Below are 265,564 nucleotides of genomic sequence, written 5' to 3'. Positions count from 1 at the left end.
ACATGTACAGTGTGAAAGCATTAAAAGACACAAAATCATTATACGCAACGACCGAGAGACTGTTTAGACTGTATGATGAGAAAGGTGATACTGTATGATGACTGATGTCACCAAATAGCCTTAAACAATAACTAAGTGCACTACAGAATGTTACGTTTTCAAATACATGCTCAAATTGCATGCTTTCCATCAGTGCGCCATGAGTTTGGTTTGTGGTGCCAACTGCTGGACTGGCTGGATTGTTAGTCAGGGTTCAAAGCTGCATAACCTTAGCGGTAACATATTGTCACAGCTAGGGTTTTGCTTTATGCCTGCTTTATGTCAGCTTATTATAGGTGCATTTATGAATGTAATGTTTTCTTATATTAAATTAATCTCATCTTGTAAATGTATAGTCCACAAATGGCAAATAATTTATCTTACACTCCTTAAAAGAAGATGAGATGACACTGATAAAAGCTGTTTTTCATGTGCAGGGTATAAGCTGGAATCATTTTAACAGCGTAATCCTCAGTATTCACTACTCTTAGGTACTTTTTGTTATTACTTTGGATATTATTTAGAACAGATACTTTGGCCAAGTAATGGTACATTTGCTTTATTTGTGGAATCAGACAAATTTGTATTTTAGTGTCTAGACCGGCTATTTTTAGGTTGTGTGAACGCAATGGAAGTATGAGAAAGTTCAGGACAGCTCCAATTTGCCCTTGTCACTTAGCATATCCAAAGTATAACAACGTCATATCAATTTCGATCGCCAAGGGCGAACTGCAAAAGAGTAAAATGGTTTTGGAGTGGTTGTCAATCAAGGAGCACAAGCTTCATGTTAAAACTTAATTGAAAAATTCATCTCATGATATTTATGTAGAGTGTCATTGCCAAAGGGCATTTGCAACATTTCTAAAATGGCGACAAATTAAAGCCATTGTTTAGGTATTTATTTTCACATAGTTCCTTAATTAATAAAAAAAGTAACTTTCGCAAAAACATACAGCATACAGTAAACATAAAACAGATAAACAGCAATAGAACAATAAAAATCAGAATGCAGTGCTTCTTGTTCAGTCTGAGACTCACTTTTTATTGTATATCTATCAGGCAGTGATGATTTGTCACTGATTTATATATATATAAATTTGTAACATGTTTATTTAAGATTATCAAAGTGAATGTACAATGTGATTTTACAGACATAATCAATGGCAAGTTTTACAAAAAATGTACAATGGATTATAGAATTTATAGTACAATTCCTTAAAAATAAGAAAATAAATCAATAGATAGATGGAGGTAAGGAAAAAAAGAAGAAGAAAAGTGAAACATCACACCATCTTTAAGTACTGATATTGCTCACTAAATAATTACAAAGTCTCTGGAAAGGCACATGAAATAAAATAATATACATTAGATAACTGATCTTTAAAGAAATCAAATTTTAAACATGGCTATTTTGTAATGGAATTAAAAAAAATTTAAATCTGCTCTCAAAAAATTTATTTTGTTCAAGCTACATATTTAAAATAAGTTGAAACAACACAATATTTAATTGGTCAACTTAATTGTTTTATGTTCAATCCACTTAAATTTGTAAAAACGATTAAGTTAACTTAATTGATTTGTGTTGGGACGACATGAAAGAGTTGTGTGGAACCCAGCATTTTTTACCACGGTTACCAGCAATCTAGCCTGTGCAGATCGCTGGAGAACTACACATCTACCACTCAAAGTGTTTCTTTGTTTTTGCCTTTTGTGTTTTTGACCTTTGCTTTGTTTTAATGTTTATGTTGTTTTGCTGCCTGTCCCGACCATTCGCCTGTATTCTGACCACACTTTTGGATAACAAAACCAAACCGAAAAACGAAAAATACTGCTGACTATGAAGGGCTAACAGAACCGGGTATAAATACACAAAGAAACAATTAACAAAACAAGCTGACGAGGGAGTGAAGACAATAATAACCAAGACAATTCATGGGTGTGACATGAATAAACCAAACTAAAACAAAAACACAGACAGGGTCACACAGTGTGTTCATATGCCCCATTCTTAAGATTTTTCGAGGACAACTTTATTGTTTTATATTCATTCATATTCTTTTTGGCTAAGTCCCTTTATTCATCAGGGGTCGCCACAGCGGAATGAACCACCAATTTATCAAGCATGTGTTTTACATGAATTTAGCATTTATAGTCATAAACATGATGATGATGATGATAATAATAATAATAATAATAATAATAATAATAATAATATCAGTGATAATACTATTGTTGGTAATGATTAAACTAATAGTCTGTGATGATGGCAACAGTTAAATAATAATGAAGATAATAATAATAATAAAATAATAATGTAATAACAGAAAGAAGAAAAAAAGGAATACATAGCCAACACACAGCGCATATATCCTATCTTCTGTGTCAGGGATCATGCTTTTTTTTTAATGTAAACAGTATCTGTTAGCTTGCCATGGCTCTAGCTTAAACATATTTTTCAACATGAGAGTAAGTAGACAGACTATTACCGCAGTCAAACATTAAATGCTTTTTTTTCATGGTCATATGATGTCCCTTCACATGGGTTTCTGGACACCAAATGAACCGTTGTACGTTTACACAGGGAAGTGAGCATGCTGATGGTTAATGAGCAAGCTTGGCGCTTGAGAAACTGAGCGACAGCGAGAGCTTGAGATCGGGGCAACAGCATGTGCAGTAAAGCCCACTCCAGACGGAAGCCTAACATTGGTTGACTTGCGCTTTGCACTAAACAGGCTGGCACCAGCAGGCATTAGACGGATACTCGCTGTGATTCACCACTGTAAACTTCATATGAATACATCACCAGATGATTATTTCATCACCGCTCAATAAACAGATGGGGTTACAGTATATTCGGACTTGACATGGCCTTAGGGGGATTACTGACTAATCAGACTGACTAATAAGTCCCTATAAGAGTTGTTCAAAGACATTTGAAACATGAGTTTAAAATGCACTTATAAAATTAAAGTTTCTTATTCATTGAATCATTTATTATGGTAGTTCATTCAAAATAGGCGATTCATTTATAAATTAAACAAGTGACTCTGTGAAGTTGTCTTTATGAATGAATCATTGAATCAGTGAATGCAAAGATTCATTCAAAAATAGACTAAATATGGAACAAACACTTCAGTGTTGCTCTGAGAATCCTTTGAAACTTACTTTTTTAGGGAAGTTTTTATTTTATTTGACTTTTATGTGATTTGTTAGATCTATTATTATTATTTTATGTGTTTTTAATTATTTTTAATTATTACTTTTTTTGCATTCATCCTTGTGTCTTTTCCTGCTGCACATTTTATGTCTGTAAAGTGCCTCGAGGTGCTACTTTTAAAGACGCTATATACAAATAAAGTTTACCCCCAGCCTGATCTCACCAGGAAACGTAACTATTTTTCTGGCTAATTTGTCAGTTTAGTGGCTAATACGAGTTTAGTCGTACCAAAATGTATGGTTTTTAAAAGGAGGTATGGCACCCAACCACACCCCTCAAACCGCCACATGGAACTCAACCGCCATTGGGGGATGAGCGAATCATACTAAATTGTACGAATGAGATCATACGAATTAGCCACTAAATCAAAACGTTACGATAGACAATCACTACTACCACCACCACCACCACTACTACTACTACTACTACTACTACTACTACTACTACTACTACTACTACTACTAATAATAATAATAATAGAGAAAATATTGAGTGATGTGGTGGTGCAGTAGGTAGCGCTGTCACCTCATAGCAAGAAGGTCACTGGTTCGAGCCTCGGCTGGGTTAGTTGGCATTTCTGTGTGGAGTTTGCATGTTCTCTCCGTGTTCGTGTGGGTTTCCTCCGGGTGCTCCGGTTTCCCCCACAGTCCAAAGATATGCGATACTGGTGAATTGGGTTGGCTAAATTGTCCGTAGTGTGTGTGTGAATGAGTGTGTATGGATGTTTCCCAGAAATGGGCTGCAGCTGGAAGGGTATCTACTGCGTAAAACATGTGCTGGATAAGTTGGCGGTTCATTCCGCTGTGGCAACCCCGTATTAATAAAGGGACTAAGCTGAAAAGAAAATGAATGAATGAGAAAATACTGTACGTATTTACGTATATTAATTCAGCAGGCATTCAAAGCGACTTACAAATGAGGATAAAAGAAGCACTATAAGTTACCAGAGCAGTATCTAGATGCCATGACAAGTCTTAGTGATTTAGCAGTTTTCTTTTTTTAAAAACAAGACCCCCCCTTCCCCAAACATACACATAGAAATACACATACACTGTCTAAAATAGAGAGTATCCTAAGGTTGTTTGCACATAAATATTAAGCCAACAAATATTTGGTATGAAATATTTATAAATATGGGGCAGCATGGTGGCTCAATGGTTAGCACTTTCAACTCACAGCAAGAAGGTCACTGGTTCAAGCCTCAGCTGGTTGAGTTGGCATTTCTGTGTGGAGTTTGCCTGTTCTCCCCGTGTTGGCGTGGGTTTCCTCCGGGTGCTCCGGTTTCCCCCACAGTCCAAAGACATGCGCTATAGGTGAATAGTTAACTAAATTGGCAGTAGTGTATGAGTGTGAATGAGTATGTATGGATGTTTCCATGTACTGGGTTGCAGCTGGAAGGGCATCCGCTGTTTAAAACATATACTGGATAAGTTGGCGGTTCATTCCGCTGTGGCGACTCCAGATTAATGAAGTGACTAAGCTGAAAAGAAAAAGAAATGTATTTCTAAATATGTAGACAATATTGTCTTAAATGTCACCTCTTGTTGATGGTATTTTTAATATATGACGTGTTATAGATACAACAACTCTGTGCTGTCCTATAAGTATGGGGCTATTCGCACTGCATTCTTTAGGGTTTATTATTGCACAGCGAGTTTGGGTTTTGGTTTTGCATATAATATTGAAAGATGATATATCGCATTGGTTAAATTTCACAAAATGACATGAAACTGTGTACTAGTAGAGTGGTACGGTGGCTCAGTGGTTAGCACTGTCGCCTCACAGCAAGAAGGTCACTGGTTCGAGTCCCGGCTGGGCCAGTTGGCATTTCTGTGTGGAGTCTGCATGTTCTCCCCATGTTGGCGTGGGTTTCTTCCACAGTCCAAAGACGTGGTATAGCTGAATTGAATAAACTAAATTAGCCGTAGCATATGTGCGTGCGTGTGTGTGAAAGTGTATGGGTGTTTCTCAGTACTGGGTTGCATCTGGAAGGGCATCTGCTGAATAAAACATATACCGGAATAGTTGGCGGTTCATTCCACTGTGGCTACCCCTGATTAATAAGGGACTAAGCTGAAGAAAAATGAATAAATGAATGTGTACTAGTGTTATCAAAGTAAATATTTCTAAAATGATCTGCTGACAGTTCATTTAATTATTAATATGACATCTCAGTTGTCGACAGATGATAGACAGATGGAGGGCGGCCATACTCCCTGCAAGCAAAATCTCCTTGAAAATGATTCATTTTCCAACAAAACCAAACATTTGTTGAGTCAGACAGCATCTCTGCCAGATGAATGTGACTCTGTCTGTGTGATCTTCATGGTTCTGCTAGTATAGGAGACAATCCAGATGCTGTCAGACATGTGAGGAATACCTGATGTTTGATTAGACCACGTTTTGAAGACCATACGATATACAGTTGAAGTCAGAATTATTAGCCCCCCTGTTTATTTTTTCCCCAATTTCTGTTTAATGGAGAGAAGATTTTTTCAACACATTTCTAAACATAACAGTTTTAATAACTCATTTTTAATAACTGATTTATTTTATCTTTGTCATGATGACAGTAAATAATATTTTACTAGATATTTTTCAAGACACTTCTATACAGCTTAAAGTGACATTTAAAGGCTTACTAGGTCAGTTAGGTTAACTAGGCAGGTTAGGGTAATTAGGCAAGTTATTATATAACGATGGTTTGTTCTGTAGACTATCAGAAAAATATAGCTTAAAGGGGCTAATAATTTTGACCTGAAAATGGTTTAAAAAAAATAAAACCTGCTTTTATTCTAGCCAAAATAAAACAATTAAAACTTCCTCTAGAAGAAAAAATATTATCAAACATAATTATCGGAATTATTAGAGACAGTTCACCCAAAAATGAAAATGTACCCAGCAAACAATTTTGTGTTTAATAGATGTCTAATAGACATATAAATCTTGGCTAAAACAAGGCTAAACTTGGGCTGTCAGGGGAAATCTAATAGACATCCACGAATAGCCCAAAACTAGACTAGTGGTCAAATAGATTAGACAGACTTTATATGTGTAGTCATTCATTTCTGTTTATTTGTCGACTAGTCTAGTTTTGGCCTATTCTTAGACGTCTATAAGATTTTCACTGCCAGCCTAAATTTAGCCTTGGTTTATCCAAGACGACTATGTTTAGATGTCTATTAGACATCTATTAGACATCTTAAATGCTTGCTGGGTACTCAATCTGGCTCCAAATCTTCATACCTCTTTCCTATTGAACACAAAAGAGGATATTTTGAAGAATGATGTCAACTGGAAGCCATTGACAACCATCATAAAAAAAAGATGACTACAGTCAAATGCTTTCAACATTTTTCAAAATATCTTCTTTTGTATTCAACAGAATAAAGCAACACATCTGGATCAAGTAGATGGTTAGCGAAAGATGACAAATGACAGATAATTTTAAGTTCCCCTAGATTTTAAAACTGTATTATTTTCATGTTTGTTGCTTTTAATAAAAAGAATCCCCCAGGTATGATTTGGATTTATAGCATTCTCTGCATATTTGATTTCTGTTCCACAGTAGCAAATAAGTAACTTTGGTTATATTCACATATTATTTTGTTTTGTAGAATATGTGCAGTGTAGAATATAAAGTGCAGTAAAAAAAAATCCAGATTATGCAAGCAGTATATACACTTCTAAACACTGTAGAATGCCGCAAGTTAATGCATTCGTTTGACGGTCAAGCCATGAAAAATCTCTTTCATTATTTGAGTCATTTTAGCCTCTAATTAAATGGTCATTAGGAGTTGCAGCTCATTTATGATTTACCCTGAGGAGGAATGACAGAGAGACTTTTTCTGAAGGCGCAACACTTTGCTGGCTCCAAGCTATTTTTTAGAAAACAGCAATGAATAAGCCTCTCTTTTTTTCAGTTTAGTGCACAAACTAAAATATATCAACACACATATCATTATTGCTTTAGATTTGCATTTAATAATGTTTCGACTTTGCTCATTTACTGTCATAATTACAGCATTGCAGAGCTTGGCAATTATATTTTTTTATGTGTGCATCCCCCATAATCTGTTGTGAAAGGATGCGGAAACACTGGGGTTTGGAACATTGCAGAGATAAGTAGCTTATCTCTCTTTCTGCAGGTGTTTTGAGACTGCGATCCAATCAGCGAATTTCTGAAGGAATTCATTGACTCTTGAACTCCTTGTAGATCCTGCATGCTGGTGAAAAAAAGGCATTTCATCCGTTTTGGATCTACTAATGTGCTGTTGCTAATGGTCACTTCAACACGATTAAGAGTTTGACAATATAACTCTTCTGAGAGGAGTATTGGTAACACTTTAAAATAATAGTCCATTAGTTAATGCCTTTACTAACATGAATAAACAATTAGTAATAGATTAATTACATCTTTGTTAACCTTATTTAAGTTAAATAACATTAGTTCATTTTAGTTCATGTTAACTCACGGTGTATTAACTAATGTTATCAAGCATGAATTTGGATTTTGATTATGAATTAGGTTGAACTATGATTAATAAATGCTTTACAAGATTATTCACCTTTACCTAAATGTTAGTAAATCCATTAACCAACATTAACAAATGGACCATTGTTCTAAAGTTAACCAAAGTATTTGCAAAAAACAACAACAACTAGTTATGCTTTGACAAGATTAGCTAAAATAAATGAGTTGTTCACTGAATTGTACACTAAACTATACTCTGAGTCTGATTTATTCTTCTTAATGTATCGGATGGACCTTATAACCCTGCAGGTTGAATTCAGTTAGAGTAGTTATTATCTGGCAAACCAAAATATTTAGCATTTTAGTCAAATTTATGTAAAATCCCTTAACCCTTGGTGATCCAGTTAAACATATTTATATGGGTCAAAAATATGGCATGCTATTTTGGTGTTTGCTTCAAATTAAATTTGCAATAGTGACTTTGTATAAAAAGAAAGGATATTTAATGGAGAGAAAACTGGTTTAAAGGTTATTTGGGAAAGTGTGAAGGTTTTTAAAAAAATAATTGTATTTTGCTCTTCAATGTGTTCATTAGGGCAACATGGTTGCTCAGTGGTTAGCACTGTCACCTCATAGCAAGAGGGTTGCTGGTTTGAGTCCTGGCTGGGTCAGTCGGCATTTCTGTGTGTAGTTTGCAGGTTCTTTCCGTGTTGGTGTGGGTTTCCACCGGGTGCTCCGGTTTCCCCCACAGTCCAAACACATGCGCTATAGGTGAACCGAATAAGCTAAATTGGCCATAGTGTATGAGTAAATGTGAGACTATGTGCGTGTTTCTCAGAGTTGGGTTGTAGCTGGAAGGGCATCCAATGTGTAAAACATATGCTGGATAAGTTGGAGCCCTGATTAATAAAAAGGGGCTAAGCCGAAAAGCAAATGAATTAATGTATCGGATGGACCTTATAACACTGCAGGTTGAATTCAGTTAGGGTAGTTATTATGTGGTAAACCAAAATGTTTCGCATTTTAATCAAATTTATGTAAAATTCCTTAACCCTTGGTGATCTAGTTAAACATGTTAATATGGGTCAAAGATATGATATGCTATTTTGGTGTTTGCTTCATATTAAATTTGTAATAGTGACTTTGTACATAGAAAGCATATTTAAGTCAAGGTAAACTGGTTTGACGGTTATTTTTCTTTAAAATTTAAAGATTTAAAAAAAATTATTGTAAATCAGGGTTGGGGTCCCTGGTTTATACTCGACGCTTCCGCTTGTTCGCTTGAGTGTGTGGGGCGAATATGACATCATCGCGGAGTTTGCGAATGTTCACTTTGGGTGCGTGCGACATGATTTCGGCTGGCGGTGCACATGTTTTTTTTTTTGAGACTCGAGCGAACAGATCAGAGCACCGACAGACAATGTTAATATTCACAAGACACTTGTAAAATCAGTGTTTGTTTCTACATATAGCCTAAACATAAAGTAAAAATTTGCTGCTAGATTGTGTAGTTTGACATACAGTAACCACTGAAATAGCTAATCTGAGTATACTGCAGGTCAGAATACACTGAATATCCTACAAAACATTGAAAACTTAAATATGTTCTATTAATAAAACAGATGCAATTTAAATAAACAAATACATTTGGTTTACTGAAGCATGTATTACACAAACTAACATTACCAAAAACGTTGACCATCCACCCGCCACCCCCTGATCGTCAATGTATAATTCACACCCTGCTTATACTGTAGGTTAAAGCTTTGTTACAGTTATATTGTTTTGTTGCTTGGAAAAGCCTTTTTTGTCAATTTGTTTCCCTTCCCACTTTGAAATATCACAAATATTTTATGATATTAAACTAGATGCTGTATGGTTACTTTATTTATATATTTAAAGCAGGATTCTTTAAAGCATGAAATGGATTTATGTTTACCCCCCCTGTCTTTGCCTTTGCTGTTTTTATGGCATGTCAAAATGTTTTCCAGCAACTTCAGAGTGATTAATAGCATAGCTTTTTTTCAGCTCACTTGATTGGCTTGAAAAAGGTCAGTATCATTTAAAACAAGCACATATGAAAATAAATAGTGGAAATATTACAGAAAAAGAGAGAGCGGTCCTGGTTCCTCGTAGTTTGAATTATTATTTTTTTTGCTCTAATAATCTGGAGAATTGCACAATTAACATTAAATAAATGCAGGGTTCGTCACTTTTAGGATCCCCCCAATACATTTCTGTTGCGGTCCGCGCTATTTGAAGCACATTGCTGTATTTGCATGTGTTGTGAGAATTAGGTGCATTTGTATTGTCAATTTGATGATTGTGTTTTCTCATTTTGTTAGTGTTTTTCTCTTTGTATGCATTTTCTTAACTTGTTTGAGCTCTCTCAGCCACCATAGAAAAGTGGTCAGCTGAGACCCATTACCATTTCTACATGGTATTAACATGCTTTCACATGCAACTCTTATTACCATGTGTGTTCAGATTTCACAGAGACTCTTCCATCTTATTTTGTCACACTCTGCGTCACATGAACTAACCCATGTTTTGTGGCTTATGATCAGGATAGCGAAGAAAGAAAAGGAGGTGGATGAAAGATATGATTTCAGTTGTAAACTTTGTGCATGTTACAAATACCTTGTTTTGGTGTGCTTTTCCAAAAAACATCCCATAACAATCACATTTAGTCTGTTTGAACTCATTTGATCACATAAGCCCAGGCTCAATCTAAAAGCATACCGCTATATACACTTCTGGAGAGCACCAAATTCGTCCCAGGAGGTACATTCTTTTGCAGTTTTTGTTTTCATGAATCCACCAGAGGCCATTGTGTATGCATTTTGAGATCGCGCCTGCTGTTCTTGTATAAATCCACAAGATGACTGAATGACTGACTGACTGACCGATCAACTGGCCCACCGTGCTCCTCCCCTAAATCCAGCCAATAGTGTTTTCAAAAGCACAGATTGACCCACCCACCCCCTTCCCTAAACCCAATCTACAGTTTTAAAATGCAATCCAGAAAAAGAAAAGCCCTCATCTGATTTTTACCATGTTTTCAGATTTCACAACATTTTTGGCTTCTGTTTTTGTCTTAGCTGCTTTCTGGAACTGTTCTTCGATAGACTCAAATCCCATCGTTGTGGTCAACTCCTCTCTGCATCTCAGGTCAAAAGAAACGACATCATACCACCCCATAGCGTTTGTTTTAAAGACAAAATGCAGCCATATGTACTTCTGGCTACATAATTTGTGATCTCCAGGTAAACGCAAAAAGGAACGGCATTATACCGCCCCATAGCGTTTGTTTTAAAGACAAAATGCAGCCATATGTACTTCTGGCTACACAATTCACAATCTCCAAGTAGCGCAAAAAAAAAAAAGGACATCATACCGGCCCGTAGTGTTCGTTTTAAAGAGAAAATGCAGCCACATGTACTTCTGGCTACGTAATTCGTGATCTCCAGGTAAACGCAAAAAGGAACAGCGTCATATCACCATGTAGCGTTCGTTTTAAAGACGAAATGCAGCCATACGTACTTCTGGCTACATAATTCGTGACCTTCTGTTAAACGCAAAAAGGAACGGCATTGTACCACCCCATAGCGTTTGTTTTAAAGACAAAATGCAGCCATATGTACTTCTGGCTACACAATTCACAATCTCCAAGTAGCGCAAAAAAAAAAAAGGACATCATACCGGCCCGTAGTGTTCGTTTTAAAGAGAAAATGCAGCCACATGTACTTCTGGCTACGTAATTCGTGATCTCCAGGTAAACGCAAAAAGGAACAGCGTCATATCACCATGTAGCGTTCGTTTTAAAGACGAAATGCAGCCATACGTACTTCTGGCTACATAATTCGTGACCTTCTGTTAAACGCAAAAAGGAACGGCATTGTACCACCCCGTAGCTTTCGTTTTAAAGATGAAATGCAGCCATACGTACTTCTGGCTACATAATTCGCAATCCTAATGTAAACGCAAAAAGGAACAGCGACATAACGCCCCATAGCATTCGTTTTGAAGACTAAATGCAGACATACATACTTCTGGCTATACAATTCACAATCCTAAATCTTAAACGCAAAAAAATTATGTCACACCGGCCCATAGTATTCGTTTTAAAGACATAATGCAGCCATACGTACTTCTGGCTACATAATTCGCGATATCCAGGTGAGCGCAAAAAGGAATGCTGTCATACCGCCCTGTAGTGTTCATTTTAAAGACAAAATGCAGCCATACGTACTTCTGGCTACATAATTTGCGATCTGCAGGTAAGCGCGAAAAGGAACAGCGTCACACCGCCCCGTAGCGTTCATTTTTAAGACTGAATGCAGCGTTTCGTACTTCTGGCTACATACCTGTATTTCGCGTTCTCCAGAAATGTATATAGGACTACGTTTTCAGAACGAGCCTATGTTGGCATTTACACTATGAAAGCAATCTGATACGATAAATTGAAAGTAGTCGGACAATCTCTCTCTAGTGTTGAAAATTGATCTTAATATCAGGAGTCTAACATATACTTAGGCCTTAATCCTTGAAGAACAAATGAGCAGGATATAGATACATGGTTCTGTATTATAAATTGTAATCTTTATAAGTAGACAAGGAACAACATCAGCACTCTTTTGAGCCTCAGAGATTTACCGAGCAATGTATAATATAAAAATCCGAGAAGAGTTTATTTTAACCATGAAAGGCCAGGAACTGTGTGTGTGTGCATGTTTTTATTTATTTATTTTTTTATGCTGGTAGGCCAACTGTGAAATTTTCCCTGTACATTCTTGATAAGTCCATTTTAAGACGCCTGTCTTTCTCATTTAAGGTGATACAAGGAAATCCTCCACGTTGGATAGGATGTTCTTAACCGTTATCCGCCCGGAAAGCAGAGAGCAATTTGGGTGTAATTTCTAAAATGGCAATCTCTGTAAGTGCAACGGAGCGAGGAATTATGGAAGCTTGGCTCATGGACATTAAAAACGATGAAATAATTAACTGCTCAGAGCCGACTCTTCAACAAAAAGGACCAATGAACGTTAGAATCCTCAAAAGGCACAATAACAACGATAAGAATATTTGTAATTGCATTTAGCGAACTTTCTAAACGAATTGCATCATTCTCGCCACGTCATTACTTAAGAAAGCCAGTACGTTCATCGAGTCTTCCTGTGAAACTGAAGCTAAACAGGAAGTGTTAGACCTCAGATTGAACCCAACAGCGCAGTTTGATAAAGTAGCTGAAAAAGTACATTGATGCCACATCTGGCGGGGGACGGTGACTCTTGAGGTGTTCAGAAGGAAGAGGCAGTGTTTCATTTTCAGTTAGACCGCGCTGGAAAGAAAAGGGCAACCCTCTCAGAAGAAACTACAGATGCCATTCATTTAAGAGCTACTGGAGTGTGTCATCTCATTCCAATAAAAAGCCCAAAGGTTACCATCCCAGCCCCCTCCCGTCTCTCTAACACACACTCCCCATCTATTTTTTTCCCCCTTCCTTTTCACAACCACCCTCTGTCCATTAAGTTAATGGATCCATCGTGATGTAGCGCACATTTCCAGTTCTCCAGTGTTGACATATTCTAGGTGACGATAGAAGTGTTTGATTGTGCATCTAAAGTGTACAACTCAATATTTTCGCACTCACAGACCCTTTTTAGCGCTCCACTTCTCCTAAAGTAAAGTTCTTAACACGATAAGCCAGTAAAGAATAATGGAGGAAATCTCAGCGGGCTCAGATGGGGGGGATTCCCTCCTTAAAGAGGAAAAAAAGCCTTGACTTCTTAATCAATGCGTTCCACGCCGATACAGAATCTTAAAAGGAAAAGCCTTTCAGGATGGTGTCATAATTAGGTTTTTTTATGCGCGTGTAAAATTTTGAGTTTCCCTGCTGACAACACTGAAGCATCAGAGGCGGTAGAAATCAGTAGTTTATGTGGGAATAAATTCAGATGAGAGGAAAGCTCCATTAGACTCGGGCATAATTGATAATTACCCTGTGTATACGTAAGTACATCTCACAGGCCAGCGCAGCTATAATTTATCTGTCGTCCTATAATGGCTCCCAGAGGAACAATCCCAGGCAAGTTTTTGAAGCAATAAAAGTGTGATTTCAAAGATATGATCAAACTAAAATTAATCATGTTTACTTTCTTAACCTAAAATGCAAATGAAAAATAAGGGTGCAAATTGACCTGATATGGTGTATTTATTAAGACAGGCCAGGGCATATTTTTAAAAAAGAGTTTAATTAAGAGGTTTATAAATGCTAAATATAATTAGCGCAAGACAATGAAGTCTGTGTAAAATTTTGTGAATAATTACGAATTGTTTAGTGGTCTAAACCAACTCTGCCATTTGAAAATTTCTTCTAAAATTACAACCCCAAATCAGAAAAAGATTTCTAAATTTACTTTGATTTGTTTTTTCATTGGAAACAATACAACAAACATTATTTAATGTGTTTTTTCAGAATAAACACATTCCATATTTGGTTCTTGCAACACATTTAAAAAAAAGTTGGAACAGTGAAGCATTTACTACTTTCTAATGTTGCCAATCCTTTTCACAACACTTAAAATACATTTAGGGACTGAAGACACAGAGTGATAAAGTGTTTCAGGTGTTATTTTGTCCCAATCTTCCTGCATATAACCCTTAAGGTGGGCAACAGGGTCTTCGTTGTCGCATTTTGCACTTCAAAATGTGCACACATTCTCTATTGGAGACAGGTTGGGACTGCAGGCAGGCCAGTCAAGTACCTCGTCTTGCTCCGTAGCCAGCACTTTATAATGTGTGCAGAATGTAGTTTTGCATTGTTTTGTTGAAATATGCATAGACGTCCCTGAAAAAGAAGGCAGCAAATTGTGCTCCAAAATCGATGTTCTTTTCAGTATTAATGGTGCCATCACAAAAGTGCAAGTTACTTTTGCCAAGGGCACTTACACGACCTCATACCATGACAGACCCTGGCTTTTGGACTTGTTGCTGGTAAAAGTCTGAATGATCCTTTTGTTCTGTAGTCCCGAACACACGGCACTCATTTCTTCTAAAAATACTGATTCATCTGACCACAGAACAAGTTTCCACTGTGTGATGGTCCATCCTACATGCCTCCGAGCCCAGAGAAGTTGACACTGTTAACACAGGGCTTCCTTTTGGCACAGTACAGTTTTAACTGGCATGTGTGGATGTAACTATGTATTGTGGTACTTGATAAAGGTATTGTGGTACTTGACAAAGGTTTGCCAAAGTAGTCCTGAGCCCATGTGGGGATATCGCGTATAGATGAATGAGGATTCTTGATGCAGTGCCGCCTGAGGAATAGAAGATCACGGTTGTTCAGCTTTGGCTTGCGCCCTTGTCCTTTATGCACAAAAATTCCTTCAGATTCCTTCAATCTTTTATTTATGTTATGCACTGTTGAAGGTGAAATATCCAAATGTCTTCCAATCTTTCTTTGAGGAACATTCTTTTTAAACATTTGTAATTTTCTCACATATTTGTTGGCAAACTGGCAACCCTCAGTCCACCATAGCTCCTAAAGGACTAGACGTTTCTTGCATGCATTTTTTGTACCAAATCATAATTACAATCACCTGTTCACATCACCTGTTTCAAATCACATCATTTAGCCACTTTACCTGATTACTAGCTCTAAATTGCTTCTGTCTCAACTTTTTATGGAATGTGTTGCAGGTCTAAATGACAGGAAAGGATGTAAATTAACAAATGAAATGAAGCTGACCAGACAAAATATTAATTAGTTTGTGTTCATGTTGTGTACAATGAAACACAAGTCAAAGTAAATGTGGAAATCACTACTTTATTTTTTTTATTTGCGTTGTCCGTACTGTCCTAACTTTTTTTGATTTGGGATTGTGGCATTTTTCTCAGCTTCCTATGTTTATCTTCAGTTATTTCACTTTAAAGTCAATAAAAATAAGCTATTCTTTCAATTCACGATACAGCATAAAAACTGTGTGGACAAATGACCGATTCCAGCCTTATATTTGGAATCTATATAGAAGCTTCAGTCTTTATTAAGTTGAACATTACTAAATTTAATTTGTTTGTTTAAATTCAGTCAGCATAAATAGTTTGCAACCGTTGGCTTAAAAAAAGTGCATCCAGAAAGTATTCCTAGTGCTTCACTTTTTCCACGTTTTTTTTATGTTACAGTCTTATTCCAAAATGGATTAAATAAATTTATTTCCTTAAAATTCTGCACACAATACCCCATAATGACAATATGAAAAAATATTTTTTGAAATTGTTGCAAATTTATTAAAAAGAAAAAAGCTGAAAAATCACATGTACAGAAGTATTCACAGCCTTTGCCGTGAAGCTCTAAATTGAGCTCAGGTACATTCTGTTTCCACTGATCATTCTTGAGATGTTTCAGCAGCTTAATTGGAGTTCATCTGTGGTAAATTGAGTTGATTGGACATGATTTGAAAAGGCATACACCTGTCTATATAAGGTCCCAGGGTTGACAGTTTATGTGAAAGCACAAACCAAGCATGAAGACAAAGGAATTGTCTGTAGACCTTCGAGACAGGATTGTCTCGAGGCACAAGACTGGGGAAGGTTACAGAAAATTTTCTGCTGCTCTGAAAGTTCCAGTGAGCACAGTGACCTCCATCATCTGTAAGTGGAAGATGTTTGGAACCACCAGGACTCTTCCTAGAGCTGGCCGACCATCTAAGCTGAGTGATTGGGGTAGAAGTCACTTTCCATCCAACCTGATAGAGCTTGAGAAATAGTGCAAAGAGGAATGGGCAAAAATTCCCAAAGACAGGTGTGCCAAGCTTGTGGCATCATATTCAAAAAGACTTGAGGTTGTAATTGCTGCCAAAGGCGCATCAACAAAGTATTGAGCAAAGGGTGTGAATACTGATGTACATGTGATTTTTCAGGTTTTTTTATTTTAATAAATTTGCTACAATTTCCAAAATTCTTTTTTCACATTGTCATCATGGGGTATTGTGTGTAGAATTTTGAGGAAATAAATTAATTTAATCCATTTCGGAATGAGGATGTGACATTAAAAATTGTGGAAAAACTGAAGTACTATGAATACTTTCCGGATGCACTGTATACATCTGTAACATGGGACCATTATGGTCTTTTTGAGGTCCAAAAGGAAAGAACGCATATGGAATTAGAACCAAACTATTCCTTTAAGACATTCCATGTTAGAATTTCAACACCAACGGCTTGGGAATTTTTACTAGGAGTAACCTCTGTGACCCCAAGAAATGGATATGAACACACATTGATCCTTCAAGACCATTATCTCCTCAATGAGTGCTGCCGACGTATTGAATAGATATTGAAGACCATCATGGTTTTATTGCAAATCATATTTCAGGTAACTAATCGTTTATGGCTTTTATCCGCAAGAGCTGTACGTCATTTTGTTTGCGACGTGTGGTGCCACAAAAGAAGCAATGGAAGCATAATTGGCTATTGAAAACAAAGAAATTATGAGGCTGGAAATGAAGCGCTGTGTGTGTCCTGCCCATAAACAGCTCAGGAAAAAAATGGCCTTCGGATATAAGAGATGGGAATTTACAGGCTTTGCTGTTATATACGTTGCTTCATCGATCATAGAAGCCTGTGTTATCGGTGTTGTGATGAATTTTAACTTGTTTTAACTTGTTCCCCTTGACTGAATCCTGCATTTGAGATGTAACATGGGTCTTTTTCTCGCTGAGGCAATCATCAGCTCGATGAACTGAACGGATGCACCAGTTCTCTGTCCGTCCTGGCCCGGAGACACGGATGTCTCCCGCTCTGTGGACGCGTGTCCTGACCACTCTGACGTGTTGATAGGCTTTCTAAAGATAGAAAGCACCCCCATGATAAATACTCCCAGCAGCCGACAGTCCTGAAAGCATTTTCTGCATTTTACTGTTCAACTGCTGCACTGCAGTGGCTACAAGACAAAAGGCTATGAGGTGAATAAGTTCAAAAAGGAAATAAGCTCTCAGCGATGCGTGAGAGAGAGAGAGAGCCAATGGGTTTAAGATAATCAGATGAAGCTGAAATTGACATCAATTGCTGCAAGAAAACAGCTGCTTGACTAACAGAGCAGTGATGATGACTGTGGATTAAAGAAGTCCCATTTTTACTCAATTAAACACAATTTGTATGATTCTTTAAATGAAAATACACATTTTTTGTTGTATTTTGCTGACTAATATACTTACATTATGCAAAATGTTTTGAAGTATGTTTATATATAAAAAAGCAATTTTAACTAGTGATACAGTTTGTGTCCTGTATGGTCCTGCGTCACCATGCTAATAGTCTCAGCCTCAGATGTCACGCCAAGCACCGCCCACATACCTTTGGCTAAATGTCTGATGCATATTGCACACTTTTCTGGAAAAACTTTTGCAGATCCTCAGTCATCCTCTGATTGGTTTAAACAACCCAGGCTCATTCTGAAAATGTACCACTATATATATTTCTAGAGACTGTCAAATACGTCCCAGGGGGTGTTTTTTTTTTTTGTTGCAGTTTTTGTTTTTTAGCGAATCCACGAGAGGCCGCTGTGTATGCTTTTCAAGATCTTAAATTTCTCTCGCGAGTGCCATTCACTCCTGCTAATCTCTCATAAACCCACCAGAGGTCGCTGTCGACTGACTGTTTGATCGACTGAATGACTGAGTGACTGACCGATCTACTTACCCACCCTCCTCTAGCCCTAAACCCAACTAATAGTATTTTAAAAAGCACAGATTGACCCGCCCACCCACTTCCCTAAACCCAACTGACAAATTTAAAAAGCAATCCAGGAAAAGAAAAACCCTCGTCTGATTTTACCATGTTTTACCACATTCTCACCTTGTTATTTACTCATTTTATTTTTTGGATTCAGTTTTTCTCTTACCTGCTCTCTGGAACCGTTCTTCACCAGACTCGAACCCCATCATCGTGGTCATCTCCTCTCTGTGTCTCCAGTCCACCAACGTTCATGTCAAGCTAACTGGACAAACTGGTAACAGTGGAAAAGCCATCCATACGGAGATAAGCGGTCAGCTGGTAAGCGCAAAAAGGAACTGCGTCATACCGCCCCATAGCGTTCATTTAAAAAAATGAAATGCAGCCATACATACTTCTGGTTTAAATATACAGGATGTCCGGGAGTCGAGTGAGCAGCTATCTTTATCAGTCCACCTGGAAAATAGTCGATAGTCGACTAGTCGAGAGTCGATTAAAAAGCTGGGATGTTTATATTGATGACAGGGCTCATTAATACACATATAACTTTCTGAGACATTGAGGAATTAGTGGTTTACTACCTGCACACCCGTCTGTTATTGTGAGGATAACTAGTGATGATAAGCATTTATTAATTTTAATTTAAAAGTTGGAGTATTAAAAGTATGCAATATGTGTATATGTGTTTGCGTGGGTTTCCCCTGGGTGCTCCCGTTTCCTCCACAGTCCAAAAACAAGTGCTATAGGTGAATTGGGTAAGCTAAATTGTCCGTAGTGTATGAGTGTGAATGGGAGTGTATGGGGTTCCACTGCATACCACATATGGTGGATAAGTTGTCAGCTCATTCCGCTGTGGCGGCCCCTGATTAATAAAAGGACTAAGCGGAAAAAAAATTAAATTTGAATGATTTTTTTTTCCACAAGGAATGATTGGATGGTTGTCGTTTGCTATTGGTGGATCTCCTGTGAGTGACAGGTAACTCACACTAGTCAACACATCATAGAAGAGCTATTGTTGTATTTAGTTTGAATATTACACAAGTGTACATGAATTTAAATAAAAAATGTGCACAAAAACCCCTCCAAAAAAGCCACTGCAATAATCCATAAAAGATACGAATGAAGTTTTTTGATTTCACAGTGACTGGGAAGCAAAGAATGATGTTTACATTTATTTCAGCTGATTTTGACCAGTGGATCAGCCATGCATTTCTGTTTCTGTTGACTATCGTCTGTGCAAAGAAGTCCTGTGAGAAACTGTGGAAAAAATGTAATCAGACTATTGAGAAAAAAAATTAATGTGCGTGTCTGACCTGTGATCCGAGAGGCAGTCTATTAACTGGTTTACTAAACACAGTAATGATGGACAGCCGGCGAGGGTCAGGGTGCTGCATCCACATTCACAGAGGCCAAGATGAGAAAGCAGTGTAAAAAAATAACACGCTTATCAGTGTAAAAACAAGTGAAGAGTGTAGTTAATGCATTTTTATAGTTTTTTTTTCATAATTGGATTTGCAAATGTTAAGCAAAACTTAACTCTACCTTTGCTTATTCTGGGACTAAATTTGAACGATCACTATTCCTTTTGAATATTGATTACACAAGATTGTGTAAAAAGCAATCATAAAAAAAGTTTTGGTTTACCATTAAAAAATTTACACCACTGACTTAATAAACTACTAATTAGCTGTTTATTATTAGTTAGTAAGGTGGAAGTTGAGTTTTGGGGAGGGTTAGGGGTGCAGAATAAGATCATACTTTATAACTACTAATGAACAGTTAGGATCTTTATAAGAGGCAGGTAATAAGCCAGTAGATAATATCATGACTTGTGACCTAAACTAAAGTGTTACAGAAGTATCTTCTGATTGAAAGCAAATGTAAAGACATAGCGAGGCAAAAGGTCTCCTGGTATAACATACACTGTAAAAAAAATTTGCATTTTTTTTTAGATGAATCAAATGAACTTTTTTAGTCATCTCAACTAAAACCGGCTAAAAATATTAGGTTAAACTTTGAATAACCTAAAATATATAGTTAAAACCTGATTAACTCAATAAGCAACATAAAAATATTAGTAATAGTAATATTTTCTTTTTGTCATAAGTGTAGTCATACGTGGGCAAATTAAGAATTTTTGTAAATTGAGATTGATACATTATCTGAAAGCTAAATAAATGATATTTCAATTGATGTATGGTTTGTTAGGATAGGGCAATATTTAGCCAAGTTACAAAAAAGTGAATGTTGTTGACATATCTGCAATCTGAGGTTACAAAACAAAATCTAAATACTGAGAATATCATCTTTAAAGTTGTCAAAATTAAGCTCTCACACTGTAAAACATTAATGTGCTAATTAGTTATCAGGGCGATGCAGTGGTGCAGTAGGTAGTGCTGTCACCTCACAGCAGGAAGGTCGCTGGTTCGAGTCTTGGCTGGGTCAGTTGGCATTTCTGTGTGGAGTTTGCATGTTCTCCCTGCATTTGCCTGGGTTTCCTCCGGGTGCTCCGGTTTCCCCCACAGTTCAAAGACATGCTGTACAGGTGAATTGGATTGGCTAAAGTGTCCGTAGTGTATGAGTGTGAATGAGTGTGTATGGATATTTCCCAGAATGGGTTGCAGCTGGAAGGGCATCCGCTGTGTGAAACATGTGCTGGATAAGTTGGCGGTTCATTCCACTGTGGCGACCCCAGATTAATAAAGGGACTAAGCCGAAAAGAAAATGAATGAATGAATGAATGAATAATTAGTTATTCCAACTTAATATTTTGACTTAAGTTAACTTATCTGGATTGAATGTGCTGACATAACTTATATATCAAAGTTTTACTTGGCTTATTAAAATTATTAGACTTTAAAAAAAGAGTCAGCTGAACATATATAGTCATTCACCGGCAACTTTATTAGGTACACCTGTCCAACTGTTCGTTAATGCAAATTTCTAATCAGCCAATCACATGGCAGCAACTCAATGCATTTAGGCATGTAGACATGGTCAAGATGATCTGCTGCAGTTCAAACCGAGCATCAGAATGGGGAAGAAAAGGGATTTAAGTGTCTTTGAACATGGCATGGTTGTTGGTGCTGGTCTGAGTATTTCAGAAACTGCTGATCTACTGGGATTTTTTATGCACAGCCGTCTCTAGGATTTACAGAGAATGGTCTGATAAAGAGAAAATATCCAGTAAGCGGCAGTTGTGTAGGCGCAAATGCCTTGTTGATGCCAGAGGTCAGAGTAGAGTAACCAGACTAGTTCGAGCTGATAGAAAGGCAACAGTAACTCAAATAACCACTCGCTACAACCGAGGTATGCAGAAGAGCATCCCCAATGGTGTGAGGGATATTTTCTTGGCACATTTTGGGCCTATTAGTACCAACTGAGCATCGTGTCAACGCCACAGCCTACCTGAGTATTGTTGCTGACCATGTCCATCCCTTTATGACCACAGTGTACCCATGAGGAAATGTACAAAATATCCACAGGAAACAGGATCTTTACTTAATATTCTAATTGTTTTTGGTATAAAAGAAAAATCAATAATTTTTTATTATTGCCAAATATAAGCAACATTGGCTCATTCAGAAAATGTAGCCCTATATATTTTCTGGAGATTGTGAATTATGTAGCCAGAAGTATGTAAGAAGTAAGAGCTACGGGGTGATATGAAGCCGTTCCTTTTTTGGTTTGCCAACTGACCGCTTACCTGCATGTGGACTGCTTTTCCGCTGTTACCAGTTTGTTCGATAGCTCGACACGTACGTCCGCGGACTTGAGACACAGAGAGGAGATGACAGCAACAACGCGGTTAGAGCCTGCTGAAAAAGGTTACAAAAAGCAGCCAAGACAAAAGCCAAAAAACTAAATAAACAAGTGAATAACAGGGTGAGAATGTGGTAAAATCTTAAAACATGGTAAAAATCAGGCTGCCGTAAGGGCTTTTCTTTTTCTGTATTGCTTTTGAAAACACTGCGGTTGGGTTTAGGGAAAGGGGTGGACTAGTCAATCATAGCTTAGGGTTAGGGATTAGGGTTAGGTCTACAGCAGCCTTTGGTGGATTTACATGAGAACAGCAGGCGCAAATGGCACTCACAAGAGAAATTTGAGATCTGAAAAACTGTACACAGCGGCCTCTAGCAGATTTGCGAAAACAAAAACTGCAAAAAAAACGTAGCTCCTGGGACGTATTTTGCTGTCTCCAGAAATGTATTTAGCGGTACATAATCAGAATGATTTCCCAGAGATGGGTTGCGCCTGGAAGGGCATCCGCTGCGTAAAACAAATGCTGGATACGTTGGCGGTTCATTCCGCTGTGGCGACCCCAGATTAATAAAGGGACTAAGCCGACAAGAAAATGAATGAATGAATAATCAGAATGAATCTGGGTTAATTATAAGGTTTTAGGTGTCTCAGTGGTTAGCACTGTCGCCTCACAGCAAGAGGGTCGCTGTTCGAGCCTCGGCTGGGTCAGTTGGTGTTTCTGTGTGGAGTTTCTCGGTGCTGGGTTGCGGCTTGAAGGGCATCCGCTGCATAAAACTTATGCTGGAATAGTTGGCGGTTCATTCCACTGTGGCGACCCTTGACAAATATGAGACTAAGCCGAAGAAAAATTAATGAATGAATGGTTTTGCGGTCCATGGTCCAAATAAAGCAAATATTAGATATAGTATAAAATATACATTTATTATATATTTAAAAATATCTGTAAGAATACCTGTTTTTATGTTTTCTAATTTCAAGGGAGGACCTCATTAATCAGGGTTGCAGTTCATAAAGTGCTCATTTTAATTGCAATTTAGACTTATGCATTTGATCAGACTTTTCAAAGCCATCAAGCTACTTTCCTTCAAAGCCCTCAGGTATAGGCCTTGTTATTTTTTGTAACTGTTGTAAATGGAGAGTAATATATTTACCTGTTTGTTAACTGTGGTGACTTCACAGGACTCGTAAAAGCAAAGATGTGTCTGTGTGTGCTGGAGCAGACTGTCATTGAGGTGCTGGGGAGACACATGGGAGCTAATTGGGGTCAAAAACATTTCTGCTGGCGACACAGATGGCAGCCGTCTGGGGCCTGCGAGACTCAAACATCATAGCGATTGTGGCCTTGAATTATACTTCTCTAAAAGGATTCTGCCTCAAGGACTAGCAAATCGTAGCATTTTGCAATTGTTTGTCATAATGTCTGGTTGAACGTTATCTTTTATATATTCAGTTGAAGTCAGAATTATTAGCCCTCCTGAATTATTAGCTCCCCTGTATATTTTTACCCCAATTTCTGTTTAACGGAGAGAAGATTTTTTGTAACACATTTCTAATCATAATAGTTTTAATAACTCATTTCTAATAACTGATTTATTTTATCTTTGCCATGATGACAGTAAATAATATTTTACAAGATATTTTTCAAGACACTAGTATTCAGCTTAAAGTGAAATTAAAGGCTGAACTACGTTAATTAGACAAGTTAGGGTAATTAGGCAAGTCATTGTATAACAGTGGATTGTTCGAAAAAAATATATAGCTTAAGGAGGCTAATAATATTGACCTTAAATTGGTTTAAAAATTAAAAACAGCTTTTATTCTAGCCAAAATAAAACAAATAAGAGTTTCTCAAGAAGAACAAAAATATTATAGGAAATACTGTGAAAATTCCTTTCTCTGTTAAAGGGCCGTGAAACCCCCCTTTTTCAGTTCAAGTCTACCTCAGATTTTTTTCAAAATATGCTTCTAGATGGGCGTGGAGCAGCGCTGTGAGCAGAGGGAGTGGGGGTAGCCGGCAGTGTAGGGGAAAAAGAGTGAAGCGAGCAACTGGTAGTTGGCTCACAAAATGAGACACAAACCGCGAGGAGACCCATGATTTTATAGGTTACGAAGTTAAAATGCAAAGAAATAAACAATAAGTAATTTAATGCCCTGCTACATTTGTTATTCGTCATTTCATATACACATAACCACAATTTGTTATATCATTATAAAGATAATTGTGTTCATATAAACACTATAAATGAGGAGGACTTTCCTCCTCCTCAATCCCCGGGTCTAAATGCAGACAGTGAATAGCAATGCAGTCTTTTGCCCTGTCTATTCCAACCATTAACCCAGCCGGTAATCTGGAGGGTTTTAAAAACGTGCGAACACGGCAGCACGGATAAAGGCGATGTTTCCTGGTAACCTGATGGTAACGAACTCCACTGATAAAAGACAAAGGCTGCAATTCTCCAATTCTCATACAGCTCTCCAGACAAAAAAGCTTGCTGCAAACCAACAGCTTTGCTGTATCGGCCCGAACAGCATCTCTCCAATAATATCCAGCTGCAGGCCAGCAGAACCACACACGTTCTAAGCACACACAATCTGGCACACACAATCTAGGCAAACCACACATGGTTATGACGAATGTTAATGTTATTAACGTCTTCTTGGACATCGTCATCGATATATTTTGATATATGTGGTTAATAAATATTGTACACAATAAACAATAGTGTTTACTTTATTTCACAAATATTGCGATTGAGACGGGCAAATGGGAAGCGAAAACAAACAAAATTTTATTTACATTTATTATGAACATTAAACCTAAACACATTCATTTAAAGATAAACTGAAATTAGGGGTACGATATATACAAACACATACTTTCGCCCTCATGCATGTTTTGCTTGCTTGTTACATATATAATAAAAGCGGATTTACAATATAAAAACACAGGACATTTCAGATGATTAAAAAAAAAAAACTGTAACTTATATTACGGGAAAACACGGTATAGTATTTATATGGGAAAACCTCCTGATATAAATCTTTGGACATTGTTTTATTGAATAATTTTGTGTGTATTTCATTATTTTGCTATTACCATGACTCTCGGTTTGGCCAGCAGGAGCCAAAAGACGCAGACAGATCCAGAGGCCTGTGTGTGTGTCTCTCTGTGACGCACATGACCAAAGTCAAATCAATGAGACGAGGTTGAATCAATGAGATGTCAATGGCGTCTTATCATTGCCTGTTGCAGCTTGACGACCGTCTCACAGCTACGGATAGAGGACGTTCTAGAGGACTGGCTATTGTCTGTCACTCATTACTCTCTGAATATTTGAATATTTTGAGGAACAAAACAAATCCAAAGTGAAGACTGTCTGGTGTTGCTTTCTGACTCCAGTGAAAATGTAATTGGCTTTTAAGGGATAGATCACCCATCATTTGCTGTTAATTTACTCACCCACAGGCCATCCAAGGTGTAGGTGTTTCTTAAGTAAAATAATACTTGGTGTTCTTGGTGATTAAACGCAAGTCAATAGCTAACAACATTTTGAGAGTCAAAAACATATACAGACACCAAATTTGTCTGACTTTACAGTAAGGTTCATTAGTTAAAGGGCACCTATGGTGAAAATCATCATTTGTAAGCTGTTTGGACAGAACTGTGTGTAGGTATATTGTGTCCACAGTCATATTGGGGTGATATAAACACAATAATTTATTATATATTTTTTTTAATTTCCTGACTTTAAAATAGGATCCAAATCCCTCTCATTTTGAGGTTTACCGCAACGTGATGAGAATGGTTTTCCCACCCACTGAATTGATTGACAGCCACGTATTAACATGTCTCCATAGTAACGCATATAATCATATCAACAAGACAGGACGTGCGCAAAGCAACTGGGATTAAAAGATCTGTTCAGCTCTCTGTGATCATCAATCATCATCAGATGTGATCAAGAGTAAGTTTTACAAGCTTAAAACATTTTTAATTCAGTGCATGTTTGCAATGATTTACAGCAATTTTACCGTCTTTATCACCACAGCTGCATGTCAGTACAATTATAAAAGAAGACGCTTCAATCCCGGTTTGTGGACGTTAAATCAGGTTTATTTTGTACATTAACATAACGGATTTACATACAGCAGTGGATATTAATCATCATTGCAGAAAGGCTTGAATTAACTTCACAACAAATACATCAAATATTCATTGGGAAAGTTCTTACTGTAGTATTTCTCACAAACATTACATGAGATCTGCCTTTTTCATGTCTGTCACTGTGCTGTTTATCTGATGCAGCCGAGGCGGAGATTGAGGCATAGTCTGACAGGCACATGGGAACGCTGGGTGGGGAGAACTGGCATTAAAAGCACAGGCAACAAATTGTGTTCAGAGAAGAAAATTTGAACATTCTGAAAGGTATAATAAATATTCTGATAAGTGTTTTGAGTTTAAACTTTACAGACACATTCTGGAGACACAAAAGACTTATCTTAAATCTTGAAAAGGGGGTAAAATAAGTGCCCTTTAATGTTAGTTATGCTATTTACTAACATGAACTAAAGCCCTGCTCACGCTCTGTGAGTTTAGCCATGATTTGGTCATCTGGGAAATCCTAAAAGCCTAGGCAAAACATCTATTGACTGTTGTGGTCAGATTTTCCCTCAGATGAAGTTCTGCCAGTGTCAGAAAATTTCAGACACTTTCATGCAGTGTGACAACAGCTGCAACAAGCATCAATCCAACAACCAATAGTAGCACACAATCTTATGGCGCAATCCGTGCGACAACTTTAAACCACTACTGGGAAATGTCAAAAGACTTTTTTTCTTCCTGCTTTTATTATTGAGGCACGCTGTTTGCAAAATTGCCACTTAGAACTCTGGGAGCTGCATTTTGCACTGAAGTTTATTTATAGATGATGCTGGGCAACCAGCGAACAGAGCATTACAGTAATCCAGCCTAGAGGTCATAAAAGGCATGAACTAGCTTTTCTGCATCTGAGATTGATAGCATGCTTTGTAATAAATACTGTAATAATTGAATTGTTATTAAATACATTAACCAATGAAACCTTATTTTATAGTGCCCAGTACATCCATCTGTAAATATTACCATAGTTTTTCTATAACTGCACTTTATAACATATACCTGTATCCTGCACTTGCTGCTATTGCACTGCTGGTTAGACCTAAACTGCATTTCGTTGCCTTGTACTTGTACATGTGTAATGACAATAAAGTTGAATCTAATCTATTCTAAAAACAATGTTTATTTTGCTATCGCGCATTGCTACTCTTTAATCCACAAAAAAAAAAAAATGGTGTTGGTAGTCTTTAATCAAGTCTTCAAGTCTGACCATTTGCTTCTGCATTTGGAGTGGCGGTACTTCTCTGTTGACGTCAGTTTGACAGCTTCAGCCACAATACTCTCAATCACAGTGTTACCACACCCCTTGTACCGTTAGTTTGCTATGCTATTCTGTTTCAGTTTAAATTACATCAATATACTGAAATAAAAGTCTTAGCAACTTCTAGTTCACACTGACTTTAAAACTTGTGGCTTTAAAACCCCATTATATCAAATTTAGGTGCGTTTCCATCTAGTTGTTAGAGTGCTGATTGTAGTATCGGTAACCTAGTAACCAACAAACAAGGCATGTGGGTAAAAAACTATGTCAGGCTTTATTTGGCAAATGCATTTCAGTCTCCCATTAATGGCATTTTTATTCGCAAGTCCAAAACCACCTCAAGGGAGCGTAAAGGCGTTTTGCAAATTAAGGGGGTCTCTTGTTTCTCATGCAATACTTTAAAATGTGCATTAACTCAGAGTGATGGAAACCCAACAATTGAGATTTTATGAAGTAAACTGATCTGTCTGTAAAAGGATTTCACATTATTTTTAAAATTAATACCTTTAAATCCACATGCGACATTGACTTGCATTATTATTTTAATTAAATAACTTCAGCTATCTCTTCAATGGTTGGATGCTAAGTAAATGAACAGCACATTTTGATTTTTGGCTGAAACTATTCCCTTTGTCCAACTATCATTCACTTGCCTCTCACACACTTTGGTTTCCTCTTTGCTACAAGTGAGATTGATGGGGTGTGCAAACTGGCAAACGCTTAATGGGATTTCTTTATCACTGCAGTGATTCACAAGAAAGGCAGTTTAAGGTTTGAACTGAGCTGATGGAGAGAGCTGGCCTTTTGCTTCACGCACCTGGTCAAGGGGAGATACTCCTGATAAACCGTTGAAGGAAAGCTGCTGCATTGGCTTTCGTCCATGTCCAAGAGGAAAGTGAATTTTCCAAGCTACTCTCAGTTGGCCTGTGTTTGTTAAGGGTTTGATGCTACATCTGCCTTCAGGTCATTATCAGAAAACAGCGCCATTATGGCTCTTTGTGTCCTTATGATCATTACTGATTTAAGTGAGAGGTCACTGAAGCTATTATAGATTTAGAAATGTGTTAGTTTGTGTTGCAAACTTAACATATATCAATTCAAATTAATCCAAGTTTATTTGTATAGCGCTTTTTACAATAATTACTGTTTCAAAGCAGCTTTACAAAAGGTGCACATTATTGCATTACAATCAAATTAGCTTGAAGTTACAATCAAATATATGTTATTTTATATAGACAAAGTTAACTTGCAATTTTATAGCATATAGAAGATGTCTATATATGTCTATAGATGTCGTATTTGTGTACTTTCAGAAACTTTGATGTGAAGGCTGAAGTATGAGAAGGTGCGCTATCCTGCTGAAGAATTTGCTCTCTCCTGTGCTTTGTAATGTAAAAGGCAGCACAAATGTCTTGATACCTCAGGCTGTTGATGTTGTCGTCCACTCTGCAGATCTCTCACAGGCCCCCATACTGAATGTAACCCCAAACCATGATTTTTCCTTCACCAAACTTGACTGATTTCTATGAGAATCTTGGGTAAATGTGGCCAATAGGCCTTCTGCAGTTTGTGTGATGATTGGGATGCAGTTCAACAGATGATTCATTGGAAAAATCTACCTTCTGACACTTTTCCAAATAGTCAGCTAGAAGTCAAGTTATTATTTGTTGCTCTTAAAACTGTGAATGATGACAAGACTTTTGTCAGGTAGTGTAATGGTTATCGTCTTCCAAATATAGAGAGTTGTCGGTTCCCTAAATTGTCATATTGGTGCAACCATAGTTACTTGCAGTTTCTTTGTAGTTCGATATAATTTGCTCACAGTTTTTAATTTTGTGTCAGAGTGTTTTAAGAGTTTAAAGAGTTTTAATATCGAAGTGCATTGTGTCTTTGTTAAAAGCTTCTAATAAATATGATCTTTTGTTTTGGCACTAGGATGACAAAACCTGTTGTTGACTCCTATATCCCAAATATCACAATATACCCTTTCCATCACCTCATGCAATATTACCCAAATAAGAAAAGGACCCAGAGGGCTACTGACTGATTTTAGTAGAGCTTACATCATGCACAATCTAATTTTAATCATTTTGTGCATGGTAAAGACCCAGATGAGGTTCTTTGTCATAGGCAATGAGCCCTCCCCATAAACACGCTCAATTCATTTGACTTGACAGAGTCCTGCATAATGCGAAACAATATTCTGCCACAGGACTCATTAGAAAGGGTCATAAAAACAGGGCAATACACCTGCACCACTGAGAGCTCCATATGTACGGCATCTCTAGAATTTCACTAATAGCGTGCGTTTTCTCTAATACATCACAAGGAAACCTCAGAATTTAATTGCTGTTCAATAATGGAGTACTGATTAATGGTGTGATCAGCACTTTCAAGTAAAATTATGTAAAGTATATAATTCTGATTAGCTTTGTTTCCTTCCACCTATTGTTATGCATATTTTGGAATATCACATAAAAATGCTTAATGGAAACACTAAGATGCGCATACATTTTGAATATGTGCATGAAAACTGTTGCGCATAACTGAGTAGGATAAACTTTTTATCTGCTAAGAAATGTGCATAAATTAAGATGGAAACACATTTATTGAATAAATTCCAGCATGCGCATCAAAAGTCATGTGATAACAAAAATAGGAACGATGGGATGGCATTAATGGACAAACCAGTGAACCAGCCATTCTGAAATGTTTTAGTCATTCTAAAATGGCGCAGACCGGGAACACAAGCTTGTGCGACAAGTTTTGTAAATCGCTGTTTTGGATGTCGCTGCATTCCTAATTTGAAGCTTAGTGAACTTTGACCTGCGAAATCGCATCACATGATTGCATAAGACCATTCTTTCATTCATTTTCCTTCGGCTTAGTCATTTTATTCATCAGGGGTTGCCACAGTAGAATGAATCGCCAACAAGTGCATGCCCTTTCAGCTACCAGTACTGGGAAACATCCATACACACTCATTCACACTTACACACTAAGGCCAATTTAGTTTATTCAATTCAGCTATAGCAAATGTCTTTGGACTGTGGGGGAAACCGGAGCACATGGAGAAAAACCCAAGCGAACACAAGGAGAACATGCAAACTCCACACAGAAATACCAATTGACTCAGCTGGAACATGAACCAGTGACCTTCTTGCTGTGAAGGGACAGTGCTAACCACTGAACCACCGTGTTGCCGGCATGAGACCAATAAAAGATTAAAACATAACCTCTCTGTGCAGAAATGTCAAATATGGAGCAATCGCTCGCTTTATCGACATCTAATCATCTAGCCTGATCTCTCAAGCAAACGTAACTTTAACATTTTGTCAGTTTAGCCGCTAATTTGTACAAATTAATTATCAAGAGTTCACACTTAGCTGATGATTGATTATGAACCGTATTTGGAAACTGGAGAACCCAGGGGAAACCCACGTGAGCACGGAATTTCGCACAGAAACGTCGACTGGCCTTGTGAGGGCTTGAACCTGTGACATTCTTGCTGTGAGGCAACAATGCTAAACACTGGGCTGCCGTGCTACCCTATCAAGAAAAAGGGAGGAGAAGGGTTGGAAGGGGGATTCTTCAAGATGAAGATAACTGAGGTAAGAAACTCTGGTTATTTATAGTGAGTTAGGAATCTAATGCAGGACCAGCTGTGGTCAATCATAAGCACGTGATCCTCTCGAAATTAGTTTATAAATAAACTTCACTTCGAGTTCAGTCATACAAAAATGTAAGATTTTTAAAGGAGGCATGGCACCAAACCCCACCCCTAAACCTCCTCTAAACTCTCATTTGTTACAAATTAGCCACTAAATAGAAAAAGTTATGAATTGCAGTGAGATAGCGATGAATTGTTTATCTTGTTTTTCCCACCCCCTTTGGCAGCACAACAGAATTTTGCATGCTCAAACTCTAGTGTGACCACTTTAACCAAAGTCCGTCATTAAAGGGGTTTGGTATTATTACCTCCCAGAACTGTCTTTAGTGGCTGAGCTCCTATATAGCAGTCTCATAACTCCAAAAGTCAACTTCTGATGCGCAAGTAATTTATTAGTTTCATTTTTCTTTTGTTTTGTTTTTTTGGGTGCCAGTATATCAGGAAGTGACGATATAAATTTATGGATATGGTGCAGTTTTTCTAATTGTTTATGCAATAGTAGTTTTGTGCATAAATTTGGTTTGCATCTTTGGATGGAAACAGCTATTGTCAATCAAACTAATGTTGGACCCTTTTTCTCATCAGTCCAACTTTTTGGGATCAATTCGACAAGCTGCTGGAAATATTCCTTAAAGATTTTTGTCCATATTGACCCAGAATATGAGCTCACTGTGGTCATACAGGGGTGGAGGTGGTCAGCAAAAATACACAGGTTGATTGTGATGTTGATATGATCCTCAGTTGGTAGTGAGGGCACCAAAGTAAAGAATATATCAAGAAAATATCTCTTATACCACTAGTATTAGCACCAGCATAGTTGATACAAGGCAGGACAGGTCAGTGCTTTCTCACTGTTTATACCAAATTACGACCCACTATTCAAATGTCACAGCAGAAATGGAGACTCGTCAGACCAGGCAACATTTTTTCAATCTTCTATTGTCCAAGTTATGTGAGTTACTGTTGTCTTTCCATCAGGTTGAACCAGTCTGGTCAATCTCCTCTGACCACTGGCATCTTTCCCTCCCAATCAAACATCACTCACTGGATGCTTTGTCTTTTCAGACCATTCTCTGTAACTGTAGATATGCTCGTGCTTTAACATCCCAGTAGATTTCTGACCAGCCCTTCTGGACCTGTCAGACGTATTTTGAGTGAGAATCTTTGGATGACATATTAAAAGACTATATTTAGGAATCACAGTGCAGACCCAAAATATTAATGAATGTTATTCATTCATTGTCTTTTTGGCTTAGTCCCTTTATTAATCAGGATTCGCCACCGCGGAATAAACCGCCAACTTATCCAGCATATGTTTTACGCAGCAGATGCCCTTCCAGGTGCAACCCATCACTGGAAAACAACCATACGCTCTCATTCACACACATTCACTACGGCCAATTTAGCTTAGCCAATTCACCTATAGCGCATGTCTTTGGACTTGTGGGGGAAACCGGAGCACCCGGAGGAAACCCACGCCAACACAGGGGGAACATCCAAACTCCATACAGAAATGCCAATTGACCCAGCCGAGGCTCAAACCAGCGACCTTCTTGCTGTGAGGCGACAGTGCTACCCACTGCGCTGCCATAATGAATGTTATCTGTAATACAATTCAAAATCTTTATAGTTTGCCACTATCCTTCAAACCATGATGCTATGTCCAGTTGTAACCAGAAGTTTTAATTATATAAATACAGCATTAGAAAAAAGAGAGACCATTACAAAGTCAGTGATAAAACTATATTGTAGACAGTCTTTAATACATTTTAAGGTTTTTTTACATTAATAAATGCTTTGTGTTAATAATTGTCATTTTATTCTAACAGATATTATGTGGAACATTAAAAAGACATGCAGTTAACATGCCTTCAATGCATATAAAATCACATGCACATTTAATTTACCAAACACCAAAATGGGCCACACCTATTGAACTCATTGTTTGTATATTAATCTATAAAGGATGCACAGCATAAATGAGTTCACCCTCTTTGAAAATTTATATTTTTATCAATTTCTCAAGGAATATAGAAAGGGAATATGGATATTTTGGTGCATTTAAACAAAATATGTTTATTAAATAGTCATATTCATTACAATAAGAGTTTGGTCACCTAAAATATAAATAGAATTCGGACTAGAAAAAAAAGGAATATTTCCCAGAGATGGGTTGCAACTGGAAGGGCATCTGCTGCGTAAAATATGTGCTGGATAAGTTGGCGGTTCATTCCTCTGTGGCCACCCCGGATTAATAAAGGGGCTAAGCCGAAAAGAAAATGAACGAATGAATGAATAAAGAAAGGATTAGAGTAGAGTAGAGTAGAATAGAATAGAACAGAATAGAATAGAATAGAATAGAATAGAATAGAATAGAATAGAATAGAAAGATAATACATTTAAATTCAAATGAGGTGTTTCAAAATAATACAAACTACAAAATGTCGACTAAATTTTATATTTTGTATGGTTCTCTTGCTTTTTCCTCTTTGTTAACATTTTATTTAATATTTTTAACTGTCATATTCACTCATTTTTTCACTGTGGTCCTAAGTTATTTTGTTAGATTAGTTCAAGTTTTGGCTTTGGTATTGACTAAACTAATTTATATACCCAAATATCGTATTGTATAGCATCCTAGAAAGTATTAATTGAAAAGAGAGATCTGTGAGAGGTGGATGGCATGGTGGTGCAGTGCTGTTGCCTCACAGCAAGAAGTTCGCTGGATTGAGCCTCGGCTGGGTCAGGTGCCATTTCTGTGTGGAGTTTGCATATTCTCCCCGTGTTTGTGTGGGTTTCCTCTGGGTGCTCCGGTTTCCCAAACAGTCCAAAGACATGCGCTATAGGTGAATTGAGTAAGCTAAAATGGCCCTAGAGTTTGAGTGAATGAGAGTGTATGGGTGTTCCCTAGTGATGGGTTGCAGCTGGAAGGGCATTCACTGCGTAAAACATATGCTGGATAAGTTGGCAGTTCATTCCGCTGTGGCGACCCCTGATTAATAAAGGGACTAAGCCGAAAAGAAAATGAATGAATCTGTGTGGGGTGAATTACTTTTTTTCTGGCACTTTACATATTCAATGTGTCTCACTTTTCTAACTATGTGCCAATGATGTCTCCTTTGTTTTTAGGTTTAATATAGCCAAAAGTAGTGAAAAAAACTTTAGAAAAGACAAAGCTGAGAACAGAAAGTGTAACATTGTGCTGAGTGAGAGAAGATGGTTGCTCACCTCCGATTTTCCCAGAAACCCATTTCCCATCTACTAATCCTACAGTATGAGTCATCCAACACACAGCAGTGCAGCTCCGTCTGCATTCTCTGCGGGGCAAGAAGGCCAAGAGACCGCATTCAATTTAGAGTTTTTTTCTTCAAAAACTGCTGATGTATATTTCACCTTTTTACCTTAGCTTTAGCCTTTTCAGGTTTGTGATTCACACTTCCCGTGATTTCACAGGATGTTTGTGCACTGCATATTTAATGGCGTAAAATATGTTAATAGAGCACATCACATGTAAATGCATGATAAGTAATCAGAATTTGATTGCATTTGTGTCAATTAAAGGGCTAGTTCAACCAAAAATGACAGTTCAGTTCCAAACCTGTCTGAAATTTCTGTTGAGCACAACAGTAAATATACAAATAAATGTTGGGACAAAAATAGTTATTGACTTATAGTATTTTTGTTTCTACTATGGATGTCAATGGATGATTTTATCCAATGTTCTTCAGTTTTTCGTTCAGCAGAAGAAAGAAACTCATAAAAGTTTGGAACCACTTGAGTGTGAATAAATGATGTCATTTTTTTTCAAAATCATCATTTTTGGGTGAACTATGCCTTTAAGATTGTTTGTTTAAAAAAAGCTTGTTTTGAAAGCAAACAGAATAAAATGAAATGTTTTTTGTAATTGTACGATTTTTCCAAAATTCTCACCTTTAAAGTTTACTTTTCTATGTTTTATAATGCTTACATTTGATTTTATCGGTCATTGATTGTAAATGATGTATTTTTATATAATTTAGATGTTTGCCACTGGTCATGAGGTGTTTGTATAAACTAGTTATAGGTAGAGCTGATAGATTCAAAAATGTTTGGAATGGGGTATCTGCACACAGACTTTTAATTTCAGTCAGCCAGCCCCGAGGCTTCCAGTTAATTGTCATATCTCATCTGATTTCTTTCAAAAACTTCGATCTTCACTGCCTGGCGATGAGATGTGATATCAAGTGGGTATTAGACCAAACAACAAGCACCAAATTAAATGATATTTTTCCATGCCATGTCTTAAAAATATGGAAATTAATTTTACCCCAGTATTTTTAAAGGAATTTCTGCGCTAGCCTTATTTTACGCTTTAACAACCAAATGGATGCTTAAGTCTATTTAATGGATTATATTTGACTTACATTACAACATCAATGCTGTAAAAGGAACCTTATGAAATTGAAAATCGTCACATAAAGCTTTTTTTTACCTAGGCTAATAGGAAGCACAGTCCAACACAAATTTATTAATAGAATGAATATTAGAATAATAATAATATTATTAATTCATTTATTTTCTTTTTGACTTAGTCTCTTTATTAATCTGGGGTCGCCACAGCGGAATGAACCGCCAACTTATCCAGCATATCTTTCACACAGCGGATGCCCTTCCAGCTGCAACCCATCACTGGGAAACATCCATACACACTCACTCACACACATACACTATGGACAATTTAGCCTATCCAATTTATCTAGACCACATGTTTTTGGACTTGTGGGGGAAACCGGAGCACCCGGAGGAAACCCACGCCAACACGGGGAGAACATGCAAACTCCACACAGAAATGCCAACTGACCCAGCCGAGGCTCGAACCAGCGACCTTCTTGCTGTGAGGCGATTGTGCTATACCCACTGCGCCACCATGCTGCCCTAATAGAGTTATATTTCACATCTGTTTTTTTATTTATTCAGAATGAAGCTCAAAACTTTGTTGTGTACTATAATTCAGTTTAACCTTGAAATGCTCATATAACAATCACCGTTTGTCTATTGATGTTTGTGTGCATTAGGTACAGAAATTGAGTTAAAAAGATAAACACTATTAATTTAAACAAAAGAAAAATGAAAGTCAACAATATCCAATAAATATTTCTGTTTTGAACATTGATAATAATAAGACATGTCACAGAAATACCAAATCATCATGTTAAAATGATTTCTGAAGGATCGCGTGACCCAGGGAACTGGAGTAATGACACTAAAATACTACACTGACATTTAAAAAAGTACATTGAATTACATAAAGGTTATTAAAAATTCTAATATTGTTTCACAATATTACTGTTTTACTGTTTCTGATCAAATAAATGCAAGCTTAATAATCATTCATTTTCCTTCAACTTAGTCCCTTATTTATCAGGAGTCGCCACAGTGGAATGAACTGACAACTATTCCAGCATATATTTACGTAGCGGATGCCCTTTCAGCCGCAACAGTACTGAGAAACACCCAAACACTCTCACATTCACACACACACACGCACACACACACACTTATACACTACAGCCGATTTTGTTTACCCAATTCACCTACAGTATAGCACATCTTTGGACTGTGGGGGAAATCAGAGCACATGGAGGAAACCCACACGAGCACGGGAAGAACATGCAAACTCCACACAGAAATACCGACTTGCCCAGCAGGAACTCGAACCAACGACCTTCTTGCTGTGAGGCTAAAGTGCTAACCACTGAGCCACCATGCCGCCCTAGCCTTAATGTTAAAGCCAGTCTGTCTAAACAATAGTTTAATATATATTATATCATTGTGGCTTACCTATCTTGATAAGATAACACACAGAGCAGTACAATATTCAGTTCATGCAGTCAGGTCAGCAGTTCATGACCTCATGAGGAAAATGTAAAAATATAGCTTGTCCTTGCATATTGCGAGCTAGCTATTCACTCAACATCACTTATCTTGTTTGTTTTTCCACACATTAAATGCTGCCTAGTCACGACGATGATTTCGATGTCTCGATCCTAAATGAGATAAACCAATAACACAACAAGTGTAAACACCCGCAATGGGAACTTTATGTTGTCTTTTCCTCAACTTAATTCATCTTTATTATAAGGGGCGATAAGGAACAGTATTCCATGTAGGCGAAGGTCTTCTAGATTACTGGCCCCAAGGCGGCTTATCGTAGGGGTTCGTTAAGATGACACGATTAAGATAATTGTTCCGGCAGCTAATCAGACGGAAGCGTGGCAGGCAGAGGGTTCGATTTCAGGGACGACACTTATCTTAACAGAGAGGGTTTAGAGGGGGTAGGTGGCATGGGTAATCAATTAACTGTTCCCGGCCCTTGGAGAAGTGCTGTCTTATGAATGATCCTGTCCACAGCATTACTGAGACAAGAGCATCTAAATATAAAGCAGGACGCTTGACATGGAGTGCCACAGATGCTCTCAAATTGCACAATAATTGCTTATCACACATGAAAATGTGATTCTGTGCTGAATTTAACACCATCGAATATTCAGCACACAAAATAGCCAAGTATGAATCGCAAACCTGAAAGGATTAAAGCCGAAGTTTAAAAAAAGTGGAATATCAGCAGTTTTTCATGAAGAAACTTAAATGAAATACAGTTTGATATTTGGTAATAAGAGTCATACAGCAAGTCTTTTTTTCATCCCATCCCCAAATAAGAGAGGTTTAAGAACCATTTGTTGCATTAATATAAAATATTGGGCTGAAACCAATAACTCTATCTGAAAACCAATAACTATGGGAATCTATAATTCCATAAAGAACTGATTCCACATTTCCACGGCATTGAAAAGAATCGAGAGAAATTTTCATTTTAAAAGAAACAATTCATAACTTGACTCTCTATAATGATCAGAAATCACTAATAGCAGACGCATAACCATGAACAGTTTTGGGTGATTCCCTTGAATGAATTGGTTCAAAATAACCATATCTGCGATTCACTTATACCATTTCTGTGGTATGTCATTAATTAATTAAAGGCCATATTAACGCATGTGATACATTTTCTTCAGGATTATTTGATCAAAAGAAAGTTCAAAAGAACAGCCTTTACATGAAATACAAATGTTTTGCAACATTTTTGCTGTGATTTTTGCAATTTTATAAGATAATAAAAGTGTTATTTGGTCAAATAAATTGGTGAAAATGCCAATTAAAGACATTTTAGTAAAACATGTCAATTCTCTCACCTACAGTAATAAGATAATAAGAAAAATGTTATTTGTTTAAAACAAAAACAAAATGGTAGCAAATATACTTTTTCTCCACTAACAAAACAATAATCTATTTAATGAGGAAAGAAGTTATTTTTCTGACCTACAATAATGTATTTAATAAGAGAATAAAAGCAAGTATTAGAGAATAAAATATGAGAGAATAAAATAAATAATACATAATAAATAACATTTATAAAACTAAATAAAATATTTTTAGATAAATTTGTAAAAAAAAAAACAATGCCCTAAAAATTTTTGATAGATTTAAATAGATAACAAATAAAGTTTTTTTTCTCACCTAAACTAATGTATTTAATATTATTTCAGGTGAAAAATTCTAATTTGTTAAAAAATTAATAATAATAATAATAATAATAATAATAATAATAATAATAATAATAATAATAATAATAATAATACCAAACCAAAATGTTTAAATGATAACAAATAAAGTTTTTTTTTCTCACCTAAACCATTCATTCAGTCATTTTCTTTTTGGCTTAGTTCCTTTATTAGTCTGGGGTCATCACAGTGAAACTTATCCAGCGTATGTTTTACGCAGTGGATGCCCTTCCAGCCACAATCCAACACTGGGAAACACCCATACACTCTCATTCACATACACTATGGCCAATTTAGCTTATTCAATTCACCTGTACCTATACGTCTTTGGACTGTGGGGGAAACCGGAGCACCCAGAGGAAACCCACGCAAACACTGGGAGAACATGCAAACTCCACACTGAAATGCCAACTGACCCAGCCGGGGCTCGAATTAGCGACCTTCTTGCTGTGAGGTGATTGTGCTACCCATTGCGCCACCGTGACGCCCTCAACTAAACCGATCTATTTAATATTATTTTAGGCAAGAAATTCTTATTAAAGAATTAAAAATTTATAATAATACCAGACCAAAATGTTTAAATGATAACAAATATCTTTTTTTCATCACCAATTCTACTGTATGCTATTGGCAAATATTATGTATTATTTCTTTGACCTTACGATCAGGTATTTGTCTAATCACATTCAATAAACAACACACAGTAATGCCAAGAGCTCATTAATATTACTCTGAGGTGGATATGGTTTGCTGCTCTTCTCTAATAGTGTCTTCAGGTGTGAGAGGAGGTGAAAGCGTAACAGTGGGGTGGAGGCTGCCCGTGTGGAGGGATTCAAAGCAGATGCCCTTTCCCCTGGAAGACCCACCTCTTGCAGTCACACAGATCACAGAAGTCCCCCGTCAGACCCCTCACGCTCTAACATTTACACTAAATTACCAAGCTTCAAAGTGCACTGTATGTACCCAGACTGAAATGATTAAGTCATAGATCTTGAAAAAAGAAGCAAGCATAAGGATTCAATTTCACAGTGGAATTTTGCTTACGTTGTGATTAATGCTTGTGCTTTGTTCACCAAGCTGATCTAAATCTAATTTAGACTTTAATAGAGCCAATGATTGCACAATTGCGGCGGCCCCAAATTAATGACATAATCAGCAAATGTCAAATCGTATTTACATTTCTGCCCTAATCACCACAGACGGCTGTAGAAATTGTCGTTTGTTTTCTCCGTATTGTGACTCTGTGTTTTTTTTTAAGCAGACATATAACTTTTTTCTTTTACTGAAAGGACAGTCAAATTAAACTTTCACAACAGAACAGGCACTTCTTCATCTGTAATTATTCTACCTATTTTCAACCTTTATGTGCAGGGTGGAGCATGACATTTCAGTTACAGACAACTTACTCATGTAAGTGCAGTAGGTGTGACTGTACACCAATTGTGACTCAGCTTTAAGTAAACTCAGTTGAGAGACCCGATCAAACTTCTTGGACACTTTTTTTATTTACAGTAATGCTAAAGTATGCAAAATATTATAGAACACCTGCCTTAACTGTTATTATATAATGCAATGACCTTGGAAGTAAATTCAAGGGGTTTTATTTAGGAATTGAGCATCCTCTAGTGGGATATGTATGCATTACATAAACAATAAACACAGGATCATTCATTCATTTTGTTTTCGGCTTAGTCCCTTTATTAATCTGGGGTTGCCACAGCAGAATGAACCACCAACTTATCCAGCATATGTTTTACGCAGCAGGTGCCCTTCCAGCTGCAACCCATCACTGGGAAACACTTATACACTCTCATTCACACACATACACTACAGACAATTTAGTTTACCCAATTCACCTATACCGCATGTCTTTGGACTGTGGGGGAAACCGGAGCAACCGGAGGAAACCCACGCAAACACCGGGAGAACCAAACTGAGGCTCGAACCAACAGCCTTCTTGTTGCAAGGCGACAGCGCTACCCACTGCACCACCCTAAATACAGGATCATCATTATATAAAGTTCTACACTTCCAGGTTTTCTTTTGGCTAAATTTACAACAATTTCAGTTTCCTAGTGGGTGCAAATGACTGAGATCTAATGTGCTCATAAAAATAATACGTACTACTTGACAACTTGACATCTTCTGCTGTAGCCTGAACAATGGCTGTAACCCAAAGCACATAGAGTAGGTTAAATATGTGACAAAAGAAGCATGTCTGGGTTTAGTATGCAAAAATAAATGAACATTCATTCATTCATTTTCTTTTCGTCTTAGTCCTTTTATTAATCTGGGGTTGTCACAGCCGAATGAATCACTAACTTATCCAGCATATGTTTTACGTACAGTAGCAAATGCCCTTCCAGCTGCAACCCATCGCTGGGAAACATCTATACGCACTCTTTCACACACATACACTACGGACAATTTAGCTTACCCAATTAACCACATCTTTGGACTTGTGGGGGAAACCGGAGCACTCAGAAGAAACCCACGGCAACACTGGGAGAACATGCAAACTCCACACAGAAATGTCAACTGACCCAGCTAAAGCTCGAATCAGAACATAGTATGTTCAAATTACAATCAAACTAATCACATTCACTCCATAATATACAATGTACTTTCTTAGTGGTTGTTGTAATTATAAAATAGTTATTAATAAAGTAATTATTTACACAACAGAACAACAAATTTGACAGTATGAAGCAATGGCCTATCACTTTATGAATACAATTTGTCATTTGACAAGATATAAATATCTACAGTTGAAGTCAGAATTATTAGCCCCCCTTAATTATTAGCCCCAACCCCCCATATTTATGTGACAAAATAACTATATCTAACTTCACAACAAGTGACAATTTGTATTAACATGGAGACTTTACCTTCCATGACGCCGTGGTAGAGGAGCCTATGGGGGTAAAGTGATGCAACTGACAACATTGTTAATGTAGTGTTCATATTTCATTAACACAACATACATTCATATTATAAAATCGTGCTTTTCTGTAGTCACAAAGTAATTATGTAATGAGCTACCTGCTAAAAAGAATGGCGGCTGTCATCTTGTCATCGTCATTTGGAGCCAGAGTCTGCCAGTTTTAATCATTCGCGGGTCTGAAGCCGTGGTATCAAAATCCCGCTCAAGCAAATCACAAGCACACAATCACGAAGCCACACTCAATTATAAAACAACAACAACAACAACAAAAACACTTTAAATAAAATTACATAAACGATAAGAACGCGTCATCACGATAAGTGGTAGGTTAACTAAATAAAAACTGGTTTAAAGGGTATTTTGTCCTACGTTACATTAATTTACATGGAGAAAACTCCCAAATATTTGAAAGTGAAAAGAAAATGGCAGCACATTCAAAACTGCGTTTACAAAAAGTGAGGCTGGAGTGGTCAACAAAGAATGCAATTTATTTAATAACGATTTGACTTTTTTGCTTGTTATGGCTATATGCTTTTCTTATTTATCAATGTATATTTTTGTTTGTTTTCACAAAAGTATTTTTGTTTGGCACAACAAGCTTAATCCCATAGAAAATGAAGATTTTTGAACTGTACTGCAGCCCGCCGTCAGAGGGCGATCAAAGTGCTCATTAAGGAAAGTGGAAATGGATGGACAGTGTGATTCAATGTTCTAGATACGACCAGCAGGTGTCGCACAACATGAACAAATAAGGGGAGAATGCTAAAACCTCAGTATTTAACCTCTTAAAATAAGTAATATGAAAGAATATTGTGCATTTCAAAAGCTAATTGCAATGCGTTTATGTGAGCACTGGAATGTCCATCATTGCACATGACATAAAAAAAGTCTGTTAACCACTAAAACGTTGGACTTAAAGAGATAATTCTCCCAAAAATTAAAATGTACTCACCCCTTAATGTTTCCAAAACGTTATTAGTTTATTTTTTTCTGTTGTATTTAAAATAATATCCATAATCTGTAACCATTGACTTTCATAGTATGAAAAACAAATACTATGGATGTCAATGGGTACAGGCTTCCAACATTTTTCAAAATGTCTTATTTTGTGTTTAACAGTAGAAAGAAACTTATAAAGGTTTGAAACATGAATAAATGATGACGGAATTTTCTTTTTTGGGTGAACTATCACTTTAAATGGGAACGACCAAAATTTATCTGACAGCACCAAAACTTCCAAATCATCATCTTTTTTCAAAGAGGGTTATGGGGCTTTCCCAGGAGATCAGCTGATCACAAATGAATGACATAGTTTCAGTTCTGATATTTGGTGCCTCATAAAATCTACATGTATTTAATAAAATGTATGTACACTTACTATTAATGCGAGTTATTAATGTAATTAATATTGTTTATATTAACATTTCTTCATATCATCTGACAAACATGACACAATTTACTTTTAATAATTCATTCATGAGTACAAGATTTATAAAAAAAAGCATTTATTTGAATTCTTTTGTAACATTTTAAATTTATTTTATTGTCACCCTTGATCTATTGAATGTGTCCTATAACCTTTTTATAAGCTTTTGAATGTTTAATGTATAATTAATGTTTTGAACAATTAGAATAATAAATGTTTCATGAACAGCAAATCGGCATATTAGAATTATTTTCTGAATGGTTCTTCTGTGACATTGAAGACTGGAATAATGATGTTAAAAATTCATCTATAAATCAAAGGAATGAATTACAGTTTAAAATATATTTACACAAAACAGATTTTACTGTAGATAAAAAATATATATATGTCATGTCATGTCATTTTCATTCACTTATCCGGGGCCGGGTCTTCTCACCCTGTCTTTAAGGGTGCGCCCTGCCACCCTGCAAAAAAAAAAAAAAAAAAATAAAAATATATATATATATATATATATATATATATATATATATATATATATATATATATATATATATAATATTACTGTTGTTATCTATTGTATTTGTGATTAAACATACAACCCTGAGCAAACTTTGGACTGTGTATAATAATAATAATAATAATAATAATAATAATAATAATAATAATAATAATAATAATAATAATAATAATAATTATTATTATTATTATTATTATTATTATTATTATTATTATTATTATTAGATTAATTATTTGTTGTCTATTTGTCAGTCCAGGTTTATTTATTTATTATTAATGTTTTCGGTACTTTTATTTTTAGAGACTTTTACTTTGAAACGCCAACTTCCGCTGGGCGTCCCAGATCACCGTTAACATCAGCGGCTTCACGCTGCTCAGTCATGAAATAAAGCGGCTGCTTATTACGACCGTAACATCCACGCCGGAGTCCTTAAATCGGTCCGATCTTCATTTTCTTGGATATGTTGGTTCTCTAAAAGCCTCGTCACCGTGATATTGGATACTAGCCCAGAAGATCCTCCGAACTGAATGGCAATGTAGAGCAGCACCATTGTTTTAATCAGCTCGTGAAGTTGGACCCAGCCTAAAAATCAAACAAAAATTCACCAGATGCTGTTATATCTCCTACTATTTCATCAACAATTTGCGACCAAGGCTCGGAAATAACTGCCATTTTTGGATTTATTTTTTTGCGTGTGTGTGCTTTTTTCCTGTCGTTGACATTTAAGTGTTTTTTCGGTCTTAACCCGGTTCGTTTGCCATTTTGTTCATGTTAAAGTGCTGCATTGACAGATCACTGTGTGACAGCCTAACATTAGCCTAATAGTCATGCGAAAGCCATATCAGGCCAATATTTTTGCATAAACACTTCACAGATCTTAGATAAAAACGATTTTAAAACTGTACGGTAAATATATTATTTGTTTTATTTAATGCAAAACCCATTCCTTCAAGCGTAATGTGGTAGTCAGACAGCCTCAATCAGGCATGAATTATTTAAACCCTGCTTACTTATTAGTTACTCGGTTTCCTGCCGGACAAAAGTCTTGACATTTGCAGTTTGACCCAGTGTGAATGTGACAGGAATCCAGGAGGGAGTTGGCTTTGCTCTCAGCTCTGTTTTTGACCCAACTAAAGCTCCAGTTGTCAAGACACTCCACCAAACTTTTCTTTTAAACATTTTAAAAAAGCGACCATGCCTCTACTGTTCCGTTCAAAACGCAGAAAAACAACCCGGTAAGGACAATGCTGGCAATTTTTGGACACGACACGCTTCAGATATCACGAATTATCCGGGACTCCGGTGACAGACATATCTAGATGAGTTTGATTTGATGAACTCGAGGCTGTCAGCAAGCATTTTGGTCGTATTATAACACGTCTCCTAGTGGATATATCGATACATTATGGGTGACGCTAATTTGAGCGACTCTAACGTCAAGGTGGCGGTTCGGGTTCGGCCCATGAACCGGAGAGGTGAGTCGAGTTTCAGTTCTGTCAATTGATATCTCCTTACTGTCTAATACGAGTGTGACTTTTTCCTAGACTTTGAGATCGTTCCCGTGATGCCCTAAAAGCTGGTTTTGTGAAATTGTGACACATCCTTTAATCTTGTGGTCAGTAATGGGGTTTGACAAAGTCTATCTGACCAAACTATGCCAGCTGGATTTTTCAGTATGTGTTTGTGTTAGGTCACATGATCTGATTTAATTTGAGTATCTATCTATCTATCTATCTATCTATCTATCTATCTATCTATCTATCTATCTATCTATCTATCTATCTATCTATCTATCTATCTATCTATTCACCCATTTATTTGTCTGTCTGTCCATCTAACCAACTTTCCATCTATCTATTCATCTACCCATCTGTCTGTCTATCCATCCATCTATCTATCCATTCATTCCCTCATTTGTTCATATCTATCTATCTATCTATCTATCTATCTATCTATCTATCTATCTATCTATCTATCTATCTATCTATCTATTCACCAATTTATTCGTCTGTCCATCCATCCATCCATCCATCCATCCATCCATCCATCCATCCATCATTTTCTTGCTCATCTTTTGGTCTATCTGTCTGTCTATCTCTCTTTTTTCTTGACCATATCTCTGTTTGTATATTTGTCTGTTTCTTGACTGTCTATCTGTCTTTTTCTTGCCCATCCATCCATCCAGCCGTCTGTCCTTCTGTGTATCTGACAGACATTTTTATGATTCCATGTTCGTTGTGTATTTGATAAAGATCTTTCTGTCTCTCTACCATCTATCTTTCTATATTACAATTAGTGTCATGCATGCTTTTAATTTCCTTTCGCTTTTTCTCCTTCTCCAAGATTATTTGCATGATTGCTTGATTGTCTCTTCCATGAACGCATGACATTAAAGCAGGTCTTGCCGTGGGAGAACATGTGTCTTGGTAAATCCACCGGAGCGTGAAATATTTGCTACATTGTAGTGATGTGGTCACGTGTCTCACTGGAGCGTAACATTCAGTCACAAGACTCCAGCACGGATTGTGTGCTGACAGCCTGTGTGAGCTTTCCAGGTCACAAATATTTTTTGAATGCTTACCTGTCTCCATTTGTAGTGTTCGGGCAGTTATCGAACATTTATAATTGTGTTTTCCAAATCTAAAGTTTTTTTAGCTGTTATATCTGTCCTGTTTCAGAGAGACTGCAAATGACACTTAACTTTCTGTTTTACTTGCGCTCTCTCTCTTTCTCTCATTCGCTCTCTCTGTTTTGGACAAAGGCAGGAAGGGAGTTTGAATGGACTATTTGCCAAAGTTGCATAACCGAGCATGTTCCCATGGCCGAATGAGTTGAGTCCTTATAAGAAAATGCCCATATTCAATCTTCAGACTATTTAAGGATAACTTTGGGTGGATAAAATGGCTAGTTTGAACTAGTTAATGATTCACTGGTGCCCCACGTCAGTTGAGTACACAAATTGCCTGATTGTTTTCTCGCATGGCAAGAATAATGCAGTTACAGTTTCATGAAACTAACTGAAACATGCATTGCTTATAGTTTTACTTCTATAAATCCACGGAAACAGTTATCAAAATGAGCGGTGTGCTGCCTTTTATTATCTGTAGGTGATCAATGGTGTATATGCACAGCTAGTGTTTTTCAGCCAACAATAAACTTTCGGTGAAAAATACAATCAGTTAAACAGACTTAAGCATTTATTTACTTGTTCAAGTGTAAAATGAGATGAAAGACTGTAGGGCTGTGTGATTTGGGGAAAATATCTAATTGCAATTTTGATTTGATTTGCGATTTATAATTTTATGGTCAAGCTTAAGCTCAATAATCTGTATCTTAGCATTTTTAATGCTGAATGCAGTGAGTGTTAGTTTAAAAAAAGGAACTGAAAAGATATTAACTTACTACAACATTTATTCAAATTTGTTTTAAATTCAGAAATGAAACACAAATTTTTCTCTTGAGCAAACAGTAAACCCAAGAAAAATGACCTTACCTTTCTGTAAATAAGAACTCTATTTAGGGAGATGGTGTTGCTTATTACAAAAATAATAATAATTATAAAATTAGAGAACACTCTGCAAACTAACATGGCTGAAACAACTCTGAAATTGATCTTTGCTGTTGATTGCTACTAGATTACGTGTCACTGGCAATATTTTCAGTTGACTTTTTAGCAAGACACTCCTCATATAGCCACCTGTGGCGCTTTTTTAGGTATTGGTTGTTGTATTCCTCGTGCTGTGGCAACAATTCTTACAAATTACTTGTTTTTATTCTGTGTCTGGGCAGTATATCGAGTTCTGGGGATATAGCGATATGATTCCCCAACGCGATGCGGTATTATCCAATATCTTTTATATCGATATGGGTTGACACCACACGTGCACATTCTTTGCAAAACTGACCACTCCAAGGTAGCCTGCGAGCTCCACTTGCACAAATAAACTCATGCACAAATGAATGATTCACTCTCTGAGTCATATAAAAGATTTGTTAAAAATGAACAAATCGTTCAAAAACAACCGATCACAACACGGGGCATGGAGGAACATGCAGTGCTGGTGTTGTATCGAAATCTGCTTCCCTGGACAAATCTGACACCCCTCGTGTGCACACGCGTCACACAGTACCTGCAGCTGTCACAGCGGTTTATCGGAAACCTTTTATCGATCGATTCTTCTGCAATTGACAGCAAGAGCGAACATAGAAGCATTGTAAATGACAAGCAGCACCTGAATGTGTTTAAAAGAATTTAAAACGCGAAAATGGGACGAATTTATACCGCATTTTAAAAAGTGAAACCACCTCATATTTACTGATTATAAGTTCAGTATTTGTTACACGACGGTCTCTTCTGTACATTTACGTGATAACACATTTAGCTTTGTGTTGTGGTCTGTTATTGCATATTGACTTCAATTCCGAATATATTCTAATCATTGTATTTATTTATTCTGTTTAATTGATTTATTTATTTTAGCCCCTTAACTGGAAGATGTGATTTGATATGTGTTATTAAAACTTAAAAAAAAAAAGTAAAATAAAAAACACCTGCGTTTGTATACCAAACGTTTCTTTTTCTGTTTTAATATCTCGCTGTTAGCTACTCTTTTACAAATAACAATATAAGAATGATAATTATAATGATGAAAATAACAGGGAGGGAAACCCCCTGTGTTTGAATGATATTTTGCTCAAAAACTGTTTAATTAAGTTTTAATAAAGGCTTTGACTCTCAAGTAACCCTTTATGGGAAAATACCGGATATATATCGTATACTGTCATTCCTCCTAAAAATACAGAGATATGATTTTTTTTTTTGCCCATATCGCCCAGTCCTACCGACATGCTGTTTTTCTTTGATATGAATTTGTCTATTATTGCTTGGGAAGCGGCAAATGCCGTCATCCCACTCGTCTGTGCTTTCTTCTTTGTTTGTTTGTTTTTTTTATTGTGGACATTCTACGTAGTTTGGTTGCACAATTCTGATCGGGCAGAACAAAATTCTGCTCACTCAATTGTATAATAAGCCCTTCACACGCTAATGGCAGTCACGCATTTGCTCTGGGAAACTCCAAGATAAATTATACCCATATATCGCAGCCTCTTGCGATTAGCTAATCGCAACGTTTCAAATTGCTTTTGTGATTCGATTTCGGTTAATTGCACAGCCCTAAAACACAATGTAAATGTAAGCATCATCAGTAGCTGAAAATGAAAATAATAGGGTAAAATAAATTCCATATTTTAAAGACTTGGTGTGAAAAAATGTGAATTTACTGCAGTGCTGCAGCAGTTCACTACCGCAGCAGTTCACTACAAATGCTTGGGCTGGCTGACCGAAAATTAAAAGTTTGTGTGCATATACCCCATTGTCACTTGATCTTGGATGATCTATTAGGTTCAGGATTGTGTCAGTCTTTCCAAGTTCATCAATGTTCCCAACATTACACATGATTTCCTCTCTCACCCGAGTGACATAATGCAGGAAATTCAGATTTTTGGAATAGCTAGCTAGATTGGACCTTGGCCACCAAATGCTGAGAGGAAACCAGTTGTTTCCTGTGCTAGCGGGAAGTTGTTGCAGCTAGCGTGGCTTCGGACTGCATCCTTTCCAAGGAATTCTGAGTCAGCTGCAGATGCTTTCTCTCCGCTTCCTTGTTGTTGTCCGCAGAAAAGTTGTGGTGGTTTCAGACATGCTTTGGCCTGCTGTTGGATTGGGAGTGTTAGCATAGGCCAAGCCTTTTAGTTTTCATCAGTCGGTGCATCTCAGACTTTCAGCTGACTGAACCACAAAAGTTTATGTGGTATGCGTTTATTGGACAGGAAGCTGCTTTAGCAACAAGCTGCTGCTGACTTTGAGGGAATGCTGGTGCAGGTTGCTCTCGCTGTTGCTGTCAATGCTTCCAGACTGAAATCTGAGCCAATCCCAAGGATCAACTTTAAAGGTCCCATGAAGTGCTTTGAAATGTGCTTTTTTTAAATTTAATTTTTGACGTAATCTCAATTGAAAAACAAAAAAAAGGGAGCGACAGAGTAGCTCCTCCCCTTTTAAAACAGCTACCAATAGCATTTTGTTTCATCACAGCTCTATAAATGAGTGATTAAGCTCAAGCACATCAAATGAAAAGCAAATGAGGAGTGTATTGAAGTGGGCGGGGCATGTCCGATACTAGAGAACGTTTGATTGGTCAAGATTTGATGAGAAACTGAAGTATTAAGTGACATAAAAAAAGTTGTTCCATTTAGGCGGAAATGACAAACTATAAACTTTACATGTTTATATCAGTTTTATCAGGTTTTGTCATTGTTTTGTACCACTCTAGCTTCTAGATATCTTTGAAGATTGACATACTGACACTAACATCTAAACATTATTTTAATTTCACTGGACCTTTAAGGATGGCTTTGTGGCATATGTCCAGCATAAGAGAGTTTCATGGAAGTGTCACTTGAACTTGACACTTCACAGTTCTGCATCTTGTGTTCATTCATGTATTGTTCAGTTGCTAAAAATACCCACGATGTCATGTGCAAAATGACACATTTAAAAAAAAAATATTGGGATATTGTGAGCAGAGATAGCTTTGACAGTGACTACATTTACATGAACATCAGTAATCGATTTATTTACCTTAATCTGAACAAGACAAAATTATGATTAAGGGTTTAATGGGTTGGTTTTAGAATGTTCTTTTCCTGCTCCTGTACTAAACATTAGAATATTTAGTAATTCTGCAATATGAGTTAAGGCAGCACGATATTGGAAAAAAACGGACATTGCGATTATTTTATTTTTTTACAATATATAGTGCAATATTGAGTATAATTTCAAATGAATAGGTCTATTTGGAAAGAATTCATACTTTTAGACAGATACAGTGGGAGGATTTTACAAAGGACAGCACCTTAAAATATAATATGCAAATCACAAACAATTATACAGTAGAGCAATGATACTGTACAAATAAAGTGCACAATGATTTATGATTTTCTGAATGTTTAGCAATATTCAGATAGACAAATTTATTAATCAAATGTAAAATAACACTGTATAGTTACATTAATACAGTTAATCCTTATTAAAATTAGAAACGTTAATTATTATGCCTGGATAATTTAAAGTGACTTAAAAAATGCTCACAGTCGCAGGCCCTAAAAACACCCATAAATAATAAACATTTTGGTAACTTTATGGTTAAACATTGCAATGACAAATCATGAGTGTTTTCAAATATAGCTCCTGGTCAATTATAATACCAGTTCAGCATTGCACATCCTGCGATGTGACTATTGCAAATGCGCATATTGCAATATCAATGCTGAAACGGTATATTAGAAAATTTCAAAACAATATTAAAACATTAGAACAAAGATAAAAATGAAATAAACAGTGTTTCATGGTTTTTGGTGAAGTCTATCAACATTGAAGTTCAGAAACGCAGCAATCAAATGTAATGAATTAAACACAATTTATCTTTGTTAAAGTGGCAAATTTAAACATTTCTCAGACCCAAAATGGATTAAATCAGTTTGAAATTTTACAGTTACAGGCCTTAAAAACACATTCAAGAGAAATTTTTTCACATTATTGGAACCTATTAGATTAGGTCATGTAATAATCCCAACCTGACATCGCAGATCCTATGATGTGACTGCATATACACACATTGTGATTTTAATGCTGTAATGATATATTGTGCAGCCCTACTCCACGTCTTAATTATATTTTTGTTTATTACGATTTAGTGTTGTCATGATACTGGAATTCAGTACCAATCAGTATTGAAAATTTAAAAACATCCATTTTCAGCTAACATTTAAGTGATGTTGAGGACGTTCTTAAACCATTGTGTTCAAGTGCTCAACAGAAATGACTGATTGGCCGTGAAGATTATCAGTTCACCGAACTCACCGCTGTTTACTGAGCGTAACTACAGATGCAGGGACACTGGAGCGTTTTAAAGCTGCGAAGATCAGCAGGCCTGTTTATAAGCTGACATATGAGTGATCTGCTGATAAATCAACTGATCTTCATGGCTTTGAACACAAGCAAATCAGTGCTGTTTAAGAACGTCCTTAACAGTGCCCAAGTGACAACACTACAACAATTATGACTTAAGTTGGATTAAGGTAATCAAAAATCTCTGTTTAAATAATAGATTCTTAATCAGAGTATCAAAACTGAAGTATTGCTGTTCATGTAAACACAGTGTTAACATATGCAAATTGTCTAAAATGAAAGCAGAACATTTCCATTTTTAGTATATCATTGATTTGTAAGCACACTACTAAACATGGGCTGCGTCCAAAACCGCATACTATATAGGATGCTAATAATAGCATGCAAACTGAGTAGTATGTTCGAATACATAGAATTCGAAAATCCGTATGCGAGAGGTACTCGGATGACTACTTCCGGCCGGATTCTGAAGTGCGCATCCCATGCACGCTGCGCTATCCCATGATGCCCTGCGAGAGAATTCATGAATGGGAGTGAAGCGATGCAACTGACGCGGATAGGTCTCATGACCGTGACAAAATGGCGGCTGTAGTACGTCCGAATTCCATTCATACTGCTCACATTCATAGTGTACTGAATGTACTTTTCTAACGGTCGACTAGTACATTTAAATTCAAATGCTGTACCTATGGAGTAGTAGGTGGTTTCTGACGCAGCCATGGTCTGTAATAATAAATTGCACGATAAATAATTTCAGCATTTATTTTGCAATATGCGAATTCGCAATAGTCACATCGTAGGATCTGCAATGCCGATTTGGGATTGTAATTGACCAGACCTTACAGTTCAGAACATAGTGGACCCTTTTCCCATTTTAAACTTTTTTGTTTGCATTTGTTTATAAGGCTTGTGACTGTGTGATCATTTCAAGCTAATTTAAGCAATTTAGTTACAATAAATTAAATATTTAAAACAAAAAGATTAATTGTATAGAAGTATACAGTATTGTTTTACATTTAATTCTAATATATCTGTATCTGACTATTGTTAGACTTTCCAGAAAACCATAAAGCACTGTTTATTTCATTTTTGTCTCTGCTCTGTTGTATGCTTTTAATGTGTTTATTATATATTTTATCCAGATATACTTTCATACAAAGCCATCCCAATCCATCTAAAATGATGAATTCTTTACAAACAGAGCTATTTAAGTCATCTGCTGCAATTGCTTAGTATTACCATATATTGAAGTAAAAGAAAATATTGCAATGACATTTTTCCCCCCAATATCATGCAGCCCTAGTCTGTAATAAGTAATTATACTAATAAATATAGGTAATATAATATTATTATAAGTAATAAGATTGACAGAAAATAAAACAAATGTATTTAGATCAGATTAATTATGATAGTTACTTATTATAACACACTTTTTTCCCCTGTTCTAATGTTAACACAGCCCTCCTTAGCTCAATAGCACACCAGCAATATAACTTTTGACTTAATTTTAATTTTTGTTTTGCAGAGAATATGATTTTGATGTATATGGAGAAGAAAGTGGGTCATTGCTGATGAGTTTATTGTTGAAGTCAATTAGATTTTGGACAAATCCAGATTTTAGAGCTTGTTGCGAAACGTATTCATTAATAAGATTTCCATATGGCATCTAGCATGTGTAGAATTATTGCTTCGGTTTCACAGATTTTGTTAATATAGTTAACAGCCTGTCGGGGGATTATAATTTGATTGTCCTGAAATGGCCTTTAATATTCTGTCTGAGGACATGTGTCTGTAAAACTGTTATTTGCCCTGAGTTCTTTCCATAACTCTGTGAATAAATATATCAATAAAACTCTCTTGTGTCACTATTAGGCTTCTTCAGGTATCAAATTGCAATAAACGATTGCTTTATTGTATATAACTGTTTAGAGTAAACAAATGTTTCAATTAAATTACAAAAGGGTTCTAAAGTACAGTAGGTAAAACTTTATAATGAAATCTTATTTGTAAACATTAGTTAATGCATTAAAATCAGCTGTTAGAAATAGCCTTATTATAGTTATATATATATTTTTTTAAATACAACAGAATTCTATTAGATATTTACTCAATTTAATAAAATGTTTACAACTTTTAATTTTAATTTGCTATTAGGTATTAGCTAAGAAATTAACCTCACCTAAAATGAATAAATGCTTTTGTGGTTCTCAATACATTTAAATAAACTAATGTTAACAGATAGAAGCTTACTGTGCAGAGTTTACGAACAAAAGGCCTACGTATAGTCCCAGAGTTAGACAGATAAACATTTGAAAATGCTTGCAATGGCTTCAAGCATTTGTTGCTGTGATGAACAACCACTGAAATACAACAGTCGGAATATTCTTAAAAGGCACTTTAAAAGTTTAAATGATGAATAATTATTTATGGTATTTTGAAGTGCCCACTGCGGCTGGAAGGGCATCCGCTGTGTAAAAACATATGCTGAATAAGTTGGTGGTTCATTTCGCTGTGGGGCCCCAGATTAATAAAGGGACTGAGCCGGAAAAAAAAAAAAGAATGAAAGAATGAATGAATGAAGTGCCCACGATATCAATATTATGCATGTTCATCATGACTGAATGTATAATTGAATGTCAGCATATGTATACTCAGAATGCTGGTTTAAATTCAGCCCTCAAGCATCTTGTCCTGCTGTGAAATAAACTCTTGCTATTGATTTCAGATCTTTGTTTTGTGTATTCAGAACAACAATAGGTCATATGATTGTCTTATTAGTGTCATCTAAATGACCAGATAAGAGGCAAACACATTTAGAGAGACAGTACAATTGAGTTTCTGCAGGTTTTAAATTGTTCGTGTTTCTTAAACACCCTCAATGTGCTTTTCTTTACAGAAAAGGACCTGAACACAAAATGCGTTGTGGAAATGGAGGGGAATCAAACATTTCTATACTCGACAAATCTGGGAAAGGATTCCAGGTAAGCTGAATTTGAAAGTCTGACACACTGTAAAGTCTAAAAGTTTGGGGTTCAGTAGATTTTTCAGTGATGTTTACATTGGTTTAAAAAATCTATAGATAAATGTTCTTGTTTTGATCTTTCTGTTTATCAAAATCCTGAAAAAATAGATCATAGTTTCAACAAAGATATTAGGCAGTAATGATGTGGCTGTTTTTAACAATGATTTTATCATGATTATCACATTATCAGCTTATACAGAAGACTGGAATAATAACTGTTTAAAATTGTAATAATATTTCCTAATTGTTCAATTTTTGATTCAATAACTGAAGCTTTCCAGTGAATTTACAAAATGAATATTGTGTAGGCCTGTCACAATAATCAATATATCGACTTCTCGCACAACACATAGACATGACCTCAGTCATTTTGGTGATGTAATATATATCGCCCATACTTGGCAACATTTTAGCTGATGGCACAGCCTCTGTCAGCTCATCCAATCTCTATTTAAGGCATCAGTGTGGTTTAAAAAAACTGTAGTATTTACTTTAGAATTATTTATTACAAATTATTATGTATTTAGGTGCCTAACAACTGTTTTCACATTTTGATTCTAATGCCTAATTATTAAAGTTGCTATAATAATATTAAATATTCTTAAGAATAAAATATTATCTGTTCTTTGTTAGAGGGTAGGGTACTTTCATTATAATGCTATGTTCATGCTTGCATTATATAATGAGTGGTATCAATTGATTTTAAAAGGGACAATAACATGGTTTATCGCAATAAATTGTGGTGTAATATATTGTACAACAGAAATTTGATATCGTGACAGGCTTAATATGGTGTTGACGTGATGAATAGAATTACAAAATAAACAATATATTTTCATACTACCTACTATTTATGAAGTATACAGAACACTGATTTTCTGACTTGGCGAACCAGAAATAATATCTGCAGCTGTTCATAACATGTTTTGTTCACTACTCTCAAAACATGACATTTGCTATTTGTTCAAACTATTTCTTTAAAATCAACTAAAACAGAACAATTCTTAATGGATTTTTTTGTGACAGCTTAATTGTTTTATGTTTAATCCACTTAAATTTGTAAAAACTAATAAGTGAACTTCATGAATGCCTTCATGTTGTCCAAACACATTGATTGTGTGGAACAGAGCATGTTTTACAGTTTTACATGTTTTAAATGCATAATTAGAGCCCTATAAAATTGTTGTATTTTTTCTAAATTGTTAAAATAATATATTTTTAACTCTGTTTTAATGTTTACATTACATTTTTGTAAACAAAATAATTTAAAAAGTCTTAATTGATTTGAAATAATGAAACTTTATAGAAAAAGTAGCCCTGTATAGGGTCTATAGGCACTTAATTTAATTTCTTAAAACAACTTAATTTATATAAGTTTTTTACTAGCCTACAGTTGAAATCAGAATTTTTAAACCCCATTTGAATTTATTTTATTTTTTTAAGTATTTCCCAAATGATGTTTAACAGAACAAGGACATTTTTACAGTATGTCTGATAATAATTTTTCTTCTGGAGAAAGTCTTATTTGTTATTTTGGCTAGAATAAAAACAGTTTAGAATTTTTTTTAAAGCCATTTTAAGGTCAAATTTATTAGCCCCTTTAAGCTATATATTTTTTAATAGTCTACAGAACAAACCATCATTACTCATCTTATTCTCCAAGTACAAGCAGACACAGCCATTTGAATCTTTGCCTTGAGACTTCCGGTCTCATTCACTTCCATTAATTTTTAGACGTTAAAAACGGATCGTTTTGCCTCTTGATGTTGCAAACTGATATTAAATTATTATATAATTATTAAAAGCCTTTAAATGTCACTTTAAGCTGTATAGAAGTGTCTTAAAAATATCCAGTAAAATATTATTTACTGTCATCATGGCAAAGATAAAAGAAATCAGTTTATGTTATCAGTTATGTTTAGAACTGCGTTGACAATCTTCTCTCCGTCAAACAAAAATTGGGGAAAAAATAAACAGGGGGGCTAATAAATCAAGGCGTTTAATAATTCTGACTTCAACTGTGTATCTGAATTAGATTAAAGCGCATGGACCTACTTTGTATTCATTTATTTGTTCAAAATGTGAAAAAAAAAAATTCAATTACTTTCTTCATCAACAGTAAATTCCATATTTTAAGATGAGTTCTGTGATACAATCCATGTTTTCTACAACATGCAAATCCCCGCCTGTTGCTAAACATTCTATTCATTACTTGTCATGCTCATATTTACTGTACACCCACTAGTAAATATCTGTAGTACAGTGGAGTTTCATTTAATTTCGTCTTTTGGTTTCTCTTTCTGTTTCAATCTGATACTGCATATTTGGGCCCCTTCACAAGATATCTGAGAACTGGGTTTTTGAGAATGCTCAGTTTTTCGTAGTATGGGGGCTGAGGGAGATCAGGAATGTGGACGTGCGGTTCTCTTTAACGCAGCCTGCTGTTCGCTCCGTCCTGCCGTGTGTCGGGGCATAACTCTCCTCCGTCTGACTTCCTCTCTTTTTTCTCCCCTCTCCGTCGTCACGGAAACGCAGAAGGAGGGTTAACCCTAGGTCATCCATAGCCGAGGAGCTCTTGTGTCTGCAAAAAGGGGAAAATACAAGCTAGCTTTAGCATCTGTCGGCCATAAACATTTCCTCTGACGTTTATGGCGGGTAAACAAGAGAGTGCAATTATTTTTTTGCTGCAGCTTTTCTCTGGTCGTGGAGTGCAAACAAAGACAGAGGTTGAACAGGTTTTAAACTTGGAAGTGAATGGTCCAGCCGCCTGCTGCCTTCACACAACAGACAGTTTAATTGCAGCGTTGAGTTCATGTGTCGTGCCGCGCTGAATCGCCAGCCTCGTTAATGGCCCCTGCGATGCAGATGCCTCAAATGGCAAGGTTCACATGACCAAAATAGCTTTGCTTATGCAGATTATTGCTGGCATTTCAGATTAATTATGATCTGCCAGAACAGCTACAACACCAACCATTCTTTTATGATGGTTACAGATGCTGTGTTTATATGTCAGTTTAGACTCGTCTTTCAGTGCTTTGTGCAGTCGTACAGCTCTCAGCATGTCCGATGGCTTCAGGTACTCTGGCCGAATGAATCTTTGAAAAGAAAATGGCATTTTAAAGGTTTTATGTTAACATGCAGCTACTTAGGATGCTTTGGATGGACACTGAACACATCCAGGTTTGAGATGCAAGTGTAAGGAAAGCAAAGATAATGCAATAGATTTATAACTGTAAATGTCATTTACAGTAATATGGAGAATTAAAATACACTGCTTAAAAATCCAAGTTTCTCTGCATTTCCAATTTATAGTTCTAGTAAAATATAATAATTAAATATTAGAGTAATTTAATAGACATGTTCTATTCTAATAAAATAGAAACCTAATTAAATAGACAACACGATACCAATGGTAAAACTTCAGAAGCGTTATGAAAACAGCATTTGGTGGAATAACCCTGATTTTCAATCACATTAAAGAAAAACATTTGTTATTTTGACCAGGGGTCTGTTCTTTGTATGTGGATTACTCAATTAGCTGTATTTGGTTATTGACTATTTGACACGATCGGGGATTGTTTCGTTCTTCAAAACTCATCATGGCAACAGGTCTGGAAACTTAAACCTGCTTGGAAGCAGGCTTATTTCATACAAACAGGATTAGGTCGGGTCATTTCAAGCAAAGGTAATACTGAAAGCATGTGCCGATGTTTTCTTACAGTAGTAAGCTATAGATTATATACACTGTGGAAAACTTTTGTTATTTATATATATATATATATATATATAAAAAACAAAATAACAGCCCGTAACAAATGTGAAAAGTTTTTGCGCATCATATATAACAAAGAGTTTACTATGGATTTTATTTAATTTTGATCACATGGCGAATTGAATATTAATCAGATGATGTCATTATGCTGCTGCGCCGCCAGCCAATCTTTGCATTGCTGATCGTGATTTTAAGGATCGATAGATCTGTCCTTTACAACACACACAGCAATCTCAGATCAGTTCATTCAGACATTTTAATCTGATTCGCAAACTTGTTTGAAGAACCAAATTAGCCAGAGATCGGTTATCAAGATTAAAAGATCCAGGATCTGCCAAATTATCTTAGATCATTTAAGCGAGGTATGAAGAACGGACCCCAGTTGTCATTTTCTAATAAATAAATAAATGAAAAATTATTCTGTAAATATGCTCTCAAATTCTCTAAAAATGCCAGTATTAGTAAAAATAGTATTTTTATTTGAAATTTAGAAGAAATATTATGATACCTTCATGGAATAAAACAAATATTAACATTTTTCTCAAACATGCCTGTTTACCATCAAACATACCATACCAGAGAAATAGATTTTTTAAGCAGTCTTAAGGTTGTCCATGACTGAAAAAAGGTACATTCGTCGTTTATCCAAACCAATAGTTGCTTGTCACTCTCGTCTGTTTTTTGTATTATTCGCATATTATTGCATAGCTGTGACCTTTCAGCAAAGGCGCATGGTAGACATTTATCTCTTATCGCAGATTATGTTGTGTTGCTCATTCAAGGAGTTGCCAGTACATCAAGACTATGACCATCCCACACATGCATTAAAGAGCACAGACGTGGGTGTATTGCTGGCTTGCAGGAAATCGCTGAGACATACACTAGTCAGAATTGGTTCAGGTGTGTTGAGGGCTCTGCACTGCATTCTGATACCTTTAAAATCATAATTGTCATGAATGTTACAACATCTGAATGCAGTTCTAACAATGGGTGGGATGGTTGTGTGATGCACATGAATAAGCGTCAAGATTTTGTATGCTAGACAATGTCGCTAATAGGGCTGAACAATATATCGTTTGAGCATTGATATTGCAGTGTATCTGCAGTAGTCGTAGGATTAGATTATTTATTAAAGATTAACAGATTATATTAGATTAGATTAGATTCAACTTTATTGTCATTACACATGTACAAGTACAATGCAACGAAATGCAGTTTAGGTCTAACCAGCTGTGCAATAGCAGCAAGTGCAGGATACAGATATAAACAGATAAAGATATTATTAAATATATATATATTTTTTGAATTATTTGTATAATGATGACCATGTTATTTAACATTTGATTATGTATTTCTGTAGTTGAATAGTGTTAGACTCCACAGAAAACCCTAAAGCACTGTTTATTTATTTCTTGATTTTTTTTTTTGTAATTTATTTTAATTTTTGCAAATGCAATGCATTGAAAAAGGCTTGATCACCCCAGTCGAACTAAATAAATGAAATCTTTCCAAATAGAGCTATTCAAATCATCTGGTGATATTATATTCATATCACAATGTAAATTGCAGCAAAACAAAATATTGCATTGTTTAGCGACTAGGGTTGCACAATATTGGAAAAAAAATCTGACAGAGTAGACCCTAATATCTAACAATATTAGTCATGAAACCAATGTTTTTCAGTTAAATATTTAAAAATGAATTTAAAAGAAGGGTTTTTAACATTTTTAACATCTAAAAATATTTCAAGTGTATTTGTCTTGTTTCAAATAATTGTAGATATTTTTAGAAGCTGTAAAAAAAAAATACTAATATTAATGTCTTTATGATTGTTAATCAGCCATGCTTTGAACAGGCCTTAACATCTAAAAATTCCAGACAGGTTTTTGTGTTAGGGGTTTAATTATTCTTGGGTTTGAATGTGATTTCTGCTTCCCGAAACATCCTGACTACCAAGCAAAAGAATTTCACAACCAGTAGCATTGACATTTGTAATATACTAATAGTAAGAAGTTTCTGATGAAAACCTACATAAAGGTAGAAACAGCAAACGTTTTTGCCATTTAAAGTGCAAAGAACACAAATAATTCTAAAGCCTAGACAACCTTCACATTTAGATGCGATACACATTATTCACAGTGTTCAGGGTAATGCTCTTACAATGAATAATATGAAATAATGAAATAATCGAAGTGTGTGCTGTTTATCATCCACAAAATATTGGGTCCCACTTTATATTATGTGTCCTTAACTACTATGTGCTTGTATCAAAAAGTAAATACAGTGTACAATTACTGTGTTTATAATGTATTTGAGAACACTTGTGGTGCTCACGAGTTGGGATACAGGTATGGTTATGGTTATAGACAGTTGTGGTGGTATGGGTAGGTTTAAGGGTGGGTTAAGGCAAGGGTTCCCAAACTTTTCAGCCAGTGACCCCCAAAATAACAATGCCAGAGACTAGCAACCCCCACAGTCCTCGAATGTGGTTATAAATATACAAATGTTATAGATAATATATGGTAATTCTAATAGTTAAAGACTTTTAATAATTCTAATGGTTTAAGATATTTGGAAACCACCAGGCGATATGCATACATCTGCACAGTTACACACACAAGAGTCCTTGCATACATGCACACACCGTACATGCATGCATACATGCATACATGCATACGTACATACATACATACATACATATATTTATATATATATATATATATATATATATATATATATATATATATATATATATATATATATATATATATATATATATATATATATATATATATATATATATATATATATATATATGAAATGCATACACTTCACAAACTGATGAATTCATACACAATTTTAAAAAGGTGCGTCTTAACACGCTTTTTAAAAACATGAATGGTGGGTCAAGATAAAAAAGATATAAAAGCAAAAACAAAAAAAGACAGGCCTAAAATAATCAAGGTGCCATCACGAAAATGCACTCGTAATGTTATTGTAATCAGAAAGATTACCCAAAATGTTGAGATATATCTGTTTTGTTAGTATCGTACATCCCTAGTTGTGTCTATATATGTGTTTGTGTTTCATTAAATCAATCAGTTGCAATTTTCATCAACTTGCTGATGAGTTTGCTTGCGCACATTGTACTTTTCATTACACTTTTGTTTTAATTACAATGACAAAGAGTCACAGCTGAGAAAAATCATCTTTTGTCATGTGGAGAATGTGTCCTTTAGTAAGGCCTTTAGCCCTCGGCCTGCTGGAGAGCTTTAAGTTCAGCCTCGTCTGTCAGTGCGCATACATTCATTAGGGCTATATCTAGAGGTTCACAAATTAGGTCAAGAGTACAGAATGTCATCTTTTCTAGTCACGGGCTGCGCATTTGCAAAACAACTGAAGCGGAATCACATTTTTTAAATGACGCGACCTCAGACCCCGTGCATGCTCAGGTTGTCTTTCCGACTTGCCCATTATGTGAATGCCAAGCATGAGGTGTTAGACAGTGTTTGGCACAGCCCTTCATCTCTGGCATACTCGCACTGACAGCTGTCACCGTACTGTACATCACTAACCCATGAGAAAACTGCAGTGGACCAGAATCAGGCTTTCGTTCCTTCCTTCCTCAGACTTGAGCCTCTTCAAGAATGCAGACAAAGACACAGGGATTTACAGTCCTGGCCTTGAGTAGACACTTTTGCTCAGGAGTGGTCGATACACTCTCGACAGACAGATTTAAATGGTCCGCTGTAGGAAATGCTCTCCTGAAGCATTCCGGCCTATTAGGAATATTAGGATAGTCTGATGGAGCAATGAGGGAATCCATTAACTTGCTGGAAATGGAGTCGCAAGCATGTTTCTGGAATGCTTCCTGAGTTTGCATGAAAGCCTGATTGAAATATGGCTGAATTAAATGTGTGTTTGATGCGGTTCTGAGACAGTTTGAAACCAGTGGCTATGTTTTAACTAAAAAAGAGGTGGAAAAAAGCACTTCTTTTAAAATATTTACTCCTTTTTGAGTGCAACTATAATAAAGGTATGCAAGTAAATATTCCCATTCACACCAGCAGACTATTAACATTCTGTTTATTATAGGTCTGCACTGCAGTTATCTAGTCTGTCTTTGACTAATCTTTTCAAATCCAGTAGATTCTAATTGGCTGTCAAAAGTTCACATTATAGTCTAACAATGGATGGTGGATATATGACATTTATCATATATGATACATATTTGTTGTTTTAAAGTGGACCTGTTTTGCAAAAATCGATTTTATAATGGGATTAAACACAGTTGTGTTTACGACTCAAGGGGGTCGCACACCGGAGCGCCACTTGGATACACGCCACGCAGTGTCATGTATTTTATAATTTAAAAAAGGGATCTCTATCAGAGTATGCAAATTGAGTACGCAAACCAGCTACGACTCAGGACACTGTTCATATTTCTGCCACGCCACAGAGCACCATCTGATTATTTTAATTTTAAATAGCATGCGAATGTGCGCGTCTGGTGTGCGATACTTCAAACCGCCATGTGCGCGCTGAGTGGCACATCTGTTCTGCAACCCCCTTCAGGACACTGCTCATATTTCTGCCGCGCTGCAGAGGGCTGTCTGAATAGTTTCATTTTAAATAACGTGCGAATGTGCACGTCTGGTGTGCGATACTTCCAACTGTCATGTGCTGAGCGGTGCATACGGTGTGCGACCCCCCCCCCCCCCCCCCCCCCCCCCCTAGCCTTGTTATTGAATTTGCCAATATGCTGACACAGGCATTTGCAGCTCCACCCTCTATTTTAATTTTAAAATCCTCAAGTTTTGTTGCGATTTATGTCTGGTGTGCAGACTACTCCTGTATCATTGATCTGTGAAAACATAGTTTTGAAAAAGCTAAAGAAAGTCCCTGTTTTAATTTTGGAATTTCTGGTGTTCAGTTTAAGTAAAGATGGACTAAAAGCAGAATTTTAAAAACAGAGGTGCAGCTGTCTACAAGCCATTTTCTGACTGGTCTGCTGGACTATTGCGTATTGTTTCTTGATTCATCAAACCCCTCTCATATGACAATTAGGCAGCCGATAAAAAGCAATTACAGATTATAGCAAAATATGTACACTGAAAAAAATGATTCATTGGATTTACTTAATTTTTTTAAGGCAAGCTGTTGCAAATAATTCAATTGGGTTAAATTTAAGCAAACAATTTTAGTTGAATTTACTCAATTTATATGGGCTGGATTTAAACAATCAAATTAAGTTGGATTTACTCAATTTATATGTGTTGAGTTTAAACAATCAAATTATGTTGGATTTACTCAGTTTTTTAAGTTACCTTCATCCAATGAAATTTAGTTAGTTCACTACAATTTCATTGTTATTCCTACTTACATGTATTTATTTTTAATGTCTAAAATGATCATTGAACTGCTTGCAAATACACTTTGAAATGACACGTGACCAAGTTTGTTTTGAATTCATTTTAATGACTTTTTAAGATGCAATTTCTAACAAAACATAAATCACTGCCTATAAGTGCTTTAGCAGCACACCATAAAACAAAAACTGTTTGTACATCACATTTAATTTAAACCAACACATAAAAGAAAACTCAATGAAGTCATAGAATGGCTTGGTGTGTGTGTCATAAGAATTGCAGTTTGCTCCAATACACAAAATAATCAACTGATTAACTTAAAAAATTAACTTATTAACAGATTGAGCAAAGTTTATGGAATGCGCACGCTCTCGCTCTCTTACACACACACACGCACGCACACACACACGCACGCACGCACACACACACACACGCACACACACAATTTGTAAAAAGTTTTAACTAAATACAAGTCTTAAGTCAACATTTAAAACAAGTTCCTACAGCAAAGTAAACCTACACTACACAAAACCTATCCTACACTAAGTCGCAATTTGTATGTGATATACATATGGTTGTTGAGCATTTATCAACACTTCAATGCTTCAAATTACAGTATCACACTGTTTTTCAGTATGAGAACCTTTGAGGAGAGCTTGTCAGAGTTCATTTGCATGAGTACTTTTTGGGCAAACTCGTAATAGTATTTGAGCTCTTTTGGGTGAGCCAAATCAAGCACATAAATTGCCCCCAACATCAATGCACAGGCTTGTGCAACAGATTTTATCTGTTCAAGAATCACTGTTCCATCAACAACGATGCCAATGTCGTCATAATCTCCAAAATCTCCTACTTCCTTTTGATGACACATATGGCCATGGCAATGTTTGTCAGGTCCTTCAAAAATTCTTCTTTTTGGTTGCCCTATATTTGAATAAAAAGAAACCATTATTAGACATTGTTTTTGAAACAAATTTTGTGAAAAGTCAGTAGAAATCAAATGTAAATAAAATCAAAACCTTAACGACCCTCCCCACACACACATTTATACCTCTGGAATATTATAACTATCATTTATGATTGCATATTGGCAAACATCACACTGGGCAAACAAATATTTGTGCGTAATCTGCAAGTACGACTTCTTCACAATTATTTACAGGGTTTATCCAGGTTTTATCAGGGTAAATTTAAGATCTTTTAAGACTAACTAAAAAGAATTTTGGAAAAAATAATTGAAGGGCAAACAATACAGCAATATGTTGAAAACTACATATAATGTCAAGAAAGCATTATTGCATTATTAATCAAATAATATTACACAAGGTTTAAGGCTTGAAAACCACTGATTTGGCCACTTGAATGTGGAAATAACTTCTGATCAGACCCATTGTATAGTAATATACCTGGTCATAATTGTTCACCTTAACCCTTTTGTATTGTTCAAATTTACTACCCTTTCATTATGTTAGTTGCTGTTTTTTTTTTGCCCTTTTGACTTCCATGATAACAACGTTTTTTGGATGCAAATCCATGACAGCATGTAATCATGCATTGTTGCTGGTTTTTTTCCCTGTTCAGTAGATGTTTATTTTGTCATTTTTACTGTTGATGATCAGTTGGCAGCATTAACCCTTTAGATAGGCCCGTGCAAAAAAGTTTCTGGCTTTTATATGAAGTTCTTTGGAGTATAACAGTAAATGATAGTGTGTGTGTGCATAAATACACTTACTATGTTTACTATATGTCTGAGAAAATTTAAATAAGCAACTCTCAAAACAATGTGTGCAAAGTCTCTCTCTCACACAAACACACAATACTCTGTATAACTATACAAAAGCCACAAACTTTTTGCAAAGTTTTGCTCTGCAACTGATGAATCAACTATAAAAAAATGACTAATTTTACGTCTTCCTAAAAAGAAAAACTATCAAAGATCAAAAATATTTAATATGCTGTCATGACCTTGCAACTAAAGAACATTGTTATAACGGAAATCAATGGGGCAAAATCAGCCACAAACATATAAAAAGAGTAATAAATTTGCCCAGAGTGTATTGGTGAGGTTTTTAAAAATTTCAAAGCATTTTCCCAAAATATGAGTAAAAATAACATGTCACCAAAATGAGCTCAAACAAAGAAATCTGTGGCCAAATTAATATCTCCAACAGCACATAAGGCTTAAGAATAATAGTGCACAGGTAAAATAAACATTGGCGAATTAAATCTAAGTTTACATGATCTTTCTCTGACCCGAGTAACGCCATAATCTCTGTCCCATGCTCTCTTGTTTGCTCATTGTGGGCGTGGCCACGGTTGGTTTGGGGACTGTAGAGAATGAAGGTGTGCTCAGAGTATAAACAGGTCTATACATTTATATAGCATTCATATTGCAAAATATAATAGTCATATATTCATATATATATATATATATATATATATATATATATATATATATATATATATATATATATATATATATATACACACATACATACACACACACACAATTATATATAATTCAGTAGAAATATGTCACACCTTGATGCAAAATTTAAGACCTCTCAAATTTAAGACTTTTTATGACCTAAAATTTTAACTTAATACTTAAGACTTTTCAAAGACCCACAGGACCTCTGCAAATAATAAAAAAGTACAATGATAATAAATCAAATTTAATTGGACAAATTGATAAGACATGTATATTTATTTAATTAGTGTTTTTAAATGTTTTTAAACATTTTTAATTAAACCAAAATAATATAATATATTAAGTATATTTTAAATGTATAAGTATACAAATTTAAAACTTTAATTTATCCTTTAAAAAAAAAGTCATGTTTCATTATTAGATTAAACATTTTTGAAAAGTTATTCAGCAATACATTTTTGATTGTTGATACGGCCCCCCCAAAAAATTAAATTCAAGTTAAGTTGCTTTTAAACAGTAATTTTAATCTTAACATAAACATAAATTTTCTCTTCTTTTGGACAAAAGTGTTATACTTACTTGTACTTTAGTGAATATTTGTTTGTAATTTAGAAATTATAATACTGTTTAAAAAGACTAATCGCACAAGTATAAGTGCACAGCTGCGCGCAAGGCAGGCGCCGTAGGTCACGGCAATCACTCAACGCAGAAGTAAAAAGCAGGCTTAAGGCCGGATGTGCACTGTGCAATTTTGAGCCAAATTCTGATTTGTGACTCTTCTTTGAATGCAATGTACAGGAGGAACACAAAGAGGTATATAACCTCTCTTGATCGGCAATCAGATAGTCGAATCATTTTATGGCAGGCTAGACATTTTGGTTGGCGCTCTTGAGAGAATCACGGAGTTGAATTAGAGCTGTTGACTGAGTTGAACTGAGTTGATTGAGTACTGTGAAAACTAGGGATGCAAAAATAACATTTACTTACACTTCACTTGTCACAAACCTGTTTGAGTTTCTTTGTTCTGATAAACACAACATAAGATAATTTGAAAAATGATAAAAACCGGTAACCATTGACTTCCATAATATGTTTTTCCTACAATGAATGTCAATGATTACTGGTTTCTAACATTCTTCAAAATATTTTCTCTTGTGTTCAACAGATAAAAAGAAACTCAAATGTTTGGAACCATTTAATACTGAGTGAATAGTGAGTAAATTTCCCTTTTTGGGTGAATTATCCCTTTAAGGACTATTCAGATTTTTCAGAGCAACATATTCAGTTAAAAGACTGTTTACTGTAATGTGTAGTGATAAATATTTTGCAGTTACTTACCATAAAAAATTGATGGAAAATTCCAACTGCAGTACTGGACAGCAAATGTATTTAAACCCCTGACCAAGGAACTCAGCAAAGGAAACTTGTTGTACAGTACCTCAAATGAAAGGAAATACATGATTATCATTTTAGGTTCAAAATTCAGCATAAGTAACAACATGACCAAATTCTTAATAAACATATTGTTTACTGATCAATTATGTTAGGCAACATTTAGATAAATTACTTACTGAACATATCGCAGAACATGTGATTAATATGATTAGTTAGGGATATTTTTATACCAACAACACTAATAAGGTTAGCAAGAACTTTTTCTTCAGTACAACATTAAATATTTTAGCAGAATTTTCTTTAATGTTCTACTGAAGAAAGAAAGTCTCCCTGTGAGAGAGTAAACTAATGTAGAATTTTTGGGTGAACTACCCCTTTAACTACCCCTTAGTCTGTTTTTTTTAATCACTGATTTTCACTGCCTGATTGATACGACATAAAGTGGGTCTCAGGCCAGACAAAGCACTGCATTAAATTCCATTCTTCAGCGCCATGTCTTAAAAATATGTAAATTTATTTTACCACAATATTTTCCATGGAGTTTTAGCACTCGTCTGCATGTGTTTTTACGTTTGGACAACTAAATAAATGGTTAAGCCTATTTAACGGATTCTATTTTAATTAAATTACATTATTGTTGATGTAAAAGGCACTTTATGAATCTAAAAAAAAAGTCACATTACCTTAACCTTTCGCTGGACGTTTATCGGTGGCTGATAAACACTTGCATATATATGCTGTGCATATAAGTTAGCCCATAATGAGTATTATAACCCCAACGACATAATTACAGCATCTCACTTGCGTCAAAAATTCAAAAACTGTAGAAATGGACGCCCTTTAAGTTACGTTAAAAGTTAATGTTAAGCCAGTATGGGCACACATTGGACAACCTCCTAAGACAACGTAGCACTGCCCTAACGCCAGACCAAATCGTTCTATAACAAAATCATTATGATACTGTCCGTTCACAACTATCTAAAACGCATGTTTAATGTTACCCATAGTAAAAGCTACGGCAAATTCACAAAGGACTGAGCTAACGTTAGCAACGTAACGTTAACTTTTCTCGTTTGGAATGGCGGATCACGGACACAGTCGTCACATCAAAGAAAATGCTTATTCTCTTGAAAATAACCATTTACTTCATTAAAAACATTATATATCAAGTCTACATAAATGTATTCTTGCTAAAAAGAATCTTAAATATATTCTGCGACATAAAAGCGAGATTTGTCAAACCGTGTGTAACCTAACTTGAGAGCGCGCTCCACCGTTGGTCGGTCGCTGTGAAATTTAAAAACGACCAAAATAGACAGTCCGAACGAGACCATTTTATGCGTACATGTAATCAACAAAGTATTTTCTGTAATAAACAGTCTGTTACAATATAAAACGTGACTTACTGTGCAAATGGATGTACAAAAACCCGGGTCTGGCGTCTTCCATCAATCTGACTGGATTCTGAAGAGCAAAAACTCCTGTGGGCTTTGGCGCCGAGGCAAAGGGACGCAACGCGCATGCGCACAAAACAAACATAATTTCTTCTAATAGACTTTAATTAATTAATTTAGATTGGTTCAAAACACATATAATTCACTTAAAACCAATTAAAAAATATTTATTAAAATCAACAACTAAATTAAATTGTTTAAAATTAACAAAATTGAATTATGTTTAATTTAATAGAGGCCTAAATCATTTTTTTCAGTGTACAGTGGGGGAAATAAGTATTTAACACGTCACCATTTTTCTCAGAAAACATATTTCTAAAGGAGTTGTTGACTTGAAATTTAGACGACTTAAAGACGACTCTCATATGTAGAATGAAGTCGCATGCATTACTCAGGTGGGATTTATTTATTATTTATTTTATTTATTTTCTCACAGATTTTAACAGTGTAAAAATCTTGATGGTTGTGTGGATTTTGTCTATCCAAGCTGATCTTTATTTTGTATTTTCTATTGGATTCGAGTCAGGTGATTGGCTAGACCATTCTACAGCTTGATTTTCTTTCTCTGAGACCATTTGAGAGTTTCCTTGGCTGTGTTTTGGATCGTCTTGCTGAAATGTCCACCCTAGTTTCATCTTCATCATCCTGCTAATGTAGAGACTGAAGCAGCTAATGTTAATTCGAAATGAGGAAGGACAGAAGGATGCTGAATAACTTCTGAGAGATTTCATCTGCACTCTGGGCTTTCACCATTTTTTTTACACCTCCCTTACTTGTATTCTATACTTTTTTCCTGTGTTATTTTATTTTATTATGCATAACTTAAATTTGTGAACTGATCAATATTGTTTTCTTTGTGTATATGGATTTCTGTGATTGTTACCAACATCTGGTGAAAATTTCATGTCAATTGCACCTTTAGAAATATGTTTTATGAGAAAAATGGTAATGTGTTAAACATTTATTTCCTCCACTGTACATGATCATTTAGCATGAATCGTATCATAAGATTTAGGCTGTATCAAGTGAATGGAGATTGTTTTTCTGAAACACATTGAAAACAACAGTCTGGACAGTGAGTATCTTCATTCTAGAATGGCATTTTAAAACAAAAGTTGATGTGCTAATGTAAACTCAGTCTAAAATCATTTACTGTGTGCTGAACCCAATCTGCACTATACTTAGAAACATATCAAATTAAAATTTATATGAGTCAAAGATGATATAGTTCATAAGATAGTACAAGCATGTTTCTGGGGCCCCGTTTACACTAGTACGTTTTAGTTTAAAAATGTCGTTTTAGAATGAAAACGATCCATGTCCACACTAGCGTTTCACCCAGCGTTTCTAAACAACTCTCCGTCTACACCACACACGCATCACGTGACCACACACACACACTCTGGCATGCGCTGCAACATATCTACCCAGATGAGAGCTGTGCTCGTCGGACTGTTCATCAAGGATCTACCGCTGGATCTAATCTCACTATATTTGTTAAACGTGATATTGAATTCATCTTGTTGTCTATATCTAATGACATATTCCTTGACTTTGGTCTTTTGAATCTATTACTTGTTCTCAGGTAACGTGTTTTGGCTGAGGGCAAAGATAAGTTAATAATTAATGTAACCATTTACATTCTGTATATTGACTGATTGCTTGCCTTTATTTCCTATAAAGTATAAACTTACTGTAGGTTATACTTTTATAATGGCCATTATTGATTATTAAACCTGATATTCAGTGAAAGAGACAGGGTATGTTTCATATTTTCAATGAAAATTTAAGGAGGCAGTTATGTTATAGGCTCCGTTTTGTTATAAATATGCATGAAGATGACGGTCATATAAGTATTTAGCTACACGATGCCTCAACATTACTGCTGTCTGTTAAGTTGCTAATATCAACATGAAAATGGCAGTCACTTAAATCATGTTTTCATTTTATTGTTAAGAGAGTGAAACAACATAGCCAGGATGATGTGAGTCAGGTTTTAAAGTACACTGTGTTCCCTTTGAAGATTTTCCCGACGTGTCCTCGGGAGTTTGTTTTCCATATCAAACTTGTGAAGTCTGAACTTACAAGGAGAGGATGCAAGAGTGATCAGATAGGTGAACCTCTGCAGCTCTCCGTTTTCAGATGTCTCAGTTTTCCCCCATCCACACTAACACGGAGCAGCAGTGTTTTAGAATGAAAACGGCCTCTCCAGTGTTTCCAAGATGCTGCGTTTTGGGCGCTTGAAAACTCCGGCGTAGTGTGGACGGATGGCGTAACCGTAGCAAAACTTATTCGTTTTAAAACGTATTAGTGTAAACGGGGCCTGGAATGCTTCTTGAGGTTTCTTGCTTCATGAAAGCCTGATTAAATGTTCCAGAATTAAATGTGTGTCTGATTCCATTTAAAGACAGATTGAGGCTAGCGGATTGTTTGCTTGTCTGCAGACTTGAATCAACCACCACTTCTTAGCCTGTGTATGGAGGGTTTTCCCTTTAGTGGTGTCAGTGTGGTTTTTATTTTCCGCCTGTGGTGCTTTGGTCTCGGTTTGATTCGTGTACTGTTATAGCACCAGGCCAGAGTGGTGATTTCCTCATTGTTTGCAGTGCCAGTGGAGTGATGCAGAGAATGGGGGAGGGGAAAAGACACTGTTGACACAGTCTTTCATAGCAGCCTCCTTCCCGACAGACACTTCCTTGGAGAATCAAAGTGTGACTATTAAAAGTGGAGCCCATTTGTGGCGAATATGCTGTGGTAAATGTGTGGCAAAACAACATCTCAGTTTTGCTTTGTGGTGTTGTTTGCCAAAATCTTGCCATAACATGTTTTTGTAAGGATGGTAAACACTTAATTATTCAATTTGTCATTTGGCTTGTTGTATTGTGCAAGAAGGGTAAAATATTTAATGGCTAACTGTGGGTAGTGCCAGATGAGGATAATAATAGACATTTAAATACTTTTTGTTTGCTTATTGCTTTATTATAGCTTCCATACATGACAAGGATATGAGTGATTTGATTAGTTTCAGTAGCAAAAAATCTGAAAAAAATACATTTCACAGTAAAGAGTTGCAATTTACAATTATAGTTGTGGTTTATTGACTCAAAGTTCACAGAACACTGCATGGATTTTAAAATGCAAATGTTTCAGTAAAACAGAAAAATAATTGTGTATAAATTAATAAATAAAAATAAAGTTTTTAATGTTTTTAGAAATTTTACTTGTTTATTTTTATTAAAATCTCAAAATATTAATGTTGTGAAATCACACATCTATCTGTCCATCCCTCTGTCCAACTTTTTTAATGCACTGAAAAAAATAGATTTCTGCTGAATTGTTGCAAACAATTTTAATGGGTTGAATTTAAACAAACAAATTAAATTTAATAATGTTCAGCTTTAATTTGTTTGTTTAAATTCAGCCCAAATAAACTGTTTACAACGACTTAAAAAATTTAAATCCAAGGAATCATCTTTGAATCTTTTTTAAAATTTTTAAATTAAAAAAAAAAAATGTGTGTCGTGTATCCACAATAAACCTGCATGACTAATCTGCATGATTAATAAGTTTCGGTTTCTACACCGAAATCGCAATTTGAAAGTGTGTGAAATATTTCTATACACTTTTCCATGCATCAAATATCACAAGCATAGTTTTTGACAGTTGACAGTTCGTAGGCACATTAACCTGAACAATATGAATAATGTAACACAATCTAAGGGTGAAGGTATCTAGGCTTTAGAATTATTTGTGTTCTTTACACTTTTAATGGCAAAAAATTAATTTAGCCGGCAGCTAGCTCTCTTCAACTCTAACATGGTTGCCACATGTGGAAAGACCACATGGGAAAGCTAGGTTACTGGCGGAAGTGGTGTTAATGAGACCAGCAGGGGGCGCTCAACCTGCTCTGTGTGTGAGTCCTAACTCCCCTCTAAATTGAAGGTGACTCTATACTGCTTAGTGAGTGCCATCTTTCGGATGAGACGTTAAACCGAGGTCCTGACTCTTTGTGGTCATTAAAAATCCTTCGAAAAAAATGTAGGTGTTTATTACCGGCATCCTGGCCAAATTTACCCACTGCCCTCTGTTTATCATGGCCTCCTAACTATTCCCTATTGGCTAATCATAATTGGCTTCATCATTCTGTCTCCTCTCTACTAATCAGCTGGTGTGCGGTCTGGTACAAAACGGTTGCAATTGCAACGTTCAGGTGGATGCTACACACTGGAGATGGATGAGGAAATGTGTAAAGCGCTTTGAATGTCCAGAAAGGCGCTATATAAGTGTAAGAAATTATTATTAAAAAAACTATTGCTGTTTCTACCTTTAATGTAGGTTATCGTCAGTGTTTTACTGATGTAAAATTGTGTGCAGTTTGTTTGTATTCTTAAAAGTTTAAGATTTTATATATAATTATTATTTTATTTAAGATACTGTAGTTATTTCCTTAATTTGACATGACAACTGACAAGTCGTACAATGGTAACAATGTTTAAGGGGTGTTAAATAAACAGTAGCATAGTGTAGCATACTTTATGATTATGCTCGATGTTTCGTTGGGGCTCTAAAAGCCACCACATTACACCTGTAGCTCTTTTATGAAATGGTAGTAAATCGCATTTTAAAGTCACAATTTGATCAGAAAAATCACAATCAGATTTTTTTCTCCAAAATGTGCAGCCCTGATCCACAATATTAATGTAACTGTTAATTTACAAAAACAAAAAAAAAACATGACCAAAACAAAGTCTTGAAACCTTGCTTTGTGTGTGTGGTTTTTTTTTTTTTTTTTTTTGTATTGCCTTATGGGACCTTGATCTCTGTTCTGACCACTTTTAAATGCTAATAGTAACAGTAATAATTGATTAAATTAAATGGTAATCCTGTCAGATTTGAACATGTAAATTGTAGTATAAAAACTGGGTAATGAGTAGGGCCAGACAGAATCTGCGCACATTTCTTGCTATTTCTGCAGAGAATTTTGCTAAAAATCTGTGGATATATGTGGAATGATTTTAGCAGTATCATAACTACAAACTTAATAAATGAAGTATTCTTTACTTTTATTTATTGTTTACAATGTAAATCCAATTAGATCCACTTATTTGGTAAACAAAGCAAGTCTCTCATATAATGTTTCTACTAAAAGACAGAAAAAAATACTTTACAAACTATTGTAAATAATCGTATGAACATTTTTAATATTACTATTATTACATCACAATAATGTTAGTGGAATTAATGTAAAAACTGAATAAATGTAAATTTACACACATTTAAACAAGTAAATACATAGACTCAATGATGGGCTAAAAATCTGTGGAATTCCGCACGTGCAGATTATTATTATTTTAAACATTGCTTATATTAATTTGTTGCTTCAAATATAGTTTCTTTTAAATGGAAGTGTAGATGTAGTAATATGAATGCTCAGCCAGCCCTAACAGCATGCCTTCTTCCTGGTTTGGGGGAAGGGTCTCATCAGCTCTGAGGCTGTGCTGCAAGTTGCCAAACCATCACTCTCTAAATGAATGTTTTTGTGTGTGCGATTGCTAAATAAAGCGAGAGTTTGTGTCTTTCCCAGTAGCTGAGGACTCTGCTCAGCCAAATGCTGCCTCATATCAGGAAGACTCTGACTCAGTCTGACAAAAACAGTGTCATAAAGCAACGTCCAGCATTACTCGCGTGGCTGTTCGATGACATCATGAGAGAAACGCTGTGATTAACGGCTTTAGTTTTGGTATCTCTCAGCGATTGGTCTCACCTGTCACTAAAGCATTTTTTGGGGTAATAACAACCACATGCCTTCTCCATGTCCTGTTGGGAGGGAAGGCGGAGAGGCAGTGTATATGCATTTTTCTTTTGTACAGTTGGCTTAGGGATGATTCCAGTCAGTGCAGATGTACAGGACAGCCGTGTTCGGAGTGATGCATAGTGGGTTTAATCGAGCAGTGTTTGGAAACCAGACTGGGAAATTGCAAGCAGCTGCCAGATTTTTGGAGATGGTTATTGGGTTGTCATGGCTGCTGTTGTTGAATGCTCAAAAACCTTAATCTATTTTTGCACAGATAAACCAAATTAGTATTGTAAGATATTTTATTTCATTATTTATTTTTATTATTTTTTATTTTTTTATATATTTTACATTTTACATTTTTGCATTTCTTTTTATTTCTTTTTATATTATAAAATTGTCCTGCACATATAGACTGTATAGCAGATCATACTTATTGTGCCATGTGGAGCAGCTGCCAGACTTTTTTTTGTTTTCATGGATACCATCATTGGATGTTTAAATAACTTAATTTGTCTTTGTGCTGAAACTAAATTTATATTTTAAATTGTGTTTGTTTATTTATTTATGTTTTACTTTTAAGTTTGTTTTAGTAGTTTTTAATTTGTTTCTTTTTTTAATTAATTAATGTATTAAAGGGTGCAGTATATAAATTTGACACCCAGTGGTTGAGCTAGGTATTGCACACCTTGTTCAAAACACAGGCAAGCGCAGGTTGCCAGATTAATGACACCAACTGGAGCAAGCCTGACTATCGCTTTAGGAGTAGTATTTTCCATGTTAAAAGAAGTTTTTGTTCTAACCAACACTTGAAATTTAAATTTTAGAAGCGACTTATATTTCTTGTAGCTGAACTACAGAAAACTGACAATGATCACCTCAGATATACCTCACGTGCTTGTTTCAGTGTTGGGATCTGTAGAGCTGCGCATCGTTGGATTTGCTCTTCAGTGTTTGGACTCTCAGTAGTAATTTTTAAACCACACTGAACTGAGCTGAACTGAACTTAAACACTACAAACTGAACTACACTGTTCCTATTTACTATGACCTTTTATGTGAAGCTGCTTTGATACAATCTACATTGTAAAAGCGCTATACAAATAAAGGTGAATTGATTTGATTTAAATCCTTGTAACATGAGTTTGACTGCCATTTTACGTGACATTTATTGCTATATACTGAAAGCAGCACAGATGGTTCACCTCAGATCGTGAAAATAAACAATTAAATAAACTGTTTAAAATTGATTTTTAGAACTGAGAAATAATGCAAACCAACACATATCAGTGATTCAGCATCTACATTTAATAATGGTAAAGAGGTTTAATGTTTTAATTAGATTATAACCCTTACCAATTAGTTAGAATGCAGTAAGTGTACTTTTCTGTGCATCTAAATGGCTGTATTTAAATTTGTCGTGTTTCGACTGTCAAATTTCTTATCACTGTGCATCTCGTCATAGGGGTTACAATGCAACCTGCTCACCTAATGTTTACGCTTAAAATATTTACATTATTTACTAATTAATAACCTCATGTGGAACTCCGAATCTGCGTCTCATTTTGGAGTCTGCTACTGTCCACCCGAGGTCACATTTCGGTCATGGACACGTACGCATGTTTACGTTTAAGAGCCTTTATGGCTGAATGAATGAAATGTACTGTTTTCCACCAAGACAATCCGGTTGCTGAAATATAGTTGGCTAAACTGGCATCGGGTGGGTTAAAAGACCATAACAAAGACAGATGTTCTGGCTCTTAACAGACATTTTCAAGGCAAAATATTTGACTTCAGCTTTCCTTTTCAAATAAACAATGTTCCCATAACATGCTTCTTAAATATCTGCAAACATATGGTATTTTTATGCTTTAGAAGAGTCAAAAACTAACAACCAGCACCTTTAATTTGCAAATTTCTTTGTTATTAGTTTTAATATCATAATAAATTATCCTGTGTATATATAAACTCACTGGCGGACCGTGTTTGTTTGCTTGCTTATGTATGCATTTATATAGTACTGTATGAATAAATATATTTATTTAGTTACGACAACATTCAATATTATTGTTTTTTTTTATGCATGAAAAAAGCAGCCATGTATTCATTTTCTCCTGTTTTGTAGTTTTATTCTTCTTTTGTTTTCCTATATGTCCTACTTTTCCTATAGGTTCTCTTGATTAATAAGCAAAAGTCAGCCATGTAGATTGTTACTTAAACAACTACATAACTGCTATAATGATGATGGATATGACTAGAAACATTGCATCACTTGTTTAGTATGATCAATTTCAGCACTTTGTCCATTTCATCAGAGGCTGTACGTCATTGTATTTGTCATGCTTTCTAATCAGATATGATAAGATGTGGCCGTAGGTGTAGCTGGTAATACGCTATGGCAGATAGTACAAGGTCAAAGTCACTAGAGCTGGTAGCAACTGTTTGAGAAAGGAGGTGCAATTTGTGGAGCTGCTGTAAGGGTGTAGCACACAACTCGGAGAACTCATGCACAAAAACACACATACACACCACAAGAGGACTGGTGGAGGCTTCTTCCTGAGAATTGGTGATCTGTACTTTCTCTGACTGCAAAAACGCAATGCTTGAAATTTGATTAGTTATACTCTGAAAAACCTGTTAGTCACTTTATGCCCTGCAGAGTTGGTTGAAAGAAGAGATCTTGAGAAACTGATATCATGGACTCAGAAGAATTTTCTATGAATAGCCACATTTGTTTGACTGTGTGTGTAGGGCTGGGTGGTTAATCGATTATAGGTTCTGAATGTCGATTTCGGTAACTTTTCGATCAAATTTTTCCAGGTCAATTTTTTCAATTTCTATCTCTACCATGTGTGGAGTCATATGACCCCGCTTTAAGGCTAATTTATACTTATTATATTATGATTTATACTTATTATATTATTCTGATATTATACTTTTGCCAAGCGCACACATATGGTCCGGCGCAGCCTTCGCATACCCGCACACTTCTCAAAAAAATGTAACTACACGTCACAACGTCACATAGCACAAGCTTTGGTCTGTTTGGTAGCAGTGATGAGGGTGGGTGGCGTGGGGAGCTGTGTTTTAGGCAATGTGTGATTTAATTTCAGTTGTTCAGCATTGATGTTCAATAAATAATCCTAGAGAGCCGATAGTGTGTTTACTTCAATTTTTTTTAAATCAAGGAATCCACCCTTTATTCAAAAACCTCTTACTTGTAATATGGAAGCATATTTACTGTACAAAACTATGAGTGCAAAAACATAACATAAATAAATAAAATAATCGTTCGTTATTAATAATCGAATTTAAAATGTTTAATTACTTGAGGTTTTGATTTTAGGCCAAATCGGCCAGCCCTATGTGTATTTGTGTGTGTTTTGTTAGAACTTTGACTGGGTAATTAAGACAGGAGATTTATTAGAAATCAAAGGCATAGTGAAAACTGGATTGGAAATGTGCATTTTTATGTGATGAAATAAATAAGGTACATTTTTAAATCAGTAAGTTATAACTATAATTAATTGGTAAACCTGGCATACTATAATTGGCATACTATAAACACACAGCCAGATTTTTGTAAATGTGCATTGATGTATGAGCAGCTTAAACGTGTGCTTTAAATAGATTAGCACTTCTTTTGTTTTAGCACAAGATATCACAAAAATGCAAGCAATAACTTATTTTTATCAATATTTTATTCAAGTTATGTTCTGTGTGTATGATGTTCATAATACACTGTTCAGTTACATACAAAAAGGAAAAAATATAACAAACCATATACAAGCAGATGAGATTAGAGAGAATAATTGAATAAATCATTTAAGCAGTTCATTCCAAGCAGCTGATTCATTTTGAAACCACGCTAGAGGCATCATTGAATCATTAGTTTACTTGATTTATTTAAAAAAACAAATTCATTCTGGATCAGAAATTTGCAGTGTTGCTCTGAGAAGCACAGAAGTTTAACTTTAGTGTTTGTTTGCATTGTTTACAATGTAACTTTTTGTAATTGTTGAACTGTTTTTTTTTTTTTTTAATCAAAATTACAATTGTCATTGCTAAAATGTCATTGCGGGCTTCACGGTGGCGCAGTGGGTAGCACGATCGCCTTACAGCAAGAAGGTCGCTGGTTCGAGCTTCGGCTGGGTCAGTTGGCATTTCTGTGTGGAGTTTGCATGTTCTCCCCGTGTTTGCGAGGGTTTCCTCTGGGTGCTCTGGTTTTCCCCACAGTCTACAGACTAGCGCTATAAGTGAATTGGGTAAGTGAAATTGTCTGTAGTGTATTTGTGTGAATGAGTATATGGGTGTTTCCCAGTGATGAGTAGCAGCTGGAAGAGCATCCGCTGCGTAAAACATATGCTGGATAAGTTGGCGGTTCATTCTGCTGTGGCGACCCCTGATTAATAAAAGGACTGAGCTGAAAAGAAAATAAACGAAAGTTGCTTTTGTGATTATAAAAATAACAGTTATATGCTCAGAAAATGATGTTTGCTGTTTGTTCAAATAACATATTTTAAAAGAGCTTTTTCTTCAAATTTAAGTAGATTGAGCGTAAAACAATTAAGACAACTCTGTGTTTCCTCTAGGCTTTCTTCCAGGCCTGCCGCCATTTAGACAGATCTACCAACTACCTATGGTGTTATTTCAATGCAAATGTCGTGAGCGCAGTATTACAAGTCGAGATCGCATTCATGTAATATGAGCATGCGAATCTCTTCGTTTGCACACCAATTACCTCTGTTCGTGCACAAAACTTCTTGCATTCCCTCAAATACACGCTGCCCAAGCACAAAGTTTCTTGTGTGCCCTCAAATAAACGCTGCTGAAGTGCAATTTAGTGCGTCTATATATCAAGTATGTCTCCAACATTTATTAGATTTGCTAGGAATATTTATGAATGTCTTCAATAGACCTACAGAGCGGCATTAATGTATCCTGAAGTAAAGTGAAACGGCCATAAACTCTAGCAAGATGAAGTCATTATGTAGAGCCATAGGTCTTTATCTATAAAGTGTAATTATAGAAACTGTGTTAATCATAACTGAAAGCTACGTCGTGTTTGCTGGCCTCAGGCATCACACACCTGTCAGTCAGTCAGCATGTCACCTATAAGGGGTTAAACAAATGTACAGCAATTCTACGATTACAGAAAAGTTATCGCTGTTATAATTCACTTACCATTTAATACGTTTTGAATGAGAAGCTGTAAACGTAGCCGTGGTGGGATGTATTTTGGGTGTGGCGCCTCACCATGGACAAATGAATGTAGCGGAAACCATGTAACTTTTGTGTGGATCCCAGCGTTTTTTACAATATATGGTCATTCTACATACTAATAGTACATACTAATAAGCTGTATCACTCATTCAAGGCATTTGGACTTCATTTTTGAGACTGTTTTTCAAAGCGAGGGACATTTTCCACAATGTCAGCTCAAACACATTATAAAATACCATAATTACTGAAGATGTGGCACACCCCTTGTGAGAACTGAGGGTCTGTCACTCAGAAACGTTATTCTTAGCTTTACAGATGCCTCCACAACAGCTCTCTGAATATCCGCCATGTGTGTTTGTTCAGCCCGTTTGCTCGACCTCCTCCAGGAACTCGAGATGAAGCTCAGCCTGACACTTCCTTTAGGCGCCAACATCTCCCCCAATTCTCAGCGTGGTGTGACGAGGGGAGGGGAGGGGGGGACGTCATCGTGCAACTTATTATACCACAAGTGTGGCATGGCCTGATTTTAAACGACAAGCTGAGCCCGGGGTCTTGGAACTGAATCTAAGCATATTTTTTTTGCCCCAGCTTTCCATCTCTGGCTTGTTTATTTGTTCGCATGGCATGGTCGTATACGCTTCAGTGATTTCCATAAGCTCTCGTGGATATGGATTTTTCTAGATTGGGATCATAAAAAGGGTCGCTATTGCTGAAGATGGTCATTAAGGCATGGTTTATGTTTTGCTAAATGTGCAAAGGGCATGAATAAATGGCAATAATTGCACATCATAAAGGGTATCATTAGTTATGAGATTCGTTAAGTCAGCTTGAAATGGATCCAATTTATACATAAGTTTTTTTGTTCTTATTGGGACTGATTCATTAGTGTTTTCAATTGCAAAGAAGTTTTCTTCATCTTTAGAATAAAGAACTTTCCAGCTGACATCCCAAAGCCCTATTATTTACAGTATTTAGCCTTTTGTGACTTAAACTAATAGTTTTATTTATTTATTATTATTATTATGATGATGATTATTATTTTTATGGTTGTTGTTGTTACTATTATTACTATTATTATTATTATTATATGTTACATTTTTGTTTAATTGCTTATTTATTAACACTGTGTGTGTGTTCACACCGAAGGTGGCGAGAGCGTCAAAGTTCACTCTGGCTGCCCTGGTGGCAACACTGTCTGCCTTTACTGCTCTGCTGGCGAGAGCATCAAAATTCGCTACATTGATCTTGTATTTAAATGAGCCACTGTTGCATATCAGCAAATCAGTTACATTCCCGCATAAAAACATGCATTCTAGCATGAAAATGCTGCACACTTTTTATCAAATTCATTTAAGAATGGAAGATCAAGTTGTTGTGTGAGGTGTGGCTCTGCTCCACTTATCCAATGTGTCCATATGTCTGAAATATTCTGAAGCAGCAATACTGTTTTGTACTGTCGTTACAGTTACTCCTGCTTTTTTAAGAAGAAAAAAAAACATTAATGCACATCAGTAACTTTTTTTTAATGCATGTCCCTTTAAGAAAACATTGGAAATAATTGGAAATCCAGCAACCGCAATAATCAAACCCTTGGGAACAACTGTGGTCAGAACTAAAGTTCACAGGACTGTTCTCTCTGGACTCTTCTCAAGCGGTAGACTTCAACATTTCAATTGCTTGCTGCCGAACAACATCATAGCTCATTACTAGGCCCACACGGAATCTTCACGCGACTTTATTTCACTTGTTCTATAGTTGCACTCACATTAAACTTCTTTGGAACAACTTTTTTTTATTTATCGTCCTTATTTAAATATGATTTAAATGTGTCTGTAAAAGATATATTTCTGTATTTCACTTATAATGATCATGCTCTTGATCTTATTGTATTTTTTTTTTTTTTGTTACCCTGTTAATTTTTTTTTACACAAAAATAAGTTCCTAAAAGCAACCTAGATTAAATACTTTTCTTGCTGAAATTTTGATCAATACTGATTCTCTTAAGCTAATAGATAATAATAAGAATAATACATTTTTTAAAGCTTATGATAGCTTTTTCTTAATGATTGAGGCGTTGTAATTTTTTTTCCTAATCTTTTGTTATTGTATTTCCTCTTTAATGCAATGATGTTATTTTTCTTGTATTAAATAAAAAAAAAAAAATCTGCATGCACAGAAATCCCCAGCTTTTTAGCCCATCATTAAGTCTATTTACTTGTGTAAATTTATTTATTTGTATTCAGTTTTTAAATTAATTTCAGTAATATTATTGATTAATATGAAAGTGTTCATATCATTTATTTACAATACAGTTTGTAAAGTAATATTTTTTGGCTTTACAGTAGAGTTATAGTATGAGAGACTTGCTTTGTTTATTAAATAAGTGGATCTAATTGGATTTGCATTTTAAACTCTAAATAAAAGTTAAAAATATTTTATTTGTATTTCATATATTAAGTTTTTAGTTATGATACTCTAAAACCATTCCATGTAAATCCACAGAATTTTTTTTATTTTTTACAAAATTCTAAACAGAAATGGCCAAAAATAGCTGCAGATTCTGTCTGGCCCTCCTCATTACCATAAAGCTGACTTAATTTCACCTATGACGCCCACACTAGCGAAGATGCGCTGTGCCGCTCCTCGATGCTTATCGCCGCCGACTCCTATTGAAAATGAATGACTTCTAGCTACGTTGCCGCTTTTGGTGCATGTGAAGGCAGTTATACTCTGCAATCAGGGCTGTATTTTTTTTAATGCACACTAAATAGAAGTTAAGTTTACACTTTCTGAACAGAAAACGCCAGAATTGATCAAATCAGACAAAGCTATAGACAATTAAATTACTGAATCATATACTTGAACTGATTCATTTACACAAACTAACCAAATGAAACGAGTCATTAAAATCATTTGACAGTAAATAGTTTAGTGCATATTTGATCAAATTGTATTTATAATAGTAGTAGTAATAATATTTTTTAAAGAATCATTTGTATTTTCATTTTCCTTTGGCTTAGTCCCTTATTTGTCATGGGTCGCCACAGCGGAATGAACCACCAACGATTCCAGCATATGTTTTATGCAGTGGATGCCCTTTCTGCGGCAACCCAGTACTGGGAAACACCCATACACTCTCACATTCACACACAATTCACTTATATTGGATGAACTAATATATTGGGAAACCGGAGCACCCAGAGGAAACCCACGCAAATACGAGAGACCATGCAAACACAGAAATGGCAACTGGTCTAGCCAGACCTGAACCAGCGATCTTCTTGCTGCGAAGTGACTGAGCCACCATGCCAGCCCAGTTGTATATTATCTGATCCTATATAAATGGCTCTATATGCTACTTAAATTTACTTTAAATGCACAAAAAAAACTAAGTGATGAAATAGTTCAATAGAATTATTTTAATGTTTTACTACTAATCTTGTGCTAGAGCGTACTTAATATATAATCTTTTTTATTTTCCTTTTTAATTGATCTCTGTCTTTTTTTTTTTTAAGCACGTGAAGTGTGTTATATTATTTCCCCCAATTCTGTTCATTCTTTGGTCTGCTTTCTGTGGTTTGGAACAGAGATTTGCATTAGTGTTTTTTTCATTACCCAGAGAACAACACCAGAATTGAATTAATTGGGCTTGGAAAGGCACAGTCCTCTGTGTGTGATTAGGATCCTTCAATACTCTCTCACAGTCTGTCAATACTGCTTATATAGGTCATTGTGTTCACAGAGTGCTGTTTAAAGCCATTGAGGTGCCCTCTACAGATAACACCGCATTCAAGTCAGGCCTCCAAATGTGTGTTTACCCTGTAAACGGCAGGGCTTTCTCACCGAGAGACGGTCTGTTTGTGTTCAGGTCCACTGAGCAAAGTACAGCTGATGACATGGATTCACTCAGGATGTGTGATTGTGTGCAGAGCCTGCAGTTCCTAGTTCTCGTTTGAGTGCCTTCATAGTGATGACATGCTATTTTGGTCAGCCGTGAGTCAGTGGATCCACAGAATTTGAACATTTGTTTTACGTCCAGGGATAATTAAAGCTCAGAGTTTATTCTAGGAATTAATGTGCTGTTTATTAAAGAAATGGTTCATAAATGATGAGAATTCTGCTATCATTTACTCACCCTTCTCTTGTTCCAAGCTTATTTGAGTTTCTTTTTCTTGACTACTTCTTCAGCCCCACTGATTTCCATAGGAACATTTCCAGAGTTATAAAAACTCAAAAGATAAATTCACAGAGAAAGTATATGTTAACATTATATTAAAACATCTGTTTATATTTTCCAAAACTACTAACCACAGAGTTATGGGATGAGAAAATGATTAATCTGTAAACTTTTTTGTTATTATTTTAAATGAGGAAAATAAACATGCGCTATGTATGTGACAATAAAAGCTAGCAAGTTTACAGCACACAACATACTTTGTGAAAATTCTGTGAATTAAACCGCACAACCCAAAATAAACAATGGTAATCTAAAGGAAAAGAGTCGGAGGAAAAAGCTTTGTTATGGATGTGACGTCTCTCCATTATGGATGTGACGCATGTGAAATTGGCACTTGTGTGACTTTGGTAAAATTAAATATAGTAGTTTGAATACACTGACAGAGACATTGAGTATTTTTCAAGAGCTGTAAAATACTTGCTTGCACAAAAAAACAGAGAAACGGTTTCGCTATTTTGGTTAAAAACTTCCCTGTTTTTCATGGCAAGGTGGACATTTGCATGGAATTGCTCATAGCTTTTTTCTATCATGAAAGTTATTGAAAACCATCAACATTTTTTACTGACATTTTCTAAGGGTGCCCTAAAATAAAAAAAAGGGTATACCAAGGCATCGTAGAATAATAATAGATCAGTATATGGAAATGGAAATACGGTGAGCCTCAGACACCACTGTTTCCTTGTTGTAAAACGCCGGTGGACAACGGGCCAATCAGAAGAAAAAACAAACTGTGACAAGACTCACAGGCCATGCCCTATGCATTTGCATGTATGCCTAATTTGGGTCATTCATCCGGACCTGATGAGCAGCCATGTCATTAAGCTCTGAGATAATAAAAATGCTCAGATTAATAATCTCATTAATAAGCATGCCTCATGCTGCGTTTGATAAGCAATGTTTTCTAGTGATAGAACAATGATAATAATCCTTGCTTAGTTATTTTTAAGCATACATTTCATTTATGATGTATGACTTTTATTTTGAAAACGTGAGCGCTAATTTTCTTACTGTGCGTTACTGGGCAACGATGAGGCACGTTCAAACTGTCCTCAGGATGCAAAATGCAGGATTTACAGATTATACATTTGTTCATTTCCACTCTGAGAAGTTATAAGGCATGTTTAGTTGCATCTGTTGTTAATTTATCATGTTTATTGTGAAATTTGCTGCGTATGTTTCAACAAACACGTGTAGACTGCTGAATCGTGTCAAATCACTTAGCTCAAATGTCATCTGTTCATGCAGAGGTTGATATTAATTCCTAGCTGTGCTTTCTTTGACCATAGCTTCAAAATACAACGCGAAACATCTCTATTACTCTCTTTTGTCAAGTTTAATTATAATTTATCATTAAAATAGGTTAACGTTACTCTGAATTGGATTAGATTTGTCTGTGTTTAGCGTACATTATGCTGGGTGTGTGTCTGTAAGAGCTGCATGTCAGAGCGGAGCTCGTTAATATTCACAAAACGAGCCAAATATGGTCAATCATGGACCTTCTGATTCTATGGGTATTTTATGGAGTAATAAATGATGTTATAAAACCGTTTCTGTTTTTTTTTTTAACTTACCAAAGTTGTAGATGTCAGAGAACAATTTAACTTATTAAACCAATGCAGTTTATGGCACCTTTAAAATGTTCATTTGACTTCAGCAACTTGTACAGGCCTGCAACAAGTTGTTGTAAAATCAGTATATGACAATAGTTCAGCACATAGCAAAGTGAATGTGGTGTGAAGGCCAAGTATTTTGACCCATACTCTGATTTTGACCCCTCTATAGTGCGCTCACATTAGAAGCAGTGAATCGTGAAACACACAAACATACTGCGAACACACACCATAAGCAGTGGGCAGCCATTTGTTTTAGCAACATAGGAGCAATTTGGAGTTTGATTCCTTGCTCAAGGGCACCTCTGTTGTGAGTATTGAGGGTAGAAGGGACTGCTGTTGTTCATTCACTCAAAACAAACCTGTGACCTTGGGTTACAAGTCCAACTGTCTGTCCATATGGCCAGAAATCCCCTGCAAGATGTAAACCTTTTGGTCTTGGTAGCAATGTTAATCACACTGCACCATGCTGACATGTGTGAGACAGCATATTATTACAATGAAAGTACATCTGTCATCCAGTTGTTGTATTCTAAGATTGTTGTTTTGTAGTATCCTTGTAAAATACTAGCGTATGAACTATCTTTGTATCATCTTCTTGTGTCGTATTATCAATCATCCTATTATCAACATGCTATTATTATCATTTTATCTAACACACAATCCGTTACTCTATTGATCAGACAGGCTATTGTGCTGCCATTCTACGATTGTTGTGTTGGACTATTAGTAGGCTGCACGATAAATTAAAAAACATCTAATTGCAGTTATTTATTTTTCCGTGGGGGTTTCAGATGTCCATGATTGCTGCAATTTTTTATAGCCACTAGGGCTGCACAATATATATCTTCAGGATCGATATCACAACATGATCAGTCACATCGCAAGTACTGTATACGCAATGTTAGTCTAGTTTTTAATTAATCATTTTGCAAGTGTCTTTTAAGGCCTGTGACTGAGGTTTTTAAAAGCATTCAGGCCTAAGAAATTGTAGTGTTTTATAAATAACACAAATTAATGACAACTAATTCTATTGAATTGTTTATAAAATGAAGACTATGTAGTATTATTTTACATTTGATTATTCAATTACTGTATACCTGAATACAGTTTGAATCCTCGAAAAACAATAAAAGGCTGCTTATATAATTTGTATCTTTTTCTTTATTGAATTTATCTGTGCTTATAGATTGTTTCATATATTTTTTGCATATGCACTCCCCTACAGAATCGTCCCAATCCATCTAAAATGATCAATTCTTTCCAAATAATTATTCAACACATGATGTGAAATTGTATTTATATTGCAATAGATATCACAGAATGAAAAAAATATTGTAATGTTAGATTTTTTTCAATGTGGTGCAGCCCTACTAGCCACAATGGGTACACAGAAAAAATGATTCAAAGATGATTCCTTGGATTTACTAAATTTTTTTACGTTAAGGGGTTGTAAACTATTTATTTGGGTTGAATTTAAACAAATTAAGTTTAATTTTCTTAAATTTAATTTGCTTGTTTAAATTCAACACAAATAAATTGTTTGCAACAGTTTTGCAGACATAATTTTTTTCAGTAGACATAAACCACAATAAAGAGACCCTTCCAAACACACTTGCATTTTACTTTTCACTTTCAAATTTGCGACTGTGTGTAAATTGTTTGCGCAGCATTTCTATACTAATATTTACTTTTAAAACTTCAAAAACCAGCAATGCCAACAACTTGTTGGTGAGAAAGTATGAATCCTTAAGTTTTTGTGTTCATATACAGGTATATACATGAATGTACATACATTTAACATATATTTCTAAATATTGCAACAAAAGAAGATAGCAGTTTACATATTTACTTTTTAACCTTTAGAATTACAAATATGCATATATATGGTCAACTATGTGAACGTTATATGTTCATATTTGGCCATATATCAGATTCTGTAGCTCACTTATTTTTAGTGCTGGGCAAAAATTTGTCTCAATCACATCCAAAATAAAGGTTTGTTTTGACATAATATATGTATGTGCGCTGAGTATATTTATTATGCATATATAAATAAACGCATGTATATATTTGAGAAAATGTTTATTTATATTATATAAAGTATAATATAATATAAAATATATGTTAATATACAAATTAAATACAAACTTAAATATCCATGTAACAAAATTGTTTTGTATAATTTTGTTTCTATCAGATACATAATAAATATATATATCTCACACGTATATATTATGTGAAAACAAACTTTTATTTAGTTTTTTTTATGACAATGAATTTTTGCCCAGCACTATTTTCAGTCCATTTTATGTTCTGTCATTCTATTGTTATATCTGTACAACTGTTAGTAACCCTCAGTTACTGTAATTCGGTATACTGTTCTGTCAATTGTTGTACCTTACATACTAATATGTACATAATAAATTATATTGCAATAGTTCTGACATGATATGTTGATAATATATTGATATATTTTGTTGTTTTATACTTTATCAGTGCTACATTGTATGTACTGAAATGCGTCTAGAAAAGTTTTTAAATGAGCTCTATTTTTCTGTCTTTTTTATTCCATGTGCACTCTCTCTCTCTGGATCATCTTGCAGCAGGGGTCAGCCAAAGGTATGCTTTTATTTCTCTCTATGAACATGCTTACATCATTTTAAGAAATGAGAGTTTGACATGAATAGAATGAACGTAAACATAAAGTAACCTTATTTATCTCACACTCTTTCTCCTTTGTCCAGACCTTCGCCTATGACTACTGTTTTTGGTCAATGGATGAGTCAGAGACAGAGAAGTTTGCAGGTCAGTTTCTGAAAACACTTCTTGAAGCAGCCAGATTGTTTATGTGTTGGTTCAGTACCAAGTATTTCATCTGTATCGTCTTGTTTTGATTTGTTAGTTCATACCCTGGTGCTGGAGGTGCTAGTAAAGATAAGATTATGTTTACACATCAAGTTTGCCTGTACTGTGTGTCACCTTAAGGTTTACAGTAAAATTACAGTCAAAGTCATAATGCTCTTTCTGCAGGAAAGATTTAATTTAAAATGTTAAAATAACTTTGAGACAAATAATGCAATTGTTTCTTGTTTTTTTTAGGGTCATTATTTTGAAGGGAAACTATTTCCTCCACATTTCAATAGTGTATCCATAGATTTTATTTTTGTGTTTTTGTATAGCTGTCATTGATCAGGATAACTAGGGTAAAGGATTTTAAATGGCAAGTTAAGGCACATCTGGGAATGTTTTTATTTATTATTATTATTTATAACTGTTTTTTATAAGAACAAAGCAGAAAAATAAAATTTACACAATCTATAATACTCGTTAAACAAAATAAGAAAAAAATACAGAAAAATAAATAAATAAATAAATAAATAAATAAATAAGTAAATTAATAAATAAAAAAACATAAAAAAAATAATAATTAAAAAAAAATATTCCCTCCCCCTAAAAAAGCACTAGTCCATCTAAACATGCTGCATATAGAGTAAATAATATACACCATTAAGTTTTACTTGATTAAACTCAAAACATTGGAAATGGAGTGGAAAAGAAAGAGTAAAGCTGTCCATGTATCATAAGTGCCCTACTTTTAACTCTTAAAAAGATAAGCATGGAAGAGGCCCTAGATTTTTTTTAATGCTTTTAAGAAGCATCTGTCCTAGCCAAATGAATACTTTCAAGCTTAAGAGCAGCAACCATTTCAGTCAGCCATTGATGAAACGTCCAGTAGGTGGTAAAGTGGACTTCCAATCCATCAAGATCACCCATTTAGCCACCACTAACCAAACATAATAGACATTTTCTGATTATGTACCATGAGAACACAGGCTCAGAGCATCCAAACAGGGCTAATTGAATATCTGGACTGTTTTCTGCTAAAACATTTGTATAAAACTGAAAAATATTCTTCCAAAACCAAAAGTATGAGCATACGTTCCCTCTGAACTCATGCATCTGTCACTTAACTTTGGGGAAGACTCGATTGAGTTTAGTTTTGGTGTAATGCAGTCTATATACCACTTTAAACAGTATGAGTTGTAATCCTGCGTTGATAGAACAGGTGTGAATTCACTTCAGCCCCTCTTCCCAGGTATTATTTGAAAAGTTAATTCCAATAACCCCCTTCCATCCCAATTTATGGTGATCAGAAGACATTAGCAGACAAACAAAGAAACAAACTGCGTCACCAAATGTTTAGCCATAGGAGGCTGACACAAAAGATTGTATAGTATTTTGGTCCTGGGGCAATCCTTGAAACTCAGTAAATGAATGTGTTATGTAGTGGCACACCTGTAAATAGCGGAGAGTTTTGTATTTAAAAGTGGTCTGTGTATAGGAATTAACTGTAGGAAATAAAATGTTTTCATATATTATCGAAGTATAAAATATTAAAATAATGGTGCTTTTAATTAATGTATTTACTAACATAAACAATTAGTAATACATTTATTATGGTGTTTGTTCAACTTGTTTTAATGTTAGATAATTTAAGTTGTATAACGTTAGTTCATGTTAACTCACTGTGCATTAACTAATGTTAACAAGCACAATTTTGGATACTAATAATGCATTAGTTAATGTTGAACTGTGATTATACAATATTCATACTTGGTTAATGTTATTAAATACATTACCTAATGGACCATTATTTTAAAGTGTTAGTGAAGTTTGAGAGATTAAATAAGGTGGAAATAATGTGTATTTAGAATTATTTTAACGCATGAATTTATAAAAAATAATTATGTATGGAATATTGGTTGTATTTTAAGTGTTGCGTGAACCCAATGAAGACTAGCAATGTCTTTGGGCAGAGATAATGGTAATCCAATTAAAAACAATTATTTTGAAAAACAAGTATTAAAAAAAAAAAAAAAACTATTTACTAACAAAGCCTCGCGTGGATTAGGGTTGGGTCAATAGATGATATCATCGTCCATCGCCAATGGCTGATAGACATCAGGATGCTAAAGCCAGCATCGCAATCCTCCGCCACCGTCACAGCAACCCGCTCGCGCAAAATACACACGGCCCCTTTTACACTAATACGTCTTAGCTTTAAATGGCATTTTGGAATGAAAACGATCCACGTCCACACTGGTGATTCATCTAGCATTTCTGAACAGCCCTCCTTCCACACTATACCGCTGAAAACGCACATCACGTGACCACACACACACACACGCACAAAACACAGTGTCATGTGCTGCAGTGTATGTGCACATCTTGAGAACAAAACCACAGAGAGCAGTGCACATCGGACAGTTTATCAAGGATGTACCGCTGGATCGCGTCTCACTATAGTTGTTAAACCTGATATTTAATTTTGTCTCTATCTAACGACTCTTTGGCTTTTTAAATCTATCAGGTAACGCATCACAGCGTCAGTACACTTTTTCAATTTTTCATTTGCAGGCTTGTACTTCGGTAGGCTACAAATAATTAATTTATTAATTAATTATTCATAGCAAATTAATTATTTGTAACCTACCATTTCAACTACCTTTTCGTTGACAAAACACTATAATTAATGTATTACTAATTGTTTGTAAATGTTAGTAAATACATTAACTAATATTAACTACTGTGCCATTATTTTAAAGTATTACACAAGCTTCTTCAATAATATATGTAAAGATTTTATTTCCTACAATTATTTCCTATACATAGACCACTTATAAATACAAAATTCCTTAAGTTGTGCCTTAAGTTGCTATTTAAAATCTTTTATCCTAGTTATACTGATCAATGACAGCAGTCATTTCAGTCAAATCGATGACATTTCCTTCTTTGAGGAAAAAAAATCTGTAAAAGGACTATCTATAGATATGGAAATGTGGAAGAAATTGATTTTCTTGAAAATAATGTCCCTAAAAAAAGAAACAATTGCATTATTTGTCTCAAAGTTATTTCAACATATTTCAGCAGAAAGAGCATTATGACTTTGACTGTAATTTTACTGTAAACGGTGACACAGTACAGGCAAACTTGATGTGTAAACAAAACCTTTTATTCATAAATAATTAATTCACCACCGCCTACGATGATGATGTCATCGTCCATTGCGATGTTTCACATTAGACATCGTACGATACCAAATTGGTTGACATTGCCCAACCCTAGCATGAATTCTCCTGTTTTCTCCAGTTCTCTCCTTTACATAATGAATGTGAAGACATTGTCAAGCCTGTTTTAGTGCCATAACCTTAGTTTAGCTTAATTGTCATTTCGGAGTGACATCTCACATGGAAATGTTGCTGACAGGTTTTCTGTCAGATTTACCCCTCAAGACGAAAATCCTAATTGTCACTCAATCATATTTTCCAGGTCAGGATGTAGTGTTTCAGTGCCTTGGGGAGAGTCTTTTGCACAATGCCTTTCAGGGTTACAACGCCTGTATTTTTGCATATGGGCAGACTGGTGAGTAATGCTTTGTACACAGTGACCTTTTAGTCTCTTTTTTTAAGCCATGTTTTTAACACACTCAAATCCTAACCTTTCCTAATGTTTTTAAGAAACAATTATTTAAATGAAGCAACACGAGATTATGTATTTTCCTCCAGGATCGGGAAAGTCGTACACCATGATGGGTTCGGTTGACCAGCCCGGCTTGATCCCCAGACTCTGTAGTTCTCTGTTTGAACGGACTGTACTACACCAGCGAGAGGAAGAGAGCTTCACAGTGGAAGTCTCTTATATGGAAATCTACAATGAGAAAGTCCGGGACCTGCTAGACCCCAAAGGGTGAAGCCTATTGTGTCATATGTTTAATCTCTGAGCCGTACCCTGCTGTAGACGTCCGTCTTACACAATATCTGTTTGCTTTCTTCCCATAGGAGTCGACAGGCCTTGAGAGTGAGAGAGCATAAAGTTTTGGGGCCTTATGTCGATGGTCTGTCCAGGCTTGCTGTAGAAAGTTACAAGGTGACATAATAGGAGGAAAATATCTTTAATGGTGGAATGACATGCACGCACTTTGCACAATCATTGACCTTTTACCTCTTTTACAATATATTCAGTCATTCGGTTGGTCATGTGGCTTATTTATCCTCTCATTGGGCCTGTAGTTGATACTAAGTAAATCCTACTGAAGGAATGTTAGTAGTCCGCTCACAAGACGGCATGTCACTGTTGAAGTTTTAGGTATTAGGGGAAATCATTATAAATCAGGGGTCGAAACCTTTTTTTCAGCAAAGAGCCATTTCTGATTTTTTATTTTTATTTTTTTTTTTGGGGGGGGGGCAAATGCATTTTGTAATGTGTGTGTGTGTGTATATATGTATGTATACAGTTGAAGTCAGAATTATTAGCCCCCCTGTTTATTTTTTTGCGCAATTTCTGTTTAACAGAGAGAAGATTTTTTTTCAACACATTTCTAAACATAATAGTTTTAATAACTCATCTCTAATAACTGATTTATTTTATCTTTGCCATGATGACAGTAAATAATATTTGACCAGATATTTTTCATGACACTTCTCTACAGCTTAAAGTGACATTTAAAGGATAAACTAGGTTAATAAGGTTAACTAGGCAGTCTAGGGTAATTAGGCAAGTTATTATATAATGATGGTTTGTTCTGTAGACTATCTAAAAAAAATATAGCCTAAAGGGGCTAATAATTTTTACCTTAAAATGTTTTTTAAAAAAATTAAAAACTGCTTTTATTCTAGCCAAAATAAAACAAATAAGACTTTCTCCAGAAGAAAAAATATTATCAGACATACTGTGAATTTTCTTCTGTTTCTGTTAAACATCATTTGGGAAATATTAAAAAAAGGGAAAACAAATTCAAAGGGGGGCTAACAATTCTGACTTCAACTGTATGTATGTATGTATGTGTGTGTGACGCTAATTTTGTCACTGTTTTAGTGCTCACTAGCTTATAGATATCCTAAAAACTAACAGTACTGATACTAACATCTAAAAAACTTTATTTTAATTTCATGGGACCTTTAAATTGCATTTTTATTTATCCATAATAACACTATTCTACATTCAAAAGATGCACAATCAGCCCTGTTTCAGTTCAAAATCTAAAAGCTGTTTCTTTGCAGTAACCATAATTCATTTCTTTTCCCTGCCTTATTTTTAGAGAATTTTTGTTTCCTTTTTTATTTACAAAAAATAAACGTGCATAAGTGTTGTTCTGACCTTTTAAAGCACATTTGAGATTCTAATCATATCCCTTTCTCCAACCCACAGGACATCGAGTCCTTGATGTCTGAGGGGAATAAATCCCGCACTGTGGCGGCCACCAATATGAATGAGGAGAGCAGTCGTTCACATGCAGTTTTCAATATCATCCTCACACACACTCTGAAGGACCTGCAGTCAGGGGTAAGGACACATGTACACACACCGTTCTGAAGCCCTCAGCTGATTTTCATAGATTAAGATTTAGATGCGAGATAGGACAAGTGTAAAATCACTTAAATGGGTCACACACTACACATTTCAAGCATGTCGTCTTTTTAAAGTTCACGCTTAATGTTACTTAAAGTTTCTGTCACCATAAAAAAATTGTTTTTCCATTTTGTTTTCACTGCTTTACCTTCTGTATGTAAATAATCTCCTTTATGATTGGTTAGTCTTTGCATGGTCCATGCTTGGTCAAATTTCTGAATCCTGAATAGACAAAATGCAAATGTGGATGGTTATATGTTAATATGTTTATAAAAACCCCTGAATGATATTTTTAAACAATTTTAGCTATTGTAAATAGTCTTGGAGGACTGTGTTCGGAGTAAATAGTCAAATATTTAGGAAACAGTGTTTTCCCTGATGCATTATGTTTTAAAGGGATAGTTCACCCAAAAATGAAAAAGGACTAACCATTTACTTACCCTTGTGTGGTTTAAAAACCTTTATGAGTTTCTTTCTTCTGTTTAACACAGAAGAAGATATTTTGAAGAAAGCTGAAATCTGTAACCATCTATATAAAATTGTGTATGGAAAGTATTGTCAATGCACCATGATGCACCGACATATCGAATTGATAGATCACATGAGAATCATAATCGAACCATGAGACCTTGACAATTATCAACATTCCGTCTCTAAAAACTTTTAACAAAACTGTATTTTTAACTCTATTTGATAACATGATTTAATTATTTTCCGTACATTAACATGTTTAAATGTTCTGTGTATTTATAGAAAATATATGGTGAGGACACTGACCTAGACAGACTGCTTAGATTATTATATTATAGTTTTTTAAATGACATTTTTTCATTCATAATAGTCTTAAAGTCTTAAAATTGACTTGTTGATACCTGCAGAATCTATGTGCATAGTAAGTAAGGAAAGGTTTATTTATATACCACATTTCACAGACATAAGTCACAAAGTGCTTTACAATAAAAGAGAAACGAAAAACAGGTCAAAGAATACATATCAATAAAAGAAAACGTATTAATGGGGTCCAGAGTGTATTTTTAAGGCTTGGTTGTGTTTATAAGATGCAAAGCAATGTGTGCTCATGCTTCATTTGTAGAGAATCCCATTATTTTTTGATATATTTTACTTTATTTATGTACAGCTACTCAGCTAAAATAAAAACTACTGTTATATTTCTTAGTTCCTCTTAAAGGCCCACCCTCAAGAGGCTCTCATTGGTCAGCTAACATAATGTGCTGTGATGCGCAGATCAGCTCCACGTCACCAGGAAAAGCGTCACGCCCATAATAGAACGCGCTGGGTAAATACTGTCAGTCAGAGTAGCTGTTAGTCTCATTTTGAGCCTGAATCAGACAGAAAATGACACAGAGCACACAGCTGAACCCCACGCCTGCTCTCTAAAATAATATCTGACAAGTGTCTTTCACATATATTTGTGTTACAAGCATGTGTAAGTAATATGAAACGTTCACATGTCTTTTGTGAGTTCGTTATTTGAGATGTAGAATGCAGGGAATGCTGCCGCATAGAGAGACACTGCAGCGCTGGTGAAGAGTGTGGCTGTTTACAGGGGTTTGATGAATTAATGTGAATTTGTAGCTAAATTGTTAGCGGTGCCAAACAGCATTTCCCGTTGTGCTACAACACACCGTTAGTGCTAGACACTGTGCATGTAATAGATCAATTTTAACAAATAAAAATCAGGTTGTTACTCACAATCCACAGCTTTGTCTATTATGGTTGAACTTTGGGGAGTTTTTAGCTGAATCCAGCACTGAACTGGCCGAGATTCTGGAAGCTCTCCTTTGTCAAATGCTAGCTATATATTCTTTGTAATTCTCTGGAACATAATTCAAATTAAATTGTAAGCACTTCTCTTTTTGTGTCGTGTCCTTTGGAAGCCCAAATACAAACAACAGAAACAGCTCTGTGGAAATAGCAGCGTTTGGACTGCTTTTTAGCTTTCTCTGCTTTAACATTATAGAGCCTCTGGCCACGCCCCTTCACTGCGCGGGGTGAATGCATGTAACCTTGAACCGTTTGTGGTCTCACTAACCCGGATGTATTTTTTTTTGTAGTCCCCAAACTTTGTTCGCTGTAGGCTTTGCTAAGCTAACTCTGTAAAAGCCAATGTCTCCCTTTGCATTGAACTTTGAGCATATTAAATTCAGAGATGTTGTATATGTTCACACAGCTACGTTTCACATTAACTAAAGTTTAAAATATGATATCGTAGTAGAGCACCCCTTTAAAAAAGTTAAAGATCCAAGAACAGAAACACCAATGTGAAACCATCTCACCATACTGTTAATTAAAAGCAGGAAGAAAATAGGAGGAAAAAACAAATACAATGGAAGCCAGTGGTTAGTTTTTCAGCCTTCTTCAAAATATCTTCCTGTTTGAAAATAATTAAGATGATCAAACAGGTTTGGAACAAGTAAAGGGTCAGTCTTTATTTTTTTTTTCAACTACCCCTTTAAATGTTATCTTTAATTCGAGGATAGTCCTGCTTCTGTTTGCTGATAAAACTCAACTCTTGCAGTGTCCTCAGGAAATAAAGCCAAGTACTGCAGGGATGGTAAAGGTCGAGAGATGAGTCATTATGTCCAGCCCTGATGATCTCATAGATGCCTTTTATCAGCTGATGTACCCCTGTGCTGGCATAGTCCAGCGATTAGTCTCAAATGTTCCTCTTAGCGTTTTACACCACCCTTGCTTTTGTTCTGTACACTTTGCATTATTATAGGTTACTGCATAATTCGTTTCATGCATGCAGCTTCCAAGATCCAAGTAGCCGAAAATGTCAAAGAGTAAATGTTTGGAAATAGTCAATTAAATGAACCGTGCAATTAAGTGCAGAAACCTTCCCTTATCGGGTTTATCATGAGCTCATGCAAATGGCAGGAAAATTGATGAATAAATGATAGAGTGTTAGATGTCAGCTGATCTCCTCTGGAGCTGGCCTGGTGTCACTGTGCTTTTCTTTTGTGCCGTATGTCATGATCACCTGACTCGACTTGTGTCCAGTCCCTTATCTATTATTCATCAGGGTCTGGATTGTGCTGGTCACTCAACAGGTGCAAGACTTGCAGCAGAGATCTAAACTTAGCATGTTATCACTAAGTCAAATGTATTTATGGAGACCCTTTCACAGACAACAAGTCACAAAGTGTTCTGCAGTAAAAGAAAACATACAGTTGAAGTCAGAATGATTAGCCCTCTTGGATTATTAGCCTACCTGTTATTTTTCCCTAATTTCTGTTTAATGGAAAGATTTTTTTTTCAACACATTTCTAAACAGAATAGTTTTAATAACTAATTTCTAAGAACTGATTTCTTTTATCAAACACTGACAGTACATAATATTTTACTTGATATTTTTCAACATACTAGTATTCAGCTTAAAGTAACATTTAAAGGCTTAAGTAGGTTAATTAGGCAAGTCATTAGGTATGTTTCCATCGCCTTATTTTTATGTGCATTTTGGATATGCGCAAAAAAAAACGGGTTGATGGAAACGCCAAGATGCACCTAAATTTTGAAAATGTGCATAAAAACATATGCGCATAACTGAGTAGGAAAAACTTTTTATTCGATAAGAAAAGATGCACATAAACCACGATGGAAACACTTTTACTGAACAAATTCCAGTGTGCGCATTAAAAAAGTCATGTGATTATATTATAAGAGATCATGTGATGATAAAAATGTGTGTGAATGGACAAACCAGCAGGCTGAGCACATTGTAAAACATCTGAAATGTTGTTTTGGTCATTCTAAAACGCCTTAACCGTTTCAGTATTCGTGTTAAGATATTATTAATTACCTCCAGAACTGTCAAGAGCATCTGTGCTTCACGTCGAACGTCTTCAAACGCCACCCCGCGTTCATTGCTTATCGGCATTGTCTTCTGAGGCGCAAGTCATTTATCAAATAAAAAAAAGATTCACGCAGCTTCTCCTACCACAGCAAATTCCATTTTTACTTTTGATATTTAGAGCCAGATAATCAGGAAGTGACGATTTTGTTTGCTTTGACTTGTTGGATGGAAACTGCTTTATTCGCGCGTCTTTTATGCCATATTCCAGTTTTGCGCATAAAGTTTATTCGCATCTTTGGATGGAAACATAGCTAGTGTAAAAAAAGTAGTTTGTTCTGTAGAAAACAATATTATTTATGGGGCTAATAATATTGACCATAATATATATATATATATATATATATATATATATATATATATATATATATATATATATATATATATATATATATATAATTTTATTTTCTTTTTTTTTTTTATTAAAATCTGCTTTTATGCAAGCAGAAATAAAACTAATAGGACTTTCTCCAGAAAAATATTATAGGAAATAATATATTATTAAATTCCTTGCTCTGTTCAGCATCATTTGGGAAATATTTTAATTAAAAATAAAGTAATTTTGATAAATGTAGACCAAATCAGGTTTAAATCCAAGTAAAAATACAATAAAAGTTTAATCAGCCCATTATACTGTTAATTAAAATATTGGCCAAAACGATGCGTCTACAAATGTTAAAGAGGTTCTCAATGCTAGACAGAGAGAGCTCCAGAGACTTGGAGCTACAACATAGAAGGCTATGTGTGTTTTCACATTTGTAGTTTAGTTCTCTTGGTTTTTTTGGTCAATACAAACAAATAAAATTAGACATTTAGTCCTGGTTCACTTGACGTCTGTTGACACGTGTTTTTTTTTAACTTAAAAGGATATTTCACCCCAAAAATTACAATTCTGCCATCATTTATTCAAATCTTCACTTGTTCCAAACCTCTTTGACTTTCTTTCCCCTGTTGAACACAAAAAGAAGGTATTTTGATGAAATCTGGAAACATATTACTGTTGACATTCAAAGTATTTGTTTTTCCTATTATGGAAGTCATGCTTTCTTCAAAAATATATTTTTAGTATTCAGCAGACTAAAGAAACTCATAAAGATTTGGGATCAATTTAGGTAGAATTAAATGGTGAGAATTTTTATTTTTGGGAGGTATATCTCTTTAAAGATTAAAAGAACAAAAGGCATACATGATGTTTGTTTTGCAGTGAACTTGGCTGAATGTTCTTGTTTTATGTATGCACATGTGATGGTATTTTTATCAGTTGAGATCTCATGAACAGCTTATACAATATCAAAGAGTAAAACCAGCTCCAGGAATTGTAAAGGCACATACACATAGACAATTATCTGCTGCAGGAAAACATGTTTCTGAGGACCGCATTGAAGATTTAATATTAATTTGATAAACATTATGACTATAACAGGAAAAGGCAGGTTTCTCTTCCGTTTAGGTTTATTTATATAGCACTTTTCACGATAATTATCGTGAAGCTTTACAAAAGGCATGTTTTATTAAATTACAATCAGAAAAAAATTAAAGGTGTGAGTAGGCTGGACAGTACAACTGTCAAGAATATTTATATAAATATATCTGCTGTTGTACAATATAATGTACTTTTGAAAAAGCTGATATTCAATTTTCAATTGATGTTTATTTTAAAAAGCGCTTTTTTGCAATGTAGATTGTGTCAAAGCAGCCTAATTTAGTTCTAGTAAAGTCCAGATTTCAGAGTTGAAGTTGAGTTCAGTTTAGTTCAGTGTAGTTTAAATTTCACTGCTGAAACTTCAAACACTGAAGAGCAAATTCACTGAAGCGCAGCTCCACACGTCCCGAACAGAGCAAGCCAGTGGTGACAATTAAAAAAAACTTCACCAATTGACAAAGTGAAGGGAAACAAAAAACCCAGAGAGAAACCAGGCTCTGTTGGGTTGAAGCTGCAGTCTAGGCTGGAGAAGCTGGATGTCCATCGTGGAGAAGCTGCAGGTGTGAGTAGGGCATTGACGGGAGGTCAGGCTGGTCCACAGGATCTATGTGGGGGACTTGTTTGTACTGTGGTCTTTCAGCAATCAGGCTCTTGAACGCCATTCCCCCATGACCACCACAGCATCAGCTCAGGATAAGGCCTGGTCCAGGATTATGGATACCTTGGGATAATCTCTTCACAGGATTGCATCAATAGTGCTGCATAGTCTCTAGGGGCCTCGGGATGAGTATCCCCAGGTGGAAATAGAGAATAAAGAAAATAATTAGCGTAGCTGCTGTTCATAGTGCATTTAAACTATATCTATTCTATTTTTTATTTTATTTTTTTAGATATTTGTTTTTTATTACCTTTTTGAGTCCTTGTAACATTGATATTGATTGTTTAAAAAACATTTCTGGTAAGTACTGAGAGGAAAGACTCCAAGTTTCCCACTCTTAAGACTTAAAACAAATACTTAAATTGCTTTTTCATGATTTCCATGAGAGCAGACATAAATTCATGAGATCGTGGCATTGCTCTTCGTGAGGAGTTGTTTCCTTATTTAACTGTTTTATTATAATGCAAAGCACAGAAGTGTAAGTTCTGTGCTACAAGTAGCTACAGCTATAGCTTGTCTAAGCCTGTTGAAACCCATGCTAGATCCACACAGGGTGTCGGTGATCATCTTGACAGCAGCCAATTACATTGCACCACAGCACAAAACAGCTTCATTTAGGATGCCATTCAATGGGATTATTTCAGGGCGTAATGATATTGTATTTAAAAAGTCTTAAGCTTACCCTTATAAATACCAGCAGTAACCATAACTCACCTGTGTGTAGCAGGCTCAGAATTGTGCAATGTTTTAGACTACATCTAGTTATGTTCAGTTTTTCGTTCATTTAGACCTCTTTCTGCAGGGTTGGGTGATATTGTTCATTCACTTAAATGTAACCCACTAACAGAGCATTCTCACAATGGTTTGTTTCAATTAAAACATGCCTGCCAACTATAAACACACCCTAAAACAAGGCAATGAAGATGTCTTCGCCTGTCCTTCATGCTCACACATCAGGCCAAGCCCTTATGTATGAACTGTTTGTCAGCTCATCCTTCTTTAAGGGTGTGCGTGCGTGTGCGTGCGTGCGTGTGCGTGCATGCGTGTGTGCGTGCGTGTTTTCCAGCACAGTCATCAGCGCTGCACTTTTGCATGCTGTGGTTTCCCATGCAAACAGCTCTGTGAGGATATGAGACTGCTGGAGAGGCAGGAAGGGCAATGCATTACCTCTGATTTCCATATTCTTTTGTATTCAAATCTAGTTTTAACATATGATGGAAAATGGCTGGTGTTAAACCATGCATCCGGTGCACGACTGACTTTAGGCCCCGTTTACACTAATATGTATTAGTTTTAAAACACATAAACGGAGGAGAAAACGGAGACATCTGAAAACAGAAGCCTGGCTGCAGATATTCGCCTATGTGATTGGAGCTTTTCCCTCAACATTAAGTAGCCTACACACAGTTCACTCTTGCATCCTTTCCTTGTAAGTTCAGACTTCGCAAGTTTGATAGGGGAAAACAAACTCCTGAGGACACATTGGGTGAATTTTCAAAGGAAACAGTGTACTTTATAACCTCTTTCACATCACCCTGGCTACGTTCTTTCACTTGTTTACAATAAAATGAAAAGATGATAAAAGGAACTGACTATTTTCATTTTGATATTAATAACTTAACAGACACCTAAAATGTTGAGGCGTCGTGCTGCATATTTATATGAGCGTCATCTTCACTGTATGCATATTTGTTAACAAACAGAGCCTATAACATATCTGCCTTCTTTCATTTACAGTAAAAAAATATGAAACACTCTGTCTCTTTTGCTGAATATCAGTTTTAATAATCAATAATGGCCATTATAAAAGTATAACGTACATCTGAAAAAGGAGGCGTGGCTGCAGACATTCGCCTGTCTGATTGAGGCTTTTCACTCAATATTAAGTAGCCTACAACAGTTCAGTCCTGCATCCTCTCCTTGTAAGTTCAGACTTCACAAGTTGGATATGGAAAACAAACTTCAGAGGACACGTCTGGTAAATCTTTAAAGGGAACAGTGTACTTTATAACCTCATTTGCATCGCCCTGGTACGTTGTTTCACTTAACAATAAAATGAAAACATGATAAAAGGAACTGGCTATTTTCATTTTGATATTACCAACTTGACAGAAGCCATAAATGTTGAGGCGTCATGTAGCTGCATATTTATATAAGCGTCATCTTCACTGTATGCATATTTATAAACAAACAGAGCCTATAACAAAACTCCCTCCTTTCATTTACAGACTTATAATATGCTGTTGTTCTATTGAAACTTTCATTCCAAAATGGCTTTGCAAGTCGCACTAGAGTGTCACCTCTTGGTGATTCTATGCTCTTTGATGCTATAGTCTTTGACATCAGGGCCTACTGATGTCAATCAATCACACGTAAGAGTTCTTAAAGGTACAGTAGCAATAACAGCCGGTTATTTGTACAGGTAAAATGGGTCAAGAAGGAATGTAGGTGGAAAATAAAATGTTAACAATGGTGAAAGCTTTTAAACCATAAGTGATTAACGAATGAACTCTATGGCTCTATATGATTTAGTATTCTCAGGCAATGTGCATGTGGAGCCTGCAGCACAAGGAGTCTCTTTGTTGTTTTAATGCACTGTAATCTCGGTCCAGCTCACCCCTCCCCTGCTTCTCTCCCAACTTCCCATATCCTCTCAGCTCCCGCTCGCATCTCTCTGCCTCTCCTCTCAATTAAAGCTCATCTGTGATGCTCAAACAGGGGGATTGTATACAGTAAGGCCTGATGCTGGGATATAATAAAGAACTCCACCCCACACACTGCTCCAGCGCTGTGCAATAGAGAGGAGAACAATGGACGCTTGTCTACAGTCCACCATAGCCTCTCATGCCATTGTTCCTTCGTAATATAGGACAGCTCACCAGAATTTGTCCAGCCTGGTCATTCATACACAAATTTAACGTTTAAAGCCGTTTCCCTTGGTTTCTAAGGGAGCACCAGCACCAACAGGCTTGACAACCATGACAATGTTCAGTAGTCTGGGATCATTTTGCTGTTTTTTTCTTTAATTATTAGTCCTACTTCTGTTAGTTTGCAGTTTTATTTCCAGGATAGCTTGGTTGTGTTCATGGAAATGTGTACGTAATGAAGGGCTTGTGCTGCATTTTTGTTTTTTAAGCAGTATGCTGATGTCAAAATTTGATGTTAGCATTTCTTATTTGTTTTTTTGTCCTTTCTTTTTACAGACAAGTGGGGAGAAGGTGAGTAAGCTGAGTTTGGTGGACCTGGCAGGAAGTGAAAGAGCTGCAAAGACAGGCGCTGCAGGCGAGCGGCTCAAAGAAGGCAGCAACATCAACAAGTGTGTGCACCCTTGACTCATTATGCAGTGCCTTTTTTAGTCTTGATACTTTTATTCATAAACCTACAAAGGGTTAGCTTGAATCTGATGGCACCTGTCAAGAACAAGTCTGGATCATATTATAGCCTAAAAAAAAAAAATGTTTTTTACTTAAAGAAAATCAAAGCCTTATACTTTGAGTCTTAAACTTAGACTTAGATCAGAGGCTTAAAATATTACATTTCTGTTTTATACTTAATATGCTGTTAGATTACTATTATTATACTGTGTGTTAATGTATTATGGAATTATGCCCTACAGAGAATGCATTGTTTGCAGAATAAGGGTGTGCGTATAATTTGTTAGAATGTAATTGACAGTTTTCCAAATATAACACATTATTTTATATTTTCCAAATATTAAATATTATTTTATATTTTCTAAATTTTAAATTTTATTTTATATTTTCTACATTTAAAATATTATTTTAGATTTTCTACATTTTAAATATTATTTTAGATTTTCTACATTTTAAATATTTTAGATTTTCTACATTTCAAATATTATTTTAGATTTTCTACATTTCAAATATTATTTTAGATTTTCTACATTTCAAATATTATTTTAGATTTTCTACATTTCAAATATTATTTTAGATTTTCTACATTTCAAATATTATTTTATATTTTCTACATTTTAAATATTTTATATTTTCTACATTTTAAATATTTTATATTTTCTCAATTTCAAAATGCTATTTAGTCATTTCCAAATTTTAAATATTTTTTTTATATTTTCCAAATTTTAAATATTATTTTATTTTACTATTATAAATTAAATGTGTAATATTGTTCAGAGTAAGGCAACGCAGTGACGGAGTAGTAGTGCTTGCTGTCGCCTCACAGCAAGAAGGTCGCTGGTTCGAATCTTGGCTGGGTCAGTAGGCGTTTCTGTGTGCATGTTCTCCCTGCGTTCGTGTGGGTTTCCTCCGGGTGCTCCGGTTTCCCCACAGTCCAAAGACATGTGGTACAGTTGAATTGGGTAGGCTAAATTGTCTGTAGTGTATGAGTGTGAATGAGTGTGTATGGATGTTTCCCAGGGATGGGTTGTGGCTGAAAGGGCATCCGCTGCGTAAAACATGTGCTGGATAAGTTGGCAGTTGTAGCGACCCCACAATAATAAAGGGACTAAGACGAAAAGAAAATGAACGAATAAATGTTCAGAGTAAAATAATTATTCATATGTAAAGTAAAATAATATATTTTTATATTTTTATAATTTATATTTTTTATCTTAATAAATAAATACTTTCATATTTTTTTAGGCACAATTAAATAACATTTTTTTCTTTAAATTAAGGGATAAAAAAAGAAAAATCTTGCCTAATTGTGTTTCTGATTGCCTGACTCACTTCTAAATGTTTCCTTTAGCACTGATTTAAGGCGTTTCCTTTTCTGTCTGATGAGTGCTTTACATTTTAACCAGGACATTGAAATATTTTGACTAATATGTAGACATGCTCTTTACCAAGCTCCTCTCTAATAGTGTGTCTGGACATTTTAGTCATCCAAAAATATATTTTAGGAACATCGATGCTCCTTACTCTTTCCGTGTCTGAAAGAGGTGTTTTATACTGTGGAGAATCAGACTTTTTAATATTGCTTCATCTAAGGGCACAGTTTGTTCTGAGAATGCTTTATAAGTCTGGCAAAGGCTTTTGGCCCACCGGCGCATATTTCTGTGTGTGAGGAGTCTCTCTTTCCTTTTTTGCTTATTTTTTCCATCTCTATCTTTCCTCCCGCCACCGGACAGGTCTCTAACCACTCTGGGTTTGGTGATCTCAGCGCTGGCAGACCAGGGCGCTGGAAAAAACAAGAACAAGTTTGTGCCCTACAGAGATTCAGTGCTGACATGGCTGCTCAAGGTACCAACACTGATTCCATCCCGTAAACACTGGGACAGGGAATTTCCACATTACTTTAGATTTTTTTTCAAATCACAAATCACAAATCACCCCCCCCCCCCCACACACACACACACCTTAGAATAATATACACTACCATTTGAAGTTTGGGATTAGACCTTTGTGAGTTTTGAGGATTGTGACTACTCCTCATTAAGGCTGCTTTAATTTAAATGTGAAATCTTATTTAAATTACAAAAACGGTTTTAAATTTTTGCATGTTTTATAATGTAATTAATTTTTGTGATTCAAAGTTAATTTAAGTGAAATAAGTTTTTATGGTCACACGATCCTTCTTAAATCAAATAAAATATGCTGATTTGCTGTTTTCATTATGTTACTATTTTTTTCTCTTTGTTTTATGAATGCTTTACATATTTTAGCATTTTTTTAAAGTTAAGTCAAATTTTATATAAAAAAAGCACTTAGAGAGAGAAAATATACAACAAAATAAGCATAATTGTAAATAAAATACATTAAATACAAAATAAAATATAGCTAAACTACCTAAAAAGGCATATGAATTAAAATAAGCAGTTACTGAGATCAGGTGTCAAATGCTAATGACAAAAAAAAATTATAAGAGCTGATTTAAATGAGAACACAAAAGAGACCTGTCTAATGGACAGCAGCAAATCATTCCACAGTCTAGGACCTATCACAGCGAAAACAACATCCCCTCTAAGCTTACGCTTTGTTTTTGGTACAATCAGGATAAGCTGATCAGCTGTAAATCAGGTGGGGCAAGACCATTTAGAGATTTAAAAACAAATAAGAGAATCTTAAACTGTATTCTAAAATGATCTGGCTAACAATGAAGCGAAGCTAACAGAGGGAAGATGTGGTCATATTTGCGAAACCGGCGTGCTGCAGCATTTTGCACCATTTGCAAATGAACAATAGCTGACCTGCTACTTCCCACACACAGTGCGTTACAGTAATCTAACCTAGTGGTCACAAAAGCATGCATTACTGTCTCAAACTGTTGTTTTGGTATATGTTGCTTTATTTTTGCAAGTTTCCTTAATTTAAAGAAGCTATATTTAACCACCGCTTTCATCTGATTGTCAAATTTTAAATCTGAGTCAAATTTCACCCCTAAATTTGTGATGTTTTTATTTTTATTTTTTTAACCAGTGTTTTATTTGACCTAAAAATGCCTAATAAATGTCTTTACTTCTTGATGAATAAAAGTAAATACATGTTTTTGAATAGTAACGTTTCACAGTTTCCACAAAAATATGAATCAACCCAACAGTTTTTAACTCTGATAATAATAAATGTTTTTTTTTTGTGTGTGTTTCTGAAGCATCATGTGACTCCGAAGACTCGAGTAATGATGTTGAAAACTCAACTTTAAAACACAGGATTAAATACAATATTAAACAGAATTTAATAACATTTTAAATTGAGATAAAATGCTACCACCACAGCTTTTACTGCATTCATGATCACATAAATGCAGCCTTGGTGAGCAGAATATACTCTTTTCTGATCTTAAACACTTGACCGGCAGTGTATGATCTCTGGAAAGTGATCTTAGCACTAGCGTTGATGTCTAAAGTATGTCCTTCTGGTGCCATTGCAGGACAGTCTAGGTGGAAACAGTCGTACCGCTATGGTTGCCACAGTGAGCCCAGCGGCAGATAATTACGATGAGACACTGTCAACATTACGCTATGCAGATCGAGCAAAGAGCATCGTCAACCATGCCGTGGTCAATGAAGACCCCAATGCCAGGATCATCCGGGAGCTCAGAGAGGAGGTGGAGAAACTGCGAGATCAGCTGACGCAGGCTGAGGTACACACTTGCCATTTAAAGTGAATTTCAGCTGCATTTAGCATGTACAACGGCCAGTAGCATTGATATGTATTAAGGATGACTTGCATTGAGATAATGTAAAACCAAGTAGCTAGTGATTCACCAGTCTTGATTTTCATGGTCGATTCTTTTTGCTCATTTTTAATTATGCATTACAAGCAAATTTGCTGCTTTAGATACCAATTACCAATTTAGTTTTTTCAACCATAGTTTTAAACTAGAAACTAAAAATTACTGCACCAAAGCTCAGTATTCACAACTGAAGCTTGTGCACTGCTTTTAGCTTTGGAACAAATAGAAAAAGAACAGCAACACCAGTTTTTAATTTGTACAGATTCTGTACCCTGCTTACAAGCACTTGGATCTATGAAAACTGATCGTCCTATGATTTTTAGGATAATAGAAAAAGTGGACCTTTTAAAGGAAAAAGACTTTGATATTATTTTTTGCTGGATACCTGGTCATATGGGATTCATTGGAAACGAACGTGCAGATAAAACAGCTAAGGAAGCCCTACGGTTGGAGATAACAGAATGTAAAATTCCTGTGACTGATGTTAAACCTGTTTTAAAGCTGTATATTAATGAGAAATGGCAAATTGATTGGGATTAATGTAGAAACAACAAATTGTATGAAGTGAATCCATCTGTAAATGAAAGAAATAATTACCATTTTGAAAGTAGACTTGATCAGGTTGTACATGCGAGATGTCGAATCGAACACTCAAGACTCACTCATATTTATTGAAAAGTAAGAAAAACCTATCTGTAACTTGTGTATAATTATTTTGACGATAAACATATTTTGATAGATGGTGTATTTTTAAGTATATTAGAGAACGTTTTTATTCAGGAGTTAATTTAAGGGAGATGTTTGAAAAGGTGTCTTCTGGAACCATTTTAGAATATTTATCTCTAATCAAACTAAAATATTGCATATGACTCTGTTCAATGTTTTTTTTGTGTGCATGTATGTTTGTTAAAAAACTGATATGATTGGTATATATTGTTTATTTAGGATAGATTTTTCCATGAATATAGCCAATGCTGCTGATATTGCACTAAAATATAAATAAATAAAAATGACTGCACTGTAATTAGGCAGATAGTAGTTTAAATTAGATTTGCTGTTTCCAAATATAAAATAAAAACTAAATATTCTGACTTTAGCTTTTTAATAATTTAATATTTAAGCTACAAAAGCCAGTAAACCGTAAATATGTTGAATAAAAATGCAGTGTCAATCTCTGTCTGTAGCTGACACTAACATAACAGCAGGAATGATTGCTTATCCTTGGTTAGTTCTGTAAACACAGCTTTATTTATATACATACTATGTAATATACAGAGATGTGTTATACAGAGATAATCTAAGAAGATTTTTGTTTGTCAGCATGACAAGTGAATCCTGTTTAGTTGTTGCCCTCTCAATGTAATATTAGAAATATCTTACAGATCAGCAGTTAAAGTGATTTTTACCTTTTAATGTGCATTTGCAAAAAGTCCAAAACGTTGTGCTAAGAGCATGCGATGTTACTCCATAGTCTATGAAGGCGCCAGAACTGAAAGAGAGACTGGAAGAATCCGAGAAGCTGATTCAAGAGATGACTGTCACCTGGGAAGAGAAACTTCGCAAAACTGAGGAAATTGCACAGGTAACAGCAACTGTAATTTTGGCAGTTTGCTTTGTCTGGATTGTATTGTTTATGACTGGTTGCTCTGTAGTTCATGTGAGATCAAATTATTAATCAAACACACTCAGATTATTTTTTTTTCTCCACAGGAGAGACAGAAACAGCTGGAGAGCCTTGGCATCTCGTTACAGTCTTCTGGTATCAAGGTTGGAGAAGATAAATGCTTCCTGGTCAACCTCAACGCTGACCCTGCCCTTAATGAACTACTGGTTTATTATCTAAAGGTAATGGACAACCAGGACTTTTTTAAGATACTGCACAATTAGTGATGTTAGTTTTTGGGCTTTGGCTTGAGCACCAAATCGGCATGTTAAAATAATTTCTGAAGGATCATCTGACGCTGAAAAACACATCACTTTAAGCCTGCTGAAAATTCAACTTTGCAATCACAGGATTATATTTTGGAATGTATATAAATAGAAATTAGTGCTTTTAAACAGGTAATTTCATTGCAAAATGTGCAGTTTTATTACATACCCTAAACTTTATATAGGAAAATTGTAGTAATAGTTTGAAAACATAATAATAATAATAGTCAAACAATACATTAATGTTTATTAATATATTTATTGTATAGTAATTAGTATATTTATTGTATTTTTTTAATTAGAATTAATACAAATTTTTCCTGTCTGATGGACAGCATGTTGTCAGCATTTTGACCACATTTGGCCTTTAAGATGTGGCATACATTAAGTGTTTGTGGATCTGCTTGCTGTGTAATAGCAGAAGTTAATGCGGAGATGTTTTTCAGGAACACACTAAGGTTGGCTCAGCAGACTCGCAGGACATCCAGCTATGCGGAATGGGAATCCAAGCAGAGCATTGTGTCATTAACATCACACCTGAGGGAGCCGTCTTCATCAACCCTTACAGAAACTCAAGGTAATGCAGTAATGATGGTAGTGTAAATGTTTGACATGGGTAAACAAAAAGGATATGGGTTCAAAGCCCAGCAGGTCCATGTACAAATAAAATATACATAAATATAAATCAATAATCATTTGCCAATAATAGTGTCACTCTTATATTTAAGAAAAAAAAAATCAAATGGTCAAATATAAGTTAAATTAACTGTTTGCAATTGTTCTCAAAAAGAATTGAAGTTTTTGTTTAATATTTTGACATATAAATAAAAAAATCATAGCATTAATGTTAAGCAATATTAATGAAGGACACTGTAGGTAAGTCTGAAAGTCGGCATAAAATCAAAATGTATTTTTTGTATTTTTGATATGTATATAGTAGTGCGTGTTATAAATGATGTATCTGTGCCCTTCATTATTACATAAAATTAGTTTGCCCTTGTAATCCTTAAACGAATTCCAAAACCTTCCCTCCCTCCTTGATATGACATTTTAAAAAAATTTTTTATTTATTTTTTTTCTTTTTCTTCCACTTCTGGTCATATAAATAACTTTCGGGCTGGGTTATCAGTCCTTTGGAGCAAAGTTACCAATCCTCTAGGCTTGGGCAATCCGGAGTGTCTCATTTCTTCCCTGCTTTGATCTATTCGTCAACCTTGTTTTGTTAGTAATGCCCTTCTTCCAATGATCCAATTGGTTCCAAAAGGATGAAATCATACACTGCCCTATGTTTTTTTCTTCGTTTCATGACCGTTTCAATTGGATGTACGTCATGAAATGGGGAAAAAGGACAATCTCAATAAGAAAGAAGTCTGCATAAACCAGAAGTCATTTGTTTCAGTATGTTGATGGGCTTCTTATTGAAATAGCGGGTGGGGCTTTCTTTTTGCTCATTTCATCTTAGCAAACAAACGGTAAGAGGGCGTGGTTAAGAATATTGTGGTGGAAGAGGTCAAACTGACGTTAACAGAGAAGGGCCACTACTCCAAATGAGAAAGAAAACGGTCAGACTTTGATTGAAGATCAGTGGATTAAGTTGCATGGATACAAAAAAAACATTGTAAATTTTGATTTCACACAGACGTTAATATATTAACAAATGCATTTTTCACAGCCTTCTTTGCTCATATGTACCAAGGGGGGTGCCAATTTTAATAGAGGGCACTCTAGGTAACTCTTAATTCAGCTTTAGTTTAATATAATAAGCCGATGTTCCCTGTGTTGCAGAACATGTGTGAATGGCTCTCCAGTCACTAGCCGGCAGCAGCTTCACCATGGTGATCGTATTCTTTGGGGAAACAATCACTTTTTCAGGTCAGTTTTCATTACTCCAGACTCCAGAGTGTCACGCAGCGGCTTTCTGTATTTGTAAATGAAAGTGCATTATGGATATCTGTGTCTCGCTCAGGATAAACCTGCCAAAGCGGCGCCTGCGGGGTGAGGAAGTGGAGGGTGAGGGAGGGAACATGAAGAGCAGTAACAGCAGCGAGCAGCTGGACGGAGAAGGAGACACTGCCAGCGAGGTGTCCAGTGAGGTCAGCTTCAGCTACGAGTTTGCTCAGACTGAGGTCATGATGAAGGCTTTGGGAAGCAACGGTGAGTTTTAGCCACACAGAACACCTTAAAAAGCGAGGTTAAAAGAAATCTGACTTTTTATAACCTTTTATCTATTTACCATTCAAAGAGTTGGGGTCAGGAAGATTTTTTTAAAGTGTTTTTGAAACAATTAAGGGTAAATTTATTTGTTAAAGGAAAACAGTTATATTGTAAGTAACTTATAACTCTTATTGCAGTTTAAATTCCGCTTAAAGTAGGGCTGCATGATATTGGAAAAATCTAACATTGCGATTATTTTTTTACTTTGCGATCTATATTGCGATATGAAAACAATTTCACCTCTTTAATATGTCTATTTGAAAAGAATTTATAATGTTAAGGCTCGTACACACTGGGACGCTTTTCGTTCGCGTTTTTCCGGATTCAAATCCAAACGATTTTTCACTGCCGTCGAGCAGAAGAGTATGCAAAATCACTCCTTGATGGTAGATGGCGCTACACAACTTTAAGCTTCTGACACCCGCTTGTAACACAGAAGAAGAAAACAGAAAGTTGACACGCTTGTTAAAGTTTCTGGCGATTCGAATACGCATGGATGGTTCAAGGAGCAGCTTCAGCTCTAGCGATGAAGAAATGATTATTGCTCACCAGTGCAATAAGCAGCTCCACGATCATATCGCCTCTGGACATCTTCTTCAATATGTGCTCGTATTGATAGTTTTGCACTTGAGTGCCTCCAAGTGCTGTTAATTGTAACTTCAGCAGCTACATGCACGTGAACAAAAGTGCCAATCTGATAAAAAAATGACGCTTTTACACCTGGCATTGTGCGCGTTCACATTGGCGCCCTTTATTTAGTCACGAGGCGTTAAACGTCGACAGAAAACGCGAGCAAAAAGCGTCCCGGTGTGCACAGGCCTTTGGATTGATCGATTGGGATGATTTTGCAGTGGGAGTGCATCTTCGATTAAATCTAATAAACAATCAATAAACTTTTTGGCGTCCTCCAACACATTTACGTTGTGGTCTGTGCTATTTGCAGTGCATTTCTATATTTGCATGTGTTGTGAGTATTTTCATGCCCTTGTTTAGTCAGAGATTGATGAATTAATTTTTAGTATTTGTATCTCCATAAATCTGATGAAGAATCTGTAAAATTTTTGGGGCCCTCGACACATTTTGATTGTGGTCTGTGCTTCTTGCAGTGCATTTCTATATTTGCATGTGTTGTGAGTATTTTCATCCATACCGATCTATAAATACAATCAAGAAAAAGATGACAATCAAGAACAATTGAAATAAAATGTTTTATCGTTTCTTGAGTCTAACAGTATTCAAGTACAGTTACTGAATGATAAAAATAAAAATAATTCAATAATATTAATCGTAGTTGAGGTCACAAGTGGTACAATTTCTTATCCCTGAATGCTTTTAAAATTTATTATACAATCTCAGGCATCAAAAACACATGCAAATGATAAATTGTAAAACAAACTCAACAACTCAATATCCTGCGATGCGACTATTGTGAATGATCACATTGCGATATCGATGCTGAAACGATATGTTGTGCAGCGCTTGCGTGAACCCAAAGTTGATTGTACGTATATTTCAGTATGTAGATATATTTCAGTATGTTGATGTATTTCCAACTGAAATGGAATATTGAGTAGGGTAGGGTAGCTTTCTTTTTGCATGTCAATCTCTCATAGCAAACTAACAGTGGGAGGGGCGTGGCTAAGGATATTGTGGCTGCAGCCGTCAAACTGACATCAACAGGGAACAAAAGATCAGCAGAGCTACTTTAAACACAGAAGCAAATGGTCAGACTTTGATTGAAGATTACCAAAACGGGTTTTTTTCAGTGTTTTGCACCGATTAATTGTTCACTTAACTAAGAATAAACATTGTAAATTGTGACTTGACTTTTTTGCCTATTTAATTGTATGGAAATAAATACTCACATTTTTTATTTTATTTATTTATTTTTTTTAATTTTGAAGAAATATTTTCTGTAGTTTAGACTAAGGCAAAAATGGCGTTTACCTGAAACTATAAATCTTAAATTAAAAAAATGTCAATTAGTTTCTTAATTGAATTTTTGTTGTATATACATTTTGCCAAACCTAAACATTTGAACACTGGTTCATTTTGATTCTTTGTTGTTTTTATTTTTTTTATATTTGTCTTTTATTCTTGTTTATGTAAAGCACTTTTATTTACCATTGTGTATGAAATGTGCTATATCAGCAGTGTCCAAACTCTGTCCTGGAGGACCGGTGTCCTGTAGATTTTAGCTCCAACTTGCTTCAACACACCTGCAAGGATGTTTCTAGAAAGCATAGTAAGAGCTTGATTAGCTGGCCCAGGTGTGTCTGATTGGAGTTGGAACTAAACTTTGCAGGACACCAGCCCTCCAGGACCGAGTGTGGACCCCCCTGTGCTCTATGAATAAACGTGCCTTGCTTTGCATTGCCTAGTATAGCTTAAAAAAAATTTAACATTACTGCTATTTAAAACATACACACTATTTTCCATTCAGGAAAAGCAAACTACTCATTATTTAACAAAAAGTTAACCAATAAAAAAACTAATGTAATTGTCATATTTTTCTTAAAAGCTAGCAATTAAGACTACACAATATATATCATTTCAGCATTGATATCGCAGTGTGATCATTCGCAATAGTCACATCGCAGGATATGCAATGTTAAGGCTCTGTTATAATTTATAGTTTGCATGGGTTTGCAAGGCCTGTGACTGTATAATGATTTTAAAAGCATTCAGGCACCCTCAATTACACCCTTTGTAACTTTAATAACGATTCATTTTATTGAATTATTTTTATTATTCAATTACCTGAATACTGTTAGACTTGGAAAAACAATATCTTTTGCTTTATTGTATGACTCTATGCTTGTAGATTGTTTATTATATTTTATGCAGATGCACCACACTCCACTACATCTTAATCAATCTAAAATGACCAATTGTTTCCAAATAGAGATATTAAGTCATTTGGAAATATCGCGATATATATTCTAGAATGACATAATATTGCATTGTTAGATTTTTCCAATATTGTGCAGCCCTACTTGCAATAATGGTTAAAAATGACCCTTTTTTGTCATCTTCCAGACCCCATGCAGGCTGTTTTGCAGTCTCTGGAGCGCCAGCATGAGGAGGAGAAGCGAACTGCTCTGGAGCGTCAGCGGCTGATGTACGAGCAGGAGCTGCAGCAGCTGCGCAGACAACTCACTCCAGACAGACAGAGCATGCAAATCCCACAGTCACAGCCCTTACAGCCACACTACCGCAGCATGGAGAGGCTGAGTCAAGGAGGAATGTCTTCATCATCCAGCGCACAGCATCGCCTGCGCCAGTGGAGCGAGGAGAGGTGAGCTTTAAAATGTTTGGCGTCCGCATGATTTATGTTTTACAAGAGACTGTTGTGCTCATCAAGGCTGCATGTGTTCAATGGAAGTACAGCAAAGTTTTAAAAAAATTTAAAAGAACTGTTTTTTTTGTTTGTTTGTTTTTTTTTTGTTTTTTTTTTATTGAATTTATTTTAAAATTGTTTTAATTTCTGGATAAAATTTTTTATTTTTTTTTTCACTTAATGAGCTTTTGATGAAAACATAATACTCAGTAGTGTACATCATGTATATATCTCTGCAATTATCTCAGTGTTATTACCTGATACCAACTGGAACATGCTTCAAAACATTAGCAAGCAATACAGCAATTATACAGCACCATCAAAAGAATCTCAGCCGGACTAATGGAATAAGAAGCAAAACAGAATGACATGTAAAAGAGATGTACAGAGACATTGTTATTATTTTTTTTTTATTTAGCCAGGAGATCACACTTAGACAGTGCTATCTCTTCCAGTGAGACCTGGTCAAGATGGCAGCACATAAAGTTTTACACTGAAAGTCACAGAAAACAAAACCACAAAATTACAAAGTCACCATTCGTAAAAAAAGATCAGATCATAAAAAACAATTACAGGAATCCTTTAAGATGTTATACAGAAGATGTTTTAAGGTACTCAGAGTCGGAAGTGTGTCAAGATTAAGGCAATTTTGCAGATCATTCCAAGCTTTAGGAGCATAAAAGGAAAAAGCTAAGTTTTGATAATACCATTGGGGCTATTATCAAAATACAGATACAGAAGATACAGAAACCCAATCTAGTTCCCTAGGTTATTTGTGCAAAATTCTAGCACATTAGAAAGATGGGATGGTAGTTTACCTAAGAGAGTAAATAAGTACAAATGTAATTTTCTCCTTTGATATAAAGATAACCAATCTAAGGAATCGTACAAAATACAGTGATGCGTCTGTGAATCTGCACCTGTAACAGTTGCGTATTGCTGCGTGATGAACATATTACATGTTAACATGTACATCTAAGGAAGGGGCCCCATATTTTGTCATATATTTTCTGTTTGCCAAATCTGGAAACACGTAACCTTTCCAGCTTGAGGGCAAAAACCATTTCAGCTAGCCATTTTAAAAAAACACACTGTTTAGATGCATGTCACTGATAAAAAGATGATGGATGTTTACTTTGTTGCCCGAAATGGCCTTAAACAACCAGCAGGCAGAAGACGTCAAATTGACATTGTACCCCAACGTCATGGGGATGATGCATTTTGTTTGGAAATTAAATTCAGGTTGATGTCAGAATCCAATGTCCAACGTCCAACCTAAAATCAACGTCTAATGATGTTACAGTTTGGCGTTGTGTGGACGTTACCACTATAATGTCCTTCAGACGTTGTTTTTTAGTTGCCATACCTGATAAATAAATGTCTTTATTTGAAATTAATTGGTTTAAGATGTTGGCTCAACGTTGAATTTTGGTCACTTTCTAACACAACCTAAGATCAATTAAATATCAGCGTCGTTTGACGTTGTTATTGGACATCAAAATAACGTTGTCCTTAGACGCTGACTAGATACTGAATTTTGGTCACCTGACGACCTAACAACCTAAATCTAACCTAATATTAACGACTTATGATGTTGTGTTCCTGCAGGGCAATAACTAAATGCACTACAGAATGTTACGTTTACACACATTCACAAATTACATGTGCATCAGCTTTTTACACTGTAAAGGGCTACTTTTTACTCATACTTTGAGTAATATTTACAACAGATACTTTTACTCGCACTGCATTTTTATTCAAGTAATGGAACTTTTACTTAGGTATGATTTTCAGTACTCTTACCACCACTGGTTAGTTTTGATTTCTTGGCTACTTTAATGTATGTATGCCTTTTTTTGGTGGTTCCATTAAGAGTACTATTAAAATTGTAACTTTTATTATTAATGATCCATTAAATTACTGAAGAGTGAAAGTAAATATATGTACACTTAAAGTTCTGTTCATTAAAAATCTGTCAGTTTCAATGAAATCGTGAAGCAGGATTTTTTTTTTCGATATTTAATATTACAAGAACATTTAACTAGATTCAGCTTTGAATCACAGGAATGAATTGCATTTATAAAACATGAAAATCAAAAAAACATGAATTTAAACATAAATCATATTTCAAAACGTTACTGTTTTCATTGTATTTTTGATCATATAGATGCAGCCTTGAGGAGAGAACAAATTTCTTCAAAACAATATAAAAAATTCATACTTAAACTTTTCATACATATACTGTAGGCTACCCTCAAAAGTCTATTTAATAAAAGTAGTGAAAGTGTGAGAAGTTGTTTTTTATATGTGTAAAGTTTATTGTAATGCTGTTATTGTGACGCCACCAGGGAGGTTGTGCTGACGCGGAGCTTGAGGAAACTGAGGGAGCAGATCGTACGAGCCAATCTGTTGGTGCAGGAAGCCAGTTTCATCGCTGAAGAGCTGGACAAGAGAACGGAGTACAGAGTTACTCTACAGATTCCTGCTGCAAACCTCAACGCAAACAGAAAGGTCAGACATGTTTTGCACTAGCACACACAGCATCCATAGCATTTTTGGTGTGGTCAGTTGTATTTATGACAGGTGTATGTATGACAAAATGAGGCTTGGTGCAGTTGTCAAATATGGATAAGCAATACTGGCTCTACAGTGCTTCATAATGCAGTCCTTTAACAGACCACAAGCTTCACTCCTGTGATATTTTAGTGTTGAGTAACCGTTGACGTTTTACTTAATAGTTTCAATTCGTTTTTTTGTATTTTTATTTTGATGTTAATTGAAAACTGTAATTTTTAGAAATGTTTATTTTTTCATGTTTAGATTTTCTAATTATTTTTCAAATTTAAAATTCAAATTTTATTTGTCACATACACAGAATATGATATGCAGTGAAATGCTTACATAACAGCTCGTGACCTTAACAATAATAACAATAACAAAATAATAATAACAAAAAAAAATCTAAATTTGGAGAAATAGAAGTTATGCAATAGAAAATAAAAGCAAATATAAACTATTTTTAAACACTTTCGATATAGAGTAAGTGGTTGTAGAAAAAAGTACAAAATATAAAAATATAAAACAGCTTATCTGTACAAACAGAAGTGTAGAAGCGTTTTTAACAAAGTGCCTGTTGCATAAGAGAGGAAGAAGTGTACCCTATTTTATTTTAGTTAAAGTAGCTAAAACCATTTTTTTAAGTTTCTTTTTTGCCCATGGTATAATTTTTTTTTTTAGTTTTTCTTTTTCTTTTTATTGTTTTGGTTTTAGTTAACTATACTAACCATGCTTTTCACATAAAAAGTGTGGCCTTTCACATCCTCTTGCTGGCAAGACTTGAAAATAAAAGCATTACAGTTTTAGCTTTTTTAGACTGTTTGAACTGGTTTTAATCTTTCATTTGTGTGAATTTCTTGATTTGAAATGTTACAAAACAACATTTACAATTTAATAACATATTTCCTAATGTTATGAATATATTAGTAATCACAATAAAATCAAAATGAATTATTATATACAAAATTGCAAAAAAGTAAAAGACTGGAAATGAGGGCTCTTTACAAATGCAACTGGTTAATAAAAAAAATCTACATTCTGCCTCACTTATGCCTAAAAAGATGGTTTGCACAAAATAAACCGCTTTTATTTAAATTGTGCTTTACTCCATAACATATCCAACTCATCCATTCTAGAATGATTAATTCTTTATATTTAATAAAAGAGTGATTCTTAATGTAGATGTTCAGATCACCCTGTCTTTCTTTATTATGTAATGTAAATAATGTTGTCATTTCTTGTATATTCAGAGAGATGCTGTACTGAGCGAACCTGCAATTCAAGTGAGGAGGAAAGGGAAAGGCAAGCAAATCTGGGCTCTTGAGAAGATGGAAAACCGTCTGGTGGACATGAGAGAGCTTTACCAGGAGTGGAAAGACTTTGACGAAGATAATTCTGTATGCATTTTTTTTAAAAAAACACCAGAAATGTTATTATCCCATTAAAAATGATGCTGTAACACTATATGTGTGCTCTTTATCTCCATCTCATAGGTGATGCGCTCATACTTCAAGAGAGCCGACCCTTTCTTCGATGAGCAGGTCAATCACAGTTTAATCGGAGTGGCCAATGTATTCCTCTCCTGTCTGTTTTATGATGTAAAGCTACAATACGCGGTTCCAATCATCAATCAGAAAGGAGAGGTGAGGATGATGTGTTTATATCTGCCAGACAAATAAGATCAGTGGTTTTTGAGTATTTCATAATGGACTCATTTCATTTTCTGAATTAAATATTGTCTAGCAGCGTTTTAAATTAAAGCAAGTGCAGATTGATGTGTGAAATGAAATGCAATAGAGTCGTCATATCAAGCCTGAGAAACATTGGTGAAGTGTTGTTGACTTGTTGCTGGTGTCAGGTGGCTGGTCGACTGCATGTGGAGGTGATGAGAATGGGTGGAGGGTTTGATGACAGTGTAGTCGGAGGGGAAGAGAGTGACGGCAGCCCAGACGGAGACGTACAGGAGCGCCAACTGGTCTGTATGGTGAGTACTGAAGGTCACCCAAGTAGAAACTGGTTTTGGAATTTAAAGGGACAGTTCACCCAGAAATACAAATTTGCTTTGTTTGCTCAACCTCATCTGAGATCTTGGTGACTTTAAATAAAATATTAAAGGTTTTTAGATGAAAACATGGTCACGTCAACCTGCACTTTGAGATGAAAAAAAAAAAAGAAAGAAATAAAGATACTGGAAAAACAATTATTACCTGTGGCTATTGAGAAATACATTGAAGTCTTATGAAGCAAAATCACCAAAGGGCTACATTTTCAGCTAAAAAATCGAAAGGCATTCTGTAGTTTACTCAAAAATGAAAAAATGACTCTCTATCAGTGGTGTAAAGTAACTAATTACAAATACTCAAATGACTGTAATTGAGTAGTTTTTCTCATAAATTGTAGTTTACTAAGTAGTGTTAAAATGTGTACTTTTACTTTCCCTTTAGTACATTTTAGTGCAGTATTGCTACTTTTACTCCACTACTTTCCTTCAACCTGCAGTCACTACTTTATTATTTCCTGTCTATGGGGATTAAAAAAATCAGTCCTGTAATTCCTGTCCAATCAGATCGCACACAGAAGGTAAATCGCATCATAATGAACTACCTCAAGACATGGGCGATTTGTAATTGCAGCAAACTGTTTGGAAGTATTTAAAGTGTCCAAGAAGATGTCCAAAGTCTTTACACTGACCCAGAGACTGTTTAGGTGCATATCACTGATAAGATGACATATATTTACTATATGATGACCAAAATGGCCTTAAACACTCAGCATGCACAAGTAGTCAACATGATGTCAGATTGACGTTGTACCCCAAAGTCATGGGGATGGTGCATTTTGTTTGGAAATGAAAATCGGGTTGACGTCAATGTCCAACATCCAACCTAAAATCAACCAAATATCAATGTCTAATGTTGTTAAAGGGCACCTATGGTGAAAAATCAACTTTTCAAGCTGTTTGGACAGAAATGTCTGTATAGTGTAAGTATAGTGTATAAACTGTTTCGGGTTTTTTATAATATTTATAATGTTTTTATGCATGGTATATATTTTGAAAAGGGGAAAAACAATAAATCGTATGAATGCTGTAATGTTTAAATAATTTTCCATTAATAAATGCGTGAAGGTCACGTGACCATCAGGAAGAACGCAGCATCTCATTTCTCACAGGACGCGTTCTCTGTCCTCGCGGTCTCTCGAGTTTGTTCTTCCAAGGACACCTGGCAAGACCGGTCTCCACAAGAACGCAAGTCCGTTCTCTGTGTTCTTGGAATTGAGAAACAGCCTATGCTATCCGAACCGTGCCCAGGCCAGTTTCCCGGATTGTTTGAGAAGTGCGAGTGCTCTGAATCGGGCTCAGGCACGGTTCACTTGGCCGGCCCTGAACCGCTTGGAAGAGGTGTGGCAGAGTGCGGTTCACTTGGGCTTTGGCGCAGTATACTTGTAGAGTGAGTGCAAAGCACGCCTGAGCCCGAAACTGAAGACTAGACGTGACTTTTACAGGACTGTTTGATATGGATCTATTAATCATTCTAACTGTTCAATGAACGCAAACTGTCATAGATTATTAAAGATGCAAACGCCTCACTGCACCACAGCTGCACCTTCAGCAAACCTCCTTATTTCTGCAGCATGAGGACTTTGACTGTTTATGAGCATCAAAAGTGGCTGATCTGTTCGGCAAAATATTTGACTACGTGTCACTGCATCCCAAATGACTAAAACGATATAACTAAAGAAATCTCCACTGTGCTGAGCGAAAGTGCTTCGTGAACAGCGCATCATCGATGATGTAAGCGTGCCCAGGTCCTAATGTAATGTGAGTGCGGGCTGTCAGGGGAGACAGGAGGGGGGGCAAGTGTGCTTTGGCCCGGTTCAAGGCAACTGTACATAGTTTGAGTAAGCCCTAAATCTAACCTAATATTAACATCTTATGACGTTGTGCGCCTGCTGGGCAATAACTAAATGCACTACAGAATGTTACGTTTACACACATCCACCAATTAAATGTAAATGCATAAGCTTTTTACAGAGTAATACTCTCTACTCACTACTCTTTAGTACTTTTAAAAGGGCTATTGTTTACTCATACTTTGAGTAATAATTACAACAGATACTTTTACTCTATTTGCAGTACATTTTTAGGGGAATAATGGTACTTTTACTTAAGCATGATTTTTCAGTACTCTTTCCACCGCTGCTCACTATTAACTCTCCCTCAAGTGGTTCCAAAAATATTTTGAAGAATGTTACATACCAAAACCTATTGACCTCCTTAGTATTTGTTTTCTACTACTATATGGAAGTCAATGTTAACTATCCCTTTAATATTCCACTGAAGAAAAAAAAAATCCGCCAAAGAGTTTCTCATGCTGCACTCAGAGCTGCATTTATTTAAAAAAAAAACATTGTAAAAATAGGAATATTGTGAATTATTATTAATTTAACATAGGTTTTTTTAACAATATTTATATTTAATTATATTTAGAAAGTGTCATTTATGCCTAAATATTTAAAGCTGAATTTTAAGCATCATTGCTCCAGTCTTCAGTGTCTCTTCAGAAATCATTCTCATATGCTGATTTGCTGCTCAAGAAACATTTCTTTTTATCCATGTTAAAAAAAACATTTGTGCTTATTTAATATTATCTAAAAGTTATTTTTCTCATGTCTCTCCAACAGATTAAGATCCTGCAGGCTACAGGTCTCCCGCAGTACCTGTCCAATTTTGTCTTCTGTCAGTACTCCTTCTGGGACCAAGCAGAGCCCATCATTGTTGCCCCAGAAGTAGATCCCTCAGCTTCCTTCTCCAGCAGCAAAGACCCCCACTGCATGGTGGTGTTCGATAGCTTGAAGGTACAAGTCATGATGAGTGCATTCACTAGCAGATAGTAAATTAAATTAGGAAACCATGATTTTTGCCTATACCTCAAAACCCTCCCATTAGTAGTAGTAATTTACTTTTAATAATTGTCAGCTATTAAACTGTTTTTAATTCAGCATCTCTTTGTAAGTACAGGGAATACACTGATATTACACTCTTGGTTGATACCAGTAATTCAGTGTTTGGAAGCTGATAGTGGCCAGTAAATGCTTATCGATTTGATACCAATTTTTTTTCTAAGCCAAATGCAAACAAACAGTAAACAAAAAAATAATGCATATATTTATCAGACGATCGTTCATTTTATATTGGCCCAGTAACGATATCATTAAAACTATGCATTTGTCATCTATTGCCAATACTTTGTGCATAACTAATTTGGATTTGGTTTTTCTCTCTTTTCTTCAGGAGCATGCGGTGAACGTAACAGAGGAATTTATTGAGTATCTCACAGAGGGTGCTGTAGGCATCGAGGTTTACGGACACAGACAGGCTGATCCAGGCAGAAACCCTGCACTGTGGGATCTTAGCATCATCCAGGCAAAAACACGCACATTACGTGACAGGTAATTATGAAACTGAGCTTCTGTTGATTTTAATGACCCTGTGTAAATGAAGGTGGATTGGACAGTCATGAAAATAAAATGTACAGTCTAAATTTGTTGATTTGGCTAGTTTTGGATGAATAAATCACAAATCATTGTTGTTTTCATCCTTTGATTTAAAGTTGACTTTTTTTGTGAACTTTAAAATAGGTTTTTAAAAGTTTGCATTTATAATGAATTCCAATGAATGAATGGTCAAAATTTGCAAACATTTTTAAAGGGTTAGTTCACTAAAAGTTTTAATTCTGCTGTTAATTAATAACCCACATGTTTTTCCAATTCCTCAAGACCATTGTTTGTCTTCAGAACAAAAATGAAGATATTTTAGATGAAAATGAAGAGCTCTCTGGCCCTCCATAGACGCCCACAGTCCAGAGGCATTATAAGTCCAGTAAAGGAACCAAAAACATCCCATGTGACTTCAGCGGTGCAACTCTAATTATATGAAGCTTTAAGAATACTTTTGAGTGCCAAAAAATGTAAAACAACTTTGTTCACATATGTTTTTCACGTCAGGTTAGCGCCCACAGTAACCACACACTGACCTGACAGAAGAGAAGACAAAAGTCATATTTGCAGGTTTTTTGGGCTCACAAAAATGTTCTTGGAGCTTCGTATGATTGCAGTTGCACCACTAATGCCACATGCAATGTTTTGACCTTGTTTTTGATTCCTGGACAAGTCAGGAATTGAATTACACTGTTCCTATTTACTATTTACTATGACCTTTTATGTGAAGCTGCTTTGACACAATCTACATTGTATAAGCGCTATACAAATAAAGGTGAATTGAATTGAATTGAGGACTATTGCTGTCAATATTATGCAATAAAATATTTTAATTTGTGTACAAAGGTCTTGGAATTTGAACAAAATAAGGGTAATTAATACCAGAATTTTTATTTCTGGTTGAACTAACCCTTTAAGATTTTCACAAAAAATGGTGTCGCCCCTATATTTATAAGAAAAAAAGTTCAAAGAGAACTTCATAGGGTGATTATTTTCCAATACAAACTTCACTGATTTGCTTTCTGTTTTTTTGACTAATGTCACTCTCGTGTCTTCAGGTGGAGCGAGGTGACACGTAAACTGGAGATGTGGGTGCAGATTCTGGAGCTGAATGAGAACGGAGAGTACATGCCTGTGGAGGTGGTGCCAGCGCGAGATGTTCGCACGGGTGGCATCTTCCAGCTCAAACAGGTCTGACACTTCATATTTCTGTCTGGTCAATAAATTATACCACTGTAAGTTTGTTAGCCTAGAGCTGCAAACTATGGTTGTTTATTAAAATCAGAATGACAGCATAGCGTTGAACAACTTATGACCAGGGTTTAAGGCTTTTTTTTTTTAAATATATAATCACATGCTTGATAAAGATGGTAACAAGGCATTTTTAAATCCTTGTTTTGTGCAAACTCTTTTTCTTTTGTTGATTTATTTATGACTCTATTTTTGCTCTTCTATCCAATTAGATCATTTCACTTTAGGGGTATTTTTTTATAATTATTTTTTAGGGGTTTTCACCTTTATTATGATAGGACAGTAGAGATTTGAGACAGGAAAGTATTGGGAGCAGAGAGAGTGGAAGAATCGGCAAAGGACCTCGAGCCGGGAATCGAACTCGGGTCACCGTGAGCACATCTGTGCTATATGTCGGTGCACAGTACCACTAGGCTATTGGCACCAACGCTTTAGGGGTAATTACACAGGCTTTTTGTGTGTCTTTGTTTCTCAGGGTCAGTCTCGGCGGGTTCAGGTGGAGGTGCGTTCAGTTCAAGATTCGGGCACAATGCCATTAATATCAGAGATCATTCTGGGAGTTTCCATCGGTTGTGTGCAGATCAGGCAGGTGCCGATGACCAAAAACAATGAGCCACAAGAGGTAAGCATTCTTTTCACTGAAGCTCCAAGTGTTTTGCTGGTGGATGTCTGAGTGTGGTTTGTACTGAAACATTTATATTGTTTTCTCTTGTAGCCTGAGGGTGATGAAATGGACAGTTACCAGGTATGTTTGAGTGGGTCTGTGTTTGTTTTGTATTATATTATATTATATTATATTAAATTATATTATATTAGATTAGATTAGATTAGATACACCTACTCAAGAGAATCTGGTCTGCTTTATCTAATCCAGTCTTTCCCTCTTGCTTGTTTTCTGTCTTCATTCAACGTCCTGCCCATTAAAGGCTTAACTTTTAAGGAATAGTTCCCCCTTAAATGAAAATTTGCTCACCCTCAAGCGGTTTTTAAACCTTCATGAGTTTCTTTCTTCTATTGAACACAAAAGAAGGTATTTTGAAGAAATGTGAAAACCTTTAACAATTGACATCAAATTGGGAAAAACAAACACTATGGAAGTCAATGGTTACAAGATTATCGCTTTCTTCATCTTTTGTGTTTAACAGAAGAAAGAAAATCATAAAGATTTAAAACAAGAAAAGGGTGACTAAATGATTAATTTTTAGGTGAACTATCCCTTTAATTAAAAAAGTGCTTTTACATTTGTATTAACATCTTCTCTGGTCATGTTTTTACTCATTATCCTTTAGGAGCAAGATTTGGAGCGCCTCCGGCGTCAGTGGCTCACTGCTCTCACTAAAAGACAAGAATATCTGGACCAACATCTTCAGACCCTAGTCAGCAAAACAGGTAAAACAAACAAACCACATGCTGTTTGCTCCGTATTTGACTAGCAAATAGTTCTTTCCTGTCTTTACCTTGTTGCTAATCTGCTTTATGTTTGGGAGGTTCATGTGGCCATCCATCACAGCCTAGCAGAGTAATTACATGCATAAAGCAGACAGACCAAATGTGAATCTCATTGTGCTGCTCTTATTTACATCATACTATGCTCTGGTCCCAGTCCTAATTACTGTTATTCATTTTTTTTTCACCAAAATATCTCTAAGTATCTAAATATTAAATATCTATATGTATCTATAATTAAATATCTGTATGTATCTTTTATGTCTAAATAACTATCATTCTGCCTATCTGTCATTCTATTGTTTTGTCTGTCTGCTCTACCCATCATTTTGTCTCATTCTATTTAATTGACACATTCTATATGGATTTGTTGGTTCTATGTTTGGCTGTGTATTGTCTTACATTATATGTATAATTATTTGATATTACACACACCTGCTCAAGAAAATCTGGGATGCTTAAAATCTTAAAAATACACAAGAACTCTGTGTGCGACAGGCTACTTTAATCCATATGTTCTGGTCCTGTCCTTCCCTGCTTTCTTCCTGTTTATTTTTATTTGGGGTTCTCCCACCCGGCCACACTTTACCCTCATTTAGCAGACATTGTAGCCTTTTTAACCCTTCTGGCTAGGTGATTAATTTTTCTGAACTGGAAGAGCCCTCATCCTTTTTCTCACACTTGCTGGATGAGAAATGTTCTTTGTTTTATGAAATTAAATAAAATTAGGTACTCTCTTCACCGACCTAGCACTATTTTCATTAAATTGTGAGTACCACTTAGCAAACATGTCTAAACTGTTCAGCTTGACCCTGCTCCTTCTGATCGAGTCCCCACCCCCCTACTTCCAGCTTGGTGCTGGATACTAGTTCTGGTCAGCACATTGTAGGTCTGTATTTTCTGTATGTAAGATTGCACAAGTTTTTTTTTATTTGATTTTATTTATTTATTTATTTTTATTATTTATTTAGGATATATATATATATATATATATATATATATATATATATATATATATATATATATATATATATATATATATATATCCAATATATATCCAATATATATATATATATATATATATATATATATATATATATATATATATATATATATATATATATATATATATCTCCAAGAATTTAGTAAAGTAATTGTATTTTATAAATTGTATAGTATATGTACATGTATGTATATGTATAGGATGTCCTACTAATTTAAAATGAGCTGAAAAAACACAATTCTTGAGATTTTTTTGGGATAACTTAACAGTTTTATGTTCAATTCATTTAAGTTTGTTATTCTAATAAATTTTTGTTAGGACAAGATGAATGAATTGTGTGGAACCCTGTATTTTTCCAGTGTGCCTATACTTATTTGGGCAGTAATGATGAGTATGTGAGCAAAACATGACAAAATCAGTGCTGGGAATGGGTTTTACTCAGCGTGAAATTAAAAATCGAGAAAACACGAATGTCTTTGCTCTCTCTGTGCAGATAAGTCTGAGGATGATGTGGAGAGGGAGGCTCAGCTGCTGGAGGGGCGTCTGACGCTCACAGAGGAGAGAAATGCAGTGATGGTGCCATCTGCTGGCAGTGGAATACCAGGAGCTCCTGCTGAATGGTACAACACTGATCCAGCCACACCTGCATTTACACTAACTGCCACACAGTCCAACCAAAAATTATTCTGACGCCAGATATTATTTATTAATTTACTTATTGCAGGATGCAGCAGTTTATTTATGTAAGTGATGAAAGCCAAATTAATTTAACTGTGACTCATATCTAAAAATTCTTCATCCATTTGACTAAAAATAAACAACATGAAGTGATACAGCTGCTGCAGCAAGATTGGAAAATGCAGAAGTTCAGATTTGATGAGTCTGGTTTACAGCAGAGACTACAGGCTGACATTAAAAGCTCTGTAAATATTGTCATATTCAAGTGTGTGAATTACAGGGGCGTTTGGGGGGGATTAACCTCACCAATTAATGATTAATCCCCTCTGGAGGACGTCCAAACAAGATGTGTGAGGGGTCAACTGTTTAAATTTTGAGAAATAGTTTCTATCTTAAATGATACTAATTATTAAAATAATAGATAATACACATTTAGATTTGATCACTCCTATAATGGGGTATACCATTGCGATTGCATGATTGATAAATATTCAGTCAGTGGTCTGAAACCAGCAGATCTAGAGCACCATAAATGTTACAAGACACTTCACTTAAATGTTACAAGACACAGAGTTTGAGTCTACATTTAGCCTAAAAATAAAGTAAAATTAGATGTGTAGTTTGTATTTTACAAATATCAGTGGTGCCACATAGAAATTAAACAGTAAAATATAAGTGCAACTCTTCATTGTAGGGCTGCACAATATATCGTTTCAGCATCGTTATTGCAATGTTATTGCAATGTAATTGATTGAGTGGGAGTTAAGAACACACATGATTGTTAAGTAAGTGCAAAGTTTAGACATAAAGGCATATATATAATATATATAAATATATATAAATACGCAATGACGATTATACAGTTTTATTTATTCTACGTTTCATTGTTCAGTCTGTGTACCTGAATACTGTTAGACTCCCCAAAAAAACATTAAGCATTTATTTGATTTGTAATTTAGCTATACTGTGTTGATCATTGCTTGTGATATGGTTTCTTACATTTTATGCAGGTGCGCTCCACTACAAAATCATCCTATTATCATCCAAAATGATCCTAAAAGTATTCATTCTTTCCAAACGGAGCTATTAATTTCATCTGTAAAAATTATAGTCAAAATCGCAATATATATTGCAGAAAAATAAAAAATTGCAATGTTAGTTTTTTTACAATATAATGCAGCCCTACTTCAAGGTCAGATATTGATTAGTGCATGAATGTTAACTTGCCACCATTTGTTTTATATTAAAAAAAAATAGTCTTTTTTTGTCTTTTAGAATCTGCTGAAAAAAACAATCAGAGCTTACAGTGGGTTAGAATACACTCATTATCCCTTAAAACACTCAACATTTGATGAGTAACGTTTGATGAGTAATTGAGATGTAATTAAATTAAATATATGAATTTAGCCTACTGAAGCATTCATGTGCATTACACAAACTTCTATTACTGAAATGTATTTGACCCCCCCCCTTTTCCTTTTCTATCAAAGCTATGTGATATTATCAAGATGAATTTGTTCTGACAAAGTTCTTGTCATATTTTATTACCGTTTTCTAAATGGAATAAACTGTAATAATATTTCAATTAAATCCATCTTTATTTCTATAGCACGTTAACGATGTAGATTCTGTCAAAGGTGAAGTTTTAATAAATTGAAACACTAGAATAATAAGAGAAATGTTAATGGTGTCTGAATATTTTTTGGTTTAACTGTAAATAGCTAGTCTGTCAGAGGTTTATATGATATTAATGCAATTTTCCTTTTAAAGAGATTGCAAAGCAATGTTTTGATGGATTGATATTTGGATTTGAGCCTTTGTTTATTTTTTTTAATGAGTGTCAGTATTAGTTAAATAGTTTTGCAAATGTTTAATCAGGAGCATTTGGGTTGATTTTTTTTATTTTTTTTTTAAATTTTATTGTTATTATTTATTTATTAATTTTTTTGTCTGCCTTGGCAGGGTACCAGTACCTGGGATGGAAACTCACATTCCAGTGCTCTTCCTCGACCTGAGCGGTATGTTTTTCTCTTGCTAAACGCATTGTCCTCTGTGACTTTTCTTCCAGTTCTCCCTTCTGCAAGCACTATTTATCTAACCACTCATTTTCACACTCGTTGTTCCTCCTTCCTTCGCTCCAGCTGATGACTTCAGCTCTCAGGAGAATCTGGACGTCCCTGAGGCAGGTGGTTGGGACGCAACGCTCAGTTCGGAAGATGAGGATGAATTTTTCGACCTTCAGATAGTCAAACACTATGATGGAGAGGTACGAATGTGACCTGCGTGGCTTGGGAGCTCTCTTGGGGTTGTTTTTTGGAGGATTGCATTAAAGCCTATTTTTCTTCCAGGTGAAAGCCGAAGCCTCTTGGGACTCCACAGTCCACGAATGTCAACAGCTGAGTCGAGGAGCCGCCGCGGATCAGAGAGTGTACTTGATCGTCCGCACTGTGGTGCAGCTCAGCCACCCTGCAGAAATGCAGCTCGTCCTGCGCAAACGCATCTGTGTGAACATTACTGGACGACAGGTGCGCAGTCTGCTTTTATATAACCTACACTGTCATCAGCACTGGGGAAATGTGTTATCTTTGTTCAGTTATTTCAGCTTAAAGGGATAGTTCACCCAAGAATTTAAAATCTGTCCTCATTTAGTCACCCTTGCTTTGTTTTAAACCTTTATGAAGACAAAAGAAGCTATTTTGAAGACAGCTGAAAACCTGTAACCCTGAATTCCATAGTAGGATGAACAAATACTATGGAAGTCAATGGTTACAGGTTTCCAACATTTTTCAAAGTATCTTCTTTTGTGTTCAACAGAAGAAAGAAACTCAGAAGAAGGTTTGAAACAAGTAAATGATGACAGAATTTTCATTTTTGGATGAATTATGCCTTTAACATGTAGCTTGTAGTGCATAGAAATTCTACACTACTAAAAAAATGCCAACCTGTTTTCACTAAGACAGACATGTTCCTGGATTAACATCTATGCTGATCCTGGGTCAACATTTCAATTATCCAATCAGAATGAAGGGATATGTTTACTGTTTATTTTAAGTTTAGGCTTACGGTAAGGTTTATGCACTTCTACATGTTATCCAACTATTATTCCCCTCTGTTTTTTGGAATAATTTACAGTTATGGTTGGGTTTAGGGCTAGGGAATAGGTATGGATTACATTTTTCCAACATAAATAATGTTCCAGGATCAACATAGATGTTAATCCAGAATCAAAGCGTACTTGGCAAAATCATGACATGCACTAGAAAAATACTTATTCGTGTGTTATTTATTTAATTGTGTATTTATTTAATTATTTATTTATTCATCCAGGGTTTTGCTCACAATTTCTTGAGACGGATGTCCACTAGGAGCACTATTCCAGGCTGTGGTGTGACATTTGAGGTGGTCTCCAACATCCCAGGGGTAAGCAAGCTGAAATATATGTAATATGAGTAAAATTAGAAATCAGAAATGTGTGCTGGAATGCTCACCAATCCAAATGTGCATGTCTTATTGATGTCTTGCTCAAGTCAAAGCATGCATTAGAGAATTTAAATTGACTTATTTGCTGGAAAATATCGTAATAGTAGCTGAAATAGCCTTTTAATAATGTATGGATCACTTCAGAGCTATCTACAACAATTAAAGACCATGTTAGTAGGCCATTGCTCACAAGACATACATTTTTATTAGTGAAACTTGTTTTTTTGAGCCAGCTTGTTAACAAGCAAACCATCTCTCAAACCCTACTCTCTCTCTGTTGTGTATGTCAGCAGGACAGTCAGAGCTCAGAGGACAGGGAGATGTTGGCCCGTGTGGCCGCCAGCGCTGAGAACCCCAAATCCTCAGACAATGAAGCTGCCATAGAGAAGTACCTGCGGAGCGTCCTGGCCGTGGAGAACATCCTTACACTGGACCGCCTGAGACAGGTCACATATACTTTTAAAAATCTGAATCCAACAAATACATATTCTTCACTAAAGGCAGTAAACCACTTCCGTAAATCTTATAAGTACTTTTATTGTTAACGCTTTAAAATAATGGTTCCTTAGTTCATGTATTTACTAACCGGAACAAACAATTAATAATACACTTATTATGGTATTAAGTCGTCTTTGTTAATGTTATTTAAGTTCATGTTAACTCATTGTGCATCAACTAATGTTAACAAGCACAACTTTGGAGTTTTATAATGCATTAGTAAATGTTGAACTGTGATTAATTAATGCTTTACAAGATTATTTATATTTAATGTTAGTAAATGCATTAACTAACGGACCAAAAAGTGTTCTAATAATAATAACTCTAAAGTGGTTCTAAAGTGTTACCATTTTATTTAACTTACTTTTTACACAAAAATTTGTTGTTGAGGAGCGAAACAGAGAAGAATAATGTTAAAAGTTCAATATTTACTTTTAAAATGACTTCTTTAAATCAGTTCAGTGTTTTCATCATGTCAATCAGTTTCTGTCTTGTGCTTCAGGAGGTGGCTGTGAAAGAACATTTGGCTGGGAAAGGCAAGGGCAGCAGACGCAGTCTCAGCTCTCCCAGTGTGCACCGGGTAAGAGCATCTGCAGCATTACAGTCATCCTAATAGACAGAAATATTAAGGACACTCTGCATCAGAGCCTGCTGTGATCTCTTCCCAAATCACCTCTTTCTCCTCTAGTTATCTGGAAGCAGACAGGATCTGTCACTAAATTCAGTTCTGGATGACAACAAGGTAAGCTTCTATGGGGAAAAGAAGACATATGGTAGACCACAGGAAATCGGTAGTTTAATAACCTCTGATATTCAATTTGCTTATGGAAGACTCGTTGGGAAAGCCAGCAGGATATCTTTGCAACATCTTCCGGGTTCAGCAAAACATTGCCACGACCATCCAGACCTCCTACACCTCCTACACAGAGTCAGGACCCTGAGCAAGGTATGAAATTTATGCAATAAATGTAATAATAATTATTGCAATAAAATAATAGAGATGCATGATATATCGGTTAACGATATCGGCTGATAAATGCTTATTTTTAATTAGATGAAAATAATAATTTATCAATAATAAGTTATGGATTATTTGCAGGTTTATATGAGGGTATTATAAAGATTTGCATTCTGAAGGCCACATGATATTGTGAGTTTTTCACAGTAGAAAAAAGTAATTTACTGTAATTTTCTGTAATTTACAGATGATTTTGGGAAATTACAGATGTAGATGTTTTGGCACTGGTTCCTTGTCTTCTGCAGTTATACTCTGTAAAAAATGCTGGGTTCCACGTAATCAAGAAGTTTTGTATTAGTCCATCTACAGTATATATCGGTTATAGGCTTCCAAATATAAAGACATGAAATGTACATACAGTATCAGTGCATTCCTATAAAATAATCTTCCCTTTTCCATGAACCATTCTTTATATGTCTGTCATTTCAACTTTCAATGCTGTATATGTGTCAATGCTTATGCAAGTTTAGGATTTGAACCTGCAACCTTCTGGTTATCACTTGAAATCTCTCCAAGTCTTTTTGAACTTCTTTTCACCTTGTCAGTTTTAATCTCTCCAATAAAAATGTCAGTGTGACATTTTTGTATATATTCAACATTTTTTTGTCTTCATGCACGCCTTTTATATCTTTTCTACATCTGTACCTGTTTCACCATCATTGTCGTCTCTCTCCACACCTCTACCTTGCTGTTTGCCTCCTTCCCGACCCACCCTCAGGTTTTTCAGGGCTTGCTGCTTCTTATATCTCCCCAGTCAAGGCCCTGGTACCTCAGATGCCCAAGCTGCTCAAGTCGCTGTTCCCTGTACGCGATGAAAAGAAAGATTTGAGACCCTCTCCACACTCCCAACAGGTCTGGACACATTTTTGACTTTCAATTTAATGAGTAAACTATGCCCAAAACCTTGCTTTATTTGCCTGGGTGAGTTTAAAGAGCCCCTATTTTGCATTATAAAAGGTTATATTTTGGTTTTGGGGATCTCCAACACTTTCATTATCTTTTAATATGCATTCATTTTTACCTAATTATCCCAAACGACTTTACCTAATTATCCCAAACGACTCTCTATTTTGAAAATTGACCACGCCACGCGTGAGGAACAGCTGATAGTGGTCATAGCAACAAACAGCAGGAGTTCAACAACAAGCATTTCGGTAAAGGAAGAAGCATGCATCGCATTTTTAGCGTGGTTTTGAACGCATTATGTGAAATAGCCCATAAAGGTTTAACCTAAGAGGTAGAGTATAAGCACTGATCTATAAAAGAGAAGTGATTACAAGCCGCACAGATCGATTACAAGTTACAACACACAACTAAAAACATATTTTGCTAACTACAGAAAACGAGGCAACTGTTTTAATCACACTTCACATTGTGTAGGAAGAAAACACTTACATGATCTGGAGGAAAAAGAAACTGGTTCATACAAACTGTGTAACAGTTACTGACAAAGTCCCATACATTAGTAGTTTTTGCTGATCCTTTGTTTAATAACAAACTGCTGGCGAATCCTGCGTTGCAGCGTAGGTTACTATATCAATCATTAGAAGGAACAAACACAGCACACGGTTGGCTATACTGTGGTGGGGTTGTTGTGAAAATGAACTTTAACCCTTTATTTCCCATAGCCGCATGTCTGGCTATCTCTTAGTGATGGTAATCTTTGCATCAGGATCAATCCTATGATACTCGCGCTTCGCTAGTGTCTGAAGGGAAAGGCGCATTCACGTTTTACCGGATCCGGTAGTTCATAGTTGGTATTGTTTTATTTCGACATTGATACTAACAGGCAAAAGATCCATTATTTAAACGACTCTGAGTCGAATATTTTATTAAAAAAGATATTTGTAAACAAGATGCAGTTTTAGATTTAACCCTCAGCTAGATGTTTTCATTCATTTAGATCTGTGTTGCACACTGCATGGAAGGTACTTTTCAAAAACCCATAATAGGGGCTCTTTAATGTAAATTTCCAGATCATAGTTCATGCTAAAAAACAAAAGAATATTTAAAACCTGTAATAAATATGCAAAGAATCGTATGCATGCATAAAATATAATAGATATGTTAAAAGTTGAATTTTGTGTTTATGCTGATGTTACAATATATAAGATTAAAAAGCTTGAGGTAAAACTTGGTTATTTATCATAACAAAAGAATAGCTTTTTTATCTTTTCATTTTGATTCACACTTTTTGTTACCCCCAAGTTTGTTGCCATTACAAAGCTCTCCAGTTGTTTAATTTATTCAAAGGGTGAGCCATATTTATGCTTTCAGACGTTTCTGTACAGTAGCTTCATGGTGTGATTCATGCATGAATATAAAAAAAATGATGAGACTCATTCGTCATAAAAATAGCAGAATTAGCGCCTACAAAGCCTGTCAGAAATCTGCTGCATTTAGAGGAGTAAATCATATGAGGTAATCAGAAGCATGCAAAAGCTCTTGACATATTTAATTTGAGTCAATTTTAGATGCTAGTGTAATGTTATTCTGTCTTCATGCTGCTTCATTTCCATATAGACAGAAATCCCATATGCTACTACATTGCAGATATATCCGTGATATATTATCCACCTCATATGAAGCATATTAAGTCTTTAAATTAAGCCTTATTTCTTGGTGGTGGATTTTTCTTTTAGTGAGAAAAGCGGGCATTTTGGTTTTCCATGATTAAAACAGTGTCCTCATTTTGTCAAAGTAAATCATGTCAGGGGAACCTGATTATATGTTAGGCAGGAGTCCACAGATAAAATCCAGTGTTTAATTTCCCCAAGATTAATTGTCAATCCATACCCTTTCATCATATCTCCCAGCATGCTTTCTACAGAGGCGTAGAGGGGGAAAAAAATATGACAGCGATATTTCATCGTCTACATCATTCCTCCCCTGAATGCAGACTTTTGATCTGTCAGTACATTAGATCAAACGTAATCCAAAGACTCCCAACATAAAAAATGAACCCATGACACTTAAATCAAGCTTTGTGCCGCCTCTCTGAAAACCATTACTGAAATCGTAAAAACAAATTTAATGCGTTCCATTCATCTCTCCAGCATATGCCACGGATAATGATGCAAACAGCCAACAACCCTGATGAAGGAAGAGTAAGAATAGAACCGGTAAGTAGATCTCCACTCTGATCTCATGCTCCGTCTTTGGTAAAATTAAATAAATATGAATGATGAATTGACTTACAGACTTGTATATTTTACAAAAGTATAGCCTGGGAAGATATTTTTAAGAGGCCAGACATTCTATCCTGCATGTGATGTAAATTGCATGCTATTAATCTGTGGTTTTCCTAGCATGTGAGAGTCAGATGATAGGTTGAGGTGTAGTTAAATATTCCTTGTGGTTTTGGACGTGCTTCCACCCCGTAGGTTGCAGTAATGGGGAAGAGCCCTTCTTCAGACAGACACTCAGATGCTCCTGATGCCCCATCCTCTGTGCATGATCCGCATGACCTGCCCCTGAGCCCCATCAGCGAGGCCTCCAGTGGCTATTTTTCTACTAGCGTCTCCACTGCCACCCTTTCCGATGTCTCCATAGCTTGCGGGGACCTTACCCCTACTCCCAATACCCAGCTGGGTTCTGTAGCATCCAGGCAAAGAGGAGATGACAGCGAAGAATGTCTAGCAACCCCTGTTAATGCCTCTATTGCTCCTGTAGAAGCTGGGATAAGATCTGACAGACATAAACCCGAGGAGGCAGCCCACAGGAATGGTGTCACCACCTCTCAGCAGGAAGCACAGCTACAGACAAACCCAGTGTTGAGTACCTCCACGGACAACCCTTTCTCCCTCCAGAAAGTCAAAGCCAATGAACTCAGGTCTTTCAGTAACATTCTTGGAGACGGTGACGGAAAAGCAACCACTAACATCTTGGAGAAGCTGGAGATCACCTTTGAGGATGCAGAACCCAAGGAACTTGCTTGGCTCAAGGTTGGAGGGAGAGTCACTGTTGGAACCAGTAAGTCTGGCACAGTCCGCTACATTGGTCCAACGCACTTCTCAGAAGGTGTCTGGGTCGGCGTTGAGCTGGACACTCCCTCAGGTTAGTCAAGTCTTCTGTTATCTGTCAACTTTCTGTCAACTAAGTCAACTAAGTCAACTTTTTCTTAGAGGTTAACAGATGCTGCATCCCAATTCCCCTACTTTTACTACATCCTAAAAGTATGTAATGTTTGTAGAAAAGGAATACTCTCGAGTGTGTAGCAGGAGTATGCAAGCTTTGGGACATATTATTTCCTCATTAACGGGGCATTATATTGCTTGCGTAAACCTTTCAATCATCTTGACACATCACAAGTAAGCAACTGTACCTGGAATTGCTACTGGAAGTAGTAGACCTTTTGGGTAACTTTGGAATACTCAACATACTATAACTTGGGACAAACTAATTCTATTTTTGAATTCTATTTAAGACGCATAGTAAGGGTATTGGGACACAGTAACAGTCTTGATGAGACCTTGTTCTTCTGTATCCCTTGTCCACCAGGTAAGAACGATGGTTCTGTCGAGGGCCACCAATACTTTCGATGCAACCCTGGTTTTGGAGTGCTTGTCCGTCCAGATCGACTGACCCGCCGGGAAGCTTCCAAAAGGCACACTGAAAACCGGCGCAGTGGGGAGTTCAGTCAGCAGTTGAGGGGAGGAACTGGCACTGCCATTCAGAAAGCAGAAAATCGCAAATCCTGGACCAGCTAATTGACTATGAGCTGAGCAGGACAGAACCTCCACCTCCGTCCATCACTGTGCTTGGGCTAATGGAGCATTCTTATACCCAACTTTGCATGGAGGTGGTACAACATTCCCTTACATCAGTTTTGGTGCTGTGCTAGTGTGTAGCATGTGGGAGTGCTATGGATTTTTTAACATGCTGCTTCAACTGAGATTTGTTAGTTCGGTAACTCAAGCAAGTCTTCTTGAGTTTGACCATAAACAAATCTTCCGGGTCTTTGGGATCAACCTATCATTCTTTTGTTTGTGCCCTGGAGTCTACAAATACTTCAAATTATGCTTGATTTGTCTTGTCTGTGCAGTTAGTAGTCGATTTCTTGTCTCCTGAATGTGCCTTTTAAGTCAACCCATTTTTTTGGTCATCGTCCCTCATTGCACCTTGATAACACTAGTTAGAACGTAATAAATTGTATGGTAGACAAACAATGTATCTCAGGGATCTGATCAGAGTTAATGGAAGTGTGTTAAGATGCCCTGTTGGGTCTTCAGCTCTAAGCCACTATCAAGCATGTATTTTGAGAAAGGTTATCGCCCTGAGCAGGTCAATGCAGGGGATTGATGTCAGTTTCTTCATGTTGTTGAGTACTACTATTACTTGGCCAGTGATTGCATGACTAAAACCACAAGATGGAATATTTTATGTGGTTTATTGGATTGCCTATCAGTATTTTAAGATTAAACTGCCAGCTCGATGCGTGTCCTTGATTGCACATGGAGAGTTTTTAGACTTGACTGAATTGGCACGTTCAGGCTTAATTAGGCTCTCTCTTAATGGGTTTGATGATTGGAGTGAAAAAAGAAATCATTTTAGAGGGCTTATTTACAATCTGATGAGTTGGGGCTCATTTTAATAAGCAGCCTTTTAATTTGAATTGGGTTATTGAAACTACTTCAACATAAAATGACTGTGCTGCAATTTAGTGACAATTTAACGTAGCTCAGTTTGATTGGTTTTTAAAGACAAGAAGGTCTTTCTTCCGCAAGAAGGTCACGGTGAAAGCACATTCCAGTTTTATGTATTTTTCCCTTTACAGACAATACCCTCATCTTATTTATTCAAGAATCTAATTTCACAAATTTATTAGCATACAGTATGCGCAGAGTGGACACATTTCTATAGTTTTTCTATAGCTCGGCGAGTTCTATATTCTACAGCTTGTTCAGATCAAGATGGAGAGAAAATGACGTGTTATTTCATTCCTTTTATATTCTATTTTCGTGGAAATCATCTTGCGATTTCTGAAGTCTAATGCAATATCAAATTATTCAAATATATTTTAATGGTTGTAGGTATGTACATTGATTTTTATAAAGTGTAAAAATCCCATGAATGGAAAATTAATTTGCACATTTGATTTCTAGTCGATAGCTTATGTGCCCAAAGGGCGCTTTAGTTTTGTTGTAAATTAACTTAAACTAACCAACGATCCACTGTAAATCAACTTTTCACTGGATTTGGTGCTCGAAATTTCGTTTTAAAAAATTTCGAAATTTCGATCTGAGAAAAGATGAGTTTCTGCGGCGGTTCCACATTGCCTTTTATTTGTTTTCCTATAAAGTGATGTCTTGATGTTTGTGTTCGGTCAAAAAACTAAAGGCTGATTTATACTTCTGCGTCAAGAGCATGCATATGCTGTGGGGCAGCCTTCATGCGTTCACATAGCCCTCTTCGTGGCTGACGCTCACATCTCAAAAAAAAAAATTCTACAAGGCTTTGTACCGCTGACGAGTGTGGGTGGGACCGAGAGCCACGCAAAGTCGTTGGAGCAAGTGTTTACAAGTGTCGAGCCCTGTAAAGGAGCTCCAGGTGGAAAGTTTATCTTATGATTAAAGTTGTTGCACATCCACCGGTTCACGCCTCAGATTGAGCGAGTTTTAGCTACTTAGCTACATTAAGGTAGAGGAACACAGGGGAACATAAAAATCTACTGCCAGTTAGCGTTTCGGAAGTGTTATTGCAGAGCAACACACAGCATGTAGAAGCAAGTGTGCCTGCGGACTGCAAGACGGCGGTGTAACATGAAGTGCTGTAACTTGTAGTAAGTTAGAGAGGCGTAACTTGCAGTTATAGAGATCCCATGTGAGATGTCGAGATGTTGTTAGCAAGATAGCAGAAATACTTACCAGAGAACATTTTCACCAAATGTTTTCATTAGTTTTCTCCAAATTTATCTACAACCAATTCATTTGATGTATTATTATTATTATATCCATTTATTTAGCAACTCCACCATGTAACTCCCTGACGACTTCATCTGTTTTGTCATGACAGTTAGCCTACTCGGCGTCCCCCCCTGTGGTTGCAAATAACAGTACAATGGGGAGCAATGGCAAGTATGAAAGCCTCCGCAACTCGTGGCTGTACGTTACTGTGATGGTTGGGTTTAGGGTTGTGGTAGGTATAGACGTTAATAACTGATGGTTGGGTTTAGGTGTGGAGTAGGTGTATACGTTAATAACTGATGTACAGCACCATCTTGCTGAGCTCATAGTTTTGACATGTGGGTCTCCATAAATTCTTTACGCCTCTAATGTACTACAAGTTACGCTCCTATGTTGGAGTCCGGAGAGAGACCCTACTCTGCAGTAGTATAAATGCACGGCATAGCGCAAGGCATGCGCCGTCACTAGACGCAGAAGTATACACCAGCCTTAATTCGCTTTTTTTTTTTTAAGTTGTATTTCGATCTGTGCCTCATTCATCATGGAGAAAAAAACGAAACAAACGCACACATGGAGCACGACTTTGTTGCTGCGACAGCAAGACTCTAAGGCCTGCTGGGTCACGTTAGCAGCTAGTCATTCTCCAAGTATTATATTAAAGGTAATACAAGAACTGACTGATTGCCTTTGAACTGACAAGTCTCTACTAGGTATTTCTTTCTAGCAATAACACTCAAAACACAGTAGGAATTGGACGGTTTGAACCTAGCGTGTTTCTTTGGACTACAAAGGGGAAATGAACTTCCTGAAGCTGATCTCCTTCCACGACCCCAGATTCCAATCATAGATGCTTGTAAATGTGTTTATATTGGTATTCTTTAATTTCAAGTGCAATTGACTATTTTTCTAACACATCACACCCCTTTTAGACAATGTAGTCTCCAGTTGCAGTGACGTCTTGATCTGTCATAAAGTGGCACAGATCCAGAGCCATATCGGAACAACCAAACGGTGGCCTTCTGAAGTCAATGCTAAATACAGGTGCGCATATTTATGCTCTTCTTCTGTTTGAAATCCTTCTCGCTTTTTTCAAAAAGAGGTTTTGAAGGACGCTTTGGGCCCTGTTGTTTACACAGATGTCAGACGAAGATCTTGGCAGGAAGTTGCTGCTCTAGTTTTTGTAAAAAAAAAAAAGTCTCCTTCCCTCGTTCTCAGCAGTGAGTGAGTGAACAGCTCCATCTTTCACCACTAGTCTGTGCCTCTCCTGATGATTTCATGTCCTGAAAGTTGTCACATATGTTTGAGTATATGTGTGAATGGTGTTTTTTTTGTACATACAGTAGTTGCATCTTGATAGTTCAATCGGAGCACAAGGCTGGGTTTGATTAATTTAATTATCTGCAATTCTATGCTGATATCCAAAGAATAATCATGTATAATAATTCATTTATAATTTCTTTTATATTGACTGTACAATAATCTGGCTGAAAAGGAAAAAACAAATAAAACGTGAACTGATTTACAGATATGTCTCGTTACTTTTAATGGTTTATTATACTTGGGGTATTTCATAAAATTTGAGGGAGCGCAGTCTTTACTCACTTGACTTTAATTTTAATGGGATGGTTCACCTAAAACAGACAATCATTTACTTCACACTTTACTTATCACAAATCGTATGATATTATATATATTTTTTAACACTGGCTTTATTGATTTTAGTAGCTTTTAACATGTACTAAATGTTTGTAATAGGAAAATACTTAGAATATGATGTTTTGGACATTTGGGTATATCCTGTTTTAATACTATGGATAAGAAACTGCAAAAAAGGCTATCTCCTAATAACTCTAATAAGCTCTTACCATCAAACATATTTTGTTGAAATGTAGAAGTTTAAATTCCATTAGACAAAATTTTTATGACAGTACTTTGATGGACATTTTTAGAAAGGTACCACCAGGAAGAGTTTTACTTTTTTTTTAATCAAAAATAGAACTGAAAAATCATATTTAACTTTGAATACATTTTTTTGTGAATTTTATCTAATTATATTTGATATGTTTGTCTAAGTAACTTTTTTTAGTAGAATACGAATTTGTTTTTATCATGTAATATTTTAATGGATATCCTTTTGGCCACGAAATAGCCATAAGTTGCTGACGTGGCAATAAATATGTAATAAATAAATACTATGGATAAAAGGTTTAGAATTTTCTCCCAACGCACACTTCCATTAACAATGATATAGAGTTCCTATCTCTTTATTGCATTTTACGCATTGATCAGGCATATTTGTATGAAATTTGTGAAGTAATTCTGGAGTTATGTGCAGTCTCATAGAATTTAAAAAATAGTGAATAGTAAAAAATAACACATTGATAAAGGCTGTAAGACCAAGCGGAATCCTTTGTTGGCTGTAGCTTCTGTGTGACTTCAGCTAATTAGTTTTGGCCAATGCTAAGAAATGTTTTTCATGAGTCTACCATCCAGCTGTGCAAGAAAACGAATAATATCTGACATGAGGTTTTCTTTCGTCACTATTGTTTTTAAATTGAGAAAACATTTTACAAGTCCACACAAATCTGACCTAATATTAATGACTTATGACGTTGTGCGCCTGCTGGGCAATAATGAAATGCACTACAGAATGTTACGTTTACACACATCCACAAATTACATGTAAATGCATCAGCTTGTTACTGTGTAATACTCACTCACTCCTGAGTACTTTTGAAAGGTCTACTTTTTACTCATACTTTAAGTAATATTTACAACTGATACGTTTACTCTACTTGAACTACATTTTTGGGCAAGTAATGGTACTTAGATATCATTTTTCAATACTCTTTCCACCACTGTTAAAACCCTGCTGGGTATTAAATTTGGGTAAAATATGGACAAAGCTAATTTAGTAAACATTTTATTCCAAATTTTAGCCAAACATTTTTGTCCATATTTTACCATTTTTATTTATAGCTAAAATTGTCCATAGTGTATGTGTGTAAATAAGATGTATGGGTGTTTCCCAGTGAGGGGAAGTGACTAGAAGGGCATCCGCTTTGTAAAACATATGCTGGATAAGTTGGTGGTTCATTCCACTGTGGCGACGCCTGATTAATAATAGGACTAAGCTGAAAAGAAAATGAATAAAACATGGTTTTGGAACTTTTACATGTAAAAACACCACTTATCACACCACTTATCACACAACATATCAATGTTCAAATTTGCTTTACTCCATTTAAAAAAACTAGCAGGATTAAAATTGTCATTACAGTTATAATTAATACTACATTAACTTTTAATTTAAACGAAAGTACCTGAATTCGGCCTGTACTATATTAATTAGGGTATCTGTACATTTTACAGCATTGTCATTTAAGCTATTATCAATTCATTTATTTAGTCATTATTTCATTTAGTAAGTCATTTTGCTGGATGAATCTGTTTAAATACTTAATTGCAAGGCAAGATCATGAATCGACAAGTAAAGACAAACAGTCACCATCTTTGAGCTCATTAAGTCTTTATTCTCTAGAAGGTTTACAGTTCTAAAATAAAAACAACTTAAGAACAAACGAAACAAAAGTGTCAAAACAAAACTTAAAAAAGTAACAAAGCATATGCGTTTATACTACATATTAATTACAGAACAGTCTACTGTCCAAAAAAGGCACTAAATTCTGTAATAAGAGATACATGATTAGACTATTTCAAGTTAATACAACAGTGATATATTTTTATACTCATAGAATATAATTATATATATTTTTCATATATTCACATATTGAACATGGACAGATTAAAAACACAGTCGAAGTGTTCCCTCGTTCGTTCACAAACACATTCCGTCACTAGCTTAACAAAGACTTCTGGGTAAGTGAGTGAACCGTTTCTGAGAGAGGGGTCTGTGTTAGTACACGTTATATCCTATCAGAAAATATACAAGACTACAGGACTGCTGTGCAAACTCAAACTGGGGTCTGCAAAGCCTCAATTCAGGGACCATTCTACACTTTTCCAAGCTCAGTGTACGACTGGCAGTTTGCAATACTGTTTATTGTCTTGCTATAATCGTATATATTTGATGGAAGTACAAACAAAAAAGTGACTGGGGCTAGTTTCACATTCACAATATTTTGAGACTGGAATGGTTGGATTTACTCATTGTTTGTTGTTTTTACTCTCTGATAGTCAAAGCAAGTTAAAAAAAATTTATGTTAAATTTGCATTTTAAAAAAGTTCAGAAAAAAGTGTTTTATGTAAATTCAGACCACGAGTCCACATATATGGACATCATTTTTCTCTAAAAGTACATCAAGATGATACTTAGGTTTTTATTCTAATTAGGTTCTAATCAGCCCTAAGGGGCAAAAGAGAAATAAAAAATGCCTGTAAAAAACACCTTGGGCCTTGAGAGTATAAAACAGAATTTTGCATGCTCAAACTCTAGTATGACCGCGGCTTAATTTTTAATGAACGTAGATTTGAACTTGAAACTGAAAAGAATTTTTCATGTTCAAAATTTTAATTGAGCCAAATTGCGGTCTTAAGTTTAGATTGATAAAATTCATTAAAAATATACTCTTTAAGATTTTAACATCAACCCGAATGGCCTAATAATAATTACTATTATTATGTGAAACATTTGAACAAATTTGCATTACAATTTATTATTGTTATTTTTTATTTTTATGGAGTTTTCCTTAAAGTCCCCATGAACCGGAAGCTGCCAGTTATTATTTTGTATTGTGATGCCATTCCTAAAGAAACAACATATTAAATGACAAAACAGTGGGCGTGGCTTGTTTTTTCTACTGAGAGATGATTGGATGTAGTAAAGTAGGCCCCGGTGAAACACAAAGGTGTTTCAGGAGAGTTATTACAACCTAACAGACTCCTCCACCTCACCATTTCTGTTTGTTGTCAAAACTGACGGTTTGAGGGACGAGGTTAAATATGTTAGCCACGCCCAATTACTAAGATATTACTAAGAAAACAGGAAGTGCATTTTTAGATTTCAATCAAAGATAAGAACAGCAAACTATTTTTTTTCTTAATGTTTAGCTAGGTTAATTTGATTTCTTGGGGACTTTAAAGTGGGTCTTTTTCATGACAACCTAACTTAGCAGTGCTTGGTGCCAAAAATTTCAGTCTGACAAACAATCTCAAAAGTGTGTGTGAAAAAGCCCCGGCCAAATTATAAAGCAAGACATTGTGTTTAAGTTGAATGAAACCTCAACATTTCAACAAAAACATATTGAACTAATTCAAGTCCCATTTGATGGGTTTACAAAACAAGAAATTAAATTTCCAATGACTATTCCATCCTAACATACAATATATTTGACAGCACAATGTTAAGCTTATGCAGATTTAACATTAGCGTTAACTTAAGGAGTTCGTTTTCACAGATATGTCGACACGTGTTAAGTGCTTAAAAATACTTGCATTAAGGCTGAAGCTCATTATGGATGTTTCAAACTCACATTCGGCTTGTTTGTTAGCTAGTGTGCGATCGATCCACGCTCAATAGGAACAAATGTGTGTTTATGAGTTGAAATGCTCAAATTTCAGACAGTCTGAGAGAACTTTTGAAGCAGCTGATCATTTTCACAGGTTTGTCATCCGATAGCTATTTTGAGAAGTAAAAAAAAAAAAGCTTATTTGTGACTGCGATGATGTGCATTTCACACAGAAAGCAGCTTCCTAAAAGGCAAAGAGGAAAGACTGTAAAAGAGAACGTGTGGTTAGCATCTCCTGCCCCCTTTTTTTTTTTTTTAACAAGCACCATATTTCAATTCTGAAGCACAAAGAAAAATAACCTGAACGAGTCCATCCCTCTTTTCTATCTCTCAAACAGTACCAGAGACACGGGAACAAAATAAAAGTACAGTCAAGTGAAAATGTTTGGACACACTATGAAATTACACTTTTTTTTCCCCACATCAAGATATTTTCTGATCTTTGGCAGGTCCTAAAATGTAGAAATTAAAACCTCAAAAGAACAACATGTAACGCTGGACCACGAAACCAGTCAAAAAAAAAAAGGACAATGTGTGGCTGTGATACAACTATTTGAAAAACTGGGATCTAAAAAGAAAAGATCTTAAATGTTAAGAATATCATTTAAAACTGAAGTGCTTAGATATGTAAATCACTAATCAATAATTGAGCTTTGTTTTATTTACAGTTAAAAATGTACCATATACCTTCATGGTACCTAAAGGGGACCTATTATGCAAAAATCACTTTTATATAGGGTTTAAACACAGTTGAGTGGCAGCGGTGTGTGAAATTCTATTTTTTATAATCACACTTTACAGTCAGCAGAAACACTTTGATTGACATTCTCCTTTTGTACATGTCAGAGGAGGAAAGCACCGCCCATTTGTGGCGATCTCTCCATCATTAACAAACAGCCCTAAGTGAGAAACAATCGTCCACCATTAGAGTTTTCACCCACTGGTGAAATGGTGGAAGATAATGTCAGTTTTTTTCACACAGATAACGTTAGCCCTGTTTTGGATCTGTCACTGTCGGCGGCGCCCAGCCACGACTCAGGACACGGTTCATATTTCTGCCGCGCCACAGAACGCCATCTGATTAGTTTCATTTTAAATAGCATGCGAATGTGCGCGTCTGGTGTGCGATACTTCCAACTGTCATGTGCGCGCAGCCACGAGCGACGCATCCGGTGTGTGATGCCCTTAAGGGTGCACATCGATTATTTTGTTCTGAAACAGGGATTAAATATGTTACAATGGTCTTTTTTGTTCCTGGTGCGGTTTGCTTTCACAAGGCCAAGTTTCTAAACGGAGCAAAATAGCTAAAACAAGTCACGTGCAAGTAAACTTTCATCACATTGGTCAGAGTTCCACGGTTTTTTTTTAGAGTCCCGCTTTATATAGCCGTATATATGCCTATTACATATCCATAACACACTGTCATATAGCCTAGTTTGTTGGACCGTATTGCGTTCTCACTACAATCGATCTGCTCCAGAGTTCATTTCAATCCAGTCGAGACCACCCCATTCAGGTGATCTTGGACCGATTGTTTTGGTCCAGATCGGAGTGCGATTGCTGGTGTCACATATATCCTACGAACTATGCTAACTGTAGAAACGCACAAGCTTTCAGAACAAAAGTGTAGGTGTGAAAGCACCATTATTTTACATCTCGTAAAAAAGAGGCATAATAGGTCCCCTTTAACTTTCTAATGGCATAAAAGAAAAATCAACAATTGTGACCCATACAATGTGTTTTAAGTTGCTGCCAAAAATAGACCCGTGTAACATTAGACTGCTTTTGTGGTCCAGGGTCACATATAGCATTAGCAAAAGTCAATTTAATAGCTAATCAAATACCTGAAATGATGATCAGCAGAAATGTTTAGCAGTTTGGTTGGTCTGGAGGTGTGTGAACACAATGCCCGTCCCATAGCTAAAACTCAGTCAACATTGGGTCATACAACAAGACAATGATCCCAAGCACAGCAAAAAAATAATTGTTTGAAGATAAAAAAAAAAAAGGTTGTAATAGTCCAATCAAAGTAATCTCATCCTGAATGAGGGATCATTTACACCAGTGCATTATCATTTTAAAATGACGTTTCAGAATGAAAACACTCATCGTCCAGACTGGTGTTTTTTCAGTAAAACGATCTCAGCCATCACTATACGGTCTGAAATACATGGCTCATGACAAACTCACTGGGCATGTCTGTATTTTGCCAGCATCTGTCTACTGGTCGTATACTGGTCATATAAGAGGGGGTTGACCAAATCTGTGGACACCAGGTGTAATGGTACGATTTCAAAATGGTGTTAAAGCTCTGCACTCAGTGCTACTGGCAACGCTACAATGCCACGGCTCTGAGGCGTCAAATTTACAGCTGAACTTGCCAGTTTTAATCATGTGGAAGATAGCGTTTACATTTTAAAACACGCAAGGGATCAATACATAAACACACAGGCATACATGGTTCAAGATGTTTGTGAAAACTGCAAGTGTTAAAGAACACATTCTCATAGAAGCTTTATGTAAGTGATTTCAGCTCAGCAATCCAGTTCCGCAAACACTCGAAAACATGTCAACATCTTGCCTTGCCTACTTTTCACAGCAATTGGTTGCCACTTGACATTTTTTGCTGGACATTTGCATTAAGAATAAAATAAAATGATCTCAACGTGCCAGTGGAAATGTGCAGTAACAGTAACAAACCTTTTAAAATGAAAACGCACTAGTGTAAACGCACCTGAAATGCTGTGGTGAGAGCTGTGCAAAACAGAAAACCTCTTGAATGATTGGAGAATGAGGAGTCATTTACACTAGTGCGTGTTTGTTGTAAAACGTCATTTTAGATTGAAAACGCAGAAGAGCAGACAGAGAGTGATCGTGAATAGCCACACAAACGTTTCAAAAGTCTGCGTTTTAGTCTGTCTACACTGAAACAGAACGTGCAGCATTATTGCAGGTCAAAGATGCTGGACACTAAGAATGCATTCGTGTAAACGCTACCCGATGAGAAAATCATTCTTTTTAGGGTTTCCGAAGTTTGTCACTAATCACTTTTCTACATTCCAAAAAAAAAAAAAAACTTCTTTACAGTTAGTGGAAACAACACAATTGTTATGTTTTTTAATTGTTTTATGTTCAATCCACCTAAATTTGTAAAAACGATGAAGTTAACTTAATCGAATTGTGTGTTTTAACAGTGTATCAAGGCTTTGTTTTTGTAAATAAATAAATGACACATTAGCCCCTTTCACACATACAGACCTTTCTGAAAAATTACCTGCAATTTTCCGAAAAGGTGTGTTTGTGTGAACAGGCCCTTTTTGAAAATACCGGTAAATTCGGTACGTTTTCCGGAAAGAGAAGTTGTAATTTGCCGGAATGTGAACACAGAAAGAAAATAGCTGGAAAGAGCACGTTCACGATTAGAACGTGCTGATGCGAGACGTCTGCTCCAGCCAATCAGAACATTCAGACACATTGACATCTGCGCTGTTTATGAAAATAAAAGCCTTTGAATATTTTTCCAGACACATTTAGCTGCTAGATGTTAGTCAGATAACATTTCTACTGTATGTTCCTTCTTAATGCAATTGTGAAAAAAATTATCGATAAAATGCTTATGATAAACCGCTGTTTGTTTACCTTCAAGCTCTGCCGCGTGTGCACGTGAAGCAGCTGGTGACCACCAGCACACACCCATATTAGTACCATCAATAAAAGCCAGACCCTTTCTGTGTTTACAAGTAAAAGCGCAGCTGTTTAGAATTTACCGGTATTTTGGAATTTTGGAAAAATTCCGGAACGTTTTTGCCTGTGTGAACAGCGCTCTTTTGAATTTACTGGTAAAGTCGTTCTGGTAATTTTCCGGATATTTACCGGTATCACTGTGTAAAAGGGGCTAATGTTTGATGTCATGTGATGTTGTTCATCTGGGGTTTTATCTTTGAAGTTGTAAGACATGTCAAGGACCATATATTTTGTTAGTTTTACATCCTGATATGAAAAATCATGTGTCTTAACATTTTCACCTGACTGTGTGTTAGGGCACAGAACCCAAAGCACCAAAACCCTCCCCCTTATATAAAGTGACATTATTCAACAAACAAGCAATTACATTGGGATATTTATTAGAGTGGTTAAATCCACTTTAATTTGGGAAATAACGCTCATCAATCCCTATGGAAGGACTTTTAGTTTATCATCACTTTCCAGAGCAACCCCATATTATCGACACGTGGGCAAACACCAACAGGTTTTTCTACTGGAACGTCGTCACCCTGATTGTCAAGTGTTTTTCCCGTTCGCTGAGACAAAAGAAAACCCCCAATGCTACAACGTTTGTTTTTTTCCAGCCGCGTGCTGCTGAAACATTCGCACAGTTATTGGCTGAGCAGAACACTTTGAGGTTATACATATATAGATACTGTACGTTCCAATAAACGGCTGATTGCTTTTTCCAGAGGCCCACAGAAGAGCCCGGCTGATTTTTTCCTAGTCTGCTAATGCTGAAATATAATGGCACAATCTTCACGAGTACTGTAGGCGTCCATTTCAGACAACCTTCGACGCCTCCCTGCAGATATGCACAGTTGTGTAGCGGCAGGAACGCAAACATAAGTGGCCGCTGGGAATTCAAAGTGCAATACGTAACTGCTGAAGCCAGCAGGTCGGTTATGGTACTGCAAACAACAGTCCTACGCAACTTTTACGGTCACAACCAGAGTCCAGAATAATGTTTGCCAGGTTCACAGCTACATATATTTAATACTGGTAAAAAAAATAAACATGTTTTATTGAAGCTATTATACTCTCAATGATAATGAAGATGTTTTGCGTTACAAAGAAACTAGGGAACAGGTTTGCATATACAAAAAAAACTTAAACAATACACATTTATATTAGCAAAGGGAAGAATAATCATCCAACAATCCTTTTTTTCTTAATCCGCAGGGAAGTATTATGTTTAATACTGTTTTATATTTAGATATTTTAATCTGATGCTTTAATTAGCATGCTACACTTTCAGAAGACACAATAAAAAGTGCTGTTTCTCTGTGTATTGCACTATTTTTGTGAATGTCTCAGACACGTTTCAGATGACATGAAATTAAAGTAACTTATTTAAAAGTTTGTTATTTAAAAAAACTATTTTAAATTAAAATGTGTTTTGTTCAATTCTATTGCACATGGTCCTAAGCTGTTTTTAGACACACAAACGCAGGTATCACTTTATTTTGATGGTCCCTTAAACACATTTTGTTGATTATAAGGCACATTGAAACTATATGGCAACTGATTCTCATTAGAGTTTTAGTAGACTAAGGTTGGGGTTAGTCTAAGTTGACATGTACTTGCAAAGTTTCTTATAGTCAGTTGAATGTCTGCTGGTGGAGCTTTATCAGCAGATATTAAGCAGACAGTCTACTAATACTCTAAAGAGAATTCTTTGGCATGTAGATGCAATGTAACTTATAGTCAACAAAATGTGTAAAAGGCACAATCAAAATGAAGTAATACCAAAATGCCTAAATTGAAATGGTCCAACTTGTTTTCCAATTGAAAAGCAGATTTACATGGGTATACAGCTCTAGGAAAATAATAAAAGACCACTTTAAAGTTATTGTTTCTCAGTGTGTGTATGTGTATATACTGTATACATATAGAACACATATACACTTGCCCCAATATTTAGAACATAAAAAACTGAATATTTAATTCTGCCCTAAAAACTTAAAATTTAGAGAGCAGATAACTTCGATTAAATACATTTTTTTAATGGTTATCCTAATAATGAATCATGCACATAAACCTTGCACACTGAGTCCAATGTGTATTGATGAATCCATTGCAATCAATTGCAAAACGGGGTCTTCACACAGCGATGATTTGTTGGAAATATTGTGTCAATTGAAATGATCCTGAACAGAGACTGCCATTATGTCAAAGGTATGGAGAGACACACACCAAATAGTGGCTTGGGAAAAGCGTGCTGCATGCACCAGGCATCAAAACCAATATACAAGCGGCTACAGCAGTGTTTCTCAAACACCCATCACAATCTGTCCTTATATTTCATACTTTGTTTGTCATAAAGTGCTCTGTGCTGAGAGTAAAGGTGCTGAGACGGCATTTCAAATTTTTGCTAAATATTTTTTTTAATTTGGCTCTGAATAGTCAAAACACCTCTCAAAACTGTTGCTACAGATGGGAAAAAAATTTATGAAAATCAGAAAAAAAAACCTTGGATCAGGATTTTTCTTAATTTTCTTAATTTTTCTGAGACATCTTTATTTTTCAATGTTGCGGAGACTTTTATTTCAGTATAACTATTGTACAGTTGAAGGCAAAATTATTAGCCCTCCTGTGATTTTTTTCCTTTCCTCTTTTTTTTTTTTTTTTTTTTTTTTTTTTTAAATATTTCCCAAATTATGTTTAACAGAGTAAGGAATTTTTGTCTGATAATACAGCATGTCTGATATTTTGTCTTCTACAGAAAGTCTTATTTGTTTTATTTCGGCTAGAATAAAAGCAGTTTTTATTTTTTTTAAACCATTTTAAGGTCAAAATTATTAGCCCTCTCAAGCAATATTTTTTCCATGGTCTACAGAAAAACCATCATTATACAATAACTTGCCCAATTACCCTAACCTGCCTAGTTAACCTAATTACCCTAGTTAAGCCTTTAAATGTCACTTTTAAGGTGAATACTAGTATGTTGAAAAATATCTAGTCAAATATAATTTACTGTCATCATGGCAAAGATAAAATAAATCAGTTATTAGAAATGAGTTATTAAAACTATTATGTTTAGAAATGTGTTGAAGAAACGTTCTCTCCTTTAAACAGAAATTGGGTAAAAAAATATATACAGGGTTGCTAATAATTCAGGAGGGATAATAATTCTGACTTCAACTGTATTTCCGACTGAAACATGACTGAGAAGGGGGTGGGGCTTTCTTTTCGCGCCTCATTCCCTCATAGCAAACTAACGGTAAGAGGGGCGTGGCTAAAAATATCATGGCTGAAGCAGTCAATCTGACATCATCAGAAAAGCACCACCACTACAAACGCAGAAGCAAATCCTCAGACTTTGATTACCAAAACTATTTTTTTTTCAGTGGATTACCTTGCACAGCAATGTGCGCTAGCAAAATAAACCTCGCAAATTTTGAATTCACAAAAACTTCTAAACATCAAAATAGTCAGACTCAGTGTGCAATGAACATGTTTCATATGTCAACAAGACTTACTAACTAGCCATTATCTTTTTTTTAAATATACTTGCGAATAGTCAGCAAGCGAGTGTTTATTCTGGACCCTGATGACAACCGTACAAGTTCGAACTTTCCATTTGAGCTCCGCAGGACCGCACCTACATAAAAGAAATAAGTTAAGAAGTGAGAGAGAATTCGCTTCCCATCACACTTTCCCTGGAGAGAGCGAGGCAGTGAGCATTTCGTTATGATCCTGACCTCTTATATATCCTGCAAAGAAGACTTCCTGAAAGAAGGAGAAACTGAGAGGCAAAAATTCACTATCCGAGTGTGAGATGGCAGGGTGATGTGTGGCGTGACGTTTTTTAAGTGAACGCGTTTCATCATCAGTTTGAATGCAGCACCTCCTTAATGAGGAGGAGGAGGAGGAGGAGAAGGAAGAGGGGAATGTTGGGTTAACAGTCTTTAGAAACCTCCGCGTTCACTTTGGTCATCCGTGACCGGGCCAGACTTCTCACAGTTCTGTTTTGGCTGTATTTCGGTAACCCCACATTTCTCCGTTCAGCATCCCCCGCCCCCTCCCCCCTGACGACAGCGCTGCGTTTCACTCGTCGTCCAGCACTTCTGTCTTGATGTCGCTGGCTGATCCGCCTTGTCGGGCCAGCGCCAAAATGCTGTGGTTGACGGCGGCCATCTCTACTGCCAGAGCAATGGGGTCCTGGTGCTCATTCGGGCCAGTGTTGTCGTCCTGTAGGGAAGCAGAGAACTAGAGGTGGATCTGAAGCCCTCTGCTTTTGCCTCGCAAACCTGTTTTGAGTGACTTTGTGTCATTATTAGACAAAAGGAGCATGAACAGTTCAATCAACACACTGCATTTAGGGGGAGCATATCAGTTCATGGCTGATATTAGAAAGTGTGGGTAGACTTTAAAGTGGTGTTGTTAGATTATAATTGTATATTTAAGTGTTTTGTATATTTAGAATTGTTCATTAAAAAAAACAGGAGAGATTAAATAACAAATTGTAAAATTTTTACAAATATGTTAGTATTAAAAAGAGTCACACAATTATGTTAAATAAACATGGATTTAGAAGTAAAATAAATTAATAAATGAAAAACTAAACTTTTTAAAATAGAAATATAGGCCAGCTATATATATTTTCATTAAAATTTAATTCATTCAAAATTTCAATACAAAACCTATTAATAAAATGTATTTATTGAGAAATATTTCTAGAGAAATGTGTTTTTTCATTTAGCTTTATGTAGAATAAATAAAATGATTTAAAATAAATATATTCAAATTAAAAACTATTTACCCACTGACACAAAACAACACTGATTCAATTCAAAACAGAATAAATAAATAAAAAGGAAATATTAATTATTGAAAAGTAAAAACAAAATTAATAATAGAATTTTTAAAAAATAAAAATATAGGCCAATACTTAATATTTAATTAATTAAACATTTAAATACAAAAGTTATTAATAAAATGTATTAATTGACAAATATTGCTAGATAAATATTTTTCATTTTCTTTTAGCTTATGTAAAAAAAACAACTAAAATGAACATTTTAAAAATAAATATATATTAAATAAAAATAACTCAAATTAAAAACAAGTTCAATCAACACTGATTCAATTTAAAAAAATAATATTAAATGAAAAATAAAAACATAAATAATTGAAAAAAAGTTTTTTTTAAATAAAAATATAAGCCAGCTATATACATTTCAATAAAAATGTATTAAACATTTAAATGCAAAACGTATTAATAAAATGTATTAATTGAGAAATATTGCAAGAGAAATGTTTTTCATTTCTTTTAGCTTTATGTAAAAAAACAACTAAAATGAACAGTTATTAAAACATTTTCAAATAAAAACAGTTACCATTGACACAAAAATAACACTGACTTGATAAAAAAATAAACAGAAAAATAAAAAAATATAAAAAATAAATATATTAAAATAAAAGGCATTAGATTAAAATATATCAACAGTTACCCATTGATAGTTAAATAACATTAAATCAATTAAAAAAGTAAAATAAATAAACAAAAATAGATATAGTATAGAAATATAGACCAAGAAAAAATTTATTTAAAAACAAGAAAAAAGCCTTATTAAAATTAAATTAATAATCCTGCTTTAAACATTGAAATTAAACCAAGATGTAAAATAAAACCAATTCATAAAAGTATTATTTAAAAATAAAAACGTTTCTTATACCTCAACACAACTATGTTTTCATTTTAATTTAGCGTTACTTAAATAAAAAAAAAAAATGTAAATATTCAGAAATAAACAATTTAATCAATTCCAAATATTCTAAAGAAATAAATCACAAACAAATCCCTTACCATTCCCAAAACTTGGTCAGCAGCTACCGGTTCACCGTAGTCATTTCCATCGATCTCGTCGCTGTTAGAATGACCTCCCGGGCTTTGGACATCAATTCCATGACTCTCCAGGATTGCTGCTTCTTCGAAAAAAACAGACCTTGCCATAACATATCTGAGCCCATCAGCACATACAGTAAGCCATTTTTTAAATACTAAGTTTCTTTATTTTTGTTCAATAAATTCCATCATTCTCAACAAATGCAAATCTGAAATGAGGCGGCTGCAGAACAGCGATAACAATGCTGAAATAATAAAGCCATTGTCCATATTCAGAATGCATTGTTGCGTGTAATTCCAGCTTTATGGGTCCCCAGAGGGCTTCAACGTTACCTATGTTAGCTCTTCTCTTAATTTCCTTCCGTCTGTTGGCGAACCAGTTGTAAACTTTCAGAGACGTGACCCTCTCAAGATCTGAAAGCTTCTTCCCTTAATCAAATCACAGCAGAGCTCATCAATAATGTCTGGGGCCACGATAACAGCTATTTATACGTGCATTCATCTTCTTTATGGAGCTTCTTGTTTAAACATCCTACCTGGTTTCTGAATTACTGCATTGCAGGCGTTGGCAATTTCCTCTCGTTTGGCTTCGTCTGGGTACTGGTTGTCATTGAAGTAACTGGAGGAGAATATAAAAGCAGAAATTGACACATTTTTAGCTTTAAATACAAGCTTGCATTTGGACTTTGTTTAACCTAGATCTACTATTGGATTTACAGTAGATTGACTGTTTTATGATGGTTATTTCAGTAGTTAATGCTATCTTTTAATGCTAACCACACCCTTATAAGTATACAATGTTTATAAACAAAGTGAATGATACATGTAGTCTAATGCAGTGCTACTCAAAGTCGGGGTCGGGACCCCTCGGGGGGTCGCGGGACAATGAGAAAGGGTCGCTTGCCGATTTCTAAAAAGCAAATTAATTTTATTAAACAATCAGAATTACCATATTTTAATCCAAGATTTTCTCCAGTTCAACCTACTAGAGCAGTGTTTCCCAACCCTGTTCCTGGAGGCACACCAACAGAACATATTTTGGATGTCTCCCTTATCTCACCCATTCACTTCAGGTTTTGGAGTCTCTTCTAATGTTCTGGTGAGTTGATTCAGGTGTGTTGGATTAGGGAAAGCTTGAAAATGTGTACTGTTGGTGTGCCTTCAGGAACAGGGTTGGGAAACACTGTACTAGAGTACAAAATAGTAGTTAATAGTAACATTGTTAACCTGTTAATAATAAACATTAAAAAACAAAATGGAAATAAAAAGCCATCAGCCTTTCATTATTTTGTTTGCGACCCCTGGGGTGATTACGTTATATTAAAGACCCAGCAATAGTGTCAGATTCAGCACATTGCTTTCATGGCATCAGGTTAAACTTTGACACCTTTACGGCACTCGCGTCTATTAAAAATAAATATAGGCCACAACTTAACATGGAGGACAGTCTCTGAGTGGCGTTGTTAAAAATTAAATGATGAATGCACTTGGGATTTGGGTTATTGGTATGTGTGTACCGTTTTGTGCAAGGTTTATATATTTATAACCACCTCAGAGAATATTGGGGGTCGCGAGTCACTGGCATTGCTATTTTGGGGGGTCGCGGGCTGAAAAGTTAGGGATCCCCTGGTCTAATGGATCTGTCAGTTAAGACTATTTTGTTTTTTACGAATAGTCAGTAAAAATAAAATACATGAACTAGTAGATAAATTCACATTTTTAACCGTTTTTTTTTTTTTTTTTACAGTTGTGCATTAAATGTAATTAACTGTTACTATATTTTTACATCGTTAAATTGATCCATTAATGCAATTTTTATATTATAATAACCAGTGTTGGGCAAGCTGCTTAGAAAATGTAGTTAGCTAAGATGTAGAGCTAAGCTGTTAGTTACTCTACTTAAAATGTAGCTTAACTACACTAAAAGCTACCCTCTGGAAAATGTAGCCAGCTAAGCTACAAGCTACATGGCAAAAGTAGTTTAGCTACATGTAAGCTATTTATTTACTTGTTTTTCATTTTTAATGTTCTGTCTTAGTCAATAAAACTGCCAATGAAACATGAAGCTTAATTGTTAAGTTCAGTTAATTACTGCAATTAATATGCTTTTCCAAACAGAAACAAATTTTACTAGATGTAAAAAAAACAACAAAAAAAAACAAGACATCCTGAGTTTCACATTTAAAGTACTATAGTAATGTATAGTAAAAGGAAATATAGACCTATACTGGTCTCACGGTTCGGTTACGATTATGCCATCGATTTGGCGTTATCGTGCGATATTTCGGTGCATCACGGTGCATTGACGATGCTTTCCCTACACAGTGTTGTATTTTGGGGGGTGCCTATAACAAGCTGTCTGTATAAACACACACATGGACACACAGCACCACACTGTCTCTCATTCACACACATACACAAACATAGACAGCACCAAACAAGCACACACACAAACACGCACGCACACTCACGATATTGTGAGACCGCCCACTCCTGTTAAAATTACACCAGAGTAACCGAACGCTCCCGTGCTTTTATTCGGAAATTTATTCCCGCGCTGCATGAAATCTGGTCGGGTCCCGTGACAATGCACAGGTACAGCCGCGGGAATGCATACAGCCGAGAGGAAAAGAGAGGGAAGGAAAAGTCATGCCAGCAGGTGAAATGGGCCACAGTGAGAGAGAGAGAGAGAGAGAGAGAGAGAGAGAAAGAGAAAGAGAAAGAGAGAGAGAGAGAGAGAGAGAGAGAGAGAGCTGGAGTACTTTCATTCCCTCAATCGCAGAGAAATAGGGGCTTCTGCTGTAAGTGCCAGTGAAAGACTTTCCAGAAAACGCACACACAGTGAAATTTAAGTAGTTGGCACCTGTAGTGTTGTAAATACCCGTGCTCGCCTCCCTCGCGACAGAGCGCATATGAGATAAATGACGTCAGTACATAATAACCGGTTATGATTATTACTGAACCGATACCGAATTGTCCGTGTCTGCATCGCGGTGCACTGAAGAAACAATATATATATATATATATATATATATATATATATATATATATATATATATATATATATATATATATGTATATATATATATATATATATATATGTATATATATATATATATATATATATATATATATATATATATATATATGTATATATATATATATATGTATATATATATATATATATATATATATATATATATATATATATATATATATATATATATGTATATATATATATATATATATATATGTATATATATATATATATATATATATGTATATATATATATATATATATATATATGTATATGTATATATATGTATATGTATATGTATATGTATATATATATATATATATATATATATATGTATATATATATATATATATATGTATATGTATATATATATATATATATATATGTATATATATATATATATATATATATATGTATATGTATATATATATATATATATATACATATATATATATATATATATATATATATATATATATATATATATATATATATATATATATATATATATATATATATATAAATCTAATTTTAGTTGTTGTATTGCAACTATAAAAGTACCACAGACACTTCAAAAAACTATAGTATTTTAAATATTTGAAATACTGTATTTATATTAAACTACTACATCTATTTTTTCATGTAAGTGCACTTGGACATGTAGAACAAACAGTGAATAAATGTAAAACCAATTCAACTCCAACAAGCATCAGGATTAACTTTAAGACATGTACTCGAGGTGTGGTCCTGCTGCAGAAATAATTCCTCTACAGTCATCTTTCCATCAAGCAAGTTTCTCCTGTAAGCCCAATGGTTGATTTGCAATGTCACAGACCGGAGCGAGAGTAAAGCAGTAAAGAAGAATTCGGCATTCTCAGTATCATATGGATTTACTTTAATCATCCAGACACTGGTTTCAAAGCTCTGTGAATGACGGTGGCATCACTAAATGATTTGCAATCAGTAAATGTAGATTGTGTGGACGCTACTGCACTAATGGCTTAAAACAATAGCTTCACTACTGAAAAGCTATTTGATTTAGAAAGTAGAGACGCAACCACCACGCTACTGAGAAATGTAGTTAAGAAACAATCGGCTCCACAACCCACCAGGTGGGAATGCGGGAAAACTAGCTCCCCTCCTTTCCTCCATTTACATTTGAAACATCTCCCAAAACACCCCCTGTTCACTTAGCCCCTATTCACTCTACTCACACAGAATGGTCATTTTAAACTATGAATGTTCTATATTAATCCAAGTCACTTTATTTTGCTTTCACTTTGATTTTACTTTCATTTTGCTCACGGGGCTGCGAGAAAATGGAGCGGAGCTGCTGCAAAATAATGAATAAAGAATGAGGCAATGGTCAAATAAGTAAATAAGTGAAAAAAGTGTGACTGCTGAGAGTGCAAGCAGCTAGGGACACCGGCCCTCACGGCCAAAAAAACAGACCGGCCCACCGGGAATTCTCCCAGTCCTCCTGATTAGCCAATCCGGGCCTGCAAGAGGGTCCTGTTATTGTAAAGGATTTCAAAATGTTTGAAGATGGTCTTTTCAACATAAAAGCCATCCGTTTTCCAGAATACCTCATTATAACCTGACCCTGGGCATCAGTTAATGGTCTCACCTCTCCATGACGGCCAGACACTCTTTCCTCCAGGTGAAGCGGCTGCCGCGCCGCAGACGGAAGCTGCCCTGCGTGCTGCTGATGGGTGGAGGAGTCTGACGCCACTCCACAATGTCCTCCAGGGCCATCGGTGTGGGACGCATCGCTAGCGTCGCACCTGAGACACAAACATCATCACATCAGGTCAGGTGAAGCAAGCGGCTCCACGAGAACACACTGAAGCTCAAGCAGATGATAATGGAAAAGAGATGTTTCACTGAATGCCTGATTTCTTGCCTCAGAACAAAATAAAGGAGATGAGAGACTCGAGATGAAGGACATCAAATAAATGTTTAACTTGAAGTTATGACTGAAGAAAAGACTTATTACTACATATTAATAAAATGTGTAATAAGATGTATTCATATTATAAATCATAATAATAAAAATAAATATCTGATGGAATCATGCATTTTTCTTCCATGTTTAATTGTTAACAGAAATAAACAGAATTTGAGAAAAAAACTGTTTAACTTAAAATAGTTTGATGATTTTGACTAATCAATAATTAACATTAAACAAACTGAATCCAGATTTTTTTAAATAAATACAATATTTTGGTAAATTATAAACTTGATTTCAAATAATAATAAAAAATTGTCAAATAAAAATAGAAAATAAGGTCAACATTTAATGCAACAACAGAACATAGGCATTATAATAAACAGCAGAAAATATATTTTTAAATAATTAAAAAGACCCGAAGCCTGTTTTTTTTCCCCGCCAAACAGCTTATACAGTTACAGCCATTAAAATAGACCAGATTTATTTTTAATAAAAAAGTTTGTGTTTTTCTTTTCGTTTTTTTTTTTTTGTTGTTTTTTTATCAGAATGATTTAGAGAAATATTTGGAGTTTTTTTTTGTTTGTTTGTTTTTCTAAATGTAAGTTTAGTGACATCGATATTCAAGCGGTATGCTATCCACAGTGAGTTTACTCAATTTACTCCAGTGATGCATGCAGCTGTATGGCTGTGTGCACAGCTCATACCTATCATGAGAGGGCACGAATTAATGTAGCTTTTTTATTTATGTATTAATTCATTAATTTTAAAATTGATTATTAAACAGTATACACAACGATATACTGACAAAGCAAGAAAGAATAAGAATAAATAAAGGTGTGCGTTTGTGTGTTTTAAAGTGTGTATGTACTTGCATTGTGGTAGATGGGTAAAGAAATCTATTGGCTTTAGTTTTGCTTGCGGTTTTTCTGCACACTAAAAATTACAATTCAGATAGCAATCGCTTAAAACAAGGTTCAAAAAGAGTAAACGCTCTTTAAAACAGCTAAACTTAATTGAGACATTTGCCAAAAGGCCTAAAACTAATGAGACAAGTCTCATCAGCACCTGAGCCAGGGAAAATGAAGGCCCAGCCCATGTCTCTTTCATCTGACAATTCAGATCCGCCAGCTGCGAAGCCTCCTCGCATGGAACCATTACCATTCAGGGTGTTTTAAACAATTTTAATTTTAATTTGGCTAGATTATTATTTTATTTGACAAAGTTTGTGTTTTGGCATTGTTGAAGCATATAGCGAACTTGTTTTAAAGCACCTCACCTCAGATGTTATTCGTTCTACTTTTTTATCTAGTAGATGACTGACCACCAAATAAATATATATAAAAAAACTATTAAAACTAAGAGACAAAACATACGAAATTCATTTTAAAAATATATTTTTTTCAAGAAAAATATACCAATTATATTTTAGTTTGAGCCCATCCATTACACAACTGCGGCTGGATGATCTGTTTTGGTCAGTGGAAAATAAGGATCTAATTAATGCTTCATTAATTGTACCACAATCCTTTGTCATATATTTACTCATTTTTTAATGTCATAATTTTAAAGTTTACGTCTTGAGCATCTGATTTTTCCTTGGTGCTGATGTGCTTTTATTGCATTTAGATTTCAAAGAAAATATATTAATATTAATAAAAGGAAACAAATTATGTCATAATGAATGTTCTTAATAATGTAGCATTTGACAGCAAGCATCGTTTCTTGAGATTGAAATAAGAAAAAGGGATGATGATAAAATCCTGCCAGTGCCCCTGGACTTACAAGTTGTGCATAACCAGTTGGCTCATCATTTAAAGTCACTATATTTCACTATTTGAAAAGTTGACCAGAAGTTTGCCATTCTCCAGCGTTTTTCACAGTTTTAAGTGCGCCATTGCCAATTTTTCTCTTTATGTTCTCTATTGTACGTGGCTGGAAATCTCTATGCGAGAGACATCACTGACGCTTCCGGACCGCATGCATTAAATCTCATTAAACTTTTTTTCCTAAAGTTTTCTCTAATGAAGGCCTGCTAACTATGACGTGAAAAGCCCTAGGGGCTCGGGCTCAAATGCAGGGCTCTATCAACAATCAATAAATTCAATTAACACTTTAAAAAACTTGAGTTGAAAACTTGATGGAACTACATTTTGAACAACCCTAATGTCTTCTGATTTTAGGTGTATGTTTAGAGTCAGAGTTAAAGTTCCTGGCACATGACAGAAGCGCTAGTAAGCCGTTAGATGTTCTGGCATTACCAGGTGTGGTTTTCTCCAGTTGGTACCAGCGGTAGAAAGCTCTTTTCTTCTGCTCGCTGAGGTCTGAGCCCTGTTGGAGAAGCCAATGAGAGATCCTGCTCTGACTGATACCTGCAGAGAATCAAACACACTCTCACTGCATATTCCTCTCTCAGGCCTGCCACGACAAATCCCACAAGCTTAATAAACAACAGCCATAAAGCTGACACTTCTGATTAAATGTTACAAGAAGATCCTGTAGCACTGTGTTTTGATGTGGCACAACAAAATACTACAGTAAAATGCTCTGTTTTCTAATAACACTAAACAACTAAAGGACATTTTATTTCATAAGCAAAGCAGTGTATTTGCAGTGTATTTACAGTGTATTTCACAACAAAAAGCTTAAAGCAGAATTACTGACCTGTCACTTGGGCAACTACTGCCTGTGATATTCGCCGGTTCCCCAAGAACGCTTTAATCTCTTCTTTAATTATAGCACTGTCCATTCTGCAACAACAGAGAGAGATTAAAAAAGACATTACATGAAAAAAGTCAATGCTATTTTTGGTCACATTTCTAAAAGTGCCATTTATTACAACAACAGCGCTTCTAGTGTGTATATTTAGCTGTATTTTGACATATTAACAAACAGTAAGTGTTAAAAACACTAATTGAAGGTTAACAAAATGTAGATATACAGTTTCACTTCCGATATGACCAAGGTTAATGAGTGAGCTAGTTCTAATTTAAATGATTTTAAAGGGGTGGTCCACTACGATATCATATTGTAAATTTTAGTTGATGTGTAATGTAGCTGTGTGAACATAAACAACATCTCTGAATGTAATACACTCAAAGTTCAATGCTAAGAGAGACACTGGCTTTTAAAGAGTTAGCTTAGCAAAGCCTACAGCGAACGAAGTTTGGGGAATACAAAAAAATAAATCTGGGTTAGTGAGATCACAAACACTTCAGGTTATGCGCATACACCTTGTGCAGCGAAGAGAAAGCTAAAACGCCGTCCAAACGCTGCTATTTCCACAGAGCTTCTTCTGTTTCTGTATTTGGGCTTCCAAAAGACACGACACAAAGTGCTTATAATTTAATTTTAATTATGTTCCAGAGGATCATAAAAATATATAGCTAGAATTTGACAAAGGAGAGCTTCCAGAATCTCTCCCAGTTCAGTGCTGGATTCGGCTAAAAATTCCTCAAAGAAGGAGCAGCTCTAACCATAACAGGCAAAGCTGTGGATTGTGAGCCTCAACCTGTCAGTATGTTTTTTTTTTTTTGTTAAAATCGATCTATTACATGCACAGTTTTTAGCGTTAACAGTATGCTGTAGCGAGGATGTAAACAAGGATGTAAACAACGGGAAATGCTGTTTGACACCATTAACAATTTAGCTACAAATTCATATTTACTTCATACATACTTTCAGTGTCTCTCTCGGCCGCTTTCCGTGCGTTCTACATCTCAAATAACAAACTAGCAAAAGATATTCGAACATTTCATATTACTTACACATGCTTAGAACTCGAATATATATGAAAGACACTTGTCAGATATTATTTTAGAGAGCAGGCATGAGGTTCAGCTGTGTCCTTTTCATTTTCTGTCTGATTCAGCCTCAAACTGATACAGCCAACAGCTACTCTGACTGACTGTATTTACAGAGCAGAGGCACAGCATGTGCTATTATGCGAGTGATGCTTTTCCTGGTGACGTGGAGTCGATCTGTAAATTACAGCACATTATGTTAGCTGACCAATCAGAGCTTCTTGAGGGCGGGCTTTTGGGGGAACTTGGAAATGTGAGAGTCGTTTTCATGTTAGCCGAGTAGCTGTATATAATCAAAGTAAGATATATGAAAAAAATAACATGAATTTTTACAAATGAAGCATGAGCACACATTGCTTTGCATCTTACACAACCAAGCCTTAAAAATACACTCTGGACCACCCCTTTAAAATGAGGAGTTCATTTGTGATTTAGTGATTCATCCAAATAACTGTACACAAGCATTAGTTACAGAGTGAGAAGATTCATTAAGTCATGAGTTCATTTGCAAGTCATTTTGAACTTATAATGCAACAAAACTGATCAGAAGAGTCATTTGTTCATGACTTGACACTTTTTAAACGTGTATAACGTTGCACTATTCAAATACACACTTTACTTCAGTAAGGATATGAAAACTGTAATGATTCATGCAAAAGAACCATTCATATACTGTTTGAGAGAATTGGACTGTCTCTTTTTGGTGCATTTCATTATGCTGCACCACCCAAATTAGCAGTTCATTTCAGTTCAGATATGTCTGAACATCTCTGAAGATAATGAGATTAGTCGGTTTAGGCTGATAAATTAATTTGTGACTCATAGCAAATGAGTAATGTAATAAACCCTTGATAAAGTCACATGATGGTGCACTGAAGTGCATACAGTATTTGTTTTTGCTTTGCATGTATGATTTTGCCCCATCCAAACACACCCAGATTTCTTTTATGTTCAGCTATGATTCACGATTCTGCCATTTTAGGCAGATAAGTTGATTTGTCATTTGTTATGAATGATTCGTGCTAAATAACTGTTAATAAGACCTAATTGTTCATAATTTGCTGAGTAATTGTTTTTAATGTTACACCAATCATATACAGCGGGGAAAATGTGTATTGAACATGTCATGTTTTTTCCTGGGAATAATATTTCTAAAGGAGCTGTTGACATGGAGTGGAACCAGATGTTGCAAAAACCCCAAACAAAACAAACATAAAAATAAATCTAAACAAAAAAAAAAATCTGAAAAATAAGTTATGTGTAATAACAATGGAATGACACAAGGAGAAAGTGCTGAAGTACTGAAATATTTTTGGAGATGGCAGCTTAAAGACGCCTCTCATATGGAGAATTAAGTCACATAAATTGCTCAAATGTGAGTTTTTCCACAGACTTCAACAGAGTATAACACTTTTAACGGTTCTCTGAATGTTGTCTATCAAATTTGATCTTTATTTTGTATTCTTTATTGGATTCATTTCAGGTGATTGGCTAGACCATTCTACAGCTTGATTTTCTTTCTCTGAAAGCATTTGAGAGTTTCCTTGGCTGTGTTATGGATCATTGTCTTGCTGAAATGTCCACCCTGGTTTAATCTTCATCATCCTGCTAATGTAGATGTTGGACTGAAGCAACTTTTCCCTGTAAGTTGGGAACTGAACTTTTTCCCAGTTTTTCCCTGTGACTGAACTTTTTCCCTGTGTCATTTCATTTTATTACGCATACCTTGATTTGTAATTGTTTTATTTTCTTTGCATATATGGATTTCTTTGGACGATACCAACATTTGTTGGTCAGCAGCACCTTTAAAAATACGTTTTCTGAAAAAAATGGTGACATGTTTAATGCTTATTTCCCCCAGTGTACCCGTCTACCTTTTTTTTCAGATATGATCAAAAAGTCAATGAGTGAGTCAGATTCAGTGTGGATTCAGCTGTTTTAGGCTGAAGAGTTCATTTGTGACCCGTTTTGAAAAATAAATACTGAGGTTTGTTGCACCATCCAAATATGCCGAGATTTATGAAGTTCAGATATGACCAAAGTTTGGTGTGTTTTTTTTGTTTTGTTTTGAACTATTCATGTAAAAGATATAATATACATAAAAGTATAAAATATATAATCTAAATAATATATATGTTAATAATATAATACATATAAATAATTGTTCAGAATTTGGATAAAAAATTGGATTTCTTTCAGTGCATTATGTTGCACCATCCAGTATTTCATTCTCAAATGCAACACAATCCCTTACGCTTTTAACTTGCTAAAACTGTCTCCACTGGCTTGCTTGGTTTGGGACTTGTAGAGCTACTCCTCGTTGGATTTGCTCTTCAGTGTTAGTATATTAAACTGAACTCAACTAAACTGAACTTTGAAAACTGGACTTAGCGTTGTCACAATACTGGAATTCGGTACCAATCAACACTGGAATTTTAAAAACGTCCATTTCCCGCTAACATTTGAGCGCTGTTAAGCACGTTCTTAAACAGCGCTGATTTGCCGTTGTGTTCACATGCTCAACAGAAATGACAGTGATTGGCCGTGAAGGTCATCAGTTAACCAAACTCACCGCTGTTTACTAAGTGTAACCACAGATACAGAGACACTGGAGCATTTTAAAGTCACGTCAATCAGCTGGTTTGTCTATAAGCTGACATACGAGTGATCCGCGGCTGTTTTTAAAAATTCAGTATCGATTACCGAATTCCAATATCATGACAACCCTACTAGAAATTCTTCTATGTTAAAAGCACTATAGAAACAAAGATGAACTGAATTGAAAAGCAACAGTCGTTTCAATTTCCACCAATAAATGACCCATCCCGAGAGTTTTCCACTGACCTCATGAGCTCCTCGACCCGGTCATCAATGTCCATTTCCTCATCGGGGGGCTCAAATGGAAAGGCCCGTGAGGTGACGTTGCTAACAGTGAAGCGGGGTGGCGAGAGTTTCCCATTGGACATAGCGGCGAGGGCGTCCCGTCCATTTTGGACCAGGGGTGCTACAACTGGCATAGAGGTGGGGGCGGTCGGCGGAGGGGAGGTTTCATAGCTGTTGCTCGGAGACGGGGAGAGGCCATTGCCACGGTAACCCGTCTGCGTGGCTGTAGAGGTCGTTGAAGAAGAGGCTGTGAGGTTGTTGGAGGAGGTAGTGCAGGAGTTGGAAGAGGTGGTGGCGTTACTGCTGTTGCCATGATTGATGGCGGATGTCCCACCGTGAGCGTGCCGATGGCCAAACTTCTCCACATGCTCGCGGTCCAGCCGGTCAAGGGTGTCTAGAGCATGCAGGATCTCTTGCTTTGTCATGCCACTCCGACGTAGCCTCTGCAGCAAGTCGATCTGCTCAATGGTAAAACGAGGCTCATCTGTATAATGGGACATTCTGCCAAATAAAGAGAGAGAGAGAGATCTGCAGCATTAGAGAATTGATGTCATAGGAAATCCTTAAACTTGTGCTGATGAAACACAACTTGTGTACAGTGTATGAAAGTCATGATAACACAGCCTAGACAAAGAAAAAGTTTTGGTGTAGGAAATGCAGCAGAGGCATGAGCTCTGAAAAAAAGCATAATTTTTCCAAGAAAATGTCAAAACACCGCACCTTTATCGACCAATCATTGCAACAGAAGTGCGGAGCCTGTCTGAGGTCAAGGCAAAGACACTGCATGCATTACCACAGAATTTTTAATAGACTTTAAACAGCAGAAAGCTGGGACACGTGAGGAGGGGGAAGGAGGTTAACTTTAGGGAAAACTGCCAAGAAAAATTCCATCCGAGGCGGCCAACCTACTTTCAGTGAAGACGCTGAGGATGAATCACTCTCCGTATAGGCGTTTGTCTGAGAATAGTTCTCTCAATGCCAGACTGTTACCCGCACACACACACATATACACACACAATTATGCTGTAGCACACTCTGCATTTCAGTTCTGGAGTTTTGAAAGGAAGCTACAACTTGTGAAGCTGCAAATGCACAACTCGTGCCAATGCAATATGCATTCCATATGGCAGTGTAATGCAATCACGGAAACGAAAAAAGGGTGAGGCTTCTTTTAACAAAATGAAGATTTCAACCTCCCTGCGACATTCTTCAAGAGTAAATTCTGCTGATGAGCGAATACGACTGTCTGCTGTTGTCTGCACTGCATAAAATGCATTAAAAAAAGATTTCTGCTCACTCAAGCACCATTAAAAAGCTTCAAAAGGTTTAATTATCTAGAGACATCGCATACAGCAAATAAGCAGAAACAACAATAAATTCAGGGGATTCAGATCCGTCTGTAATTTCTGTGCGTCTCCTAAAGAACAATACACTAATCCCGTAGCAAACAAGAAGTATGAAAAATGCAGACAGAATTGGAGTATTAAATTAGTTGCTTAATGTGGGACCATCACAGAGTTCGTCAAGTTTTGGAATAATAAATCGAATGCAGGGCTGTACACGAACTCAAACTGTAATGTGGAGTAATGTCTGTAAGGGTGGTCCACTACGATATCATATTTTAAACTTTAGTTGATGTGTAATGTAGCTGTGTGAACATAAACAACATCTATGAATGTAATACGCTCAAAGTTCAATGCAAGGGGAGACATTGGCTTTTACAGAGTTAGCTTAGTCTACAGCGAACAGAGTTTGTGGACAACAACAAAAAAAATACATCCTGGTTAGTAAGGGCTTCCAGTTACATGCATTCACCACTTACATACACCCCATGCAGCGAAGGGGCATGGCCAGAGGTGCTGTAATGTTACAGTAGAGAAAGCTAAAATGCCGTTCAAACGCTGCTATTTCCACAGAGCTTCTTCAGTTTCTGTATTAGGGCTTCCAAAGGACACGACACAAAAACAGAAGGGCTTACAATTTTAATTATGTTCCAGAGAATTATAAAAAATATATAGCTAGCATTTCACAATGGACAGCTTCCAGAATCTCTCCCAGATCAGTGCTGGATTCGGCTAAAAATTCCTCAAAGAAGGAGCAGCTCTAACCATAACAGACGAAGCTGTGGATTGTGAGCCTTAACCTGTAAGTGTTTTTATTTGTTAAAATTGATTATTACATGCATAGTTTCTAGCGTTAACGGTATGTTGTAGCAGGGACGTAAACAAGGATGTAAACAACGGGAAATGCTATTTGGCACAGATAACAATTAAAAATTCATATTTATCAGTCAAACTCCTGTAAACAGCCACAATATTCATATTCGTACATTCATTCAATATTCGTACATTCCACATCTCAACAAACTCGCAAAAGACATGTGAATGTTTCATATTACTTACACATGCTTATTCCAAATATATGTGAAAGATATTTGTCAGATTTTATTTTAGAGAACAGGTGTGAGGTTCAGCTGTGAGTTCTTAGTTTTTCTGTCTGATTCAGGCAGCTAACACTGCTAACAGCTGCTCTGACTATTTACACAACGCAACAGCTTGTGCTTGTAGGGGCGTGACGTGGTGACGTGGAGCCAATCCGCGAATCACAACACATTATGTTAGCTGACCAATCAGAGCCTCTTGAGGGCAGGCCTTTAAGAGGAACTAGGATAAATGATATATACATATGCTGTGTATAATCAAAGTAAGATATATGAAAAAAATCATGTGATTTTCTACAAATAAAGCATGAGCACACATTGCTTTGCATCTTAGTTTCAGCATCGATATTGCAATGTGTGTATCTGCAACAGTTACATCGCAGGATCTGCAATGTCATGTTGGGATTAATAAAACTTGACCTAATCAAATAGGTTTTAATAGTATAAAAGACTTCACTTTAATCTATTTTTAAGCCCCGCGACTGTAAGATTACAAGCAAATTTAAACCATTTGGGCAAAAGAAATTTTAAAGTTTGCCACTTGGATGAAGTTTGCACAAAGATGAATTTATTCATTAATTTTTTTTTCGGCGTAGTGCCTTTATTAATCTGGGGTCGCCACAGCAGAATGAACCGCCAACTTATCCAGCATATGTTTTACGCAGCAGATGCCCTTCCAGCTGCAACCCAGTACTGGGAAACATCCATACACACTCATTCACACACATAGACTACGGACAATTTAGCTTCCCCAATTCATCTATACCACATGTTTTTGGACTTGTGAGGGAAAACCGGAGCACCCAGAGGAAACCCAAGCCAACATGGGGAGTACATGCAAACTTCACACAGAAATGCCAACTGACCCAGCCGATGCTCGAACCAGTGACCTTCTTGCTGTGAGGTGACAGCGCTACCCACTGCGCCACCACGCTGCCCCTATTACCAGGTTTTTGTACCGTTAATTACAACACCAACCCAAACAATACATCACTTCAAACTAATAAAAGGTAATTAAAAGTCACTTTTACAAACTTTTCTGCATCAAAAGCTTTTGCATAATTAAGTGGTAAAAAACATCAATCACAATACACAGAAAACTGTCAATTTACAGGTATTTTTTACAGTGTATGGTAGAGAAGTGTGCGATTTCGGACGCAGCCCATCTGTCAAACCTAGTGTATGTGCAAAGTTGTAAATGACAGATACAGGTGAAAAACATTTGCTTGTGTAATTAACTACTTCAGTAGACCAATCAAATTAGACTTTCAGTGTAATAGTTGGCTATTGTGGTGGCTAATGTGGTGCATACAGTAACTCAAGCGAAATGACAACCTCAAAATAAAAGTTTGGTTAAACTTTATTCATTCATTCGTTTTCCTTCAGCTTAGTCCCTTATTTATCAGGGGTCGCCACAGCGGAATGAACAGCTAACTATTCCGGCAAATGTTTTACACAGAGGATGCCCTTCCAGTCACAACCAAGTACTGGGAAACACCCATACACTCTCGTATTCTCACACACACTCACAATTTTTCCTTTAAACCAATTCACTTATAGCGCATGTCTTTGGACTGGAACTTTGGAGGAAACCCACACCAACATGAGAAGAACATGCAAACTCCACACAGAAATGCCAACAGGCCTAGCCGGAGCAAGTGGCCTTCTTGCTGTGAGGCGACAGTGCTAACTTAAAAATGATTCTTGTTAATCACTGGAAAAGTTTCATTATTACATTTAAGTAGACATTAAGTGGACATTTTTAAAACAAAAATACTGACACAAATTATGAAGGGGAACTTAAAAAAACTAAATAAACTGGTAATTAAATCATTTAAAACTACCATCTTCAGTGATAATTCACAAATCAAGAATACATTGATTGTTCATAACAAGGAAATATTAAGAAACTAAGAAATCTAAAGGTGCCATCTTACAAATCAGACCAGTTTTTAAATACTCACTGCCTAGCTGTCCAATAAACCACAGCATCACAAGAATTCAGAATCGCCCATATGGAGATTCAACCACAGGCACGCGCAACCATTTGTACTGAGATCAAACTTGATGAAAAACCAGCTCAATTAACCGGACTCCACACATGCAATTAGTATGACAAATAAAAGTTTAATAATGCAAAATGCAGCTGTACTTATAAGCTTAACAATTATCAAGAGAGATGCAATCTTGCTATATCGAGCATTAAACACAATGTTACTGGTGTGCATGCAATTTTAATAACATTTTACTCCTCTGAGGAATTTTGGAGTTTAGACTGCTCATTGTTTCCTTGCATATTCAGTCTTTTCTGGCATATGCATGGAATCATAAAAGCATTCATAGATCGCAGTTATGAAACTATTGTACCGAGGCAGCGGTTTTGCAGGAAACTCATCTGTTTTGCAGCAGCCGAAGATCAAAGTTGATTTTGTCCATATGCCCACTGGTTCTCTTCATAAGCACGCCATTCAAAAAAAGCCCCAAAACTCCCTTTATTTCTATTCTCTGCTATTTTTACAGCCCGTTTGTTTCAGATGCAACTTGTGGTGATGTTTAAAATATCAGTTTACCTCTATAAACAGCTGGTAATAATTATTCGACTTTCACTGATCAATGTAATCCTTCATCCAGACATCTGCCATCTAAAGTGTCTGGTGTCCACTGTGGTTCTATGATTAATGTCATATCTGTAATTATATTTAAACAACATCAAACTGGACATTACATACACAAAAAAAGGACACAGTCACACAAAACCAGGGTTGCCCAAAGTTGGTGATGGAGGGCCAATGTCCTGCAGAGTTTAGTTCCAACCCCAATTAGACACACCAGAACCAGCCAATCAAGCTCTTTCTTGGTTTGCTAGAAACTTCCAGGTAGGTGTGTTGAAGGAAGTTGGAGGAAAACTATGCTGGACATCGGCCGTCCAGGACCGAATTTGGGCACCCCTGCACAAAACTTTAAAAAGTTCAAAAATCATCTCAATCAATCTAAAATTATGAGTTCAAGCTATTGAAGTCATCTGGCGAAATTGTATTCATAATGCAAAATATATCGCAGAAATGTCCATAATGCAATGTTAATTTTTATAATATCATGCAACCCTAAATACATATACAACAAAAATGTTAAAATGTATGGAGCCAGTTAGGTCTCTAAAATAATACATTTACAAAATATAATTCAAACACAATTTTAAAAAAATACACAAATCTAATTCGAAAATTCCAAACGTGATTTAAAAATACACAAATCCAGTTCATAAACTCAAAGCATCATTTAAATTTACACAAATCCAATTCGTAAATTCAAAACTCAGTTCATAAATACACAAATGCAATTCGTAAATTCAAAACACGATTTAAAAATACACAAATCTAATTCGAAAATTCAAAACATGATTTAAAAATACACAATTCCAGTTTGTAAACTCAATGCATCATTTAAAAATACACAAATCTAATTCGTAAATTCAAAACTCAGTTCATAAATACACAAATCCAATTCGTAAATTCAATCGCAATTCATATATACACAAATCCAATTTGTAAAGTCAAAACGCAATTCATAAATACACAAATCCAATTCATAAAGTCAAAACGCAATTCATAAATACACAAATCCAATTCGTAAATTCAAAACACAATTCATAAATGCACAAATCCAGCTTGTAACTTCAAAACACCATTTAAAAAATACACAAATACAATTTATAAATTTAAAACATGATTCAAAAATACATACATCCAATTTGTAAATTCAAAACACGATTCAAAAATACACAAATTTAGTTCATAAATTGTAAAACGCCATTTAAAATACTCAAATCCAGTTCATAAATTCTAAAACACTGTTTAAAAATACACAAATCCAGTTCATAAATTGTAAAACGCCATTTAAAATACTCAAATCCAGTTCGTAAATTCTAAAACGGCATTTAAAAATACACAAATCCAGTTCGTAAATTCTAAAGCGCCATTTAAAAATACACAAATCCAGTTTGTAAATTCTAAAATGCCATTTAAAAATACACAAATCCAGTTCATAAATTGTAAAACGCCATTTAAAATACTCAAATTCAGTTCGTAAATTCTAAAACGCCATTTAAAAATACACAAATCCAGTCCGTAAATTCTAAAGCGCCATTTAAAAATACACAAATCCAGTTCGTAAATTCTAAAACGCCATTTAAAAATACACAAATCCAGTCCGTAAATTCTAAAGCGGCATTTAAAGATACACAAATCCAGTTCGTAAATTCTAAAACGCCATTTAAAAATACACAAATCCAGTTCGTAAATTCTAAAACGCCATTTAAAAATACACAAATCCAGTTCGTAAATTCTAAAACGCCATTTAAAAATACACAAATCCAGTTCGTAAATTCTAAAGCGCCATTTAAAAATACACAAATCCAGTTCGTAAATTCTAAAGCGCCATTCAAAAATACACAAATCCAGTTCGTAAATTCTAAAGCGCCATTTAAAAATACACAAATCCAGTTCGTAAATTCTAAAGCGCCATTTAAAAATACACAAATCCAGTTCGTAAATTCTAAAACGCCATTCAAAAATACACAAGTCCAATTCATAAATTCACAACACGATTCATAAATACACAAATCCAATTTATAAATTCAAAACACGATTCAAAAAAACTCAAACCCAGTTCGTAAATTCAAAACGCGATTTAAAAATATATAATTCCAATTTGTAAATTTAAAACACGATTCAAAAATACACAAATCCAATTCATAAATTCACAACACGATTCATAAATGCAAAAATCCAGCTTGTAACTTCAAAACACCATTTAAAAATACACAAATCCAATTTATAAATTCAAAACACGATTCAAAAATACATAAATCCAATTTGTAAATTTAAAACACGATTCAAAACAACACAAATCCAGTTCGTAAATTCTAAAACGCCATTCAAAAATACACAAATCTAATTCATAAATTCACAACACGATTTAAAAATACACAAATCCAATTTATAAATTCAAAACACCATTTAAAAATACATAAATCCAATTTGTAAATTTAAAACACGATTCAAAACAACACAAATCCAGTTCGGAAATTTTAAAACGCCATTCAAAAATACACAAGTCCAATTCATAAATTCACAACACGATTTAAAAATACACAAATCCAATTCATAAATTCACAACACGATTCAAAAATACACAAATCCAGTTCGTAAATTCTAAAACGCCATTTAAAAATACACAAATCCAGTTCGTAAATTCTAAAACGCCATTTAAAAATACACAAATCCAGTTCGTAAATTCTAAAGCGCCATTTAAAAATACACAAATCCAGTTCGTAAATTCTAAAGCGCCATTTAAAAATACACAAATCCAGTTCGTAAATTCTAAAACGCCATTCAAAAATACACAAGTCCAATTCATAAATTCACAACACGATTCATAAATACACAAATCCAATTTATAAATTCAAAACACGATTCAAAAAAACTCAAACCCAGTTCGTAAATTCAAAACGCGATTTAAAAATATATAATTCCAATTTGTAAATTTAAAACACGATTCAAAAATACACAAATCCAATTCATAAATTCACAACACGATTCATAAATGCAAAAATCCAGCTTGTAACTTCAAAACACCATTTAAAAATACACAAATCCAATTTATAAATTCAAAACACGATTCAAAAATACATAAATCCAATTTGTAAATTTAAAACACGATTCAAAACAACACAAATCCAGTTCGTAAATTCTAAAACGCCATTCAAAAATACACAAATCTAATTCATAAATTCACAACACGATTTAAAAATACACAAATCCAATTTATAAATTCAAAACACCATTTAAAAATACATAAATCCAATTTGTAAATTTAAAACACGATTCAAAACAACACAAATCCAGTTCGGAAATTTTAAAACGCCATTCAAAAATACACAAGTCCAATTCATAAATTCACAACACGATTTAAAAATACACAAATCCAATTCATAAATTCACAACACGATTCAAAAATACACAAATCCAGTTCGTAAATTCTAAAACGCCATTTAAAAATACACAAATCCAGTTCGTAAATTCTAAAGCGCCATTTAAAAATACACAAATCCAGTTCGTAAATTCTAAAGCGCCATTTAAAAATACACAAATCCAGTTCGTAAATTCTAAAGCGCCATTTAAAAATACACAAATCCAGTTCGTAAATTCTAAAACGCCATTCAAAAATACACAAGTCCAATTCATAAATTCACAACACGATTCATAAATACACAAATCCAATTTATAAATTCAAAACACGATTCAAAAAAACTCAAACCCAGTTCGTAAATTCAAAACGCGATTTAAAAATATATAATTCCAATTTGTAAATTTAAAACACGATTCAAAAATACACAAATCCAATTCATAAATTCACAACACGATTCATAAATGCAAAAATCCAGCTTGTAACTTCAAAACACCATTTAAAAATACACAAATCCAATTTATAAATTCAAAACACGATTCAAAAATACATAAATCCAATTTGTAAATTTAAAACACGATTCAAAACAACACAAATCCAGTTCGTAAATTCTAAAACGCCATTCAAAAATACACAAATCTAATTCATAAATTCACAACACGATTTAAAAATACACAAATCCAATTTATAAATTCAAAACACCATTTAAAAATACATAAATCCAATTTGTAAATTTAAAACACGATTCAAAACAACACAAATCCAGTTCGGAAATTTTAAAACGCCATTCAAAAATACACAAGTCCAATTCATAAATTCACAACACGATTTAAAAATACACAAATCCAATTCATAAATTCACAACACGATTCAAAAATACACAAATCCAGTTCGTAAATTCTAAAACGCCATTTAAAAATACACAAATCCAGTTCGGAAATTCTAAAACGCCATTTAAAAATACACAAATCCAGTTCGTAAATTCTAAAGCGCCATTTAAAAATACACAAATCCAGTTCGTAAATTCTAAAGCGCCATTTAAAAATACACAAATCCAGTTCGTAAATTCTAAAACGCCATTCAAAAATACACAAGTCCAATTCATAAATTCACAACACGATTCATAAATACACAAATCCAATTTATAAATTCAAAACACGATTCAAAAAAACTCAAACCCAGTTCGTAAATTCAAAACGCGATTTAAAAATATATAATTCCAATTTGTAAATTTAAAACACGATTCAAAAATACACAAATCCAATTCATAAATTCACAACACGATTCATAAATGCAAAAATCCAGCTTGTAACTTCAAAACACCATTTAAAAATACACAAATCCAATTTATAAATTCAAAACACGATTCAAAAATACATAAATCCAATTTGTAAATTTAAAACACGATTCAAAACAACACAAATCCAGTTCGTAAATTCTAAAACGCCATTCAAAAATACACAAATCTAATTCATAAATTCACAACACGATTTAAAAATACACAAATCCAATTTATAAATTCAAAACACCATTTAAAAATACATAAATCCAATTTGTAAATTTAAAACACGATTCAAAACAACACAAATCCAGTTCGGAAATTTTAAAACGCCATTCAAAAATACACAAGTCCAATTCATAAATTCACAACACGATTTAAAAATACACAAATCCAATTCATAAATTCACAACACGATTTAAAAATACACAAATCCAGTTCGTAAATTCTAAAACACTATTCAAAACAACACAAATCCAGTTTGTAAATTCTAAAACACTATTTAAAAATACACAAATCCAATTGGTAAATTTCCAACACAATTCATAACAGACACAAAACCAATGCATTTTGCAAAAATATTTATGATTTTTACTTGTGAATTCATGAATTGTTTGTTGTATTTATGAATAAGGTTTTGAATTTACAAATTGGATTTTGAAAATGTGAATTGTGCTGTGCATGTATGAATTTTAATTTGTAAATGTATTATTTTTTTTAAACTGATCTAGCTTCATAGAAATGCAGTTTTTGTTTTGTTTTATGCTGAAATGCCCTTCCATGTAGTGTGTAACACAGCTCTAAGTGAAGTGAAATATCCAGTTAAGGCTTAAATCTGTAAGTGTACAGTGTTTAAAACTATTGATTCATCTATAAAAGAGTCGACTCCTAGTGCTTCAAACGAGTCGAAAAACAAGTAGTTACGCCCGCAGATCCGGGAGATTTGAAACCTGCGGCCCCGCCCACTAACACAGAAAAAAAGCCACACACAGACACCGGCCGAATGAAGTAACGCTGTGCAGATGGATATTATTGAGAGTCTACCCAAAGATGAAACCTCAGCAATATAGCCCAGCCTTGAGCAGTTCGATTGCTTCTGGAAACTACATGCTTACAAAGAAGACTTCATCGGCCGTTTGTTAAAGGAAGGATCAGTAAAGACTGTCAGAACATGAATCAGTGCATCATGAATCAGTTTCTTCCTCCATTTCACAAGTGTAAGTACGTGCGATTAAAATTGTTGCCTCATTTACTCTAGCTTGCAAATTATGTATTTAGTTGTGTTTTGTTACTTGTAACCGCTTGTACTGTATAAGGTTAACTCTTTATATTCTCATATCGCGTGTAAGACCACGTTGAAAAAGCAACGTGTGCCGCTTTGTTTATGGATCATCAGCTGTTTCTATACACATGCAACAGTCAATTTTCAAAATAGTTCAGCTCAGGTTCGAGGTGAGTTGTCTAAATTGCACCCAGCAAGCTAAACTGGCACTCTAGGCACGCGTGTGTGTTGTGTCCTCTGTGGAGAAGGGTAATGTATGTGTGTGTATGTGTGTCTGTGTGAAAAGAGCAGGTAGACTGTGACGGGACAGAAGATCTTCTCCCCAGTTCTTGGAATTTTTGCTCAATAAAATAGTTAGTCGTCTGTATTTTCAAGTCCATCGTCTGTATTTACATTCACCCACTGGCAGCCAAAATCCACACCTTACAATATGAAGCGTGTGTGCACTGTGACTACTTTTATATTGTTGATTAGCAGCTGGGCATTTCACTCTGTCTCGCGCTGAAGCCTATCTGTGTCGACCAATCGCAGCAGGCTGTCATCGGTCCAATCAGCGCAGATTAGCTTTGCGCTGAGGGGGGGTTTGGGAACAAATGAATCGCTGAACGATTCATATGGGAGTCGCTGGGATAATTAGGTAAAAATAAATGTAGATTATAAGACTATGAAAGTGTTTTTTGACCTTGCATGCATATTAGACTGTTGTTGGAGACCCTTACAACCAAAATATGACCCTATTTCATGTATAATAGGGGTTCTTTAACATCCTAAGGTGTTTAACCGTTTTCAGGGAAACGCACAGCTAAAGTAGCTCCAGACAAGTTTTGACTGTTTGAATATCACACTGTCCTTACAATACACAACAGCAAAAGAACCAAAAAAAACCTCATTAAACCAACCAATTTCATATTTTCAAGACTAGAATATGCAACCATTTTAGATGCCTTTACATATGCTTCTGCAATTGAATCTGTGTGGCCAGAAAATATATTTGGGAGAATTTGTGTGAGTGCAAATAATTGTTGTGGTTACTTGGCTATACAACTGCCTATACAGTCAACACACTTATGTGTGCAAAATAAAAAATAAAAATAAAAAACATTAAGTTGTTTACCTTATTCTTTAATTTGATAAATGTACCCACAATGTTTTTTTGTGGGGACAAACTTGCCACTTTGAGAAAACAAAGTGTCACAGACTAAAAATGGAGGTCACACAACTTTGCTGTACAGGCATGGAAAGATGGAGAAAACTGAGACAGAATGAAACAGAGTCCATAAAGATGCCCAGTCAGAGGAAATGCAAACCATCTTTAGGCAAATTATAAGAACAGAGAAACATCCAGATTCACTGGTACTTTAGCTGGGTCAGCAGTTTTTGTACAGGGTATATGCAGGTAAATGTATAGTAGTGTTCATACACATTTTTACTACTAACATTCCATGACTTCTCCATGATTTTTCCAACACGTTTAAGTAAATATTCATGCTATAATGTTTCATGCAATGTCTGCATATGCAAGGTAAAAGTAAAACAATGCAAATTTATTACAGCACATCGAAAAACACGCAACAATCTATTCTGTTTAAATTTATATTTATGTAAAATTGATTTAGATAATGCGTACACCGCACTAATAATGTGAGAGTATGTGATTGGCCGAGGACAGAAAAGTAGTAAATAACCTATATTCAACTATATAATTATCTGTTTTCCATTACTTTTTCAAACCTTTGTGTTTTTTTCTGTTTCTCTAAAACTTTTCCAGGCCTGGAAAATGTAATGTCAAAATTCTATGATATTTGCAGGTTTTCCATGACCGTATGAACCCTGATAATAAGACCTTGTACAGAAAATGGAATACAACATGTCAGTGTTTTCTCTAAAAGTAAACGTACAAGGGGCAGACAGGTAGTTTTATTTAGCAACACTTTAAAGTTTGAAATATATATATATAAATATATATATATAAATTTGTACTAACGTTGATTATTTTTTAGCTAATTCTACTAAAAAGATAGTAAAATATTACAAATAGGTTTTAATAACTACTCCTAAACACTGGAATATGTTACTGATCTGGTCATATTGCAAAAAAATGATGTTCTTTTCAGTATTTTTGACTTATTTTAAGGTAATTTAAAGATGTATAATCACTCACAGACATTTTTAAGGAATTTTTTTTTTTTTTTTTTACTTAGTCTTGTTTAATTTCTCATAAAACAAGTATCCTGACTTATAGATATTAAGATGTGTATTAAAAAAATACACAAAGGAATATAATAATTTTCAATATTTAATGCCAGGACTTTCAAGTGCAAATCAAAGACTTTCTTCTCTTTAAGATAATAATAATAATAATAAAATACATAAATAAATGGCTAATCAATTTCCTTTTTAATAAAGCTGTGCTAAATAAGAAATGCTTCCATTTTATTGAATGCAATGCACTGTGAAGCATTTGCAAAGAAAACAGCATGGCTGGCTACACATGTGCACACTATGTATTTAACATGTTTCCAAACAAATAAACCAATGCAAATTAGTCAGTGTTTTCACAAAAACATAATCAGTGTCTGAACTGCTTACTGCTATTCATCTATTGCAAGCACTTGAAAACTATTCACATGCATGCATCTAAAAGAAAACATACAAACAAATACGGCTAATGCTAATATTATTACATCGCCAAATAAAATAAGTATTGCAATAAATAAATTAAATCAAACCCAAATTTACCACACGTCCCATATACACACCCTTTAGCCTATTCAAATGATAAAGCTCTAGGATGCTGTCAGCACCCTGTTAAAACAAGAAACATCCCAGCAACAACTATTTGCATACACAATACATAAATAACAACAGTCATAATGAAAATAAATAGGCTTCACCACAACTATTAATTTCGCCAATGTCAACAATGTGTCAGTTGTTGCACAGTTGCATACATTTCTTTTCAAAAGCCCTATCCCGTCACAGAATGGGAGCAGATGTGACTTTAAACGCGACCCAGGAGCCGAACCGAGCCCTTCAAATCCTCGAGTGCCATTTGCACGTGAATGCATGTTTCACGTCTCCAGACGGATTTTACAAATGACGCCTTTCTTATAATTTGGCATCTCAGACTTACCTGATTGTGCGCGTGCGGGGCCTCCGTGCACCACAGCATTTATTCCACTCGACTGACAGTGTTTCCGTCCCTTTAATCCCCGTCGCCTGACATCAACCAGCAAAACAGGACGATGTCCGACTCTCCCGCTACCTTTCCCTAATTTGATTTCATTTCAAGGCAAAAACTGATTCGCCTTTGTCTGACTGACAGAAGCCATATTGATATTAACAGAAGCGCTGCGGTGGTTTCATGGGAGTTGTAGTTCCCCTCGACGGGCGGGAACGCGACTCTCAATGGGAGTCCGTCGAGCGCCGGACTACAAATCCAGTGGAATATGGTACAGTTTCATCCTCGATCATTTTCACCAACTGCTGCACGGACAAAAATGCCATTTCTGACTTTTTATTCGCTGGCTACGTGACGACAGATTGCGTGATTTATACAGTTTATTTTTTCTGAAACATGACAATTGTTTTTAGGTTGTTAATCTGCAGTATTTTCAACTAACGTTAGAAAAAGTTATTTCTCTTTTGAGTATATATATATATATATATATATATATATATATATATATATATATATATATATATATATATATATATATATATATATATATATATATATAAATTATTAAATTGTCTAAAAGAAAAACTCTGTAAATGCCGATCAGGTATCAAATAATATTTTTAAGAATATTTGTAAATATTATATTTATAAGATATTTATAAGAATGTATATTTATAAAACACTACACGTTAAAAAGTGTGTTTGATCGTTTTCGATGTAATCAAATTTCTCAACACCTGCACTAAGGATAATTTAGTTTTATAACATGCCGGCGCCCCCTAGTGGACTTTTACAGCAATCACTACTGTTCAACAAAACACTAAAGATTCCAGTTATTGGTAGCACTAAATAACAGGCCCGTAGCCAGCCTGGTTAAAGTGGTGGTTCTGTTTTTCTCAAAAAGTGGACCTTTTTGCAGTTAATCGCCTCAGTTCTATTTAACTATGAGGTTAGAAATTCTGCATTTTACTGACATAATAAGCACAATTGTTTCTGGATTAGCTTGTTGGATGATTATAAAAACCACACTTTTTGATGTTCATTCATTCATTCATTTTCTTTTCGGCTTAGTCTCTTTATTAATCAGGGGTCGCCACAGCGGAATGAACCGCCAATTTATCCAGCATATGTTTTACGCAGTGGATGCCCTTCCAGCTGCAACCCATCTCTAGGGACCACAAATCCACTCTCATTCACACACATACACTACTGACAATTTTACCCAATTCACCTATATCGCATGTCTTTGGACTGAGGGTTTCCTCCGGGTGCTCCGGTTTCCCCCACAAGTCCAAAAACGTGGTATACAGTAGGTGAATTAGGTAGGCGAAGGTGTTCGTAGTGTATGTGTTTATGGATGTTTCCCAGTGATGGGTTGCAGCTGGAAGGGCATCCGCTGCATGAAACATATCGTGGATAAATTGGCGGTTCATTCTGCTGTGGCGACCCCAGATTAATAAAGGAACTAAGCCAAAAATAAAATGAATGAATATCATTAGAAAACAGGAAGCTGTTAAAGTTTTAAATGAAAAATGGTAGCCTAATGTCATTTATTAGGCAAATAACAGACTGGCACAGCACATTCAACTTTCCTCAGTGTGAACTTGGCCATTTGAATAATAAAAAATTCAAACATAATAATAATGATTACTCCAGATTTGAGCCTTTTGTGTAAAATAGTACATTTGAAAATTCATAGATAACAACAATAGGCTAATTAGTATTAAAATTAACATTAACATGCTTTGAAATTGGGCGTCACGGTGGCGCAGTGGGTAGAACGATTGCCTCACAGCAAGAAGGTCGCTGGTTCAGTTAGGTCAGTTGGCATTTCTGTGTGGAGTTTGCATGTTCTCCCCGTGTTTGCGTGGGTTTCCTCCGGGTGCTCTGGTTTCCCCCACAGTCCAAAGACATGCGGTACAGGTGAATTGAATAAGCTAAAATTAACCATAGTGTATGACTGTGAATGAGTGTGTATGGATGTTTCCCAGTGATGGGTTGCAGCTGGAATGGCATCTGCTGCATAAAACATGTGCTGAATCAGTTGGCGGTTCATTCTGCTGTGGCTACCCCAGATTATTAAAGGTACTAAGCCGAAGACAAAATAAATGAATGAATGAAAGCTTTAAAATGAACTTTTGGTGCTTCACACCTTTTCATTGGTCATTTTATTCTATTAATAAGGTCTAAGATTCAGAATAAAAGTTACTTGTAAAATGTATTCTCTATTTAACAACAATACAGTTGGTCAGTAGTAAAAGATGACTGCACTTATATCAAATTCCGCTTGGTCTTAAAGTCTTTTTTGATGGTTTATTTTCACAATTTATGATGGCACAGCAGTCAAAATAAGAAAAATAAGTTCATGTATGGGACAAATTCTGGACCTTTGTCAGTGAGAGGTGGGTCTTCCGAACCACCCTGGCTACAGGCCATAATAATAATTTAACTTTATAATTTCATTCATTCACACCCATACACTATGGCCAATTTAGCTTACCCAATTCACCTACTGCGCATGTCTTTTGACTTGTGGAGGAAACCGGAGCACCCGGAGGAAACCCACTTGAACATGGGGAGAACATGCAAACTCCAAACAGAAATGCCAACTGACCCAGCCGGGACTCGAACCAGCAACCTTCATGCTGTGAGAGGATTGTGCTACCCACTGCGCCACCGTGACACCCCACTTTATAATTTATTTAATATAAATATAATGCTTATTTATTTATATAATAATTTAATTGTATTAAAAAACTAGGGTGTTGATTTATGTATTGACTTACAGTACACACGACTGGCTACTCGTGTGATATTGCTCATACACAATGGATACTGTATATACAGTATTTACTATTAATAGTGTACATTTTTATAATATTAAGGCAAGTTGTAACATTATTATTAACAGTTATATACAGATTCATTCATGTAAAATTGGTAATATCATCAGTCTAGTTAAAAAATGTAGTTACAATGACTTAACATTAATAAAGATTCTTTTATTATGCCATACTGTGATTCTTGTTCTAAATATGCCTGGCATATTTATTTTGGCTATATAATCTTTTGTTACACTGAATGACATTCAAGTGGACATCTTCTGTGATGGTAAATCATAGTAAAGATTAAATATATATATTTTGTTGAGAAAAATAAAATTGCCTAAATATCCATTCATTCATTTTCTTTTCGGCTTAGTCCCTTTATTAATCAGGGGTCGCCACGGCGGAAGGAACCGCCAACTTATCCAGCATGTTTTAAGTAGAGGATGCCCTTCCAGCTGCAACCCATGACTGGGAAACTGCTTAAATATGTCTGACAATATATTTTAGCTATATAATCTTTTGTTACAGGGTGGCACGGTGGCACAGTGGGTACCACTGTCACCCCACAGCAAGAAGTCACTGGTTCGAGCCTCGGCTGGGTCGGTTGGCATTTCTGTGTGGAGTTTGCATGTTCTCCCCGTGTTGGCTTCGGTTTCCCCCACAATCCAAAGACATGCGTGTGACGACCCCAGGATTCCAGTTTGGATGTGACAGATCCTGATTGGGTGCCTTTGTTGCCCACCAAACAAATTATATAAATGCGAGTGTGTGCTAGCTTCTGGAGGACGGTGTGGCTACTTTGCCGTCCTCGTGTCAAGACCATCTCTTTATTTCAACAACTTTATGGTTTTGTTTGACATTATTTATATGTGTAGTTAAAGTTAGTTATTTTCTTTATTATTCTCTAGACATTTGTTTGTTCCTTGATTTGTTGTTCTATTTAGTTTTATGTTTAATGAATAAGTTGTATATATATTCTTTTGTTGTCTGAGCTCTTTTATGTTGCGGCTCGAACGAGGGGGTTGTAACAATGCGCTATTAGTGAATTGGGTAAGCTAAATTGGCCGTATAGTGTATGTGTGTGAATGAGTGAGTGTGTATGGGTGTTTCCCAGTGATGGGTTGCAGCTGGAAGGGCATCCGCTGCATAAAACATGCTGGATAAGTTGGCGGTTCATTCCACCGTGGCGACCTCTGATTAATAAAGGGACTAAGCCGAAAAGAAAATGAATACTTGCGTTAGTAGAATTGATCATACTTCTGCAGTTGTACAAATGGCAAGACATATACATTAAGCATGCAACAATATGGATATTGGATTATTGACTGAATTGATCAACTCTCCAATTTTGACAGCACACAAACAAACACAAAACAAGCTGGAAAAACTGAATTCTGTGCCGTTTGGAAACGCAGACTGGAAATCTGTTATATAACTGTTGTGTTTCTCGTCACCTGTGATATTCCCTGATGTGACAGCAGGATCTCTGACTCTATCGCATCTACTGGGTGTGAAAGCTGCTGAAGGCCACAGGTTTGCTGCTGCTGCTCACAGATGTTAATAGAGAAAATGTCATGACATGACACTCATACACAGACATGACAACCCTCAAACACACGCCTAAAGAAATTGATATTCACTTACATGTTGCTAGGTCAGAAAATGAGTGAAAGATACTCTAGCATTCATTATAACTTATTGATTGGCACAATAATAATCAGCATCATCTCATTTTCCTGCTCATAAATTCAATGGCCAGGTCGTTGCCAATTCACCTTACAATGTGAACATGAAAAATCGGTTTTAACTTTTTAATTTACTTTTGTTGTTTAAAGCCTCTACTATAAGAAAACCCAGATAAAAAATGACTATAGAATACTAAATAATACTGTATAGAGTATTGAACCATAGGCTACTATAGTAAAATAGGCTACTACTATATGATGTTGTGTTAATTCAATGGTAATATAACAGTTTACTACAACTATATTATATTACATCTAATGTAGTTAAAAACTAAAGTATACAACAGTATTTATTACAGTTTATCACTCTAGCTAGTAACTTAAGCTGTAACATTCATTAACAAATAGGTGTAGCCTACTGTACTCTTTTGTATGTTTCGTATGTTCAAAACAATAGCAATTAGGTACAATAGTTTTTTATTGTTATACACAACAATGTAAATGCAACGATTTTAGTGATATTATGCATTTAAATATCCTCTAGGTAATTTTGATTCAGATTAATTTACCGACATGCACGATTTGCCGTTTGTGAAGGAACAGGGAGCGAAAACAAAGAGTACTAAAGGAGTCATTAAAGGTATGGTCTACCCAAACAATACATAATGCTGGTAATTTACCCACTCTCAGACCGTCTAAGATGTAGGTGACACATTTTCAGCATTATTTTAGATGAAACCGGACTTTAAATATGTTCATCAAGATATGCAAGATTTAGAGACTCGCCGTCTTCTTCTTGAGTGCCTTCACGACAGTATGGACTGCTAATTTCCTGTTGCATAATAGTAGCCTGTAGGTATGGGGCAGACGAGGATAACTCAAACTCAAACGAAAAATAAAATAAAATACAGACAAATTGCATACTGTCTAAGTAGGTATCTAAGTAACTTATGACTTTTAAGAAATAATGTTATATGTTATAAATAAATAAATAAATAAATAAATATATATATATATATATATATATATATATATATATATATATATATATATATATATATATATATATATATATATATATGTATGTATACACAGTCATGGTGCGGATTTTACATTGATGATTGGGGGCGGGGTCAACTTTTTTGGTAGTAGTTTGGTAATACATGCTTCAGTGAATCATATTTATTGATGTATTTAAATTACGTTATTAATTATTTATTATTATACATTTTTAGTGTTTTGATGGGTGACTACTGTTGGTCAAACTATACAAAATTATGCATTGCTTAGGCTACATGCAGATATAAACACCTATTTTACATGAAACGTGTTTTGTGAATACTTAAGGTGTTCCAAAAGTTGTCCTAAAACAATTGAACAGCACCTATTCTTGTCTTAGGACAATTAAAATACTTTTTGATCCACTTCAAATATTGACTACTGTATATAGTGTGAGTATGTGAAATTTAGACACAGCCATACTTGACATCCCATGTTGTCTGGATGACCAACCAGCTTATATTTCATTAATAAATGGTATTCTCTGGCCTGATGTATGTCTGAGTTAATAAACGCAGTCAAATGCTCTATTCCTGAATGAATCAGCTATTTTGAATGAATATCTTGAAAGATGAAAGTGGTTGTTTTTTCTCAAAAAAGTGGACCTTTTCGCAGTTATTCACCTCATTTCACCTAATATTCACCTAAAGATTTAGAATAAAGATATGTGAAATAATACTATTTTAAAATACTTCAAATACATATTTATTACATCATATATCACTAGAAAAAATAGGAATCTGTTAAAGGTTTAAATTAAAAACTGCATATATTGTCATTTATTAGGCAAATAACAAACTTGCAAGCACATTCAATTTTCCTCTGTCAGAATTTGGCCATTTAAAAAAAAAATAATAATAATTAAAACATAATAATAATAATAATAATAATAATAATAATAATAATAATAATAATAATTTAGAGCTTCACTATTTTTCTATCCTCTCTTGTAAAAAGTACCATTGAAAATTCATGGATGATAACAACAATAGCAAAAATAGTATTTAAATCAGTTTCAATATGGTCCATTTTTGCTGCGTCACACCTTTTTATTACTCTTTTTTGTTTCAAGAATAAGCTACAAGATTGAAAATAAAAGTTACCTGTAAAATGTTTTACTCTGTTTAAAAACAATACAGTAACGACAGATGACTTCTCTTACGTCAGATTGAAAAATCGAAATATTTGTAAGCATTGGTCACACGAAGCAACAGCCAATTTCACTTTGTTTTAAAGCCTTTTTCGAAGGGTTATTTTCACTATTTATGATAGCACAGCAGTCAAAATTGGACAAATGAGCTCATGTGGGACAAATTCTGGACCCTTGGCTGTGAGGGGTGGGTTTTCCAAACCAATCAAACCCCCCCTGGCTAGGGGACTGTAAGCAAATATTGACTCAATAATTGGGCAAAGCATAGATCACCTGCTACTACCGGTCTGGTGAATAATTTAATAGTTAATTAAAATCTCTAATACACACTATTAGAGTGACGCAGTGGCGCAGTAGGTAGTGCTGTCGCCTCACAGCAAGAAGGTCACTGGTTCGAGCCTCTGCTGGGTCAGTTGGCATTTCTGTGTGGAGTTTGCATGTTCTCCCAGTGTTGGCGTGGGTTTGCTCCGGGTGCTCTGGTTTCAACAGGCCAAAGACATGCGGTACAGGTGAATTTGGTATGCTAAATTCATAGTGTATGAGTGTGAATAAGTGTGTATGGATGTTTCCCAGAGATGGGTTGCAGCTGGAAGGGAATCCGCTGCGTAAAACATATGCTGGATAAGTTAGCGGTTTTTTTCCGCTGTGGCGGCCCCAGATTATTAAAGGGACTAAGCCGAAAAGATAATGAATGAATGAATACACAGTATTCCACATTGATTAGCTTGTTTTTTTATGATGGTTTCACTTGTATTTGAAGCAGAAGTCATATATTAATACAGCAGCCATGTTAACCTTGAAGTTGTGCGGCTTGAAATGGAAAACTGGTAATTGTTCATATATTATATAAACGTTAACATAACTTCCTTCAGCATCCCACAAGTGCACAGTAATGTGATAACTCAGATTATGTTTAAAATAATAATTCTAGCCTTTCACAGCATATTGGCAAAGCATTTTCTTTATTGTCACTGATCATGCATTACACCTCTACATACAATCATTCATCTCACAATCAAATAAGCAGGTTTCAAAGGTCAACATACAAAGTGCTGGAGAAAATGATCTGATGTCCTGCATCATACCCATTTTGGCATTGCACATATTTTTCGCAAACAGTTCAAAACAGCATGGCTCATTTTGTTCTGTGCGCTTCTGACTTGGTTTCAGTTCATCTGAAATACCTGATACGCAATTCAAGCAATCAAGAGGCTGTGGAGACATTCAATCTATACAGCTGTTAGACAGTCGGAAGAATCTGCAGTACAACGTCTTGTAACAGATGGCATGTAAGCTCTCTGGCTCTCATATAACTGTCACATCTTGTGCCTCTTGCCCAGATATACAAACCTGCCTGCACAGTGAAGAGGACAGTAAGCTACTGCTGGATGAATGCAATTTGCATCACTTACATCTTTAAGAGGACAAGTGAGTCAGTACAGGTCCAAAAGTCTGAGACAACATTGAAATTTACATTGAAATTTAATTGATGTGTGTGAGAAAAATTTTAAAATGAAAATCAGTCCAAATTGGGCGGCATGGTGGCTCAGTGGTTAGCATTATCACCTCACAGCAAGAAGGTCACTGGTTCGAGTCCCAACTGGGCCAGTTGGCATTTCTTTGAGGAGTATGTTCTTCCTGTGTTGGCGTGGGTTTCCTCCGGGTGCTCCGGTTTTCCCCATAAGTCCAAAGACATGCGCTGTAGGTGAATTTGATGAACTAAATTGGCCATAGTGTATGAGTGCGTGTGTGAATGTGAGAGTGTATGGGTGTTTCCCAGTACTGGGTTGCAGCTGGAAGGGCATCCATTGTGTGAAACATAGGCCAGAATAGTTGGCGGTTCATTCTGCTGTGGCGACCTTTGATAAATAAGGGACTAAACTGAAGGAAAATGAGTGAATGAATCATTCCCATTTTGGATTCTGTTAGATTCCATGTTTTAAAAGAAATCTATTATACTCTGAAAAGTTTAGCTACAATTTTTTTTAGGAAAACTGAAATAATTTGACAAATCTAAAATCTCAATTTTCCATCTTCTGGTTTTTAAAATGTTAATTATTTATGAGAATGTAAAGCAGCCATTCTGCAAAATCATTTTCCTGATATGGTGTTCAAGAAACATTATTCATTCGTATTCTTGTGGAAATTGTGATAGTTGGAAAACAGTATTTTTATGAAATTGGTATATGTGGAAATATAAGTGGAAGAACTATTCATTTATACCCATACATAACAGAATAAACTATATTTGCAGCAGGCTGCTTTTTGAAATATAATATATAAAACTGTTAAAATGTTGAAATGTTATTACAGTACCTTCTCATTTAATGCATTCCTGAATAAAATAATTTATAAAATCCTACAGACCCCAAAACTTGTAACCCATAGTGTGGCCTGATTCTATTCTTGTACCCCTACCCCTTCCCCATGGCCCTTGAATTAGAGTGTGAAGGGGAAGGGCTTCAAAATTTACCCCCAAGAAATGGGACAACACTACAGCACCTGCACACGTCATCATATGTCATCGTGATCTCTTGCTTCATGAGATCTACGATGACGACTGCTGTAGTTATTCCAGTTGTGTTATTTTTAGGTATTTATCTTCAGGAAATCACTGAAGGCATATGTTATGTTATCATATTGATATAATGTGGAAATAATATCGTAACTGTATTTACACCATGGCCATATTCATCTATGTAAACACACCAAAAACAAGATTAACATTAAAGCAGCCACTAGACTTTTCTGACAGGTTATTCGAGTGTCATCAAGTGTCAGAATGTTGAGGGACTGCAATACAGGAGTTATTATTAGGAATTATAAATAGTGAAATTTAGCGTTTTTTATTTGAGTGTTTTAGTGTTGTTAAAATGCATGACAGTAAAACACGAAGGCTTGTATTAAAACATATGTTTGTTTGTTGTAAAAATTCGTAATAATGACTAAAATACTAATTTGTGCATCTCCTTACTTCCGTGTGCAGGCTTGCTGTCGTTGTAGATGGTGTATTCTGGGAAGTTTTCTTACCCCTTAGTTTCGAGTCTGGTCCTGAACAATTTCAGTTTCAAGGGCTATGTAGCCCTTCCCCTTAGCCCTACGCTTTCAAGCTAAAGAGAATTGGGACACCCCTACCACTTCACGTGAACGTGCAAAACGAGGGGTAGAATTGTGATTGTGCCTAAACTAGACTAGACTAGAATAAAATGCTATGTCCATTTCACAAAACTACTAGCTGATTATGCGGCAGTTTGAATTGTACAGATGGCCATGCAGTGCAGTTTGGATCATCTCCAATCATGCCAGTAACTCAATATTTTACAGAAACTTGTGGAAAGTGAGCACAGCTGTCATTATCTCAAGAGGGTTTGACTGTCACCGTTAATAGGTGTGTGTGTTTTTCCTGTATGTTATGTGTTATGACTAGGCCCATGCAGAAATCTGCAGATTTTTAGCCCTTCATTGAATCTGTTTATTTACTTGTGTAAAGTTACATTTATTTCGTTTTTAAATTAATTTCAGTAATATTATTGACTAATATGAAAATGTTCATATAATTTATTTACAATACAGTTTGAAAATAATTTCTGTCTTTTGGTAAATATATTATATAGAAGGCTTCATTTGTTTACCAAATAAAGTGGATATAATTGGATTTGCATTGTAAACAGTAAGTACAAGTTAAAAAGGTATTACTTTTTAGTTCATATATTAAGGTTTAAGTAATCATACTCCCAAAATTATTCAGCATAAATCAGCAGATTTTTTACAAAATTCTGTGCAGAAATAGCAAATAATGTCCACAGATTCCATCTGGCCCTAGTTATGACATGTGTTGTGGTGTGCGTGGGTGGGTGTGTCTGTTTACCTTTTCGTGGTAGTGTGCGTTCTGATCAGCTGACCTAATCAGAGGCTTCCTAAAACAGCTGATGCCTGTTTTGCGGGCTATAGAAACAGCTGGTTATCAGTACGTTGTTGTTTTCATGTTCCTGTCTGAGTAATGTCCAGGTTTTTGCTTTAGTCTAGACCGTCGGATGACATGTTCGTTTGGACCTGTGGAAGCTCTCTGTTTCTTGACATTGTCCTACAGTAAGTCTCTCTGTCCTTTTTGAGCATTTTAAGCCTCCTTCACTCGCAGTTGGATTCTCCCTGTTTCTTTCGTCACATTAACTACAAAAACTATTCTGAAATTCACCTTCAGACTAAACATGTACTACTAGAAAATGTCTCAGACTTTGGACCCCACCATAAATGTACCACAATGACATCTGTGCATTTTTTGAAATCCTAAAAAGTGCTAGTTTGGCAAACAAACTTAATTATAACTTCCTCCGATTACAAAAATACTCCAGCCAACCATAAGAGTTTGTCAAATGGTGGTGCAGCAAAGCCTTTTCCAGCACCCCAATCTCATAAACAGACCTGAGCTTCAGTTCTACATTCTCTTTACCATTTGAGCAGCAATGGATGTTTTGATTACAGCATTCAGCACATAAAAGAGACTTTGTGTGCAAGCCTACATCTGCATTATAAAAGTAATAATACACTGTAATAAATATCCGAAAATTTGCAGTTTTCCATAATTTCCCCTGTTTATTTATGCTTTTGAGTTGCATTATGGGACATTGATCTTTCTTCCAATAACTTTTAACCTTGAAAAGTTTAAAAAAGTGACTTTTATTAACATTTTTAATAGTTTAAAGTGACATATTGTCTGGGTTGGTGTTGTATACCACACATCAAAAACCTTATAAAATAAACTGCCAATACATTTTCTGTCATTTTACAGTCTTATTTCTTTATATATTATTTCGTATACATTATATTATTTCAAACTACTAAAATGTCAATAAAAGTCACTTTGTTAAAGGAGTGGTCCACTTCGATATCATATTGTAAACTTTAGTTGATGAGTAATATAGCTGTGTTAAAATAAACAACATCTCTGAATGTATTACGCTCAAAGTTCAGTGCAAATGGAGACATTGGCTTTTACAGAGTTAGCTTAGCAAAGCCTACAGCAAACAAAGTTTGGGGACTACAAAAATACATCCGGATTAGTGAGATCACAAATGCTTCAGGTTACGCACACACACCCCGTGCAGCGAAGGGGTGTGGCCAGAGGTGCTGTAATGTTATAGCAGAGAAAGTTAAAATGCCATCCAAATGCTGCTATTTCCACAGAGCTTCTTCAGTTTCTGTATTTGGGCTTCCAAAGGACACGACACAAAGAGAGAAGTGCTTATAATTTAATTTTAATTATGTTCCAGAGAACTATTTAAAAAAGATCTGGCTAGCATTTGACAAGGGACAGCTTCCAGAATCTCTCCCAGTTCAGAGCTGGATTCGGCTAAAAACTCCTCAAAGAAGGAGCAGCTCCAACCATAACAGACGAAGCTGTGGATCGTGAGCCTCAACCTGTCAGTATTTTTATTTGTTAAAATTGATCTATTACATGCATAGTGTCTGGCGTTAATGGTATGTTGTAGCAAGGACGTAAACAAGAACGTAATTGACAGGAAATGCTGTTTGGCACCGCTAACAATTTAGCCACAAGTTCATATTTAGCCGTCAAACCCCTGTAAACAGCCACACTCTTCAGCAGCACTGCAGTGTCTCTGTTCTACATCTTAAAAAACAAACTCGCAAATGATGTTAATGTTTCATATTACTTACACATGCTTATAACCCGAATATATATGAAAGACACTCGTTAGAATTTATTTTAGAGAGCAGGCGTGAGGTTAAGCTTTGTCCTCTTCATTTTCTGCCTAATTCCAGCTCACACTGACACGGCTACACTGACTGACAGTATTTACATAGCAGAGGCACAGTGCGTGCTTGTAGAGGCGTGACTGGACATGGCACTATCTGGTGACGTTGAGCTGATCCGCGAATCACAGCACATATGTTAGCTGACCAATCAGAGCCTCTTGAGGGTGGGCTTTTGGAGAAACTAGAAAATATGACAGTCATTTTCATGTTAGCTGAGTACCTGTACATAACTAAAGTGTATTTTCTATACTTATGAAGCATGAGCACACATTGCTGTTCATCTTATAAAACAACCAAGTCCCCATAATGCAAATAACAATCATAAATAAATGGAAAACCCAAAAAATACTGTTAATTAACAGATTTTTTTTACAGTGTAGCTAAACTACAGGCAGTGCAATCTGGCTTTTCATGAAGCCAACACTGTTCATTTGTTAGCAAAGGTTATATTTATCTGTCCACGCTGGTTTCAGCTAGCCTGTTATTCATTATACCCAAAGCTCCGACTCCACCAGAGAATCCATTGTGTCTGTTTGTTGAGCCGCCCGGCCGAGGATGACCATTGGCAGTCTCAGACAGCTGTTTCTGCATGATCGCCAAGTTGACCTTATTAGCCGCCAGGAAATCTCTCATGGAGATCATCTCTCCAGACAGTCTTCGTCCATCCGTCTCACTGTCGTTCACTGCATCTGTGTCTATGGATATGTTGCGAACGCGTGTTCGGAGATGGCTCGGCATGACTGCGTTCCTGCGGGGCCGGAGAGGCCTCCTGGGACAGTGACGACAAGGTATCTTCAGCTTTTTCAGGAGCCAGTTGAGCACCTGCTTGATCACGATGGAGATGACGTTGAATAGGGAGTAAATGCAGCAAACGCCCATTAAAATTAATAGGAAATTGCAGATTCGGTAGACGGTTTGGTTCTCGTAAATAGCTCGTTGGCTGCTGACCATATCCCCAAAACCAATGGTGCTGAACGCCACAAAGCAGAAGTAAAGCGAATCCAAGTATCGCCATCCTTCGATTGAAGAGTACATGGCCGAAGCACAGCAAGAAATGATTATTGCTGCCACGCATAAGATCAGCATCACACAATAAACCGAGGGCTTCCATCCTGCAAGACTGTCTTCATGGTTTAGCCTTGAGTCTTGTCTGCTGTCGTGAGGTAAAACTCCTTTGCGTCGTCGTTGGATTTCATGGCATGACTTGAGCACAAACGCCAACACTGTTATTATTCTCTCCAGGAAGAGATTGAAAAATAAAATGGTGGCCGCGCAGCCGATGAGGCCATAAAAGATCAGGAAGATTTTGCCAGCAACCGTGGCGGGGGTGGTCATTCCAAACCCTGTGGGACATACGAGAGGAAGAAGCATTAATTTATAACCCGAATAAACAATATTTGCCGCAGGCTGTTTATTGAGCTGAATCATCTCACGCTGTTTTCTTCTTCCTCAAAGCTGGAGAAGAAAGTGTTGCTATTGGTGACAGATTCTGAAACATCTCCAACCTTTTCCTTGTCGCGCTGATTGAAATGCTAATAATAAGTGGATTGCATTATTATTATTCTCATAGATGTTTTCCCCCTCCACATAAAAGCCCCTATTGAGGAGGACATTGTGAAGACAAGCTCATTAACATCCTCGGTTAACGTCTGAAGACATGGTGATCATTGAGATATGCAATGAAACCACTTAACTGCATGTGGGGGAGAAAAAAACAAGGCAATAAGCAGTGGCATTAGAAATAAAGGTACAGAAGCTAAAAGTACACGTTTGCACCTAAAAGTGTCTGTTTTGAAAGGTAAACTGTAAATAAATATCCGTTAATAAACAGGTTTCCTATTTGACATGGTGTTTTCTGTTTATTTATGGTTGTGAATTGCATTATGGGAGTTTTTATCTCTGCTCGGTCGACTTCAGATTAATGAAGCAGATTAATGTAGAGACTTTTAATGGTTGTTTGAGACAAGATAGTGTTTAGAGAGGCAATATAAAGAGCATTAAGTCTGTAAAATAACAGAAAATGTACTGGCAACCTATTACCAGGTTTTTGAACTGTAATTTACAACACAAACACAGACAAAATATCACTTCAAACTATTAATAGTGTTAACAAAAGTCACTTATCAAACATTAAAAGCTTTGGGAGGAAATAATAATGCAATTCAAAAGTCTAAATAAGTAGTTAATATGGAAAATAAATGTGGAAAACTGCTCATTTAAAGACATTTTTACAGTGTACAGCCCTAGTGGCAGCTTTTGTACCTTTATTTCTGAGTGTGGTTTGTTTGTGAAGTTCTGGGTTTCCCTGTGGGAAATTTTCAAGGAATTAGTGAGGAATATAGGCTAAGAGGAACTGGGAAATTGCCTAAACACATGATCCACAGCATTCAGTGCAGATAAACATCGTCTTTATTAGGTCTATATCTCAATGTCAATATTTCTCAACTTGGAATCGTAGGAGGAGGTGAAATTGTTATGTACAGAACAAAGAATTTCAGTTTACTCATACAATATTAGTACAATTTTATATCATATAATAACAGTAAAACAATAAAAACAATTCTAGTACGTAGTCTATATAAATTAACTACCTTATTGACAATTTAAACAGTAAATTTACACTCTATGTTCAAAATGACCTCAATATCCTGTTACACTAAGCATAGAAACAATTTTCCACTTTTAAATTTAGGCATGTTACGTATATTAATACAATTTATTAAAAAATGGCTGAATACATGTTTCATGGTCATTCAGCAAGTTATTTATGCACTGGTGGACAAGTACACAAATTATGGTAAAAACTTGAGTAAAAGTACAGATAGCCTAATAAAATCTTACTCCAGTTGAAGTATAAAGTCCTTCTTTTTAATATTACTTGGGTCAAAGTACAAGAGTACTTGATTTTTGATTTACTTCAATAAAAAAAATGACTACTGCCTGATGGATGTTCATTTTGCAACAAAGTGGTGGAGAGTTATCAAAACTTGTTATACTTTTATAACCACACTGATGATTCATGATAATTTAAGACATGTGAGACCACTTTCACACGCTGAACCTCACTCAGATCAGTTTGTAAAATTAGTGAACCATTTACTGAAAACTTGCTCTGTTTGAATCTTTTGAGTTGTTAATTGGAAACTATTGCTGCGTCCCAATTTGCATACTATCCGTCCTAAATAGTATTTGAAAGTAGAATTAGTATGTCTTAAATCGTAGTATGTTGAAAAGAGTATGCCAAAGGTTCCCGTATGGTTTACCATTTCCGGTAAAAACTCGAAGTGTAGAAGCGTCTATACTCTAACCGCTGATATGGATATCTAGCACACTTGAACATGTTTTAATCGCGTTTTCTGTGTCATATTTCATCTGCAACAACAATACTGAACTTATATAAAGACGTGTCTGGACATTAACGCCTGAATGCAGAATTATCCCAACACCTGAGGAGATTTCTTTGCATGAAAGACCCGTGAATGGAAGATTAACCTGCTGCTGCTGCTTCTCCAATAAGGTACGAAATTAAATATGTAAGAAATGTGGATGATGTGTGGATGATTGTCAGGCCTTGTAACTAAGCAACACAACGATCTGTTAACGAGAAAGTAGTATGTCCCAAAAGCTTGCATACTCTTCTGTTACACACTCAAAAGTGTGTACTTTTCCTTCACAAAAAAACTACATACTTTTAGGGTGTATTATAAGTATGCGAACTGGGACGCAGCATATCTGTGGACAAATCTTTTCAATCAGTGAGTTGATAATTAGAGATTCACTCTGAACAGATCGCTTGAATCAGTGAGTTAATAATTGGAGACTCACTCTGAATTGATCATTTTAATCAGTGAGTTGATAATTGGAGACTCACTCTGAATTGATCATTTGAATCAGTGAATCATTAACTGGAGACTCACTCTGAACAGATCATTTGAATTAGCGAGTTGATAACTGGAGACTCACTCTGAATCGATCATTTTAATCAGTGAGTTGATAACTGGAGACTTACTCTAAATTGATTAGTTGAATCAGTGAATCATTAACTGGAGACTCACTCTGATCATTTGAATTAGCGAGTTGATAACTGGAGACTCACTCTGAATTAATCATTTTAATCAGCGAGTTGATAACTGGAGACTCACTCTGAATTGATCATTTGAATCAGTGAATCATTACCTGGAGACTCACTCTAAATGGATTATTTGAATCAGTGAGTTCTTAACTTGTTCACATTTCATGAATTAATTGTTCAGTGCAATTTGTGAACTTATTTATCAGGTAACCGATAAAATTCAGTTCATTCATAAATAAAATACCAGAATATGAGTAGGTGAGGATTTCTCCACTTTTTCCTCCATTTCATTTAGAAAACGTAGTGAAGTAAAAGTTTCCTAAAATAAAAATATTCCAATAAAGTACAGATAATTAAAAAATACATAGTTACTGTCCACAACTATATTTAGGTAAAAACGGCATGCTTGTTTTTATTTGGACCAAAGATTAATTAAATAAAATAATTAGTGATAAATTTTATTAATGTTTCACACACAAATGAGCAAAACCTAGTGGCTTGAAGGATGGTGGCAAAGTATAAAAATTACAGTTAACTACTTTAGTGCTGCAATGTGCTTTTAAATCCAGTATGTTTTCAGATGAATTGTGCTCCAAATATGCCTGCCAAAATGTTTTGATGAACTGTTTTATAGTACTGAATGAAATTTTAATAGATACTTAAATCATGAAACGTTTTATTAAATTTCAAAAATGTTTTATTACACTTCCATAATTGTATTGCTTGCAAACCTCTTGTCATCTTTGACATATTCAAACCATAGGCAACTTTACACAAGTAATTGACACACAGCATCATGAACAACACTGACCCAATCAATGTAAGCAATTACTGCGGGTGACTTGCATTAGTCAATAATAATAGCTTATAGAAATAGAATAGAATAATAGCTTTATCCTACAGTAGAGTAAAATGCGAATTACCATCACATATGATTCTGAACCCAAAATAAGTTTATATATTTCTCTAGCAGCATTTAGTTCAAATACCTCTTAACTCATTTTTTTCTGTTGCCATATTAAAGGGAAACATCTAATACACAAACAGTAATAATACATTGAAATATACACTCTTTAAAAAAGATGTGAAGGCCAAAGCAATGGTTTAACATGTCTGTTCTGTTTCATTATACTGATAAGCCTATAACAGGTTGCAGTGAAAGACTTGTGTGACATTCTAAACTATTAGGGTATAAGGTCAACATGTCCTCAGTCCTTTATATCCATTTATTAGGGTATAAGGTCAACATGTCCTCAGTCCTTTATATCCATTTATTAGGGTTTAAGGTCACTCTATCTATCTATCTATCTATCTATCTATCTATCTATCTATCTATCTATCTATCTATCTATCTATCTATCTATCTATCTATCTATCTATCTATCTATCTATCTATCTATCCATCCACCCATTTATCTAGTCTGTCTGTCTGTCTGTCTGTCTGTCTGTCTGTCTGTCTGTCTGTCTGTCTGTCTATCTATCTATCTATCTATCAGGCTGTGTAAGTATTTCAATTTATAACCTAACTAGGGTAATATTAAACTATTAGCCTAGCCTATATATTTGTATTCTAAGCTACACATTTTTTTTTTACCTTAACCGTAAATAGAAAGTATAAAGTGAATTAAATGTAATCAGTAAAATATAATAAATTATATTGCCTGTATACTACTCGAGATATGTTTGTTTTTATCCTTACCGATGGTGGAAACGACAGTCCCGACAAAATAAAAGGCTCCGGTAAAATCCCAGCGCGGTCTGAGAGTGTCCACCCGTATCCCTGCCATGTTCGCCTCTTCATAATGTCGCAAGAAGTTCTCCAGGTCACTTTTGTTGAGGTTGTACTTTTGGCTGAACAGCTCAAACCTCTGAGCCCACCTTTCCTTCGCCAGTTTCTCCTTCGGATGCTCCAGGGCTGAAAACACCGCGGCTCCGCAAAGGAGGTAGAGGATGATGAGGAGCAGCAACATGATGAACCGGGCATTATCTTCATTCACTGGACCACAGCCACAACAGCACGAGCCTCTACATGCCATTATGTGACTACTGCTGGACAGGACTGGTAATAAAGTCTCCACATCTTACATTTCACGGCGGCGGTGGGCACGAAACTGCAAGAAACTTCCCCGTCTTCCATTATTCTTGGGCTGCATGTACAACAGATGTGCTGCATAAGAGCAATGATGATGATGGTGATGAGAGATGCTCATACCATCCTTTGACAGTGCATTGAGTGCAGGCTGAAATCCTGATGGATGAGATTGTGGGTGGATCTGGTAGTTCGGCTCTTTTCGTGCGATGCATCTCACTGGGTCTCATCGAAAAACCTTATTTAAGTCCACTTCAGTCTCGGGTGAGTCCATCAGGTGGCCGCGTGCATTGCGTTCAAATTGTCCGTGAGCTACGACTCCTTTAGTAAGCATTTAATAGCAGTTTATGTAGGCTAAACTCGAATGAACTCTCTTGACATATTCACGAAGTGACACAGGTTAAATACTCAGACCTCATCATACGAAGCGCACGTTCCCTGCGATTGAACAAACTCTGAGCACTGACGAATATGGCAAGCCGCTTTAACAATTGGGCTTTAAAAGTAACGCATCTACCAGTAGCTACTTGTTTATCTACTTAACTAGTATTATTTAAGACTCTAACAGTGACTAGTATCTTTTTCTAATTTATTACCACTCCAAATTTAGCTAGAATATTTCTGGCAATATCCTAACCATGACTTTTAACATAGTGAGCAAGGAAAATTTCCTAATATTTTCTAGAATAAAACATGTTCGGTTTTGTTTGAGAGAATAAGTTTTCAATTGACACACTGCGCATCTGGAAAGTATTCCTAGTGCTTCACTTTTTCCACATTTTTTTTATCTTACAGCCTTACTCCAAAATGGAATAAATTCATTTATTTCCTCAAAATTCTACACACAATACCCCATTATGACAATGTGAAAAAAAAATATTTTTTTAAATTGTTGCAAATTTATTAAAAATAAAAACCCTGGAAAATCACCTGTACATAAGTATTCACAGCCTTTGCCGTGAAGCTCTAAATTGAGCTCAGGTATTCTGTTTCCGCTGATCATTCTTGAGATGTTGTAGCGGCTTAATTGAAGTTTAACTGTGTTTAATAGGGTATATGTGGAAGTATGCTAAAGTGCTTTTAATTTGACAGTAACCTGGGTTAAACGTTTCTGGTAAACTGTATACCACTGCAAAATCGGCATGTTTAAGGTCTGTTTTCTTTAAAAATCTGCGATCTTCACTGGCTGAGTGATATCCGATATAAAGTGGGTCTCAGATTGCACAAGAAGCATTGCATTAAATTACATTTTTCTTAAAATATGTCTTAAAATATTAACATTTATTGTACCCCAGTCTATTCAATGAAGCTTCTGCGCTAGCCTGCCGATTCTGACCGATTCTTAAGCTTGAGCAACTAAATAAACGCCAAAGTCTATTTAACTGATTGTATTTTAATTACATTACGACATCCATGCTGTAAAAGGAACCATATAAAATGGAAAAAAAAAATCACATTAACTGTTCACCGGAAGTTTATCAGTATGGGAAAAAACACTAGCTCAGCATATACCCTATTCAGTTGACTGGACATGATTTGAAAAGGCATACACCTGTCTATATAATGTCCCAGGGTTGACAGTGCATGTCAAAGCACAAACCAAGCATGAAGACAAAGGAATTGTCTGTAGAAGTTCGAGACAGGATTGTTTCAAGGCACAAGACTGGGGAAGGTTACAGAAAAATTTCTGCTGCTCTGAAAGTTTCAATGAGCACAGTGGCCTCCATCATCCGTAACTGGAAGATGTTTGGAACCACCAGGACTCTTCCTAGAGCTGGTCAGCCATCTAAGCTGAGTGATCGGGGGAGAAGGGCCTTAGTCAGGGAGGTGATCAATAACCCAATGGTCACTCTGTCTGACCTCCAGCGTTCTTCTGTGGAGAGAGGAGAACCTACAGGGTACATATTGACAACACCTGGGTAGACATTAATAAGCTAAAAACAAATATTATCAAAGCTGGACTAATAAGTATTTGAACCTAAATAATGGAATAGATTTCAGTAAAATCAGAAACACACAGTATATCGATTTAGTTTCAAAGAATAAATGTAAAATCAGCTTGCCACACAATGCTTTCAGCCAAGACTCCCAGTTGAAGCATAAACCCGTCACAATAGACAGCTGTAGCCTGATTGCGCATGCAACTTCATCAGTGTCAGAATCAGAAAGAATAAATGTCCTGTGAAGTGTAGACTGACACTCAACACTGGCTTAGCCATATTTTGCACATCAGAATTAAGGTACGACATAAGGAAATGAGTTATGTGTAAGATTTCTTTTTTAGGGAGATAAAAAAGCTAAATTGGTTTGCAAATTTCTTTTAAAGAAATATATTACAAGCATACTTACCAACCAAAATGCTTTAAATAAAAAGGTTTGTTTAGGGATTAAAAGAGAATAATAAACAACACATGTTAATTGTGCTTGGGCATCTAAATTCCAACCGAAGCTTGAAAATCTATGAGCACCACTGGGGCCATTATTAGTAATAGCCGGGATGTAATTGGAATAGTTAACACAGTAGTCACTCATTTGAATGGTAAACCTATAATGATACTAATTATTTCTGCCAGGCTGCTCTGTTAGGAATAAATCTAATCTAATGATCCGAGATCAATATTAAAAAGACCTTTTAAAATGGAGAAGCGCTCTCTAATATTTATCTGATCAAAGTCTGAAACGGTTCCAACAAATGTCACAGATGGCTGTGCAAGAGATATACATAATTCAGACTGTTCACGGCAAAAGTGAATATTTCAGTTTCATTATGTAAGATTTAAAAGTTCTACAAGAAATATGCTGGCTGTAAGACTTCTGTACAGTTGTTCCAGGTCTAAGTTAACCTTAACAAAATGCACAGATTGAATAATTGTTTATTAAAAAATAAAAATGATTGGTCAACAGGGAATTCCTTTATATCAATGTCAAGCTATAACTTTTCCAATGTTGCCAGGCAACATGACAATTTCAGGATGAGCAAAAACAGCAGCAATTGTTCTTTATTTTGAACACATTGGATATATCAGTGATGCTGGGGGAGCAGAGTCCTCCTCAAACACATTACTGCTTCACTGTAGCTGCGAATGAAAAAATCAATCCACCCCTGGAGCTCGCCTGGAATTCATTTAAAAGGACATGTCCATAATCAAACTTTCAAAAAAGCCTATTTAAGATGTTTTCACCATTTCATTAGGCCCCTCTTTTATCTGAACTCTATCAAATCTGTCTGAAAATAGATTTGAAAGATTGCCTTTTTTTCTGTATAAATGTAACATGTTACCTACTGATGTTCATAAAATAAGGTGTAAATATGACTTGGTGGAAGTTTTTGACAAGGTTTTTTTTTTAATGATTGATTTACTTCTTTTTACCTACATCACTGGGCTTCAATATAAGCATACTTTCTTTTAACCAAACACAAATCATACCAATTAAGGCAACCCTGGCTGATTATTTATAACTGGGTAAACTGGAAGTGGGCTGAGTTACACAGACCAAAACAAAGACCGACATTCTAACCGGGAAAGCAGATTTTCAAAGGAGAATAACTAACTTCAGCCAAAGTCCCTTTAAGGCAAGTCATCACTCAGCGGCCATCTTTGAAACTCCTCTCGGGCAGTATGCTTGGCCATTCTGTTTGAATGAGGAAACATCAAATTCTCCAAAATTGCTTGCCAAGTTTATGATTAAATTTCATATTAGGAATCACCAATAAAATAGAACAACAACTGTCTCTTTAGTTTCATTTTTAAAAGCTTTAATCACCATATTGACCATTACATTTTTCCACATTCAAAACTGTCTTGTGCATTATATAGTCTTTGCTTTAGCATTGTTTACCAGAAAAACAAAAGAAACAAAAACAATGTTATGTTCATTTAGCATGTTTCTTAAAGAGCCCCTAAAAGGTCATATTTTAGTTTTGGGGTCTCCAACAACAGGCTGATATGCGTGCAAGGTCAAAAACACTTTCATTGTCTTTTAGTATGCATTTAGTTTTACCTAATTATCACTGTGACTCCCGTATGAACCGTTCCCAATTCATTTGTTCCCAAACCCTGATTAGCACGAAGCTAATCTGCGCTGATTGGACCAATGACCCAGTTTATTGCAATTGGTTGACTGGGTTCAGTCTGAGACAGAGAGAAAAGCCCACCACAGCTACAGTATGAAGTAGCAGAAAGTATGAGAGAGCCCAATGCAGGAATGCAATGAAGCAATGCAGTTAAACACCAGCATATTACTCTACTCTTAACGCGAACCCCAAGTAATAACAACGAAACACATTCAGTATTAATCTACACAGTGGCAAAAGTTGAACTATTCTGAAAATTGACCACGTCGTCCATGTGAGGAACAGCTGATGGTGGCCATAGCAACAAAGAGCAAAGGATCGTGAGTTTAGAATTGCATTTAAATTGGTAAAGAAGGATTTCACATTTTTAATCCAGTTTTGGACGCGATATGTGAACAGCCCATAAAGATTTAACCTGAGAGATACAGTAAAAGCACTGATCTATAATAGATAAGCGATTACAAGCCGCGCGGGGTGATTACAAATTATAACACACAATTAAACAAGTATTTTGAAAAATACACAAAACGACGCAACACTTTTAATCACACTCACATGTTATGATCCAGAGGAAGAAGAAACTGGTCCATTTGAACTGTAAAAGTTACTGACAAAGTCTGACAAAGTCCCATAGTCTCTGCTGCTCCTTCAATAGCAAACGGCCGGCGAATCCCGTGTCGCAGTGTATGTTATTGTATCAATTGTCAGAAAAATGACAGGAACAAACACAGCACATGGTTGGCTATACTGTGGTATTGTTGTGAAAATTAACTTCAACCTGTTATTCCCTGCAGCCGAATCTCCATCTGTCAGAGATCGTCATCTTCGCGTCATGACCAGCCCCATGATCCCCAGCGTTCCCCTAGTATCTGAAGTGAAATCGCGTTCACATTTTACCGGGACTGGAACTACATATTTGGTGATGTACCGTGTTGACATTGATGCGATCAAGCAAAAGATCCGAACCAAACTCGATTCGTTTATTCGACTATTCGCCAAAGAATCAATAGTTTTAAACACGGTGCACTTTCAGATTTAAACCTCAGCTGCATGTTTTCATTAACTTAGTGCTGTGTTACAAACTGCATGGAAGCTCATTTTCAAAAACCCATAATAGGGGCTCTATTAATATCTACAGACGTATTATGGTATTTTTATACTGAAAAGCAGCACCAAGCTGATGGTCAGCCGCTGAGCTTCGTTGATCAGGCTAGTTGGTTTGGTGTGTTCCACATGGCGGCTCTCTGATTCAGCATGTAGAATCGGCATCAGAGAGCATTCTGATTGGTTACTCAGGAAAAAATCAGAGCATGAGTGTGAGGTGGTGAAGCAACATAGCAAGGAAACTTTAGGTGCGTTCGACTTGAAACACGCCTGCAATCAACGAGATTAGCCAAGCGCAGGTGGGGCGGAGCTGCAAACGAGGCCATCAGGTCAGACACCTCTGGGCTCATAGTTCACTGCATGATGACAAATCACATGGCGAGATCAATGATTTATTTATTTATTGATTGATCCAATCACATTAATCCAAAAAGATTAAACAATAGAACATTCCCAAAAAAAGAGAGCTACACTTTCAGTGGAAATTTCACAGAAAAGGCAAGATATATCAATGCTACTTTTAAATTTCTTTTAAAAATGTAAAATCGGCTTGACAGGATCAAACTATTTTATAAATGTAGAAATTATTTTAGAACTATTTTATAGAATAATTATTCTATAAAAATAATTATAGAATATAATTATAATTATATATTATGTCAATTTGTTAAGAAAACGTTATGGGGGTGGCATGATCAATGATGACTATTATATTCAGGGTTCATACACATTTTTACTACTAAAATGTAATGACTTTTCCAGGACTTTTCCAGGACTATCAAGTAAAATTTCATGACCTAATGTTTCATGTAATGTCTACGTATACATGGTAAATAATAAGAAAAATGATGCATGCTCAAAGTTATTACAGCATATCATAAAACATGCAACATTCAGTTTAAATAAATCTTTAAATCTGTCAAATTTATTTAGATAATGTTCACACAGCACTTATAATGTGAGAGCATGTGTTTGACCATAAACAGAAAAGTAAAGACGACTAACCTATACTTAAGTATACAGATATTTGTTAAACTAATTTTCATGACTTTTCCAAAACTTGCTGGGTTTTTCAGTTTTTCCAAAACTTTTCCAGGTCTGGAAAATGGCATTTCAAAATTCCATGACTTTTCCAGGCTTTTCATGACCGTACGAACCCTTTATATCACAAGTCTGTAAGACTTATTTGAGTTGATATTTGTTTATTCACTAAAAATATATAATTTAAATCATATGTGGAGCTGTAATACAGTAAAGGATCAGTAAAAAAATTATTTAACAAAATACTGATTTAGTATTTTGTTTAGTATACTGATACTGCAGTAAAATATTTGTGGTCTTTTAATAAGCATGAGGTACACAAGATAGAGATTGCATAAAAAAGTTAGGGAGAAGAAAGTTTGTGAGACGGAAGTTATTTAATAATAAACCCGAAACACATGTGGTTGTTGTCATGCCGTGAACTCAGCCAATCGTGTAATATCGGTGTCATCATCAGAGCTCCTGAAGTCCTGTTTCAGATGCTGCACCAGCTAAATCAATCGTCGCGGGTACTTTAATGCCACATGTGATACTCACTTGGCATCGGCGCAGCGGTGACCAACATGCACCGCTTTAAGACAGATTTTGATCTGTCTGCGCAGTGCTGCATGAAGTCGAACGCACCATTTAATTTGTCTGTATGCTTCGGAAGTTCGATTTCCTTTTGCAGAATGCTAAAACAGACTACTGGTGCCCACGGTGTGGAAACACAGAATGTGGCTCTCATTTCAGTTGGCTTTTGTCTGTTTGATGTGTTTACGCACAGCTATTTGATCCAGATGTGAGGCAACAACACAGTTGGGTTTCATTGATGCTAGTTGTTTGCCTTGCTGTTTGGTGCTTGGTGTTTGCTTGGTGTGTCTCGGCCCTTAAAAGAGTCAAAAACTTACAAACAGCCCCTTTAAGACAAAGGAGAACACTGCTACTGATAAAAAAAAAAAAGATTACATAGTTCAGTGTTTTCTGGCTGTATTTTATTATATATTTTGTTTTACAAAAAGCAATTTATTAAGTAATAACTATACACTATTGTATTTATAACTATAACCATAACACTATTATGGTGTATATCTAACTACTGATATCAAAGGTAAAAGCAAGTCATTTTAAACCTCATAAAGACGAACTGAACAGACCCAGAAAGAGATCCTGATGATCTGATTTCCATGTTAATGCGATCTCGTTCAGATGGTCCCAGCGGCTCAAGAAGGCACCCATACATTTCCATGAGTGTCTGGTGCTTGAGTGTATGGAATGTTCCAGATCCAAGGCCGATCTGCAAGGAGAAAAAAAAAAACACATCATAAATGCAACAGCACATATTACTGGAAACTGAATCGTTGGAAACTCATGATGCTTTGTGAGATGACGCAGGATTACATATTTGCTTCAGGCCAACAATGACTCCTGGAGAGAAGAGAAGGTTCTGACCTCTCCATACTTACCGGTGGCATTAATACTGTAGCGTGTGGACTGTATCTGTATGGAGGATCACGATCAAACTGTGCGCTTTACTAAATAATGGATTGCAGGATACAGACTTCTAGAAAGACTGTAGACCAGCGGTATCCATGGTAACTAGTTGACACAACTGGAGTCAGTCACAAAAACAACACATCAGTTAAAATGCCAATGAAAAGCACATGAAACTAAATGCTTTGGAGAATCTGTCAAAGGGTTCGGTGTAAAACATGTTTATAACTTACTGGAAAATGAGAGTGAGTCACTTTCCACAGAGGAGTTTTTTTCAATTGAGTGAAATGGAGGACATTACAGTCAATCTTCAAAATGTTTGCCTTCAAATGCATTTATATGAGTGACGAATATTTGGTATAATGACACTAGAGATGTTTGAATAAAACATTGGACTGCTTTATGGTTAAAGATACCCAGTCTTTATTTGGGTCTTAAAGGCACAGTTCTACTTTACTTCTATTTATGTCAAAAATCCAAAGATGCAAATTAAATTTATACGCAAAACAGGAATTTGTATAAAAGACGTGTGAATAAAGCAGCGTTTCCATCCAATGAGTCAAAGAGAACAAAATCATCACTTCCTGATTAACTGGCGCCAAATATCAACAGTAAAATCAGACTTTACTGCGGTAGGAGAAGCTATGTCAATCTTTTCTTTGTTTAATAAATTACTTGCGCCCCTGAAGTCAATGCCGACATGCAATGAATGCGTGGTGGCATTTGAGCACAGACACTCTTGATTCTGGAGGTGATGAATAATATGATAACACTAATACTGAGATGGTTAAGGCATTTTAGAATGACCAAAACAACATTTCAGATGTTTTACAATGCGCTCAAGTCCATTCACACACATTTTTATCATCACATGATCTCTTATAACAAAAATACATGACTTTTTTTAATGTGCACACTGGAATTTGTTCAGTAAAAGTGTTTTCATCATAGTTTATGCACATCTTTTTATTGAATAAAAAGTTTATCCTACTCAGTTATGCGCATATGTTTTTTTATGCATATTTTCAAAATTTATGCACATCTTTGTGTTTTCATCAACCAATTTTTTTATGTGCATATCCAAAATGCACATAAAAACAGGTGGATGGAAACATAGCTACTGGCTAGCGGTTTCCAAAAGTCTTTAAAACATATTCTTTTGTAGAAACAAATTTCTTGGCAACTAGCTGAACTAAAGTAATGTTTGTTATTTTATTTAAAAAAAATAACTAAACACTTTATAAAATATATTAAGTTTTTCACAGAAGATAAATTTGATGTAGAAACAAATTTCTTGACAACTTATTTTTTTATTATTAAAAACTATAAAATACAGTTGAATTTATTAGCCACTCTTTATTTTTTTTCTATTTTAAATATTTACCTAATTATTTTTATCAGAGCAAGGAAATTTCCACAGTATTTCTGATTTAAAAAAATATTCTGGAGAAAGTCTTATTTGTTTTATTTTGGCTAGAATAAAAGCAGTTTTTAATTTTTTTAAAAACATTTTATGGTCAATATTATATATTTTTTCGATTGTCTACAGAACAAACCACTGTTATACAATCACTAATTACCCTAACTTGCCTTTTTAAGCCTGTAAATTGCCCTTTAAAGATGCTGTATGTAAGTTTTTGACTCTTCTAAAGCATAAAAATACCATAATATGTTTGCAGATATTTAAGAAACATGCTAAGAGAACGTAAATGTGTTACGTGCTGAAATGTCTGTCTTTGTTTTGGTAATTTAACCCGCCCAATGCCACTTTAGCCAATTATATTTCAACACCCTGGATTGCCTTTCTGGACAACAATGCATTTCATTCATTCAGTCAGAAAGGCTCTGAAAACATGCGTCTGCGACTGAAAGGCGACCTCTGGTGGACATTAGCAGACTCCAAAATGAGACACAGATTCAAAGTTCCATATGATGTTATTAATTAGCAAATAATATAAATATTACGAAACGTAAACATTAGATGAGCAGGTTGCATTGTAACCCCGTGTCCTAACAACACGCTACTTGAGGAGATTTGCAGTGATAAGCAGTTTGGCTGTTTGCACCAGACGAATCACAACAGAAATTTAAATACAGCCATTCAGAAGCACAGAATATGAACTCACTCACGAAATGGTAAGGTTTATAACCTAATTAACACATATTAAATCTCTTTAACATCATTAAATGTACATGCTGGATCACTGATATGTGTTGGCTTGCACTGAGTGTTGAACAGTTCTAAAGTTCAATTTCAAACGGTTTATTTTTGTTAAGTTCTGAGGTGAACTATCTGCTGCTGCTTTCAGTAGTATAGCAATAACTGTCAAACTCACATTATTAGCATTTAACACTGAATAAAGCACATGAGGTGTACCTGAGTTGATCATTGTCAGTTGTCTGTTGTTCAGCTGCAAGAAATAGAAACCGTTTCTTATATATCAATTTGAGGTGTTGGTTAGAACAAAAAATCCTTTTAATATGGAGAATATTCCTTCTATCATGTGCCGTTGCTTTTATATAGAACACGGTTTAAATCAGTCTTTAGGCTCGATAGTTAGGCTCACTTCTGTTGGTCAATCTGGCAACCTGCACTTGCGTTTGTTTGGATCCAGGAATGCAATACCTGAATACTGTCTTGAAAAAAAATCTAGTAAAATATTATTTACTGTCATCATTGCAAAGATAAAATTAATCAGATATTAGAAATAAATGTATTAATAAAGTTATTAAAACTATAAATAAAGTTATTGAAACTATTATATTTAGAAATGTGTTGAAAAAATCTTTGTTAAACAGAAATTGGGGGAAAATATACAGTGGGGGGCATATAATTCAGACTTCAACTGTATATACAAACTTAATTTTTAAAAATATAATATTGTAAAATAAAACATACAATGACCCAGTAATGACTTGTTTAGAGGAGTAGTAGTCCTCACTGCCTTAATAATTTCATTAGCACAACAATTTCAAGAACCTTCAATAATGACAGACAGTCTATTCCTCTAACAGCAGGAACACACAGCGGTAGGGCTATACACATACATTCACATCCAGGCTTAATTGTTGCTTGGAACCACATCAATATATGTGAAGAGGCCAAAACTCATCAAAACCATCCATACTCCAGAAATGGGTGCATTAAAATGCCACGTGACTTACAAAATTGATCATCAGTGAGTTAAAAAAACACAGACATTTATTTTTTGTATTTTATTTATGCCATTTTTGCCTTTATTATGATTGGAAATTGTATTATTTTATTAATTTTATTATAACTTTATTATGACTTTGTTTACACAAAGTGAAGTTGGAAAGAGATGCGGTGATGGGATTGGAAAGGGTCTGTGTTTGGTACTCATACTTAAATTAATGCTATATGTCTTTGCACTGACCACTAGGCCATCAGCGCCAACAAACACATATTTCTGATGCACTTTTTAAAAACTGTTCATCCATGCTCAAGCTAGGAAATGTGACTAATTGCCACTGACATTACAGGATGTGCAAATGACACTAAAACTGCAAGCAGCCTGACCCAAAGGAAAATGTTTTTACTCTAAATAAAAGCCTTGCAAAAATGATTGCTAATGTAATTGTTACGTTTAATGAATAAAACACAATGTGTTAATATGTGACATGTACACACTGGTGCAGCATGTGCATGTTTATATGAGCAAAATAGTTTTAGTTAATGCTATACTGGGTTCACACATCAGACATGAACCATTGCATCACTTGCTCTAGATTACTCCCGGGATGTTTTTCGTCTCGCAAGAATTTTTGTGTGAAAGTTGAATATTTCAAATGTGCACTGATGATCTTATTGAGGAGAATTCCGTACATTCGCAGCAAACACTTTGTAATTTTTCTTTATTTGCGCATTTGCATTGACTGTGTATGTAGTCTACTCACGTGAATACTTAAATTCATATTTGTTGTGAAGTGTATTATTTTCTTTCCAAATGTGCAGAGGATATTGCACATATCAAAGGGATAGTTCATCCTAAAAAAGAAAATGACCTCATCATTTACTCTCCCTAATGTGCTTTTAAACCTTTATGAGTTTTTTATTCTGTTGAACTCAAAAGTTATTTTGAAGAATGCTAGTCGATGGTACTCATTCACTTCGACAGTAGCAGAAAAAAAGGCCATAGGTGTCCAGCAACCAAGAGAAGAAAGAAATTCAAATAGGCTTTGAACTAGTGAAGGATGACAAAGATTTCATTTTTGGGGGAACTATTGCTTAATGTGAAAAGGCCAACATTTACTCATGAATGTCTGTAGTATGGTAAAGGCTAATGCAATCTAATTATTAGCCCTGTTAAGTCTTTACATACCTCATGAGGGTAAAATTAACATTTTACAATGTATTTGTTGTGTTAGATGATATGCTAATGGCTAATCAGATAATTAATGATCGGATTAATTAATTTTAATCCACAATAGACTCAACAATACAACACATCAGTAAACCTCTTTTCGAGAGTTCACACTGAGATCATAAGATCCTCGTGCACCCAGAGCTCCCTCCCATTTGAAGGGCAAGAGGGGATATATATATATATTGCTAACTAAGAGCTCATCTATGATGCCAATTTGGTTTGGACAATTCACTTATGTCACATGTCTTTGGATGGTGGGAAGACCTTTGGAGGGGAAACCCACGCAAGCACGGGCAGAACATGTAAACTGCGCACAGAAATACAGACTGGCCTGGTAAGGACTTGAACCTCTGAAGTTCTTGCTGTGAAGCAACAGTGCCAACCACTGGGCTGCCGTGGAGCCCTATCTAGGAAAAGGGAGGAGGAGTAGGGATGAAAGGGGTGATTTTTCAAGAAAAAGATAACTAAGGTAAGAAACTTAGGTTATTAATGACCCGGTTCCACTGAGTGGTACAGTACAGTATGGTTTGGGTCACCTTTATTATGCTTGCATTTCCACTGACCAAAGAGTACCAAGGGTACCCTTTTGGTGGGTGTGGTGTATGACAGAAAGTTTCAGTCGATGTCATTCTTGCTCGAGGAAATGTCAAAGTAAAGCTGTACAGGTCGTTCACATAAAAGCACTTCTCACAAAACAGATGCTTTATACATATCAATACTCCTGTATAAATGCTCATTACTAACCTTTCTATGATCATGATTTGATTTTAAATACATATCAACGATCGTGCAAAAAAGCCTACTGTAATGTCTGCAATTATATAAAATAAATAAATGCAACATATGTGAACAGACCCTTACAGACACTTACAGTCTCCGATATGTTACCAATAACAGAAGAACTACACACAGCAGACATTTCGTCCATATTTAGGTTCAAAAACAACACAAAACATATAGCCCAGCCCAGTTTGTCCCTTTCTAAAAGGATCGGATGTCAGAAGCATTTCAATAATCATGCGCACGTTATTAACATCAGCTCAAGAAGTTTGTTATTTTTAAATATAGACGTGCGGTGAGCGCAAGCGAGAGAGCGAACCCGCTCGCGCTTTAGACAGCCTTGTAAACAACTATGGGGCACAGGGTAAATTCTGCTCTTCCTCTTGGCTTTGTGGCTGTTCATCAAGACAATGACAAGGTTTGTTTGTGCTCGGGTCGACCATGGCTCGTTATTATACGTGTATATTATTACGGTGTAATGTCTCAGCTGTGTGTTTAAAAATGGCGTTTCCTTTGTTTTCATTCTTCTAGCTTGTGCATGTGCTAGTGATGCATCTCTGTAACCAATAGCGTTCAGCTGCGCGTCTCGCTCTGCCTTTTGGTACCCTTTTGTTGTGCTAGGTACCCTTCCTAAAAGGAACCCAAAAAGTGGATACAGTACAGTTCGCTTTTCAGTACTTTTGACAGTGGAAACGGCCATAAAAGCATACCAAACCATACCGTACCACTCAGTGGAAATGGGCCATTAGTGACTTAGGAATCATCTGATTGGTGAATTGTGTTAGCTAATGCGGGACCAGCCATGGTCAATCATAAGCACGTGATCCTCTCGAAATTAGTTTATGAATAAACGACACACAGTAAACTGGTGTCCAGTTCTGTTTCTCCAAGTATACTTATCTGCAAGTTTTATTCAAAAAATCATGCATGCTTGCTTCATTTCCTCCCCTAATTTAAAATTGTAATGAATGAAGTCCACACTTAATCGATTTTCAAGGACTATCGATGCTCAATCATATTTAATTGCTAGCACCAACAGTTCAAGCAATCTCAAATTTTCTAAACAAATTTTCCTGAAAATAAAATAGTGTCCAATATAAAATGAACGTATAGCTATAGTCACCATTCACTTTCAAGAGATGGGAAATTGGACATTTCTGTTATGAATGCATCCCAAAAACACGAGGCTAAGAAGATGGCAATTCTCATTTTTTGCGAGCGATTCCCACGAGAGGATGTGAAGCAGCACTCAGCAGTCTCCTCTCTGAATTAGAGAATGAGACTCGAGTAGCGGTTTATTCTCGATCACAATGCCTGATCCACCTCCTTTAGTCGTGAACTGAGAGTGAGTCTGTTTGAGAAGCAGAAAGTGAAGTTCTGAGCTGATTTAATGCTAAATGAACCCATCCTGTTCTCATCAGAGAGCAGAAACAGCAGCGGTCGAGTCAGAAATAGACACAGAGATGCATCAGATTAGTCTTAATATAGAGGTGCAGGTACACTTGAGGTATAAAGTCTGCGTCTGTCACTGAGTTCAGCCTGTATTAATAGCATAGGTGTTGATGACGGGGGCTGAGATTACATGAACTGTAAGCGTCAGAATGACAGATGTTCTTATTAAATAAAATTTAAATTGGATATTTATCACAACTTATGTAAAATGACAATAAAAGTTAGATGAAAACATCAGGGTCAAATTATAAATAAACAAATAAAATCATACCTATTTTAAAATGATAGTTCAATATGTAAATTGTCATTACTGTGCTACTGTACATTTTTTGAAAGTAATTTTTCCCCTTCATTTTTTTGCTGTATTTATTTCAGTCAAAAGAGTTTATAAAAATTAATTAAACATTTTTTTTGCATAAGTAAACAAAATATTATAAATCTTATAGTTCCTTAATAACTGCACATTTTGCATGTTTTTTCATCTCACACAACCATTTCCACAGAGTCCAGGAGACTTTGATAATGAGCTGAGGTGAATCAGATGTGTTTGACTAAGGAGAAATGCAAAACATGCAGGATTGGTTCCATTACCAGCTTTGGGAGTCTAATGCTGTGTTCACACTAGACGGGTCCTGTGTGAATAAATTACGCTATTCACGCGTAAATAGATGCATGAACATTTTGAGTTTACTTTCTTCATTCACGCATCAAATTCACTTCACAATAGATGCGGATTAGCCTCATGAGAAGGGCTTCTTTCTGCCTGGTGACTCTAGCTTCGTTGCTAAATGGCTAACATAGACTTTATTGAGATAGTAGCTGTGTTTATGTGCTTTAGAAAGGCTGAAAAACAGCATAGATTTGTTCGGTGCGATGTCTGTGTCCACTAGATACTTTCTGAGGTGCAACCAGCTCTGTGAGTTCATCAACTCCTCCAGAAACTACAAGTGGATGATGGTAGCTTTCATCAGTGCTTTAGACTATAGCAACAGACACTACGTCATAATCACACCCTTACAAGAGCAAGCTCCTGATTGGTTAACGCAGCTGGATTGTCCGCTGAATTCAGATTTTCCAACTCGAGCGATTAAGCACATTAAACACGCATAACGCTCAACTCGTGCTACTTCATTCACGCAAATTGTGCCACTCGCGCCACCTCATTGGCATGATTTGTGCCGCAGGATGTCTATTCGTGTCTTTGCATTGACCTAACATGTAAATCACATGTGCTTGATGCTTCATCTGCGTCTTGTGTGAATGCAGCATAAGATTTTTGCAAAAATCTATTGATCTAAAAGGTATGGAGCAAGTGCAAGTCATGACTTTTACAGTAGGTAAACTATACCTTTATTTTACAAACATGAAAATATGGAAAATGTACACAATATTCAGAAAAAAAGTACTTTTAGAATCAAAACCTATACATGCTGTATATAATAATCAGGTCTGGACTCTGTGGAGGCCATTTCATGACTGTCTTTGTTTCATCAGCTGTTTTTTTTTCTCCAAATATGATTTCATTACATTAACAGTGTGTTCAGGGTCATGATCATGCTGAAAAATAAAACTATTACATATTAGGTTCTTTCTAGTAAGAATTACATGACAAATTAAAACCTGTCTGTATTTTCAGCATTCACAAACCCATCAATTCAGGCAATATTGACAACAGATCAAACACAGACAGAAAGACAGAAACTCCAGTATTTTTCATTCATTCTTCCATCTTTAACTCTGTCTTTCATATGTCTTAAACTACTATGTCCTTAAAATCCAACTAGAACCTGTATTTTTTTTGCTGTTTTAATAAAGAGAATGAAAACGTAATAAATAATATAAATGGGGTGAAAATCCACTTTTTCACGCAAATATTTTTTTTATCTACCCACTTTTTACTCCCCGTCTTGTGGTTTCTTACCTTTATGACTTTCTTTATTCTGTTGAACACAAGAGAAGATATTTTGAAAAAAGCTGAAAACCTGTAACAATTGACTTTCATAGTAGGAACAAACAATACCGTGGAAGTAAATGGTTACAGGTTTCCAGCTATTTTTCTTTGGATATGCACGTAAAAAAAGCGGTTGATGGAAACACCAAGATGTGCATAAATTTGGGATATACTTTCTATTCGATAAGAAAAGATGCGCATAAAAATTTTAAAAAGGTCATGTGATTTTGTTATAAGAGATGATGTGATGATAAAAATGTGTGTGAATGGACTAACCAGCAGGCTGAGCACAGTGTAAAGCATCTGAAATGTTGTTTTGGTCATTCTAAAATGCCTTAACCATTTCAGTAATAGTTATTAATTACCTCTAGAACTGTCAAGAGCGTCTGTGCTCCGTGTCTCATGGCTTCAAGGTGAAGTCATAAATTAAATAAAGAAAAGATTCATGCAGCAAATTCATCTACCGCAGCAAATTCCGGCGAAAGTGACGATTTTGTTCTCTTTGACTTATTGGATAGATTCTTTATGCAATAATCCAGTTTTGCGCATAAATTTAATTAGCATTTTTGGATGGAAACATAGCTAATTATGACAACACTTTTGGGGGAACTATCCCTTTAAATGTTAGGAAAAAACATCAATGAAGAAAATCTTAACTGTCCCAAAACATGCACTTATTAATTTCCATTGTTTTGGTGATAAAATCCAGCCATAATCATAACTCAAAGTAATCACTTCTCAAAATAATAATAATAATAAAACAGAAAAAGCTGTTTCTCCAAAACGTTCAATACTAAATTATTAAAAAGGATTAGTTTGGATCTTGCATTCAAAATGATTCATTACAAAAGTCTATTAATTCAACCTCATGCTGGAGCAAATGAAGCAGGCAGCAGAAATAACACTTAAGACGAGATTATTTCCCAGGCAAAAATGAAATCATTTGCAAGAGAATGTCGTTTGAACATTCGTTGGAACATTTTAATGTCATACACTTCAGTGTGAAAAAGATCAGGAACGGAAGAGCGGTTGCCATGGTGCATGCATGAAAGTTTACAATGCACATCTGCTTTGAAAAGCCCAGGGTTATCTGTCGGTGTCCTAAAAGGTTTAATTATAGCTCTTAAATGGACTTCTGGGCATATTATGAAGTCTGCTTTACAGTGGGATGCACAGTTCTACAGCTTTGGGTGACCTGAAAAGGCAGAATCGTTTGTGCTACTCTATTACATTAAGTGTTACACACACAGTTATGCAAATCATTGACATTGGAAAAGGTCCAGCGAGAAACTGAATATTGTACAAATGAGCATCAGCAAGGACAGTGGCACGACACATTTGATTCGACTGATTAGAAAATATTTGTAGGAAAAAGTGCTGTTATTTATGCATTTGTGCACTGAGAGCTGAGGTGAATGCTGCATAGTGTCTTATCGCAAATAACCTTCATCAGAGCATCTTATGAGTGCTGCACTGTAAAAATTATTTGACCAATTAGTCCTGACAGCACATGTTTTTAGGTCACTCAAACTTATCAAACTAAGTTAATCATGTTCTAACTTAATTTTATAAGTTATGCAAGCTGTTTTAAGTCAGTTTAACATAATATAAATCCAACGCACTCATAAGGTTAATTTGATTCAGCTTAAAAATTTAAGGGAACCCGAATTTTTTTTACAGTGTGTCTGTACAGTCTTTGAGACCACGAAAACAGCTCTGTCCTCCACATGCAGTCATTTGGACAGATCCTTGCTGAACAAAACTCTTGTGACCAGTTGTTTGTTGATTTTGTTATTTTGAAAAGTTTCTGAAAACCATGCCATTACTGTCTTGATGTAAATGACAAAAAAGCAATTTTGAGAAAACAGTTATGTCACGCACAAGCATAATGGATGCGTATGTGTGCAGATCCATAGTGTTTCTAGAGGCCAGAGGCTTTCTACAGGTTTTTGCAGGTCCATGTGAATGGATCTTTTTGCTGTCTGTACTGAAAAGCAAAAACGTTTGCATCTTTAGTATAGTGTTGTGATGTATACTCTAATAGCTGGGAAGTTTAACAGGGTGGATTTTAACAGGGATTAGCTAACTTTGAATATAAACTGATAATAGAAGAAAAAGAGATAATAATAATGCAATATGGAAAAATGAGTGCATATTATCACACCATCTATGATCTGTTCATATAGCTCAAAAGATTGGGATTGGTTTTGTTTAATGCTTTTTTTTACGTTTTTGGGGAAAAAAAGACTCCTTTGTTCACTAAGGTTGCGTTGATTTAAAATAATCTGTGTTTTAAGTCAAGTTACTTTCTGTTATATTACACTTTATGCAATGTAGATTGTCAAAGTCACTTTACATGGATAAGAAGCCATCATTTTTCAGTTTGTGAAACACATTCAGCAGATCAGACAGGTGGCAGAGTAGTGGTGGAATGCTGGTGTAGATCTAGTTAAATTAAAAGTGATTTATTTACATTTAGTCCCTGTTGAAGGAAGGCGACAGTGGCGAGGAACTAAAACTGCACCAACTGATAGAAGTAGAAAAAAAGTCTTGGGAAAAACCAGGCTTAGTTGGGAAACCAGTTCTCCTCTGGCCCAATGGAAAGAAATGGAAAGACCGGATGGCCTAGCTGCAGCCTAAATGACGTCAATGGCTTTGAGAATGTCTGTCTTTACATTAAAGTAAAAAAATACATTTTAGTTTTATATTATATATTATATTATTAAATATTTAAATTTATTTTTCCCCCTGTGATAGTGGTGATGAAATTGAAGTTTAATTACTTTATTTAATTTAAAAAACTAAAAGCCGAATTGGCTTTTCTATGGGATCAATATAAAACCCCTATTTGAAACCTTAACTTTAATCAAAGTGTAATCAGTGCAGAAACTGACTAAACACGCTAAGAGGACCGCCCACTTTCCCTCTTGATCTGCAGGCCACGCCCACTCATGCCACTTAAAGTCTCTATTATCAAAAGACCCGCATTGCCATGGCAACACAGAGGGTTTCTGCTTCAGTTCAAGAACTGATGACACCCTTTGCTTTCAATAGTACCATCAATTGTCGCCTCCATTTTCTCAAAATGATGAAAGGTCGTCAAACTGACGAAAGCACCCGAAGCACTGCTATTTTCATTTACGTTGACCAGTGGATTTACTTGCCAATTATAGAGCAATCAGAAGGTCTGTGACAAAGACTGACATAAGTACTAGTGATTCCTGATGTTATCAGTAGCATGTCAGACATCTGACACAGAGAAACAGAATGAAATAACAGAAGAAGAAAAAACAATTACACATGATCACATGTTCAGTCTGCATGCTCTACTTTCAGCATTAGGTGCCATGACAACTTCAGGTGCTTTTTTTCTTTCAGCATACGGCTGTACCTACAACCATATTTCAGAACCTATCATTTCAGGTTTGCCCTGCAAGGCATGGTTAAATATCATGTCACATCCAGACAAAGGAATGACATTTCTTGCACCCTTTACTTATAAACCTGGTTTAAAAAAATTGGAGATGAATATGAAATGACATAATGTGCTGTCTTTAAAACTGGAGATATAGGCTTTGTGAAACAATAACTGCATAAATATTCCAATATTCCAAATATTAAAGAGCCCCTACTTTGTGTTTTTGAAAATGGCCTTCTATGCAATGTGTAACACAGCACTAAGTGAATAAACACATTCAGCTGAGGTTTAAATCCAAAAGTATTGGATAAAACTTGATTCTTTAACTAAATAGTCGACTCAGAATCGAATAAATGAATCATGTAATATAAAGGTTTTAGCAGCAAAATGAACCATGTCGTCACACTAATGCTAATGTGAGATCTTTTTACTGACAGCACTGCAAAGCTGCATGTATTGGATGCAAAAATAGTGAAACGGCCTTGTAAAGCATCCTGCCTCTGAATCAGTGTATTTGCACAGTAGTGTCAGCCACCAAACACTGTAATTACCCAGCAGATGATAATGAGTTAATTTACTGTCATCAGCATGTCCTGCAGGCTATAGTTTGGGTTCATCTGCAATCAAGCTGTCATTCAAAACAATGCAGCTTTACTAAAACTGCCATATACTTGACTCATGACCAAAATGCATATTTACATTAAATACCAGGCTGTTCGTTTATACATTCTGGCATATGGAAAACTGGCAATTAACATCTGACCTTTTTCTTCTTCAAGACATACACAGTACAGTTCAAAAATGTTTAGTGTATATAATGGGAAATACTTTAACTGGCAACTTTATCAGTTATTCCATTTTTGCCTTCAAAACAGCCTAAACCAGACCAATTAACATCGGTCTCTGAAATTCCAGGAACCAGGGGGTGGGGGAAGGTAGGGTATGGTGGCGGTGTGTGATTGTCAGAATAACACAGGTGAGAACCAGATTAATAACTGCAGTGTGGTGTTGTAACTGTACTACGAACCGGGTTTCGGGCGGCCGATGCTGTTAATGTTACAGACTGTACCAAAAAGCTGAGGACCAGGAGCAGGGTGAAATTATGGGAGTTTTCTAAAGGAAATAACAAAACAAAAGGGTGGCAGCAGATGGGTCTGAAATACGGGAGACTCCCGGGAAAAACTGAAGAGTTAGCAGATATGGTCTAAACAGAGAGTCTTACGTGGAACGCCCAAAGCACTGCTCATTTTGCATGTCTCTTTCATCTTACACAACCATTTTGATAGAGTCCAAGAATCTCTGATAATGAGCTGATGAGTTGAATCAGATGTGTTTGACTAAGGAAAAACGCTAAACATGCAGGTTTGGTTCGATTACGATTATCATGTTATCGATTCCGCTCATTTCTACAGTTGTGTGCAAAAATCTTAGGCCACCACCAGCTTCGGGAGGCTAAGACTTTTGCACTAATCTATCTATCTAAAAGGTATGGAGCAAGTGCAAGTCATTACTTTTAGGTAAACTATACCTTCAATATACAAACATATGGGAAATGTACACAATACTCAGAACAAAATTACTTTTGGAATCAAAACCTACACATGCTGTATATCAGGTCTGGACTCTGTGAAGGCCATTTCATGACTGTCTTTGTTTAATCATTTGTGGAAAGCAGTCTGTTTGGGATCATTATCATGCTGAAAAATAAAACTATTAGATCTTTCTAGTAGGAATTACATGACAAATTAAACCTGTCTGTATTTTTCAGCATTCACAATCCCATTAATTCAGGCAATATTGACAACAGATCAAACCAGACAGGAACTCCAGTGTTTTTCATTCATTCTTCAATCTTTATCTAACTCTGTCTTTCATATGTCTTAAACAATTAGACCCAATAAAATTCAACTAGAACCTGTATTTTCTGGTTGTGTTTTAATAAAGAGAATAAGAAGTAATATATAACGTCAATCCGAATGTAACTGGGGCCTAAGACTTTTGCACAGTACTGTATATCAAGATGCATTGACAACACACTGCATCCTCAATTTTCAAATGTACTTAAAATGTATACAATTTTGTCATTAAATACAAACAGATATGTGAACTCAACCTGTAATTTTACCTGCTCTAAGATAACATTCATTTCGAATGTGTCAAACATCATATAAGAGATAATAACATGTTCAGTGTTTTTCGTTGGAGAGATGGTGCTTTTTCAGCATGCCCTTAGCAGTGACATGGGGGATCTTGTGTCTGACTGCACCATCACTGTCAATTAAATAATTTCCCAGGAAACTCACAAACAGAGAAATGTGCTCAGATGTAAGTTAGACCATTAAAATAATTGGAACTTTTTTTTATTTATCGCATTAATTAGTCTAGTCTCATTCACTATTTCCTGCATTAGTTCACTAATATTGTCCTCTGAAAGGACAATGAATACAAGTGAGTGATTTGAAGCACTGAGTGGAGCAGAAGGGATGATGTTTTGTTTGCGCTTTGCTGGTTGATAAATCCTTCAGATTAGGGGCTCTATTATAATGATCTAAAGTCTAAAGCGCATGGTGTAAAAGCATTATGGGTATGTCCGAATCCACCTTTGCCATTTTAAGGATGGAAAAACACGCTCTGCACCGCGGTGCATGGTCTAACAGGGTTGTGCTTATTCTCTTACTGAGTTATGGGTGTGTTTTGAGATTGAGTCTCGTCTCCCTTTATCTTCCCTTTAAGAGTCAATTGCGTAGTGCCATGGCGCATTTGTTATTCACATGGCGGACTTTGTAAGTGGAAAAACTGAATGCTTCACTAGCGAGAAAACAGTTGAACAGACCATCTGCAGCGCTTTCTCAAATAGGCCTTTACTTTCACTTTCTCTCTTTCGTAGAGTAAGGAAACGGTGGAAACTCACTCCTCTGAAGACATCTATTAGCCTACATATTTAATTTTGTTTGTGTAAAGATTTGTTTCAAAACTATTTCTAAATTCAGTTCTAATTTCCAGCAAACGAATAAATGAACAATAATAACAAAGTTTGGCCAAAAAACTGAGTTATATCCAAACACACATCCAATGCCCCATACGATTCAAAACCCAACAGGTAGACAAATCTAAGCTTGTTTTTAATATTTTTTTTTTTAAATAAACATATAATAAATAATACTAATAATAATAACATTATGCAAAAGCAAGTTATCATAAATAAACTAAAAAAAAAACCCCGAGATGAAGGCATGGAGGTAGTGGTTTTTATATTTATGTAGAAAATAATTTTTTGTTGTAATATTTTAATCCTTTAATTCTTTTCATTTGTAAAGATATTTGCGTATTGCTGTACAAAGCAATAAGCAATGTATTAAGTAAATGCATTGTATTAAGCAATGTGTATGCGAGGTGTATAGACAGTGATTTTGGATACAGCCCAGGCTGCTGAGGAGCTCATTTTAGTTTAGTAAACTAATTTTCCTGTTCAAGAAACCAGTTTAGGATGATATGAGCTATGTGACATATGTAGTGTGTCATCCACCTCGAAGTAGCATCACATGATGGATTCACTGTGGTCATAAAGGGATGGAGATGCTCAGCAATGCTGCTCAGCTAGGTTGTGGTGTTTAAATGATATGCTACTGGTATTGAGAGACCCAACGTGGGCCAATAATAATACCATAACAAAACACCATTACACCAGCAACCTGAACCAAATTCTACACCAAATTCGGACACACTACTATTCAAATTCTGCAGCTGAAATGGAGGCTCATCAGACCAGGCAACCTTTTTTCCAATCATCTATTGTGCAATTTTGGTGAGCCAGTGTGAATTGTAGCCTCTGCCTCCTGTTGTTACCTGGCAGGAGTGTGACGTGTGTCTGTAGTTTATCTGCTTTAATATTATTCCGTGGTGGATTCAGAGGTGTTTTTCTGCAGATGTCAGCTGTAGTTATTTGAGATATTCCTGCCCTTCTATCAGGTTGAACCAGTTGGCTCATTCTCCTCTAAACTCTGTTATCAACAGAACATTGGTATCCTCCACCAAACTACCACTCACTGGAAGCTTTGTTTTTATTTTTTTAGACCATTCTCTGTAAACCTGGGACACTGCTGTAAATTAGTAGTTTCAGAAACATTCAGACCTGCCTGGCACCAACAATCATCATTTAATGATCTTTCTTCCCCATTCTGATGCTTGGATTGAAGTTAAGAAGATATGTAAAATATATCTAGCAAATAATATATAGCATATAGAAATATCTAGCAAATAAATTGATGGGTGAGTCTACTGACAATTTTTTATTTATCTGTGACCCAGCACACTAAAACAAACGTTTTATTGTTGCACTAGCCATGGGCCAGTATATGATTCTGATGGTATGATAACCTTGAGTAAAAAAACGGTTTCACAGTATTGTGATTACTGCTCTAAAATATAATATTTTTAAATGTCTGGGTAAAAACTATGTATATATATATATATATATATATATATATATATATGTGTGTATGTATGTATGTATGTATGTATGTATGTATGTATGTATGTATGTATGTATATATATATATATATATATATATATATATATATATATATATATATATATATATATATATATATATATAAATAAATAATTATATACTACATATATTTTTTATTTTGAGAAACATTTTAAAATATTTTGAAACAGTAAACATGTCATGCTAAATAATTCGATAATGAATCATTGACTTCTGCTGTCTTCATAAACATCGATTTCTTTACAATTTAAAACGGCATCTTTGGATATTTTTCTGAGATACTGTTGTCCTAAAAAAACGTAAATAAAAAATTGTACACATGCCATAGGAAAAGTACAGCAGAAAATTTTGACGGTTTTAAAACCTTGACTTTTCCGAACTGCGGTATACCGTGAAAACGGTTATCGTCCTATGCCTATGTTGCACATGCATATTTTTGTCAATAGCCAGAAATATAAGGTATGGGTCAAAACAAGTATACATTTTTTTTTAAATGCCAAAAATCATTGGAGTATTAAGTAAAGATTATGTTTTATGAAAGCATTTCATAAATTTCCTATTATAAATATATAAAAACTAGTGTGGGGCAAAAATTAATCGCATGAAAAGTTTGTTTGACATAATATATGTGGGTGTACTGTGTATATTTATTATGTATAATTAAATACACACAGGCATGCGTATACTTGAAAAAATGTTTATATTTAGATATAAAATATTTGTGTATATGGTACAAATTATATATAAATGTATATATGTATGTGTGTGTATCGCAAATGCATTATATATAAAATACACACACACAAACAAACGCACACGCACACACACACAAATATATCTATATATTATTATAAAACAAACTTTTTCTTGGATTCAGATAATCACGATTCATTTTTTTATTATTAGTAGGGGTGTAACAGACAACGGTTAATCTGTGAATCGTACGGATCACAACCCACGGTTCAGAACACACGTGACCCACGGAATAATACATTTTTTTAACTTGTAGATTAATCCTAAATTTGTAACGATCGCAGAGAGATCGCCTCTCACGTCATTCAAATCACATGCATGAAAGCATTTAGGCTTTCCAGTAAAATATAATGATGTTGTATGAATATGTTGTAGTAGGTTATTTGGGATGTGATGGGTTTCTTAGGTTATTAAAGGTGTTTTCTGTCACTACTTGTTTAGCTTGCATTAATGATTCAGTGTAAGCTGCACAATTAATCATTAAAAGATCAGGATCTCAACACACACGCAACATAAATTATAAATGATGGTGATTTGCATATGTTTATTAATTTACTTTAGTCTTTTGAGTTCGTTATAAAGTTACAAACAGTCAAATAACACAGAAGTACTGAGATAACAGTTTATAGCTTAGAGATTAAACCACTGATGTTTATGGTAAAGTTGTGGGTAGCAATTACATTATTTAACCAAAAGGTGCCAACAATCAGCCATCAAAAATTTGCCACTGAACAATTATTCAAAAAGTACACGTCTAACAACGAAACATGAAGTTTTATAAGTGAATAACTGAATCATTTATTGAAAATGAGATTAAAAATAAATATGGGTTGTACAAATTATAATGTTAGATTTATACATTTAGCGTTATCAGCAACAGCTTATTTACTCAGCTTTTAAGTGATTTACGTCAACTTTAAAACATATGCTGACTTGGATGCTGACTTGGTGTTAAAGGAACAATTCTTATTATTATCATCAGCATTAATAAAACATGAACAGGATATTTTATTAATGAATAGTCATTTCAAAATAACAAAATACATAGGCCAACCAATCTCCTTAATCAGTTTGCACATAGTTCCTTCTAAAGGGTCATACAACTTCAATGAATGAATCTTTAATTTTTACAAATACATGCTTTGGCAAATGAGAAGATGAGAAAGAGCTTGGGTGGCAGTAAATAGCATGTCTCCTCGTTATCAATCCTATTTAACGGCTCAGAGCACAGCACTGTGCGGCAAATGAAATGGCTATTAATTGTGTCATGATCACCCCTTGTGCTGTCAGCAATTAAAATAAGCACTTAGCCATCGCACGTAGCTGTCTTTTAACACCTCGCTCATCACATACAGTGAAGTACACTCTAAATCCACACTTATTAGGCTGCTATAATTAAGCAGAATGATAGTGAGCTTGGAAACGAGTATCTTTTTTAAGTAAAAGTGCAAAGTAAGACAATTGTGTCTTTTTAAATATTATTCATATATATTTAGCCTGGAAACTAGCCTGCCCAGACAGCAACCTTTCATTTGCTGTTTTGATTTGTGTAATTAACATCTACAGTGTGTTTCCTGAGGAATCATTTGAACCCTGCATTTCAAAGTAAAGGTTAACCTTTCTTCAAGCGATGATTCAGTGTACTTCGAGTTAAGCAAACCTTTAAAGTTTGATGCAAATGCCTCACTGATGTGTAAAGCTGTCACTTAAGTATGTGTGGTTGTTTAGAGATTAAAAGAATATGTCTGACATTTTAATGAAGTTCAGAGTTAAATTAATATTACTTGAGGGAATGACGCAATGGTTGGTCTCACCTTTACTTGTGTAACGCTGAGGCGGGAGGTCGAATGGCACAGGAAAGCCAATAGAGGAGCTGGAGGCCGGAAACACATTCTTCTCCACTGGAAATGTGCTCATGTTCTACATAGACAAACACAAACAATAGGACATTTCTTAATGGCTAATAGTGATCTGCAAATCTTTCTTCAAATCTCATCAAAATATCATTCATTTCATAATGGAAAACTATTTAAAAACAAAGATGGAAATCATTAACAGATTAATTAACCCTGCAGAGGAGGATGTACCTCATACTGCTGAAATAAATAAGGGCTTGCTTGATTACCATCAATGTTATTTATTAGTAATGTTATTGAAGTTATTTTAATAGAAAGTTTTATAGTAAAATATCTTTATTTTACAATGCTTTACAACAACAACAAGCTGCTATTTTAAACAAACAGATATAAAAACAGACATTAACTGTCTGACCAGTTGGTTGTAAAATGACTCGTCAATTATCCCACTCATCCCTAATGGCATGATAGATTAAGCAGCAAAAAAATAAAACAAAAAAACAAAACATTACATGCAAAAATAATGAGAATAACAAAGGTATACTCAACTCAATTTATTTCTATAGCACTTTCAACAAACCACAATGGGTACCAAAGTGCTGTACAAAAAACACATAAAACGCATGCAAATATACACAAAAACTAAAATACATAAACTCACATCACATGATTAAAAGCTAAAGAAAGTAAGTGTGTTTTCAGTGACCTCTGAAAAGACTCAAAAGTTGGAGCTGTTCTTAAGGAGAGTGAAAGATCGTTCCAGAGTCTTGGAGCTGCTACTGAGAAAGTATACCAGTTGCACAAAATATTTTCCATTATATATATATATATATATATATATATATATATATATATATATATCTATATATATATATATATATATATATATATATATATATATATATATACAGTGCTTCCCACACACAGACTTTACTTGGGCGGGCCGCCCAGGTATATTAACGGCCACCAAAGTATTTAGTGACACATTTTTTAGGTAGAATAAGTAGTGAAAAGTGTTCTCTCGTTTACCTGTTTCGTTCTGTGTGCGTGAGACCTGTCTTTACTCCACCACAGACCGTCACGTGCTCTGCAGACCCACATATGCAGGCCTTTTTGGGACGATTATTTTATTATGTGATGATGTCAAAATATTACATAGACTATTTTATATACATATCTAAAATGTTTTGGCTTTCAAGTTTTCTTGAAAGAGAGAAGCAGATTTAACCTGTAAGTTGTACACATGGCTACTGAATAGCTTAAAAGTAAAAAATATTGTGGATGTTTTTTTTTTTACTTTAACCAATTGAAAAAAAAACAGTGTATAATAAATTACTGTTAAAAATGTAATTATATATTGTTTGTCGCATTTAGTTAACTATTTTTGCGATATGGGTAAATGGTGTATTTCAATTCGGCTACTGCAAGTATATTTCAAACCTGTGGGAAACACTGCCACACAGACACAGACATAGACATGCACGCACACACACAAAAATAATGTGATAATATATATATGAAACAATATTAGATTTTATATTTTTTATATGAAATAGAAATTTATTTTTTATTTAACTTAAGTTAACTAAGTTTATTTTTTAGGTAACATATAATTTCTATTAACAAACAATGCAAATTTTAATGTTATTTATGTAGGCAATTGGATTTCATACACACGCTGGTTTTCCTACAGCCTACAAACATCAGTCTTTGTTGATTTGCATTCATGTATTATTTATGTTTTTCCAGATCTGTTACAATATCCATTACATTTACACAACTGTGTGTGCAACATAAAAATCCAGATTTTCCATTTATTTTAACCCCATCTGAATAGATCTATAGATATGCCATGACTCCCATAAACTCAGATGATGGAGACAGCATGGTCACATAAGTGCTCGGCAAGCTCTAATGAGAAGGTGTGCATTTACTCATCCTGTTTTCTGTGGATAAAGTCAGAGGGGAACAGAGCTGTTCTGAGTTAAGCTAAACTCTCATTTGTGTGGTGGGCATGAAGATGGAGGGGGCTGGATAGATTTAAAGGGCAGTGGGGAATATATCACCTAGACACAGACAGCTAATACTTTCACAAAGCCCAGAGAGATGCAGAACACAAACACGGTCCTTTTATTCCTGAAATAAAAAACAGGAAGTGACCCAGAACCTTACCACAAAACATAGAATGTGGTCTCTTCCGGACAACACATTTGGATCACAGAGATAAATTACATTTAATAATCACTTTACTCTATAGTTGCCTTTTCTAAAACCAATATAAACTTTGTTAAAAGTTCATGGCTGATCTGTCAGTATTCATTGCACAGTTATTATTATACACTCCACATTTATTATTATACACTCAAAAGAAAACAATACATTTTTTTGTTTTATTTTACAAAACAACGCAAAAGCAAAGCAAAACAAAAAACTAAACAAAAAATTTAACAAAAAAATGAAACAAAAAGCAAAGCAAAACAAAAAAGCAAAACAAACCAAAACACAAAACAAAAAACTAAACAAAAAATTAAACAAAAAGCAAAACAAAAACAAAACAAAAATTACACAAAAAACAAAACAAAAGTGCAAAACAAACCAAAAATTAAACAACCAAAACAAAACACGAAACAAAAACAAAACAAAAAACGAAATGAAACAAAACAAAACAAATAAAAAACCAAAGCAAAATAAAATAAAACAAAAATGAAACAAAAAATGAAACAAAAGCAAAACAAAACACGAAACTAAAATGAAAAGAAACAAAACAAATAAAAAGCAAAGCAAAACAAAACAAACTAAAAAAGCGAAACAAACGCAAAGAAAACCAAAACAAAGCAAAACAAAAAAACACGAAACAAAAAATGGAACAAAAACTAAACATATAAAAAAGTAAAGCAAAACAAAAACGAAACATAAAATAAACAAGTAAAGCAAAACAAAACACAACAAAGCAAAACACAAGACAAATAAAAAAGCAAAGAAAAAAATGAAAACAAAAAACGAAACAAAAGCAAAGCAAAACAAAACATGAAACAAAAAATGAAACAAAACTTAACACATTTTAGAAAGCAAAGCAAAAATCAAAACGAACTTTAAAATGAATTAAATAATAAATTTAATTGTATTACATTTTAAAAATCAGCGCTTCATTCATAACAAAACAGCATTAATTAGAAAGTTAAAAAAATTACACATTCTTCTAAACTTGTATTAAATAAGATTGTTCCACAGTAAGAAAAGAAAATGTATAAGCGGTATATATGTATAAAATATACATTGTATAAGCAAATCTAATTAAGAAACAAACTATTTCAAGAAGAACTTCACTTATCGACAGCCATTTTTTATAGTTGAGCATGCTACAATTGGAGACTTGTGAGCAAAGTCCTTAACAACCTTCAAACTTCTAGTTAAATCTTAGATGTCACATATAACAATGATGAATCTTGTTTGTTTAACTAATAAAGACGTCCTATTGGTTGAGCAGAGACATCATTGGGGTTAATGTGGTCTGAAATAACCTGAGGGTGAGTAAATAATTGAGCGATTTATCTGCATTTCCACTCATTCTGCAGCGGGAAGACAAACTGACAGAGTCTAACACACTTAATTGTTGTGGCACTAACAATTTCTTTTGTTAAATTAATCAAACCAAAAAAAGAAGATTTTCACTATGGTATAGCTTCACTAGATTAGTTGTCACCAGTGTCTTAATGTTTATGAAATCCAGCTGTTCTGCTTATTCACAGCAGCTTTTATGTGCTGTTAAAAACAAGTAGGTTGTTCAGGAGGAAGCCAAACAGTAAATATCCAATTGGATCAGAGCTAAGATGGTGAAACAGATGCTTGTGCTTACATGACTAAACAGAACTCCAGGGCCAGATTTAAACAGCGATCAATCCTCAAGGTGATTTATAAATAGCTATTTTGCACCTGACTTTATTGAATATGCATTTGAAACAGTTTCCCATTCAGACGCAAAATTTTTGGGAGGAAATTATTTTAAATGAATTTACGCAATTCAATTTACTAACATTTGAGCTCCTCGAATATATGGTATGTATGGCATTATACAGTATAATGCCTAAAAAAGCATTAATGTTGCACTTGAAATGGTAGTTGCTGAAGGAGACACTGCTGAGAACAGACAGTGTGTGGTATAAGGTAGAATTTTTTTCCATGTGTTTATTAGGAACGGCAGAGAAACACACGGTCAGAACATATTGTTTCGCAAAAATGTCATTTTTAATTTGCTTAAAGGACGATTTGGAACAAACAACGCAGTCACATAATATCAGCGTGATCTTATTTTCATCAGACAGGGTGCGAGCTCTTCTCATTGTGCCTGAACTGTCAAAAACACAAGTCAAAATGTACATCTTGTGGACTGTCTCGCATAAATATAGTCAGATTACTGGAAGTAAACATAAAGAGTCGTGCAAGTGCATGGGAACTGCCCATTTCTGACGTCTTTCACCTTTGCATGTGCTGTAAAAGGTTTTTATCATTGTCTCGAGGCCACTCATGGAGGCAATTATTCTTGTTTATTTTGTGTATATGCCAATTCTTTGGTCAATAATTGAGGTGTTTTGTGTTTAAGCAGTCCTACTGTGTGTATTTATTAATATGATAAAATACATCAAAAAAATCTATGTTGGGTAGTTACTAACAATGCTCTACCACTAATGTTACTGTGCTTCTTATCTGTTTTCACAGATTCATCTGAGGACACTGTAAAATATATCCGTACATTTGCTGTTTTCTGTATTTTGTGATGCATGCTTAATTATAATTTCCCCTCATTTATGTGTTTGAATTACAATTTGGGACCTTGATCTTTCTTGATCTGTCTTCTCTTGAACAGACCAAGTACACAAGTTTCACTCTTTGTGTCACGCAGTTCATATGAATTTGTAGTGTAAACTTACTGAAGAGCACGTCAGTATGCCTGTGTGGAAACATCAAGTATGAACTGAAAACCCGCCTTTAAGATGTAACATTATTTCAGATTTTATTTAAATGCTGCAACAGACAATAAATGTGACGAAAAATGTACAGTTGAAGTCAGAATTATTAGCCACCCTTTGAATTTGTTTTTCTTTTTTATTATTTATTTCCCAAATGATGTTTAACAGAGCAAGGAAATTTTCACAGTTTGTCTGATAATATTTTTTCTTCTGGAGAAAGTCTTATTTGTTTTATTTCGGCTAGAATAAAAGCAGTTTTAATTTTTTAAGAACCATTTTTAGGTCAAAATTATTAGCCCCTTTAAGCTATTTTTTTTTCGATTGTCTACAGAACAAACCATCGTTATACAGTAACTTGCCTAATTACACTAACCTGCCTAGTTAACCTAATTAACCTAGTTAAGCCTTTAAATGTCACTTTAAGCTGTATAGAAATGTCTTGAAAAATATCTAGTAAAATATTATTTACTGTCATCATGGCAAAGATTAAATAAATCAGTTATTAGAGATGAGTTATTAAAACTATTATGTGTAGAAATGTGTTGAAAAAAAATCTCTCTGTTAAACAGAAATTGGGGGAAAAAATAAACAGGGGGCTAAAAATTCAGGAGGGCTAATAATTCTGACTTCAACTGTACCAAACAGTCAGAAAAAAAAACTTGTTCAGAAACCTTATCTATATGCTGAAGATATTCTCAGGTTGGGGGTGTAGTGGCCTCATCAGAAATGCAACACTGGTCTTAGCGATTTGTGATCTTTCCACCATGTTGGTTTTTATTATATTGCTATGTCTAATATTGTATAATTTTGTCTAATTTTCAATGTGGTGACATACACAGCAAGATTGTGTCATACCGGGTCTGTGTGTATCTCAATGAGGACCTGACAACAGTCGTCAAAGAATCTGAGGTTTGTATATATGGCTAAAGAACCTAACATACAACATTGACACTTGAAAGTAATAATGTTTTATTTATTTATTATTATTAAATTATGTAATATTTATTTGCTTGATGATTTTAGGACAGCAACCCTGAAGTAGCAAAAGCAAGAATTTCTGAGACCAGGGATTTTTGTGATTCGCAAGGAAGGTACTGGTGCTGAGGAGGAGCCAAGTGATGTTGGAGTTGTGATGGAGGGTGTATCGCTGCTAGAGAACCTAAAGAGTATTTGCTTTGGATTAGTAATTCTCTTCGGACTGATCTACGCTCTCAACTTAAGCTATCCTCAAGGTCTCAAGTTCACATTTGAATTCTTTCAGAAGGTACTGACGAATTTAGATGGCAGCAAGCTGTCCCCAAAGGTTCAAACACTGAACATTTTAATGTTTCAGTGAATAAGACATTCACTCTTTGCCTACAGGGTTTAAACAACTGCAATGACATTGAAAACTAGACAAGAATGCCCCAAAAGATATATTTCCACCGACTGATGACACTGATGCCATGGACTGCACTTCCTTGCTTTTTTATTTCCTCTGAAACTTTTGATACAGGATATTTTACCCATTTTACTTTTGCATCTAGGAAGCCAATAAATTACTTCTTTTCCTGATGTGTTGAGACTGTTACATCTCCAGATCTTGGTCACAAAATAGTTTTTTATGTTTTTCATTTTCAGTGTTTCATGTTCCTCTGAAGGAACATGATTTAAAAAGCTAAAATAGTTCAACAAAAGTGGAATGCTACTTATTCAACCGCTCAAAGGTCTTAAAGGGACAGTTCACCCCAAAAATGAAAATATACTCACTATTTACTTTCCCTTAATTGGTTCCAAACCTTTATGAGTTTTTTCTTCAATTGAACACAAAAGAAGATATTTTGACATTAACTTCAGTTGTAGGAAAAACTAAACTACTATGGAAGTCAAGATTTCCAGCTTGTATTTTGTGTATTTTGGTGTAAATTGACTCTAAGTACAAATCTGACTCCACTTCACGTGCACGTGCATCATGCAGCCTCCTGCAGTTAAAGTTTCAAACTCACAGTTAGTTAGTTTTTTTTAACCGCAATTGACAGTAAGAATGATCCTAGAAGCGTTGTCTGATTGACAAGCAGCACCTACATGTGTTTAAAAGAATCTAAAACATCAAATGGGATGAATTTATGCCGCATTTTTAAAAGTAAGACATACTATCAATAGCTTTTCGCATGTATGGTGGCTCTGTAACCTCAAAATGCTTTTTCGGACATTACATATTTGTACATATGTACATTACTGTAAAACGTTTAATTCAAGAACATTTGAGCTTGTTTTAGTTCTTTCATTTTCATTTTATTTAAAATATATTTACTTGTTTGTTAAGTAAATGCTGTTGTGTTATTTAACCTATTATTTTTATGCCACAGTCAGGTTGCTTAGTAATTTGCTATGAATAAAAGGAAATGATTTATTTTTGGCAAGCTGATTTATGTGAAATCATGAATATATGTTTTTATAATTACCCTGCGGTGGTGCGGTGGCGCAATGTTTAGCACGTTTGCCTCACAGCAAGAAGGTTGCTGGTTCAGTTGGCGTTTCTGTGTGGAGTTAGCATGTTCTCCCTGTGGTCGCGTGGGTGTCCTCTCAGTGCTCTCAAAGACATATGGTATAGGTGAATTGGGTATGCTAAAATTGATCGTAGTGTATGAGTGCGTGTGTGAATGAGTTTCCCAGTGATAGGTTGCAGCTGGATAGGCATCCGCTGCGTAAAACATATGTTGAATAAGTTGGTGGTTCATTCCGCTGTGGCGACCCCAGATTAACAAAGGGATTAAGCCGAAAATAAAATGAATGAATGAATGAATGAATGAATGAATAGTTACCTTACAGTTTTGAAATTATTGCTTTTTTTTGCTTTGAGTAGGCTATTCAGTTCATCAGATCACCAAATAAAGATTTATAAGATTCAAATAAAATCAGCAATATTTCTATTTATCGGCTAATTTATCGGTTAACGGCCTACAAATCTTAAGAATTATCGATTATTGTTATCGACCCAAAAATCCATATTGGTGCATCTCTAATTTTTGGTTCTTTCTGTGATTAAAGATTTGCTCTCTGTCATATATCAATGTCCTCTGATGGTGTAGGGTGGTAGATAGGGGTGAGGGCTGCGGACGCATGGTATTAAACAGCTTACTATGAGAGTATCAATAAATAAATCAATAAATAAATGAAAAAATTCAACTGGGGTAGACAAATATGCGGGGTTGCTAAAAACGATGGGTGTAACGATATTCAAACCAAACCGAAAAAGGTGGTACTCCCCCTATGACACCCACTGCACATTTTTTTTATTCCGTTTGAATATCATTAGACCCCTAATAAATATTCATTTGTCAGGACCCCCATATATTTGTCTAGCCCCACCTTATTCTGCACATTGTCAGTAATTCATCCAGAGATATTTCCATACCCATCTGTAAATAAGCCCCGTTAGGTATCTGGCACCTAGAATCCTTACGCACAAAGTTTCTAGTGAAAAAAAAACAACTATTTCTGCACTTATATGCCTTATAAAATGGTTACCTTTGCAGCATGGTTCATTTTTAGCTATTTCAATTCTCAGCATATGCAAGCACATCTCAATTATGGTGCTTGGTGTTATACTGAACATTCATTTCCTCATAAATCACTGTAATGGCCTTGACTTGGCTTCCAAGAGCTAGTAATGCAGCAGTTTACATGAATACCAAGAAAAAAATGTACAAAATGATAAAATACTGACTCATCACCTGCACTTAATTCTCGAACATACTTTTTAAGCTGTACTAACTTTGTTGGTGGTAAACAAGGGCAAGGTTAAGTTTGGCTCACTAATAATCCCTGTCTCTGATTGGTGTATTGCAACACAGCATGACTGTGAAGAGAGAGAGAGAACGTTATGCTGCTTTGAGAGCATGTACTTGCTGTCAAAGGTGTTTCATTAAGAGTGAAAACAAAATATAATTTGTTCTCATGAATAGACGGATCTCAGACTTTCTTAAACAAGCGAACTTTAATTAAAGCACCACACAGTGGCAAACAATGAAATGTGACTCATTATGAAAAGAAAGGAGCATGACCTCTACAGTTGTAAAAATAAATTCAACATGCAGCTTCATTTGTAACCCAAGCAATCAACCAAAAACGATTAAGTGCATTAAATGCAAATATAATGTCCTCGAAGCCTAAAATAATCTAATTATGGACTCATTATAATAAAACAAAACATGCTTAATGTTTGTGAGTTATTCATAAATGACCTCCGGCAAGATCTAAGCATGACACGAACAAGACTTGTGTTCAACTTCAACTAAAGCAAAGATGCTTTGGGCCACAAAAAAGAAAACAATAAACACAACACATCCCTTCTGAATACGAGAGCACAACCTTTTCACTATCCTCTTTCAAACTCATGTTCCCCCCGCCTCTTTTTTTTCATGGCAAGAGAACTGAACCATACTGTTGCTTAGCAACTTTTGATGTAATTCTAAGACCTACCCTGACAACAAGGACAAATTACCCTGAGAGTATGTGTGCGCTACACAAAGGCTCTCTCTGTCCATATGGAGAAATCAAAGACGTACTCCAAAACATTATCTACAGTATTTACACATTCAGAGTAATTCAGAAGTACATTCACACACTCTACTTAATTTCTCCACTAAACCCTGCTGGATAAAACCGTAGTTAACATCCTGCAACATGATTAGATGGCAACACTCATTCTGGTTTAACAGTGAATTCTTTTATTTTCCTCTCATAGGCATACTTAATATTTAATTAATTTTGATGAATCTTCCAGGCCTGGAAATCAGACTTTGAAATTGCTTTATATATTTCCAGGTTTCCAAGACAAGACTGGAAATGAGGGTCTTACTTTCTAACCAGGTGGTTTACCCTAAAGATCTGTACAGAACTAAATGAAATTTTCTGAGATTTTAACAGAGGTGATTTCCATTCGAGATGGAAATAAATCTGATCGCTCAAAGCACTTCAGTAGGGGGTCTGGGAAGCATTCCAGAGGGAGAGGTCTAAATGCATCTGGTTGTTGAAAACACCATACTGTATGCACATTTTAACACATACATACAGTGCACAGCATATATAAGTACACCCATTACAAATCTCTCTTTTAAATTATTATTTTTAATAAGAAGCTATACAATATTATATTTGTGCATATACATCAGATTACTTAGTACTGAAGCCAAATCTGGAGCTTATCTAACAAAATAACTTACGATATTGGTCCAAAAACTAGTACACCTAAATTTGTATGTTATAGAACAATATTAAACACAAATATAAAACAAGGAAAAATCAATAGAAGCAAAAAAAAAATGTTTTTTAATTTAGTTGAAATTTTGTAGGTTTTGTAGGATTTTTATTTTTTTTGCAATATTTTGCTTGAATTTAATTGTATTATCTTTCAATTTCTAAATATATTTGGTGACTAAAATATTATTTTAATAAATATATCTGTTTAATAAATGTGTTTTCAATGCACCAAAATACATTGCCTATGTATATGATATTAATATTTATTTTCAAAATGGGGTGTACTCAATTATGCTGAGCACTGTATTTATATATTTCGGCTAGAATAAAAGCAGTTTAAAAAAAAAAAAAAAAATATTTAAGGTCAAAATGATTAGCCCCTTTAAGCTATATTTTTTCGATAGTCTACAAAATAAACCATTGTTATACAATAACTTGCCTAATTACACTAACCTGCTTAGTTACCCCAATTAACCCAGTTAAGCCTTAAAATGTCACTTTAAGCTGTAAAGAAGTGTCTTGAAAAATATCTAGTAAAATATTATTTACTGTCACCATGACAAAGATAAAATAAATCAGTTATTAGAAATTAGTTATTAAAACTATTATGATTAGAAATGTGTTGAAAAATCTCTCTCTCTCTCTCTCTCTATATATATATATATACACAGACATGTGAGAGCGTGTTATAGGCTATATGTCAGATATAACAGTGCAAAGGCAACACCACAGATGAGTTCTTCCATTAGAATTGGAAATGTTAAATTTAAAATATTAGAAAAAGAAATACTAAAATTAGAATGTTAAATTAAGAAGGAATGGCAGTCTTGATGACAAATATGCATTATGCACCATGTAAGTGAATGGAGAGGAGAAATATACCATTTATTTTATTTACAAAGGCACAGAAGAAGTGCAACACCTTCTGTAGTCTACATATAAAATCATTTGTATGCTGAATAAGCTGTATATGGCGTACCTTTCTGTAAATAATAATAATAATAACAATAATAATAATAACAAGCATGGTCTGCGCATCTCTTCAACATCCCAACTTTCTTTGCGCACGGCCCTAAAATGTCATTCCCTTTTCTGGGAAATTACACAGAATTTCTTTTGATAATAACTTAAAAAAAAAAAAAAAAACGCTATACACTTTTTATTAAAAAGACATGTGATTTGCTATTGTTAATGTTCCTGTGAAATTAAAATAAAGATTTATACATGTTAGTTTCAATATATCTTTAAGCTAGTGTGCTCCAAAACAGTGACGCATTTAGAAGATATAACATAGAAGGCTTGCAGTTTGTCACTTCCCTTCATACTTCAGTTTCTCATTCTCATGTGACCAATCAAACGCTCTCTTGCATCTGATATGTCCCACCCCCTTAAAGACACTTTTCATTTGCTGTTCATTTGATGCGCTTGAGCTCAATTATTCTCAATAGCACATAAAAACGAAACACTATTGGTTGTTTTTTTTAAAGGAGGAGGGGCTACTATATTACTATATATGTTTATGCTTCAGTTGAGATTATGTCAAACATTGAATAAAAATAGAGATTTTAAAGCACTGCACAGGACCTTTAAGAATTGCTGCCTAAAAAACTTTGTGAAATTAATGAAAATCCTTAAGAAATTGTGAACAAGGCACATTGTTTGCATACACTAGCTTTAATTGCAGGAGAAAATTGCAATATTTTGATCTTTTTGTCATGCTATTTTAATCTTCAGGGTTTTCTTTCCACAGGTTGCGAAGTGGCAAATGACAACAGCAATTAAATGATGTGCTCATGTCTCATAATTAATCATAAGACTGTTTGCTCTTATCCTGTGAGAAGACACTTTGCTTAATTATTCACATCAACACGTGCTTATTTCCTAAGCCTGACACTTCAAACTGTGAGACCGCCTAGAGATGCATTCATGGATTAGAAATGAGCCTTTGTTTGTTTTTTCTTTGTAAGTTTTTTTTCCCATACACCCTAAGTCTTCAAAAATGTGCAAACAGTCTTTACATCTCCTTGACATGATCAATCAAGTGGCTTACATCTAGCATTCATTCAGTCATTTTCCTTCGGCTTTATTCTCTATTCTCAAGTCTCTATTTCAGAGGTTGCCACAGTGGAATGAACTGCCAACTATTCCGGCATATGTTTTACACAGAGGATGCCCTTCCAGCAGCAACCCAGTACAGGAAAACACCCATTGACACACACTCATACACTACGGCCAATTTGGTTTATTTAATTTACCTACTGTATTTGTCTTTGGACTGTGGGGGAAACCAGCGCAAAATAATATATAGACGTTATTAAAGATAGTAATACACTTGTGTGGAAATATACATTTATATAATCTACTTTCAAATGATCAATAATCTCCATATAACTGAAAGTATTATTCTTTGATTTTGATTATATCATTTTATTAACAGCACAGCCATGAGAGACATTAAACCTTTGTCTTTCTGACTACTGGCTGAGCCAAAGTTATGCAAATGCTACGGGTAGGCTTTTAACAACTCTGCCTTTGTCTTCAGGTGATACTTTCAGGTCAACGAAACCCCTTTTGTTGATGAACTTGTGTGGTCAGTAGCTGGGCAGGTTTCTAACACCTATACGCCGGTTATCATGCCGACTTCAATACTGAATTTGCATGCTTTGTTTAGCTATCTCCCCTCCTCCAAGACAGGACATTGCTGTCTCAATTCAGACTTGTGATAAAACTCGCAGACTGCAGACCTCCAATAGGCTCTGCAAACACGTGGACTTCTTGAAGACGCAGATCTGCAGATTAAACACGTCTCAATAAAGGTGTTCTTCTGCTTGTTTCAAGTCTCCTGAACTGGGTTCTCTCTACACATTAATTTATTTTTCCAACACTTGGAAACAGCTGTGCTCACAGGTTGTGTGTGTATGTGTGTATCTTACAAATAAATATTAAATATTTTCAATTGTTCAGTGTAAAAGAAAAAAGTGTGTTTTCTTGGGAAGCTTTAATGTTAATTGGAATAGTTCACTCAAAATTGTCATTATTTACTCATCCAAAACCAGTTAGATTTTTTATTAAGATTTATTGAAGGACGTTGAAATTGTATTTGTCTTTCCTATTATGGAAGTCAATGTGTTCTGCTTTGTTTTTGAATGCACTTCACGCTTTTAACTTAAGAGGGCCCTCACTCATTTTGCCCAAATTTGCTAGGGGTGCCCCCTGCTTAAGGATATAATCGAGTGTACTCCAAACCACTGATAAATTTCGATTAAGAAGCCACTTCTGCCTATAATGATTTTCTTGACTCCACCTCTTCAGTTTCTCATCAAATCTTCTGACCAGTCAAATGCCCTCTAGTATCTGACATCTTCCGCCCCCCTTCGTTTGCTTTTCATTTAATGCGCTTGAGCTCAACCTGTGATAAAAAGAAACGCTTTTGTTTATTTTTAAAGGGGAGGAGCTACTATATGCCCCGCCCTGTCTTAATGTTTCAGTTGAGATTTGTCAAAAATCAAATAAAAAACTGCACATTTCAAAGCACTTCACGGTGAAATTAATAAGAATTCTTAAGATATTGGTGAATATCATCACACCATTTACTTTCATTAGATTCTTTTGCTTGTTAAACAGGTAATTTACCAACACAAATGCATCAGCATTAAGATAAAAATTATGTCAAACTAAATTTGCTACAAAACAATAATTTATCACTAAAAATACATGAAGTGGTCAAACAACTGTGTGACCGACCCACTTTTGTTTATCTGGCCTTCTGCTGCTCCATTTTCCACGCTTTTATGACGTTCACATTCAAATTGAAGAACAAAACAAAAAAACAAAAACACCAAATATTTATGTTCAAACTAAATAAAATGCAGTTTCAAAAAATGGCTACAACACAATGGTTTACAGGTTTCCAACATTCTTCAAAATATCTTCTTTTGCGTTCAACAGAACAAAACAACTCCAACTGTTGGAAACAATTCAAGGATTATAAATTATATTTATGTCTTGATGTAAAAGTTATTTATTTTTACTTTTTTAACTTCTACTCTTTATTTGGTTTAACATTATTCTTGTTTTTATTTTAATTTTTGTCATTATAGAATGTATACATAAGTCTACCTGCATGGCTGGGTGGGCATTTGGGGTTGTTTAAGATATAATCATATGCTGTATTCTCTCTATGAACAAACATTGCAATAATAAAAACAGTTTTCACAAAAAGAATTAGTAAACTACGACAATTTTGTTCTTTCAATTTTTAGGTACACTATCCCTTTAAGATGTTCTGAGCGACAAATTTTGGCTTCACCCCTTGAAAGTCCAACAAGTTGTCGTGAACTGACTTGAGCCATAATACTCACAAAGGCAGATGGCAGGTAGAGGACCCCCAGTTCATAGGAGCGGACCATGATCTGAGTGTTATTCTTCTCCAGGGCGCCCCAGGCAGCTTTTGATAAATTGGCACTGTGGAGGACACCAGCAGAGGAAGTTTCACCCATGTTTCAAAGTCAAACATATCATGCAAATGTCACCTCAACGAGAAGCATTAGCATTAAGCAAAAGCTGAAGGATATTGTTGAGCAGCCTTTAACATGCTGCAATTACTGAATAATTTATGCATTTTGCACTTAGAATCATAAGTCTGACAGGTTGTGCCTGAAGGCTCTGCATCCACTGCAGGCTTTAATCTTCATAAAAAGGACTATGAATAACTCGCTGGACCAGCACGACTGACCTAGAGACACTCTTCACAATCCCCCTTGGTCTCCATGTGTACTGTATTTCAACCACGATTAAAGTGTGAGCTTTGAGAAATACTGCAGAAACAGCGGTCATTCATGCTGGCTTAAGATATAAATAATGTGGGCTTCAATGCAACACCGTGAGTTAAAAGATGGGAACAAAGAAATGAGTCCACTTCAAATATGGATTTTAAAGCCAGAAAAATCTCCTCAATAGTTGGTTTTCTAGGGCAGCATAGTTAAAATACAGACTTCAAATGCAAGCTTAAAGGGACAGTTCACACAGAAAATAACATTTACTAACTAGAGTATCTGCAAGTTTTAAAGAGATATATACCAGTGTTTCCCTTAGGTCTACAGTTTGGGGGGAGGGGGTTGGGGGATTGGGGAAACTGACGCAACGTGGCTGTTCAGACTCATGCTCAGACTGAAGAATGCTGAAAACCATTGACTTCCATAGTAGGGAAAGCAATTACTGTGGAAGGCATTGATTACAGTTTTCCGGCTTTCTTTAAAAACCTTATTTTGTTTTTAAAGGAAAAAGTCAAAATTAACCAGTAAGTGGGGAGTAAATAATGACAGAATTTAGTTTTGGGCAAACTACCCCTTAAACATGCTATTCCTGGATCAAATTTGAAAGATACATGTAATCAAAGACAAGAGTGTTCTTTTACCACATCATTACATTTTATGGCCCATCTTGTCCACTTAACTTCTGCACCAAGACATGCCACTTCAGGTGACTGATTGTGCTAAAAGGCTTTGATTATATGTAAAAGCACTGTTGCATGAAACTTGTTAACGGTTCAGAGTCCATAGTGTTAACTAATAGCGGAAAAGCGGTTGTGATTTTGCAGCTTAGTTACAGCCAATGAAACAAGATGGCATAATCCTGAATAAACAAACATATCAGGCTTATGTTGAGTAAATATACATTTATGGGGCCTAAGGGACTCCTTCGAGTGGAACACTATCAATGTAGCGCAGAAGACACAAATCAGCCAGGGATCAGAGGAAAAAAACAAGCCTCCTTCTGCCAGGAGCATTATTTTGGCAGCTACAAGCAGCACTCTGAAGAACAAAAGAGCAGAAATGGTGTTGATCTTCGCCGGTTTAACATTAACATGACATATTTAAAATAAAAGTGTTTTGGTGTTTGTTTTAGCAGACTAGCAGAATCATTTATGCATGTACCTTCAACAAAAAGCACTCACAGTGTAAACTGACGCAATTATATCTACAACTGTGCTAAATGATCTATTATTTATAAAAAATGTGTGTATGTGTGTGTGAGAGAGAGAGAGATATTAAAGTTCATTGCTTTAATGGGCCCCACATAGAAATCTGATATATAGCAATACATATACACTCATTCATTCATTTTCCTTCGGCTTTGTCCCTTTATTTATCAGGGGTTGTCACAGCAGAATGAACCACCAACTTATTCAGCATATGTTTTTTGAGGATGCCTTTCCAGCCACAACCCAGAACTGGAAACACCAATACACTCTCACATTTAACACGCACACATACTACGGCCAATTTAGTTTATTCAATTCAACTATGCCGCATGTCTTTGGACTGTGGGGGGAACTTGCGCACCTGGAGGAAACCCACATGGGGTGAATATGCAAACTCCACCAAGAAAGGTCAAATGACACAGTTGGGACTCAAACCTGTGATCTTCTTGCTGTGAGGCGACAGTGCAAACCACTGAGCCATCATCCCATCCCTCAAATTACATATATGACATTAATATTTGGATTTCACATATATAAAATTTTATATTTTCAACATTTATTTCAAAATATTGCAAAAATGGCTTGCATATTATATGTATTTTTTTTTACAATTTGAATAGCAAATATGTACATATATGTTTAAATATATTAGACATAATTGTAATGTTCATATATATATATATGAATACCTAGTTCAACCCCTGGATGTCAAACTTACATACGGCACCTTAAAACTATTACATGCAGTCTGTCAATCAAGCCCAAATTTATTCTGATTTAACAAGTTACTTGATCATTCCAACCTTGTGACAAGAAACCATGCCAGTTGTGTGAAGTCCGGTGAAACCCTCATGTAGGTTTTAAATGTGAGGCATTGCGTTGCTCCTTCCAGTAACGTCAGCATGCCAGCCACTGTTAGAAGACAGAGATTGAAGGGAAGGGGAGAAAGAAAAGAATGAAACACCTGCTGATATACCTTTCCTAAGCGTGAGAACACCCAAAGAATCGTTTCCTGCCATTTGCAGGTGCAGGGAGCTGGTGTTTTAGGCCATACTGTGCAGACTGAGAGGAGAGCTTTCTGTCTGATTGCTGTCAGTATTCAGGCATGAATGCAAAAAATCTACATGGACTCATTTAAACAGACTGAGTGTAGAGTGCATACTCCAGAGGGAGACTAAGATTGAATCTACATTGCAATATGCCCATCTATGATCACTTAGCGAAATTGAGGCGACCAGCAAAATAGCTTATTTATGGTGATAATGTCTTAAAATGGTGGGAGCGATGGGATAAGAACCCAATTGAAATTTCTAAGGAGCATTGAAGGGTCAGACAACTCTTGGGGAAAGGCAGCTGTTTAACTCACAAAGTCAGAGCAGCCTTTTTTTAAGGTTGCATTTTTAAAATGACTGAATTTTGATGAGAATATTGCCAAAATTTGTTTTTTTCCACAAAGAAAGGAGAACTTACTGGAAGTAAGAATGAAGCCAGAGCTGTTTTTGTGCCGTCTGTATGCTGTAAGGTAAAGATCCTCCGGCTGAAGGGATCAGAGAACAAGAAATGTCAGTTGTCATATAATGACTGGAGGTGATGTTATTTTTTTCAGAGTAAAAGAATGAATGATACCTGGATAGCCCTCCAAAACTGGTTTCTTACATTTTCCCACAGATGGGTATATCTAGAAATGACAAGATTTAAGGTGTCATTACATTTTTGAATTAATTTATCTTTAAATATATTACAATTATTGGTTGATCCATCTATTTATTTATTTAAAGGGTTAGTTCACCCCAAAACTAAAATTTAGCAATTATTTACTCTCCGTCATGTTATACTAATCACCTGAGACCTTCGTTGATCATCGAATACAAACTAAGATATTTTAGATGAAACCTGAGAGCTCCCTTATCCTCCGTAGTCAGCAACAGTCCCGGGGTGTTTAAAGCACGGTTTTTATTATTAACGAAAATGAACGAAAAAAACGAGAGTTTTTTTTTTAAAACTAGAACTACCTGAAACTGTATTGTTACATACAAACTAACTGAAACTAACTAAAATATAGCAAAAATATTCTTCGTTTTCGTCTTTGTAAATGTATTTAATACATGAGCCTTTTAGGAGTAAATTTACAGTATTTGCTTCGCGCTGCAGGTGTTTGAGCCGTACGACACCTCACAGTCTGTAAATCCTGCTGGGTTTATCTCTGTGTTACTTATCCTGATCGTGATCATACATACATACATATATATACCATACATACATGCATACATACATATGTATATATACATATGTATAATATATATATATATATATATATATATATATATATATAATATATATATCATACATACATACATACATACATATATACATACATATATATACAACCAAACTTCCATGCACGTCTAGCAATCCATTCATCCCCCTAAACCTCCTGACCTATAAACCACTAAAGAACTCAGACAATAGTGATGTGATCTCAATAGAAAATGTAGCTTCATACATCTATAGACATCTATAGAAGTCTCCATTTGGTATTTCTCAATAATTTCAGCCTTCCTTAACATAATGGACCTGAGTCACCCCCAACGGTCCAACTGAGATTCTGAAGCTGCTAATTACAAGAGCCTTGGGTCTATAGAGATGACACAGTGCCATTAAAGGCCTGATGGTACTTTTCTCTGTGCTGAAGACTGTTCATGTGGCGCCTTGACTTTTCAACTGACATTTAACAATAGACGCATCAGACAGAAATCAATCTCCTATCTCTTCATCTGAGCATACATTGTTATGCAAATAACAGCACAGATGAGAAATCTCCTTTTAACTATTGTCTCACTCCAAAAGAGAGCTAAAACAAACGGCTGCCATTTTCTGTAAAACTGGAATTGAAAGACAGCAAATGAGAACATGCTAAAATACTAATTGCTAATTAGACACCCGGGATGTCAACAAATTTTCAAATTTCATAGCTCAGAGAAAGCGGATGCCTTCTGCGTTTAGAAACATGCAGGCGCACGTGTGCACTTTGGTGTTCCTCTTTATTCCAACCTAATTAAAATGAAAATACAATCGAGGGCTCATTTATCCTGATAGAAACGAAAGCTGCTAGGTGAATGTGCAACTGTGTTTACTGTGATATCCATCTGGCCGCGTTGTTCACAATCCAGAGAGAGTTTCGGCAGCGATATGAGCAGATCTTTTCCCCGTTTCAGCACTGCGGGGGCTGTTCGACACACTCACCAGGAGCATCTGTGTTTCTGGACTGGGTAATGATTTCCCTGCCTTCCCCAGTGTGGTCAGAGTGCGCTGGAACTCGGCTGCCAACCATTTAGTCTTATCAAGGCCATGGAGCCAATGCTGAGAACTGGCCAAGCACGTGCCATCGCTCTTCGTTCTGCGAGGGTTGCGTATGCTCACTGAGCAACTGAGGGAAACAAAAACAATGTGTTCATGCAATGTAAGCATTAGCATCTGTCTAATTTGGATAGCTTTAACAAGTTGACGAATGACTCGGCAGCACTATTGACCACATGGCTTTGACGTGAACAAAAGAAGACGTAGGAAGCGTTTCCTTCCCAGGAATCAAAATAACGTTTTTTTAAAGATTAGGTTAGTATCAGTATGTTAGTCTTAAGCATATCTTTATTTACCATTTTTACCTAATGGATTTTTCCACTGATCAACTTTTTTTGACATCACTTTACACTACCTGACAAAAGTCTTGTCGTTGATCCCAGTTGTAAGAGCAACAAATAATACCTTGACTTCTAGTTGATCATTTGGAAAAGTGGCAGAAGGTAGATGAATCATCTGTTGAACTGCATCCCAATCATCACAAATACTGTAGGAGACCTATTGGAACCAGCATGGAGCCAAGATTCTCAAAGAAATCAGTCAAGTTTGGTGAAGGAAAAATCATGGTTGGGGGTTACATTCAGTATGGGGCATGCGAGAGATCTGCAGAGTGGATGGCAACATCAACAGCCTAAGGTATCAAGACATTTGTGCTGCCCATTACATACCAAACTACAGGTGAGGGCAAATTGTTTAGCAAGGATAGCGCCCCCTTCTCAGCCTCCACATCAAAGTTTCTGAAAGCCGAGAAGGTCATGGTGCTCCAGGATTGGCCAGCCCAGTCACCAGACATGAACATTATTGAGCATGTCTGGGGTATCTAAAGAATCTAAAGAATCTTTATGAACTCTGGGAGTCCTGCAAGAACGCTTTCTTTGTCGTTCCAGATGACTTTATAAATAAGTTATTTGAGTCATTGCAGAGATGTATGGATGCAGTCCAAGCTCATGGGAGTCATACAGAATATGAATTCTTTTTCCACTGCACCATGACTTTATATTCTGTACTGTACATTATTTCTGTTAAGTGAACAGACTTTTGTCTAAGCAAAGTCAGACCTTACTGTCCTAATTAAATAATTAAAAATCAAGGCATCATCATATTTTATTTTGGTGAAATAAGTGTAATCTAGAGGCCTTTGCCTTTCATATTAGCCACTTCTGATACCAAACGCTCAACTAGAAGTCAAGTTATTATTTGTTGTTAATAAAACTTGGACAGGCTACAAGACTTTTGTCAGGTTGTGTATACTTCAGTTTCTCATAAAATATCCTGCCCAATGTAAACTTCCCTTTGTGGTCTTCTTAAAAGAACGGAGAATTATATAAAGTTGATTTAGGATCGGCTAAGCTTTAAAAAACTGTCCAAATTTGTCCTGCTCTTAAAGTCTTGTATGAGTAATCTTAAATTAACCCTTCTAAAAACGAAACCTTTAAACGCTTTTCTTTTTTTTTTTTTTCTTTCACTTTTTTAAGCAGTTATTGTTATTATTTCTATTGTTCCTTATTGGTATTGTTATTTTTGTCAAAGTCACTTATTGGGTGATATTGCATTTTAAGTTTTATGTACTGTTATGTATGTTTTTGTATTCAGCAACAAAAATAAATAAATAAATACATAATTAAATAAATTAAAAAATGGGTAGCGATGTTGCTTCACAGCAAGGTCACTGGTTTGAGCCTCGGCTGGGTCAGTGGGCATTTCTGTGTGGAGTTTGCATGGTTCTCCTCATGTTCGCATGGGTTCTTTCATGTGCTTCAGTTTCCCCCCACAGTCCAAAAACAGGTGAATTGGGTGAGCTAAATTAGTGTATGTGTGTGAATGAAAGTGTAAGGGTGTTTCCCAGTAATGGGTTGCAGCTGGAAGGGCATCCACTACATGAAACATATGCTGGATAGTTGCAAGTAGTTCATTCCCCTGTAGCAACCCCTGATTTATAAAGGCACTAAGCCTAAAAGAAATGAATGAATGAATGAATAAAAGTCCTGGCCAATTAAATGCTCCCAAGATCTGGCATGCCCTGCCCCTTAAAGACACACTCATTTGCTTTTCATTTAATGCACTTGAGCTCCAACCACTCTCACTGGCAGAGCTGTGATAAACTGAAAACTATTGGCTGTTAAAAAAGGGGAGGAGCTACCATATGTCCCCTTTTTTCCTCATGTTTCAGTTGATATTACGTCAAACATTAAACAAAAATACACACGTCAAAGCACTTCACAGGACTTTTAAATCTTAATTCTAACAATCCTTTCTAAGTATAATTATATGGTCAGTCGCATATGGTATTATATGAACAAGCACTGTTAGCAATCTTTTCAAAACAACCCTATGACCTATTTTTTTTGTTCACAACCCTCAAGTTGCTGTATTATAGAGCCTTATGAAAGTGTTAAGAGCCTGCTCTGTGTGAGTCAGTAATTCATATCAAAGCTCTATTTACAAAATGAGCAGAGTTCAGAATGACTTCATCTCAGATGAAAGTGTGGAAAATTATTTCTCCCTGCTCATTTTCTGAATCTTGCCAAGACCAATCCAACACCTTGCTTTGCCTGTAATCTGAATTTCCTCAATAAATAAAGCGAGAAGATCTCCAAGGCATCATACAGGCATACAATGCTTTTTTCATGAACATCAATCATTCTTCTGTCTAGAGGAGAGAAGAACTATTGCCTTTGAAGGGAAAAAGAACTTAAAATAACACACACATACAGCCAAAAAAAAACATTACTTTTCGCAATCTTAGATGGCCCCATTTCTCCATAGCAGGTCCTTGATATCTTCCTGGAGTTGAACCAATGAGATATACCCTATAAAAGAAACATACACAAAACGTTATGTACATAAGTCAACACTTGTCATATATTGTCCGTATAAATGATGAAGGGTGGGATGTGTACTAATCAAAAATAAAGCTTGTCATGTTAGTGGAACAAAACTTTAACATATTATGTAGTCATTTCTGGACAAAAAAATAACACAATGACAGATTTATGTTTTGTGAAGAAACCCATATATTGAATAGGCAGATTAAAAGGTGCATTAAACTGCTCAAAAGACCTGCAGGAATCCTAAAATACATGACAGTATTATCACCAAAAACTATTAGGTAGCATTTATCTGTATTTAACATTGATGAGACAAAATGTTTCTTGTGTATCAAATCATCATATTAGACTGATTGCTAAGGATTGTGTGACTAGGGTCCCACATTTTCACGAACAGCAGATTCTAGGACTTTTTAAGACAACATTAATTTCAAATCAAGCACTTTTGCAATACATACCCAGCATAATGTAGCGCAATGAAGTCCTTACCTGTATATAAACATTTCAATTACACTTAATACATTATCTGACAAAAGTCTTGTCGTCAATCCCAGTTGTAAGAGCAACGAATAATAACTTTACACTTCAGTTGACTATTTGGAAAAGTGGCAGAAGATAGATTTTTTCAGAAGAATCATCTGTTGAACTACATCTACAATATTTGTGATGATTGGGGAGACCTATTGGACCAGCATGGAGCCAAGATTCTCACAGAAATCAATAAAGTTGGTGAAGGAAAAAGCATGGTTTAGGGTTACATTCAGTATGGGGGTGTTCAAAAGATCTGAAAAATGGATGGCAACATCAACAGCCTGAGGTAAAGACATTAAAGCTGCCCATTACATACCAAACTACAAGAGAAGGCAAATTCTTCAGCAGGATTGAAATGGCCAGCCCAGTCACCAGGTATGACATATATTGAGGCATGTCTGGGATAAGATGAAGGAGGAGGCATAAAGATAAATAAAAAAGATTCTTCATTAACTCTTGGAGTCCTGCAGAACACTTTCTTTGCCAGTCCAGAATGACTTAAGTTATTTGAGTCATTGCAAAGATGTATTGATGCAGTCCTCCAAGCTCATCGGAGTCATACACAATATTAATTCTTTTTCCACTGCACCATGACTTTATATTCTGTACTGTACATTATTTCTGTTAAGTGACAAGCTTTTGTCTAAGCAAAGTCTGATACCAAATGATCAACCTAGAAGTCAAGTTATTATTTGCTGATCCTAAAACTTGAATAGGCGACAAGACTTTCTTCAGGTAGTGTACTTGCGTTAAAAACGTCAAAAAAAACTGAATTTTAAAAAGTCATGTTTAAAGAAACTTTAATCAAATTTGTTGCACTCATTTGGCAATATTTAAATGTGGTTTTTGAAAATATTGATAAAACTTGAGATTTTAATTAATTTTAAAAATTTTTTCATTGATTTTGAACAATTGAATACAATTGTTGTAATAAAGCTATGACAAATTATATTTAGAATGTATTTAGGAGGCACTGTCCAAGGAGCTATGTTTGGTTTTAAGTCAATCACAGGCCTTGAATCTATATGTCTAAAGTACTTTTAAGAAACGTGGGAACCCATGTGTGACATTAAAGACTGAAGTAATAGCTGCTATTAATAGTTACATTTGAATAATTTATATATTTTAGATTGTACTTTAGCAGACAAACCTTTGGCAGAGGCATTCAGTGATTCAGCAAGAGGCAATACACACAAGAAGTGCTAGTACAAAGGAACTGTTCGTGCTGGAAGAATTATTTGCCAGAATAAATATTTCAAGTTTTTAAAAGCAGTTAATTTTTTTAAACATTAAAAAAAAATAGCAGAAAATAGTTTGAGTTACTTATAAAATGTATAATAGTACTGTCTTTTCTGTATTATTTTACATTAAATAAACATTTTAAAAACACAACAAAAACCTTGAAGGCCACACACCTTTTAAAACAGTGGTGTAAATGCTTGTTTATCGTTTTTTAAAATTCGGTTGTATCATTACACTTTCATATAAATCCACAACTAAATGGTATGTAAAACCATAAACAATCATGGCCTGTTTGAATTGATGTTCTCTAAATGCATATTCAGCACTGTGGACACCTTCAGCAATTAGTCAACATCTTAGCTATGCTAATCTATATCATGCCATGCTTCACATTTAAAAACCTGCTCATGTCATCTGTAAAGATTCTCACCTTGTGTTCTGACAGATCATGCTGTTTGATGCGCTCGATCCATCGGCGAGCTCTGGAGCCCGGTACGCTTCCAGGTATTCCAGCAGGTCCTCTTTTGAAGCTGGTGGGCGACTCTCCCGCTGTTCCCCCGGACTTCCCTGCGGCAGCCTGGGGTAAGCCGGACTCATCCACATCCTGCCAATAGAGATACAGCATATTACTAATGAAGATTTAGTGGAAGGGCATGAATCATTTAAATGTTTAAAAGATCCCGTGGTGATAAATGGGGCATGTCATATTTGGTTTGCCTGATTGTAGATGTCACTTATGCCAAGACACATACTTCCACAAACAATTCCAAAAGCAGCCATATACACTGGAAAAAATCCAACTTGAAAAAGTTGAAATAGTTTATTTGTTGGTTTGGCAAAAATCTTGTAAAATGTCTGTACAACTACATGTAACATGTTTACTTAACACAATCAAAATATTCTTCATTAAGTGTAAAAAGATTGTTTTGTAAGCAAAACTTTGCAAGTTCACCCAAAAGGTACAGCTGCAGAAAGACTTTTAATGTGAATTTTTTTTATCTCACATTTACCTAGTTTGCTCTACAAAAAGAAACGTTTAGCACATGTGGACTGTTAATTTGTATTTAGCTTTTATATATATATATATATATATATTATATATATTATATATATATATATATATATATATATATATATATATATATATATATATATATAATATATAATGTTTAAAACATAACAATACAATAATAATAATAATAACAAAACTACAATAATATATATATATATATATATATATATATATATATATATATATATATATATATATATATATATATATATATATATATATATATATATATATATAGTTTTGTTAACATTTTTTTTGTTCATGCCATATTAGGTTTTATTTATTATGTTTTCAAAAGTTGAGTAAAAAAGAAAAGGATATAAGGATTATGTTTTTTTGTTCACTCAACTTCAGGCATTCCAGTTCTGCAGACAAAATTTTTTCCACTGGCACAACTTAAAAACAGAGTACAGAGTACATCACCTTTTCAGAAAACTAACAATCTTATGTTAACCCAAATAATTTTTTTTTGTATTACTGACAAATAATTTAAATTCAGTGTAGCTGATGTTTTTAAAGTTGAGTAAACAAGAAAAAGCGAAAGGAAATAAGGATTTTTTTTTTGTTATACTGGCTTACATTTTTTTACAGTGTATATGTAATTTTGGACAAAACTTGCTTCATATAGATACCAACGTCATTGAAACATCACTTACTAAAATGAAAGTCAACTAATAGCTCTGATAGGTTTAGTTCAGTACTGAGCTATTCATTTAAAAGATTGCCTTTTAAGAGCTCTTAAAAAAACAGAAATATGTCACTTGCTATTATTTTATATTTTGTTGTTGCATCACAATCAAAATAGACTTACATTTAAATAATTAAAATAGGGTTTCTTTTGCCACAGCTCATGAAGAGACACTGCTGCTGAAATCAAATGTTCTCAGAATACATACAGTATTATGTATCTGAATATATAAGTATGTATTTACAGTGTATTTATATTTACATATATTTAAATACATATTCACAAAATATATATATTTAAATATATATATATACAGTAAATATGGATCTCAGAATATATACACTTTTTAAAAAATGATAAAGAAAACATGAGGTTTGAAAATCATTTGCATTTTAAGTGACCTGAAGTAAAACATGTGCTCTACAAATTCCAGGTCCAAGTCTTGGAAAAAGGATATACTAGGTCAGAGCCTCAATAAATTTTATCTAGCTAATAATTAAAAGGGTTAATTCACCCATAAATTTGGCTGTTAATTTACTAAGCCTTGTATACAGTGTAACAGCAAAGAAGATTTTTGAGAACGTGGCTCTTGGTGACTCATAAAATGCATGACAGTGCCTACCACCTACTAGAAGAAGAAAAAAAAGTCCTCAAGACCTCAGTGTATCATCAACAAAACATATTTATTTTGTATTGCCTTCACATCCTTTTTTAACCTTTAAAATGCTGGTAGCCTTTGACTATAAATCAGCAAGAACAACAGTTTCTTTAATGCTTTGCTAACCTTTATAGAAATCTGATACATGGAAATAAATGCAAATTACATACAAATCCATATTTGGATTTTACATATGAAAAATGTCATAGATATGTAACAAATATTTCGAAATATTGCAAAAATGGCAGCTTACATATATATTTTTTCAACCATTGGAATTATAAATATGTACATGTATGTTCAAATATGTCTGTACATATTCATATAGGGCCATGTACACCTACATGGAATTATAGCTATTATATTTGAACATATATGTACATATTTATAATTCTATTGGATAAAGAAAAATATAGAATTGAAGCACCCATTTTTTTTGCAATATTTTGAAATATATTGCAAACATATCTTGTATATTTGAAATACAAACATGAACTTGTTTGTCATATATGTTATTATTTGCATTTACTGCAATATATCAGATTTCTTTGTGGGAAAGGAAAAAGTCAATTAAAAATCTTGGATGGCCTGATGTCAAGTAAACTAACAGCAAATGCTTTTTTTGGTGAACTATCCCTTTAAAGGTGCACTAAGCAATATTCACAAAACACTTTTGACCACAGTGCTGTACCGAGTCAGTTAATCAGCAGTCTAGTATTGACAGCGGAAATATGAAAAAGGGGCGGGGTTATAGCCGTTGCCATATTTGTTTTTATGCTTTCAAATATCAACACACTTTGGCCAAAGTTGCTTATTTGACCTTTAAAGTTTATGTGAAACAGATGTTGCTGAGGTTGCTTTCACACCCAGACTTTTGTTACGGCACCTGGCGCGTTTCCCCTGTTAGTGCGGTTCGTTTAACATATGTGAATCCAGCAATCGTGCTCGGATCCATGCCAAATCAATCAGTCCGAGATCCCTTGAATGAGATGGTTTCGGCTTGATTGAAATGAACTCTGGAGCAGATTGATTGTAGTGAGAAAGCAAATAGATCCAACTAACTTTTTTTTTAATTAAAAACTGCTTTTATTCTAGCCGAAACAAAACAAATAAGACTTTCTCCGGAAGAAAAAAAAAATCAGACATACTGTGAAAATTTCCTGATTCTGTTAAACATCATTTGGGAAATATTTTAAAAAGAAAAAAAAACAAAAACAAAAGGGGGCTAATAATTCTGACTTCAACTGTATATTTGGCTATATGAAGAGAGAATGATGGGTAGAGCAGGATGTCATTACTACCTGTAAATGTGCGTTTTATGTCGAATACGAAAGTGAAAGCATGCTGAACTATTAAGGAGAGCTGTTTGGAAAATTAACCGATCTCTCTCTATAATGTAAAGCCTGTAATACATAGCCAAGGCTCTGTATGAGAAAGTCTTACCTCTGACATATTTGGTGACGATGTCTGTGGGTGTCACCATTCAAAATTAAAGCACAGCTTTTTGCTTGTGTCTTATTGCTCATTGTCATAAATTAAAATAAGAATGCATGACAGTTGAGCAGGACTGAAAAATAAACAGTGGAACTCAATGTGAGGAGAGTTTACTCGCACGTGACTTGTTTTAGCGATTTTGGTCCGTTTAGAAACTTTGCAGTGTGAAAGCGAACCGCACCAAGAATAGAAATAAACATTATAACAATTTTAATCCCACAACTGATCAACAGGTGTGAAGGCATCCTGAGACTTTTTATTTTAGTGTGTTCCAACTGAAACAGAATATTAAGTAGGGGGTGGGGCTTACTTTTTGATAATTAACTCCTTATAGAAAACTCAGTTAGAAAGGTGTGTTTAAGCATATGGCCGATATCATCAAAAACTGACATCAACATTGAAGGATTTCTACTCCAAACAAGAAAGCAGATGGTTAGACTTTGACTAAAGAATACCCAAACAATGTTTTTTTACAGTTGATTAATTTTCACAAATTAATTATCCAGCTAAATAACAACTACAAGGTGCTCTAGCAAAACACACTTTGAAAATTTTGATTTCAAATGGACTTTAAAATGTATAAAGTTTGATGGAGGCCCCTTGGAATATTACAAGTGGACACACGCATGATAAAAGATAGCTGACTTCTGTTGGAGAAGACCAATAACTCAAGATTAGAGGAGTGTGGGGAGTCATCATGACAGACTGGTTACAGCATATTTCCCTGAAGCTCCAGGAGAACAAATCAATATGGATTCAGATTGGACCCATTACAATAAAGGCAGCGGATAAGCCCTTCAGAAGAGACTTGAGAGGAAGAGACCTTGGTCTGTGTGAATAGAAATGAAAATATGGCTTGGACTTCAATATCGAAGGCATACCTGGGATCAGACACAACCAGATGGGGAGACATGTCAAAAGCTGTAATGATATTCATTGTGCTTCACTGCGGTCTGATGCTGATGGAAACAGGTCGGGAAAGTGAATATATTCAAGGAACAGAAGGCGCACTCTGCATAAAGTTGCAGAAATTCAACAAGGCATTCATGCAACTGTGTCTAGCATTTTCTTAGCCAATTCAGGCAGCAGAGCTATGTGTTATCATGAGAGAAAAGGATGGTTGACATTTAAAAGTCTAAGGAGAAAATCAAATCTCTAAAAATAATTCAAACATGGTGCTAGACTCATTAATGAGATCGCAAACACATGCTTTAGACAATATAAGTAGCAAATGTAACCCTTTTTAGTAAAAGATTTTTCCTAAATACTTCAATGGTCAGTACATGCTCAGATGTGGCCTATGATCCATGTTTTTGGGGGGCTGTTAACAAATTCCAAATAATACAAGTTACATATTTAGATTACTTTTTTCAAGTAACTAAGACATTACTTTTTAATTTCCAAGAAAATCTCTCAGATATGGCAATATAAGCAGTAAATGTAAGATTTCGGTAAAATATCTTTCCTAAATACTTCAATGTCAGTGCCAATACATGTTCAGATGTGGCCTATGATCCATGTTTTTGGGGGGCTGTTAACACATTACAAATAATACAAGTTATATATTTAGATTACTTTTTTAAGTAACTTATAGAAGAATTTAAGAATACTTATATTCTGGTGTAGTGTGTAAATCTGGCTAGCCACACAATTTTTGTCAAAAAACGATGCGAGCCATAGGTTTCTGACCTCAGCCTGAGGTCATGGAGCAAACAACAGATAATGTCCTCTGCATGAACCGACACTGATCTCACAGTACAGGTTGAGTAAATGTGCTAACACACTATATACCAGATTGTCTGAATATATGCATGCTAGTGGGTTTAAATATTAATTGCACAATTTAGCGATTTCATTTCCTTCTCCCTAATCCACAGCTTAGTGTGGGTGATAACCTAACCGCCAGCCTAACCCTATGACTCCAGCTTTTGTCTTCTTAATGGTATTCTGTTCCCAATACGCCGCTAATAAAACCGAACCTAATAACTGAAAGCAATTGCTAATTCATCGGGCATCGCTCTGACCTGCCTGCTAGCTTCTGCTGGTATGAACATGACACCACGGAGAATATCTTTATTAATGGACAGCTTTCATAGAACGCTGCTTCATTTAAGTAATTATTCCATGTAGCAAATTCAAACAGACCATTTGAGGTCAGAGAGGGAATCTGTAACAACATGATTGGTTTATTCAGATTGGCGGAGCTCGACACTCCTATTTAGGACACATCAGCTTAATTTCAATTTACTATAAGTGTCTGCTCTGTGCGTTGTCATGGCAACAGACAAATGTGTCATTCGGAGTAGCGAATGCACGACTTCCATTTCAGAAATGAAACAAATGTTGTTGCACTTGGAAAATGAGCAACTACACAGGAGAGCACAACATAAACAACTCATTTTCAAATCAGTGCACTGTCAGCTGTAACATTTCCGCTCTGACCGTTCATTCATATAAATTCAGTAATGTCTGGCTGAGTGTGCATTTATCCCCTCCCATCCCACAGTGGTTCATCTTACCCCTGTGTCTTCTGGTACCAATCGGCTCGGATGAGGTTGGAGGTAAGAATGATGACTCTAAATCCCTCCTCGTACCAAAGCAGCATCATTTTCCTGCGAAAAGCAAGTATGACTTAAAGGGATAGTTTGCTTAAAAATAAGAATTCTGACATCATTTACCAAAACGGATAGATTTGTTTTTGTTTTGTTGAACACAGAAGGAAATGTGTTGGAAACCAGTAACCATTGACATTCATAGCATTTGTTTTTCCTACTGTGGAATGGTTACAGGTTTCCATCACTCTTCAAACTATCTCCTTTTGTGTTCTACAAAGTCAAGAGTGAATGATGTTAGGCCTGTCACCATATCTATTTTTTGTTGTGCGATATAATGCACCAAAATATATTACAGTAAACGATATTATTGTCATATATGCCACTTATTATATAATGCCAATATTATATAGTGAAAATATAAAAAATAATATCATCGGAAGCAAGTAGTATTCTTAAGAATATTTCATTTTAACAATTTAATAATTAGACATTGGAATCAGAATGTGAAAACAGTTCTCCTAAACAAATAATAAATGTTAACAAGATTAAAAAAAGAGTAAGGTAAAAAGTAACAGAGGGTGCTATATCTGCTACCAGTTCTACTGGTACCAGTTCAGTCACCCATATGAAAATATACTACAGTAATTTATAGTAAATACTATAGTGTTTTTTTCCCATAATGACACTGACCTCCAATAGAGATTTTTTTTTATGCATGGGTGATATACACTCACTGGCCACTTTATTAGGTACACCAGTCCAACTGCTCGTTAATGCAAATTTCTAATCAGCCAATCACATGGCCGCAACTCAATGCATTTAGGCATGTAGACATGGTAAAGACGATCTGCTGCGGTTCAAACTGAGCATCAGAATGGGAAAAAAAGGGGATTTAAGCAAGGCAAGGCAAATGCCTTGTTGATGCCAGAGGAGAATGGCCAGACTGGTTCGAGCTGATAGAAAGGCAACAGTAACTCAAATAACCACTCATTACAACCTGCAGAAGAGCATTTCTGAACGTACAACGCGTCCAACCTTGAGGTGCATGGGCTACAGCAGCAGAAGACCACACCGGGTGCCACTCCTGTCAGCTAAGAACAGGAAACTGAAGCCACAATGTGCACGGGCTCACCAAAATTGGACAATAGAAGATTGGAAAAAGTTGCCTGGTCTGATGAGTCTCGATTTCTGCTGCAACATTCAGACGTAGGGTCCAAATTTGGCATCATCAACATGAAAGCATGGATCTGTCGTGCCTTGTATCAATGGTTCTGGCTGGTGGTGGTTTAAAGGTGTGGGAGATATTTTCTTGGCACACTTTGGGCTTTAGTACCAATTGAGCATTGTGTCAAAACCACAGCCTACTGGAGTATTGTTGCTGACCATGTCCATCCCTTTATGACCACAGTGTACCCGTCTTCTGATGACTACTTTCAGCAGGATAACGCGCCATGTCATAAAGCACGAATATTCTCAGTCTGGTTTCTTGAACATGACAATGAGTTTACTGTACTCAAATGGCATCCACAGTCAGCAGATCTCAATTCAATAGAGATGTGGTGGAATGGGAGATTCGCATCATGGATGTGCAGCCGACAATCGGCAGCAACTGCATGATACTATCATGTCAATATGGACCAAAATCTCTGAGGAATATTTCCAGTACCTTGTTGAATCTATGCCATGAAGAATTAATTCAGTTCTCAAGGCAAAAGGGGGTCCACCCTGGTACTAGTAAGGTGTACCTACAGTAAGTGGCTGGTGAGTGTATATGGCATAACCAAAAATGATTGAGGTCATGTCCATGTGCTAAGTCAATATATTGATTAATGTGACAGGCCTAAATGATGTGCAAATTCAGATTTGCTGGTTGAACTATTCCTTTAAATGTGACTGTTCTTACATAATGGCATTCCTTTGAACTAATCTGTTTCTTTCAAGAAACCCTATGGAACATTTACCAAAAACACAATAGAACTCCTCTGCATGAAAAACACTGATTTTATGTATTATCCTTTTTGTGTCAGGCTGTATATAAAAGAGCAATTTTAAACACTGGGGCACTTCAGCTTTTGTATTGTAATTACAACAAGAACCCTGCGTATTAAAATACAAAATCAATTTTGCGGCGTTCATGTGGAAGCGTATTATTTGACTTAATAAATAAAGCTCTCTATGTTGCTCAGCTCATTTAAAGGCAAATTAGCACATGAAGACCCGACAAAGGTGTTTGAGATTGATTTTACTGCCAATCTTTTTGTTCTTTTGCTCCTTTTTCCTTAAATTTATATCAAATGAGACAAGCCATTTCATTTACTTCTCTGGTGTCAGAATTGCTCTGTTACGTCTGCGTCTGCTGAATAAAACATGAGTCTTTGGAGAGAAAACAGTACTCTAGGAATACATCACATTAAAATTCAATACTGCGCCTGTTTAACATCTAATTTCAACTCATCACAACAGATGTTGAAATGATAATCTGCATGTCTGCATGGTCTGTGAAGAAGTTAATACTCTTGAGTAGCTTGAGGAGCACTACGCTTCGTATGCATTATGCTACTGACTGCTCATAAAGCCTAAACATGATCAAGGTATTAATGAAATTATATTTTCAAGCAAAAACACTACCGCTGCTGTACTTTTACTCAAACACAGAGCTTTGTTTATCGCTTGATCATATAAATGTACAAAAGATAGCCAAAACTACAAGTTACCAAAAATATATGTTATTGAAGTGTTTAATTTCAAAACTGTGCGCATTGAAAAGTCTTGTAATTATTGTAGTTTGGTAATTTTCTAAGTGAGGAAAGTGTCTAAGATGTCAGCTTATTGATTAGACGCAGCTCACAGATTTTGGTTGATCCTAAAGGTGATCAATGGGGTTCAGGTCAGGATTTTATGCAATCCAGTGAAGTTCTAACACATCAGGCTCTGTAAAGCATTTAACTGGTGGCATCCTATGACACTGAAACATTAAAAGTCACTGAATTTCAAGCTATAACCCACTGTACTGAGAAAGATTATAATAGGTTGTATGCACCCTTTTTTATGTGCACATGGATCAGAGATCAAATGAGGTTGTCAAGCATCAAAAAACAATCAAAAGCATAATACAGCTTTACATTTTTCCCATGCAGCACTGCAAAAAACGCTTTTCATACTTATATTTTTTTGCCTTGATTTTGCCCCATAGGCAGATTATTTTGCTTCTTTTAAGGAAAAACTCGTTTTGGCATATTGTTTATTAAAACAAAACAAAATTCTTGCTTATCTAGATAGTGCTTCTTGATTTAAGAATTTTTTGATATTTGGACAACAAGCGAAACAAAAATTCAAAGTAAGAAAAGCATTTGCAGTGAATAGAATCAGTCATTTCTGGGCAAAAAATAAAATAAAATTAATAATAAAATTGTTTTTGACACAATGTATAGAAAACATCGACTAAAATGTCAGTCCAAATAACAAATGTTTACATGGCAAAAGAAATTGTCAGGCATATTAAGAACAATATATTTTTTATTATATACTAAAAGAAGCATATAACAGTACTGTCCCCAAATACTAACTATTGCTATTTTATTGTATCTTTATTACTATACTTTATAGTACTATCTTGGGATTTGCAATTTTGTCCACAAGATATTTGAAATAATTTAAAATGTAGTAAAAGTGGTATTATTACTTCCACTTTGAATTACGATGGGACATTCACCCATTATTTATATTTTTATTTTCACAAAAGTTATATGAAACATTTAAGTAGACACTTTGCTCACAGTTATTATACTTTCTCTGTATGAAAAAAACTGTTTTGTATTTTAGAAGAATAATTCAGCCCAAAAAATGTTTTGAAGAATGTTAGAAACACGTAACCATTGATATCCTTAGTAGAAAAAAACAAATATGGAAATCAATGGTTACAGGTTTCTAACATTCTTCAAAATATCTTCTTTTGCATTTAAAAGAACAATAATCAAATTGGTTTGAAACAAGGGTTAGTAAATAATGGCAGAATAATTTTTTTGTGGGGGGAAACATCCCTTTAATTAGACTATACAGAATTTTATATTGACACTTAAGTCCTCAGTCATTTCTTTCATGCACAGTATCTCTACAATTATCAAGAAATATAAAATCACTCACGTATGATGTGTGCCAAATGCAATGTCCAGTTTGGCCTAAAACATAAAACATAAGATTTAAATTCAACAAGAAGCATTTAGTGTATTTTTTTAAACATAATGATGTGTAGTAACAATTTTTGTTTTTACACTTATGTTAAAATTGTATACACACGTTACACAGTAACTGAACACAATGTTTATAGGACCTCAGTGTTCCATAAAGTTAAATGTTTCCCTCTAGTGGAATAAAACGCGTATTGCAAGTCAAGAGAACGGTAAATTGACAATACCTGGCAAAAGCTAATATGTGGGTATGGTTTGGCTTGCTCAATTAAGCGAGCCTTGGACTCTCTCTTTTCTCCATGAACAAGCATGACTGGTTTGTTTCTAAAGAACAAAGAAGCATAAGTAATCATGTAAATGTGTTCAAAATAGTTTCAATCCACATCAAACACTGCTAGAACATTTAAATGATTTTATCCTACCTAAATTCTGGCGGATACTGCTCCACCATCCATGGGATGTCAAAGCAGTAATTAAACTATAAAAGAAAAAATATAAAAAATAAACATTACAAATTTTATTTGTGGTTAGTAGAGCAAACTCTTACACTTCGTCTATTAAAAACATACCTGTACAGACTCTTTTAATGTTCCAAACATTGGAGAAAGTATCTCTGATTATAGATGGACAAAAAGAAAACAGGAAAAATATTAGGATTAAGTAACACCTTATCAGAACTTAACTTACTTTTTTATATTTAACCCAATAACTGTCTGTCACCACAATTTTTGGAGCTTGAAAATTTTCACACTTGACAAAATTATAGATGATATAGTAGTCAACATTTAAAGTGGATCATCACAACATTTGAAGTGGATCATCACCTTTCATCAAAGTTGTGCAAAATCTATTGAACACAACCCATTCTTGTCTTAGGATAATTATGAAAAATGTTTTTGATTTGCTTCAAATGTTGACTACTGTAGTTTGTTGAGGTAAGTTCAAGTTTAGATAAAAATAACAATATAAATCTCGTAAGGACAAAATAAAAAGTCTATCATTTCATATTGTGCTCTATTGCTTTTTTTGCTGTATCAAATACATTGTTTACATACAAGATAATTTTTCATAATTAATATAATATTTCATGACATTAATGCAGACTGAAACATAAACAACAGCATTGTGAAAAAGTTTAATTTTTGCATTTTATTTAGCAATTTTTTATGTTCATATTGGTCGTGGAATCGTTAGTTTCTATATTAATATAAATTTCATATTTCTACATTTTTAATCAAACTCTTGCCCTGAATTTTTAAATAAAGAGAGAAATACAATCACACATGAATGAGTCAATTTCTGAGTAAATACTTTACATGTGGTAAATATACTATTAACTGATTGAATTTAAAAAAAGGAAAACATTGTGATACAAATCAAGATCAGGACATGAGATGACTTATTTGGTGATGTAAGATTTTTGTCATATTGCCCAAACTAACCCAATAGGTTTAAAAAAAATGGTGAACGTAAAACTCTTGAAATACCTTTGATATGCAGTGCACCAGTGTTGTATTTTTTCGGTATCCCAGTGACTTTGTTTAAATAAAAACGATACATGTCATTTGTAGACATTAAGTTGGTCTCAAAGAAATCAGCTGGCTCTTCTTTATAATAACTAGTGCCGTGGGGGCTTGGAGGACGCTTGTCTTCAGTTTTCTTCTTCTTCTTAGGACTTACATTTATTTTTTTAGGTTCATTTTTTGGAGCAGGAGTTTCATCATCACTGCTGGAGAGGTTCCAGCCCCCTTCCTCAGTTTCTCTCTTTCTCTTTACAGCAGGGGAAGCATTGCTTTCATATTTTACAGGATTAGCTTGATTCGCATGTGCTGATTTTCTAGCTTCAGATCCCATAGAGGGAGCGGATGCTGCTTTCACTGAATTCTCATTGCGTTTTGGACTCAGCTTAGGCTCCTGCTTGAGGAATGTGGGGGTCTCTTTGGGTTTGCTTTGCGAATCTGGTTTAACTGATTCTTTCTGAGGTGTTGGAGGAATAATGTTGTCCTCATCTTCACTATCCGATATGCTCCACTTGCCATGTTGACTGTCTTGGGACATTTTTGTTTAGCTGTGGATTACAAAGAGTTCAAGAAAATTATTATGTAGACCCGAAGAATCAAGCTAAGGATCTGAGAATCCTTGTAGCAAACTTATGTGTGTGTTGTTTCAAAAAAGCAACCATTCCTTTGTATTGTGTTTTATTTTCATTTGTTTTTATTCATTTATTCTTCATTTAATTATTTTATTTAATCATATGATCATTAATCATATATATATAATTATCATTATATAATTTTATTGATCATCGGTTAATTATTTGATTATAATTGATTATTATTTGTCATTTTATTATGGTTTAAATATTTTATTACTAAAATTTTCATTTTTTTTGCTTCATTTTTTCAATTATTGCTTCATTATTATTTCCATTTTTCTGTATTGTTATAATCTTATGTCTGAGTAAGAGATAAAAAAATGTCTCCATTTTAAGGTTTGCATTTTGTCTGGACAATGTTGTGAAGCAGTAATATTCCATTGCTGTTGCATGTGGTATAATAACACTTGTTGGATTTATCCTGAGCAAACGAAGTCTGAGCATTGAATCATACGCAACTATGAATATTCAATAAACTCTGCTCTTTCTTTATCATCTTTACTTCATTTCCTGCTTCTGCTCGTCTCTGGTTTTCTCAGTCAACTCCTATATTGACAGGAGACTGTTAATTCAGTTGAATACTGATACTGTTAATACAGTTGAAACTGTTGACGTGTTGTCCATATACCTGGAGAAACAGACATTTTCTGACAAGATCTGCGGCGTACGGGGCTGGATCATATTTATCTGGCGTGGAGATAATGTTCTAACAGCCCCTTAATTGCTGCTTGCAGCTATATTTATTATGTACTATTATAGCTGTGTACAATTGAGGTAAAGTTGGTTTTATATTCGCACATTCATTCAGTGACAACTTGTGACACGGTCTCTATATTGTTTACTACGCTGCTTTGAATAATTGGTCTGAAATAGTATCCAAGTATGACTTCAAAACAACATTAGCAATGGGACAATACTAAAAACTTACATTTTCACTTTTAAAAAATGAGACAGGGCCTGAACTTTAAATTTGTCTTCCTTGAAAAATCATGATCATTGTCAGCTTCTCCATCAAATTATGTCACTTTTAAGTCATACTATGCGTGCATTACACGTTTAAGACTGTTAAATTTAATGCAAATGTGACAGGACTGGCAGAAACACAAGGACAATTGTACATTTATTTGTATTATATATTTGTAGTATTTAATTGTAGAATTTATTTATAATTTCATGTTTTTAATCAATTGATGCGAATGACAACAACTTAAACTTGCTATTTCTGAAGTTTTTTCTTAAATAACAGTTTTTAGCATAACAAAACTATTAAAGCTGTAGGTTCAATTGGGCTGAGGACAATGACAGGGTTTGTACATTTGTAAAGTGTTTTTAATAAAGAACAAAAATCTGAGAAACAAATTACTGACATACTCCTTTACAGAACAATTCTATTTTAGAAATTGGGGATGAAATACTTTTTATTCACTGTATTTATTTCAAGGAAAGACCATGTACGTTTCTGGTACAACGTCCCCACTGGACTGTGAACAATGTTGTACTTTAATTGTGAGTGGCTGCTAATAAGATGATTTTAATATTTAGAAATAGCAAAGAATACTTTTCTGAATTTATATTATTAAGGAGAAAGTCAGAATGTACAAATATAAAACCACTTCACCCTAATCTGTTTACAATGATCTAAACTGCAGTGACTTATTGACTGACTATGCACCATAATAGACAAAATGCATGAAAAAACAACATTGTCTAATTGCACAGATACTTGCACAGCGGGTAAATGCTTGCATTGTAGCGATTGAGGAAACTATACGTAACCATATCAGCGTAAGGAAAAGGTGTGTAAATAAGTAAACTTACAAAGAGGCGGGAAGATGAAAAATGGACTGTAAACAGGAGGAAGTAAACAATTTTACTCTCAATAAATCTGAATGCTGCATATATACAGCTTTAACTAAACCCTTGATGGACGCCTGTACTTTTGAAGCTCAAATAACACCACAACAGTTGTGTTTTGATTCAGCGTGCACACGCTCTCAGTACACATGTGGAAACAGCGAAGACATGCCTCACCATTATTCAAAATAAAAGTCTCCAAGATACTCGAATTTGTTGAATATTTACCAGGGACATAAAAAGTATGAAGGACAAATAAATAAATTACTAAATTAATAAATCCAAAAATTCATGCATAAATAAAACAATAAATAAATTAAATTTTTATAATTCATTTATTGTTTATATATGCAGGAACTTGTGGATATATATATTATATCGAATTCCTGATATAAATATATAAATAGTGCAGGCAGATTAATAACTAAATAAATTACACAGATGTTGGGGAAATAAGAAAATACTAAACTTAAAGAAGATTTTCCCCCCTTTCACACCGCACTATTGATCAATTATATATTTCTTTATGCGGGAATTTGTAGAATTATATATACATTTATTTATTTGTTTGCCTATTTATTTATTTATTGTGTTATTTATGTAGGAATTTTGTGTATTTATTTATTAATTTATTTATTTGGGCTTTTATTTATTTATTTATTGTTTGTTTTTGCAGGTTTGCCCTCAATAAAAAAGTAGCCAAACAATAAAATTGATTATTATGTAATGAAACGTCGAAATTTTTAAAGACATTATTATCATAAATTTTATGTTAAATTATGTTTTACATAATAAATAACTTTACATGTGCCACTATAGAAGCTATTTTACAGGGACAACATTTTTCATTATAAATAATGCCTAATTCAAACACCCACAAGAAATGGATCAAGGAAATTGAAACAAAAACATGTGTAT

General features: G+C 35.3%; 4 protein-coding genes and 1 long non-coding RNA gene across 11 annotated transcripts; 1 reads left to right on the top strand and 4 right to left on the bottom strand.

Moving 5' to 3' along the window:
* The first annotated feature begins 44,157 nt into the window (after positions 1-44,157).
* kif13ba (kinesin family member 13Ba) lies at positions 44,158-140,930 on the top strand. Of its 4 annotated transcripts, XR_008839262.1 has the most exons (41): positions 44,158-45,279; positions 54,664-54,748; positions 88,677-88,692; positions 88,818-88,878; positions 92,404-92,496; positions 92,640-92,820; positions 92,913-93,000; positions 94,282-94,416; positions 103,641-103,753; positions 105,545-105,656; positions 107,284-107,496; positions 109,061-109,171; positions 109,300-109,434; positions 109,965-110,095; positions 111,304-111,390; positions 111,485-111,672; positions 114,772-115,030; positions 117,421-117,583; positions 118,879-119,025; positions 119,122-119,271; positions 119,487-119,612; positions 122,312-122,485; positions 122,922-123,079; positions 124,186-124,318; positions 124,854-125,000; positions 125,094-125,123; positions 125,668-125,767; positions 127,321-127,447; positions 129,468-129,523; positions 129,647-129,771; positions 129,854-130,030; positions 130,833-130,925; positions 131,276-131,431; positions 131,986-132,063; positions 132,172-132,225; positions 132,315-132,429; positions 133,220-133,353; positions 135,558-135,623; positions 135,885-136,557; positions 137,002-140,447; positions 140,543-140,930. XR_008839262.1 is itself a non-coding variant. In XM_056477415.1 (40 exons), exons 1-40 carry the CDS (start codon positions 45,210-45,212, stop codon positions 137,208-137,210), a joined length of 5,466 nt encoding a protein of 1,821 aa, XP_056333390.1. In that variant the 5' UTR covers positions 44,158-45,209; the 3' UTR covers positions 137,211-140,930. The 4 variants fall into 4 exon arrangements, 3 of the variants coding, with proteins under 3 accessions (XP_056333390.1, XP_056333391.1, XP_056333389.1); XM_056477415.1 differs by having other exon boundaries at positions 131,279-131,431; positions 137,002-140,930; XM_056477416.1 differs by having other exon boundaries at positions 133,256-133,353; positions 137,002-140,930.
* Positions 64,019-69,264, bottom strand: LOC130244862 (uncharacterized). The gene is made up of 3 exons (XR_008839263.1): positions 69,163-69,264; positions 67,700-67,799; positions 64,019-64,854 (listed from the first exon to the last, which is right to left on the bottom strand). It is a non-coding gene; the product is annotated as an uncharacterized LOC130244862 (long non-coding RNA).
* Positions 140,931-144,892: 3,962 nt separating the features above from the next.
* hmbox1a (homeobox containing 1a) lies at positions 144,893-180,522 on the bottom strand. Of its 4 annotated transcripts, none has more exons than XM_056476629.1 (9): positions 180,324-180,522; positions 166,184-166,723; positions 162,201-162,286; positions 161,798-161,908; positions 159,216-159,372; positions 155,087-155,169; positions 154,884-154,979; positions 154,512-154,633; positions 144,893-152,893 (listed from the first exon to the last, which is right to left on the bottom strand). In XM_056476629.1, exons 2-9 carry the CDS (start codon positions 166,720-166,722, stop codon positions 152,750-152,752), a joined length of 1,338 nt encoding a protein of 445 aa, XP_056332604.1. In that variant the 5' UTR covers position 166,723; positions 180,324-180,522; the 3' UTR covers positions 144,893-152,749. The 4 variants fall into 4 exon arrangements, with proteins under 4 accessions (XP_056332604.1, XP_056332605.1, XP_056332606.1 ...); XM_056476630.1 differs by having other exon boundaries at positions 154,512-154,630; XM_056476631.1 differs by having other exon boundaries at positions 154,512-154,627.
* Positions 180,523-193,318: 12,796 nt separating this feature from the next.
* On the bottom strand, positions 193,319-199,092 carry kcnk13a (potassium channel, subfamily K, member 13a). The gene is made up of 2 exons (XM_056477588.1): positions 198,640-199,092; positions 193,319-194,211 (listed from the first exon to the last, which is right to left on the bottom strand). Exons 1-2 carry the CDS (start codon positions 198,974-198,976, stop codon positions 193,319-193,321), a joined length of 1,230 nt encoding a protein of 409 aa, XP_056333563.1. The 5' UTR covers positions 198,977-199,092.
* Positions 199,093-205,184: 6,092 nt separating this feature from the next.
* Positions 205,185-264,808, bottom strand: tdp1 (tyrosyl-DNA phosphodiesterase 1). The gene is given in 19 exon segments (XM_056476854.1): positions 205,185-206,525; positions 225,790-225,895; positions 240,404-240,506; positions 242,829-242,887; positions 242,889-242,937; positions 243,496-243,562; positions 243,652-243,703; positions 245,269-245,374; positions 245,376-245,452; positions 248,114-248,192; positions 250,385-250,457; positions 250,460-250,587; positions 256,415-256,507; positions 260,594-260,628; positions 260,865-260,961; positions 261,060-261,115; positions 261,207-261,250; positions 262,125-262,705; positions 264,611-264,808. Coding segments are annotated over 18 exon segments (1,869 nt in total). The 5' UTR covers positions 262,696-262,705; positions 264,611-264,808; the 3' UTR covers positions 205,185-206,451.
* Between the last annotated feature and the right edge of the window lie 756 nt (positions 264,809-265,564).

Source organism: Danio aesculapii, chromosome 17, assembly GCF_903798145.1.
Source record: "Danio aesculapii chromosome 17, fDanAes4.1, whole genome shotgun sequence".
NCBI lineage: Eukaryota > Metazoa > Chordata > Actinopteri > Cypriniformes > Danionidae > Danio > Danio aesculapii.
This window is presented reverse-complemented; position numbering and strand designations above follow the sequence as displayed.

Excerpts from the sequence above, each read along its gene's own strand:
- hmbox1a (XM_056476629.1), bottom strand. The coding sequence starts at position 166,722 with ATGTCCCATTATACAGATGAGCCTCGTTTTACCATTGAGCAGATCGAC. Across the intron at positions 159,373-161,797 it reads ACTGGAGAAAACCACACCTG|GTGCGACGCTAGCGATGCGT; the intron begins GTAATGCCAGAA and ends TTTGTGTCTCAG. Across the intron at positions 152,894-154,511 it reads CTGACCAAGTTTTGGGAATG|GACGACAACACTGGCCCGAA; the intron begins GTAAGGGATTTG and ends GCTTCCCTACAG.
- kcnk13a (XM_056477588.1), bottom strand. The coding sequence starts at position 198,976 with ATGGCATGTAGAGGCTCGTGCTGTTGTGGCTGTGGTCCAGTGAATGAA. Across the intron at positions 194,212-198,639 it reads GACTGTCGTTTCCACCATCG|GGTTTGGAATGACCACCCCC; the intron begins GTAAGGATAAAA and ends TATGTCCCACAG.
- kif13ba (XM_056477414.1), top strand. The coding sequence starts at position 45,210 with ATGGGTGACGCTAATTTGAGCGACTCTAACGTCAAGGTGGCGGTTCGG. Across the intron at positions 45,280-54,663 it reads TCGGCCCATGAACCGGAGAG|AAAAGGACCTGAACACAAAA; the intron begins GTGAGTCGAGTT and ends TTTTCTTTACAG. Across the intron at positions 122,486-122,921 it reads TGGTGTTCGATAGCTTGAAG|GAGCATGCGGTGAACGTAAC; the intron begins GTACAAGTCATG and ends TCTTTTCTTCAG.